Raw genomic sequence first — 288,358 nt, forward strand, 5'->3', positions numbered from 1 at the left:
TTTTTTAGTTTTTTTTTCTCCAAACTCAGCTCAGCCTTGCCCTTGCCAGACCTGATCATGGGCTTCATTGAGACACTCCCTGTGTCTGGCTCTTTAGTTTGCATCATCGTTCGCATGTCAACTATTCTTTATTTAATAAAATGATAAACAGAAAGCCAAACAAAAATATAACATAAAAAAACCACTCCTAATAGCCACTCCCTCCCCTACCCTCCAACATTCTCCCGTCCAGTTGGGTCACTCATACCCAGACCATCTCTCTCATCCACCATACATTCAATCCATACTTACTCCCAATCATACATTCATTCATGTATCAGCCTGCTCTGCACCTCTCGTTCCTTCCCCCTTCAATAGTAGATCCAACCAGAGAGCTTTTAACTTTTTTCTTTTGCCTTCTTCCTGCAAGGGCTCCGTCTCTTCCCCATCAATTTCCTCCCAAAAGTGGCACATCCCTGCAAACCAGGCTGGAAAATAATTGGGTCCTTTTGGTTCCACCTTTTAGCTAATATATAACGTGCAACCTTGCTGCCAATTTCTCTCAGTTCTTTCATTTGTTTATTCTGTTCTTTTTCTACGACCCCAAGCATAGCTTCAAGAGGTGAGATATATACATTCTTTTGCAAATATCTAGTCCAGAACCCAGCCATCTCTTGCCAAAAACTGTTCACTTGTGGGCAGCTCCACCACATATGGGTCTCGTCACCTCCCCCCTGATCACACCTCCAACACCTATCCTCTCCATCCCTAGGGAAATTAGCCATCCTCGCCGGGGTAAGGTACCATCTGATCATTGTATTATATTGAATAAGTTGTAGTTTGCGATTAGGGTATTTCCATACTAGTTGGAAAATCTTATGCCACTCCTCTTTTCCCCAGGTCACCCCCAGGTCCCTTTCACATTTTTTCTGCCACACATGTAATTTCTCTGTTGTTTCCCCATGAATGCACTTATATACTATAACAGCTTTGCAGGTTTTTCTTTAAAAAAAAAAACATTTCTCTATCATATTTATTTTAGATCTAATACCTTTTTTCTTCTTCTCTAGGGATATGAGGAAGCTATTAATTTGCACCTTACCTTGGATATCATTTCTTCCCTTAAGCAGGCCGCAGATACCTAGCTCAGGATCCCCTTTTAGGTCCAGTATCCGTATTTCACTGTCTACTTTATTAGCAGTAAACCAGTTTTTTGTCTACCCAGAGGAAATTGTATGTTATCTTTTAGTGTGATCAAGGGGGAGGTGCCGGCCCTCCTCCTCCACCTCAACACTAGATCAAATATTTTAAGTGTTGGCTTAATAAGGGGGTGTGTAACCTCCAGACTAATGGCCCGAATATTCTCTGGGATCCATGTAAACAGAAGGTTGAGATTGATCTCTTTCTTGTCTGCCATAACCCAGAGTTTGTCCTCAAGCCCCACTCTCCAATCCACCACTCTTCTTAGGTGAATGCTCTTATAGTAGGTTTCGATATCTGGCGCTCCCACGCCCCCCTGTTCTTTATCATTCATTAATTGCAAATACTTAATCTTATGTTTATTATTTGCCCATATACATTTTTGAAATATCTTGTTCCACTCAGTAAGCCATTGGTTGGGAAGGGTTATTGGGAGACACTGGAGTACATATCATATTTTTGGTAACACCAGCATTTTAATAATCTCCAACCTTCCAAGCATATTAAAGCAGGGTCGGTCAGCTTCCCTTAGAATTTCTTTGCATCCTTTAACTAGATTAGGTGAAATTATTAGAAAAAGGAGCCTTAGTATTGCTACTCAGCATAATACCTAAGTATTTCAATGAGTTTTCACAACATGTAAGCGGATTTGCTCTCTGTATTGCTGTTCGAGTCTCATTCAGGCATCCGATATTTAAGATCTTTGTCTTTTCTTTGTTAATGTAATGATCCGCTCAGCTGTCTACACAGACAGACAGCTGTTTGACCATTCCTTGAGTCTGAGGGCTGCAGGTCTCTGGAAAAGAGACCTGTCTTTTCTTAGCAAGTTTCAGACCTGCTCTGCTGCTGAGGAATTTGCATACATTTGTTATGCAAATTGCCTAGCTGCCTCCTTTGAAGGCTGGCAGTATAAAAGCCATGTTCTCTCAGAATCCTTTGCTGGTCATCCTTCATGGTTTGTTTCTGATGAACTCTCCTAGAGTATCAGCCCTGTTTGTTTGCTAAAGTTTATCTTAGAGTTATTCTTGGGACTGCACTAGGCAGCTCCTCTAGTGCAGTCAGGTTGCTTTATCTGTTTTGTCTGTGTTGCCTCTCTGCTGCGATTGTCCTGTCGCCAGCGGTGGTCGACAGGAAATCGTTCTGTTTGTCTGGGGGTGCTAACCAGAGCAGCGGTTGCTACTGGTGGCCCCTTCTGTTCATCTGTCTGGATCGCACTTGCCCTAGTGGTAGAGGCAGTGCCTCCTTCTGTATTCTGCCTCAGGGGTGCTAACCAGAGCAGCGGTTGCTACTGGTAGCCCCATCTGTTTGTCTGTCTGGATTGCATTCGCTCTGGCGGAAAGAGCAGTGGATCCTGCTAAGCCTATTCCTGTACTCGGATCACACGTGCTCTGGTGGAAAAGAGCAGTGGATCCTGCTAGCTCTGTTTCTCTACTTGGTTCACACTTGCTCTGGTGGAAAAGAGCAGTGGATCCTGCTAGCTCTGTTTCTCTACTTGGTTCACACTTGCTCTGGTATAAAAGAGCAGTGGATCCTGCTAGCTCTGTTACTGCACTTGGATCACACTTGCTCTGGTGGAAAAGAGCAGTGGATCCTGCTAGCTCTGTTTCTGTACTTGGTTCACACTCGCTCTGGCGGAAAGAGCAGTGGATCTTTCCTGTCTTGTCCCTGAACCCGGATCGCACTCGCTCTGGTGGAAGAGCGGTGGATCTTATCTGACCTATTCCTGTTTTCCGTTCATCTGTCTGTCTGGAGCAAACGCTTGCGGTTGCATGAGGTAAGGCAGCCGTGTAGCAAGCGTTCCTGTTATTTGTTCATTTGTGTTCTTTCGTTAGTCAGGGTGGCGTGCTTGTCTCTGTTGCGCTTATTGTGCGAAGACCGCGCCGTAAACGCGTTCGCTGTTGCGAATGAGTGCGGTGTTCGCGTTTAGCTATCGTTTGTTATTTTTTGTAATCTTCTCATTGTTGTTTGCTGTGCTTTTGCTACTCTCGTGCTCTGTCCTTCTCAGTCTGGTGTCTGTTGGCAATTGCCATTCTTTGTGATTGCGTTCTTGCTTTGTTTCTGCTGATGTGTGTTCACCATCGCTGGGTGGCGACTAGATTGGTGGACACACATTCATCCTGTCTCTGTGCTCTTTCTCTTAGAGGGCTATCGTGCCCTACTTTGCCTTTATCTGTACAATTCCCATCTGTCATCTGTGGCCATGCAGAGGCTGTGCTCGTCTGCACTCCACAGCTCCATCTGCCGGTGGGAATTGCCCTCTGCTGGTGCATTGCACCTAACCTGGGTTCTCCAAATTAAACGTTTGTGGAGGATTTCTGCTGTGTCAGCGCGCATCTTGTGCGCTGACCTCGGAGATAGAAACCCGCAAACGTTACAGTTAATTTTAAAGTTTGAGTATATGCTAAATTCTTCCAGTGTCTCAAGGGCTTTCTGCAATGAGCTTATTGGGTTTGTTAGAGTTAATAATAATTTGTCCGCATATGCTAATAGTTTAAGTTCTCCCCCCTTCACCGGCATCCCTTCTATCTGAGAGGAGCGGGGACAAAGGACACCCCTGCCGCACCCCATTCTGCAGTCCAAAACTTTTAGCCACGCAGCCATTCAGCTTCATACTTGATGACTGATTGTTATATCGTTTTTTTATTCTATTAATACATTTGTCAGTTAGTTCATACTTTTCTAGAGTTTTGAACAAAAATTCTCTCGAGATTCTATCAAACTTCTTTTCCGCATCCAATGTAACTACTATCCCTTCTTTACTTTTCTTCTTACAGTCATAGATGAAGCCAACGGCTGCGTAGATATTTTCCTGGATCAATTTTTTTCTCTAAATCCACTTTGTTGTTTACTTATAATATGATCTACAGTACTCTCCAATCTTAAGGCCAAAATGCTAGAGTCAATTTTAACATCTGTATTGATTAGGGATATTGGCCTGTATTGATTACAGTTCTCTATGTTTTTACCTTCTTTGGGTATTACGGAGATGAAAGCCCTGTTAGTTTCATTGGAAAAAGTTATACACGTTTCATCCTGATTAATAAGACTGCAGAATAGGGGGGCCACCTCTTCTGCAACACATTGATAAAATTCCCCTGGGAATCCATCCGGGGCCGGGCTCTTGCCTTTTTTTTAGTTTCTGAACTATCTCCTTAAATTCTAATTGAGATATTGGGGCATCCAACATTGCCCTCTTTTCATCCTCAATCTCTGACAATTCCACTTTCCTCAAGTATTCTCTGGGGTCCTGATTTGTAGCTTTATTTAAATTATATCCTCCAGCAAAATTTTGATCCACCCCCCCCCCAACAATCACATCCCTTGCATACCCCTGGTTACCTGTACAGCCCGTGGGACACATCTTGCAAGTGTCATAAAACCAGTGTGGACATCATAGCCATCATCGTAGCCACCAGGGCCGGATTTAAGACAAGGACACATAGGAAATGGCCTGGGCACTACAGGATCAAGGGCAGGTGGGCAGCAGGCTATACTGTAGGGGGAAGGGTCACCTGGTTAATTATACTGGAGCGAGGGGGTTCATCAGGCTATCTATAAGGAATGGGGGGTTTCATCTGGCTTCTTATACTAGAGGGAAGAGGGGTGGGGTCATCAGGCTACCTATACTGGAGGGAAGTGGGGGGGTCATCAGGGTATCTAAACTGGAGGGGGGAAGGGTTATCTGACTACCTATAGTGGAGGTGGGGGGAATCGTCATCTGGCTAACTACTTGGGTTGTAAAGAGTACAAATCCGGCCCTGGTAGACACAAGAGCACCTGATCTAAAGCTGATTGAAGGGATGGATCCCTTTATCAGAGGGAAAGAGGTAGTAGTTGGAGCCCCCTTATCGCTCTGGGGCCCCTGCAATCGCAGGAGCTGCTCCCCTGTAGTTACACCTCTGCTCCTACTGTACAGTTTCCAGTGTATCTCCTACATGTACCTTCCTGACTACTATTACTGCTAATCTTTTTCTCAGTCAGCTGTTGCCAATGTGGTGATCCCTTGAGCTGTAACCCAGGAGTTGTCATGCAAATGAACCCAGTATTTCAGATGGTAAACGAGGTTGATAATTGGCACTGTGTCGTCGGTAGGTTTAAACTTGATACTGAATATCCACCTTCTTCCTCACACCCTACATTGCATGGTGATTCATCTTACTTGTCTAAATCAATTTCATTAACTGAAACTGTGGTTGTAAATAGAAACTTAGATAGATGGTCTCTCTTCCCCTCTACAGCTTTCGACATTGTAGACAGTAGACAAGAGCACCACATGCTTTTCAGAAACTCTTCTTCCTGGGTAGAAGCTAAGGATGTTTGCCAGCTGAACAATAGTAGATCTTGGAAGGAGTCCACAGCTATGCTAAGGTGCCGCCCTTCTTACCAGTCTTTCAGGGCATTAGTAATGTGTAATGCTTATAAGTGGCACAACATCAGAATGTACTGCAGAAATCACCATGTTCAGAAGTAGATGACTCAACTTACAGCAAACGATGAATTACTGATTCAGGTTTGTTAGAGAGCTTCACCTAATATTTTCTAGACATGTCTGAGCCGTACTGTGGCTTTTTTAGGCATAAAAGGAAGCTCCAAGCTTCACTGAGAAATCCTCATTTTCTAATCTAAATAGGTTAGCTTTCCTTTGCAAGTCTTAAACTATCACATCAATGAGGTGTTTACTTTTGGGAATACTTGTTTAATGTAGACAATCCCAAACGCACCGACCTCTTCGGTAACAGAGTTTAATGCTAATGGATGAATGACCCTATAGGACCTCATGGAGTAAATCAGCCACAGAAGATAACAGATTTGCTCTGTAGATCATACAGTAAGTCGTTTTTCATATGTATTTTAAGCTTTTATATTCAGATAATAAGGAAAAGTATATCAGCTATAAAGTTATTTATTGATCTTAACTGCATATCATGTTGATTGTTTAATAAAAGTAGTACACTGATAATAACAGCAATTACAACAGGTTCATCATAGTAAGAGATATTTCATTGATTTGCCTCAGTTAGTTAACAACTATGAACTATATTGGTTTCACAATGTCATTGATGATCTATACACATGTTTAAAATGTGGTAATACAATATACTGTATTTATTCTGTTAAAGTTTTTTTTCTATATTATAACTAGGGTTGTCACATGGTTGATAGTGGATATGTGTTATTATTTTTATGGCTAAAAAGGGTGTTGAAAATAATCTTTACTGTTCATTTTTTTTCATGTAATTACCCACGTAGTGTGTTGGCCTATAATACTTTTCAAAAGGCATTAAGTATCTAACAAAATTCAAATCAATTCTGGACCCAAAGGCAAAAATATAATTAAACAAGAAATAAAATAAACCAAACATAACTAACTCCTAAATTATACTGAATCACATTTTAATGTACACATAAACACCATAGAAAAATCACACTCATGCAACATATATAATATATATATATATATATATATATATATATATATATATATATATATATATATATATATATAACTATATATATAACTATATATATATATATATATATATATATATATATATATATATATATATATATATATAAAACAAGTAAAACAAAAATAAAAATAAAATTGTGCGTGTGCGCGCATGCACGCATGTGTGTGCGTGCGTGCGTGCATGTGTGTGTGTGTGTGTGATTTAGGACAGACAAAACTGCAAAAGATTTTGCTAAAAAGCTTTCATCCTTGGTAAGCAAACATGGAAGGTTAAATAAGGTTAGATAATTATAGTAACAAAGGGTTCTGTATGGTGATTGAACTAATTACCCAGTCAGAGGGTGGGGTGAACTTTCATATTCTTTCTATCCTATCACAGTTTAACCCTTATTTAAATGCTTGGACCAGATTGGTGACTGGTAAGATTTTTTTCCCCAAGAATCTTTGTTAAGTCAGGTGAATTTGTTTTTGCTTCATGTGCAAATGTGTGCATATGAGGATCCCTTCAGTTCAGTTAGGACACTAGGACAAAGTCTTGATTGAGTGGAACGCCAGCTAAGATATTTTAATAGAATTAGAACAGAAGAGGAGGGTTAGAAACACTTTAGGGCTAGTTTCACAGTGAGAGTTGTGCTGCGTTCAGTAACAGTGGGAAAGCAAAAGAAAGGGAAAGGGGTGCCACCCGTTATCAGTGCATTGCATCGCATACAGTGAAGCATACAGTCAATGAAAAGTATGCTTCATTGTACTGTTAACCTCCTTGCCGGTTATCCCGAACTCAGTTCGGGATAACCTGCGCAGGAGGATTGCTCAGGCCCCGCTGGGCCGATTTGCATAATTTTTTTTGTTACAAGCAGCTAGCACTTTGCTAGTTGCTCGTAACTTCCGATCGCCGCCGCTCGCCGCCGATCCGCCGCAATCCGCCGCGCCAAGCCGCTCCCCCCCGCCCCAGACCCCTGCGCTGCCTGGCCAATCAGTGCCAGGCAGTGTTGAGGGGCGGATCGGGATTCCCCATGACGTCCCGACATCCATGACGTCGGTGACATCATCTCGCCCCGTCGCCATGGCGACCGGGGAAGCCCTGCAGGAAATCCCGTTCTCAACCACACCACAATGGCTGTGAACGTTGCATTGTTTTTGCATAGTGATCTAACATTATTCATTACAGTGCAGCTGTTAGGATGCACCGCAAGTCTCCACTGTTAACGTGGCCTCAGGATTAAATGATTTATTCCGCATTACAGAGTTTGGATACAGAAATTTACAAATTGTTCCTATGACAAATGCAAAAGTGAATACTCCCCAAGAGGGAAATAGTAGTAATAAAATCTGATAAGGGATCTAACATTTCCCTATGCATACAACACTAAATAGAAAGTTTGCACTGATGGAGATGAACTGATTTACTTGCCTCATCCTTTTAATACCCTCTTAATGTTTAGATTTTGTTCACAATGCTGTGAAAGCTTTACACTGGTGATGGCCTTTTTGGGCCTTTCGTTTTAGATTCTTCTGTTCTCACACTATGAATACTGAGATCCTCAAGCTCTGCGCTGGCCTAGGTCCTTGATTTTCTGGATAAGAAGGGTAGGGTATGGGTTAGGGTCCTTCCTCACCCCACCGTTGACATCCATGGCCCCTCTGAACATTTCTGACAAGAGCTTGTCAGATATGTTCTCGTATCCCCGCTCCCCACTGTGTGTGAGTGTGACGGTACTGCACTTACCTGAATACAGCTGCCTCTGACCAGTAAGCCAAAGCTTCTCTCTAACGTTCGGCTTCGTGCTATTGCGCCTGCACAGCCATACTCAAGCACTAAAATAGGGACCTGACCATCAGCGGTGGGGTCAAGGAGTGTTTATAGATTTTTCATCTACGTTTGCTGAGTGCTTTACTTCTTATTAGTGGCAACGATTTCTTTTTAAATGGTTTCCAAGAGTTGTGGTGTCATTATTCTAATCATGGCTTCTCTAACATCTAGGGAACCCAGACTTAATTAAAAAGCTTAACTTGGTAATAGGCCATTGCCAGAGAAAGTATACTGCCTGTATTTATGTTATTTTATTGCTTAATAGAGGTTTTTTTTTTATATTCATTGTTAAATACAGTATATGTGTTTTGTAATAATATTAATAGCTAAACCCTGTAACAGGCATACCACATATCTTGGGAAAGTTTCCAGGAACAGTATTATGATTCATGAATCATGCTTACTTGCACACATATAGAATTCCTAACTTGGGTGTTTGCTATTAATATTGAGCATGCGAGAGAAAGGGTTGACTCATGGATAGGTTGTGTTAATAAGTTTAAGTACTGTGTCAACCTATCTTGTTTGCTTGGACTTTCTATTGGGTCAGGTGACTTAGTATTTTGGGATAGTTCCATAGTTTTTGTCTTCTGACTATCTGCATTCTTAATGCACAATTGCACATATTAGTTAAACAGATTCCTACAAATCACAATGCTTTGTTTGGCTTGCAGAAAGCTGTAAACTTTCAGTCCTCCAGCATGACCACACTATTGGTCACATTTTTATTTCAAAAGCATTGAGGTCCATATTATAGGACAAGTAGTTTAAATCTAGTGCCATATTAAAACATGATCAGGCTAGTGTCGGAAGTAGAACATAAGTAACAAATAACTCATGTAGTAAACAGATGTCGAGGAACAGAGAATTTGGGTGGAGCTTTCCTAAAAATGCATAGCCCAATCACAGCAAAGAAAAACTCTACACAACAAACAGAATGACGTGTCTCTCACATCATCCAGACTTACAGCCTAATTTGTAAAACTTCAATAGCAACACTTCAGATAGTATTATTGTGTGCTATAATACATGCTCTGTTTTGCTGCACATACTGCTTCACTGTTCAGCCTGTGTACGGGTTTCCTTGACCTTCACTGCTGGCTAAACTAAAATCCTTTTTTTATTTATTTCTGGGCATACATCAGTAGTTTTTCCACATCAAATCCTAGCAGAGTTTTTTCCTGTAACCTTGTATGGAGAGAGTAAGCAATCCATTACTTAAACAATAATTTCAAAATATAAATATATGTGTTAAAGCATAACTGTCAGGCATAAAATCAAAAATCAATTCTTTATTTTGATCTGGTAAGCAAGTAATAAGGATGCTAACCAGACAATCCAAAAGTTAAAAATCACTCTTATTTTGCTTCTCCATAAAAGATCATTCCCCAGTTTCACTGTCTCTTATTTGGTACATCTGCCACACAAAGGAGGTTGCAGGGCATGCTGGGTTTTCTTTTTTTCTTTTTTACTTTCCCCTCAGACATAACCGATACAGCCTGATTGGCTGAAGCCTCTTTCCCTCCTTTTTCCCCTTCCACACCTCTATTCCTCTCTGATTGGCCAATATTTCTCATGCTAAAACAATGCACTTTCTACTGTAGAGCTGGGTGGGAGTGTCTGAAGACTGGGAAGAGGACGGGCAAAGCATACACAGACTGAGTAAAGGCGGAAATGATGACCGGATTGGCTTCAAGATAGAGTCAAAATGGGAAATCCTAAGAAGGATTTTCTCTTTTTTTACTATAGAAAAATCACTAAAATTAAAATGTGGACAGTGCAATACATATGTAGAGCAAGAATGTATCTACTTATATATGTGTTGTTGTTTTTTACTAAAATAGTATGGCTGACTGCTCCTCTTTAATTACAGTAATGAAAGGTACTTATGCAGTTTTTCACACTAATGCATAGCTATTATGTTCTTTTACTTTTATCCCCACATTTACTTAAATATGGAATATTCTGTTTTAGTTATTTATGTAAGGTAGGGTCCAATAATGCTTCTTGTAGACACTTTTCCACATATTTGTATATTCAACACACATCATTAGTGTCACCCCTATCTTGAATCCTGTTGTCACATCCTGTGACTCATGCTGGAAATCCTCTATTCTGTACTTTGTTCAACATCTATTTATTAAAATGTGTAATAAATATTACATTTTATGGTATACAATTTGCATACTGTTAGAACCTTTGAATTATTATTTGTATTTAGACATACACTCAGACAAAATGTTTAATCAGTCATAGTTTATTATTATTGATTTATAAAGTGCCAACATATTCCATGGGGCTGATAGATTTAAACATGAAACAATTTAAATTAAAGGGAACCTTAAGCCAGAAATACAAAAATCAGTTTTACTTTCCTGGGGCTTCCACCAGCCCCCTCCAGCCATCCAGTGCCCTCGCAGTAACTCACGGAGCCTCCGGTCACCCGCCGCCAGCTAGTTTCATTTTTGCTGACAGGCCCGACAGGCCTGGCCAAGCGTATTTTTCTTTGTATTCCCTTCAGCAATAGCATCCTGCGCCAGTGCAGGACCCTATTGAGGACGGGAAAATGAAGAAGGATACTCTTGGCCAGGCCCGTGCAGGCGCAGAAACCCTGCCGACTCCCTGTCAGCGAAAACAAAACTAGCTCGCGGCGGGGGACCAGAGGCTCCGTGAGTGACTGCGAGGGCACGGGATGGCTGGAGCGGGCTAGTAGAAGCCCCAGGCAAGTAAAACTGATTTTTGTATTCCTGGCTTAAGTGTCCTTTTAAGGGGTAAAATAGAACTAAAGGCTGAGCCGCAATGCAGGATTGTAGCTGTTCATAAATTTATTGATAATTACATCAACTGCGATATTAATCGAAAGCAAAATTGCATGGTAACTGAAAAGTCTATAACCAACTTTATTAGGATATGGGATTAAATGTGATAATGGCATACAGGTATATGCTTTATACATGCCTTTTAATGGTTTCAGATATAGAAATAACCACTGTGACAAATAGTTTATAAATAATAATTATTTAGAAACAATAAATGATACAAAAATATTTTTTACAATCAAAATATTTAAAATTCAAAAAAAGTTTAATTTTACCGTAAAAAGATTGTAATTGACTACATTCATAATTAATAATTTTAACAATTAATTACAGCTGTAAAATTGTTTCAGAAATGTGTGAGAAGATTTTTTTTTTTTTTTTTGTCAATTGTTAACATTGCTACTGCTTCTGCATGTGAAAACATGAAGAGTTGTTTTCTAAACATCTTTCCTGACATTTTAATCACAGAAAATCTTTTTAAAGCTAGATCAAATAATTCTTATACTTTTTATAGACACAGCTGGATTACGCAGCAGGGCGATGTAGTTGGCTTACGAAAGTGATGGCAGGAAAATAGTAAGCCCTGCAGTGCTTATTTGAATTTGCCATTGAACTGATGTGAGCCACCTGTATCACCCTGCCGCATTATCTGGCTGAGTCAATAAACAAGTGGGGTCAGTGGCAGTACAGTCGATCAGAAGAGCTCAAAGAGAGAAGATGATGGGTGGGGACCGTTGGTCTTTAATCAAAATGGGAGGCAATCCAACAAATTTCTTCAAGCAGGACTGCAGACAAAAAAATAATATTTCTAGTAGGAGGGGGTCTTACAGAGAATCCCTGTATATCTATCAGCATGCAAACATAAATACATAAATAAAATAAAATATACCCTTGCTCACAGTTTTTTTTTTTTTTTTTTTTACTTTTATAGGAAATAGGTTAGGGGTCTCCTGAAAGATACTTTTTACCTAAGCCACTTCGTGGCTACTTTATTGCCCACTTACCAGACAGAACCATAAGCACCCCCACACTAACTTCCACCTCTTCTTGGCCAAGTTGACAAATGAAGGTGGGAATCAGCTTTGTCATTTTTTTTTTAGTAAGGTACCCTTCAATGAAAAATGGTTGAAAATTCCACAGATCATTCATGCATGTGTCCATGTCAATGCACAGTGTTTCAAAAAAAATACTTCACCCAGAGTCCTAAAACAGAGTGCCAAACATTTCTTTGATAAATAATGTAAGCAGTCTGCACACTGGGATCTGCAGCACCTGTCATAATTTGAATATTATATACACATCCACTCTTTATCAGCTTCTTTCAATGTAGTTTGGTGCAGCTGCTGATAGACATAGCTTCTGATGTGCAGAAGACCACGGTAGATTTCAGTTCCTACACTTTATAGCCACTTCACCTGTGAGTAGGATGCACTTTGTCCTGTCTGGCTGTCAAATCTACACAATTGCTAGGAATCACAAATTGCAATCCTACAGCTTTGTGAAGTAACCCACCAAGTTGTTTGTTTCTTAACTATCAATAATTGATTACATGCATGTCATACGTAAGAAAAATACCTAATTTGCTAAGTTTCAAACCAGTGTTGCAATCAACTGGATCGATAAATATGCACAATACATAAAATAAGGTCCCTCATGGCAACTTATAACATATTTTAAAAAAAGTTTCAATAACTATTTTGATAACTATTTTTATGTTTTAATTTAGGGCACTATCAATCTTGCAGTTTTCATTGTTTATAGCTGCTCCTGTTACATTTTTGACCCATTTCAGTGGTGGTGAATATATTACACCGAAAGCTGCTTGGCAGAGATTTCCCCAGCTTGAAAATCTTTTTTGCGCAATGATTGGGATAAGTCATACCACCTGTAATGTACTCCTTTATTTTCTTGTACAATATATGCTATTGAATTTCACATTTACACAAATAGTTGACATATAATTGCATATTAACAGGCCCATGTTCAGCATTGCTCATCAGCCTAGCAGGTTAGTAACAAGGTGGGGATGGTCTTCAACTATGTTTAAGCAATATCTAGAACAAGTATGGACACAGTACCACAGAGAGTGGAAGAACAACTTTCCTCATCCTCAAGGTCTGTTCTATTCCAAAATAATCTGTTTAAAGAGACACTGAAGCCTCCTTAAAATCACGTTTTTATTTTAAAAACCTCTTAAGTATGTTTGCCCTAACTAAAACGCCGCAACCCTGCGGCTGAAATCTAACTAAATCCCCCCAAACCCCCCTTGCAAAATCCATGACTTTCTTGGTCGTAGATTTTGCTGTCCCGAACGCTTCCATGAGAGGCAGAGCTTTCAGCTGCAGCTCTGCCTCTCCACGCATCTATCAGCACGTATCTCCGGCTCTCCCCAGCCTCTCTCAGTGAAGGAAGACTGAGAGGGGCGGGCGGAGGCGGAGATACGCGCTGATAGACATGTGGAGAGGCAGAGCTGCAGCTAAAAGCTCGGCCTCTTACGGAAGCGCTCCCCGCAGAGTGCCCCGGGAGTTTGGGGGGATTTTGTTAGATTTCAGCTGCGGGGATGCAGCGTTTTAGTTAGGGCAAACATACTTAAGAGGTTTTTAAAATAAAAATGTGATTTTAAGGAGACTTCAGAATCTCTTTCAATGGGGATTTACACATGGGCAAAAATATATTCACCTTGGCCATTGTCAGAGTTAAAAAATAAGTGTATCAACCACCCCTTACGGCAAGAACAGTAGCACATTATCATTAAACTTTTTGCTTACTTCTGTTTACTTCATCATGCATTGCTACCTCTCTAGTGGCTTGATGAAATTACAGCTATTGCTAGCATTCAGTGCTAGCAATAGCTGCAGGAGCCGATAATCAGGTGAAATGACTTCTGTCTAATATTTACACATGGCTGAGAGATAGAAAGTTCCCTTGCAGATAATACCAGCAATTTTAAAGGGGCACTATGGCAAAAATTTGTAAAATTTAAAATATGTGCAAACAGAGACAAATAAGAATTACGTTTTTTTCCAAAGTAAAATGAACCATAAATTACTTTTCTCCTATGTTGCTGTCACTTACAGTAGGTGGTAGAAATCTGACAGAAGCGTCTGGTTTTGGACTAGTCCAACTCTTCATAGAGGATTCTCAGCAAGGCTTTTATTCTTTATAAAGATATTCCCTAAAAAGGATTTAAACAATGATGCTTGCCAGCTTCCCTGCTCGCTACACAGTTTTTTGGCAGTTGGACAGAGCAACTGCCATTCACTATGTGCTTTTGAAAATAAATAAATCCCTGAGAATCCCCTATGAATAGATGGACTTGTCGAAAACCTGTCACTTTTGTCAGATTTCTACTACCTACTGTAAGTGACAGCAACATAGGAGAAAAGTAATTTATTGCTCATTTTACTCTGGAAAAAAACCTACTTCTTATTTGTCTATGTTTGCACATATTTTAAATGTTATAATTTTTTGCCATAGTGCCCCTTTAAAGACCCAATGGTTTTATCCTCTGATTCAGTTAGTACAAGAAGTGAGAGGCATAGTTTAAAGTCCAAAATGGATGCAACATTTTTTACCTGCCTTACCCAGGTATTAATACATATCATGCAGCTCAAGGTGATACTTTTTTCCTTTTTTTTTTTTTTTTTTTACATCAAAGTAAATTTTACCTTAATTTTTATTATTTTTAGGTACACAGATGGTATAGACCTCTCCCTTACAAGCCTTATACCCCAGGCTGTATTGCCAGAATGGCAGACCTCGTTCATAAGTGTGTGGCTCTGCTACCTGAGTAACTACACATATGGTCCTTGACATTAAGGTTACTCTATTAAGAGTGGACAGAAATACTTTTGAAAAGCACCCTTATCCAATTGCATGTCTACTATAGTGTCCAGAATGATATGAGGGTAGGTTCTGGGGTTCACTTATGGATTCTTGCCGTGTATGGGTACAGGCAGTTTTCAAAGGATCTTCAATCAAGATTGACAAAAGACCCATGAGGAGTACAATGACTAGGACAGTTTAAAGGGTGTGTATTTATGTATTTTTTTTATTATTATTTTTTTAGTAGGGAATGCCATGTTTTTCTTAAAATGCTTTGCAGCATTTATACTGTGCAGCTAATTATTAAAGCAGGCAAATGGGAAATACAGGGTAGTCCATATTGGGCAGAAAGTATAGATTTCAACGTACGTTTACTGTCAGTTTTTGAAAATCAATAATGCCTACAGACTGAAATAGAAAGATAAGTTGTAATAACATGAAAGGACTAAAAAATAAAATCTGTAGCCCTGACATGTTTATAGTAAATGGAGTTTCAGTTTACAGAAAAAGAGAGAAAAGATAAACGTAACACACAGAAAAAAAGAACAAAGCCCATACAAAAGTTTTTAGACCTATTATATTGGTTAAAAGACCATGAGGGCCTTGTCCTCATTTTGTAGTTGAGCCTTGTTTATTCACGATGACTCTAAAAATATTTTTTTAGTAAGATACATAATATAAAAGCAAAAAAAAAAAAAAAAAAAGTCGAACCATAAACAATCTTATTTATTTTTTGTTTCCATCTTACAAAAATTACTTTTTTGAACCCGGGGTGGGAAGATGGGGGGCAGATGGGACTCAAAAGCATGTTCTCTGCTTCATAACATGCCTCGGTGTCCCCACACAACTGCACTCTGCCCTCCCCCCACCGCTGCACTATAGCCCCCCGAGATTGGCGTCATTATTGTCGCCATCTCGGTGGTAAACACAGAGAAAGGGATTCTCTGTTCAAAATGCCCGCCAGGGGTGTTCTTACAGGATTTCCAGAAATGGCAGCTCTCTCTCCCTTGCCCCTTGCCACATTTCCGCCTCCCTGCATGCTGGATGAGAGAATAGATGTCACATCCCAGCATTGTGACCTATAAGTCACAAAAGTGAAACTGGGCCAGTGTCCCACAGGAGCGGCGTGGAGCGACGGTTTTTGCGACTACCTGATCCGCTCAGCCCCACGGGATCAGGTAGCTTACCTTTTTTTTTAATTTTTTGAGACCAACTAAGGCTCGCTTTAAGGATCCCTGGTGCTCTATCCAAGTTGTAGTCTCCTTTACCTCTAGTTTTACTTTTTTTGTGCATTGCAATTAGAGATGGCACATTTATCTTTTGATAACCAATTGTTTCAATATGTAATTATCAAAACAATGGTTCTATAAAACAAGAAATCACAGCTTGCAAACCTTAAAAGGTAAAAAGACATTTGAAATGTTTACAGTCAAAGGATAATATACAATTTTTTTTCCCTGAGTTTTCTCCTAGGTGATATTTTCACACCTTGTCAATAAAATGCCTTTTAACCACCAGCAAGGCAGAAAATACTCAAAATAATTTTGATAGTGCTCTTTCACCTACATTTTGGTACTTTTTCAATACCGGAGTGCTGAAAGGTTATTTAAAATAGATGGTAAAAAAATTATCTCCTAGGAGAAACCGCAGGGAGAAAGTCAATTGCATATGGCCCAAGGTGTCAATTAATGGTGGAATTTTTAGCGGATTATCTTGTTTTCAGTAAGATCACTCAAATCTAATGAAAAGAGCCTTTTTATTGGATCCATGGCATTGAACAATCCAACTTGCGATCATATCTAAACTAGTTACGATCGTATGTATGAAAAATCTTTCACGCTGATTGACCATTTCTTTAAAGCAAAATTGAAGCAAAACTAAACTGATGAGAATGAATTGTATGTGCAGTACAGATAACAAATAGAGCATTGGCTTACAAAGAGTTTTAAGCTGTTTTCCAGCACAGGAAGCGTTAATACACTTGAGTTGTTATCTATGCAAAAGAGCTTCTCTAAGCTATTTGACCAACTTGGTCAAATTGTTTTCTAAATAGCTTAAACAACCAATGTAGGTAGAAAAAAGTCTTGTAAAAGTAATACCTTTTAATGGCTAACTGATAAAGTTAAATAATGCAAGCTTTCTGTGATCTAGACATATTTCCAGATGTTAGCTGTAGTAAAACACTGATGCAGGTAAATAGCAAACATGAAGATGGCAGTTGTGCTGGTTGCTGTTCTAGATCCCAGAAAGCTTGCATTATTTAACTTTATCAGTTAGCCATTAAAAGGTATTACTTTTACAAGACTTTGTTTTTTTCTACCTACACATATTGTTTGGCTAACACGGTACAGAAACATTTTTACTTAAACAACCAAGAAACAGTGAGAGGCAGCTTGAGATAAGGTTTAAGTGCAAGAAAGTTCAAAGGGTCATTAGCTTTGCTTTGGTTTAGCACAGGGGTCAGGAACCTTCTTGGCTGAGAGAGCCATAAACGTCACATATTTTAAAATGTATTTGCCTGAGAGCCATACAATATGGCTAGCTGACTTGGGGGTTGATTTACTTTGTAGGATGAGATCCCCACACTTTGACCTAATAGGCTGTCTGTCAAGTGACAGGCAGCCTATTGGGCCTATCTAAGTGTGGGGATCTCGTCCTGCAAAGTCATTGGACCTGTCAGGGTTCAGAGTGGGACTATTGGAGCAGCTATTAGTTTTGGGGGGAGTTTGATTAAGTTAGTAGTGCATGCTACAGCAGTAGCGTGCCTACTTTGAAAATATTACTTGCTCTGCCTCACTAAGCTGTGCTGCTTGAGCAAGGTTACAAAAAGCGGGCGGAGCCAAAAACAAATTTCACTGGGAAAATATAAACTGCAGCCATTCTTATACTGTTAATGGCAGGGTGCTTAAACTTGAAAAAGTTGGTCACTGGGTGACTGGGATTAATATTCAGAAAAGTGAGTGGAGCCTACAACAGCCAATCAAGATTCACCTACTGATTTTCAAGGGGAATATTGAAACTGCTGCCATTCTTACACTGTTAATGGCAGAGGTCTCAAACCTGCTATAGTCAGTCATTAAGTGACTGGGGTTCATATTCACTAAAGGGGCAGAGCCACAAACAGCCAATCAGATTTGTTTGCTGGATAAACTGGCGTCCTTGCTGACTCCCTCCATGGCCTATCCTCCACTCTCCCCACCCTAACGTGTCCTAATCTTGCTGCAGCTCAGTATCACCAAACTCTCTCATCAGCCCTAGAGAAAGCGGCTCCACCAATATTCCGCCGCAACCGACCCCCTAACCCCCAGCCCTGGCACACTACCCATACTCGCAACCTCCAGAGGGAAACACGTGCCACTGAACGAAAATGGAGGAAAACTTGACTAAACCAGGATTTCTTACAGTACAAGACTAACCTGCTGCAGTTCCACACTGCCCTTGCTCATGCGAAGCAGGAATACTTTACCAAGCTCATCGGAGCACAAGCTTCCAATCCCCGGCGTCTTTTTGGCACCTTCAACTCCCTGCTTAACCCCCCCACCCACTTCTGTTTCCTCCCTCTCTGCCACAGATTTAGCCACCCACTTCACGAACAAAATAGTCTCCATCCGTCAGGAAATATCCAATCCTCACTTCCCACCCGTTCACAACCAACTCCTCCTCCACCCTATCCTCCCCTCACCTCCTTCACTCCTACTACCACTACTCCTACTACCACTGAGGAAGTCAACCACCTACTGCAGACTTCCCATACCACTACCTCCCCCCTTGACCCTATTCCTTCTGATCTACTTCAGCCACACTTCACAGATCTGGCCCCAGTCCTCACTACTCTGTTTAACCTCTCCCTATCCACAGGCACCTTCCCATCAGACTTCAAGCAGGCCACAGTACTGCCCCTGCTCAAGAAACCCTCCCTCGACCCCTCGCTACCCTCCAACTACCGCCCGATCTTCCTCCTCCCCTTCGCCTCAAAACTCCTTGAGCTTCTGGTTCACAAACGCCTGACCCAGTACCTCAATGCCAACTCACTACTAGACCCACTGCAATCTGGATTTCGGCCTGCCCACTCAACCGAAATGGCTCTCACCAAAGTGGTCAATGACCTTGCCTTAGCTAAAGCTGAAGGTAAATACTCCATCCTCCTCCTCCTCCTTGACCTTTCAGCAGCTTTTGATACAGTAGATCATCCCCTACTCCTCCAGTCCCTCCAATCCATGGGCATTCACGATCTCGCCCTGACCTGGCTTTCATCGTACCTCTCCAACCACTCCTTCACGACCGCCTTCAATGAGTCCTCATCCACCCCCAACCACCTCTCAGTGGGAGTCCCCCAAGGCTCGGTCCTCGGCCCCCTACGGTTCTCCCTATACACATCCTCCATTAGCAAGGTTATCTCCTCCATGGGTTTTAACTATCACCTGTATGCAGATGACACCCAAATCTACCTCCACACCCCTGACATATGCACCACTACCATGGACAAGGTCTCCTCCTGCCTATCTGCCATCTCCTCCTGGATGTCCACTAGGTTCCTGAAACTAAATCTAGACAAAACAGAATTGATGATCTTCCCACCCCGGTCATCCCTGGACCTCCCAGATGTGCAGGTCACTGTTAACCACACTACCATTCGCCCTACCTCTCAAGCCCGCTGTCTGGGTGTCACCCTGGACTCCGCACCCTACTTCACTCCCCACATCCAAAACCTCACAAAGTCCTGCAACTTCCACCTTCGTAACATCTGTAAGATTCGCCCTTTCCTGACCTCTGCCACCACCAAACTCCTCATCCATGCCCTCATAATTTCCCACCTCGACTACTGCAATGCCCTTCTGTCTGGTCTCCCTATGACCCGAACAGCCCCACTGCAGTCCATCATGAATGCGGCAGCCAGAATTATCCACTCCTCCCATCGCTCCACCAGGGCGGCTCCCCTCCGTGAATCCCTCCACCGGCTTCCTATCCAGTCCAGAATCAGATTCAAGATATTGTGTCTGACCTACAAATCCATCCACAAAACCTGTCAAACCTACATTTCTGATCTTACTCAGAGATACACACCAAGCCGCTCACTCCGCTACTTCAATGAACTTCGCCTGACCATCCCCCGCATCACCCAGTCGCATGCACGCCTCCAAGACTTCTCAAGAGCCGCTCCAACACTACGGAACTCCCTACCTCCACCCATTAGGGCAGTCCCCTCCTTCAACACCTTCAAGAAGGCCCTCAAAACTCACCTTTTCACTCTGGCCTACCACCCCTCACAATTGCTCTAAACCCACAGCTGAACTCTGGTCCCCTACCTCTCATGTCCCTACCTCTCCCTCTAGATTGTAAGCCTTTGGGCAGGGTCCTCCTCCTTTTGTGTCCTACCTGATCATGCACCTCCATTACTGTGCACCCATGCTATGCATTTGAGTGAACCTAACTTGCCTAATCTCCACGCTCCCCTCCAGTGACTGACTAAGCATTACCTGGTACTCATACTGTGCTGTGTGATCTGGTTTTCTTGTATTCCTGTATTGTCATATTGCTGTTTGTCACCCCTAAATATTGTCTGTAACCTAAATTAATGTCCAGCGCTGCGTAATATGTTGGCGCTTTATAAATACAATAAATAATAATAAAAATAATAATAAACTGCTTCCATTCACACAATTTTGATACCAGGAACCCGAAAGCGTAAAATCTGGTCATTGAGTGACCATGTGTCAATGTTACAAAAAGTGGGTAGCGGCGCAAAGTGCTAGCTGCGTGTACCAAAAAAAAAATTATGCAAATCGGCCCAGCAGGGCCTGAGAAATCCTCCTGCGTGGCATTGCCCGACCTGAGGGGCTTACCGCCAGGGAGGTTAATGGGCACCTTTTCTCAGCACAAAGTCAGACTTCCATTGGACCTCTTCCCAGTACATGTTTTCTTTTTGAGGGGTTCTGTTCAGACACATTATTATATTCAGCTATAACGAATGCGCTCAATCCTTAGGGTGACACTCCCTGTTTTTCTGAAGAGGGAAGGAGAGATAACATCAAAGCACATGAGAGAGCAGCTTCTTGTAGGTGGGGTAAGGAGGGGAACAATATTCTTATTTGTTGGTGGCCTTGTAGCAGTGGCGCCTGAAGAGGATGGGGCGGCCCGCCCTGGGTCGCAGCATGCAGGGGGGGGGAAAACAGCTGCCCAGGACCCTCCCCTGCTGGAGAAGGTGCCCAATCACCTGCCCCACCACCACCACTGCTATACATTCTCTCCCTTCTGGTCCCCCCTCCAGAAAGACAGGATCCCCCTCCACTGCCCAGTGTCATACTTCACACCACAGATCAGCAGTGACCTGTGAGCAGACAGTGAGCATTGCCTAGTTGCATACAGGAAGTAAATAAATGTCACTTCCTATATACAGAACCGTTACTGGGCACTGCCCCGCTGCTTCCTCGGTCCAAGTCACCACTGATCTGCAGAGTGAAGTATGGTGCCGAACAGTGGAGGGGGATCCGGGCTTTCTGGAGGAGAGGACCAGGAGGCAGCAGAGGAAGTAAAGTGGGGGGAGGGGACACAGGGCTACCTATACTGGCTGCCCCTATTCCTGGCTACCTATACTGGCTACACCTAATCCTGGCTACCTATACTGCGGGCACCTATTCCAGTCTACCTTTACTGCAAGCAACTATTCCTGGCTACCTATACTGGCTGCACCTATTACAGGCTACCTATACTGACTGCACATATTCCAGGCTACCTTATCTGGCTGCACCTATTTCAGGCTACCTATACTGGCTGCACCTATTCCAGGTTACTTATACTGCAGGCAACTATTTCAGGCTACATATACTGCAGGCAACTATTTCAGGCTACATATACGGCAGGCAACTATTCCAGGCTACCTATACTGCAGGCAACTATTCCAGGCTAGCTATACTACAGGTAACTATTCCAGGCTATCGATACTGGAAGCAACTATTCCATTCTACCTATACTGCGGGCAACTATTGCAGGGTACCTATACTTTAGGCAACTATTCCAAGCTACCTATACTGCTTATCACGCCACTCCTTTCTTTTTTTGGGGCAGGGGTGTCATTTAATACCCAGCACCGAGTGTCAAATTCCCTAGGTACGCTACTGCTTTGTAGCACACTGTAAGCAAGCTGTATGTAGGGCCATCTCAGCAGAGTTAAGTCTATACCACATTTCACATTGTTATGCAAATTGTATTTTCCTCTGATTTTCCTAAATAGTCAATGCAAGTGGTATCCAGCATACATTTTAAGTCATCAATCATTAGAATATAATTTGAATGTTACTGAAAAAAACTACTAAAGATAACAGTATTTTTTTTACAAATAAAAAACTTAAAATGCTCTGTTCCTAATTAATATATGTATAGGTTGTAAAGAACTGAAGAGGGTCATTTGTTGAATTGTCAGCATTAGGAGGTCATATTTACTAAGATCAAAAGCTATTTCAATCAAAAGTGTCAAGTTACATATGAGCATAAAACCCCTTATTTGAGAGTAGCTTTACAATTCTTGCATCCATTGAACTTGTGAGTATTTGGAGAGTTTCTGTTTGAATTTCTTTGCAGGATGTCAGAATAGCCTCCCAGAGTGCTGTTTGGATGTAGACTGTCTCCTATTTTCATACATCTTTTGCTTGAGGTTACTTAAAAGGTTCTCAATAGGATTAAGGTCGGGGGGGGGGGGGGGGTGGAATGGGGGCCACACCATAAGCTTCTCTCCATTTATGTCAATAGCAGCCAATGACGCAAAGGTAATCCTTGAAGCATGAGGTGGTACATTGTTAGGCATGAAGATGATTTTATCACGGAAAATACGTTTTTTCTTTTTGTACCATGGAAGAAAGTGGTCAGTCAGAAACTCCACATACTTTTCAGAGATAATTTTCACACCTTCCGTGGCCCATTAAGAGGCCAAACAGCTCTCTTACTATGATTCCAGCCCAAAACATTACTTCGCCACTTCCTTGCTGACATTGCAGCCTTGTTCGGATGTGGTGGCTGTTTGTCCATCTGGACCATGCAGAGTTGCACAGTGACAGCACTTATTAGTAAACAAGACTGTTTGAAGTTTAGTCTTCTTGTAGTTCTGGACCAACTGCTGCTGTTTCTACTTGTGAGCTTAGGTTAGGGATGGTTGAATAGAAAGTTTATGCACTGAAATTCTCTGAAGAATTCTGCACTTGGATGTTCGCGGGACTCCAGAGGCACCAGTATCTTCAAATATGTGTTTGCTGCTTTGTAATGGCATTTTAGCAGCTGTTCTCTTAATCTGATGTATTTGTTTGGCAGAACCCTTCCTCATTTTGCGTTTATGTGCACAAACCTGTATGCGAGTCAGACACAAATCTTTTAATAGTATAATGGTCATGCTTACGTTTTCATGAAATATAAAGGTTTTCATACCTTGTCCAAGGCATCCAACTATGTCACACTTTTCGGAAGCAGAGAGATATTTTTTCTTTCTCATATTGCTTAAAAATTGTGATCTGCTGAATATTGTGTAACACCCTTTTTTAGTAGTTTTTCTTTTAATCAGGCTCACCTGGAAAACTAGTTATCAGAGGTGTCCAAGATTGATTTCAGTGATCAAAAGAGCCCTGATACTGTTACTCCTATTTATTTCTAATTGTGGAATAATCTACCAATGGCCAGATCATCATTCTCCAGACCTGTGTATGCATACATGAAATAAAGGTGCCTGGAAAAAAGGTGCAGGGATTACTGTTAGTAAATTACTAAGATTAGCGATATTGTAGTAGTGGATTTAGATAGTCAAATATGGGAAATATTTACTTTTATTTTACTACGGTTAAACCTAACCCTACTCTTACACAGAACTCTTCCCTGGTGATGCGTAACCCTAAGACCCTCCCCCCCCCCTCAGTGGTGCCTAACCCTAAGACCCCCCGGTGGTACCTAACTTTTAGGACCCCCTGATGGTGCCTAAACCTAACCCCCCCAAGCCCCCTCGGTGGTGCCTAACCCTAAGCCCCCCCCCGTGGTGCCTAAACCTAACCCATTTGGTGGTGCCTAACCCTAAATCCCCCTCCTAAAGCTATCCCCCCATTCCGCAAAGCTCAGCACCCATTATGCAATGCTGCAATGAAGTTATCCGCAAGCCATTTTTTTCTACAAAGCCTGTCTGCAACAAATGGCCCCTCTTGCCGCTAATCGGGCACCTTCAGTTACCAAATTTTACCTTCATGCGGTAAAAATTTAAAATTGGGCACCCTGAGGAGCCCGCTAGCGGCTGTCGACATGCACCCAAATTTCCATGCGATGTCTCTAAAAGTGGCTTTTATCATAGGAGTCTATGCATCTCTTTCAAATTGTGCTATGCCCAACGACTAAACATTTTCTAGTAGTCAACCATTTGATTTCTCAAAACTTTCAAAGAAACTGCCTAACCAGTGGTAATCACTGCTGTGCTATGAAGTATTAAGAAAATTGCTTTACAAATGTTTCATTGTTGTTGTTATACGAGCTCTTGTGACAAGGACAGTGTTATTTAAATGCTTTTTATGGTTAAATGCAATAAAACCAGAGTGAATTAGAAGTATTAACAGACGGTTATACAATGAGACAGACGTAAAATCACATAAGTGATATCACATTTGCTCTGGCGCTCTGTGTATATAAGGAGGACCTATAGTCTGTTCAACAGACTTTGGTTCGCTTTCAAAGGGTGGAATTAAATTGAATTAACCAGAATTCAACTTATGACTCAACTACACTTGCACCTGCACCCTTAATTAATCTGCAAATTCCCTGATCATCTTTATCCTTTTCTCCTCACAGGTATGTTTGATCTTTCATCTTGCATCTGACCTGCACTGAAATTGAAACCAATCCCTTACTGCATTCATCTGTCTGTCTATGCCGCATCTGTTTCATCTATAGCATGTGATCCATTCTTGCTGTCCTGTTCTGCTTCTCTCCCATATTAGTAGCACCAGAGTAACATACTTAAATTCTATTTTACGAATTACTATGGAAATTCTAGCTTTTGTTTCATTCTTGATGTCCTAGTGGCCTGTCTGTGATGTAAACAAAAGTTTGTAACACCTACAAGTTTGTTTGACTTGTAGGCGGGGCCGCCATCAGAAATTTTGGGGCCCCTCACACATCATCAGGCAGCCCCCCCCCTCCCGCAATGGGAGAGGCGCGCAAAGCGCGCCATGGTGAGAAATGTGTGGCCATTACATGTGGGCAGAACTACTTGCATGATGCTATCATGTTAGCATGGACCAAAAATCTCTTATTTCTTTTGTCTGCCTGTCCTGTGTTACCTCTTTTACCCTTGTGTTACCGCTCTCTTCTCTGCCTGTGTTAACTCTGTTTCCGTGTCTCTTTTGTCCCCCTCTATATCACCTCATGTCGCTATGTGTTTTTCTGTCTGTCTGTGTCACCTCTGTTCCCCTTTGCCTATATTGTTCCCCTCGTGCCACCTCATGTCCTCTGTGTTTATCTGTTTGTCTCCATCACCGTCGCCTCTAATCCCCTGTTCCTATTTTGTCCCCCTCTGTATCACCTCTTGTGCCGCTGTGCCTCTTTTGTCATTGTGTCAGCTCTTGTCCCCCTCTGTGTCACCTCTCATTCTCCCTTTGTCACCTTTTTCCCCATCTGTGTCACCTCTTGTTCCCCCTGTGTCACCTCTTGTGCCCCTTGGCTTCCCCATCACTTCCTGTGCCCCCGGCTTCCCCCCATGTCACCTCTTGTGCCCCCAGGCTTCCTCATGTCACCTCTTGTGCCTCCAGCTTCCCTGTGTCACCTCTTGTCCCCTCAGCTTCCTCCTGTGACATTAATGTCCCTCAGCTTCCCGTGTCATCTTGACCCCTACCCGTCTTCCCTTTGTCGCCTTGCCCCCCCTCCCCCCCAGCTTCCCTGTGTCACCTCTCTTGTCCCACAGATTCCCACCGTGTCATCAATGTCCCCCCAGCTCCCTGTGTCATCTCTTGCCCCCCCCCCCCCCAGCTTTCCCGCGTCACCTCTCTTGTCCCACAGCTTCCCCCATGTCATCAATGTCCCCTCAGCTCCCCATATCATCTCTTGTCCCCCAGCTTCCCTTCGTCACCTTGTCCTCCCAGCTTCCCCCCTTGTCATCTCATGTCTCCCCAGCCTCCCATGTGTCATCAATGTCGCAAACCACTCCGTGTCATCTCTTGTCCACCCCCAGCTTCCCCCCCCTTGTCATCTCACGTTCCCCCAGCTTCCCCCCTGTGTCATTAATGCACCCCCCAACTCCCTGTGTCATCTCTTGTCCCTGGGGCCCCAGCCATGTCACGTTTAGTGCTCCAGCTTCCCCCCCCCCCCCCCCCCTTGTGCGCCTTTTCCCTGACTCTCCCCTCCCTGTGCTCCGTGCCCCCCTTCTCCATTAACTCACATGGCCCCGATGCCTGCTGCTCTCCTGCTCACTGCATGGCGTCCAGACCGTCACTATGGTTACTTCCGGCGTGCGCATCTCATGACGTCAAATGCGCACCGCAAGTAACCATGGTGATGGCCAGGACGCTATGCAGGAGAGCAGCGAGTTCTGGCGCGTGGATTGGGGCTATCATGTGAGTTAACGGAGAAGGGAGCTTGGAGCACAGGGAGGGAAGGAGGGGGGATTCGGGCAGGGACAAGGCGCACAAGGGTGGTGGCAGCCAGGTCCAAGAGAGAGGCCCAAACAAAGGGCCCAGCTTGTTGTAGTTAGCGGAGGCACTGTGTGTGTGGGGGGGAGGGGGTTAGGGGGTTCTGGCAGGGGTCCCGGGCCCCCTGTGGGCCTCGGACCCGTCAGTGGAGTCATAGTTGTCCCCCCCTGATGGCGGCCCTGTTTGCAGGAGACTCTAGAGACCAACCCACTGCTTAATTTTCAAATTATCTGCCAGGCCATTTTGATTACACATTTGCTCTGGTACTGTGTGTATATAAGGAGGACCTATAGTCGGTTCAACTGACTTTGGTTCATTTTCTAAGGGAAGATTTCAAAGGGTGGAATTAATCGAATTAACCAGAGTTCACCAGCAATACACCAGAATTCAGCTTTACAACAAGGTGATTTCCTTTACCTTTTTTTCTCACCTGCATTGCTGAACACTATCCCAGCCCAGTGAAAATCTTCCTTCCTCTCTCCTACTCCATGTTTCCTCCACCATTCTTCACTCATCTACCCCAGTCCATACCACTGCCCACTTCATTTCTAAACAACCAATTGTACTCTTTTCCGCTCACTCTCTCCCTGGCTCACCTCCCTTTTCACAGCCATCTTCCTCCCAACCCCTCACCACCCCCCCCCCCCCCCCCCCACACACACACACACACACACACACACACCATTACCTCTTCCTCCACCTGATTCTCCAACTTGCCCCTCTCCTTTCTCCCACCACCCTCTACCCTCCCATCCCTAGACCCCTAATCTTTCCTAAACCCCAGCCCCACCACTCTCCCCCTGCATATGCAGACCACCACAGCCTAACCTCATTCCCATCCACCCCACCCCTAGGCTCTCTCTCCCTCTCTTTTTTGGTTTCTGTAATGCTAAATCTGTTCACAACCAGCTCACATGTATCCATGAGCTCTTTATCTCCAAATCCCTCACTTTCCTTGCAGTCACAGATACATGGCTCCCACCCTCTGACTGTATTGCGGATGCTGCCCTCTCCTATGGGGGACCACACCTCAGTCACACCCCCAAACCTGAAGGCAGGACAGAGGGAGCGGTGGGTCTGCACCTCTTACCATCTTGCACCTTCCGCATCCTCTCACCACCCCCCTCTCTGCACTTGTCATCCTTTGAGGCCCATACAATCTGCTTCCACTATCCCCTCCCAGCGGTCCTATATCACCCCCTAACTTCACTCTTCCTTAACAACCTGGTCTCCTGGCTTCCCCACATCCTGTCACCTGACCTCCCCACCATACTCGGGGAGCTTAACCCCCCCACTGCCATACAGCTACTCTCCCTCACCAACTGCCTCTGCCTCTTTCAACACACAAACTCCCCCACCCACCGTGCCAGTCATACTCTTGACCTCATATTCTCCAAGTCCGCCTCCCTCAGAAACCTGGACAATGCACCTTTCCCTATCTCTACCCAACCCCTCTTCAGCTTCAACATTTCCCCAGACACCCCTTTTCTCCTCTCCCCTAAACCTGGTCAATGGCAGAGAGACCTGCGTAATCTCAGCACGCCATTTTAGCAGGCCCCCTCCTCTCCCTCTCCTATCACCTGCCCACCCTCACATGCCCCAATGAAGCAGCTGCACAATATAATCTAGCCCTCTCATCTGCTTTAAATGAAGCTGCCTCCTCAATCGTCTGCCCTAACAAGCCCCCCAACCCTCGCACACAGCCTACAAATGTAACCTCAGAAAGTAAGCAGCCGAACGGAAATGGAGGAAATTCAAATCACATCTCGATTCTGATTTCCTAGAATACAAGACCAAGCTGCTACTCTTCCACACTGCCCTCTCTGAAGCCAAACAAAGTTACTTTGCAGCCCTGATCGGAAGCCAAGCTTCCAACCATTGATGGCTTTTTGCCACCTTTAATTCCCTACTCAACCCCACTCTTCCCCCTCCAAGCGCCTCCCTCTCAGCCAATTACTTTGCCGACCACTTCACCACTAAAATTGCAACAATTTACAATGAAATCTCCCTCCTCCATCCTTCCTATCCCATTTCCTCTCAGGGCGTCCCCTCACCTGCCCTCCAGCTGCACCCTTGTCTCATCCACCCCTCACCTCTTTTGCTCCTGCCACTATTGATGAAGTCAACCTGTTGTTGGCGGCTTTCCCTTTCACCTCCTCCCCCCTTGACTCTGTACCCTCAAACACCCTTCACCCCCCACTTCCCTGTCCTGGCCCAAGTCCTCACCTCCTTGTTCAACCTCTCCTTTTTCCACAGGCACCTTCCCCAAAGCCTTCAAACAGGCACTGTACTTCCACTGCTGAAAAAACCTTCATTTGACCCATCCCTACACTTAAACTATTAAAGTACCACCCAATCTCCCTCTTTCCATTTGCCTCGAAATTCCTTGAACATCTGGTCCACCAACACATTACCAAATACCTCAACACAAGACTTGACCCCCTACAGTCTGGATTCCGACCTATACACTTAACTGAAACAGTCCTTGCCAAAGTGGTCAATGACCTTACCCTTGCCAAAGCCAAAGGCAGTTACTCCATCCTGTTTCTACTTGACCTCTCCTCTGCATTTGATACTGTAGATCACCCCCCTCCTCCTTCAATCATTACAGTCCATGGGCATCCATGTGCTCGCCTTTGCTTGGATCTCCTCCTACCTATCTAATTGCTCCTTCATGACTTCCTTCAATGACTCCTCCTCAACCCTTGCCCCCCCCCCTCAGTCGGGGGTCCACCAGGGCTTTGTTCTGGACCCCCTTCTGTTCTCAAAATACACTTCTTTAATTGGCAAACTCATCTCCTCTCTGGGCTTCAAATACCACCTTTATGCCGACACTCAGATTTACCTCCATAGCCCTGATCTTTCCTCCACCATCATGTACAAGATCTCCTCATGTTTTTCAACTATTTCCTCCTGAATGTCAGCTAGGTTTCAGACGCTTAACCTAGACAAAACTGAGCTCCTGATGTTTCCACCAGTGGCGTTCCTACCATTGGGCGCAGGGAGGTGTGGCGCTCCGAAGACTGACAGCCAGGTGGGTGTCGCCACGACCCCCCATAGTTGCAGAGCAGGAAGTGAAGAGCAGCGCTAGAAGGAGGGGTGACAGGGACAGCGGCGGTGGGGGGGGGACATATCCCCCCCCCCCTCCCTCACCTAGGTCCCCTCCTTCTGCCTCTCTTCTCCTCCAAAATGACAGCGAGGGACAGCAAACGGGCATTACCCGCCATGGCGCACTTAGTATGCCACACTCACACTCGCTCCTTTACTTTTTTTGGGGGGGGGGGCGGGTGTCTTATAATATCCAGCACCGGGTGTCAAATGCCCTAGGTACGCCACTGGTTTTCACACTACCCTGCTGTACCCTTCCCAGATTTCCACCTCACAATCAACAACACTTGACACAATCGACAACCATTTGCCCTACCTCCCAGGCCCACTGCCTGGACGTCACCCTGGAATCTGCCCTTTCCTTCATCCATTACATCCAAAACATCACCAGAGCCTGCAATTTCCACCTCCGTTATATCTCCGAAATCTGCCCCTTCTTGACCCCGGACACTTCCAAACTGCTCATCCATGCCCTCATCATCTCACGCCTTGATTACTGCAACTCTCTTCTGTCTGGCCTCCCCTTAAAAAGGCATTGCTCCACTTCAATCAGTTGTGAACATGGCTGCAAGGCTCATCCATTCTTCTCACAGCTCCGCTTCCACAGTCTCCCCTCTGTAAATCCCTGCACTGGCTCCCTATCCGATTCAGGATAAGTTTAACAATTCTATGCCTGGCCTATAAATCTGTGCACAAAACCTGTCCTACCTACATATCGGAGCTTGTTCACAGGTATACATGAGGTCTTAATATTAATATAACCTCAGATAAACAACATTGCTTAACATATCAATCTGTGTCATTATTTATTTAACTGGGTCAAAATACAGACACTGTGTGAAAAATTCAGTACACACTTACCAGATACATGCCAATGCACTCCATTAAGATATTTGTGAAGTCATCATGTCACTTCTAAAAACAATTAACAAATAAGCTTCTTCTTTCTATGGTAGACGTATTTGCCATTGCCTCTTTAATGCTCAATGTACCTAGTAGATGCTCAGGGGATTGTGTGACTCTGTTTAGAGCTACAGCAGTCAACAAGTTTAATTTAAATTTGAAGGCTTCAGGCAAAACTGTAATTTTACCTTCAAATGTAGGGGATCTTTCTCTGTATCTGGTAATCCCTGACCACAAGGATTGCTAGGATTACTACACTATTTGGTTTAGAATGTAATGCTGGAACTGCTTGTCAGTTTAAGACCACTTTTTTTGCAAGGTGCTAAGATTCTGCAACTCTTGATCTATGCAACTACATTTCTGTAGAAAAATATTTCAAAAGTTACAAGTATTACCTCTTGTATATTTAAGAAGCAGTCATCACATGACCAGACCATGAGTCTCGTACTTCTGCTTATATAAAACCCTTTGCAAGTGCCCATTACAGGAAATTTGTATACTTTTAGTAAGCACAGAACATTTGAGACAGATCTGCATCCAGAATTGTCTTTTTAGGCATGCAGTCAAATGACTGCTTATTCTATGGAATGTAACAGGTATTTGCATTTTCTTTTGAAATATTTTATTAAGGAAAGGTGATGGAAGTTGTGCTGTGGATGTTGGATAAAACTTTTTCCAGAGATTTGTTTCCAAACCCAAAATCAGGAAATTTTAATATTCATTTAGTAACACACTGTTTTATATTAAACATGCATAAAAAGTTTTGTAAAACATATTACAATTTTTGCAATATAGAAAGTAAAATACCTGTTGCACGAATTAATAGTTCTTCATTTCCTTTTCCAGCTACCTCTGTCCCTTCACCAGTTAATCTGAAGCTATGAAAAGCTGTCACTCGGGGTGGGGGTGTGGCTTCAGCAGAGAGTGCGATCCCTCGTCCCCCTGCATGCTCATGTGACTTAAGGTAGGTAAAGTCAGTAGATTGGCAGAGTAGGAAAACAGAGGCGCCAGCAGGATAAAAGTGAATAAAAATTTAAAATTTGCTAGGAGGAAGTCGTGGACTTACCTCCATAAAGCAGACACGTAAAACTGTCTGAAGTTAAACACATACATTTATTGTAAAGTACCCCAGGGTTGCAACGCGTTTCGCAGGATTAAACCCGCTTCATCAGGCATTAAAGTGGGGACAACAACAGAAATTCGGACAAAGTAAGTAGAGCGCCTCTACTTGCTTTGTCCGAATTGCTGTTGTTGTCCCCACTTTAATGCCTGATGAAGCGGGTTTAATTCTGCGAAACGCATTGCAACCCTGGGATACTTTACAATAAATGTATGTGCTTAACTTCAGACAGTTTTTCTGGTCTGCTTTATGAAGGCAAGACCACCACTTTCTCCGAGCAAATTTTAAAGGTTTTATTCACTTTTATCCTGCTGGCTCCTCTGTTTTCCTATTGTTATACCGAGTCCATGCCTAGGTGGAGGGGTGCCCTACTCCTTTCTTTCCAATCTACAGAGAGTGACTTCTTAATCCTGAGTGAGGACAGGCTTAATCTCCTCACCTGCCTATACAGTGGTTGCCTATGGGGTAACCCTTGTTTGTGAGTATATTTGTCTCACTTTTCATCATTTACATTTTGTTCCTGACATACTACACCATATTGGGCTCTTGGTCTCTCCCTCTTAGATTGGCAGAGAGTCATTAGCTGTCAGTCAACAAGTGTCTGTGCAAGGCTACAGTTGGCAATTATTATTATTTTTTTTATTATTTTTTTTAAACTACAATGTTTTCAGTGTAATTAATGTAAAATAATGTTTGATTAAATGCATATTTAAAAACAGGTTAAACTGGGGCTTTAAAGAGAATCTGTACTCGAAAATTCTTACAATAAAAAGCATACCATTATTTTCATTATGTTCTCCTAGGCCCCTCTGTGCTGTTTCTGCCACTCCCTGCTGCAATCCTGGCTTGTAATTGCCAGGTTTAGGCAGTGTTTACAAACAAAAGACATAGCTGCTAACCAGAATGTGATAGGCTGAGAGGAGCTCAGTCTGTGACTCACACAGAGCCTGGAGGGGGCATGGAGAGGGTGTGTATATCTTCTGCCTATAACAGCAGGCAGCACATTCCTGCCTGAGCCTGACAAAGCCGTCAGAGGAAAGAAGATTAGATTATATAACAGAGATAATACAGCCACTGTGCAACTAGGAAAGGCTGCAGTAAGACAGACCACGTTAGAACAGGTATAGGAACTTATAGGATAAAGAAATAAGGCTGAAAATGTTGTTACAGAGTCTCTTTAAGCACCTTTAGCCCAACTTGAACATGTCCCATACAGGCCAGTGGATCTCAGTAAAATGTGATGATGTCCAAAAGGCAGACTTCCTGTGAGACAGGTCGTTTTAGTACTTGTTCTGCAATGCACAGCGTATGATTTAGGCCCTGCCATAGATCATAATGTAAATTACGTTATTAATTACATTATAGTGGCACAAGAGGAATTTCAGTGAAATCACTGTAATTCATGTGCCGGCAGTAATCGGACCCCGAATTACACCACCAAATGAGTAAATTAGGTAATCAGCAGGGAAATGTATTTGTTGTCTTCCCCTAGATCACCTAGCACAGAGAGAGATGTCTCTCAGCTTCTTGCACCCAAATTTACACTGCTGGAAAAATACATGAATGACTCCCTGGCCTGTTACAAAAATATTATTACTTTGAAGGTGGCATATAGCATCATGGGGTTCTCCATTTTAAAGTGTTTTTGAGTGAGTGTAAAATAGTGATTTTTAATAAATGTTTGTATGTTTGGACTTGGAATGAAAGAATCAACATCAGTTTTATAGTTGTTAAGGCTGAATGAACCATGGGCCCGGAAAAACAGACACACTGGGAATGGCGTTTGGTCCATGACATTTGCGATCACTGACTCTTTTCATTCAAAGTAAAACTTCTGGCTATAATATTTCTTTTAGAACATCAGTGGAGATGAATGCAATATTTATGCAGCATTTCTATCCTTGCCAAGAACGTAATCAAGTTAGCTTCAGTTTTATAGTATCAGATTAGGCGATGTATGCAGGCTAAATGTACCAGCGTGTAGTGCCAATGCCCAGTCTAAAATGCATGTACTTCTTTAAGGATACATCATATTTCAAGCCAAAAATGCCCTCAAATGTCGCTAAACACTTCTGCGTGACATTTCCTGGATGATTGTGAATAGGAAACAGCAAAACAACCCAGTTTCATTTCACATTAAGTCCTTGTGTATGTTAATAATTTCCATTCCAGAGATGCAAAACTAAAATTATTACTTTTGAGAGTGCACATTTTTATAGATTGGTGTCAAAAACAGATTTGCAAAAGCTTTTGTGAAGATACCACATATTCATGAAGCTTGCAAATCTGTAGGGGAATAAGGGACTAGCTTTTTTAAATACATCTGTATTACACAGAATAAGGTGGAAATGTGCACAGCACACTATCAACCTTTACGATACATAGAAGATTGCGGAACTGTGCATTATATGAACGTTTATAGTGACAGTAGTAATGCACTATTAGGTGCAAATATGCAAGATATAATTATTATTTGTATTATAATTATTGTTATTGATTTATCCAACTTTACAATAGCAGCAATGCACCATTATTTACAAAAACGCACAACATCAACCTTTACCGTATCAATATTAATGCACAATTATGTACAAATGTGCACAATATTAATATTTAAAGTAACAGTACTAATGCTCGTTTATGTACAAATATGTACAATATAACATTTTTGGTAACAGTAGTAATATAGAACAAATCTTTACAGTAACAGTAGTAAGACACAATTAGGTGCAAGCATGCATAATATTAACCTTCTATTTTAAATTGAAATAATCAAAAACACCCTTTTCACCGCAAAACTCAAATCTACGCAGTTATATATCAGCAATGGTAGGGACTGACTGCCTTTGCTGTGTAGTGTGCGCACAGCCAAAAAAACAATCCACTATTACTGTATCTATACACTAAGGCCTCTTTCACAGTGCGACGTTAAAGTCGTATGTTAAAACAACATTTAATGCAGAATAACTCACTGCAATGAAAAATCAATGCCCCATTCACAGTGCACACGTTGCGTTGGTGGCTAACGCTGCATGTTAAGTGGAAGTACTGCATGCAGTGCGTTATACACGTTATTAGCTGCGTTGGACTGTCTGCACATGCTCAGTTTTGACTTCGAAGCATAATTTTCATTGCCTGTATGCTCTACTGTATGCAATGATAACGGGGCATTAAGTTGCATTACGACTTTTTTGGGGTGTTGTGTTGTAATTTGCGTTGTGACTTTAATGTCGCATCAAACTGCAACGTCCTACTGTGAAAGAGGCCTTAAGGACAAAAGGAAAAGAGAGCGCTTCTTGGTGTATTACCCTTTATTTTCAAAATAATGTGCTTTAGGTATTGTATGTACAAAGATACAAAAATTATTGCACAATATGGGCTTGATTCACAAAGCCGTGCTAACTGTTTAGCACGGGTGTGGTAAACAGTTAGCACCTGAAGTGCCGTTCGCGGACTTTTGCATGCGCAAAGTGCCGCGATGCGCGCGATCGCGGACTTTTACGCGCACAATTTGCCGCGAATCGCGGCAAATTGCTCGTGCAAAAGTCCGCGATCGTGCGAATCGCAGCACTTTGCGTGCGCAAAAGTCCGCAAACGGCACTTCCCGTGCTAACTGTTTAGCACACCCATGCTAAACAGTTAGCACGGCTTTGTGAATCAAGCCCTATATATGTTGGCAGCATTGCCTGTATACATCCAAGTCTCTTCTGCGGTATTGGTATATTGATTATTATTATTTTGTATATATATCATTAGTTTATCTGTCCCTTCCATTATCGATGTTGCACATTTCATGTACAATTTATGCAGTTGCAATGTGTGTTTCTACTTTAAATAATTCAAGTGGAATCCATGAGTTGATGGGTGATTCTTTGAAAAGCTGGTAATGACATAACTTGCAATGTTTTTATATAATTTTCCTAATCTTCATACTTGACTTGCTATTTGTAAATAATGTATTCTGTTGAATTCAATTGTGACTTTGGATCCATTGCTTTGAGACTTTCTCCTATCCCAGTGATCTGCAAACTTCACTCTCTAGCTGTTAAGGAACTACATGTCCCACAATGCATTTGCCTTCATGAATCATTACTGTGGTTGTCAGACTCCCGCAATGCATTGTGGGACTTGTAGTTCCTTAACAGCTGGAGAGTCAAGTTTGCAGATCACTGTCCTATTGTAACAAATTTATCTGGTGTTGGCTCTGGAGGCTGCTCTGATAGTGTTGAGCAGCTGGAGGAAGCTTCCTCTTCCTCTTTGGTCAGTCGCATCCCCGGCTCCCCTGTAGACGTGAGTCAGCATGTTTGCATCCCCGGCTCCCCTGTAGGTGTGGGTCAGCGTGTTGTTTCTGGCAATCTCCCTAGGAGGACGCGCGCAGCTCAGAGCTGCCGTTATAGGTTAAGGAGGCGTGTCTGAGGTGTGTCAGCTGATTCCTGTGGTCAGCTGACACTTGCTGCAGGGATGTTGCTGACTGGTCTGATTTTCCTGTGGGCTTGGTCTGTGCTCTATTCCTGCTATATAAGCCCTGGGCATTCAGTTGCCCGCTGTCCGTTATAGCTATCAGTTCACTGAGCGTTAGACCTTGTCTTGATACTGTGCCTGGTCAGCTAGTTATGTAGACACTGACGACATATATGTACTCTAGTTAGAATATATATATGTATATGTTTATATATATATATATATATATATATATATATATAAATATATATATATATATATATATATATATATATAGTAAATTGTATATTATTCTGATTGTTATTCTGTGTATGACCCGGCTAAACCCTCACTCTGATTCTGTCTCCTCCTTGTCTGTACCTCAGCCATCTGATCTAAGTGTATGACCTCAGCCTGTTCAACATATTTGTCTTTGTCTCAACCTTCTGTACTATAGCCATCTGACCACCTGTGTATGATTTCAGCCTGTTATTGGCCTAGCCTTGCCTCAGTCCTATTGTACCGCTGTAATTCTGACTACACTTGTATGACTTTAGCTGACGATCTGACCACGATTTATCTATTCAGTGATTACGTCTTACACCCATCGTCACACCTATCCACTTTGTCGATCAGTGCAAGTCCCATTGCCCAGCAAAACCTCGTTCCAGTGTGATTAACAACACTCCCATTGAATATTCAGTAGCTGGCTCTGTTAATTAACTGCCGCATGCTCCATGACTCACCTAACGCGAGAAAGACGCTGTGCGTCAAAATGCGTCATCAGACTAAGGTTCACTGAGCTGGCTACACTAGAGGTAGACTTCACTCCAGGCAGTGATATGATCGCACTAACCCATTGCCTACAGTTGATTGTGGAGGTGGTAGGAATTCCCTCAGTTGAGCAGATAAGCCTGAATAAGTTTTATATCTTGTAGATGCAATACCTTAAGTGCATCATTTTGCAACTATAGGGTAATACACCAAGGAGCACGCTCTTTTCCTTTTGTCTTTCAGCATAACCTATCCCTTGTTTGAAGAGAGCAGCACCAGTTAATATTTGAGTCTTTTGAGATTCACCACATTAAAGCAGAGTGTCTCTCAAACATCATCACCAATCAGACAGGCACACTCCAGCGCACATATCTCCTCTTCTATTGCTTCGTATCTATACACTCCCAGACCCTGTTAATCCAGTCAAACGCTCCCTTTATATTTCTGTCCCTACAGCTAGAGTAAAAGCGAGAAACAGAATGAGAAAATCTTCCCTCTCTCCCCTTTATAAAGATATGAGTGAGGATGCCCTATTCCTATTGGTTGCTAGGGTCAAGCTTTATATGGCTTGGTCTTTTTGCAACAATACCTGGGAGTTCTCCACTGGTTTCCCAAAGAACAGTTTTCTACACATTTTCGGCAATCATGGCAAGAGACCACTACTTTTGCCGCAAGTGCTCCTTTTGGGTAAGGTGCACTCTTCAGGTCTAATGGAAAATGAATGTCCCATATGCAACTCTCCTGAGTTTTCTCCTAGGAGATAATTTTTCAAATTTCTTTTAAAAAATAACTTTTCAGCACTCTGCAATTGAAAAAGTACCAAAACATAGCCGAAAAAGTGCTATCAAAAATATTTTGAGCATTTTCTTGCTTGCTGGTGATTTAAAAAGCATTTTATTTACAAGGAGTGAAAATATCACCTAGGAAAAAAACACAGGTGGCCATATGCAATTAAAATTTTCACCTGAGTTTTCTCCTAGGAGATAATTTTTATTTCCAATTTAGAATAACTTTTCAGCACTTTGCAATGGAAAAAAATAGCAAAAGTAGGTGAAAAAGTACATTCAAATTTATTTTGAGTATTTTTTTTTTTTTTTTGCACTTTGGTGGTTTAAAAAGCATTGTATTGGCGTGTTTGAAAATATCACCTAGGAGAAAACTCAGGAGAAAAAGTTAATTGCATATGGGCTAAATTAAATGTGTCAAATGACTGCTTACTCTCCATGTGCAATCATACCCAATAATGGCCCATATGCAATTCACTTTTTCTCCTGATTTTTCTTCAAAGTAATTTTCAAACTTGTCAACAAATTGCCCTTCAAATCACCAGCAAGAAAATACTTAAAATAGTTTTGACAGTACTTTTTATCTACTGTCTGGTACTTTTTGTAATTGCAAAGTGCTGAAAAGTTATCCTAAATAAAAGATGACAGGTTATCTCAAGGAGAAAACCCAGGAGAAAAAGTTAATCGCATAGGGTCAATGTGTCCATCAGTGGTAGTATTTTAAAGTTTTTTTGTTTTTTTTTTACATTTTGGAGAACTTAATAAAGTCCAGGATGTGGAGAACAAAGGAGAGTGTAGTGCTTCCGTGTGAGGCAGGGCTATGGGCTGTAGCCCTGCCTCACACGCATCTGTCAGCGGCGGATATTCGCCTCTCCCTGCCCCTCTCAGTGAAGCAAGACTGAGAGGGGCGGGGGAGAGGCGGTGATCTGCTGCTGACAGACGCGTGTGAGGCAGGGCTGCAGCTCATATCCCTGCCTCACACGGAAAAGCTCCCTGTAGTGTGACCCGGGGAGTATGGGGGTATTTAGGTACTGCGGCGGGGATGCGACGGTTTAGTTAGGGATAAAGTATTAAACATATTTATGAAATAAAAAACATTTTTTTGAGACTTCAGAGTCTCTTTAAGTTCAGTCTCAGATATCTGTCAGCCATCTACAATGAGGCAGCTGATGAGGCAGTATGAGAGTATTGAGGACAAAGGGAGACAAGTAAGGAGTGAACATGTATGTGATGTGATCATGGGTGTGATCCGCATACAAGTAGTGTTTTAGACGTAGAATGATATGAGATTCCCAAAGGAGCAGGTGTATGTAATAAATATTTGATGGTTGCTATGGGCAACAGCACTACACCTTTGTTCGCCACCATATCCCAGAACGTGTGATAACTTGACACTCATCACAGCAACAGCACAGGAGATAGAACTGCTTAGACATCGTCAAAGGTTAAGGTGTTTATTCTGAAAACAGATATACAGATGTGTTCCACAGCAATCTTATTTTCATTACATATTTTGTTAACTCAGCAAAGCAATCGGTCTGTCTTAAGCGTTGCGGCTCTTGGTCTATCCCTTGTGAATAGACCAGGCTTTCTCTTATGGTACATCTATGCTAGTTGCACTTAGTGTATATACAGCATACAGATAATGGAAGTTACACGAAGGTAGGAAGTTAATAGAATTAAGGTTGAAGTCTGAAGCTAGAAGGTGTAAACTAAAAGTGGGCTCTGGAGCCCGTGTTGGCTATTTTATCCTAGCCACTAAACAGTTAAATGTGACATCACCCAGCAGGGATGAATCAATAACCCATCACCTGCTATTGGCTGATAAGAACACGTGATAGCATGACAAGCACAGTCTTTACTGCGCATGCGCTGGAAAATTCCATTTTCCAATGACCTATTCCCTTATTCTTAGGAGAACATTGTTTTCTGTTCCCTGGCTATTGTTTACCTTTAGGAAATATGAAAACACTTGAAGTTTACCCCACAAGGCCTGGAAGTCTGTACATCGAGCTTGATATCTATTCTATGGCCTTGTGGAGCCAGAGCACAAAGTTCTACTGAACATCAGAACTGTAATTCCTCCAAATGTTGGTATGTCATCTAAAGAGACACTCTGCTGAGCAAGTCTTTTCTTAAACCATTTATGTAAAGTGACTGAGGCCTCCGAATTCAAGTATATCATACTTAAATTCTAACAGTGTAAAGAGAGAAGAGCAGAGGTCCAAGGACTGAATCTTGCAGAACACCTCAGAGACACGTGAGAGGAAGAATCTTAACTGAAATAACATTTTAATCAATAGTTGGATAAATAGGAAATAGGAAAAATAGGAAGAGAACCCAAAGAGATTAGTGTCACCGTTCATGAAAGGGTGCAGGATTTGTAGTAGAGTGATCAGCATTTCCATTCAAGATGAATGGTCCAGAAGGAGGAGAGAAAATAAGTTAAAGTGAACCTCCAGACTAAAAATCTACTCAGCTGCACTGAAAAGGCTTGGTGTTTTTTTAACAGTTTCACAGCATCAGAACTTTGTTTTTCTTACCAAGGATCATTTTTAGCTGCACAGAACCTAAGCTCTGCCCCATCAAAGAACTCTTCCCGGGCATTTTCCCCTGACGCCATGCAAAGCATGATGGGATTTCTGATGTTGTTGTCCTCATTCTTTGATGGGGCGGTGTGTGCAGCAGGGAGGGGTGATCAGGACACAGGACAGTAGGAACTGTGTCTCATGCTCCCTGTCACCTCCTTTCAAACAAAAATCCATACCTACACTTTCAATCAAAAAGATGGCTGACCCCATGAAATTACAAACATTTGCCTGTTCTTTTAAAAAAGGGTGGGTAAGAGATTATGGCCCATATGCAATTACATTTTTCACCCAAGTTTTCTCTTAGGAGATAATTTTTCATCTTTGATTTAAAATAACTTTCTAGCACTTTTCAACCTAAAAAGTACCAAAAAGTAAATGAAAAAGTACTATCAAAATTATTTTGAGCATTTTCTTGCTTTCTAATGGCTTAAAATGCAAAATTAAAAATATCACCCAGGAGAAAACTCAGGTGAAAAAGTGAATTGCATATGGCCCTATATTACCTATCTATTTTAATTAACATAAATAATGTAACTTAATGACAGTATATTTGTTTAGGCTGAAGTTCATCTCTAATTTGCAACCTTTGTAACAGCTGATTTCAATAAAATGTGTGCTTCAAAAGCTAGTTTGATGAGTGGTGGGTTGGTCTCAAAATTCTAAAAGACAGCGTTCACATTTATCCCTGCAATTTCTGGCCATGTTTTTCTGTTGTTTTTTCACTTTTCACAAATCACACACAAATTCTGTTATGTGTGAAAAGGTCCATAGTGTTTTTTAATCAAGATGCTCAAGTTGTTTAGAAGCATATGGAAAAAATCGGACAGTTACTATAGAGAGAGAGGGGTAGAAGGATGTCTACAGCAATAAAAGTAGGGATGCCCATTCGGATTCTGCGGAATTGAAATTTCGGAATTTCCGATCAGAAATCCGAATTTCCTATCGGAATTCCGAAATCAGAAAACGGAAATCAGAAATGGAAATCAGAAATTGGAATTCCATGGAAATCCGATTTATCGCACCTCAATAATTATAGGCCAATCACAGGACTCGGAAGCATTGGACCAATCACAATGGAAAACTTTAAAATAATCAACTGATTTACATTTTTTCGATTTCTGTTTTTCTGATTTCCATTTTTGTTTTTTTTCTTTTGATCAATTTTTGCATTCTCTGATGAAATAAATAACTAAAATCAGAAATAAGGGAGTTCGGAAAAATAAAAATTCGGAAACCGGAAAATTGGAAAGCGGAAAATCAGAAATCGGAAAAACAAAAAAATGGAATTCCCACAGAATCGAAAATTGGCATTTCCGAACATCAGTAAATAAAAGGACAATTGTACATTAAAGGCTAAGGGAAAGATGCCAATGGAGAGGTAGAAGTTGAACAGTTTGGTCAACACAGGCAAAGTGGAGACATGGGCTTGAAGAAAGAGAGGTTAGGGCCAAGTGCGAAGGTAATGGAGGAAGATGATGAGAGAAGAGATGCTACCTCTTCCAGGTCATGAGAGCAGCAAAGATTAGAGATAGCAGTTGGTAAGCTAAGTGAGCCTGAGGAAAAAAGTGTTGTTTATGTTTGTATGTTATGGAGATCTTCCTGCCAAGATGTAGTGTGGTTAGAAACAATACGGTTGTGGTAAAAAAGGATAAATATTCAGTTTGTGAGAGTGCTAAGCTTTGTCAAAACAGATCAGGAATCAGGTATATGTTCCCCAAAGTGTTTTCAGTTTTTATATGTTCTTTTAGAATAAAGGAGCCAGTGATAGTGAGCAACTGGGCTTACAACGGGTTGTTAGAGTCCAATACAGAGGTCACCAAAATTGGAGTGGGTATTTCATGGAAGAGAATGGGCAGGAGCCAAGAGGCAAAGTAATTTGTGCATACGGAGACTAGACCAGAGGGGCAATAGACAGCAGCAACTATGAAGAGAAGGGGATGAAAAATGTGGCTAGCATGTGCCTCAAATAAAGAGTATGCCTGTACTGTTACCAGTTATCCTTCTGTTGTTATGCTTTTCTGATGCAAGAAAGCTATGCAAAGACAGCTATGTAAATACTGTAATAACTTACAAACTCAAAACAGGGAGTGTCCAGGCAAAAAAATGAACCTGGGATGCTAGTGTTGCAAGCTAATTAAGGTTATATTAAGGGTATGTTTCTTATTTTTGTTGTACTTTTTGGTTGTGCTTTGGTTGTACTTTTTATATTCTGTAGTTGCTATATAATACAAACCCAAGGGTCTTTGCTTATTACTCTTTATAAAGAAACAGCCGAAATTCTACACATAGATATTTTTGAATTCTATCACCAGTCCAGCAATAAGGGAAAGCCGGATGTTCATCAAGTGACTTGGATCGATGTAGCACAGTAACCCTAGACCGGGGTGCCCAATAGGTCAATCGCGATCTACCGGTAGATTGCGACCACCTATTTGGTAGATCGCGGCCGCGTCGTCAAATAAAGCTGCCGCGGCTGTCGCTAAATCCTGCCCAGCGTGCGGCTGAAGGCGAGAGGCGCGGCTTAAGCAGAGAGGCACGGCTGAAGGGGAGAGGAGCCAAGTGTGAGCATCTCCTCTCCCTCCTCTATGGTGCTGCAGACAGAGTGCAGACCATGTGGGTACGCCTCCCCCAGGTCCCGCATGTCTGCTAACCAATGCTCCTCTGTAATGTGAGAAGAGGAGAATGGAGGCCAAAGGCTTTGCTGCCTAGGTGGGCAATTTTAAATTAGGGTGCTAGTGGTGGGTTGGGGTGGGGGGATTGCTTTACCTAGCTAACCTATCCTAAAGGCACATACACCTAGCTAACCTATCCTAAAGGCACATACACCTAGCTAACCTATCCTGAAGGCACATACACCTAGCTAACCTATTGTGAACGCACATACACCTAGCTAACTTATCCTGAAGGCATATACACCTAGTTAACCTATCCTGAAGGAACATACACCTAGTTAACCTATCCTGAAGGAACATACACCTAGCCAACCTATCCTGAAAGCATACAGTGGGTTGCAAAAGTATTCGGCCCCCTTGAAGTTTTCCACATTTTGTCACATTACTGCCACAAACATGCATCAATTTTATTGGAATTCCACGTGAAAGACCAATACACAGTGGTGTACATGTGAGAAGTGGATCGAAAATCATACATCATTCCAACCATTTTTTTACAAATAAATAACTGCAAAGTGGGGTGTGCATAATTATTCGGCCCCCTGAGTCAATACTTTGTAGAACCACCTTTCCCTGCAATTACAACTGCCAGTCTTTTAGGGTATGTCTCTACCAGCTTTGCACATCTAGAGACTGAAATCCTTGCCCATTCTTCTTTGCAAAACAGCTCCAGCTCAGTCAGATTAGATGGACAGCATTTGTGAACAGCAGTTTTCAGATCTTGCCACAGATTCTCGATTGGATTTAGATCTGGACTTTGACTGGGCCATTCTAACACATAGATATGTTTTGTTTTAAACCATTCCATTGTTGCCCTGGCTTTATGTTTAGGGTCATTGTCCTGCTGGAAGGTGAACATCCGCCCCAGTCTCAAGTCTTTTGCAGTGTCCAAGAGGTTTTCTTCCAAGTTTGCCCTGTATTTGGCTCCATCCATCTTCCCATCAACTCTGACCAGCTTCCCTGTCCCTGCTGAAGAGAAGCACCCCCAGAGCATGATGCTGCCACCACCATATTTGACAGTGGGGATGGTGTGTTCAGAGTGATGTGCAGTGTTAGTTTTCCGCCACACATAGCGTTTTGCATTTTGGCCAAAAAGTTCCATTTTGGTCTCATCTGACCAGATCACCTTCTTCCACATGGTTGCTGTGTCCCCCACATGGCTTGTGGCACACTGCAAACGGGACTTTTTATGCTTTCTGTTAACAATGCCTTTCTTCTTGCCACTCTTCCATAAAGGACAACTTTGTACAGTGCATGACTAATAGTTGTCCTATGGACAGAGTCTCCCACCTGAGCTGTAGATCTCTGCAGCTCATCCAGAGTCACCATGGGACTCTTGACTGCATTTCTGATCAGCGCTCTCCTTGTTCGGCCTGTGAGTTTAGGTGGATGGCCTTGTCTTGGTAGGTTTACAGTTGTGCCATACTCCTTCCATTTCTGAATGATCGCTTGAACAGTGCTCCGTGGGATGTTCAAGGCTTTGGAAATCTTTTTGTAGCCTAAGCCTGCTTTAAATTTCTCATTAACTTGATCCCTGACCTGTCTTGTGTGTTCTTTGGACTTCACGGTATTGTTGCTCCCAATATTCTCTTACACAACCTCTGAGGCCCTCACAGAGCAGCTGTATTTGTACTGTCATTAGATTACACACAGGTGCACTCTATTTAGTCATTAGCACTCATCAGGCAATGTCTATAGGCAACTGACTGCACTCAGATCAAAGGGGGCCGAATAATTATGCACACACCACTTTGCAGTTATTTATTTGTAAAAAATGTTTGGAATCATGTATGATTTTCATTCAACTTCTCACGTGTACACCACTTTGTGTTGGTCTTTCATGTGAAATTCCAATAAAATTGATTCATGTTTGTGGCAGTAATGTGACAAAATGTGGAAAACTTCAAGGGGGCCGAATACTTTTGCAAGCCACTGTACATAAGACTTCATCATGATGAAATGGAGTTAATTTTGTTTTGTTTTTTTGTTGTTGCAAACTTTTTACATAAAATCAGATTTGAATTTTCCTAGGAGATGAGGGATGGGTGCTGGAGCATTATTTTATGTAAAGGTTTGAAAATATGTGTGCAAAGTAGTGCATGCATTCATAATTAGAAGATTTTTTTTTAGGCAATGTCTATAGGCAACTGACTGCACTCAGATCAAAGGGGGCCGAATAATTATGCACACACCACTTTGCAGTTATTTATTTGTAAAAAATGTTTGGAATCATGTATGATTTTTGCTCCACTTCTCATGTGTACACCACTTTGTGTTGGTCTTTCATGTGGAATTCCAATAAAATTGATTCATGTTTGTGGCAGTAATATGACAAAATGTGGAAAACTTCAAGGGGGACGAATACTTTTGCAACCCACTGTATACACCTAACTAACCTATACTGAAGGCACTTAAACCTAGCTAACCTATACTGAAGGGACCTATACCTAACTACCATACTAAAGCATAGATACCTAACTACCATACTAAAGCACACATACCTAGCTAACCTATGTTAAAGGGACCTATACTTAACTACCTTTCGGGAAGGGGGGGGGGTCGCATGCATTTAAAGCGTCGGTAGATCTCCTGGCCTTGGCGAATTTTAAAGTAGCTCGCGAGCCGAAAAAGTGTGGGCACCCCTGCCCTAGACTATATGCTTATATAGTAGCCTGGCTTTAAACACAAGTCTAGGAAGTTTAATTCCTCTGTGTATTTTACAAATCTAGCATCTGCAGCAGTTTTGTTCTTATAATAGGTGTGTACTTTGTAGGTCTTCCAATGACAGGTGCGCTATTAGCCCCTAAAATGGAGATATGTAAAGATAGGAAGATATTTTAAAAAAAATTTAATATCTTTTTTTGTACAATGGTTACAAAGGATTCACCTTTGCAAGTTTTCTCATATGTTTTATATTAGAGATGAGGTTGAACTTTCACAGTCACAACGTTTCAGGCTTTTCAAGAGTACTTAACAAAGGATGTAAGGCCCGAAACGTTGTGCCTGTTTGTTATGCTGTATCACCGCTATTACAAATAAAACGCAAATTGTTGGAGAATTTTTCCACTTCATGGATTTGTTTAATACTACATAAAAATACAGACATGATATATGCAAATTACAGATGTGGGCACATGATACAGAATCGGTAGACATCATAGCAATTACTATATTAAATGTAGCATGATTAACTTAATGTACAGCAACTACCAAGACACAAAAGGGAGAGAGAACTCTGCCTTTGTGAACATACAAATTTATGAAGTAGGGAAAAACAAGAGGTGGGGTAATATATAATACGTGTACCTGTTTAGTAACTTGGTCAGAGGTTGATGGGCAATGACCTAAGTTAGAATGTATGTTTCTCTGAAAAAGAGACTTTTTAGGGAGCACCTAAAGATTTCAAAAGTTGGAGAGTGACAGATGTGTTTTGGAAGGGAATTCCAGAGGAGGGGTACAGCTTGTAGGAAATCTTGTATACATGACAGAAGAAGGTTGTAAGCAGAGAGGAGAATGTGGTTGGTGTGGTATCTGAAAACTAGTGGAAATATATGTCAGGGAAAAAGGTTGTGGAGAGACTCCAAAACCTGTATGCTCGGTGCGGCTACAAAACAGTGAGGTTGGTTCAAGAAATCTGGGTCACTATTACAGTTGTACAACTAAAAGATATTCTCATCATTAGCTTGGGCGATGCTTTTTCCATGATTTCATAAAAGAATCTTAGATTTTGATTTGTCAGACAATATGACAATTTTCCACTTCACCATTATAAATGGTCCATTATAAGTGAGAAATGAACTTGGACACAGGGGAGTTTTTCAAGATCATGTTTAACTGCTTCTGGACTGAAGCAGTACAAATCTACATCCTGAAGGTGGCGCTGGGGCTCTGACAGGACATAGGTTTCACTGCTTCGGAAATGAGCATCCCGCTACCTAAGATTGCTGTCTCCCTGCGCAGTTCATCAATATGACGGCAGACGGCAGAGCTATGTGAGGCGGTCAGGAGCCGATTTCCCATTGGCTTACACTGATAGACAGGCTCAGCAGCCAATGAAAGCAGCTCCAGACCTGCACACAGAGCGGGTATGTGTGGTGACTCATCGGGAGGTGCCGTTTTGCAGTACCAGCAGTCTTTGGTCCTTAAGGAGCCAGAGACTACTAGTACACAAGGGGTTAAATATGGTTTCCTCTTTAGGTGGTAGAGTTTTAGCATGCATTTGTTGATGCAGTAATGTTCCTGACTCTAGACAGGATTTACACTAAGGCTCACACTAAGGCCACAATCTGCAGCTTTTCCCGTCAGTCAAGTCACACAGAGAAACGCTGCCTATGTGGCCAATGACTTGCAGTCCAGATCACATGGTGTTGTGAATCTGGATGCACACTGCAGATTTCTGCAGCATGCACCGAATCCCTAGCAGTGCATGGCACGGCTAATCGATCTGGATGTGTACTCGTATCACTTCAGGTGATGGCCTGCGTCTTACAAGATGCACGCCAGCTACTGGAAACCCACCCTAAAGCATTGTTTCTGTCGTTATTGCAGTGATGTCTGTGCACTGCCCAATATTGACTTTTTCCCCTTTTCCTTGCATACCAAAATGTTTCTGGATTCTCTGAATATTTAAATAATGTTATGTGTTGTACATTATGAATTACCCACACTCTTTGAAATGTTACATTAAGGGATATTTTTCTTAACTACTTAAGTACCAGCGGTCTCTGCCCCCTTAAGGACCAGAGAGCGCTGGTACAAGAAACGGCGGAAATACTCGCTGCAATCGCCATCCACACCGCACGTTGGGAACCTCAGCAACCCACTAAGCTATCTATGACAGCAGAGTTCTTGTGAGTCAGTCAGGAGCCACTTTCATAGGCTCCTGACCCTGAATATTAATGTAAGCCAATGGGAGCTGTTTACATTGATAGACAAGGTCAGGAGCCAATGAAAGCAGCTCCTGACCCGCTCACAGGGCTCTGCTGTTATAGAGACGGCAGAGCGAGTGAGCTGCAGTGGGGAGACAGCGGCAAGATCGTCGGGAGCGACGAAAGCAGCGAGAACGTGCTGCATCGGTGCACTGAAATCTACGCCCTGGCAGCCAGATAGCCATCAAAATAGGACGTAGATTTCAATTAGCGCAGTCCTTAATTAGTTAAATTGTTGTCCAGTTTGACCACACAGCGTTTCACAGAGTGCTAGAACACAACCTATTTTTCTTCAGAGAAAGTCAGCCTCTCTGTGATGTTCTTTTTACTGACCTATTCCCATTTGGCTTATGTAGTTGTGAGATTTTCTAACACTTGCTATTTTTCAACTTGAGACAACGTTGTGTTTTGTTGCCCTGTTCCAACTTTTTGAAATCTATTGCTGGCATCAAATTCAAAATGGATATATTTTCCTTGCAATATTAACATTTCTCATTTTTAACATTTTATAGGTTGCCTTTGTGTTTTTTTTCAATTAACTATAGGGCTTGCATATTTTGAAAAATAAATGCATTCTGTTTTTTAGTATATATTTATATAGCATCTCAACTTTTTTTGGAATACAGAGTTGTACGAGAGGGAAGTTCATTCTGTTATGAGCAAAAGACAAAAAAAGGCAAAGCATGCACACCTTAATGAACTGCTTAATTGACTTCAGAATATGTGAAAACACACACAAATAATTAGCTTCCTTTATAATGCTAAAGGATTATTCTGTTTTAGGCAGCAGCATAGTGATGCTCTAATTGCTAAATATTGGTTAATATGAGTTAAATGAAGCTGATGATATGTACTGCTCACAGAGTCACCAAGCTTCCATAGATAGTCAATGAGATATGCATAACTTCAACTTACATGCAAATTTAATTCAAAATGTATACCAACTGGAATGAGGCCAGTCAGATAAACGTCCTGCTACTTTTACTGGCCAATTTCCAAGCTGCATGCAATCAGCGAGGCAGACATAGGCTTCCAGGGACTGCACGAACCCCGGGTGAGTAAAACTTTTTTTTTCATTGCAGGATTTCTGATTTCTGATGTATCCTTTACATTCCTAGTAAAATGAAAGGAACACCAATACTGTGTTCTAAGAGTCTCCATTGTTTCCCTGATTGTTTTTTCACTAGCATTATTTTATTCACTGGCTAGGAACAAATTATCCATCCGTCTGACCATCACTGTCAATAAAGATGCTATTACTTGCTTTTACTGTATATAAAATCAATTAATCTATAAACATTTTTCATATACCTCATAGATAGGCCCAAAATGAAAGGGGTTGTTGAGATCTTACCTCACTCTTTATTGTCTTGTTAAGAGATCATTGAGGAAACATGGGCCTCGATTCATCATTGTCTTTGAGATAACTTTTTCCAGTTTGTTAAATTACCGAATTCGAAGTTTAGCGATTTCTAGTTGTATTCATCAAGGTTTTTCGGCATTCGGTGTGAATTCGATAACAATTCGGTAAACATTCGGTAACGTGTCGATATTTCCATTTTACAGCGGTAATTTAACACAAGGCCATAAGATTCCCATGGAATTGTGGGTAAAAGGCAGTCCTTTGAGCACTACATAGCAACATTCTGAATAGGGCTTAACACCTGGACCAGGATTCTGGAAGTGGTTGGGACAATCCCACAATTTGATAGGAGCCTTTTCTAAAAAATTATAGTGCAGCTAGCAAAATTAGTTAACCCTGGCACTGCCTGTGTTCTCTTACAAGATGATTCAAGAGAAATGCAGATGTCGTGTTATAGCAAATAAATCTATTCTCTTACACATTTATATGGTTGCAGACCTTATTCTTGCCCTTCTGCGCCTTTGAATCACTCTCAGCTGATACATAACCACTTCAAATGGCTGCATCTTCTCTGTCAGCAATGATCTGACAGGAATAACGACAAAGCAGTGAAGGAGATAACTAATCCTAAATGTAACGCTAAACCACGCCCACTTTCTTTTTCATGAATTGCACTTTCTTCCGTTTTAGCGAATCGTTACCGAATCGTTAACGAATGTTCGCTAACAGCTGTAGATAACTTTGATGAATCCTGAAATGAAGTTAACAAATTCGGTATTTTACCAAACTGTTGTTAACAAATTTGCTAAGTGTTGATGAATCGAGGCCATAATGGAGAGAAGAGCTAACCTAAGGTGGTCTGAGATGATTGTTTTCAGATATTATTACAGAATCTCAGTCTAGTGAAATTAAATGACGTATGTATGGAAATTTACGTAAATAAACAGCAAAACAAAAAGACTGCATGCTGGATAAGATAGGATTAGAACCATTTAATAAGCCACAAAGCACAAGTGATCAATCATAGTGGTTTTCAACAGTAGTAAGTTTATTATTGCAAGAATAAATATGTGGAAAACTTAACCCGAGCAGTGCAGAAACTATGGGAAGATGCAGAAACTATGGGAAGATGCATATCATTTTAAAGCTCTCTTTCTCCTCTTTCCAATGATATATAAACCGCCGCCCTACTCCTTTTAGTTTTCGCTATTTTCGCGATTGAAATTGCCGCGGCCACGATTTCAATTGCAAAAATAGAGAAAACTAAAAGGCGTAGGGCGACGATTTAGGTGTCACCAGAAAGAGGAGAAAGAGAGCTTTAAAATGATATGCATCTTTCCATAGTTACATTGTATTACACAGGGCGACTTTTTCTGCTGAATAGAGCTGCTGACACTGGGGAAAGTGTCGTCCTGTGTAATACAAGTAAATATGGAAAGATGGATATCATTTTAAAGCTCTCTTTCTCCTCTTTCTGGCGACACCTAAATCGTCGCCCTACGCCTTTTAGTTTTCTCTATTTTCGCGTTTGAAATCGCGGCCGCGGCAATTTTAATCTCGAAAATAGCAAAAACTAAAAGGCATAGGGCGGCGGTTAATATATCATTGGAAAGAGGAGAAAGAGAGCTTTAAAATGATATGCATCTTTCTATAGTTTCTGCACTGCTCGGAGTCCCTTTAAGAATAAGGGATTTTTATTGGATTTGTGATTTGAGGCAGACACGATAAAGAGGACTTTTTAAAGTTTTGGACAGAGAGGAAAAACAGTATCTGTAACTCTTCAGAGGGTGCAGAGAATGACTAATGAGGTAAATGGGATGTTCTAAGGTTAGGAACAACAAAAACAAATCCGGTCTAGATTCAATTAGCTTTTTAAAGTTTTGCACAGAGAGGAAAAACAGCATCCGCAACTCTTTACCACTTTTTAGCTAGAAGAACTTTAGGCATGTACATGATTGACATAATATGCCTATTAACAGTATAATTGTTAGTAAACAATCAGATTTTCAATCAGATTATTCAGATCAAATTGCATGAAAACAGAGAAGCATCTTCCCATAAAGAGAGTCTGAAGCGAAAAATTTTGCTACATTTACCTTTTAATTCGCTTCAGTACTCTCATCAGTGGTAAACTACCTCATCCCCGCCGAAAAACGAGGGCTGCAGACCCCCCAAATCCCCAGGTGGGAATCTGGCCGGTGCTTCTTGAAAGAGGCAGAGCTCTCTGCTGTAGCTCTGCCTCTTCTGATGTCAATCGTGGCGGATCGCCGCCTCTCCCCGCCCCCTCACTCTTCCTTCAGAGGGGCGGGCAGAGGCGGCGATCCGCATGGCGATTGATGGCAGGAGAGGCAGAGCTACAGCTCATAGCTCTGTGTCTCAGGACAGCACAATCCATGACCAAGTTGGATCGTGGATGTTTGCCCGGGGATTTGGGGGGTCTGCAGCCCACGTTTTTTGGCGGGGATGTGGTGGTTTACTGCTGATGAGACTTCTGAATTAAAAGGTAAATATAGCAAAAAAAAAATTCGCTGCAGAGTCTCTTTAAAGAAACAATAGTTCTGCTTGCCATATTTTTGTTATAGATATGCTCATAACTGGTGGAGATATCATTGCAAGTTGGATTCTTTAATGGTGTGGAAATATGATCTTTTCTTTCTATCTGAAGGATCGTATTGAATATGTGATCATTTGCTAAAAATTGTACCATTACTGGGCACATTTATAGGGTAAGCCAGTCAATGTCATCCTACCAGCAAACCAAAAGGTTTAGATCGAATTATAATGGTCTCTTGAGCTTTTTGGGCAGCCTCAGTGTGTGACAAAATGCAAAGAATAACACTTTTTTTGACTTCTGACAGAAACAATCGTGGCTGTATGTTTCGTTCTTTCTATTTCACTGATTTTATTCATTTAGAAACTGTTTCCAACAAGTTTAAAAAAGTCACAATAGCAGAAATGTTACATTATCTGCCACTTGAATAAATGATTTAAAGAAAAAAAAATTACGGCCTGCACAAGTAAACATGTATTATTTTATTCTTTAAGTAGAGGAGCTACCACAAGCGTTTTTGAGTTCCAGGCTTATTTCCAGTAAAAGCTAATTAAATAGTTCCATCTTGACAGCTCAGAGGGTGCAGAGAATGACTAATGAGGTAAATGGGATGTTCTAAGGTTAGGAACAACAAAAACAGATCCGGTCTAGATTCAATTAGCTGTATACGCATTTAAAGAATATTAAAAGGATGGTGTAGATCAACATGATTGATAAATGTCCAAAGAATGTCCAAAGTCTAAAGAATTGAAAGTTGGATTTGCCACACATCCATGCTTCATTCAGTTTATCATAATTCCCTATATAAAGAACCTTCCACACTGCTATTTGCCCTTCAATTAACTTCTTCCAAAAATGCCTATTTTTCATGTTAAATTTTGGTTTCAGTAGAACACACCTTATTTTAAAAATGAGAAATGCTGCATTACTCTTCAACTTTCTTCACGTTGACCTGGCATATCCACGTTATTTGCTATGGAGCCCTGCTCTGTTTATTTGTCTAAGTTATAATTTACCTAATGGCTTAGCGGAAGGAACTTTCCACTTTCATTAGGAAATCACTGTAAACATAGATGGGTGCTGCACAAGGCCTATTGCAATTAAAAGTTATTAACAATTATTATTCTATTTCCATCTGCAGCCAGCTAAGAATTTCCTGACAGTAGGCTCTTCTTTTTTCAGTCTTGGTAACAGTAGTCTGTATACACTGTGTATACACTGTTTGGGGTACTTTTGCCAGAAATTCCTATCTTGCAGTAGAGAGTAATAAGCGGCACAAAACAATACCCTTTGCTACTCATTTACAACACCTAGGCTGGTCCTTTGGCTGCAAACTTTGTTGCACCTATCTGCCAGCTTCTATCAGAGAAATAGTGGAACGATTGTGTTTTATCTCCACATTAAAGCAAAGTAACCATGCTGAGATAGTGTATGTCATCAATCCTTGACATTCATAAAGCCAAACTGAAAACATTGAGATTTTTTCAACAAAAGTGGAATTTCTCTCTGAGGCACACTTTTTGCCACCTGAAGCAATACATTGTACGGACGAATCCCACCCCACCCCCCTGTGCGTGTGTGCAAAACTGTGTGTGCAAAACTGGAACTACGCTTACCTCCCTTTGCTTCCTCCACCAAGGCAGCACCACCTCCCTACTGGCCTGCAGCATCCCATCTCTTATCCCCAGGATGCCAGGTATGTGCTGCACTCACCCACTCACAGCAGATTAGCGATGTGATCATCAGCCACATGTGAAGTCCTGCTTCCTCTGCTGTACTTAGTATAACAAGTGCCAATACATGGATTGATGTAAATACCCGAGGATAATGCTATGGGACATTTCTGAGGATACTGTATTTATGGGTTATTACGAATATTCAAATACTGTTTTCATCGTTACATTTTTATTTCACCTTTAAAGGGATACTGTAGGGGGGTCGGGGGAAAATGAGTTTCACTTATCCAGGGCTTCTAATGGTCCCCCGCAGACATCCTGGGCCCGCGCAGCCACTCACCGATGCTCCGGCCCCGCCTCCGGTTCACTTCTGGAATTTCAGACTTTAAAGTCTGAAAACCACTGCGCCTGCATTGCCATGTCCTCAATCCCGTTGATGTCACCAGGAGCGTACTGTGCAGCCACAGACCATACTGGGCCTGCACAGTACGCTCCTGGTGACATCAGCGGGATCAAGGACACGGCAACGCAGGCACAGTGGTTTTCAGACTTTAAAGTCTGACATTCCAGAAGTGAACCAGAGGCGGAGCCGGAGCATTGGGGAGTGGCTGCGCGGGCACAGGATGTCTGCGGGGGACCATTAGAAGCCCCAGGTAAGTTCAACTAATTTTCCCCCGACCCCCCTACAGTATCCCTTTAACTCATTGTGGAAATGGGTAAAAAGGTACTTCTACCCCTAAACCCATTTCACCAATGTAAGGGGTGGGCATCTGGGAGACCCTCTGCGGGTCCCCTTATTAAAGGGGATACCTCCTAAATGCCACCATGATCATCCCCCCGGGCCTACATTCATAGGCATGTGGGCAGCTCAGGCTGCGGAACCCCCTCCGGCCCTGGCTCCGCATTTTGGCTATACCAGTCTGAAAGTGAGACAAAGGGAATAAAAAGGCTTTGGAGGGGGGAACCCCTCGTCTCCATAGGTATAGGTCATCATAGGTATATTTGTCAGAGATCCTTATACAGCAATATTATGGTTGTTCAGTGATCCATGCCAAAGCTTTGCCAGTTCCATAGAGTTTCTAGAGGGCATTTATCCACTGTGTATTGATCACATGGAAAGCCCAGCATGAAATTCACTGCTCTCTCTCTCTCTTGATATGTGTAAATTTTCACTTCTGATCGGTAGATACATTATTTATCCATATCCACATTTAGTCATTTAAACATAATTAAAAACAAAAACAAAACAAAAAAAACATTTTTCCTATCATAACTTTAAAATCAATTTTCTTCAAAACTGCCTTTTTGAAAGATTTTTCCCCTTGCTCCCACTGTTCTTCTTAACCTCTTGAGGACCACAGTGATTAACCCCCCTAAAGACCAGGCCTTTTATTGTGAAACTAGCCACTGCAGCTTTAAGGCCAAGCTGCAGGGCCGCACAACACAGCACATGAGTGATCCCCTCCCTTTTCCCCCCACCAACAAAGGTCTCTGTTGGTGGGGTCTAATCAACCCCAGGTTTGTTTGTTTGTTTATAAATAAATGTTTATGTTGTCTTTTTTTATAATTTATTTAAATTATTATATGAAAATTACCGTCCTTCCCTCCCCCATCTGCCTATCAGTGATCACAGCGGATCGCTTCAGACTCCCCAAGGGGGACAGCCGTGTCACACGTCTGTCCCCAGTACAGCGCCGCTGCTGATCGCAGCTCTGTACTATAGGTAAAGAAGGCGGTTTTGCCGTCTAACAGTCTTCCGATCGGCAATCGCTGCTCGGAGACTGAAGGCAGGGTGGAGCTCCGCCCCTCAAGCAGGAGATGCGTGCACAGCCTGCGTGCAATCTCCTGCAGTAGCCAGCCCCAGGACCTGACACCAATAGGCGTTAGGCGGTCCTGGGGCTGCCGGCGCGACCATGCCCATTGGCGTGGGGAGGTCTTTAAGTAGTTAAAGTGGTCTGAAACTCCGACATAACATTCAATAAAAATGTGTTTTCCTACTTTTTATTACTCATACAGTTATCATATTTGTTTTTGTGCATAAGTAATATTGTCTGTTTACAAATTACAAGTTATCAAAGTGTAGTTTAAAGCTTATTGCTTAAGTGTAGTTTAAAGTCATTGCATTTTATTCAAACTGCTTTTCATTGTATATTAACATATTCTAATTAGCTGTTCTGAGCTTCAAAGAGAGCTCCTTTTCACTTGTTACACTGTGTTTACACACATTGTAACAACCTTGTACATCAGCAAAGCAACACATGGGCACCGATGCTGTAGCAAACAGTTTTAATCCACTTGTAATAAAAGATATACAGCAGCAACAAAACAGCTCACATAAGGAAAGATGCGATACTTCACCAATGTTGATGACCCACACACAGATAGCCCACAGATGATTCGACAATTGTTTCACACCTCACTGGCGCTTGGTCATGGATACTGTGGCTTACTTGGCAGCTATGTGAAAACATGCCCCGCTATGTTACGGCTGTGTATAAATACATGCCTTCTTTCAGCCTTCCCCTCTCATTGGTCCAGGTGTGGAAAGAGCCACCCCTCCTCCCCGCTGACGGGCTGTGCTGCTACAGCGCGCACAAACGTCACTACGGAGAGTGACTGGACCACAGAAGCCCTATAGCAGAGAAATCTCCGCTTGCAGTGTCACCAGGGTAACGGGCAGAAGCTGCCCGATTAGTGTGTGTACTCACATCCCACCACAATCTGCAGCCGGGTGAAGTCCCACACATCATCCATAAGGGCGAACTAATCCCCCACCCAGAGAAATGAATAGACCGGACGGACACACTATACTCAGGATAATTAAAGGGATAGCATCCAAATTGCATACAAAGACAGCTGATTACAACAGTAAGACTACAAAGGCAAGAGCAGTGAAATTGTTGATTCAAACCTATATATATATATACAGTGAACTCCATTATTCCCCAATCCCACCCCCCATAAGAAAACTATTACCATCACTACACATTGTAACATCATTGGAATGTAAAGAAAGATACTGTTATCTCCAGTTTGGATGCAGATTTGAAGCTGAATAGCAGGGCAAAGTGCTTTGTTTAACCATTTCAGTGATGTTCTGCAAAAAAAAAAAATTCTGGGATAGTAGTTTTCAGGATGTGAGGAATCTTTTAGAGCAAAGTAGAAATGCTGGCTTTCAGACCACTTTAACACACCCTACAGATTTGGTGATTCTAGCATGTAGAGTATCTTGGCTTTGCTATTAATCTCAAATTCATTGGTATTGACTTTAATGTACTGGTGATAATGTTTCCATGAAATTTTCAGAACTTATCTTTAACCAAATTTTCCACGATAACTTTAGAGGAGTTTTCACTCATCTCTCATGAGGAGATGTACAATTCAAAAAACTGTTAGGAAAAGGTTCAAATGCAGGGCCGGATTTGTACATTTCACTGCCCAAGACCCACTGTCACCAACCTGTGCTGTGTTCTCCCCCTGTCCTGTGCTTCCCTCATTTTGTGCGGTTCTCCCCCTTCCTGTAATGTTTTTCACTGCTGAATACCAAGTCTGTGAGCACTGCTATTTATGTTTGACAATAAAACTGCCTGCCTGCCCCTGGCTTCCTGGTGCCCTAGGCCATGGCCTTTGCGGCCTTGCCTTAAAGAGGAACTCCAGTGAAAATAATGTAGTAAAAAAGTGCTTCATTTTTTACCATAATTATGTATAAATGAGTTAGTCAGTGTTTGCTCATTGTAAAATCTTTCCTTTACCCGATTCACATTCTGACATGTATTACATGGTGACATTGTTACTGTGGGCAGGTTATGTAGCTGTTTCTAGCTGTTCTGGCTGTTACAGACAGCTGTAAAAAGCCATTTCCTGTCTGTGAACATTGTTACATTGTGGCAGTTTGCCCAGAGTACCGCGGTACTCAGAGCTACTTGTGGGAGGGGGTTCAACACAAAATCAGTCATACAGCGCCCCCTGATGGTCTGTTTGTGAAAATCATTATATTTCTCATGTAAAAGGGGGTATCAGCTACTGATTGGGATAAAGTTCAATTCTAGGTTGGAGTTTCTCTTTAAATCCAGCCATGTTCAAAGGCATCAGATTATGACTATATCTGTAATTGAAAGCTATGTAGGAAATAAATGATTTACAGAGCATGGGGCATTTTACATCTTATATGCATAAGCACATATGCACATTTAACAAGTACAAAACCTAATTATTGATGTTAAAAGAGGCTAATGTGAGCAGCATTTCTATTTCTTCCCTGGCTTCAGCATTGATACAAGTGTGAGAAAATGGTAATATTCTTGCACAATAAACTTGTAGTTATGGTGAATGTTATTTCAGAATTAAAAAAGTGTTTATTTGTATATCTTAACACAATAACACAATGGTCAGCCCCCCTCACTTCTCTGCAGATACACTTGTTCCCCAATTGTTGAACGTGCCCTCTCTGCGACCTGGGCTTCAATAGCAGAAAGATGCTGGTTGCTCTAGCAACCAATAAACAGTGTGTGCTTGAGATAACCTCTGTACAATTACTGCATTCAGCGCTTGCTCCAAATGTTTCTGCACATCTCTCAAAGCAGTGCTATTTACTGCTTGGAGTGTGAGTTATTGTGTGCTCCTGTGCTAGAATGACCCCCAAGCAGGTCCGCCCACAGACATGGATGCAGATTACTGTGATTTTATTACGTAGGAGGCATCATTTATCACATTCTTCATTATTTATGTACATTTATTCTTATTTCTGCACACTTGGTTTTCTCTTAGGAGATAATTTTCAACTTCTGTTTAAAATAACTTTTCAGTACTCTGCAATTGAAAAACTACCAAAAACTGTATCAAAAAGTATTGTCAAAATTATTCGGAGTATTTTCTTGCTTGCTGGTTGCTTAAAAGGCATTTAATTGATAAGAGATGGGATGGTCGGAAAATTTCAGTGGAATACCGATTGCAGAGGATCCAATCCAATCTTACTGCAGTAGTAATCGGAGATCAGTATTCCAAGGAAATACTGCATTACCGCAACTGAGAAATTTTAGCCCAATCACAGAGCTCTAAAGCATTGGACCAATCACAGGGTGCAGATTTTTTTCAGTGGAGATCGGAATACCATGGAAATTTTAAACCAATCACAAAACTCGGTAGTATCTGAGTCTTCTTATTGGTCTAAATTTCTGTGTTCTGATTCTGAAATACTTGGTAGTAATAGACCAATCAGAGAATGCAGAGATTTACCTCAGAATACAGAAAATGTCTGCAGCCTGTGATTGGTCCAAAGCTACCGAGTACCGACGAAGTATATGGCCACTCAAAGAATTTGGTAGTGTATCAACGATGTCTGTATGATAGCAGACATCCGCAAAATCTAACGGATTCTGCAAAACAACTTTTTTTAACTGCTTAACTTTATTAACAAAAATGACAAACAAAAAAAAACCTTTCCGCTGAAATCTTTTTTGCGTAATTGGAATTTCAGCCGAATCTAAATTGGCATTTCCGACAATCCCAAAAAATATCACCTAGGAGAAAAAAAGTCTCTTCATTCATGGCTTTACAAATAGCAGAAATATATGCGTGAGACCAAATCAAAGAGCAGTGCAGTAATGGATATACCAAAAATGCATCAAACAACTTGGCTCATTTATAGATGGCTGGAGTCAAGAACTGAGATTAAGTTCCTGTTCTCATTAGGCAGATGCAGAACTTTGCTATGTGCATTGTAGCACATTAACCACTATACGACTGCTCCACGCCGATTGGCGCTGGCAGCTCGGCAGCCCCAGGACCACTCAACTCTGATTGGCGTGAATGGCTGTGGGCGGAGATAGAAGGGGATCATGCGCACATCCCCGCTGGAATGACAAAGCTCCGCTCTGCCATAAGTCTGCCACATGGCTACCCCCTCTGTAGGCAGGGAAGTAATCCGCTGTCATAGGCTGAAGCCTATGAAAGCCGGTCATGAAAATTGACTGGCGGGGGGAGGGAGGGGGAAATAAAAAAAAAAATAGGAAAATGTATTTAAAAACAAATAAATAAATATTTATAAAAAAAAAATAAACAAGGCAGGAGGGATGAGACCCCACCAATAAAAAGCTCTGTTGATGGGCAGAAAAGGGGGGGAGGGGAATCACTTGTGTGCCAAGTTGTACGGCCCTGTAGCGAGCCATTAAAGCTGCAGTGGCCTATTTTGTTAAAATTGCCTGGTCACTAGGGGGGTTTAACACCGCGGTCCTTAACCTCCTTGGTGGTAACCCCGTGTGTGACACGGGGTAAGCCGCCGGAGGGTGCCACTCAGGACCTGCTGGGCCGATTTATATCATTTTTTTTTTTGCTACACGCAGCTAGCACTTTGCTAGCTGCGTGTGCATAACGATCGCCGCTGCTACCCGCTGATTCGCCACTATCCGCCACGCCGCCCCACCCCCAAGACCCCTTTCGCTGCCTGGCCAATCAGTGCCAGGCAGCGCTGAGTGGATCTTCGGAGCACCCGCTGATGTCACGACGTCGATGACGTAGATGACGTCGGTGACGTCATCGCGATCGTCGCCATGGCGTCAGGGAAGCCCATACAGGGAATCCCGTTCAGAACGGGATTTCCTGCAGGGTAAAAGCGCCCGCGGCGATCGGAGGGGTGGGAGGGATAGTGAAGGGAGGGGGGAAGCATGTAGCTAGCGCTAGGCTAGCTACATGCTTTAAAAAAGTTTTTTAAAAAAGTGCTGCGCTGCCCCCTGGCCGATTTATTGTACCGCCAGGGAGGTTAAAGAGGAACTCCAGTGAAAATAATGTAATAAAAAAAGTGCTTCATTTTTACAATAATTATTTATAAATGATTTAGTCAGTGTTTGCTCATTGTAAAATCTTTCCTCTCCCCGATTTACATTCTAACATGTATCACATGGTGACATTTTTACTGTGGGCAGGTTATGTAGCTACTGCTAGCTGTTTTGGCCGTTAGAGACAGCTGTAAGCAGCTATTTTCTGTCTCTGAACATTGTTACATTGTGGCAGTTTGCCAGGAGCACCGCGGTCCTCAGAGCTTCTTGTGGGAGGGGTTTCACCACAATATCAGTCATACAGCGCCCCCTGATGGTCTGTTTGTGAAAAGCAATATATTTCTCATGTAAAAGGGGATATCAGCTACTGATTGGAATAAAGTTAAATTCTTGGTTGGAGTTCCTCTTTAAGTGGTTAAATAGCTAGGTGTTTCTCTTGGCATACAATGTAATATTCCATTCTCTGCAGTGAATATCAGTGATCACCAAGTATTATATGTCACAGAAATAACATATAATGTAAATGAGGTCCACCGAACTCCAACGGATGCATCCAATATAATGTTGTCAACACTCAAATTGTAGTCTTTATCAGATTTTATACTACTGCACCAGTTACTGCCTTGCTGCTTCTGACAACCCCCTTCCTGCCCTATAAGTCAATTTACATAAAAATATAAATTAGCACTCATTCATAACTGCACTGTCGCCATTTAAAGGAGTATAATACAAATAATTTGGATTGTCTGGAAAATTGTAGCTAAAATCAAAGAACAATGGAAAGGCAAATTAAAATTAAACTTTAAATTAAACTTCATTAAACTTCAAAAGGGCCAGTGTATTAATGACTTGTGTTTCTAGGAGTTACTATTTATATTGCATTCACCATAAATAGCGCCATGCTAAATTCATTAAATGTCTTTTTCTATAAAAAAAAATAAAAAAAAGTGAAATGACAAGAATATAGAGAGTTCCGTTTTCCATTTCCTTTAAAAAAATATACTGTTTACCGGTAATTAAGCTTTTTTGTAAGTTGTACTGTTAAAAAGTAAAATTGGACAGACTTCCTCCTAACACTTACAACATAACATAAAGCTGCCTGTGGAGCAAAACATAGTTTTGTCAAGCAGCTGTCGCTGACGGTAACCTTTTCATAATTTACTCAGTTTACATTGCTCACATTTATTCCATGGTTACTTTGATATATAAAGGGCCTTACGCAATTCACTTTTTCTCTTAAGTTTTCTCCCAGGAGATAATTTTTCATCTTTTGTTTAAAATAACTTTTCAATACTTTGAAATTAAAAATGTATCAAAAAATAGTTGAAAAGGTACTACCAAAAGTATTTTCGTGCTTGCTGATGGTTTAAAAAGCTTTATATTGACAAGGACTCATATGCAGCTCATTCTTTCTTCTTAGTTCTCTAAGAGTTGATATTTTCACACCTTGCCAATAATAAAATGCCTTTTTAAACCCGAACAACCAAGAAAATATATATACAAAAATTACAGTGTTTTTTCAGGCTACTTTTTGGTACTTTTGTCCTGAAAAGTTTTTTTTAAGTATGTGAAAAGGTACTTTCAAAATTATTTTAAGTATTTTCTTGCTTGCTGGTGGTTTGAAAGGCATGTATTTGATAATTTTGAAAATATCTTCTAAGGAGAAGAAGTTATTGCATACAGGCCACAGTATACTATGTAAAGGTGTGGTTGTTGCTAGTAATAAACAATATTACCCTACATTGTCATTTCTTTTGAAATGGAATATAAGAAATCTATAACAAAAATTATTTAAGACATCTCCTGGAACCTAAAACCCATCTAAAGAGAAGGGAGCTAGGCATAGGCAACCATATTCATTGCCTCTCTGTTAGTAGTCTGGTTCCAAGACATGGATATAGAGCTCTTCTCTAATGGTATGGATACAATAAATGTGTACATTTAGAAAGGACGCCACAAAAATACAAAAATCCACCGCAATATTCACAGACACCGATGCTAACTCTAAATTACCAGAGGCGTAGCTAGGGTTTTCAGCGCCCGGGGACAAAGACTATTAATGCGCCCCCTAAGGTGAAGGGTCGTGACCAAATGTGGGCGTGGTTATGGGTACTCCACATTTGGTCACGCCCCTTCAAATGTACATGGAGGTTAGCAGGCTCACGCTCACCCACCCTCCCTCAGTATGTACCTTCCAGCATGTTCCAAGACAAATTCAGCAATCATGAGCCCCCCACCCCCATCAAGACAAATTCCGCAATCATGAGCAAACATGAGGCCCCCAACAAGACAAATTTAGCAATCCTGAGGCCCCCAACAAGACAAATTCAGCAATCATGAGGCCCCTAACAAGACAAATTCAGCAATCATGAGGCCCCTAACAAGACAAATTCAGCGATCTTGAGGCCCCCAACAAATCATGAGGCCCCCAACAAGACAAATTCAGTAACCATGAGGCCCCCAACAAGACAAATTCAGCAGTCATGAGGCACATAAATAGATAGCATTTCACATAAATAGGCAGAATGTCCCCTTAATATGGTAGACACCTCTCACCTGGCAGCAGTTCCCCAAAATACACTCAATCTGACAGCAATGCTTGCCCAAAAATAGGTAGCCCCAGGTCTATAGGTGTCCCCAGAATAGGTGGCCAGCAGTATAGATGTCCCCAGAACAGGTAGCCAGGGGTAGAGATGTCCACAGAACAGGTAGCCAGGGGTATATGTGCCCAGTATATGTAGGCAGGGGTATGTGTCCCCAGTATATGTAGCCAGAGGTATATGTGCCCAGTATATGTAGCCAGGGGTATAAATGCCCAGTATATGTAGCCAGGGGTATATGTACCCAGTATATGTAGTTAGGGGTATATGTGCCCAGTATATGTAGGCAGGGGTATATGTGCCCAGAGTAGGTAGCCAGGGGTATATGTGCCCAGAGTAGGTAGCCAGGGGTATATGTGCCCAGAGTAGGTAGCCAGGGGTATATGCCCAGTATATGTAGGCAGGGGTATATGTGCCCAGAGTAGGTAGCCAGGGGTATATGTGCCCAGAGTAGGTAGCCAGGGGTATATGTGCCCAGAGTAGGTAGCCAGGGGTATATGTGCCCAGAGTAGGTAGCCAGGGGTATATGCCCAGTATATGTAGGCAGGGGTATATGTGCCCAGAGTAGGTAGCCAGGGGTATATGTGCCCAGAGTAGGTAGCCAGGGGTATATGTGCCCAGAGTAGGTAGCCAGGGGTATATGTGCCCAGAGTAGGTAGCCAGGGGTATATGCCCAGTATATGTAGGCAGGGGTATATGTGCCCAGAGTAGGTAGCCAGGGGTATATGTGCCCAGAGTAGGTAGCCAGGGGTATATGCCCAGTATATGTAGGCAGGGGTATATATGCCCAGAGTAGGTAGCCAGGGGTATATGTGCCCAGAGTAGGTAGCCAGGGGTATATGTGCCCAGAGTAGGTAGCCAGGGGTATATGCCCAGTATATGTAGGCAGGGGTATATGTGCCCAGAGTAGGTAGCCAGGGGTATATGTGCCCAGAGTAGGTAGCCAGGGGTATATGCCCAGTATATGTAGGCAGGGGTATATATGCCCAGAGTAGGTAGCCAGGGGTATATGTGCCCAGAGTAGGTAGCCAGGGGTATATGTGCCCAGAGTAGGTAGCCAGGGGTATATGTGCCCAGAGTAGGTAGCCAGGGGTATATGCCCAAAGTAGGTAGCCAGGGGTATATGCCCAGTATATGTAGGCAGGGGCATATGTGCCCAGAGTAGGTAGCCAGGGGTATATGTGCCCAGAGTAGGTAGCCAGGGATATATGTCCAGTATATGTAGCCAGGGGTATATGTGCCCAGAGTAGGTAGCCAGGTCAGGTGTCCCCCTCCCCAGCAGGAGGGGAGCAGCGCAGAGAAGAGCTGCTCTCCCTTCCTCGCTGTCCCCTCCAATGTCCGGGTGGCTCAGGCTGGCAGCGGCGGGCGGAACTTACCTCCTTCTCGTCGCAGCGCCGGATGGATCTGCCACTACTTTGGTCTGGTCCAGACCAGAGCAGCGGCTGCGCACTCGAACTTCCGGCCGGCGCTGGAGCAAGACGGAGGTGAGTTCCGCCCGCCGCTGCCAGGCCAGCCACCCGGACATTAGAGGGGACAGCGAGGGAGAGAGAGAGCACCTAAGGTGAGGGAAGGAGGGGGGATATGGCCCCCCTTCCCCACCGTCCGCACAGCTCTCCCTCTTCTCTGCGCTGCTCCCCTCCCCTCCGCCGCAAAAAAAACAAAAACCCGCAGCTCAGCCAGGCTGAGGGCGCCCTCGGGGACCAGGCGCCCCGGGGCACTTGTCCTACCCCGACCCCCCCTAGCTCCGCGCCTGTAAATTACTGCCCTCCACCACAATCAATGCCAATATAACTGCTGCCTTTGCTGCTTAATGCTCCCTCTCTTAAGCTAATGAATGGGCACTAGCAGCCTAATTCCACTTATTAATGGGTACCAGAGCCTAATCCAGATATTTATTGGGCATCACCGACATTATGGCCCATGCGATGCCAATTTTAACATAGTTCCGCCAGTACCCAAATTAACTGCTTGGCAATAAAATGCCCAGAGCTTTACCAGTCTTTTTTTTTTATGCTCCGTAACAGAGGAATATGCAAAGATGACAGGCACAATGTTTTTGCTTGGTTTCCTTGAAGGAACTGTTTGCTTTGCCAAAGAATTGTGGTCAGGATTGTGACAGGACAGAGTCATAAAACATTAACTTTCTTCTGCTTCAACCATTCTCTAATAGACTTACGTGTTTGTTTAGGGTCGCTATTTTGCAACTTTACCCAGTTTCCCTTGAGCTTCAGTTCACAAATAGATATCCTGACATTTTTCTGAATTCATAGTTACGTCAAGGGTGTCATGGAAAGCTGTCCTGGCCCAGAGGCAGCAAAACAGGCATAAACTGTATCTGTACCACCAAAATATTTAATATACTGGTTAAAAGGCATAAGCTAGAATGCAGTGCAGTGTTTCCCTTTTGTCAAACATAGTATTCCAAAACAGAGTTATATTTTTCTCTTCTTACCAGTGGACATTTCTTTAATAGCCTGCTTATTAATTCATATGTTTTTTAGACAAATCTAAATGGACACCAATTTTATTTTTAAATAGCAGTGGCTTTCTTACAACCTTGCAATGAACACAATTGTTCCCCTTTTTTGTTGATTCATGAATGCTATCGCTGACATTCAGTAATGTAAGAGAGTCTTTCATCTTCTTTTACAATAGCCTGGGGTTCTTCATGTATTAAGGTTTCTGTACATTGAGTTGTGGCAACGATATAGGCCAGATTTGGTCTTCGTGATCGAATCAGCCATGGATCAACGCTACAACGTGGCCCCCCCGTTCATTGATTTCTGGCGATCATAGATTTCTGGCGGAATCAATCAAGATAATTTATCCGGCATGGAAAGATTTTGCTTGAAAGGGCTCAGTGGAGTATGCAACAGTAGCAACATTTAATCTCTTGATGACCGACGGACCTGATGGACCTCCGGCCAGTCACCCCCATGTGTAATATGTACCCCCAGGCCTGTGGTGAGTGTGGTGCTACTTAGCTCATCTGTGCACTGGCACACATCCTTCAGTGTCCTGTGTCTTCTCTACAACGCCACTGGGAGCCTGTACCACATGACCTGATGGCATGTATGGTACATGTGCCCCCGGTGGCAATAGAGAGAAGGCATGGAACACTGAAGGAGGCACAGTGGCTGAAAAATCTATTGGAAATAGATACACTTGTATCTATTCTAGTCTTTATACACTTGAAATCTTTGGAGGTCAAACACTCTTGATAAGATTATTAATGTGTTTAAATTCAGTAGAGAGAAATGGCAGGGCATCCTAAACCAGGCCACATCTCAATGACTACCAGCTTAGGTGTGCTTGCAGAGCCTCTAGGCAGACTACACCCCTTGCATTCAAAACAAATGCTACAACTGTACACTAAAACATTTTGTATGCAAAATATTCCATACTAGACCCTTCCACCACAGTGGGATCATCCTATTGGAAGGGACCATAAACCTCTAATTAAAATAACATGCAAGCATATGTATAACCTGCTAGCCATGAAGTATAACTTACACACCTAAGCTAGTAGTCATTCAGATGCGGCCTGATTTAAGAGGCGCTGCAATGTGTTTAAATTGCAACCATTAGTAAATGCTCAGCTTAATGGTGCACTGGTGGAGACTCAACTTTTCCAATAAAGCCTATATAACCTTTTTTCAGCTTGGTGAAAATCAATAACCGTTTTCCTGAGATCCTCCAAAATTTTCTTTGGTCTCCTTTGAACACTTCCACAAACGAATGATGTGAAGTTCAGAATAAAAGTGAAAAAAAAAAATCTAGGCATCGGTGCCCCAGTATAGGTTAACTAGGCATAGGTGGCCCCATATAGGTAGCTAGGCATAGGTTCCCCCTACATAGGTAGCTAAGCATTGGTGCCCCCAATATAGATAGTTAGGCATAGGTGCCCCCATATAGGTAGCTACCCCATATAGGTAGCTAGGCATAAGTGCCTCCAATATAGGTAGCTAGGCATAGGTGCATCCCATATAGATTGCTAGGCGTAGGTGCCCCCAGTATAGGTTAGCTAGGCATAGGTGCCTCCAGTATAGGTTAGCTAGGCATAGGTGCCCCTCATATAGGTAGCTAGGCATAGGTGTACCCCATATAGGTAGCTAGACCTAGCCTTTATATAGGTAGCTAGGCATAGGTGCCCCTCATATAGGTATCTACCCCATATAGGTAGCTAGGCATAAGTGCCCCCAATATAGGTAGCTAGGCATAGGTGCATCCCATATAGATTGCTAGGCATAGGTGCCCCCAGTATAGGTTAGCTAGGCATAGGTGCCTCCAGTATAGGTTAGCTAGGCATAGGTGCCCCTCATATAGGTAGCTAGACCTAGCCTTTATATAGGTAGCTAGGCATAGGTGCCCCTCATATAGGTAGCTAGGCATAGGTGCCCCCCTCCCTCCACTGGCTGCCTCTCTCCTCCTCCACATTCTCACCCCCCTCGCTGGCACTGCATGCCCATAGGGACATGCAGCACTGACGCCTCAGATAAGCGGCGACCCGCAGTGGAGAGGAGAGCGGTGAGTAACGGTGCATATACAGGAGAAGCAGTTCATGTATATGCGCCATTACCCACTACTCTCCTCTCCACTGCGAGTCCCCGCTAATCTGAGGTCTCAGTGCTGCATGCTTCTTCGGGCATGCAGCTCCAGTGAGGGGGGATCCCGTCAATGTGGTGGAGGAGAGTGGCAGCCAGGGAGGAAGGGGGGTGGGCCAGGGAGGAAGAGGGGTGGGCAGAACACTGCTCTCACTTGCCTTGACCTCTCCCTTCGCCTCTTCTGATTGGCTGTGTGCTGCTCTGCATAGGGCAGCAGAACAGCACAATTAGATAATACACCAGCGCAGCACAATCAGCCTCTGGCGTGCTATTTTAAAACGCCAACCATGAACTTTCAGCAGTCCTTTGTGATCTACTGGTAGATTGCAATCGACGCAATGGTCACCCCTGATTTATGATAATCAATTGGTCATCTGAAAGTTTTAATTGTTTTTAAATGGTTTACTATCTTGTTTAGATATTTGTGATACCAATAAAATGAATTATTACTGAGAAATTGAGTAGTGCTGTTTCTATGGGCAACATTCCTTTTCATGTTAGTAAAGACCCAGATTTCAGTTGTTAAAGAGGAACTCCGGTGAAAATAATGTAATAAAAAGTGCTTAATTTTTACAATAGTTATGTATAAATGATTTAGTCAGTGTTTGCTCTTTGTCAAATCTTACCTCTCCCTGATTTACATTCAGACATTTATCACATGGTGACAATGGAAGTTGGAAACAGCTGTTATTTTCCACAATGCAACAAGGCTCCCACAGTGTGATGTCAGGACCTCAGAGCTGTGAAGTGCGAACATCAGACTGTGGGAGGGATTTCACCACTAATTCAGCCATACAGAGCCCCCTGATGATCCGTTTGTGAAAAGGAATAGATTTCCCATGGCAAAGGAGGTATCAGCTACTGATTAGGATGAAGTTCAATTCTTAGTTAAGGTTTCTCTTTAAGCAAGGCAAAAACTTCTACATTTACACCTGATTATCATTTCATCGATTGAAACTCCTGACACCAATTTCCCCATCAAATGATTTCGTAATCCTAGATTCGTGTATACTTTTGCCACACAAAAATATGTAAATTTGAATTGTTTTACTCAATAATTCCATGACATTTGGACTTGTTTATTTCATTGGGTTCTCATTATCTTATTTGCATGAAGAACAGATCATGTTTCAGACCTTATTTATGCAAAAATGCATGTGAATCAGGCTGTGTTTTCCATTGAGTTGAATTTTGATAAATTCATGCTCTAATCCACTTCTTGACTTGTATCTCAGATATATTATTTATTTTCATACTCAGTGCCTGTATATGTGTGCAGGTACTCAGAGTAAAAAGAAATCATGTATCTGATGCAACTGGCCCTTCTGCATTGCATTGAGCATGTGTCATAATATTGAGGGACAACCGAAGTAAGAGGGATTTGGAGGCTGATATTTTTAAACAATACAAATTTCCATTGACCCTGAATGAGCATGTAGATTAGATGTTTGACTGAAATTCGACTGGATTAGCTGCATGTTTGTTTCTGGTAAGTGATTCAGACACTGCTGATGCCAGGCAACTGGTATTGTTTAAAAGGAAATAAATATGGCAACCCCCATATCCCTCTCACTTCAGGTGTCCTTTAACTTCTTGAGGACCAGAGGTTTATGCCCCACTAGTGACCAGGCCATTTTTTACAATTCGGCACTTCACAACTTTAATGGTTTATTGCTCGGTCATACAATTTAGCACCCAAATTAATTTTACCTCCTTTTCTTCTCACAAATAGAGCTTTCTTTTGGTACTATTTCATTGCTGCTGCTAGTTTTATTTTTTTATTATTTTAATAAAAATATATATATATATTTAAACATATACATATATGTTAATTGGCTTCCCTTTTAACTGGCCCTAGACTATGATACAAACACTACATGACACATATACTGTATATACATAGACATTTGCCTATGGTAGGGATCAGATTGTGAGCCCCTCTGAGGCTCAGTTATGTGACAAGACTATTATCTGTGCAGCGCTGAGTAAGATGTCAGTGCTATATAAATAAATATTTGTTAAATGCTAGGAAAAAAAACAGCCTACCAGCTCCGATCACAGGCTGGTCGCTGGGGCCTGCTTTGTTTACTGACGGGAGCTCGCGTTCATGTGAGCATGAGCTCATGTCAAATCTTGCTGCTCAGGAGATGACGCCATATGGCATTGCTGAGACTTGAGAAAGCCGCATCCTGCATTTAGCGGACGGTAAGCGGTGAATGCTTGTGAGTGTGCATTTCTTTTATCATTAAAATGTTTTTACAATTTTACACTTTGGTGGCTTCGATTATGTTTTTTTGAGGTGTGATGATCCTGCAATAAGGTGGAAGCAGTGGACAAGGTTTCCTTTGTATGGCAGGGGGCGGCCAGATGACCCCATAGGCGCTGAGGACCTATCTAACAATGGGTCATATTATAATGGTGAGTGCCCACTGCTAGGGGTGTGGTGGTGGTATCTCACTGAAGTGGAATCTTGCATATCTGCAGCTGAAGGAATATTGTTGAACTGATTAACCATTGAGGCAGTTACCTTGTGAGCAGGGAAGGCTGATTATTTGCAGGGACATTTGTGCGCAGCTGTTTTGTAAATAAAGGAGCGGTCTTAATCAAACCTTTCTTTTTACATTTCAATAGAACATGGTGGTGTTAGAACTTATATAGGTTATTATTGACTTTTGAGTGCCCCCTATGATGTCTGCCTTTACATCTTACCAAGCATCACCCTCAGGGCCGGATTTAGGACAAGGCCACCTAGGCCATGGCCTAGGACACCGCAGGAGCAGGGGCACCAAAGCAGCAGGCTAAACTGGTGCAGCATTTGCAATCTTGCAAATGCTGCTATGCAGGGAGATCAGGCAAGCACCTGACCGCGGTACTTTGCTGCTAGCCACCTGCGCAGCAGCCACCTTGCACTCTGTGCATGTTTGCATTGTGGACAGTGGCTATGGACTTGGTCAGCATTGGAGATGGAAAGGAAAAGGAAGCTTCTGCACTGGAGATGAGCGGAGAAATGAGTGACACTGGTGGCTGCTGTGATGTGAAGGTGAGCTGGCTACCTATAGTGAAAGGTACGGGGTGGGAAAAGGAGGGATTAAGGGAGTCATCTGGCTTCCTATACTGGAGGGAAAGGGGGAGGAGGGTCATCAGGCTATCTATACTAGAGGGAAGAGGGGAGGGCCATCTCGCTACCTATACTGAAGGGGGGCGGCTGGACACAGTGGCCTAGGGCGGTAAGGAGTACAAATCCGGCCCTGATCACCCTCATCACTCATCTGAAATCCAGAAACATTCTTGCCAGTAGTTACCCGGATTGTATTACAAATTCAACAGGAGTTCTCAATAATGTTCTCTAAAATGTATGTGCTCATTGTAGAGATTACCCTTAATTTCCTGTCAAAGTCACCACCACTGGATAAGAAGTAAAGGAAAACCTCAGTGAGGAACAGACAGCAGTAAAAAAAATGGTGCACTTACACCACAGTAGTCCAAAACATTTTTTTTGTATTTTTTTTTTAATAACTAGCATTCCACTTAAACATTATTCATTTCGACAATGTTTACCCACTGAGATATCTCTCATTCAGTTCAGCAGTGTGCAATGGCCCAGTATGAATATTATATCTATCATAACAACAAGTAGCTTGCAATAAGTGTATTGAATGCAATCCGCTGATGTCTTTGGAAAACTTCACAATTCTTTGGATATGGATCTTCAGAGCATAACACAACATCCTTTTATTTCTCTTGCTGTTTAACAACTGTACTCATGCAGAGTTTATTTGCACTTTTGATTAAATAATATTCCCTTTGGCATTCCTGTGGGCTTTGGCTTCAAAATAAGCTCACTGACCCTTTACTGTATAATTCTAGTCAAAGCTCCAGACCACAGAAAAGTATTTTATTTTAATTTTTGTTTATAACGCATCAAAGACAAATACATATAAAGTATAAAGTCAGATTATGTAATGTAAGGTTATTATGGTGACATCTATGGTATGGAGTAAAGATGGTCAATGAGATCCTAGTTTTCCAGCTTGCGTACAAATTTAAAGCAAACTGTATGCAACTTGGAACTGGGCCAATCAAAAGTACTTCCTGTGGATTTTTATTGGTCTAATTTCATTCTGCATACAATATGTGTTAAAATGAATTTAAAATGGAATTATTGGTGTCTTATTGACCATCTGAAATATTGACTAATACGCAATTTTCCTCCTATAAAAGTATCAACTTTTCATGATACATATTTTACAGTGCATAGTTAACATTTGTCCAGAAATCCAATCAATGTATTTCACTATTTGTCCATTAAAGAACAAGTGACATCCATGCTAATCTAGAAATAAAAAACACATATATGAGTAGATAAACACTAGTTCTACGTACATAACAGATGTATTGCACTGTCCACGTTATGATTCATGTGAATTTTATAAAGGAAAAGCAGAGAATCCTATTCTAGACAGTTTCCATCTTGGTTACCTTTGAATGAAGCTAATCCTGACATCATTTCCTCCCTCACTCTCTTTTCTCCTCTTGCTGTATTCGTTATCCGCCCTTCAGACACTCCCACTGAGGTCCATACTAGGAATTGCAGTGTCTTATGTCATTAGAAGGAGGGGAAAATAGAGGGAAGAGGAGGAATATATTATAGATAGAAAGATCCCCCAGCATGCAACTGTTTGGCAATTAAAGGAGCAGTGCTACTAAGGTATGTGATAACTCCAAACAGCAGAAAGAGTTTTGAAAGTTTTGAATGCAGGATTAGCATCTTTATCACTTAATGCACTCAGACCAGTTGCTGTTGAAATTTGATTTTTCGCCGCTCCCCGCTGATCTTGCCACTGAATCCCCACCGTGTCCCATCGCAGCTCACTTGTTCTGTCTGTCTCTATGGTGGTAAAGCCCTGTGATCCAGTCAGGAGCCGATTTCATTGGCTCCTGGCTGTGTCTATCAATGTAAGCAACTCCCATAGGCTTACATTGATAGTCAATCAATGTAAACGGTCAGGAGCCAATGAAAGCAGCAGAGTGGATGTCCTGAGGATCCCAGCGTGCGGCGGTGATGGCGGTTGCGGCGGGTATATGCGGCGATTCGTCTGGTTTCCGTCATTTGTGTACTAGCGGTCTTTGGACCCTTAAGGGGGCAGAGACCGCTGGTACTTAAGTGGTTCATAAAGCTTGAATACAATACTACACTGTAGGCCCACTCCAATTTACTTTTTTTCTGAAGTTTTCTCCTAAGAGATAATTTTTCATCTTCTGTTAAATATAATTTTTCATCAGCCTTCAATTCAAAAAGTACCAAAAAGTAGGTGAAAAGTACCTCTAGTGCTTGCATTTGTGTCTGCAGAAAAGGTTGATACACCTCTGGGGGGTTGCCACCCGTTGCCACTTCATCTTAATGTACATGTCAGTTACGTTTTCTTATAGATGGATTGCTCTAATAGCAGGCTTCAAACCACTATTACTTACAGTTTATAGTGCAAAAGCCTTTTGGATTTGTTATAAAAATATTTCAGCATAGTAGTAGAGTATTTTACCTTATTAGCCATCAGAAAATGAGAGATGGTATCATCCTGATTCAAAACTTCTTGTTAATGAAAAAAAACTAAAACCAGGACTGGGTCAATGATTGTATCACTATGCATCCAGGATCCAGACTGCCTTTACTCAATTGACATGTTAAGGTGGGTGATTAGGTATGTCACTCAACAATTACTTCCAAGCTCCGCCCTATGCTTTTCTTGGTATTCGAAACTAGTGATGCAAGTAGATGCAAATAACTGAGTTGATGCAAATTTATGCAAATGTATGCAGCTTGGATATTAACCAATCAAATACTGCTGAGGTAAAATTTGATTGGTTCATTTTCAAGCTGCATAAATGTTACATAAAAATGTGCATACATTTGCATCAACTCAAAGTTATTTGCATCTACATAATCGTCACTATTAGAAACTCGTCATCATCAATCCCCTGATGAGTTGCTAATGCACACCAACTATGACTGTAATTCACTTAAAGTGTTCTACAAAACTACACAAATTCAACTTTTTCTTTCAAACACAGCACTGTAGATGAATAGTAGAGGTATACCTGTTCTTGTTTTTCTCTTTTTGTATTGCAATAGTGTTTCCCTCTAGGTTCTTAGTTGTATTTATCCTGGTGTTGATGGTTTTTTGCCTGGCTGTAGCCTTTGTGCTGGGAAGATTGTGGAGTCTGAAGCACTTATTTCTGTCTCCTGGTTCAGAGCACATCCGGTGGTATCTAGTGGCCTGTGCATAACAGTCCTTTCCCACATTGTTTTACCATTATTTGCAATTAATACTAGGGGCACCTATACCAGGCTACCTATACTGGAGGCACCTACACCAGACTACCTATACTAGGGGCACCTATACCTGGCTTCATATACTGGGAGCACCTATACCAGGATACCTATACTGGGGGCACCTATACCAGGCTACTTATACTGGGGGCACCTATACCAGGCTACCTACATTGGGGCTCTTATGCCTGGCTACCTTATTTTAGGGCACCTATACCTGGCTACCTATACTGAGGACACCTACATCAAGCTACCTAATTATGTGTTTTTTATATTCAATTTCTGTTTTGAGAGGTGGGGAGAGGGGGGGGGGGTGAGGGGGCAACTAAAGCTTTGCAAGGGGGCCAGTGATTTCTAGTTATGCCCCTGGTTAGAATGTTAGTTTTGTCTAATGTAAAAAAGTGAAACCACAATAATTCATAAAAAAAAAAAAAAAACATCTTTGATGTGACCTGTAACCTGCACAATACAACTGAAAAACAAACAAATCTGTTAGGGGAAAAATATATAAAAAAAAAGGAAAAGTACAAATCGCGTATTGCATAAGTGTGCATACTTTTAAACTAACACTCTGTTGGAACATTTTGATTTAACTACAGCATTTATTATTCATAAGTGCACACATGACATCAATTTAAGAGACTTTGAATACCCTAAACAAGTTTCAGCTGTCTTAGTAGCATTTTCCTGACATTTAATCAATCACATGCTACAGCAAAAGCCATGGTTTGCAAAGAGCTTAAGACCAGTACTCACTGCCCGCAGGTCCTGCGATGTCATCAAGCAACACTTCATCCTGCCGGCGGGTATGCACGACGCCACGAGACATTACGCGTCGGAACCGAACAAGACTTCAAGCTATCGCGGTACTTTGCGTGGGAGTCATCGGTGATGTTAGCAATCTGAACCGCCGTGATGCTAAGCAACCTTTGCGTAGTCACGTGACTGTACCCACATAGTGATATCACTGAAACAACCGATCAAAAAATCATCGTTCATCGGGAAAATTGTCTGGAAAATCGCAATGTGGGTACATAGCTTTACAAAGCATATAAGGTATCTAATTTTTGAAAGCTGTCAGTCAGGGGAAGCACCCCCCCCCCCCCCCCCCCCAAAAAAAAAATTCCATTCCACAGCATTGGCTATGCCATGGAACACAGGGAAGACTGTAATTGAACACTGGAGAAAATGTGTGGAACAGCTGTGAGAGTGCCAAGAACTGGATGTTACATAAGACAAGATGAAAACTGGGCAGGGAGGCTGCCAAAAGAAGTTTAGCAACATTGAAAGAGCTGCAGCAATTTCTGGTTCTGTTTGTGCACTACACAGGGACAGATTTATACCTCAGGAGCTTGTAGGCACAAAGGCATTGACGCCTCAAACTCTGCCCCTCAACACAGACCACACCCTCAGTTCTAATCCATTTTTCCCCTTATATCACATTTCATTAAAGAAAACCTAAAGTGAGGGAAAAGGTTGAGCTTTGCACAATTAGGGGTCGATGCTTCCTCCATCCCAATGTGGTGTATGGGTTTCCTCACTGTCCTCTCTGGCTGATCCATTCTCTCCCTATCACTGCCAGTAATCTGGCCAGTCGTGCTCTTCTGCGTATGCACCCCTGTCAATCTCCAATGCCCTGGAGTGTTCTGCACCTGAGCAGTACTACTGTACAGACACAGAACACTTTTGGCTGCGGGAGGGTAATGGGGCACATGTATGGCTGAGCTGTGCATGCACAGAAGAGCGCAACTGGATAGAATAGTGGACAAGATATCAGGAGAACAAAGTGGCCTGGGAGGACTGCGAGGGAGCCCTTGCACCTCATTGGGCTATAGGAAGCCCCAGGTAAGTATAAATACACCACTATTAAGTATATCAGGTTTTCTTTAGGGGTCACTTTAAAGCACCACTATTAACTATAGCCTCCCTGGTGGTGTTAGTTGGTGTGTGTCCCCCCCCACATATAGCTTCCCTGATGGTTGTGGGATGACTATTCTTACTGGGGAGGGGGGAAGGGGCTGACTTCTGCTGCCATGGGACCACTGCTGTATGAGGCAATACACTGCTAAACAATAATAGCGCACAGAAGCAAAACACACTTGGGAAAGAGTTATGCAAACCCATGGCCACAATACACATCTCTGTTCTGTGTGAGCCCTGGCAATAAATGCTGAGGGGAGATAGAGTGGTGTGTTGTTTGTTTACACAGATCTAAACTCTGCATAATTTATTAACTTACACTATCAGTCTGTTATCTACTGAGAGGTAGAGAGTTAAGGTCCGTACACACACCGGACTGGAGGCAACGACGGGTCCGTCGTCACCTCCCGCTGGGTGGGCGTTCCAACGACAGTCCGGCGTGTGTACGCACTGTCGGCAGACTGATACGGCTGTTTCTGAGCGATCCGCCGGGCGCCGACAGTGCGTACACACGCCGAACTGTTGTTGGAACGCCCACCCAGCGGGAGGTGACGACGGACCCGTCGTTGCCTCCAGTCCGGCGTGTGTACGGACCTTTATGCTCCGTCTACACGCTCCGATGTGGCTTATCAATCGAGCCGCTGATGTGGCTTAATTGATAAGATCCAACAGGTCCCATCTCGCCGCCGCTCGATTCCCTGCGAGCGGACAATAGCAGGGAATTGAGCGGAAGATAAGCGGCGGGGAAGAGCGGGTATCGAATCCGACGCATGCGCGGACAAGCGGGGACGCGGCGGGTATGCGCGGGGATGTGGAAGAGGCGATTCGGCGGCTAATGGAGCCGCTGGATCGCTCCGTGTAGACTGAGCATTAAACAAAAAGGTAACAGTTCATGCACTTTTCAGAGCTTGATATCAATCAATCTGTGCAGGTGCCTGTGGAGAGAACTGGCCAGATTATATCGTGAGTAAAGAAATTATGCCTGTCAACCCATCATAAAAGCACAAACAGCTACTGTAGGACTCCTCCGTATCACGGCAGTCAGCTCCATCCAGTGCCTCAGTGTATACAATGCAGAGCATGGGTGCAGTGTCAGCAGTGCTGAGTACTCTCAATTACTCTGGCAGGGCTCCAAGGATGCATTCTCGTGTCACAGCTCACGCCCTCTACTGTCCGGCATCACGTCACATGTAATCACCATGGAAAACAGGAAGAGATGCTAGACAGTAGAGGGCGTGAGCAGTGACAGGAAAATACAACATGTCGCCCAGCCGGAGCAAGTGAAAGAACTCAGCACTTCAGACGCCCATGCTCTACATTGTATATGCAAAGTCTGGGAGAGTTTAGAGTGGAGCCAGCTGCTTGGGCACAGGGGAGGAGGGGGCTGTTGTGAGACTACCATTGCCCAGCAACCTCTATGCACATGGTTCCTGTAGGCTCCAGTCTACAGTGCCTAGAGCTAAATCCGGCCATGGCACCACATGTGACAACAATCACCTATATTCTCCATTTATCTGGAAAATGTGGTAGGGTTGCAAGATGAAAACTTTCTTACAAAGAAAGCTTACAAACAAGTCTGACTAAAATTTGCAAAAATATTAATCAAGTGTCCCAAAAGCATGTGGTCACAATTCACAAAGGTAAGTTAAAAGTAAAATAACACACACCCAAAGAACGCAATATCCATGTTCCAGCATGGTGGTGACAGTATAATGGTTTGGGGTTGCTTTTTGCAACTGGACCTAGCTTTTAATTAAGGTAGAGCGAATTATGAACAGTTCCATATACCAGTCACTTTTGGCCTAAAACCTTCATCTTAGGTTCACAGTGGTCAGTTCGGTTGCATGATGCACACATTATAATAAGTGTGAACTGCAATGGAGACTGGACATAATCTTTTAATAAAAAGCTTGTATGTAGCGAGTTAGAATAACATGATCAATTACAATGCAGTACTGTGAACAGGCCCATAGAATTGTATAGGCATTGAGTTGACATGCAGAATTATTCTACAACCCAACTGACCACTGTGAACTAGCCCTTAGGAGTCTGCTAGAAAGCTGACGCGATGAAGAAGCATTTCACTTTCCAATATGACAAAGACCACAAGTATACATCTAAAGCAACAAAACAATTACTTCACCAAAACAAAAGTTTTGGAATGGACCAGCCAAGACCCAGACAGAAATTAGAATGTATAGATTTAGAATGCTTTTGCAAGGAAGAGAAAGCAAATATTGTCAAGATAAAGTGTGTCTGTATTAGTTTTCCTAACAGATTTATTTTTCAATTGAATTGTGCACATTATGGGTAAAAGTTTGACATCACAAAAACCTGGCATTTTCACAGGAAGGTGTACACTTTTTATATGTACTTTATGTTGTTTAATGAAGGTATTGCACAGTGGACCTTTTGGGCATAGCTAATTACAGACAGTGATAATTTTTAGTACAAGCAGACCAATTGGATTGTGGGATATGTGGGAGGGGAAGAGCATGATGGATGTGTGGTTGTGAGGACTGTAGGAGAGGAGGCAGCAAAGGCATAGAATGTGGGTGGGTAGTAGCACACAAAATATAGTGAAAGAGAACACAGTGAGAGTAATATTGGAGATGGTGGAGAGGCAGGACAAGTGACTAAGTAGCTCTAAGTTGGGTGAAAAGGAGATGTTTAAAGCAGACAGATACCCCGCAGTGAATGGTAGAGAACCATCTGTCTTTGCTCTGACTGATTAACAGGGGCCGTGTATATTAAAGCATTTAATGTCCAAGTCATAAAAGTTTGAAAATAATTTTAATCTTTTGCACTTTACATTACTTTTCCTCTAAAAAGCTTTGAAAGATTACAAAATGGTGTTTTCTTTTCCTCTAATTCCCTAATATTTTCTACAATAGTAGGACAAAACTATCAATCTAGCCATCAACATTTTGGTCTTCAGTTTTTTTAAGCACCCTGTATGATGAATATTGGCAATCCTGGCATTAATAAGTAAAACCAATTTAGTTTTGGGAGTGGAAGGTCTGTTTGGCAAGGAGTTAGAGGGACTTGAGTTAGGGTTAAAGAGAATGACAGACTGGAAGATACGGTAATGTTAGAAATGTTAGGAACCATTATGGTTTGTGTAAGGCATAAGATATCTAGGTTTGAAGTTATGGTTACGCATAAGACATGGAGTAAAATTACTGTCATGCTAGTTGGGCCTTAAAGATAGGTCAGGGTACATCAGGTAACCTATCCTACTCTAGATATCCGGACAATCTCCCTATCCTGGTACTTAATGGAAAAATAAACAGGTACCCAGTTAAGCCCATACTGGCTTCATTTAGCTTTGAAAAAAGAACACAGAGAGGTGACTTAAATATTATGTATAAATACATCAGAGGGCAATACAAAAGCTTGATGAGGACTTGGACTTTTTACTTGAACTTAAGAGCATCCACGGCAATAATTACTTACTCTGGTTTCGGGAAGGAATGTTTTACCTTTTAGGGCTAATTGGCCCAAGCCTTGCAAGGGTTTTTGTTTTTTGGTATTCTACTGCATCAATTTGAATATGTGTCCAGTACAATGATGTACCGATTTTTATTTTTATTTTTTCTGGTTGAACTTGATGGATGGATGTCTCAGTACAGTAACTGTGTAAATAAACCTATATTGTAGTTCCTACAGATATTTAACAAATTGGAATGTGCTACAAGGAGGACCCACATTTTTTCAGATCATTCTCTTATCTTTGGAGCTGTCAATCACGCTTTTTGTCTCTAAGGGTTAATGCCAGTTTATATCATTTGCTTTGCAGAGCGGTGCTATATTGTTCAGCAACACAGCTGATGCAATTCATCATATTTATCACTCATGGTGCTCAATTGCATGATGTGCTGCAATATGGGCAACAAAACCCCCAAACCAACCTGTCTGCAGTATTTTAGCACACTGAAGATCTCTTCAGATGGAGGGAAATGCACCACAGAGCAGTCCACACGTAATACATTGCTAATTAAAGTGGATCAGTGGGTTTCTAGACTGAACAAGTCTTTGATTTTTAAGGGAGGGTTCTGAAAACTGATTAGAGACTGATTTACCAAAGCTAGCAGCTTAAAAGGTACAAAGGTGTTGTGGGGACTCTAAAGGACACAAGGCAGTACAAAAAGTATTGTCCATTTTTTGTGTTTAGTTTTAGTTTAAGAGCTAGTTTTTATGTAGCCTTGTGGATTGGACTGATCCCTAGGATCTCAGCTGGAAGTACTTTTGTGCTCCATTTCCTGGGTTGAACGGTCCGGACATTAGGACTTTGCTCTTCAATGTTTATATGTGTAGGATGTATATCCGCGTTTGTTGTTGTTTTCGCTCTGTATATGTTTTGCTATTTCCAGCTTGTTGTATTTGTCCTTTTATACAATAAAGCGTTTTCCAAATAAAAAAAAAGTATTGTCCATAAGTAGAAAATATTTGATGAGGCATTAAACCTTGCAATTCCTTTTTTCAAAATCTGCAGGTAAGGTCACACAGCCAAAGGCAGCTCACACCAAAAGTGCTAGGGAACAACAGCAACAAGCAATGAACAGTGCTTCTGATTGTGTAGTATTTCTTAAAAGACAAAGAGAACACTGTGTGTTATACGTACACAATGCGTTCAGTGTTGTCTGCCAGATGCTGCTGTGTAACACAAGGTGCATTGGCTAGGTCCTTATGAAGGCACACAAAAATCATGGTGACTTCATCCATCCCGTGGACAGTACAAAGGAGACAGTGGGAGCAATAGGCTGGGTAACCTGATGAAGTGGTGAGGAGGAAGGCAGAGGGCCTTCTGTCCACAGCACCTGGAGTTACATGGCAGCATCCCAGTGGGTCAACTCAATGCATGTGTACCCTTAAAGAGTAGCTATCAGCCATACTATCTCAGAAAAAACAAAACATATATACAGTAAATAGATACATACTTGCTCTGCTTACATAACATATGTATTGCACTGTCCATGTTTTCATTTTAGTGATTTTTCTACAGTAAAAAAGAGAAAAAAATTCTTAGCATTTCCCATTTTAACTGTGGCTATTTTGAAGCCAATCCTGATGTAATTTCCTCCCTTACTCTCCTCTGCCTGATTGTGTATGCATCGCCCGCCCTCCACTATAGAAAGTGCGTTGTCTCAGCATGGGAAATATTGGCCAATCAGAGAGGAACAGAGGTGTCGGAGCGTAAAACAGGAGGAAGAAAGAGGCTTCAGCCAATCAGGCTGCATTAGTTAAGTCTTAGGGGAAAGTAGAGTAGCAAAAAAGGACAACCCAGCATGCCTTGCAGCTTCCTTTGCATGGCAATGTACCAAATAAGAGTCAGGTAAACTGGGGAATGATAATTTATCAACAAGAAAAGTAATAGTGATTTTAATTTTTGGATTGCCTGGTTAGCATCCTTATTACTTGTTTACCAGGTAATGAGGTAAAAATAAAGAATTAATTTTTGATTTTATGCCCAACAGTTACACTTTAAAATTCTTAAAGTGTAATTTATAGGCACTCTTTGCATCTTAAAGAGAACCCGAGGTGGGTTTGAAGAATATTATCTGCATACAGAGGCTGTATCTGCCTATACAGCCCAGCCTCTGTTGCTATCCCAAACCCCCCTAAGGTCCCCCTGCACTCTGCAATCCCTCATAAATCACAGCCACGCTGCTGACAAACAGCTTGTCAGAGATGGCTGTGTTTATCTCTATAGTGTCAGTCTGCTGCTCTCCCAGCCTCCTGCAGAACTCCAGTCCCCGCCTGCATCCCTTCCCTCCCTGCTGATTGGAGGGAAGGGACAGGGGCAGGGACCGGAGCTATGCAGCAGGCGGGGGAGCAGCTGAGACTGACACTACAGATGTAAACACAGCCTCACAGCATGGCTGTGGTTTATGAGGGATTGCAGAGTGCAGGGGGACCTTAGTGGGGTTTGGGATAGCAACAGAGGCTGGGCTGTATAGGCAGATCCAGCCTCTGTATGCAGATAACATTCTTTAAACACACCTCGGGTTCTCTTTAAAATATCTACACAGTCAGAGAAGCTGATGTCAAAAAAACAAAAAACAAAACTGTACATTTTAAATTACATTTAGAAAAAAATTAAATAATGAATCCAATTAACATTGCATTGTCTTCTTCCAAGACAAAACAAACAAACAAGCAAACAAAAAACAAAACTACAAAATGTAATGTGTTGGTATGCATTACTGTATTTCATTTTTTGCTATGTCAATATGCATTGTATACATATATGCTGATATAAAAGACTGTGTGTGGATCTGATGGAACAGATGTTACGCTAATGCACAGGGTTTTTGCTGTAATGCAAACATTCTCACAGGAATGTGCTCAGTCATGATTTATTTTTTCATTCACTATGAATTTTCACAAGCTGCATCCAGGCGCTGCACATGTCAGCTGTGTTTACGCTTTTTCCCAGTGATGTATATAATGCACTCAGACAAAAAAAGAAACTGAGAATAACTTATATGCAGTTTCCATTCTGTGTTATGATAAGTTGCCCCCATATGTCTTGTGGGCATAGAGAGCATCACAAGCTGAGTGTATGATAACATTACTGTAGTGTAAGATTTGGTAACTATTGCTTCAGTGCTGTGTGGTGTTCGGGGGGAGAACATGCTGCAACAGCTGCTGCTACGTTAAAGGTTATCCATTAATGATGGAGAAATTCTCCAAACTTTCCATATCCAGAGACCATACTGAGACACAAATAATTTATATTTTATTATGAAATGATGAAAAAACAGCAATATATTAACTAGAAAGAAAGCTAAAAATAGAGAAACAGTTGCCTCTATACAAAATGACAGTTTTGTAGCACGATGTAGAAAATCTGTTTTTTTTTTCAAAAGCATTATTCTGTTGTTCTGCAGAAATCTGTACTCAAATAGCAATAGTTATGGTACATAAATATTAAATCCTACACAGCAGAAAGCAGTATTCCCAGCAGCATTACTTTGTGTATGTACACAGTTAAACTCTGCTTCTTACAGCAAGTGTAGTGTTACCTTCGAACAAACTTACTGGTTCACTGCAAACATTTCCTTTACGTAAGCAGTGAACGCAGCATATTATAAGGATTCTGTATCTTACTTGTTATCTCTTTTTAATATAGAAGTGTCTGAAGTGCTTACAGGTTACATTAATTGTAATAAAAAAAACAAAAAACTATTGTTACATAAGGGTGAGTTTAGTCTATGAAGCCAAAACAGCACACAGAATAATGGAACAGCAAAATATTTCTTATTTACCCCATTGATTCACACAGCATGCCAAATGCTTCTTACTATGTTTACTGAAAAAAAATCTTCCAATTATGAATGCATTCACTACTTTGCACACATATTTTCAAACCTTTACATAAAATAATGCTCCAGCACCCATCCCTCATCTCCTAGGAAAATTCAAATCTGATTTTATGTAAAAAGTTTGCAACAACAAAAAAAAAAAAAAATTAACTCCATTTCATCATGATGAAGTCTTATGTACAGTGGCTTGCAAAAGTATTCGGCCCCCTTGAAGTTTTCCACATTTTGTCACATTACTGCCACAAACATGAATCAATTTTATTGGAATTTCACATGAAAGACCAACACAAAGTGGTGTACACGTGAGAAGTTGAATGAAAATCATACATGATTCCAAACATTTTTTTTTACAAATAAATAACTGCAAAGTGGAGTGTGCATAATTATTCAGCCCCCTTTGGTCTGAGTGCAGTCAGTTGCCTATAGACATTGCCTGATGAGTGCTAATGGCTAAATAGAGTGCACCCGTGTGTAATCTAATGTCAGTACAAATACAGCTGCTCTCTGACGGCCTCAGAGGTTGTCTAAGAGAATATTGGGAGCAACAACACCATGAAGTCCAAAGAACACAACAGACAGGTCAGGGATAAAGTTATTGAGAATAAAGTTATTGAGAAAATCTATGAGGCTTAGGCTACAAAAAGATTTCCAAAGCCTTGAACATCCCACGGAGCACTGTTCAAGCGATCATTCAGAAATGGAAGGAGTATGGCACAACTGTAAACCTACCAAGACAAGGCCGTCCACCTAAACTCACAGGCCAAACAAGGAGAGCGCTTATCAGAAATGCAATCAAGAGACCCATGGTGAATCTGGACGAGCTGCAGAGATCTACAGCTCAGGTGGGAATCTGTCCATAGGGCAACTATTAGTCGTGTACTGCACAAAGTTGGCCTTTATGGAAGAGTTGCAAGAATAAAGCCATTGTTAACAGAAAAGCATAAGAAGTCCTGTTTGCAGTTTGCCACAAGCCATGTGGGGGGCACAGCAACCATGTGGAAGAATGTGCTCTGGTCAGATGAGACCAAAATGGAACTTTTTGGCCAAAATGCAAAACGCTATGTGTGGCAGAAAACTAACACTGCACATCACTCTGGTGGTGGTGTATCCCCACTGTCAAATATGGTGGTGGCAGCATCATGCTCTGGGGGTGCTTCTCTTCAGCAGGGACAGAGAAGCTGGTCAGAGTTGATGGGAAGATGTATGGAGCCAAATACAGGGCAAACTTGGAAGAAAACCTCTTGGAGTCTGCAAAAAACTTGAGACTGGGGTGGAGGTTCACCTTCCAGCAGGACAACGACCCTAAACATAAAGCCAGGGCAACAATGGAATAGTTTAAAACAAAAAATATCCATGTGTTAGAATGGCCCAGCCAAAATCCAGATCTAAATCCAATCGAGAATCTGTGGCAAGATCTGAAAACTGCTGTTCACAAACGCTGTCCATCTAATCTGACTGAGCTGGAGCTGTTTTGCCAAGAAGAATGGGCAAGGATTTCAGTCTCTAGATGTGCAAAGCTGGTAGAGACATACCCTAAAAGACTGGCAGCTGTAATTGCAGCAAAAGGTGGTTCTACAAAGTATTGACTCAGGGGGCTGAATAATTATGCACACCCCACTTTGCAGTTATTTATTTGTAAAAAAATGTTTGGAATCATGTATTAATTTTTTCCACTTCTCACATGTACACCACTTTGTATTGGTCTTTCACATGGAATTCCAATAAAATGTATTCATGTTTGTGGCAGTAATATGACAAAATGTGGAAAACATCAAGGGGGCCAAATACTTTGGCAAGCCACTGTAGGCACCTACTCTCTTTCCCCTATGCTTTTAAACTCCTTAGCGGTAATCACTAGTACAGCTCAGGGTGTAAAAAACATGCTAGGAACGGTATCCCCGAGCTGAACTTATGGTAGCCGCCGGAGGTCTATGCAGAGCAATGCCCGCATTTTTACTCATCTCCCAGGGGATCCTGACATTGGACTTCATTCTGCTTCCTCTCCTCCGAGGCTCTGCTTCCCCCTGGTGAGATTGCCGCCTGTCGTCATGACAGGGTTACAGCGCCATCCGGAGGACGGAGGGAAAACTGCATCACTGGATCCCAGGGAGGTGATGAGTGCTGAGCTGCTGCAGATTTCCCTAGCAGCATGATTTTTTCCTGATTTTAGGGTCTAAAAACATGGAAAAGAATTGTACCGCTTTTAGACCCTAAAATCCAGAAGGAATCATACCGCCAAGGGGGTTAAGGTATTTTGTGTTGACCTGAGGAGGCGGGCCGTGACCTGTGAAACGCGTTGCCAGATTATTTTTTTGGTTAACTTTTTTCCAGTTGGGCTGGTGTCCACTGTATATCATCTGGGAAGGTGGGCGATTACTTCTGTCTTTTTTATTTAAAAAATTTTAAAGAAATGCTAAAATAGAATACACAGAGGGTGCCTCTATCCTTCCCAATACCAGTCAGACCTCCTTTGGAGGAAATTGCTTTGTAGTTTCTCTGGAAATTCTTTTGTACTACTTGAAAGCGAACATCCAGTATCAGGCAGGACCTGGAGAACCGAGCCACAGGCCTATACAGTGGTCCAGTGGTACGGGAACTGCAACCCACCTTTGTGAGTATATATCTATATGCTTACATCCTTTTACCACTTGATATTACACCATTGGGCTCCCACTCACTCTCTACTTCTCATCTAGGTATTCTTGGTCCCTACAAGTGTCATCATCAAAAAAACTCAAAAAACCTAGACACAGCATAAATGCTTCTTACTATGTTTACTGAAAAAAAATCTTCTCATTATGAATTCATGCACTACTTTGGACATATGTTTTCAAACCTTTACATAAATGAATTTAGTAAAGCTCCAGCACCTATCTCTAATCTCCTACAAAACCTGTAACAAAAAAAAGTTCCCCTGGGGGGTACTCACCACGAGAGGGGGAAGCCTCAGGGTCCCAATGAGGCTTGCTGCAAGTAGTCCAGCCCTGGCTCCCCCAAAGTGTCCTGGAATCCCTCTTGACAAGCCTGATAAGCACTGATAAGCGCTGATTTATTTATCTTGCCTGGCTCCAGCGGGGGCGCTGTTGCGACTTGCGACTCTCCGCATGGAGATAGGTGAAAATAGCCGATCTCTGTCGGGTTCGACTTGCATCTGCGCAGTAGAGAGGCCCGACAGCGATCGGATATTTCTGCCTATCTCCTAGCGGAGAGCCAATACTGCGCCTGCGATGGAGCCAGTAAGGTAAATATTTACATCCCTGCTGTTTGGGGAGCTTTATCGCCACCGCCGTGGGACTGAGGAGGACGGGGAAGCCTCAACAGGATCCGGAGGCTTTCCCCACCCGAGGTGAGTACCCCCCCGGGGAGGTTTTTTTTCCGTTAAAGGTTTTCTTTAAGTTTGCAACAAAAAAACAAATTAACTATATTTCACCATGATGGAAGTCCTATGTATTTTTAATCAGGGGTTATAACTGCATCTGGAGATTTAGTTAAGACTAAAATATAGTGACAGATCAGATTTATTTTTGGGGTTCCACAGTTCTTTTTTTTAGTCCTCTAATTACTAAATTATCAAACATATTACAGTGATGGCAACCCTGGTCCTGATTAATGTAATTCAATAAGTTAATCAATTATTTGTGCTCCATAAGGTGGCACAGGAGTGAACTGCTGAAGGGATGAAAACATTTACATTAATCTCTGAAGTATTTGTGAACAAAACAAACGTACACATCTTTTCTTACTTACTGAACTGCTTGCAGGCCTTCAATGGCAGCCAGTTTTCGCTAAATTTGTGTAGAAATCAGAATGTTAGCAGAACAGACTCAAGTGTGTGCGTGGAAAGTTAATAAGCCGCTGCTTAATTGAAATCAATCCATAACAGACCTTGTACAGCTAATATAGATAACACTTTTATTTGCTATCATTTGCATTTGCAACAATTGCTATTATTATTATACAGTAGTAAAGCAATACAGCTAATGCTGACAGATGCAAAGAAAGAATGTATGATACTTTGTAAGGAGTCGCTATTTTCAAAAAAATCTTGCCTTGTATTTAATAAATGCTTTTAATATGTATGACTTGTTTCCAAAACTATTGGCACATCTTCGCAACCATGACCGCACCCCTTATGTAAGATAAATACTGCTTTAAAAAAAAATTAAAACCCAGCTTTCTTTCAGTAATGGACACTCAGATACACAGCAGAATGCTATCTCTTCTCTCTTACAGTCCTCTACAGTGTGGTATGGTAATTACTTTGAGAGCTACGGTGTCAATCGACTTTTGTGGGCATGTCTGAGCTAGACATGGGAAGTGAAGGCAAGCTCACTTCTTTTCACCAGAGGTTATGCACATAGTATGAGATGAGTTAAAGCTAAAGGGGATAATCCTTTAACCAGCTATGAAAATCTTAGGGAGGTTCAATGTCAACCTCCCTCCCACTCTGCATTACAATGTCACCCTCCCACCCTGCAGCACCTAGTGTCACCCTCCCTCCCTGCAGTATCTAGTTTCACCCCCCCTCTCTCCCTGCAGTACCTAGTGTCACCCTACCACCCACCCTGCAGTACAGTGTCACCCTCCCCAGCACCTTGCAGCACCTAGTGTTACCCTCCCAACCTGCAGTACCTATTGCCACCCTCCCTCCCAGCCTACAGTACAATGTCACCCTCCCCCCATACAGAGGTACTTATTTAGTCTCTCACCCTACCTCTCACCCTGTAGTATCTAGTGTCCCCCTTCCTGCCACCCTGCAGTATCGTGTCTCCCTCCCTCCCTGCAGTACCTAGTGTCACCCTCCTTCCCACCCTGCAGTACCTAGTTTTGGGTCTAGTCAAAAATGGTGCATATGAAAAAACTCCCTTTTAAATGAATTCTGAACTTATTCTGGAGGTATTAAAAACAGTTCCTACTGTGGGTACATGCATGGGATTGCATTAACACAAAGGCTAATTTACTGACCTTTCAGCAATCCTTGCCATAGTCTAATATGACTTATGTTGCCCAGGTATCTCCACCAGTGCAAAATCTTATCAACTATGTTAAATCAGGTCTTTATTTTTTAACTTATTTACAATCTTTAATTATTGATTGATGCAAAAATCCAGATGCTGGAAATAATGAATCTTATATAAAAGTGAGAACATTATTATTATAAAAACTTCTTTTAGTATGGAATCATACGTTTACTGAAATTTTGTGTCAAAACTGAGTTAATAATAAATCATCGATGGCATAATATAATATCCTTTTTTGTATCAGAGGCAGAGAGAGATGCTAGGATCCCAAGAGATCTGGGAAACTTTTAGGCACGCCAGACAGAAAATGGGTGTGGCCACACATCAGACTGTTGGAGTGGTCATGGGTGGAGCCAAATTGACATGAACTTAACAGCAGTCTTAAATAGACGTGCTCAGCAAAATGTTGCTGGCCTGATGCCAGGTTATCTGGCAGTTTCCACATATCATTCCCTGACCTTCCAGTGGACCCCCTCCCATGCTCCCACAGGGACCCATTGAGGCACCACAACTCCCAGCATGCCTCTATGCAAGAACCACAGCTCCCTGTATGCCCCCATAAAGGCATCACAGTGCCCACAAAGGCACCACTGCACCCAGTATGCCCACATAGAAGCACTACAGCACCCAGCATATCCCCGATTGGTGCACCACAGCTCCCAGCATGTCCGTCATTAAGGCACCACAGCTCACACTGCCTGGGAGACATTTGAGGCACCCTAGAATAGATCAAGGGCACGTGCCACTGATCTTAGGGGCTAGCAAGCAATTCCCTTGATCAGAGGAAAGAAATCCTATTAAAAAGAAGTAAAAGCAAGCATTTGCTGCTAAATCAATGCACATGACATATTTTAGTGCTTAAATAATTATTTCTACATCCCAAGCTCTCCAGAATAGGAGGCCAAGCTGACATTGTGCTTGTTAAGAATATCACATGACCAGAAAGTTATCAAACTTGGTTCACGGTAATAGAATATAAATGTAACATTAGACAACATGATATTTGTTTTGTTAGAGGACAGTGGCATTTCAACAGTAGCTATTGTCAGGGCCGGTGCTGCCATAGAAGCAAAGGGGGCAATTGCTGTGAGGTGAAGTTTGGAGTGTAGCGCATGGTGCTGTCTCCTGTGTTTTGTCTGGATTAGGTAAGACCCCAATGTGTGTACAACCTGGATTTGTAAGGGAAAGGAAGAGGGAGATAATGGGGTCCCCAACAATGCTTTTGGGGACATATGATGGACATCTAATGATTTTGTGCGGCTGAGATTGTGGTGGGATGAGTCCTGGGTGTCGGCTTGGAGGCTGCGGGGAAGGGGAGCATTGCCCCCAAGTTTCTTTTGCCCCACTGTCGCTAGAACTGGCCCTGGCTATTGTATTTGAAAATAAATGCTTGTCAACGTCAATATGCATCAGTTTGCATAATATTCATTAAAATGATCTGACTGCTATATGAATCAAAGGTATAGATATATTTCCAAACCTCAAAAATAGTTCATATATTTTAAAATAGTTTAAAATCAGACCCTCACGTGTGCTACTTTATTTATTTATTTGCAGATGTATGCTTCATTTGTAATATATCTTGTTCTTGCACATTTTATGTGGTTTATGCTATTATACTACTACTGATAACAGTAATATAATATGGATAATAAACTACAAATACAGAGAAGACCAGGTTCTTAGGGCTCTTTCACATCAGGGCTGTTTTTTGGGTGGTTTCACGCAATAGCCATTGTGTGCATTTTCCAATGTAAAATCAAAGTCCATACAGTAGACTTTCTTTTTACCTTTCACATCTAATGCTGCTTTTTTTCACATCTAATGTTGCGTATCGATGCTCCCTGGAGCTTTTAATTGTCCGATGCTTGTGCGATGCATTACAATGTAAATCAATGTAAAACGCAAGCTCTAAAAAGGGCATGTGTTTTTAAAATGTTTCAACGCACACAGTTACAGTTGGAAATCAAAAAACGATAACATCATCTGCATTTTTCTATGTGCTGTAATGGATGTAAAATGCATTAAAAACGCATACTCATTGTGGTAAAACGCAACGCATGAATGATGCACAAAAATGCATACATCAAAACGTATGCGTTGGCCCTTCACCAACGCTATCTCAGATGTGAAAGAGCCCTGTCACTAACCAGGCAGATAATGCCACAACATGATCTAAGTTAACTCTGAAGTTTCATATTTATTAAAATATTTTTAAAATGTATATCTTTTGTCTATAGCCTAGTCCGTAGCCATAACAACAGTTGCAAGGCAAGGAAACCTTTCAAAAATAGCAGAGACTGTAGAGCAGGGCCGGGGCAGAGGCGACAGAGGCTCCAGCCTCAGGGCGCAGTGTACGAGGGGGCCCACAACTCACTCAGCTATCATTCCCCTATTGTGTTTGAAGCAAAGAGAAATAAGAAAAGGGGATACATGGCAGTGACTGCAAGCCAGATAACTACAGATTAAGGTGTTGGGGACCCTGGGCCACCTCTTAGTCTAATAGCAATCAGTGTATGATGGCTGGGGTGGCAGGGATGGAGGGGCGCACTTTGGTGTCTCAGCCTTGGGTCCTTGAGGACCTTGTCCCGGCTCTTCTGTAGTGTATATCCACCTGGGTGATCGGACAGTATGCAGTGTATCGCCACCTACCCAATACCCTGTGGTGGGCTAGTTACAAGCACAGCAGGTGGATAAGCATTACAACAGCAAATTGCTGGGCAAACATTGTGCTGCTGCTATAGAATCATGTTATAGTCTCAAAAGAAGCGGTACGTCAGCCTGAAATATGTACACCAGGCTTTGGTATTTTGGAAGGGTTTGCTGGCAACTTCTTTTATTATTATGGACTATGTTATATTTAGGAGATGTACCTTTGAAGATGATTTAAATGAATATGACACTTTTACTTAGTGGTACACTCTACTAAAAAACTGATCTCTGTTTTTTGGTTTGTTGTATATATTTACATGGGTGCTTTGGACACTAAATATATTATCCTGTTCTATATTCTAATATAATATGGAATATAATATAACACAATCTTGAATTTGCTAATCATGTATGTAGATTAAATATAAAACAAACCTTTTCTTACATGCAGTTTCTCTCCTGGGACCTGCACAAGCTGCATGGTCTCATCTCAAGTAAAAGGGACAGATACAATTAAATTACAATCACTTCCATTTTTTCTGCCGACGTTGTTCCATCTGTTATCAATATACTACAAACAGCAAAACTTTTAAAATTGGGTGGAGTATGAAATACACATTAAACATTTGAAAACAAAAAAAAGGAGATGAATAAAGAAAGCAATTTACAGGACTAATGCTGGAAATATACGGTTCGTTTCTGGCGCTCAATTTTTCTCTCGATAGTTTTTGCCGCTCGATTCTGCAGTCGATTCACTTATCTTCCACTCGTTTTTCTTAGGATAGAGGAACAAGTCATTTTAATTCCTATAATCCAAACGCAAAATGTTTTTGCAAAGTATTGTTAGTTTCAAAAACAATTTTATTGGGTAGAACATAGTTCAATGTAATGTTAAATGCACAATTTGGTGCACTTACTAGTTAATGTATTAAACATGAAGGTAAGCTAGAGTTTTAGTCTGCATGCATATGGACAGCTGAATGTGTCTTTGCATTCAGTCAAGAGCTATAGAGTAGCCATAAATCTGTGCATACATATCTGTACATCTATATCCCTATGTACCTCTGTGGGTTGGGACTTAGCATATACAGGAATATGCTGTTGATCAATAAAATGATGAGCCCTAAAATGTACTACTTTGCTTACCAGTAATGTTTTTGTATGCTTGTCAAATAGTTATATAAATATATATGTTTTCCTTTACATATTTCGAGAGTACTGAGCTACTGAGCTGCAGCAGCTGTATATATCCATACCTTTATCTATTATCTATCTAATCTATCTAATAATAATAATAATAATAATAATAATAATAATAAAAATAATAATAATGATAAAATAAACAAGAAAAATATTAATACTAATTAGCTACCTGTAACATGCAGGGCCGGCCTTAGGTTTCACAGCGCCCTGAGCGAAACCTGATTTTTGTGCCCCCCCCCCCTTCATCCTCTTCCCACGTGCATATACACACACGCACACATGAATACACACACACAGGCCCATATGCAATTCACCTCTTCTCCTGAGATATCTCCTAGGACAGTGGTTCCCAACCTTTTTGACGTTGTGACACATTATGCCAAATGCTCAGATCTTTATAACACGTATGTCACGTATGTATAATAGAAAAAATACTATTAATAACTATGAATGGATGGAAAGAGTGCATTATCCTGAATATATTTAAAATTGAAGGCTAGAGCCTTTCAGGAATATTAATAAAAACAATCAGTGGGACAGTTAGCCGCCTCCCCCCTATTTAGAATGATAGCACAGCACTGACAATTTGCACCACGCGTTATAGCCGCAGTGCGCCCCCCCCCCCCCCCCCAAACGCCCTCAGACTCAGTATAGGTGGGTAGCCAGGTATAGGTGCCCACAGTAAAGGATCTCATGTGTAGGTGCCCTCAGTATAGGTTGCCAAGCATAGGTGCCCCTAATATAGGAAGTCTGTTGAAGGTCTCCATCCCCCCATAGATAGACAGGCATAGGTGCCTCCAGTATAGGTAGCCAGGTTTTGGAGCCCTCAGTAAAGGTAGCCAGCTATAGGTGCCTGCAGTAAAGGAAATCAGGTGTAGGTGCCCTCAGTATAGGTAACCAGCTATAGGTGCCCCCTTGGAAGTTGGCGCCCTGAGCGACCGCTCCGGTCGCTCATATCAAAGGCCGGCTATGGTAACATGTTACATTAACCAAGAGAACTGCAGTTTTTACATCTCATCAATTTTTTGAAGGGAACTATAAACAAAAAAGGAATATATTCCTCATAGCTTAAAGGAATACTATCGATACCCAAGTGTTCTAAAATGACAGTGTGCAAATAATGTCTAAGTAGCTTTGTAAACATTTTCCTACTTTTCATGTTAAATATCAGAGGCAAAAACTGTAATTTATTGAGGGTAGGATTTAGCTATATTGGGGCAAATCAATTGCAGAAGGGGTGTCTGCTTCAATGCACAGCCAGAGTTGCATATCAGACTACAAAAAGCAAATATCAAACATATCAAACTCTGAAAGCAAAAACAGTATGAAAAGCTGTGACAATTAGTTACATTTCCTCTGCTCTCTTCAGACACGTCCGTCAGAAACACAGGACACAGGAGCTGCAGCTGTTGGGAGCTCTCTTCTCTGTCACACAAAGAGCTACACACAGAGTTAACTGATCAAGTGTGAGGGGAATTTCCCCTCTCCTCATGGCTCAGTCAGCCGTCAGTTTTGGCGTCAGTAAAATTTGAAAGTATTTTGATAACAGTAAACAATGAAGTTGCTACTAAAATGTATACACCAGTACTTAGCAGCACTTCCCAAACAATTCCTGTGTCAATTGAAAAAAATATGTGAATCAATAGTATTCCTTTAATCATTTTTTAATCACACCTTTTTCCAGTTTGCACATTTTCCTTGTATTAATAAACTAATAAATATTCACATTGAGCCATTGGAGACATTGATGTTACATATTCCTGGATTTCTGCTGGAAGGACAGTTAGCATCTGCTGCCATCACCACTGTCTCTTCTCTTTCCTCTCTTTATGTAGGATTTCCATCAAGCTCTATTCTTGGACCCCTAATCAAGCCTTTCTACACCTATGGCCTCGACCAGCTTAACCGCTTGAGGACCACAGGCTTACAAGCCCCTAGTTACCAGGCTGATTTGTTTGGACAAGAGCATGATGTCAAATTCCTTTCCGATCCCAGTCCCAAGTTTTACTATCTCGTGTCTCTGCCTGCGTGATTGTGGTTTCATATTTCATGTCATATGGCTCCATTAAAAGTTATACGGATAAATAAAGTCACAGTTCTGCCTTCTGGGCTTGCTTTGATGCCTAATATAAATAGTATTCTAATATCTCAAGCTCCCCAAACGTCACTTATAGGCAATATTCAATCTGATGGTCTCATTCATATTAAAGCAAATCACAAAATATCTGACTACCACCTATTTACTCCATCCAACAAGATGATTACATACATAAGGAGAGTAGCAGTAGAATCCAACAACAATGAGGACAAGGCACTCCACGGGCTTCAAACTTGCGTTTGTTTATTCAGAGCAAAGACACATACATGTTACGGGTCACCTGACCCTTCCTCAAGTGTAACACCCACAACACCAACTTCCCCTTTTAAAGGACCACCCCACAGAAAGTCACACCCAAGTGAACCATTACATCATCACAAGTATTGAACTATATACAATTTCATAATTCCTATACAGGGCACTACTATACCGTATACCCTGCAAAGATTAGTGGAGGGTAGACGGTATAGTAGTGCCCTGTATAGGAATTGTGATGATGTAATGGTTCACTTTGGTGTGACTTCCTGTGGGGCAGTCCTTTAAAATGGGAAGTTGGTGTTGTGGGTGTTACACTTGAGGAAGGGTCAGGTGATCCGTAACATGTATGTGTCTTTGCTCTGAATAAACAAACGCAGACACTTTTTTTCCATTCAGACCACTGCAGCTTTAACGGTTTATTGCTCGGTCATACAACCTATCACCTAAAGAAATTTTACCTCCTTTTCTTGTCACTAATACAGCTTTCTTTTGGTGCTCCTTGATTGCTGCTGTGATTTTTAGTTTTTGTTATATTCATCAAAAAAGACATGAATTTTGTCAAAAAATGTTTTTTTTACTTTCTGTGCTGACATTTTTCAAATAAAGTAAAATTTCTAATATAAATTTTTGTCCAAAATTATTGTGCTACATGTCTTTGATTAAACAAAAATTCCAATCAGTGTATATTTATTGGTTTGGGTAAAAGTTATAGCGTTTACAAACTATGGTGCAAAAAGTAAATTTTCCCATTTTGAAGTATCTCTGACTTTTCTGAGCACCTGTTATGTTTCATGAGGTGCTAGAATTCCAGGATAGTATAAATAATCCCCAAATGACCCGATTTTGGAAAGAAGACATCCCAAAGTATTCACTAAGAGGCATGGTGAGTTCATAGAAGATTTTATTTTTTGTCACAATCACAAGCTAGCGGAAAATGACACTTTGCGAAAAAAAAAAAAAACGTTTCCATTTCTGCTAACTTGTGACAAAAAAAAATGAAATCTGCCACGGACTCACCATGCCCCTCTCTGAATACCTTGAATTGTCTACTTTCCAAAATGGGGTCATTTGTGGGGAGTGTTTACTGTCCTGGCATTTTGGGGGTGTTAAATTGTAAGCACCCCTGTAAAGCCTAAAGGTGCTCAAAGGACTTTGGGCCCCTTAGCGCACCTAGGCTGCAAAAAAGTGTCACACATGTGGTATTGCCGTACTCAGGAGAAGTAGTATAAAGTGTTTTTGGGTGTATTTTTACACATACCCATGCTGGGTGGGAGAAATATCTCTGTAAATGACAATGTTTTGATTTTTTGACACACAATTGGTCATTTACAGAGATATTTCTCCCACCCAGCATGGGTACATGTAAAAATACACCCCAAAACACATTATAATACTTCTCCTGAGTACAGAAATACCACATGTGTGACACTTTTTTGCAGCCTAAGTGCGCTAAGGGGCCCAAAGTCCTATGAGTACCTTTAGGATTTCACAGGTCATTTTGAGGCATTTGGTTTCCAGACTACTCCTCATGGTTTAGGGCCCCTAAAATACCAGGGCAGTTTAGGAACCCCACAAGTGACCCCATTTTAGAAAGAAGACACCCCAAGGTATTCCGTTAGGAGTATGGTGAGTTCGTAGAAGATTTTATTTTTTGTCACAAGTTAGCGGAAATTGGTTTTTATTTGTTTTTTTTTCACAAATTGGCATTTTCCACTAACTTGTGACAAAAAATAAAATCTTCTCTGAACTCATCATACACCTAACGGAATACTTTAGGGTGTCTTCTTTCTAAAATGGAGTCACTTGTGGGGTTCTTATACTGCCGTGGCATTTTAGGGGCCCAAAACCGCGAGGAGTAGTCTGGAAACCAAATGACTGTTATAGGTATAAGCATCTGCAAATTTTGATGACAGGTGGTCTATGAGGGGCTGAATTTTGTGGAACTGGTCATAAGCAGGGTGGCCTCTTAGATGACAGGTTGTATTGGCACTGAAGTGTTGGAAGCGCAGGATGTTCTCAAATCGTGACCTGGACATGGCAGCAGAGAACATGGGCATGTGATGTATGGGTGCATAGACCAATAAGACCGCAATACATTCTTTTTGACTAAACCCATGATAGGAGAAGGCCCCAAAAATGTTACGTTCGGAAACTTGGAGTGGTTTCCACCGAAAAGGCTGAGCATGGTAGCTTCTTGGATTGGCGGTTGCGTATTGTGTGGTATAATGGTTGGTCTCAGCCACAATGAGGTCGTAGAGACCAGCAGTGATCAGAAAAAAAAAAATTCTGTCACTGCACTGGGCCGGGTGAACGGTAGCCTGCAGGGGGCACATTAGGGCCTGATGTGATGGATAGGAGTGCTAGGGGGTGACAGGTGGTGACAGCAGGTGATTGTTGGGTGTCTCCGGGGGTGATTAGAAGTGGGAATAGATGCAAGCAATGCACTGGGGAGGTGATCAGGGGGTGGTCTGAGGGCGATCTAAGAGTGTGGGCAGGTAATTGGGTGCCCGCAAGGGGCAAATTAGGGTCTGATCTGATGGGTAGCAGTGACAGGTGGTGACAGGGGGTGATCGATGGGTGATTGATGGGTGATCGGTGGGTGATTAGAGGGGAGAACAGATGTAAAGAAAGCACTGGGGAGGTGATCAGGGGGGTCTGAGGGCGATCTCAGGGTGTGGGCGGGTGTTTGGGTGCCCGCTAGGGGCAAATTAGGGTCTGATCTGATGGGTAGCAGTGACAAGGGGTGATTGATGGGTAATTGATGGGTGACCGGTGGGTGATTAGAGGGGAGAACAGATGTAAATAATGCACTGGGTAGGTGATCAGCGGGGTCTGAGGGTGATATGAGGGTGTGGGCGGGTTTTTGGGTGCCCGCAAGGGGCAGATTAGGGTCTGATCTGATGGGTAGCAGTGACAGGTGGTGACAGGGGGCGATTGATGGGTGATTTATAGGTGATCAGAGTGTGATTAGAGGGGAGAATAGATGCAAGCAATGCACTGGCGAGGTGATCAGGGGGGTCTGAGGGTGATCTGAGGGTGTGGGCGGGTAACTGGGTGCCCGCAAGGGGCAGATTAGGGTCTGATCTGATGGGTAGCAGTGACAGGTGGTGACAGGGGGTGATTGATGGGTGATCAGTGGGTGATTACAGGGAAGAACAGATGTAAACAATGCACTTGGGAGGTGATCTGAGGGTGGGTCTGCGGGCAATCTGAGGGTGTGGGCGGGTGATCAGGTGCACGCAAGGGGCAGGTTAGGTTTTGATCTGATGAGTGGCAGGTCTGGGGAGGATCTGAGGGTGTGTGTGTGTGTGGGGGGGGTTGATCAGGAGGCCCCAGGAAGCAGTTTAAGACCTAATCTAAAATATGGCGTTGACATATAGTGACAGGGGGTGATTGATGGGTGATTAGGGGGGGTGATTGGGTGCAAACAGTGGTCTGAGGGGGTGATCGGGGGGGGGGGGGGTTGAGGGGTGCTGAGGGCGATCAGGGGGGCAGGGGGACAGGATTAGTGTGTGTGTGTGCTTACATACACAGCTGCCTCCTGCCCTGGTGGTTCCTAGATCACTAGGACCACCAGGGCAGGAGGCAGCCTGTATAATACACTTTGTATACATTACAAAGTGTATTATACACTTTGTATGCGGGGATCGCAGGGTTAACAACCCGCCGGCGCTGCTAATTGGCCGACGGGTTGACGTCGCGGGTGGGCGGAGCCTAATGTCGGCGGATGCCCTGCGCGCGATCCCCGGGATGATCAGTCCCCCAGGTGCCGCCGCCGTCGATCGGCGTTAGGCTGTCCTGGGGGTGCCTCTTTGCCGACTCCCATAGGTAGTGGGCGGTCAGCAAGTGGTTAAAAGGGTTTGGCTCTCTCCCCTTTTTATTTTCTGGCTGTAAAAAATCTTGGCGCACACAGTATTAAGCTGGCACCCTCTGTAATAGCAGCTACAATTTGTAGCCACTGTTTGTATCAGTCATTTGCTATGTTTAGCTGCTATAGCAGCTACAATTTGTAGCCGCTATTAGTAGCTGCTATTTTCTATGTGTAGCCACTATTTGTAGCTGCAATTTGTAGCCACAATTCGGGTGTCCTTTTAAACAAGATGTTGGAGTTAAAATTAGGTGGGGGTTAAGGCTAGCTGTGGGGGTTAAGGTTAGTTGCCCTTGGGGGCGGGGGGTTAAGGGTTAGGCACCACCAGTGGTGGGGTTAGGGGTTAGTCACTACCGGGGATAGAGTTAGGGGTTAGTCACCGCCGGAGGGGTTAAGGGTTAGGCACCACCAGGGTGGGTTAAGGGTTAGGCAGTAGGCACCACCACGGCGGGTAAAGGGTTAGGCACCACCAGGGGAGGGTTCTGTGATAGTAGGGAGAGGTTAAAGGGGCACTACAGCGTAAAACTGTTAAATGTAAAATATGTGCAAACATATACAAATAAGTACATTTTCTCCCGAGTAAAATGTGCCATAAATTACTTTTCTCCTATGTTGCTATCACTTACAATAGGTAGTAGAAATCTGACAGAAATTACAGGTTTTGGACTAGTCCATCTCTTTATAGGGGATTCTCAGGGATATATTAATTTTCCAAAGCACTTTAGTGAATGGCAGTTGCTCTGTCCAACTGCCAAAAACTGTGTAGGGAGCAGTGAAGCTGGCCAGCATTATTGTTTAAATCCTTTTTAGGGACTATCTTTATAAAGAATAAAAGCCTTGCTGAGAATTCCCTATGAAGAGATGGACTAGTCCAAAACCTGTCACTTCTGTCAGATTTCTACTGCCTACTGTGAGTGACAGCATTATAGGAGAAAAGTAATTTGTGGCTAATTTTACTCTAGAAAAAATGTACTTCTTATTTGTATATGTTTGCACATATTTTAAATTTTACAGCTTTTCGCTGTAGTGCTCCTTTAAGTCATAGTAAAATATTGGTAAATATTACTGATGTTTTACTATATGAATTTAGTAGAATATCAGTAAAACTACCGATATTCTACTACTGCTATCATGCGCCTTTTTAAACATGCTTTTAAAGATGCACGTGCAGTGATTCAGTTGTCCCCTGATCTAATAGTGAGGTGATGATTATTACATTTCTGGCTAATGTTATACCCCATGCAAGACAACCTGTGTCATCCCCACACTCTCTCTCTCTTTCTCTCTCCCACACACACACACGCACACAAACACATGCAAATGCACACACATGCACACACACGCGCACACACGCGCACAGACACGCACGTACGCACACACGTGCACGTACGCACAGACACGCATGGGTGGACGTAGCAAGATATCAATGTCTCCATCATTTTGTACTGCTGCAAATTGTACAAATCTAGCAGTGAAGGTTCTTCAATTGATATTCAGAGTTCTAATGAAAGGTTATCAATGTCTAAGGCGTCATTCACACCTAAAAATGTAAACGTAAATACAAGCATTTTGCCTTTTTGAGCGCTGTACCTTCCCGGCACTCCACTGCGCGCCCCTCTGCTGGAAGGACAGTTAGCGTCTGCTTTCATCACCACTGACTCTTCTCTTTCCTCTCTTTATGTAGGATTTCCATCAACCTCTATTCTTGGACCCCTAATCAAGCCTTTCTACACCTATGGCCTCGACCAGCTTAACCGCTTGAGGACCACAGGCTTACACCCCCCTAGTTACCAGGCTGATTTGTTTGGACAAGAGCATGATGTCAAATTCCTTTCCGATCCCAGTCCCAAGTTTTACTATCTCGTGTCTCTGCCTACGTGATTGTGGTTTCATATTTCATGTCAAATGGCTCCAATAAAAGTTATACGGATAAATAAAGTCACAGTTCTGCCTTCTGGGCTTGCTTTGATGCCTAATATAAATAGTATCCTAATATCTCAAGCTCCCCAAACGTCACTTATAGGCAATATTCAATCTGATGGTCTCATTCATATTAAAGCAAATCACAAAATATCTGACTACCACCTTTTTACTCCATCCAACAAGATGATTACATACATAAGGAGAGTAGCAGTAGACCTGTAGCACAAGATCTAAGAGGAATGCAATAGCAAGGGGGGCTCAGATAGAATCATTGGAAAACACTGCATGTTTAACCACTTACGGACTGCAGTCTTAAAACCCCTTAAGGACCAGACACTTTTTTTCCATTCAGACCACTGCAGCTTTAACGGTTTATTGCTCAGTCATACAACCTACCACCTAAAGGAATTTTATCTCCTTTTCTTGTCACTAATACAGCTTTCTTTTGGTGCTATTTGATTGCTGCTGTGATTTTTAGTTTTTATTATATTCATCAAAAAAGACATGAATTTTGTCAAAAAAACGTTTGTTTTTTTTACTTTCTGTGCTGACATTTTTCAAATAAAGTAAAATTTCTATATAAATTTTTGTCCAAATTTATTGTGCTACATGTTTTTGATAAATATTTTTTCCAATAAGTGTATATTTATTGGTTTGGGTAAAAGTTATAGCGTTTACAAACTATGGTGCCAAAAGTGAATTTTCCCATTTTGAAGCATCTCTGACTTTTCTGAGCACCTGTCATGTTTCATGAGGTGCTAAAATTCCAGGGTAGTATAAATACCCCCCAAATGACCCGATTTTGGAAAGAAGACATCCCAAAGTATTCACTAAGAGGCATGGTGAGTTCATAAAAGATTTTATTTTTTGTCACAATCACAAGCTAGCGGAAAATGACGCTTTGCGAAAAAAAAAAAAACGTTTCCATTTCTGCTAACTTGTGACAAAAAAAAATGAAATCTGCCACGGACTCACCATGCCCCTCTCTGAATACCTTGAAGTGTCTACTTTCCAAAATGGGGTCATTTGTGGGGAGTGTTTACTGTCCTGGCATTTTGGGGGTGTTAAATTGTAAGCACCCCTGTAAAGCCTAAAGGTGCTCAAAGGACTTTGGGCCCCTTAGCGCACCTAGGCTGCAAAAAAGTGTCACACATGTGGTATCACCGTACTCAGGAGAAGTAGTATAATGTGTTTTGTGGTGTATTTTTACACATACATATGCTGGGTGGGAGAAATATCTCGGTTTAGGGCCCCTAAAATGCCAGGGAAGTTTAGGAACCCCTACAAGTGACCCCATTTTAGAAAGAAGACACCCCAAGGTATGCCGTTAGGAGTATGGTGAGTTCATAGAAGATTTAATTTTTTGTCACAAGTTAGCGTAAATTGATTTTTATTGTTTTTTTTTCACAAAGTGTCATTTTCCACTAACTTGTGACAAAAAATAAAATCTTCTATGAACTCATCATACACCTAACGGAATACCTTGGGGTGTCTTCTTTCTAAAATGGAGCCACTTGTGGGGTTCCTATACTGCCCTGGCATTTTAGGGGCCCAAAACTGTGAGGAGTAGTCTGGAAACCAAATGCCTCAAAATGACTGTTCAGGGGTATAAGCATCTGCAAATTTTGATGACAGGTGGTCTATGAGGGGCCGAATTTTGTGGAACCGGTCATAAGCAGGGTGGCCTCTTAGATGACAGGTTGTATTGGCACTGAAGTGCAGGAAGCGCAGGATGTTCTCAAATCGTGACCTGGACATGGCAGCAGAGAACATGGGCATGTGATGTATGGGTGCATAGACCAATAAGACCGCAATTCATTCTTTTTGACTAGACCCCTGTTAAGGAGAAGGCCCCAAAAAATGTTACGTTCGGAAACTTGGAGTGGTTTCCACCGAAAAGGCTGAGCATGGTAGCTTCTTGGATTGGCGGTTGCGTATTGTGTGGTATAATGGTTGGTCTCAGCCACAATTAAGTCGTAGAGACCAGCAGTGATCAGAAAAAAAAATTCTGTCACTGCAGTGGGGCGGGTGAGGGTTTGGCCGGGTGAACCCAAGCCCACAGGGGGCAGATTAGGGCCTGATCTGATGGTTAGGTGTGCTAGGGGTGAAAGGTGGTGACAGGAGGTGATTGATGGGTGTCTCAGGATGTGATTAGAGGGGGGAATAGATGCAAGCAATGCACTGGGGAGGTGATCAGGGGGGTCTGAGGGCTGTCTCAGGGTGTGGGCAGGTAATTGGGTGCCCGCAAGGGGCAGATTAGGGTCTGATCTGATGGGTATCAGTGACAGGTAGTGACAGGGAGTGATTGATGGGTGATTGATGGGTGATCGGTGAGTTATTAGAGGGGAGAACAGATGTAAATAATGCACTGAGGAGGTGATCAGGTCTGAGGGCGATCTGAGGGTGTGGGCGGGTGTTTGGGTGCTGATCTGATGGGTAGCAGTGACAGGTGGTGACAGGGGGTGATTGATGGGTGATCAGTGGGTGATTAAAGGGGAGAACAGATGCAAACAATGCACTTGGGAGGTGATCTGAGGGTGGGTTTGCGGGAGATCTGAGGGTGTGGTGGATCAGGAGCACGCAAGGGGCAGGTTAGGGTCTGATCTGATGGGTGGCAGGTCTGGTGAGGATCTGAGGGTGTGGGGAGGGGGGGGGTGATCAGGAGCCCCTAGGCGGCAGTTTAGGACTTAATCTAAAATATAGCGTTGACAGATAGTGACAGGGGGTGATTGATGGGTGATTAGGGGGGTGATTGGGTGCAAACAGTGGTCTGAGGGGGTGATCAGGGAGGGGTCTGAGGGGTGCTGAGGGCGATCAGGGGGGCAGGGGGACAGGATCAGTGTGTGTGTGTGCTTACATACACAGCTGCCTCCTGCCCTGATGGTTCCTAAATCACTGGGACCACCAGGGCAGGAGGCAGCCTGTATAATACACTTTGTATACATTACAAAGTATATTATACACTTTGTATGCGGCGATCACAGGGCTAAAAACCCGGCGACGCTGCTGATTGGCCGGCATGTTGACACGGGTGGGCGGAGCATAATGCCGGCGGATGCGCGCACATTCCTGAGCGCGATCCCCGGCTGATCAGTCCCCCAGGTGCCGCCGCTGATCGGCATTGGAGGGTCCTGGGGGTGCCACTTTGCCGACGCCCATAGGTAGTGGGCGGTCGGCAAGTGTTTAAAAGGGTGTGGATCTCTCCCCTTTTGATTTTCTGGCTGTACAAAAATCTTGGCGCACACAGTATTAAGCTAGTGCCCTCTGTAATAGCAGCTACAATTTGTAGCCACTGTTTGCAGCAGTCATTTCCAATGTTTAGCTGCTATAGCAGCTACAATTTGTAGCCGCTATTAGTAGCTGCTATTTTCTATGTGTAGCCACTATTTGTAGACGCAATTTGTAGCCACAATTCGGGTGCCCTTTTAAACTAGATGTTGGAGTTAAAATTAGGTGGGGGTTAAGGTTAGCTGTGGGGGTTAAGGTTAGTTGTCCTTGGGGGCGGGGGCCTAAGGGTTAGACACCACCAGGGGTGGGGTTAGGGGTTAGTCACTACCGGGGATAGAGTTAGGGATTAGTCACCGCCGGAGGGGTTAAGGGTTAGGCACCACCAGGGTGGGTTAAGGGTTAGGCACCACCACGGCGGGTAAGGGGTTAGGCACCACCAGGGGAGGGTTCTGTGATAGTAGGGAGAGGTCAGCGAGTGCAGATCAGCGAGTGCAGTGATTGCATCTGAGATCAGCGAGTGCAGTGATTGGCTAATATGGCAGAACCTTGTCCCGCCCTCAAGACCATCGGCCAGCGGGAGACTGAATGGAACATACAAAAAGAACGGCGAGTGCTGGTGCGATGGACGGCGTGGGGTCAGTGTGTTTGGCCGGTGCAGCGGCCATGATTGACAGCGTCCCCGCATTATTAGACGGCAGGCCAGGGCATCTGATAGCAATATATGAAGATCGAGGCCAACGAAAACAGTAAAATGATGTGGTGGATGACGGGAGTTAGCGTGTCTGGCGACTGCAGCGGCTGTGATTGACAGCGTCCCCAGGTGGATTGACCAGCAGGCATCTGATAGGGATCATTTGATGTATAGAGGAAGAGCAAGTTGCGGTGGATGCAGGGGTCAGGTGCTGGGTATGTGTGGGCTCCTGGTGCTGGTCTCATTTGTTACATTCGGACCATAAGACACAGGTATTCCCCCCCCCCCCCCCCACTTTTGGGGGAGAAAAAGTGCGCCTTATGGTCCCAAAAATACGGTATATGCATATGTATAAAAGACACATCTGTCCCAGAGCAAAATGCATCATTAATGAGTTTTTATTTCCTATGTTGCACTTACAGTGGATTGTAAGAATGTGACAGATTTGACAGGGTTTCCTTTATTTTTAAAGGCACTTACATTTTTAGTCCTGTATGTGCCAACCCCAATTCTGGGCATGACCCAGTCATGCTTGGCGAATAAAACAATTCTGATTGTTTCTGAAATAGTAGTTGCTCAATCCATCTGCTGAAATAATGTGCAAAGGAGTAGAGAATCCGGCTGAAATATTTGTATGGACCTTTTTAAGGAAGAGCTTATGTAAAGAGCAAAGAAAATACTGAAAATCCCCCATGAGGAGATCAACTAGTTCAAAGCCCTGTCATATCCTTCAGATTTTTACTGTAAATAACAGTGACTAGGGATGCTCATTCGGATTTTACGGAATTGAAATTTCTGAATTTCCGATCGGAATCTGAAATTGGAAAACGGAACTTGGGAATTGGATTTCTGCAGAAATACCGCATTACTGCAATTTGGTCATTTTAGCCCAATCACAGAACTCGGAAGCATCGGACCAATCAGAGAATGCAGAAACAACGCGGAAGTATTTGGCCAATCAGAGAATGCAAAAAATGACCAAACAAACACTACCCGGAAATTGGAAATCCGAACTTGGAAATCGGAAACCGATTTGAAATCTGCAGAATTGGTAATGGGCATCGGCGGAAATCAAAATGTCTGCGGAATCTAAAATCGGCATTTCTGACCATCCATAACAGTGACATAGGGGAAAAAAATATATTGCATCCGGGAGAAATATATATATATATTTCTAGTGTTTCATTTTTAAATGACGACTATTCTGGTTTCGCTGCATGTGTCTTTGCACATCACACTGCCAAGATTAAACTCATGGTTCAAAAACACACAATGCAGTTGCCAGTTATGACACTTAACACAGCCAGACCAAATTCCTCAAGAAACTTTAGATTTTAGAGCTTCAGGAGGAATTTGAGTCTGGTTGTGCCATGGCTGTCAATGCAATGTGTGTTTTTAGAAGCTTTTGCTGTTCCAAACTCATAAATGTGAGCAAGCAGGTTATTTCCTAATGGTGCATACACATGAGGTACGGCTGTCGCCGCAACCACGTGGCACGCGCATGTTGCGGCGACAGGTCGCCCGTGTGTATGACGCGCACGCCCTGAACCGTCGCCCGTCGGAGCTGTCGGCAGGCGATTGACATGTTCAATCGCCGGCTACAGCTGTCGCCGCAACTTCGCCGCAACTGTCGCTAGTCCTGCGTGTGTATGCGGGCTAGCGACAGGAGACCTATGCGAATGAATGGAGCATCCGGCTGGGGGATGCTCCATACACAAACAGCTTCCGCCGCGTCTCTGCCTTTCTGGCGAGACGTGTGGACAGCTGTCGCAGGCAGGGAGCTGTCGCTCCCTGGTCGCATGTATGCATGCAACGGGGGACAATTGCGCCCCGTGTGTTTGTAGCTTAAGGAAAGGGACAAGGAGGAGCCGCAGACCTCATGTGGTGCAATATATGGGATTTAGTACAAGCTGTCAGGAAACAATGCATCCAATCAAATGTATAGATGTCTGAGGGAGGTCAGGCATTTTTGTCCCCTGATCTGACAAATAGGTGATGATCGCTAAATGCCTGTTGGCAGATATACAAACAACTTCCCCTCTTCTCCTATGCAAGATCCACATAACTCTGCATTGTCAGTTTTTCTCCTCATTCCTCCCTTTTCAGACAGGAAGAGGCAGGCTTCTCTACAATATTCCCTCCTTTCACCCTCCCATTCCAATCTCTTACCCACCTCATTTACTCCCCTTAAGAGGAGGGAAAAGAAGAGTGATAGGAGGGAACATCCCAGCAAGCCTGTCACTTCCTGTCTGAAGAAAAGTCACATGTTTTTAAGCAGGGATTATAGGGACTATGGTGAATGAGGAGCGGAAGAGACAAAGTACAAAGCTATGTGGATCCAACAAGAGGGTGTCTCCGTGAAATGCCTGCGAGCCTCCGATCACGGCTCCTGCGAGCCTCCGATCGCGGCTCTCAGGCTAAATGTAAACACGTGGGAAACGAAATCCCCTGTGTTTACATCCATACGGCAGCGCCGTAAAGGAGATCGGCGATCCCCAGCCTCTGATTGGCCGGGGATTGCCGACATCTGATAGGCGATAGGCTGAAGCCTATCAGAGGTGGCGCAGTACGGATCGTTGTCCTGCATCGCCCATAGCAGGAGGGAAGGAGAGGGAGGGAGGAATAGCGCTGCGGAGGGGGGCTTTGAGGAGCCCCCCCGCTCGGCCACACAGAGCGGCGGCGATCAGACCCCACCAGCAGGACATCCCCCTAGTGGGGAAAAAAGGGGGGAAGCCTGATCGCCCTGGCTCAATCACGATCTATGCTGCGGGCTGGAGAGCCCACGCAGCACAGATCTGCAAAACATAGCCTGGTCCTTAAGTGGTTATCTTTGCCACGGGTCCGTTGTCCTTCAAAAACACTGGCCACATCTACCACTTCATCATGCAAGGTACAATAATGTGCTAAGGCATGCTCTCATAATATCTCAGAATTTCTGTTGCAATCCCGTTTTCTATCACTGGACAAACCGCACTGCTCTACCCCAGCCTTATGACTCTCTCAGAGGAATGGCTGAACTGCACTTTAAATTTAAAGGCTACCCAAAGTGACATGTGACATGATGAGATAGATATGTGTATGTACAGTGCCTAGCACACAAATAACTATGCTGTATTCCTTTTTTTAAAGGATGTCTTGTAATTAAAGATAGATAAGTAAAGCTGCTATTCACCTGCTCCAAGAATGGAGAGATTAAATAGCAAAATTATAAAAAAAAAAATGATTTGTTTAAAAAATAAATAAATAACAATTGACAACCTGTTCCCTGGCCAGTGGGTATGATAATCTTTCATTAGATCCCTTATCCATTGGGCATAAGTGTAAACTGTACTAAAAATACCTAAAACAAATGTTGGGACAATTAAATTAAATAAAATATTCACACTGGCTTAATTAATCCCTTGCTGCTACCTGTGTTCATAGAAGTATTTGGTTTTCTTTTCTTGGACCCCCAGCATCTTTGCCAGCATCTTCTTTAAAGTACATGATTGAGACCTGCCTGAAGATTTGGTGCCACTTGACAAAAGACCCATGTGGTCCCACTCTTCTGTCTTCGAACCTTAGCACCAAAGTGATGGAACCCTGGAGACTGTGTATTTCTACACATGCTTGGGTCAGTTTGGCACTCGAGATTTTAATGACCCTTTAATCAAGTGCCAATAATTACTGAAGCCACTCACGGTTTTTCATTCAAAATAGCTGGGAGGGTAAAGAAGAGACCTGTAGTCCTGGATGAAGTCTTCTACTAAAACAACGCAACACAGTAAAAACTAATAATAATAGTAGAATCCAGAATGGGTTATAGATGTAAGGAAATATTCTGTCCTGGTATATAGTTATTCAACGCAAGCTGAGGAGAAAGGAAACTATACCATTTAATTATATCAGCTTTGTCACATTGATCTTGTTTGTTAATACATTTACAAAAAAAATGCAAGAGTGCATTAAAACAGCATCCTCCCTCGCAACTCCTTATTACTTATGTACTTTTCCTATCTGTCTTTGTCCCAAAATAATGTAATACCTGTGTTTCTCTGAAAAGAAGTGTCTTATATTAATTTTTGCTCCAAAAGATGTGCTAGTGCTTATTTTCAGGGGAAAGCAGCTCAGCCACTATCAGTAGACAAGGATGGTGAGCTCAAGCTTGCAGTCTGATCACTTAGGCTCTACGAGAACTAGAGAAGGAAGATCGTGCCTGGTAATGCTTCGTCTGGTGTGAGATATAAATAGGGGACAGACAAACACTAAAGCGTGGGATGGATGCATCACAGATCGCCTATTAGGTGACCAGGCTGACTTCTACAGTTTTATGTGAATGTTTTTGGAATCAGTTTGTTCTGAAAGATCTTCTATAAACTGCAAATGCAGAATTGTAAAAAGTTGCAAGGGTGAGTGCTAAAAGATATGGATCAACCTGGTAAATATATATAGAGACACAAGGGTGTAACAATAGCCCCTGTTAGGGATGCAGGTGCAGGGGGGCCCGTAGGGGCTGAAGCTTGGTTTAGCGGCAGGATGGAGCACAGCACAGGAGGGCGGGGCAGTGGGCACAGAGTGGCAAGGAGGGGGGCCTCATCCAAAGTTTTGCAGGGGGGCCCACTGATTTCTAGTTACGCCCCTGTATAGACACACACATTTTATAACAAGAGCTGCAAAGTGTTAGTGCCGGCGCTAGCTGGAGACAAATATGGCCCTTTAAGTGGATGTGCCTCGGTGCTGCTCCTTTAACTGGGTGGTGCCAGTGTGCTGGTAGAAAAGGTGAAAAGAAGAAAAACAGAGCGCTCCGATGGTGCGTTACCACTTTTAATAAAATCACACGCTAAAATTTATACACTTACAGTGTATACGCAAGAATTGCGCATATAGGAAGCCACCAGCGAGTCCCCTCAGCTTCCTGTGCCTGGCCAGGGCTAACAGGATCCGTGCAGATGGTAGGCAGGTAAGGAGAAGGACAACCGCCGGCTCAGAATCCTCTCGGCAAGCCGTCGGCAAAACATTTAGAATGCTGAGTAGTGTGTAAAAACAATGCAGGAGTGCAGGTCAGTCTCTCAATCCACACCCAGGTTAGACAAACCAAAGTGGTAACGCACCATCGGAGCGCTCTGTTTTTCTTCTTTTCACATTTTATAACAAGTTTTTGTATAACTCCAAAATCTATGGGAATTTAGTATCCATGCAATACTTCCGATACTGTAATTTTAACTAATTTTTTTAAAAGTGAAAAAAAAAATAGAATTTCTGTCTGTGGTTCTTTAGCATAAACATATCATAGAAAACAAAGTTCCAGTTTAGGATTTCCTGTTTGTAATATTAGAGATCAAAAGGTTTAAGTACTTTTGGACATGAATACTATACTTAGTCTTGCAGCACTGGATACCTGGACTCATCTCACTCCTTGTAGGATGATGCTGACTTCTCAATAATAGCACCCTAGGAAATAGCAAGCAGATGGCTTGTTGCGATTATTTTATCCATTTCAATTAAAAAATATTTATATGTCTGGATCAAGGACTGTTACTTTGTATGAAATGCCAAGGAGTAAATCAGAAACAATATAAACAAGCAAACTGCTCATATGATTCTTTTTTTCTGCCTAACCAAAGAATTGATATTTTAAAACTTCTAAATGCAAAGACTGGAAAATAGTATCAAAGTGGGGAAGCTACCCAGTGCAGCCAATCAGAATTTTTGTTTTTGGCAACACCTATAAATGTGAGCAGTACTCTGAGCTAGTACAAATTTAGGTGGATCAACAAAACCAGAGCAAACAAAACAAAACAAAAAACTAAAGCAAAATTTGGCTATTTAAGCACAGCAACCAGTCAAGTTCCATTTTCAACTGAACAAAAGATTCTGATTGCTTAATCTGGGCAAATGTTCCACTTTTGATACACTTCCTTGACCCTACCCCGCTGTGTAGTGAGTACCCTTTAGTACCCTTCTTGACCATTTTGTGTTAGTAAAAGTGTTTCCTTTAACCCTTTTTCCACCACCCCAACAACCAATACATTTTAAACAATATGTTTATCTCTTTGCATACAGCTAAATACACAATTGATTTTTATTATTATTTAGTATTTATATAGTGCCGACATCTTCCACAGCACTGTACAAAGTATATAGTCTTGCCATTGGTATACAATATTATATGCTATGGTGTATGTGTCTATGTTTTGCAATAACCATTTATTGAAACAGAAATGTAATACAATGCGATGTGCGTTAAAAAGATTTGGTATTGAAAGATTTTGATTTTGATTTTGATCTGACCAGTGAGCACTGGGATTCAGACGACACTGCCACATAGCAAAGCTAACATAAATAGCTCTGTGCACATACCTTTCTCTGCTCTCCAGTTAAAGGAGCACTATGGCAAAAAATTGTAGCATTTTAAATATGTGCAAACATAGACAAATAAGAAGTATGTTTTTTTCCAGAGTGAAATGAGCCATACATTACTTTTCTCCTATGTTGCTGTCATTTAAAGTAGGTAGTAGAAATCTGATAGAAGTGACTGGTTTTGGACTAGTTCATCTCTCCATAGGGGATTCTCAGCAAGGCTTTTAATCTTTATAAAGATATTCCCTAAAAAGGATTTAAACAATGATGCCGGCCAGCTTCCCTGCTCGTTACACAGTTTTTTGGCAGTTGGACAGAGCAACTGCCATTCAATAAGTGCTTTTGAAAATAAATAAATCCCTGAGAATCCCCTTTGAAGAGATGGACTAGTCCAAAACCTGTCGCTTCTGTCAGATTTCTACTACCTACTGTAAGTGATAGCAACATGGGAGAAAAGTAATTTATGGCTCATTTTACTCTGGAAAAAATGTACTTCTTATTTGTATATGTTTGCACATATATTAAATTTTAAAATTTTTCGCCATAGTGCCCCTTTAAGCAACACAGCCTAGAAAAATCCCTTCACAAAGCCTTCTGATTAGATAGTTTGGGGATAAGTCCCCATTCTTGTCCCTCACACTGTACCACACTGTACCACTACCCACCCGCCCACCATTTTAAAACCTCCTGTAGATGGACCACAGGGCATCTTAAAACGCCCTCCCTGCCAACTACTGTGCCCGGGCGCTTGCCCCCACTGTGCTTCGGAACCCGCAGAGCCACAATTGGTGAACAGGAAGAAGTGTTCCCAGAACCAATCAGAGTGCCCATAAGCAAAGATCATGGCTCCAACGAGAAGCCAATGAGCTTTGCAGCAATGAACACTGTTTCTGTGCACAGAGACAGTGATTATGAGGACATCTAGTGATATAAAAAAATTACATACAAAAGTAAAAAAAAATATACATGTGAAACATTTTACTGGCTTTACACACTTTAGATTAAATAAAAATAAATTAATAAATTATATATGTAGATTTCTCTTCCCAGAGAATTCTGGAAGACCAGGTATTATTTTCACTGGCTTCACAACGCTCAGTAAACAAACATTCCGCAGTACTGTACCTGCCAGCACTATAAATGTTGCCACCTGTGATACATTTCAGAATGTAAATCAGGGTGGGGGAAGATTTTATGGACAATGGGCAAACACTGACTAAATAATTTATTTCCAGAACAGTTCCTCTTTCATAAATCGTCCATAAATAAAATTGCTGTAAAAAGTTTTTTCTTCTTGGGCTACCTTTACGCAGGGGCATTGTGTTGCACTTCCTGAAAAGCAATGGGAAAATGTTGCATAGCATGTTGCGCCTGTACATACAGTGAACCATACAGTACATACAAAGTATGCTTCACTGTAGCTGTTAATGCATGTGTTATGTAGTACTGCACTGCAAGCATTGCATTATGCCAATGGATTCCTTCACACCGCACTGCTGTCGTGTCGATTTGAATGTGACATTACAATTATATTGTCTGACGCAACACACTGCCTCGAAAGTGACTTTATCACTTACCAACTTACAAAATGCTCTGCCGAAATAGCTGAGAGTAGAACCTATACTCTGCCATGGGCAGGCCCTATCTATCTTTTCACTGTATCTGCCCTTTCCTGAGCTGTCATGAGAACACACCATTCATATGATGTACCCATAATTTCAATTACTAAGAAAAGCGGAGAGAAGGACTCACTTTAAAAGACATACACTGTAAACATTTGGGGAAAACAAAATCTTTGCAGGACAACCACTGAACTGTGAAACAGTTAAATAGTTCAAAACACTGTTTAGCAGTTTGAGTGGATCTGTTTGTCTGGCAGCAGTTTGGGAACTGGCAGCGGAAATCTGTTGCTATGGATAGGCCTGATCAAACACAATCTTAGTTTTGCCAATCAGATCCACATAGGACTTCTATAGAAATGGTTCTGTTTACAGGGCAATCATTGTGGTATGATATGCCAGCTCTAATGAGCTCCTCATTTGTATCAGACAGTGATCAGACTGGTATATGCACTCCTCCTTAACTGCAATGTTTAAACTCCAAATATAACATTTGGACACTCTGACCTACTTCCTTGCAATGCAAATGAAGCTAATATGCAAGCAGTAAATAAAACGATTACGTTGTGGACTTTTTCTTGGCTTTAGAAGAACAGTACACCTCTCTAAGGGCCTATTCACACCTAAAATCGCTAACCACTAGCGATTTGCGGCAGCGTTTTCTATGGGTGATTTTTCTGCGATTTAACGCGGAAAAATCACTGTACAAATTTGCATTTTTGGAGCGATCGCAATTAGCGTTTCTATATATGCTAATGGCAATCGCTCCTAAAACAGGGCTTGCCCTGTTTAGATTATGTAGGGTGTTAAAGATTTCACTGTATGCCATACAATTTTTCTTGTAGGCTTATTGCCTTGAGACACCTTTAAGAAGCATTTTTCATGCTTCATATATGTGTTAATGTAGATATTGCCTGGAATGAATTGATAGCAATCTGGCTTCTTATTGTTTTTGCGTCCTACAAAAAGTTTTGATAAATAACCATATATAACCAGAAGATCTTTACTGCTTTAATTGTACTTGTCGCCTGGTGATTGTTTGCCACACACCATGAGGCAGACTCAGGAATGAGGACAAAATGTATTATTTTTGCCTGTATAGGCCTATTGAGCTATGCCATGCCCTTCCATGGATATTTCCTTTCAGTATGAGAAGAGCTGCTTCCGTTCCCTAGGCAGCCCAAAAAATATTGAGCAGCCATCTTCCTCCATATGTACTCTGTATGTATTTTGCAGCAGATGCATGTTTCATGCACAATGGACTCCTCCTGCATAAAAGTACCTTTCATTCTGCCTGCAGTCTCCCCATTCACATGTAAACACACCACATACCTCCTTCCCTTTCTCTTGGCAGTAATACCCCAACTGTGTACATCCCTGTCTGATTGTACAGCAGCTGCATAACTCACGGTCTATGCGGCTTCTATTGGTGTACACTGTGCTCTATGCAAAATTTTCCTTGGGTATTACAAAATATTACATACCGAATATTAATATTATCTACAAAATCTGGTATTTCATTGGCCTTCTTTTCTGTAGTGTTGAATATTTTATGAGGGTTGATGGACACTTTGTTTCTCAAGTACTTTTAGTAAAATAAACAAACATGGACATGGAAGCATAACTTATTGATCTGACAGCCATATACACTAATGGCTTCTGATCTTGTCTCCATGTCTACCACGCAGTACCGCTTTATAGAGCAGTGACCATGTTTATTTACTAGCTCCAGTGTTCAGGGGGTGACCCCAGGTCTCACAATGCTGCGATTGGGCACATACCTGGCAGAAGATGGTATTTTTATTTTTGCTGCACTCACAGGGCCAGTTGATGAGGGCACATTTGTAATTGCCTTCATCTTTTATACAACCCTGGCCATGTCTGCAGAATCACGTATGTTCTCCACTGACCTTAACCTGGGAAGACGTCACTAAATCAGGCCCTGTACATCCAGTTTTCTAGCTGTAAGCAGAGTTCAGTCCTTGACCATGTACACCTATTCAGCAAGATATTCTGGTTTAGTAACATAGTAGCAACCTAACTGTCACTTGATTTGTCCTTGTATATATGAAAGGAAAATTACACTGTAAGTAATACTGGAGCCAGGAATGTTGTTACATTCTACCGCATATACTGCCTGTGTAGTTCCCTGTCGCTTTTTTCAGATGCACAGTCCCTCTATTAAAATCAAATTCAACTGTCCCTGTCTTCCATGTTATCCCGTTTAGGGACTTATGTTCAGTTGTGTGTAAATAAATGCATTTCTCTACAAAAATGTTTTAAGTTCTTCATGCCATGGGCTGAAGGGAACAAATGTGCATGAGCATGCATGAGCGTGAGCATGCACATGCACTACAGCAAAATAGCCAGACTTAAAGGGATAATGTAGGGGGGGTCAGGGGAAAATGAGTTGAAGTTACCCGGGGCTTCTAACGGTCCCCCGCAGACATCCTGTGCCCACGCAGCCACTCCCCAATGCTCCGGCCCCGCCTCCGGTTCACTTCTGGAATTTCAGACTTTAAAGTCTGAAATCCACTGCGCCTGCGTTGCCGTGTCCTCGATCCCGCTGATGTCATCAAGAGCGCACAGCGCAGGCCCAGTATGGTCTGTGTCTGCGCAGTACACTCCTGGTGACATCAGCGTTAGCGAGGACACGGCAACGCAGGCGCAGTGGTTTTCTGACTTTAAAGTCAGAAATTCCAGAAGTGAACCGGAGGCGGGGCCGGAGCATTGGGGAGTGGCTGCGCGGGCACAGGATGCCTGCGGGGGACCATTAGAAGCCCCGGGTAAGTTCAGCTCATTTTCCCCCGACCCCACTACAGTATCCTTTTAAATAAATCCAGAGCTCCATCAAGTCTGCCAGCGGCGATCGCTGCTAGCAGACTGACAAAAAAGAAAGGCCATTTATTTTCTTTGTGCAGGGGACAGCTCCTGCCTGCAGCAGCAATCAGAGCAGAAAAGGGTGAGGGATTCATTTGTGTGCTACCTCGTATGGCTCTGCAGTGAGCTGTTAAAGCTGCAGAGCACTGAATTGTAAAAAAATAGCCTTGTCACTGGGGGGAGAGAAGCCTGTGGTCCTTAAAGTGTTACTGCCGGGCTTAAAATCAAAAATCAATTCTTTATTTTTATCTGATAAACAAGTAATAAGGATGCTAACCAGGCAATCCAAAAGTTAAAATCACTATTACTTTTCTTGTTGATAAATGATCATTCCCCAGCTTACCTGACTCTTATTGGCTGGATAGTGTAATGGTTAAGTGCTCTGCCTCTGACATGGGAGACCAGGGTTCAAAGCTCGGCTCTGCCTGTTCAGTAAGCCAGAACCTATTCAGCAGGAGACCTTAGGCAAGTCTCCCTAACACTGCTACTGCCTATAGAGCGCGTCCTAGTGGCTGCAGCTCTGGCGCTTTGAGTCTGCCAGGAGAAAAGCGCTATATAAGTGTTTGTCTTTGTCTTTTTTATTTGGTACACACAAAATTTGGTACACAGAAAGGAAGTTACAGGGCATGCTGGGTTTTCCTTTTTTGCTGCTCTACTTCCCATCAGACTTAACTAATGCAGCCTGATTGGCTGAAGCCTCTTTCCCTCCTGTTTTCCCCGGCTCCCACACCTCTGTTCCTCTCTGATTGGCCAATATTTCTCATGCTGTGACAATGCCCTCGCTATAGTGGAGGGAGGGCAAATTAGGCAGAGGAGAGTAAGGCCTTGTTCACATTGCATTAGGCTTGCGTGTCCGTCCATGGTTGGCTTTTTCCTCTGTGTTTTTAAAGCCTTTTTCAGCAATTTTCTGCTCGCTCGTTTTTGTAAGCGCTTTTGCAGAGCTATTCCGTCTTTTGGTCTGGAAAGAAATCCGGAAACAATAAATACAATGTATTTTTTTTAAAATGCTCATGCAATCGCTTGCCAAAGCGATTTTGTGAGCGTTTTGCTTTTTTCCTATACCTTCCATTGAGGCAAATCGCCTCAAAAATGGCCCAAGCACTGCTTTTCTAAGCGGATGGCAAACAAACTCTTTCAGATATGAACTCTCTCATAGAGAAATATTGCACAAGCGTTTTCAGTGCGATTTTGAAAATCGTCCACGCTTAAATTTTTACAAAAACGCCTATAATGAGAACAAGGCCTTAGGGAGGAAATTACATCAGAATTGGCTTCAAAATAGCCACAGTTAATCTGGGAAATGCTTAGAAGGATTTTCTCTTTTTTTACTGTAGAAAAATCACTAAAATCAAAACGTGGACAGTGCAATACATATGTTATGTAAGTAGAGCAAGAATTTATCTCTTTATTTATTAATTTTTCCTGAGATAGTATGGCTGACAGCTCCTCTTTAAGTGGTTAAATAATGAAAATATGTACAGTATTTTGCTTGTGAATTCTGTGTAGTGTATACAGTATGATTAGATGTACAACAGCAGGTCTCTGACTAGAGGTGTGGTGTGAGTGAGTCTTAATGGTGAACCACTTAGGAGGTATGTTGGGTACCATGCCCTGTTCATTTTAGTAATAGAATGTTATATATTTTATTGTAAATAGCTTGATAGTGTGAATGTGCTTGATTAAAGAGAGCCCGAGGTAGATCTTCATGGGGCAGATGGGACACAGAGGCATGTTCTCTGCCTAATGACATGGCTATGTGTCCCCCAACTGCCGCTGTCTGCCCCCCACCGTTGCGTTATAGTCCCCCCCCCCCCCCCCCCGGGTTTAGCGACAAGATTTGTCGCTAACTCAGAGGTAAATACAAGGGAGAGGAATTCCCTGTTCAAAATGCCCTGCCAGGGGCGTTCCTGCAGGGCTTTAGAATGAAATCTATTGGAAATCGATCTAAATCCATTATTTGACCATAAGATCCAATGAAACTCCATGGGTCATCGATCAGCAGATTGACCTAGATTTTCCATCCTGTCAGATCAAATTGATCAAAATCGGCCGCAACTCAATCGATCGATAGATTTGATAATATCGATTTCCGATCGATCAATTCGATAGAATCGATCGATGGCTGAAATCAACCAGTGTATGGGCCCCTTAAGGCCTCTTTTCCACAGACAGTTGATAGGCAGTGAAATGCCTCTCAAACTCAAACAATTGGCTGCTGCCTAGCAACTGCTTGCTGCTGCCTGATAGCTGGCGCTGCTGCCTGATAGCTGCTCACTGCTGCCTGATAACTGCTCACTACTGCCTGGTAACTGCTTGCTGAGCACACAGTTCAACTGGCTGTGGAAAAGAGGTCTAAGGTTGATCCTCTAAAATAAATCAGCTATAGGCACATTGCCCACCAGTGACTCAGTTAGGTCTCTTTTCCACGGACTGTTGATAGGCAGCGAAATACCTCTCAAACTCTCACTGAGGGCTGGAACCTACTAGAGCGATTTTATGAGCGTTTAGGAAGCACTTTAAATTGCTAGCACTTTCCCTAAATGCTCTGCCAACGTAAATAAATGTAAAAAAATCCCCAGAAGCGATTGCGATTTTGCAGCATTTTGGACTTGCAGCACTTTGGAAGCATTTGCGCTTCAATATAAATTACTCAAGCACTGGCAAATCGCTCATGAATCGTTACACATAGCGATATGAGTGCGATGGCAAACTGTAAATACAATTATGATACATTGTAAGATCCAATCAGAATTAAAATTGCTATTCGCAAATTGCTATACAATCGCTGGCAAAAAGCTTACACTTTTGAAAGTCGCTCCCAAGTCCCAAAAGCACCAGAAAACACTCATGAAATCGCTTACAAAATGCTAATTAAAAACTTTAGCGATTGTGCTAGCCATTTGCGATTTGTAGTGGATTCCAGGTCTCATGCATGCTGCTACTTAGTAACTGCTTGTTGCTGCCTGGTAACTGCTTGCTATGCGCACAGCTCAACGTGGAAAAGAGGCCTAAGGGCTGGAAACCATTAGAGCGTTTTTTTTTAGCTTTTAGGGAACGCTTTAAATTGCTAGCGCTTTCCCTAAATGCTCTGCCAATGTAAATAAATGTAACAAATTCCGCAGTAGCGATTGCGATTATCAAAATCACAGGACATGCAGCATTTTGGGAGCGTTGGAGCTTCAATGTAAAGTATATAAGTGCTGGCAAATCGCTCATGAATTGCTACACATAGCGATTTGAGTGCAATTTTAAATTACTGCAAACTATTAAAAAAAATGATACATTGAATTGACCAATCAGAATTAAAATCGCAAATCCCTACAGAATCGCAGGCAAAAATTTTAAACTTTTTGAAATTGCTCCCAAAACCACCGGAAAACGCTCATGAAATTGCTCACAAAATGCGAAACACTGACGATTGCACTAGCAATTTGTGATTTGTAGTGGGTTCCATGCCTCATGCATGCTGCGGCTTGGTAACTGCTTGTTGCTGCCTGGTAGCTGCTCACTGCTGCCTGGTAACTGCATGCTACGCACACAGTTCAACAGTCCGTAGAAAAGAGGACTAAGGGCTGGAACCCACTAGAGCGATTTTTTGAGTGTTTAGGGAGCGCTTTAAATTGCTAGCACTTTCCATAAATGCTCTGCCAATGTATATAAATGTAGCAAATTCCACAGTAGCAATTGCGAAATCGCAATCGCAGGACATGCAGCATTTTGGGAGCATTTGTGTTTCATTGTAAAGTATATAAGCGCTGGCAAATCGCTCATTAATTGCTACACATAGCGATTTGAGTGTGATTTTAAATTACTGCAAACTATAAAAAAAATATGATACATTGAAAGGACCATTCAGAATTCAAATCGCAAATCCCTACACAATCGCTGGCAAAAAAGTTCACACTTTCAAATCGCTCCCAAAAGCACCGGAAAACGCTCACAAAACTGCTTACAAAATGCTAATTAAAAAGCTAACGACTGTGCTAGAGATTTGCGATTTTTAGTGGGCTCCAGGCCTAAGTGGGTGTGGCTTCTCATGGACATAAAGAAGTGATTTGCATATTCACTGGAAGTGATGCATCTTGGTGGCTCCTTATTGATCACATAGCACTGAATAACTGCAAATACCTTCCGTTTTTAGAAGGGAAATTTATGATGAGCTATTCAATCTATCTTCTATATCTTTATATTTTAGGTGCAGAAATTGTATGGCTCCAACCATTTGACAAGTGGTGATTCATCCCCACATTTTAATTTAGAATCCATGTTATAAGGTGGTATGTCTCTGTGCCGACTAATAGGACAGTCAGTAAAACAGGACACCTCTATATCATTTCTTTGCACATTCAAAGCCATACATACAATAAGTTCACAGCAATAAAACAGTGGTGAGCATTGTTTAAAATAGGACATTATTGTTCTGACATTAGTGCCAGCTTGGCAGTGGGACAGGGCTGTGAGGAAGCCAGGAAAGAGAGAGTGAGGGAAGATAGGAGGGATAGACAGACACAGGCCAGAAGAGGTAAATATAACATTTGGCCAGTTCTTCCTGTGCACTCTGCATGAAGACTACTGGAGGTATGCTGGACGGGAAGAGTGATACTCCGCTTCTTCAACCTCTGGGCCTACCTGCTGCCTATAGCGAGACGGTGCAGATCTGTGGCAATGTTTGGACGCCGCCATACTCCGTTATAAGAATTACTGCTATAGCCGCGCTCAATAACTAGTTTTGGTGCCGGCGCTCAAATTAGAAAGAAACTAGGCAATTTGGCCACCGTCAATAGCTGGTGCCCGAATTACATTGCCCCCGAATGGCTACAACTCAGAGGGGGAATAGCATTAATGCCACCCTGGATTTACAGTAGGTGCAATGTAAGTCGTCTTTTGGCTTCACCCTGCAATGAGAATTGGCTGCAGCAAATATAAATGTATGTGCCTATAGGGCCTACTTCCCTGGTAGATAGATCACTGGTGTTTATGCAGAATGGTTCCAGCACAAACAAGGTCCAATTTGTATCAATGAAGTTCATAATAAAAAAAAAGTGGCTGCTATCTTGTTCATGAGAAAGGCCCTGCTGAGAAGCTGGCCTATGTGTGTGACATAGAATTCTCCACCCAATATTAAATTCTACCTTAAATCCTGTACTTCCTTTCCATAAATCCAGGGTGTCAAACTCCAATACACAGTGGGCCAAAATTAAAAACACTGGAACCAAGCCGTAAGCCAACCTCAATGTCTAGTGGCCACCTTCCTCCCTTACAAAATGCCCTGGTGTCTTATGGCTTCCCCTCCCTCCCCTGTACAATTCCCTGGTGTCTAATGCCTTCTTCCTCCCCTACACAATTCCCTGGTGTCTAGTGGTCTTCCCTCCTCTAGAATGTTCCCGGTAATCTAGTTTGGGTCCCCCTCCCTTCTCTATAAAGTTCCTGGTGTCTAGTGCCCCCCTTAAACAGTTTCCTTGTGTCTAGCAGTGCTGCTTGGATACCCCTTTTCAAAATCTGAATTGAATTCGGATCTGGATACCCAGATATCCGGATCCGAATTAGATATCCGAACTTTTTGGCATCTGAGTAGAATCGGATATCTGAACTCAATATCTGGGATATCCGGTCGGATTCGGATATCCGGATAGAAAACCGGAAGTGGCCTTTATATTGTTTCCTAACTCTCTCTCTCTCTCTCTCTCTCTCTCTCTCTCTCTCTCTCTCTCTCTCTCTCTCTCTCTCGCTCTCCCTCTCTCTGGGACTCTATGCCTTCAAACTGAATTCTGACCTAATCCGACTATTCGGATTTTAACAGATATCCGGAATCCGAATCCGGGTAGCTGAAAAAAGTTTGGATTATCTGGGTAGTTCGGATACCCGAATATTAGATGAGCACCACTAGTGTCTAGCAGGGACGGATCTAGACCAAGTTACGCCTGGGGCAAGGTCAGGTTTTGGCGCCTAAAGGTTAGGTTTTGGCGCCTAAACTGCCATTCCCCATCCAAATTTTGCCACCTTTTTAAGAATTCAACAAACTGCGCCTGGGGCAAAAGACCCGCTTGCCCCCCCCCCCCCCCCTAGATCCGTCCCTGGTGTCTAGTGCTTTCCCCCTCTGTCCACCATATGGGTTCATCTCCAATATAGCTTCCCTGGTGGTCTAGAGTGGGCCAAACATAATGCAATGTGGGGAAACCACTTGGGAGCCAAATGATTCAGCTCAGTGAGCCGAAGTTTGACATGTATGCCATAAAGCAACAAGTAAGTCAGTCAGTGCTTTGTTTTTCAATATGAAATGTCCCTGCAGCCTGTCCCTAATGAATGATAACAGTAATGTGTAAATGTGTATGCAATCAATGGTGTCCCCATGGAAACAGGCATGTCTCCTATAGTGGCGCCTACAAGCAAGAACATTCAGAGGTGGTTCAGGTAGACACAAAAGCCTATTGTGCTATCAGTAAAGTCCAGTCCTGTCCAAATATATGAAAAAGGTTCAACGCTAGTGCCAAACATTCTGGTCCACAGTTAATATGATTTAAAGTTAATATGATTTAAAGCTGAACTCTGCTGCACACCCATTGCCCACCTATTGTAATCGCATGGAGTCACACGGCTACTTGTATCGTTTCCTCCTCTGTCTTCTCCTGGCTTTCATGAAGCCCCTATTAGGCCTTGGCATTGCCCACAGACGTTGGTACTAGACTGAATGATGAAATACAAGTTTTGAAAACAAGAGGCCACTAGACTGCAACTTCAGTCTAAATTTAAAGGTATACAGTCATACACATAAATCAGAGCAGGTCTCTGTACGCTGTATCATCAGTATGATGATATTCCACCATGTGATATCCTCATATATTGTGAACACGTTCTCACCATCACCAATAAAGGAATTAAAGGCTTACCAGCCAAAATCAACCCATGTGATGAGGTTGTATATGAGCTCAAGCAACTCCCAAATGGTAGGCTCCAAGATTATAGACCACTTATCCAGTATGGTATCAACATACAGGGTCAGAAGTGGCAAGCATAAAAAAAGTAGTTCTGAGTGTAGACTGGTTTTATTCGATAAAACTACAATTTAACAATTTTTTTTAAAAAAGAGCGTAAAACAAACACATGTAGGACCCATGCAATGTGTACCCCAGTAGTGTATTGCACGTGTGTTTTGGCCAAACAACGGGGTGAAGTTAGAAGGTGCTGCCCATCTCCTTCCCAGCACCTTTTAACTTCATTCTCTTGTTTGGCCAACAAACACGCGTAATACACTACCGGAGTAGCCACTGCTTGGCCCCCAAGGTGGAATATCATCATACTGAATCACTCCATGATTAACCTGAGCTGATTTATGCGTATGATCTATTTGACGTTATGGTAACGCACTTCTGCAGTGCGTTATCTCTGTTCACTCTCAGCAGCGGTCGCTCATTAAAAACCTGCTGGCGCTGATTGCTTTTATATCGTTTATTCAGGGCCCGTTTCCACTTGTGCGGTGGGAATCACCGCAGAAAAAATTGCATGCAAATTTTGCATGCGGTTGTATGCGAATTTTCATGCGAATTTGCATGGATGACTATGTATACGAATTTAACCATGGCAGTGCCTGTGTGCTTTTCCATTGTTTCTATGCGAAATCGTATGCAAATTTGCATGAAAATTCGCATACCAAAACTGCATGCGAATTTCCTATTAAATACATTGTATGCGAATTGCATAGCGGTATGTGGTATTTGAATTCTGATGGCTCTGCCATACAGATTTATTCTGCAAAGAAAAACGCTCAGAAATTCTGACAAGTGGAAACATCCACAAGTCTCAACCACTTGTATTGTCTATGCGAATCTGCATGCAGGAAACGCATGCAGATTTGCTCTAGTGGAAACGGGCCCTGAAAGGTATGCCAGGGTGCAAAAACACTTTAGTGATAGGTATGGTTGGACTGTAAACTAGGTACAATGTGGCCAGGCACTAAGATTAGCATATGTACAGCTGGCTGAGGCTCATTTAGCCATTGCTAAATACTTTTCTGCTACCACGCAGAAAAGCGTTTGGCACCAGTTCTCATTATGTGGTTGCATTGCGTTTGGAGCTCCCTAGGTGACATGGAACTACCAAACGCAACCCTCGCTGGATGATAAAGGCAGTGTCTCAGGAATTTTTATCTAATGCAACGTACAAGCAATTGCCACCAATCGTCAGCAAAGGCACTGCGATGAATGCTGCCATTAATGTCAATACGGGCTGCTTCCGATAGACACATTAAATGGCAGCGATGGAAGTGGGTAGCCGTCTGTCTGAACCAAGCCTTATGCAGCTTATTAATATTGCTTTTCTCCTGTTCTTCAAACAATCTTTCTAAAAAATATTAGTTTTTGTTAGTCTGGTGGAGCAAGTGCCTCCTTGGGGGGATCTTTTCTGTTTTGAGGACTCCGACCCTTCCTTATGACTGTTCTTCATGATTAGTTCTTTAGAGAAATATGCATGTTTTACTGTTTATGTTGCGAAAACAGATGCTTTCACATGTTAGTATTACACAACTATTAGGAGAGTTCTCTGGAAATGTGACTACAAGCTCTGTGCCATATTTAAGTAGAGCTATGAAGTAAGCGCGTTACCTGACAATAAGTTACAGTTACAGGTAGTAGAATGTAAAGAATGGTTTACCTGCATTATCAGTGAAGTAATGGTTTCATGAATGACAAACTTAAGAAAGACATTCTAGGGACGTCCTTTCAAAATAACTCACTTAGCAATACAGGTGAACATTTCAGGAACAGCAAGCATTCTATAGAAGCTATGTAAACTGCACTTTGTACCTAAGTGGCATGGCAAAAAAATAGTTCAGAAAACCCAGTTAATAGCTCACTTAAATGACCCAGCACAGATGATGAGTTACTTAATGTTTATCTTATAGTCACTCAGTTCCCATTTACCACCCTGAAAATTCTTAGATAGTGTAAAAGCAAGATATTAAATGAGAAAAAGTTCAAATGATAATGTAGCCCAAGCTTGACTATATCAGCTAGCCTGTTAATGTATTTGTGTATACATTTAGGGCTCATTCACACTACAGAGCGCATATTCGAACGCGATTTCGTGTATGCGTTGCCATCGTGCGGCCAATGCACAGAATACACGTTGTGGTGCGCTAGGAGCGCAGACGTTGGCAGCCAGCTAATCAGGAGAATGTGTGCGTTGTGCAATTAGATGTTCCCAGAAGCGTTACATCGTATTACATCGTAACGCATGGGAACGTACACCTGTAATGTGAATGTTAACATGAAAGTCTATGGACTTTCATGTTGCCATGTAGATCATACACTATGTGCATTGCATCAAAACTGACAGTGCAGCACATAGTGTGAATGAGCCCTTACTGAGACTAGGTTCACAGTGGGACGTTATTGTCCTGCGTTATAAAGTCTTAATAACACAGTTTACCGCACTGCAATGTTAAGGTTATGCAACGTTCACAGTGCAACATTAAGGTTGCGTTGTAAATGCTGCATTATGGTAACGCACTTCCGCAATGCATTACCTCTAAACACACACATTAACAGCTACAGTGAAGCATACTTTTCATTGCCTGTATTCCTTACTGTACCTACTTTATGCGATGTTAACACAAAGTTAAGTAAAGTTAAGTGCGTTGTGACTTTCTTTTTGCGTTGCATTGTAATATAGCATTGCAACTTTAACGTCACCTCGCAACGCAACATCTTACTGTGAACGTAGCCTTACTCTCTTTAACAAATCATTTCTATAGCGGTGGATGAGGACTGTGCAAAGCAGAGTGCTAAAATTCTAAGTAAAAATAACTAAGTACAGGAGAGGCAATAGGCTCACAGCAACCAAGCTAATATTTCTGTGTTTTATCTGGAAATGTTAATCTTCACATGTGATTATACATAGTACAGATGCACTGTCAATGCTGTTAAAACTAAGACATTATTTTAGTTTTTTTTCCTTGTTGCCGTTTGAAGTTTGCTATTTTTATTACCCAAAATGTTCCCTTTCTTTAACTTGGCATTAGTTGATGTGCAATAAAATGTACAAAAACAAATATCTATTTGTAGTTGTGATATAACAGTTTATTTGGCACATACAGAGTACATTTTGTAGGTACTATTCACAGTCAATCGTACTTTTCAGGTGCAAGTATCAGTAGTAAACTAAAGATTTAACTCAGACTCGTTAGAATATTATGATTATTTGCATTGGATGTTTTGACAGTTCAGTCTGACTATAAAAAAACTGTTGGAATTATGCTGCAGAGGTTTAAGTTGTTCCAAAAATATTGAGCTTAATAAAATATCAACAAATAAAATACATGAACATATAAAAATACTGTCCAAACATGTTTAAGTTACAGTTAAAAGCAAGAAAACAAACAAACACCCTTTGCTTTTAGCTGAGCAAGTTACTATTCCTGTAATGTGGCGCTGATTTCCAGTGTCAGTATCTATCTACGTAGCTATTGCCACATTGCATAACATATGTGTCTACAGTTGTGTGTGCTACTCAATGATCTCCTAGCTGGTCGGAGGTAATAGATTTATGGGCACTGAAAAAATTATGCACACGTACTATATTACACACAGACACAATATATATATATATACAAACACATACATTATAAATTACAAATGCACACACACACACACTACACTACACTCACACATATGAAATATATGTGTGGATAGATAGATAGATAGATAGATAGATAGATAGATAGATAGATAGATAGATAGATAGATAGATAGATAGATAGATAGATAGATAGATAGATAGATAGATAGATAGATAGACAGATAGACAGACAGACAGACAGACAGACAGACAGACAGACAGACAGATAGATAGACAGATAGATAGATAGATAGATAGATAGATAGATAGATAGATAGATTACACGAATCACATATACACTGCAAGCACACACAGACATACAAACAGGCACACACACACACAATACATACATTTTGCACACACAAGTGTATACACACACAAACACACTCTACACTGCACACACTATACTGCACTGCACACACACACTTTTGCCCACAAGAGGTATGTTCTTGCTCAAAACAATATTTTGATTGGGTATCTACAGGAAGTTCTCAGCACTGAATAATTGTAAGCAGTGGTAATCACCGCATGAGCAAGTGAAAGTAGCTGTTTCACAGTTGAGAACCATCATTTGGCTGAAAGGTGATTATGACTTGTATAGTGAGAAGTAGTTAGTACAGGTGGGAAGACTGCACTGTGACATCATCACCCCACGTAAAAAATAAAATAAATCAGTGTATTATAGGATGCTGCAAAGCCCACTGCCTATCCGTTTTCAGTGGACGAATAGCAAAATCAATAATAACAGTATATAAAGTAATAACAGACACAGCTGCTAATACCTGGATGCACTGGCACATCAATACTTCAAAAATATGCAGTGTTCTGACTGAGATGATGCGATAGTTTGTCATGCCTGTGGCTGACCTATGTGCGGATGTACAGATATATTATGCACACTATACTCACTGACACTTCCTCTTTTATAATAATACAACATTTTGACTGAAGTGTCCATGCTGCTGATGTCAGAATTCGGCACAGCAGAGAGAGACATTTGGCAATAAAGCCTGGCACACACTTTCAATAAACATTGGCCAACCACTGACCAGTTTTACCACCGCCATGTAGTATTAGGGTTTACCTACACAATCTGCTCATATTATTCAGTATCTGTTGCCCCTCAAACTAAACAGAGGTGGTAAAATTGGTCAGTGATTGGCAAATCACTATTGAAAGTGTGTAGAAGGCCTGCATTCACAAGATCTGTCGTTCTTTATAGGCAGCAACTGCCGCTTATGCAATAAGCCAGACTTTGCACCTTGCATCATTGCATGGTGAGTTCAAATGTGACTGACTGTTATTTATTAACCAGGCTTAACAACTGGCCGTTCTGTAGTGAAATGGAGAGAACATAGTAAGTGGAAGGTCTGCTGGAGCTGGCAGAGGAGCCATGGGAATGCACCCATGCCTGGAATGTAATGTGAAAGGCTTCTGCGTACAGGGTACACACAAACCAAGCAACAGTTGCTATCAATGGAAAAGTACCAGCGCTTGTGCATTCTATTTTGCTTGGAAGAAGGATCACAAACAGCTTAAATCTGCTGCAATAGAATCATATGTATGAAGGACATTAAAAAAACAAACAAATAGGAGGCATTAATGTGAACAGAATGCCAGTAAACGTCAGTATTTCTTAGGCACAAACTTCCCTTTATTGATGCCACTTGCCTTATTAGGCACCATGTAATAACGAATGTAGAAAAAAATCTAACTGTCACTTTGTTATCTGTCACTAAAGGGTTAGAACCTGTCAGCTAACAGCAGTGTCACACTTTCCTCTTTCATCATGTACATCAAATCCAGGGTTTCACATTCCACAGGGCACAGATAATTTAGCTTTGTTAGATCAGTTAAGGTGGCCATACACGCATAGATTTCTGCCCAATATGGCAAACACATAGCAACCCCTCTCTGATCTGAATCTGATCAGAGAAGGGCCCAATCCTCCCATACACTGCAGACAGATTTTCTATAGATTCCACCATGATCTTGAAAATCTATCTAACTTCAGTGTTGCACTGTTCGATACAATGAAACACTGTTGGGCTAATCTACCGCCACGTCCGATCGACTAAAAATGTAACATCCGATTGTAACATCCATTGATTTTTGCTTCATGTTGGTCAAAATTACAACCGATGCTGGTTGTATCTCAGATAACCAGCAGATTCAGTAGTAGTGATTGAATCTGCTGGTAAAAACCAATGCAGGTATGGCCAGCATTAAGCTGCCAAATAGATGAACAATTCAATCTTACCAAATCTATGTAGCAGAAGGGTAAACTGTGTGAATATTCTTGGACTAGGTATTTCAGGTATTTCCTCATATTAACACAGATTGTCCAAAAACATTGTACCATTACTGGGTACTTTATGTCAGGTTAAAAAGGAAAAAACAAACTCATTATTTACTACTGTACATGATAGGGGAGATTCGTCACACGCTGGAAGCCTGGGCAAGGCCATGCATTGCAGGCCTGTAGCAGCTTGATTCTGCGCTGCCTAGTTCTTTAAAAAGTAGGTCATGAAAAAAGGCCATAACACTTGTGTAGTCACTGTGCAGTCTATCTCTGACATGCCAGATGAGACTATAGGCGGCAGAAGAGCCTAGTTCAAACATTAACATTTCCACCGTCGGAGCAAAGCTATATATAGGCCGAGGGTAGCTAAACTTTACACTTATAGAAGTTGCTTGGGTAAGCATTATGGGTCTTATGTGTAGCGTATGTCACTTCAAATGCCTAATCTGGCTCTGAGAAATCAAACCTACAGACGGCTCCTCTGAACTAGAGCTGGCATTTGAAGAGTACACAGCCTAGGTTGAATATTATTCCTGCAATTAATTAGATCCCATATGCACATTCTCAGCAGCCGTAATAGGCGATGCAGACTGTCACGCAAATAACAGGGAATGCCAGTTGTACTGGCACCTATTGCATTAATTAAAAGTGATCTCCAGGCTTGTTACCCTGTGGTAGAATGTGACTGGGAAAGTTCTAGGGAGCGGAGCACTGACAAGCCTGGGATGTACAGCAGATCTGACAACATTATTGTTTCCCATAAGGAATAGTTCTGTGTGAATGTGCATGGCTTCTTCACATCACAAACGCCTGTAAACGCCTCCTAAACAGACTGCAGAGTAGCTGTACCTGGTATCATGCTGTGGAAATGGTATAATTCCACTGGAGTTGGTTATAAACATAAAGGTGGAACTGGTTTAAGTCCACTGGAATTGGTTATAAACATAAAGGAAGAGATACTCTGCCTAAAAAAGGCCATCTGGCAGCGTTGTGTATCAGGGGCAGAAATCAGTTGTTTTCACACTGGATTGCTCAGTGTATCAGTGCACAGAGAACATTACATGGCTAAAATAACTGATTATCCAATAACATAAGGGACCTCAAGACTTGGGATCATCTACATTCGTTATAGGATCATCTACATTCGTTATAAGTGATCTCTAGCCTGAGTATCTCAAACACACCTTTTTCAAACTCCAGCCTATTGCTTCCAGCCATATCATTGTCATTTATTTTGTATTCCTCTTGCAAATGTCGCTTGTTTCAAGCTGCAGACTGAATCCATGTCAAGGCACTGTGTGAGCTAAGCCTATTGTGTCACTTTTAAAAGCTGTCATGTTATAGACACACACTGCAACATAAAACCATGGTCAATCTGATTAGGTAGGCTATAATCCTGTTTCCGGCTATTGATGTAAGAGTTACACTGTGACTTTCCAGTCTAGCACTCTCGGTGCTGCTGCTGGTGCTATACCGTTGCTAGAAGACATAGTAATAAGGGAATCGATACTTTGCACTGTCTATAAATCTGAAAGAGCAGTCAATGCCTACTTCCTGTAGTCAGTCAACCCAGCCCAGGCCCTCAACCATTCTGTACTGCTAAGGTTAACTTCTAGACAAACTCTCTAATCCAGTGTGTCCTCATACTTAGTGGTGATGATATCTGTGTCTCTTTTAAAAGTCAAAAGAAATCATAGAACATCGACATTCAATGCAGGCAGTCATTGGAAAATGACCACTTACTTCTATGGGCATTGGCCTGGCATATGCACTAATGAAAAACCAGTTACAATGCTGATTGGTCGACGTATAAGATTTAATAAAAATATAGCAAATACCATAATACCGTACCACTTTCAGTCCATGGGTTAAAAGACAGTCCATTAGGGCTGATGACTAGTGAAGTATTAAAGCCAGGATCTTGAAGAAAGGATTGTACAAACAAAATAAGGAAGAAAAAAAAAATCAGAATTCACCAAGTCCATTGTTCTTATTCCATGAAGACAGATAGTCCAAAAAACCGATCCATTTGGGTGGCTTTTAGTGCAGGTTCTAAATGAAGTCTGGGTCAGATTGGACCCCATGATGGGCACAGACTTGTCTCTGGCCTTTTGCCTGGCATCGTGGGCGAATATAGGACATCTGTAGATCGGGTGCATATTGTAAAAAAGCCTTTTATTTGTTTGCATTGTGCAGTGTCCCCCTGTGTGCTGGGTGCAGAAAGTGGATTATGTGCTACACACAGTACTGAACAGGATCCGGCAAACGAAATAAGGCATCCTCAGAATCCCTGCGGAGGAGCACGCTTCTTGCGCGCTCCCGATGCTTCTAGGAGCTACTGCGCACGCGTGTGTTTCCCTCTCCCTGTTGAACTGATGCTCATACAGTAACTTAACTTTTGTTTTTGTTTTGTTTTTTTGTCTGTTTGATAACATATTTAAGGCTGAAGCCGTTCCCTCTGCAAGAGCCGAGCTTCTGCTAATCACAACATTTCGGGAGAATAGAGAAAACGCTCTAGTAATCAAGTGAAAGTTTGACATGTTGAAGTGCCACATTCCACGTGGCTATTACTTAAAAATGCTTCTGGTTGCCTTAGTGACTGAGGACACTTGAATGTGAGTGCCCGTATTTACCTCACAGGAGGCGCCTATAGGCACAGATGTCCTGGCACCTTAGCTTTTGCCTCTATTAACCTACAAACCACCAAACTGTCCCAGCTATCACTTCTCCCTTACTTCCATAATTGCTCTTCATAGGTGCCCCTAAATATTGAGGGTACTTCTCGCTACCTAATATTAAGTAGAGGTGACCCCAAGTATTAGGGTGCTAGAAAAAAACTCAGTATTCACATATGCGTTTTCCTCTATCTGCTAGGGAAAACACATATGCGATTCTGCCTAGTGTGTTCCTATCCTCAAGTAGCTGGAGGATCACCTGACTCAAGGGAGATGTTGTTAGTGAAATGCTGAGAGCTGGGTGGGTGAGTAACCTTATTTATGGTCTGCTTGGGACTCTGCCTAGGAAAGGAGGGAAGGAAGTGCTCGGGGAGGGGAGTGAGCCGCCTTTCCACCACTGGGCGTCTGTAGGCAAGTGCCTACAGTGCCTTATGGTAAATCCGGCCCTGGAGTGCCATGTATCCTACGTGCACATTGCCTCCTGGTATCCCAGGGCAATCCCAGCACAACGGATAGGTGATTACAGATGGTCTATGAGATACAAATATTGCCTGCTTGCATGCTATTTTAATGCAAATTGTATTTAGCTTGGCATAGAACCAATACAAACTGACAAGTAGATTTGATTGGTCCAGTTCCAAGGTGCATAGTTTGCATAAAATTAACATCCAAGGTGAATTCATTATCTTCTCTAGTGATGATAGACATGAAGATAGTACAACACCAGGCAGTACGTGTTGGGCTGACAGATAAGGTATATACCGGTATAATAGTTCCCTGTAAGCAGGCATAGCAGATTGTGACTGATCATTTGGGAGCCGCTATTATGCTACGTACACACATGCGACTACGATCGTTCGTTGTTAACGACGAACGATCTTTTAATTGACGAAAGAACGACCGGAGTAAAGTTAGTTCTAAAAAGTGTGTAACGATCACATCGTTAGAACAAACGTTACACCACGTAAAAGCACTTAATGCGCCTGTGCATAAAATTGTAAAGTTCCCTGGAGAAAAAGTGAAATGCGCATGTCCAGCCTGGTACGAACGATCGTTTCCAACGATGTACCACTTTTGCAAACGATCGTCGTTGGTTAAAATCCGCCGAGACAGAACTTTCTTTTGTAGCGATTTGGCTCGTTCGTCGTTAGACTTAATAGTCGGTGGTTCGTTTTTTGTAACGATCGTCGTTGGTAAAGATCGGGGAACGATCGTTACAAACGACTATAGTCGCATGTGTGTACGCACCTTAAGCCGCTGTAGAAGTTGTGACTATGGCAATGGCATCATCGGGGCAGTCATTCAGGCGCTGGATAAATTGTGGCTAGTGAGGGTGCTGGAATTCTGCTATACTAAAGCGGAACTCTGGCTTTTTTTTTCTAGCTGTGCCAGAAAGGTTATTTGGGCACCAGTTTCATTGGAACTATGGCAGGTGCCATTAAATTGTGGCTATAGCGGGCGCTGGCCGGGGTTCCACTGTATTATAGCCAAACTCCGGCTTTCAATTTTAGGGGAGATGGCAGGGCTGAGAAGGCTTTCAAATTTAGCGGTAGGAGCAGCTATAGGGCTGAAGGTTATTAGTGTTAGGAGTAATTGGGGGAGAGGGGGATTAGTGTTATGTTTGTTAGGCATTTGTGTGTGTGTGTGGGGGTGGGTTAGTGTTAGGGGGTTAGTGTTAGGTGTAGTTGGGGGGTTAGTGTTAGGTGTAGGTGGGGGTTAGTGTTAGGTGTGTAAGGCGTAGGTGGGGGGTGGTGTTAGGCATTTGTGTGGGGGGGGTTAGTGTTAGGTGTGGTTGGGGGGGTTAGTGTTAGGTGTGTGAGGCGTAGGTGGGGGGGGTTAGGCGTTTGTGGAGGGGGGAGGTTAGTGTTAGGTGTAGTTTGTGGGGTTTCTGTTAGGTGTGTTAGGCGTAGGTGGGGGAGTTGTGTTAGGCATTTGTGGGGGGTGTTAGTGTCAGGTGTAGTTGGGGGTTAGTGTTAGGTGTAGGTGGGGGGGTGTTAGGCATTTGTGTGTGTGGGGGGGTAGTGTTAGGTGTAGTTGGGGGGGGGGGTTATTGTTAGGTGTGAGGCGTAGGTGGGGGGGTGTTAGGCGTTTGTAGAGGGGGAAGGTTAGGTGTAGTTTGTGGGGTTACGGTTAGGTCTGTTAGGCGTAGGTAGGGGAGTTGTGTTAGGCATTTGGGGGGGGGGGGGGTAGTGTTAGGTGTAGTTGGGGGGTTACTGTTAGGTGTAGCGGGGGGTTTGTGTTAGGGTTGCGTTAGACGTTTGTGGCGGGGGGGGGGGGGGGGGAGGGTGTTAGGTGTAGGTATGGGGATGTAAGTGTAAAGCATAGGTAGGGGAAGGGTTAGTGTAGTAGAATATTAATACATTTACAGATATTGTACTATCGCAGAATATAATGGAAATGCATTATTTTCTGTAGCATCGTGGTTCCCATCGTGCTCCCATTTGCTTTCTTAGCATGAAGTCCCTACTATAACAAACATCATCCCTAAACTTCAGTGTACTGAAATCTACTGTCAGTTCAAATGTCCTACAATATCATTATTGTCACTAATGATGACCAAGTACTATGGTAAGGCCATTATCCTGGCAGCAGGGCTCCTCCCACTCGTCCTCTTCCTACCTCTCTCTACAGAACAGAACATGCTGTGGCCAAGCAGCATGCCTGTGCTGAAGCAGGGCTCTGCTGTAGCACTAGTGCTATACTATGCGCCTAACGCAAGGGTCATTCGGGGTTCCCCAATTTACTTCCCCCTCTGAGTTGCGACGACTCGGAGGTGAAATAGTATTTAACGCTGCTGAGGATTTGAGCAGCAGCAGGGCGAGGCATCATTCAGCTCACCCTGTGCCCAGCTCACCAGCGGCGTATATGTACGTACAAGTCTATACAGTGATTGTTCCTAAAGCTGCCATCTGAAGTTATTATTATTGATCATTTAATATGAAACAGACAGACACAGATCATTTATATCGCGCTTTTCTCCTGGCAGACTCAAAGCGCTAGAGCTGCAGCCACTAGGACGCGCTCTATAGGAAGTAGCAGAATTAGGGAGTCTTGCCCAAGATCTCCTACTGAATAGGTGCTGGCTTACTGAACAGGTCGAGCCGATTCGAACCCAGGTCGCTTGTGTCAAAGGCAGAGCCCTTAACCATACACTATCCACCAGCCACTGCTATGACACTTATTGAGTAAGTATGTGTCTGGGGCTATGTTCACACTATGTGCTTGTGCAATGTCTGCACCGCAACACACTTAGTCCCTGCCTGAAGGTAATCTGCACAAGCCCAAGGAAAACTTACAAACTACAGATAGTGTCCTGGGCCAAATTTGAATTGGGGACCCAGGGCTGCAAGGTGAGAGTGCTTTCCACCATGACAGTCTTTTTTCCTTAAGAAAACAGATAGAAGTTAATATTGCTTTTCATGTGGTCAGCCTGATAACCAATTAGGAATTATCTTTTGTTTGTTTGGTGTGAGTTACTCTGATGACATACTGACTCATTTTAAAGACAAAACAAAAAAGGCAGAACATTTATATTACGCTTTTCCAGGAGGCAGACGCAAAGCAGATTTAAAGCAAGAAGGTTAGCCACCATGATGACAGGCAGTACACGCCAAAGGAATAGCAGGACTATTAGAGGCCCCAAAGCCTGATGTGTGACATACAGAATGATAACTGAACGGCTGGTCTTTAGGGTGTCGATAGTGTAAATTGAATGTGATACCTGGATTTCTCCATTATTCAATGTAGCCTAAACTAGTCTCACTTTATCCTCTTCTTAACCCTAACTACCCCTGCACCCATGCATAGCCCTAAGCACATCTTCATCTATACCTAACCAAAACCACCCTTTGTTCTTTACCTAACCCTAACTAAACCTTCACCTATGCCTATTGCCTAACCCTAAACACACTTTCTCCTGTGCATAACCCTACCTACCATTACACCCATGCCTAACCCTAACCACCCTTTCTTCTGTGCCTAACCCTAACTTCCCCTTTACCTAACCTACGCCTAACCCTAACCACCCTTTCTTCTGTGACTAACCCTAACTACTTCTTCACCTATGCCTAACCCTAACCACCCTTTCTCCTGTGCTTAATTATAACTTCCCCTTCAACTATGTTGAAGACTAACCACCCTTTCTCCTGTGCCAAACCCTAACTACCCCTTAACCTGTGCCTAATCAGCCTTTCTTCTATGCCTAACCCTAACTACCCCTCACCTGTACCTAACCACCCTTTCTTCTGTGCTTAACCTTATCTTCCCCTTCACCTGTGCCTATACCTAACATCCCATTCATCTGTGCCTAACTGTAATGTTACCTTCACCTCTGCCTATCCTTATCTTCCCCTTCATTAGTGCATATCTATAAACATCCTTTCTCTTGTGCTTAAATTTCCGCTTCATCTGTGTCTATCCTAGTAATGCACTGCATGTTCCTACATTGTAACAACAAATCTGTTACATTGCAGCACAGCTGATTAGGTGTGAGCTGTTCATAGATTATGAATGGTAAAGTGTTCTAGTGTGCAAAATAGTGTACATTACAACTCAGCGCGCACACTATACGATTCGCAATGCACATTCCTGGCAATGCGTATAGGGCGTAATCAGCAAGAACATGAGAAGTACATAGACATGTTCAGACGACATGCGCTGTGCAGCAGTGTGATGCGCTACCGCAGTGCTGCATGCATTTTTCAGCAAAGCGCAGTGCTGACCCTATTCACTATAGTGTTACTGGATACGGTTACTGGTTCAGACGTGAAATGCACGAAAACAGGGGGGCATGCGATCACGCGTGTTGCATTCCAAATGCACAGCCATCTCTGTTTGACAGTGTGAAGGAGGCCTTATTGTAAAACTATCCTAAGGTGTTGATTAATGAAACTTTTACCTCATGATGAATTATCTCTCCACATATAATTCTCACCTTATCTGGAAAATAACTCTTCAGTACAACCTTCAAGTAAATTATGTCATGAGAAAATTAGTAATATAAACAGAATAGACAGTTCTGCGTGGATTCGAAAATACTATAGGCTTCCTGAAGACATGTCAGGGTTAAATCAAATAACAATGTAAATGGCTGTGACCTACATTGGCTGTTCCCAGCATGTAGTTACATAGCAATCATTAGAACTATGATACAATGTATCATAACCAGTATCTTGCCCTGGAAGCAGCAGCTACCGTCTGCGCATGTACAAGAAATCCACCAACGCCGGCAGGGGCGCGCATGGAGCGCGCACACACGCAGGGATGCCGGGGTGCCATATATCCGCCTCTTCTCTTATGTCACAGAATAGCAAATTAGTTCTGAGAATTTCTGGGCTGTCCTTCCAAGTTGAAGTCCTACGTCAGACCCAAAGACACACCATGTGATCTAGCTAGCCGGGTGATACCAAGGCATTCAGGGGGTACTATAATCCCCAAATTCCGTGTACCTGAAGGAGACCCTCAGCCAACATGCACTCCTGTGAAAGGCATTTTTTCCCTACCGGGAAATGTGTCTGCAGAGAGTCGGGCAGGTTCCTGGCCAGTACAATGGACAGGAGAGAAGTGAAAGGGGTTGGCTGGAAGACGCGCCGTCCTCCCCTGCCTGCACGCAGTGGTAAGATCAGAAGCTCAAATTCCGAGAATTGAGCCCTGTTGATTCTTAGAACTGGGGGTTCTTAGAAGTGGTGATGCAAGGATTTTCTAGGAAAGCCCTACCAGGTGATTTGCTTTTCTCTTTAATTCATTTTTTTTATTAGTACTTGCCAGTTGCTTGGAGTTGAAGTTCCCTAGCTATTTTCTCCTGTTTTTTATTTTTACTATGTTATTATTATTTTTATCTCTTCTGTATGTGACTTTTGGAGATGTGTTTTTAAGAGCGTGCTATTTGCTTGTTGTACAAGACACTCTAGATAGTTTAGCCTGTGCCCTGGCACCAGGGATGGCATTGGTGAAGGGCTGCAGTGTGTTCTCTGCTAGCATTTCCCTTGGTCGAGGCATTCTCTTGCATTGTGTTTGCCTGCCTCTGGCTTGCTTGCTTGCTGCTGCTGATGGAACCATATTGTAGATGAGGAGGTTTCTTGTTAGCATGCTTGGGACTCCCCTGCCTGTCTGTGTCTGCCAGTCTCTGTCTGGCTTCTCTCCACTTGCACCAGGGACAGTGGGAGATTAGCTCCAAGGACAGAAAGGCTGGGTGATATGTCAGAGTGAGACATTCCCATCTCCGCACGGGTACAGTGACTGTTGTAGCTGGCTGGCATGGCGCTATGGAGCCGCTGCCCTGCACCTGTGCCCGGTTATGTTCTGCGCTGCCTAGGCACGACTCTCCCCGTACTGCCCAGGCGTGTTCTTGGTGTCTGGCTACTGAATGAGTCCGGATTTTTCTTCTGAATGCCAGGCTGCCCACTAAACTGCCTCGCGATCATAACTCAAGGGGGATTATAGGGATTAAAAGCGTTTTGTTCTAATGTTCTCAGATCCCCGTTTTGTTCGCTGTTAATGACCCTTTGGGGGATTAAATGATATGACAAGGAAGGGAGAGGAGCCGTGCTGCCAGCGGCGCTGTAGCCGCGCTGTGATCTAGGTGTGGGCTGGCAGCAGTGTCTAGACAGTGGCACGGGGGGATCAGGTGCAATGCCCTCCAGCCCCCCGCATACTTAGCGGGGGCAATTACAGAGGAGAGCTGCGCAGCTCGCCTTCCCTATGCACGCAGTGTTTACTATGGAGGAACTTGGCACAACCAGCGAGGCTCGTAAATCAGCATCCCAAAGTGAAGTTGTTTTGGCCCCGGTCCACACGCTATTCCTGGAGGTATCCGTGTATGTGCCGGGCAGCGACCACCATACATAAGCCGGGCTGCCCCCCACTCCCTCCCCAGACCCCCAGCTTCGCACAGGCGTTTTATAAATTAGGCTGATCATTTATTAGGGTGGGAAGTTGTGTTTTTTTTCTTGTTTAAGTGATCTGTATAAAGGTTGGCTAATTAGGAATTCTAAACATCATTTGGAAATGTTACTACATAGTATGCGAATAACAAGTGCAGTCCGGATTGAGGCAAGCTGTCATTGGCTGCTAATTTATCATGATCGCTGTTCTTGTGGTCAGTTTGATGTATTCGTTTAATTAACGTAACAGCGCAGGGACTATCTTTAATCGGGGATCTGAGTTTATGTTCAGAGGGGGGCGATGAGTGATGCTGTCTGGAAGTGTCAAACTTGAGTGAGGATCCCAGCCGCCCCTCCAGTCTCCAATAACAACATTTCTTGTATAATGGGCAACATGTGATTGGAGCCCAAGGTGGCACATTGCTGCGGGGGCTGATGGTGGTGATCACCAGCCTGCGAGCAATGAGGCAATATCCTTGTTCTATTTGTGCTGCTTCTGATTGACAGGCGGGTGTGAGCACTGGGTATGACCCACAATCCGATCTTGGCTTACATATGTCAGTAATGGGTCCTGTGTCAGACTCCAGCCCAAATAATGGTAAATAACATGTTTGGCTAAGGCTTAGGTTTGGGGCGACCTCTGGCGGTCATGGTTGTCTTAGCAGGTTTTAATAAAATTCCCTAGTGACTCGCTAAATTTAGAGTCCCGCTGCTTGTTTTTTTTTTTTTTTTTTTTTTTGCTTTTACAGCGTGGAGGGAAAGGAAAGCCACAAATGTGGAATTGCCCGCAATCTCACATCCTAAACCAGAGTTCCAGGGGAGTTCTGTTTCAAGGAAAGAGTTACAATACATGTATATAAAAATGCCTTCCCCTGTGGCTCGACAGAGGTTAACTGGAGGATTCACATTCCTCCGCACTGGCTGTAAGGCAGGAATGGATTTTTAACCTATGCTCATGTTTCATCTTTGTAGAGTCTAAAAACATCCCCCATCCATCAGACATATGACTACCTTGTCTGCGCTTATGTGCAGCACACATGGTGGTATTTTGCTCTTTAGCTTTTTGCTATAGAAGGTGATTATTGCTAGAAGTATGGCTTGTGTGCTACTATACAGTACATGCTTCTTTGCATGTACATCTGACTATTTTAGGCGGGGAAGCTTGATGATTGTGCACATTGGAAAGGGCTACCTGCTATTTACTGGAATCTTTACTAAAGTTAGGCTAATAGAAGCTTTGCTGGTGTGACACAGTTGGAGCTGGTTGGGTGGCACAAGCCACAGGAGAGGGAGAAGTACAGGTTTTACGTCCCCATAATAGAAATCCCCTATGCTGGTGTCATCCTTGGTAGGGTAGGAATGTAGTTGGCGCTGTCAGGGAGGCTGCTTAGGTTATTTTACAAAGGAGGTGTCTCATTGCACTGCTACCAGCTAATGCATTCCAAAGCAGATCCTTGCCAGCGCTACAAGCCATAGACTAGAACACTGTCATTTCATAGCCAATCTTCTGGAGCCAGGGTAATTGGGGGAGAAAAAACAAAATCACATGTTGTGTCAAGATTCAGAACGCCAAAAAAAGTTTAGCTTTTATTTTTAAGCAGGGGAAGCCAAAGCATAAGAACGACTGTGTGTTGTGCGACTGAGTGTGTGTGTGTCTGTTTATCCAAAATAACAAGTTTTTGAGCCATCATGGAAACTTCATGCCAGTATCTAGAAAGGGATCTGCCGCCACCCGGTGGCCACAGAAGTTACTTCACTTTCTGGAATTGGTGGGAACTAAATTTCTGTTGCTAAAACTATGTGAACATCTATTTCAAGAATGTCTGTGTCAATAAGAATTTTTTTTTAGCGTTTTTTTTTCTAATGTTACAAAATATGCTTCATTCAATTTGTACTGCATCAATTAAAAAAGTCCTATTTATGCAGATGGAGCCTGTTATTATTTTAAATCATGTTGATATTATTTTGTCAAATAACCTGAGATCCAAAGATATTTCTAGATGGAAAGGGTGAATATTAACCTTCTAGATGGCCCACGTACACTATTCTTTTCAACATTTTAGTTTATATTTCTGAATAACTTGGTTACACCTGCCCCCCCCCCCCTCCCCCCTTCCCGCAAATACAATACGCTATGTTTCTTTTCCAGGTGTTTAATAAAGATTTGATGTGGCTTTTTGTGACTTTTATTTTAAATACAATTCTCATTCTCTTTGGTTGTATTATTGTGGTATGTGGAACAGTGACCTAAATTTCTTTTTAGAAATGTTTTAACACTCCTATCTATCTATCTATCTATCTATCTATCTATCTATCTATCTATCTATCTATCTATCTATCTATCTATCTATCTATCTATCTATCTCTCAGAGTGTTGGTGTATGCATTTATTGTTACCTCCTTAGTGAGAGTGATGTTTCCTGTCTGAGGGATTCTAGCACTTATTCCTAGCATACAGGGCACACAGCCTACCTTCCGGTAATGAGGTCTCGTAAGCTTGTTTCATCAATTCCTCGGTATGGTTGAATCCATTTGGCTTCGCATAGCCTCTCAGCTTAGCAGGAGGGTTAACCAATTCTGTGCTGTCCTTGGGAAGTATCACTGAGTGTAACTCTTAGAAGTTGCAGTTCTCTGATACTGTTACAAGTTGTTAGTTAAATAAGGAATGAGTAACATTGCAGGGAGATCTCGCTGCCACTCACAGATCCCAGGTGGCCTGTGTATTTTTAAATAATTAATCCAATGAACTTGAAAGTGATTCTCAGCTGGAAAGCAAATGGGAGGACTGGCCCTTAGTTCTTCTCTCTATGAAGAACAAATTCAAATTAGAGCCTTTTTCTTGCCAGGACAGCATGATTTACTTTAAGCCAACTGTTCAATGTTCTTCAAGTCTTTAGGTGGTAGGAAGTTATGTCTACAATTTTGTCTACTTCAGCAGCACAACATGTTTCTCATTGTTATGGTTAGGATATATTTACCACCAGGTATCTTTACAAGTCACTTTTTATGAACTTGCCTTTAGAATATTAGTTGGGGCAGAATGACTATGCTGATAATACAGTCCCAGCAGGTCTGACTATTACATAAATGCATGCTTGCTTCATATTCATAATGAAAGAAACCTTACACAGAATGGTATCACACATCCCACTCTGCTTTCTAGTCTCCAGTGTTCCCATTAGAAAGACTAGCCTCCTACACTTTCTTAGAAGCTTGGGAGATGCATATCAAAGAAACATTACTAAACGTTAAGGGTATCTAGAGATGATGTACTGATTTATTGCTAGATATTTTGTGGCTGTAAGGCTCTGATAATCTCAGAAAATCAGGAACTAGTCCATGTGTGATGAAATACAAATAAAAAATACTTCCAGTGAATTAACAGTATTTCCCAATATTTGCTCAGTTGTATACTTCCTTTAAAGTGTTTGCTATGGCCACGTACCATCCACACTATTGAGCATTGACATGCATATCAAATGCCTTCACTGACAGACTCTGGTCACTAGTTGATGTTTTCCAAAATATCCACCTCTATAAATACCACACAGGCTGTGTTGTCATGCTGCCTGTAATGTCTCCAACTGGCACCTTGCTATAAAGAGCACATATCCTAACACCCCCTGCCCCCCCCCCCCCCAAAAAAAAATTGTAAAATTAATAAATAAGTCTGTAGTGTACTCATTTAAATGACTGTGAGCCCCCAGCGATCCCTTACACTTTGAGAGACACTGCTGCATATTGCTCAAAAGTCCTTAGGCCTATTTTCTTTACGCTTTACAGTTTTTCACTTTTTATGTTAGTTTTGGGGATGGCCAAGGTGTAAGGGGACAGTTTGCGCCACTGAAATAGTTGCCAAAACCTTAAAACTTTGCAATTCTTTTAGGAAAAGTCTTCCCTGGAAAAAGTTTAGTATCTATATCTCTATCTCAAATAACATTTATATTGTGTTTTTCTCCTGGCGCACTCAAAGCACTTGAGCGGCAGCCGTTAGGGTGCGCTCAGTAGGCAGTAGCAGTGTTAAAGAGTCTTGCCCAAGGTCTCCCACTGAATAGGTGCAGGCTTACTGAACAGGAAGAGGCAAGATGCAAACCCTGGTCTGGTCTTCTGTGACTACAGTGATTTCAAAATGATGAAGCAGTGAGATGTGAATTTCAAAAGATTTGTCTGCTAGCTCTTCATACAATCCAGTGGATCTCAACAAATAGTTTTGGATAGATGTGATTCCCCTTAACCATATTTTTTTTTCTTTTTTTCATTCCATTATAACCTCATTTTCAGTTTTGTGGATGGGCTGAATGGGTCATTCTCACCACCTTCTAGTTTTGTATTGCTTCACTCTTCAACCATTTAAGGGAAGTGTACCCCATCATAGACTGCAGGTTCCCTCTTCTGAAGCCTGGATCCCCCTTCTGTCGAAGTGTCTTATGTATAAGCGCCTGGAACAGTTTCCTTTCTTCACATGGCAACTGACTTCTCTTTTTCTGTGAGAGGGGCAGCTTAAAACAACTAAGGTAGCACTGAACAGTTGCTAAGAGAAGAGTAGGAAATGAGACTCTTCATATATGCAGTAGTTGATCTGTACTGTGGGAATTACGCTGTTTGACAATCATACATTGAAAGGCAGAGGATCAGGGCAGTCCTATATGATGATGCTACCATATAATTGAAGCTTATACGCCACACAGAGTGTCGATATTGCATGTAGTGTTTCAGTGGCAGAGATGTGAGCTGGTATGTGGTCCCTTTTTTTTTCTAGATTATTAGAGGTTCAGTCAAGCATTGAATGGTGGATCTGTAGCAAAATAATGGCTTGATTTGCTGTGAATCCTAGTATAGCATAACTAAACCTCTCATGTCTCTGTATTGCCACCTACTGGCAGACTGCTAAAATAATTTGGCTTTCATCCATTAGCAGGCTTTTCATTGACTGAAGTATGACAAGTTTGTACACAGTGGCTTTAGGTGTCTTCAGTGCTCCTTTTTGAAAGGGCTGTATATGACATCCTGATTTCTATCACACTAACAGGTGATGCACTCTGTGTCTGTTATAGAAACTCTGGTTATTTGAAAAACCAACTATAACTGTACTTGTGTATTTTGCTGGACATAAGCATATAACTTAAAGGCAATTGAATATACAGACCTACATTTGTTGCTTTTGAGTGTAGGGTTGCTGATTGGCTTTTATATTAAAGTAGTGCACTATATAGCTCATTCAAGTATAGCTGCAGGGGGAGTGTGGGCAGGTACCCACTTACAATTGAACTCCCTCCTTTACCTCCCCTTACTGCCTGCAGAACATTTATGTACTAAGTGTCTTCTGGTTCCACTGCCACAAGGTTATCATATTATTAGGCTGGGAAAGGATGGTTTTTCATTATCTTGTGGCATAGATAACCTTAGCTCATGTCTTCATTTTGGCTGTGTAGTTAAACATGGTGCAAAAAAACCCCAAAGCAAGTGGCTGGCGAGCCTCTTTCGTCAGCCTGACTAATGTAAAAGGCTGGAAGCAAATTTCTCATTGCCACTGTGGTTACAGCACATTCAGCCGCTATAGAAGTTCATTAGGCTCACACGAGAGAGAGAGAAATGGATATGTACTTTAGGAAGCTTGTCCTAGGCTGGCTTTCCAGGAAAGTCTACTGAAGTTGTGCTGATTTGATGAAGTAATCCCAGTCTGAGTGAAATATTTTCCAGAATGATATGGCTGGCACACCCACCCCTTTTTCCTCTGAATACAGTGTTAATGTATAGCATCTGTAGGGCAGGTAACGTGTAATGACAGCCTTGGATGAACAACAGTTTGTTTTGCTGCCAAGCCCTTGCATAGAGGAGACTGCCCTTAAACTCCCATGCATCAGGTAAAATACTTTGCCTTATTTCTAATGCTTATCTAATGCATACACATAGAAGTCTGTATGCTGGCAGAGGAGGAGTTAAGTTCATGATAGAGAAAGTTGGACACCGTGGTGTGCCTGTTTCACTGAACATGTTTATTTAAAAAGTGCAGTTGCAAAAAATAAGTGAAACCATGGGGGTGTATTTTTATTTCTATGGAAGAGAAGATATACGGCTGTGGTTTTGTTGTGTCATGCATACAGTTTCTGATCTATAACCTGCACATGCTGAGGCTTGGTGACATTTGCTTTATAAAGCTAGTCAGAGAACGGTTTCTGTTCTTTGATTTTGAGAAGCCTTAATTGCTGAAACGTTTCATTTTGTATTGGGCAGATTACCTTTTGCATGCAGAATAAGTTGATTTAGAAGTATTTTCAGAGTCTTAAGTGGTAATAGGAGTACTCCATACAACCAATCACAGCTCAACTGAGCTTTTCTTAAAGCACTTGAGAATGTAAAAGGCAAGCAAGGCATGTTGTAATACAGAAATTCCTCCTGCTTTTCATATGCTGAAAAAGAATAAACATATTTTACATATTTTAGTGTAATGGTTAAAAAAAACTTTTATTGTGAGATATTTGGTGGCTTCTAAAATCTTTGGTCTCTCTGCAAAGGATTTGCACCTTGTTAACTTGCAGGTCTAAACTAACTGATGCTAAGGCCTTCATTATCTTAAGAAGCCTGCCCTATCCTAACTGTAAAATACAGTAATGTGACTGGGCGGTTAAAGTAGTAAGTCCAGCCAAGCGCCTTACTGCCTGGCTCCTGGGAATTATCCAACTCTGACGTGATCTGATTTAAAACCAAAGACTAAAGGCTTGTACACCCGCCAAACAAAGTGCAAGGCACAACACCCGTGTAAACACAATGCTTTGCAGTGCACTGGGAGCAATGTGCGGTTTTCCGCAGCGGGGGAAAAAAAGCTGGTGCTGCTGCATTTATCACACAATGCACCCGTTTCCCTATTTGCCAGCAGTCAGCTGTTCTCAGCAGGCTCCTGGCCAAGAATGCGGATTCAGCCGCGGGGAAATGCTTCCGCGGTCTCAAGAATGACCCTTCCCTAAAGCTTTCAAGAGTGGTGTTTATTGCTAGACTCATTCCTGACAGACTCATTCCTGACAGACTCATTGTGTCATACTTATCAAGTAAATCCAATACAGAACTTTTTGCAGCTGTGGACATGACAGTTTGCCAACGTGCATGAATAAGCTCCTTAGTTTAATTGGAAGTGCCTTGCCTTGCAGGCTTCCTTCTTGGCCTCTTGTGTTTGTGAGGTATGTGAAGGTGTATGTTCAGGAAAAGCACAAACCACAGTATGAGGAAGTGCATAGTTTCAAAGTTCCAAAGAGGAAGATAAATGACTTCTACCTCCAATGTCGCTTTTTAAATTAACTCTTATTAGGTTCTGTAAAATGTTTCTGATAATAGAGATTAGCATTTAAACTTTTAAGACTGTACTGTGTGCAGGCAAACCTTCAATTTTACCACTTCCATGTAGTATAAGAGCTTACCTAAACAATCTGTTTATAGTATTCAAAATCTGTTGACCCTTATTCTTCATGGAGGTGGCAAGATGGGCCAGCAATTGACCAATCAAAATTGGATGTGTGTTGTGTATGTGAAGACAGTATAGATCAACTTCATAGCTCCCTACTGTCCCTCTTTTGGAGGGACAGTCCCTCTTTGGGAGCCCTGTCCTTCTGTTTCTCTTTCCTCCTCGTGTCCCTCTTTCAGGACTTTGTCCCTCTTTCTATGTAAATATATATATATTTCTCTACTAAAAAATGTTTGACTCTAAACTTTATTACAATCCTTTAAATTTATATATTACTAATTTTAAAATGTTAATATGAAGGATAATGAACCAGGATAGAAAGGACCAGTGTGGTTTGAATTATAAAACACCATACTTTTCTTATGAAATCTTTATGGTATGCATGACTAGGGGTGTGGCAGGGGCATGGCTTTAAGTGTCCCTCTTTCTCATCAAAAAATTGGGAGGTATGCAACCTTGGCTAAGTACAATATGCTTTATACTTCATTAACTAATATGGAAATACTGTTACTAAACTGATGTAATCGCCACAAAGCTTATGGCTGTGTTTTTACTAGCTAACTCAATATTGTTCTTGTGTTTTTGTTTTACAGCATTCAAAGAGGAGTTTGATTTGTGAATTGAGATTTGGGGTAAGTTTCTGTGTGTTTTTCTCTGGTAGTTTTCTGAGCATGGGCAGTTGCACCTGTGCGTTACTTCACTTTCACAACTGCTGAAGGTTCCCTCATCCCCAAATAACACTAACCGCTAAAAGTGGAAGTTGAAACTTACTTGAAAGATAACATTAAGGCTAAAGCTTTTTCTCTTAAATGATCAAATATGTAGGGTCTGCTGTATCATCTACTCTGCCCTTAACAGTAAACATAACAGGATTGTAATTTTTATCTCCCCCCCCCCCCCCCCCCCCCCATTTTTCTTTTATAGGATAGGGGCAAAAATGACATCAACTGACAGCTGTATCCAGTTCACTCGACACGCCAGTGATGTTCTCTTGAACCTGAACCGTCTTCGAAGTAGGGACATCCTGACAGATGTGATTATTGTTGTGAACAGGGAGCACTTTCGAGCTCACAAGACAGTCCTAATGGCTTGCAGGTAAGAATGGAGCTGTGGATGTGTCACTTTTTATCTCCACAGTTATTAGGCTTCAGGGAAAGTGAACAGAGGCTCTACCTACATGCACTAAAGTCAAATATCTACTTAGTCTGCCTAAGCATTTTTTTTTTCTCTCATGTCTCAAGCACGTCAGCCTAGATAGCTATGTGTATTATAGTCACCTTGTGCTGTTTATTTGACATCCTGATAGGACGAAATGTCTGACAACTGTTTCATTTCCACAGTGGACTGTTCTACACCATCTTCACTGACCAGATGAAGTGCAACATGAATATCATTAATCTAGATCCAGAAATCAGTGCAGAGGGATTCCGAGTCCTATTGGAGTTCATGTACACATCTCGGCTCAGTCTGAGAGAGAGCAGCATTATGGCGGTTATGAGTACTGCACTTTATCTACAGATGGAACATGTTGTGGACACCTGTCAAAGGTTTCTCAAGTCCAGGTATGTTTGTTTATAAAAAGAAAACAGATTTTTGGAAATTCATTTTCTTGTGCGTTTTTCTCTTTTTTTTTTTTTTTTTTTTTTTTTTTTTTTCTTTTACAGCGTAAAGTTTATTATATAGTGGAAATGTGCACTCTTTTTTGAAGTTTAATGCATTGCCATGCACCTTTTGTATGAATAGCAAAGTTTTGGGTTGGCAGCCAGCTCATGTGTGAACTAACAGAAATGGACCCATAGAAAAAACAAACCTTTCTGTGCTTTGCATTACTTAAGGGTTCCATTGAAGCTCATTGCAATGGGAACAGTAAATTCGGGCGCCTGAGGCTAGTGGACAAATCGGGCGCCGCCATTCACTCCTATAATAAATATCGTTTAATGGGCGCCCGATAGGAAAAAAGGGCGCCGGAGAAAAATAACGTTTTAAAAGCGGCGCCCGGAGACTTAATGTTTTATTACTGTTTCTCATGATTACACATTATTTAATGATTTATACATTTTTAAATTTTATTTTTAAACGAAAAACAGTACAATATTTTTTTTTAAACATTATTTTTTAAACGAAAAACAGTACATTTTTTTTAAACATTATTTTTAAACGAAAAAACTAACAGGGGGGTCTTAGGTTTAGGCACCAACAGGGGGGTCTTAGGTTTAGGCACCAACAGGGGGGTCTTAGGTTTAGGCACCAACAGGGGGTCTTAGGTTTAGGCACCAACAGGGGGGTCTTAGGTTTAGGCACTAACAGGGGGGTCTTAGGTTTAGGCACCAACAGGGGGGTCTTAGGTTTAGGCACTAACAGGGGGGTCTAGGGGTTAGGGGTAGGTACAGGGAGGGTTACTTAGGCACCAACAGGGGGGGTCTTAGGTTTAGGCACCAACAGGGGGGTCTAGGGGTTAGGGGTAGGTACAGGGAGGGTTACTTAGTAATTTTTTTTTAAACGTTATTATACGTTTCAGTATTTAAACGAAAGATTAACGTTTTTACAATTGCCGATTTAATGCACATTATTTAATGATTTATAACTTTAAAAAACATTAATTTTAAACGAAATACAGTACAATACATTTTTAAACGTTATCCATGCTTATCGTTAAAAACCCGGCGCCCTTTTTTCCCAGCGCCCCTTTTTAACGTACTGTGTCAGTGTAAAGTGTCTTTAAGGGCCTGTTCAGACTATCTGCGTATGAAGAATGCGTTTAAAATCAAAGAAACGCAAGTTGAAAAACGCATGCGTCTTTCTTGCGTTCTAATGCGTATTCTATTGCGTTTTGCACACACACGTGACCCAGGGGAAAAAAAATTATGGGAACCGCAGAGGAAACGGACGCTAAAAACGCAATAGTACGCGTTTTCGATACGCGTCCATAGACTTTCATTGCGTCCGTTTCTATGCGTGACGCACAGAACTGCGTGCAGCAATGCGGATGAGAAACGTATGCGTCTCATACGCATACATGTGAACTAGCCCATTCAAAAGCATTAGGAGCCGTTCCTATGCGTTTTTGGTACCCGTACGTGTTCCCTGAAAACGTCTAGGAACGCGCATAGTCTGAACAGGCCCTAAGTCCTCCAAATATGGATACTTTAGTTCTTTTGGAAGGAGAGTTAGACCCCTTAGTGGTTTGTTTGTTTTTTGTCTCCTAGTGGGATCTCTCAGCCTGAAATCAAAACCCACAAATGTTACAAGGGTGTCCTTTCTGCTAGAGATAACAGGATGGAAAAACAAAAATATTATTAGTGAATTATATAACACCATATCTGGGAGCCATGCCATGGAGATTTCTCTGCTGTCTCCAAGAAATAGCAGTCAGTAGCTCGCACATTCCCCAGGGGTCCACTGATTATTTAAATAGTTTTTGGGTTGATATACCCTTTAATGTCCGAGATATATAAAATATAACTCAGATTAAGAATGTTTAAGTTTATTTTTATTTATTTTTTTCAGTGAAGATATTGTGACATCTGTGAAACCATCTAGAGGAGAAGAATTTTTGCAAAGCAGGACAATGCTGCCTCCAGACGTCATGGCCTACAGAAACTGTGAGGTGCCAGAAAATACTGTACCACTTCGAAACACAGCTATCTGTGATGGAAGGTCCTATGTTCCCAACTTATATAGTGGATCTCCATCTTCATATCCTCTGTACAGTCACATTCCAGTGCATGGGTTCCTATTCCCTGAGGATGATGTAAGAGATGTCCAAATGGCTGAAATGCAGAGAGCCAGCAGATATCCCAAGGAAAGTGTGTTGCCTGGAGAAAATTCAAGGACTGTCTTAGGAGAATACAGGAAAAGTATCTCAGATATACCTGTAAATGCTTGCCACAACAATGTGTTCTCTCCAAAAGAAGCTGCACTGGAAGACCCTCGTAATGACTCTCACTATAATGTCCTGGCAGGATCTAGGTCTGCTGGTCCCTCTGTAAGAAGCAGCCCATACTACAATTGTGAGAAAGGGAAAGATGAGGAGCGGACATCTTCAGAGGATGAGATCACTCAGCACTTTAAACCAACTAACTCTCCTGTCAACCGTAAGGGACTGGTAAGCCCTCAGAGCCCCCAGAAGTCAGATTGTCAGCCCAATTCTCCAACAGAATCCAGCAGCAGTAAAAATGCTCGTATTTCACAAGGATCTGGTTCTCCAACCTCTAAGGCCTCTACTGACCCCAAAGCATGCAACTGGAAAAAGTATAAGTTACTCAATGCTCTCAACCAGAGTGGAAAGGAAGGGTGCGCCACTCAAAGTGAAATGGGCAACCTGTCTCCTCAATTCTACTCTTCTCAATCTTCATGTCAGCAAGTTAAATCTGAAAGCTTGGATATCCAGACATCAACTAAGCTTAATGGGAACACTGATGACTTGGCAGCGCCACAAGCTAGCAAACTCAATGGTATCGTGAACAGGTAATCATAGAGGCATATTAAACAAGTCAGTAGAAGCAAAAGCATAATGCAGTTAGAAGATTGACTTTTCTGAGTTACAATAATCCTATCACTTTTTCATACATGGTGAACTGAGATTTTTGAAGCAATACATGTTTAGCTAATTTTGGCTGCACCTTTCATGACAAAGCAGTGTGTCATTATTGAATCATGAGGGCTGTTAATAAAATGAGTTCTTCATGCTAACTTTGTAAACTCCTGATTTGCTTTCTCTGTCATATTGTGGCCCTGATTCATTCAACTTTTCTAATGAGATTTCTCATAGGAGATGTTTTCAGACCTTGTCAAGAATTACTTTTTAGCCAGCAGCAAGAAAAAAAAGCAATAATAATAATAACTTGTCCTTTTTATTAAATTTTTTTTTATGCAGTTTTTAACATTGTATGTGCTGAAACTGAAATTTTTGTTTATAAGGAGAAACCATCTGGGAAAAGTTAATTGAATCAGGACCTTGATCTGGTAATGCACCCTAAAAAGTCTCAAAATAGAGAAATGGGGATACAGCATTCTCTACAATAGCAACACTGCTTGTCTTTCAGTCTTTGTGTCTGAGAAAAGCCACAGTGTTTTGACATTCAGTATACAGGCAAATCAAAAAACATTTTTGTTTCACAAATCTTACATTATCTTTGTGTCAAGCCCCCTCTACACCATGCAATACCAGGCGCGATTGGTCGAATTCGATTAAATCTGACATGTTCGATCGAGATTCGATTGATCGTGTGATCGATTTGCATTGAAAACTAGCCAAAATCGATCACACGATCAATCCAATCCCGATCGGGCATGTCAAATTTAATTGATGTAATCGAATTTGATCCACTCGAATTTGATCGATCATGCCTGGAATTGAATGGTGTAGAGGGGGCTTTAGAAAAGTAGGGTAGTTAGTGTTTCTCTACATAAAAATCCAAGGCACTCCTGTTAACATGCAGTTCTGCTACAAGTTTGCGGAGAACTGACTAAAATAGAACAGAATAGGTGAAATTTGTGATGCCTGTCATATGGGGCAGTTCTTTATAATTTACCTGTCAGATCTTTGCATACGCAGTTGTCTGCATCAGCTGAATCATCTTGTCACTTTCTTTTTCCAGGGGGATGGAAGGGTCACCAATGAGCAGTGAAGGTCATTCACCTCTCTACATCCACACACCCAAGTTCGGCATTTTTTCATCACAGTCCCCTCCTGAAATGTGTCCTCATACTCCCGGCTCTAACTTTGGAGAAGAGATAACAGAGACCCGATCAGAATATTCAGACTCAAGCTGTGGTATGTAATCAATTTTTTTTTTTTCTTTTTTGGGATCTTTTTTTCTGTGTGATGTCAGATGTCTAAACTGTAGTGCAGTAACTAAGTGTATTGACCTGTAAGTCATTTGTCTGTCTATGGATTATGCAATATATTGTCCCCAGTTACAGACCAAATGTACATAGACTAGCCTCTGAACAAATATATCTTTTACTGTGCACAGTAGTAAATATAAAATGACAGAGCTAACCTATGTTGAGTTGTCTAACCCATTGTATATTTAAGTGTCTTATGCTGGGCATACATGGTAGGATTCTTCCTTATCAATCGAGCCGCTAATAGCTCGATAGATAATATCCAACAGGTCCAATGAGCCGCCGGATAGATTCCCCGCATGCAGGAAATCAAGCGGAAGATAAAGAGCGCCCGCGGAGACGAGCGGGGATTGATCTGGCCGCCCATGGGGACGCGGCGGGAGTCGAACCGGCGGCTAATCGGGCCGCGGGGTCGACTCGTCTATGCCCAGCATTAGGCTACTTTTCCACTATATCTAGGCGAATCAGCAAAAAAAAAAATTAAATAAATAAAAAACTTACAGATTACAGAATTTGCAGTCTTACGTATCGCGTACACGGAAAAGCATAATTGTTAGAGGTGGCTTTTTTTTTTTTTTTTTTTTTTTTTTCCCTCACGTGCGTGAGTAATGCAAACAGACCCATTGAAATACATTGCCATGCGAATTTGCATGCAGATAATGCATGCAAATTCGCCATAGTGGAAACGGACCCTTAATGTAATGATGTCAAATCCAGAACTGACAGCTTTCAAAAATAAATGGATGGTGTGCTCTGAATTTTCAATGGCACAAAGTCTATTATTACAGTTTGAAACCTACTGCAGTCGATATCTGATGCAGTTTTTTTTAATTTTGGCAGTATGGCTATCTAGTCTAGTACATAAAATCATCTCCACTGTACAGAATAAGGAACCATGACTTGGCAGAGCACAGAAGCTGTCGAATGTTCCATTTATCTGAATCTTAATTGTTTGCTAAGTTAATGAACCTTATACATTGTCCCTGCACTTTGCACTGCCTCATTGTATTTACAGTACTATATTTCTAACCCTGTTTTATTTTATTATTTCCTATCAAAGAAAATGGTACATTCTTCTGCAATGAATGTGACTCTCGTTTCTCTGAAGAGGGTTCCCTGAAAAGACATACTCTACAAATGCACAGTGACAAACCATACAAGTGTGACCGCTGCCAAGCATCATTTCGTTACAAGGGGAACCTGGCTAGCCACAAGACTGTACACACTGGTATGTTTCTAATTTCCCTAGAGTGTTGCTGAATGTTGTACAATTTTATAGTTGTAGAGTGAAATCACCCGGCTTAGCATTGTTTGGAAATTGACATGGCCACTAAGTGTCTACAGGTACCTTTGTTGCACACCTTTTCCTATGTAATCAGAGATTTTGAGAATACAAATTTCATTTACAGGGGCATTTCTAGCATTTGTCACTCCAGGCAAGAAGTCCTGCGGCACCCCCCAAATTCCACCACCCCACCCCCAAAAAAGACCAGTTTATGCTAGCCTCCTTCGAATCTTGTGAAAAAAGCATACGGGGGATGGACTGAAGTAGGCACAAGAGACAGAAGGAGGCACAAACACCCATGGGGACATGGCTTCATTCAGGAGGCTTGACTTAGTCTAGGAGGCTAGTCTTAGCTTGGGATGGGGCTTAATCAGGGGCATGGTGCCCCACAGGACCAATAGCACTCCAAGCAGTGGCCTGCAATGCCTATGCCTAAAACACCCTTGTTCAGGTGTATTGATTTATCAGCTCTTAACAGAGTATGTAATCTGTAGCATCCTGAAATCTTTTCAAGAGAATGCAACTCTTGCTCCCCCTAGCTGCTAAATGTTTTGTTGTAGGCAGAGGAGGAACGAGCTAGCCACAGGGTGCAAAACCTTAAAGGGAACTTGAAGCGAGAAGAATATGGAGGCTGCCATATTTATTTATTTTTAAACAATACCAGTTGCCTGGCAGCCCTGCTGATCTATTTGGCTGCAGTAGTGTCTGAATCACACTCCTGAAACAAGCATGCAGCTAATCTTGTCAGATTTCGGGGGCCTGTGGTTAAAAGTATTAGATGTAGAGGATCCGCAGGACTGCCAGGCAACTGGTATTACTTATAAGGAAATATGGCAGCCTCCATATACCTCTCACTTCAGGTGTCCTTTAAGTCCATCAGCAAGGCTTTTGGCTGCTACTGACCTCATGCAGGCAGACTGTTTGTTTTATACAAGGGTAATATGAAATATTATGTATAAATTTTATGTGGTGCTCCATGTATCACTTTGTCAGTTTTTGTAAGAAACATTCGTTGCTTAATTTTATATATTTTTTTCCCCTGTTCCTTAGGTGAGAAACCATATCGCTGCAGCATTTGTGGTGCACAGTTTAATCGGCCTGCAAACCTGAAGACTCACACCAGAATTCATTCTGGGGAAAAGCCATACAAGTGTGAGACCTGTGGAGCTCGCTTTGTGCAGGTATGTCTACTAGAGACCACCTTATTAGATCATTATGTAGACCTCTTCCAAAGAGGCCATAGTGCCTTAAGTACATGTGCATTTTCCTGACCTATAGTAGTAATGAGGCATACATTTGAAAAAGCCACAAGTTTAAAAGGGTGCAGGATAACGGTAGTAGAATATCCGTAGTGTTACCAATATTCTACAACATTCTTATAGTAACATATTGGTAATATTTGCCAATATTCTACTATGACCTAACCTCTCCCTACTCATAGAACCCTCCGTTAGTAGTGCCTCACACTTAACCCCCCCCCCCCCCTTGTGGTGTCTAACCCTTAACCCCACCCCATTTCTGTACAGCCGCTATAATCAATAGGGGAGATAGCCGCACCCTTTTAACCACTTGCCGCCCGCGCACTCATACCGCGCGTCGGCAAAGTGGCAGCTGCAGGACCAGCGACGCTGCAGGCTAATTAATCAGGAAGCAGCCGCTCGCGCGAGCGGCTGTTTCCTGTCATTTCACGGCGGGGGGCTCCGTGATTAGCCTGCGGGCCGCCGATCGCGGCTCGCAGGCTAAATGTAAACACAAGCGGAAATCCGCTTTGTTTACATTTTTACAACGCTGCTTCAGACAAGACAAGACAAGACAATTAACATTTATATTGCGCTTTTCTCCTTGCGGACTCAAAGCGCCAGAGCAGAGCAGCAGCCACTAGGGCGCGCTCTATTGGCAGTAGCAGTGTAAGGGAGACTTGCCAAAGGTCTCCTACTGAATTAGTGCTGGCTTACTGAACAGGCAGAGCCGAGATTCGAACCCTGGTCTCCCGTGTCAGAGGCAGAACCCTTAACCATTACACCATCATCAGCAGCGTTGTAGTAGATCAGCGATCCCCGGCCAATCAGCGGCCGGGGATCGCTGTCACATGACAGCGGGGAGCCTGTTAGAGGCTGCACAGGACAGATCCGTTCCTGTGCAGCCTCCGATCTCTCGGGGAAAGGAGGGAGGAGAGGGGGAATCCTGCGGTGAAGGGGGCTTTGAGGTGCCCCCCCCCCCGCCACCCACAGCATGCAGGAGCGATCAGACCCCCCCCAGCACATCATCTCCCTAGTGGGGAAAAAAGGGGGGCGGTCTGGTCGCTCTGCCTGTCATTTGATCTGTGCTGGGGGCTGTAGAGCCCACCCAGCACAGATCTGAAAAAGCAGCGCTCGTCCTTAAGGGGGGGGGGGGGGGGGGGGTAAAGGCTAGGTCCTCAAGTGGTTAAACTTGCAGCATTTTCAAATGATCCTGCAATGAGCTTCCGCACACTGGAAGCAGGACCACCATTTTTATTGTCCCAATAGACACAATCTCCCTCAACCATGTGTCTATTGGGACAATAACAATATTGTTCCCGCTTCCAGTGCACCGAACCTCATTACTACCATTGGACTGTTGCAAAGTGGTTTCAGCACCTGGTTAGTTTTTGTTGGTGTGTGTTCTTACTGGCCCTTAGTATTATTGACCGGACCCCAGCTTGTCAGACAGAGAGGAGAAATGTTCATACAAACCTTCACCATCACAGCTATAAGATAGTAAATAGTTTTGACAGACTACCATCTGGCTGTCTCACTACTCAGCAATATTACAGTCAACCAGGTGTATCTCCTACTCAGCTGTCTCTGTGCAAAGTCTGTCACTGGTTGCCAGTGCTCCATTTGTCTGACTGGCTCCCCAAACACAGCTGCACTTAGTGGTTTCTGTGCTACGTGGTTTTAGGTATTGGGAAACCTCATTAAATGAGTTTTTGGGGGATTTTTTTCTACTTTTTTGGGGTGAGGGTAGGTTATAGTTCGATGCTGGGGAAGCGGCATTGCTAGATATATATTAGAGGTGGTTAGGGTTGGGTTTTTTTGATGTGGGAATTCTAGAATAACATACAGGAATATTATTTAATATTGAGGTATGATTATTGGTGTTGGTGGTGGGGGAGACTGGCCAGACTTTGCAACCTGCTCCAGCTCTAAATGGATGGTATTGAGGTGTAAAATGATGCTGACATACATACTGAGATTCCAAGGCAGATAAGATTAAATGTTGCATAGAGCTTGGGAACAGGCATCACAATTGGGTAGTCATAGGCTGTAACAGCTGTGTACAGGCAATGCAAACTAGTGTTTTACTTAGATAAGTTTCATGGGCAGTGTGTATATAGGTAGAAAAAGAAAACAACGTTTTGTAAGAAATAATACCTTTTAATGGCTAACTAATAGAGTTAAATGATGCAAGCTTTCTGGGATCTAGTCCCCTTCTTCAGGCATATTTCCAGATGTAAGCTGAAGTAAAACACTGATGCAGATAAATGGTAAACACGAAGATGACAGTTGTGTTGGTTACTGTTTATCCGTTAGGTGTCAGGTGATCAGCAGGCTGGAGCCAGTGAGTTAGTGCAACCATACATGAAATATGGGCAGTGTGCAAATGTTTCTTGCACTCACCATTTACACCTCACCACAGTGTACAATGTTAGCCCCTTTATTGCACCTGTGGATCCTTTCCTAGAATTTTTTTTTTTAGAGTCCTTTATCAGCAGGTCTGAGTATTAGCACAACATACATAGAATGAGCATTTGTATCTCATGCCATCACTTCCATTGTAAAAGTATAGGTGTTCATGTAAATACTTTGTGTACCCTTAGGTCGCCCATCTCCGAGCGCATGTGTTGATTCATACTGGAGAGAAGCCCTACCCATGTGAGATCTGCGGAACTAGATTCAGGCACTTGCAAACATTAAAGAGTCACCTTCGTATTCACACTGGAGAGAAGCCCTACCATGTAAGTCATTGCTGTATCACTGGCAAAATAGTGCCTTTGGTTTATTCTGGCAAGTTCATTTTTGTTTTCCACTTCAGACACATATCCATCATAGCCTTCCTTGCTCTAATATCCTTGCTTCTGCGTTGACCATTTAGCATGTTCTGATATTTCATCTACAACCTCAGTACTGGGCATATGTAAAATTAAGTTGTGATCTGATGATATATCACCACTTCTTTATTTTCAACTTTGCAAAAAATTAATTTACCCCTTATGAGATTGCTAAGCTGTAGACTACACAAGTTTCCCTCTTTATAATGGATTAATAAAGTGACTCTGTAATAAGAGGGCTGTGAACTCTGCCATATTTATTACAGTTTCCTAGGTTGTCCTACTTATTTCCTGCCTCTAAATGTTTAAAGAGGAACTCCAGTGAAAATAATGTAATAAAAAAGTGCTTCATTTTTACAATAATTATGTATAAATGATTTAATCAGTGTTTGCCCATTGTAAAATCTTTCCTCTCCCAGATTCACATTCTGACATGTATTACATGGTGACATTTTTACTGTGGGTAGGTTATGTAGCTGCTCCTAGCTGTTTTGGCTGTTAGAGACAGCTGTAAACAGCTAATTCCTGTCTGTGAACATTGTTACATTGTGGCAGTTTGCCCAGAGTACCGCGGTACTCAGAGCTTCTTGTGGGAGGGATTTCAGCACAAAATCAGTCATACAGCGCCCCCTGATGGTCCGTTTGTGAAATGCAATAGATTTGTCATGTAAAAGGGGGTATCAGCTACTGATTGGGATAAAGTTAAATTATTGGTCGGAGTTTCTCTTTAAGCCACTGACCCAGTATGTAGCTCCAGTGCTCTGACTACAGTTTGACCACATACTTCAAGTGTGTGACTCAAAGGCTACTGAAACAAGAGAGATCAGCCTGACAGCCAGGACACTGACAGAGTAAATATGACAGCCTCCATACCCCCTCTAACTACAGGGTCACTGTCAATGTGCAGGTTTGCAGATTACCTTATGAATATACTTATTGTTTGACTGTAATGGTAGTGGCTAGCTCGAAAGTATTCAAGGAAACTGTATCATGTGACCAGTGACTGATGCACTGCTTCAGCAGCATTTTGTGATTCATTTTGTGTGACGTTCCTCTTACACTGAACAACTGATGCTGGGTAAGAGGACCATCTCATTGTGTTCCATCGCAATGGACAATATCATCGCATCCCAACACTATGCAATGATATTTTTATGGTACGTTCACATGGGGTGCAATGCGACGGGCATGTATCGGGCAACATGCTTGTTTAAAGTGGCAGTTAAAGGACTTACGAGCCCAAATAGCGAAAAAAAGATAAGTACCTTAATCAGTTTTAAATGCACGGAGGACGCCGTCCGCGCCCTCCGTGCAGTTCCGCCGGGTCCCCGCAGTCTGATCGCCCCCCGTGCCGCTCCCGACCCCACGGACGGGGCCGGGCTCCCCTTCCTCTCCCAAGATGGCCGCCAGAGCCGGCCGCGGCTGCGCAGTCCACATACGCGTTAGTGCGGCTGCGCAGCTCTAGGGCCTCCCCCCCGATCCACGCTACTGTGCGTGGATCGGGGGGGAGGGCCCTAGAGCTGCGCAGCCGTACTAACGCATATGCGGACTGCGCAGCCGCGGCCGGCTCCGGCGGCCATCTTGGGAGAGGAAGGGGAGCCCGGCCCCGTCCGTGGGGTCGGGAGCGGCACGGGGGGCGATCAGACTGCGGGGACCCGGCGGAACTGCACGGAGGGCGCGGACGGCGTCCTCCGTGCATTTAAAACTGATTAAGGTACTTATCTTTTTTTCTCTATTTGGGCTCGTAAGTCCTTTAAGTATTCTTTCATTGTACTGTATGCTTCACAATATGGTCAAAACCGTAGTCTAACACACGATGTGACTTTTTTACACCGTTGTGTTGCAATTAACGCAACTTGCACAGTGTTAAAGGACCCTAAAAATATCCAAAAATTGGTGGTTTAGTTCTTCCTGCGACGTAGCCAATCTGCATAAGTCTATACATGGGTAATTTGGAGAGTGCTAAACTTAGAGAATACCTTTTCAATAATAAGGGAACTGGCACTTGGAAGGCCAACAATGGCAGTCTCCTTGTTCCTCTAATAACTTAACCAGAATAGCAAACGCCATTAAAAAAAAAAAAAAAATTAGAATTAAAAAACTGAACATTTCTACTACACAAACCCAATCCTCATTTCAGTTTGCAGTCACTGGGAATGACACAAACCTATATTTTCTGATGAACAATTTTTCAGCTTTTCCTATAACATTATTGATATGCTTGGCCTTATTGTCACCCTTTTTTTTTTAGCAGTAATTCACATGTCATTTTTTTTTTTCTTTCTAGTGTGAAAAATGCAACCTTCATTTCCGCCACAAGAGCCAACTGAGACTTCATTTGCGTCAGAAGCATGGAGCAATCACCAACACAAAAGTGCAGTATCGTGTGTCCTCAACAGAGCTCCCACCAGATCTCCCCAAATCATGCTGAACCCTTCTCATATTGACTCTGGAGTGCCTCTCTTGACCTGTTAGTGCAGATGGGTGAAACAAAACGGGTTTAGCTATTTTTTTTTTCCTGGTCATGTGAAATGTGCACCCTTTAGTGTAAAGAAAATATATATAGATCTATATATATATAAATATAAAATATATATTTTTCCTAATATGCTTATGGTGTCGTAACCATGCACTCTATCATTTCACCATTTTCATTCTCGGCACAAGAGAATTTGAATAATATGAGAGACTGAATTAAAGGCATAGCTGGAGATGCAAACCGTGTTACAACCAGCTGTGCTGATCCAGTTTACAATGCACTAGCGTTCCCCTGTGGAGCAGGTGAAAATGTAAAACATCGGTCATATGGTTGGATCATTTGCAATTTACAGTACATGTATGTAGACTGGCTCTAAAGACGACTTTGCTTGGAGAGATTGATGAACGTTTGGAAACCAGATGTTGCTGAAATACAAGTTCTGGCTTAAATTTTAAGATTATTTTACTTTAGCCACAGCTGGGTAATATATTTTTGAAGCCTGCATTCAGGCCCTATTATAACTTATTTTGCTAATATTTGCCAAGAAATCCTGCGGAAAGCACCTTTCTCTTAGTGACTTACAGTGTGTCAGTTGGTAGAATGGTATTAGAACCAACCTCTAAATTTTGTGGATGAGAATGGAAGGTACAAAATGGGAAAACCAGTCTTTAGGCAAGAATACCTAGAACCATGTTACAGTATAGCACCCCTGAACTTGGGGGGAAAAGTGGCATTCTATGGATACAACAAAGTGGAAGCACTTGAATTAAGCACCTTTTCTACAAATAACTATTGAACCCTTAGGTCTGTTTAAATTATGTGCTTAGAATCTAAAAAGAAGCAAAGTTACATGTAAGAAAGCACTAATCTTAAGAGTGGCACTTTCAATGCTAGCACTTATTTTAAGCCCAAGATGACCTTTCAAGCGCCTACTTATAAATAAAGTGCTCCTACCACTTGGTGAGCATGTCTGTTGCTGGAAAGACTAGTGAGGAAAAATGAATATTTCTTTCTGTGGTCATATTAAGTTTGTGCTTAAACGCTAGCGTGGAAAATGTTCCTGTGGCACTACACTTAATAATCATCCCACAAAGCGTGTTGTCTAGAGTATAAGGTGCTGCACGTGTGTGTGTATATAGTGCACATTACCTAATGCACTTTTATGACATTTTATTCTATTTAGTGCCAGCTGCTGTACTCTGAGGTGAGGTAAAAGCAAGCCAGTGTGCAAATGTTCTTGGCTGCAACAAGCCATAGCTATGCACCAAGCTCTAGTCCAATAGATAAGCTTTGTGACCATGGACACGCCTACCATGGTCTGAGGCATCAAGTGGTGCTTAGTCAGTGAGCTAGGGCAAGATTCTCACCAACGTGGCTGTGGATTTCTGCCTCCACCCCTCATCACTTACTGACCCCACACTGCCTCATTGTCACTCACTATTGTTATTAATGATTAGTGGAAAGCATAACTGCACATTTCTTTCTTTAGTCCTTAATATGATCAGTGACAAGTGTGGGGCCATTCATTGGTAGGAAGACCTTTGCCACAGAAGAGTTATTTGACTGCTGTTGAATGGCGTTTATTAAATTGTGTTTCTCCCTGGGCAGAGTTTGGCACATGCTATAATCCTGCCTTTGTCCCTTTCCTGTAAAGTGTAAAAGGCACATTGGTGTCCAACGATGGCCTTGCCTTGTAGATTAGGCTGATGAGACTCAGAAGGTGCCTTTTTTTGCTATGATTGCAATATTCTACCAGCACTAGGAGGGCACCCAAATGGAATATTTTTTTAGTCTCAAACTTTCTTGCACCCTTAAACTATATGAAAGTATTTAATTTTATGGTATGCAACATGTGCACTCAATGTAACGAGTTAAAAAATAGAACAAAGAATTATTGTGTATGCTTTTTAAGAGAGGGCTTTAACTTTTGTTATAGATTTAACCAAAGGAAAAGGAATTTATGGCAGAGTTGTAAATATATATATATATATATAAAAAAGCTATATATATATAAAGATTTAAAAACAAAGTAAAAAAAGGTTTAAAAATAATAATAATAAAGCGCTATAAAAGATCTGGAATACAGCAAACGTTTAGATTGTATCTGCGGGCAGAATCCAATCTGAGATTTGTTATATTGTGATAGAGCACTTACAAAATATTTTAATGTATTGCACCAGTGTACGTGAGAAGATATTTTGTCTAAACGCAACAGTCTATTTGTATTTTTTGTTTATTTGTTTTCTGGAAGTGAAGGTTTACAGACACCCTGTCGAAGGATTATGTAATTTTTTTTTTTTTTTACTAGTTGTATGTTTTGTAAATATGTATATCTTTGTCTTTTGGTGCCTTTTAACCCCATCCCTGCCAGGGGTGGCACAGAAAGAGTTGCCAGTCCCTATGGCAGAGAAGGGGTTAATGAATGTTTGATCCCATTGCCTCCTCCCCCCCCCCCCCCCTCCCCTCACACTTTTTTTAGTACTATCAGCTAAACTTTAGAAAGGTCAATCATTTTTTTCTGCTGTTCCCTTTCTGTGTTGTTTTTTATTTTGTTGATTTCATGATGCTTTTTGTCCTGCTTCTGTTATAAAGAACTGCCGGAGACAGGTTCGGGCTGTTTCTAACTGCATTACTGCAGTGTAAACAATAGCTGTACAAGTAGAAAAATAAAATCTTTAACAGCATTTATTTTGTGATATGGGATGTGTTCATGGATTACCTATATACTAAAGGAAAAGTGTGTGTGTGTGTGTGCGTGTGTGTGTGTGCGTGTGCGCGCGCGCGTTAATATAGCCCCCCTTTCCCAACCATTTACATGGTCTTCCCTTTCTAACTGAACTGTAACTGTGCTCTAGTGGTCTGACAGATTCCCCATACATCTCTATGAGCTTCCCACTGATGCTCATGCATGTCCGTGATAGCACTAGGGATTTATTTGCCATCTACATGAAATCTGCCGAATATGTCTGCATATCACTTAATTAACTGATCTCTGCAGTCCATTTCTTTTCAATATCATTGATCAGAATTCACAAGCAGGTAAAAGCAGATCACAGCTAAGTGATTCAGATGATAGAAAGCTAGAAGTTATGTTTTTTGTACACCCAACACTTCATTGAGCAAGTTAAAGGGGCACTACAGCAACATTTTGGCTACTAGGATAAACCCTAGTAGCACCTAGTAGCATGTTTCTAATAGAGAAACACATTAGGTAGTGTATCTGGTTACAAATGCCGGCTGGATAGGATAATTTAGAGCACCTCTCACAGATTCAGGCCGAGATGAGCAACATCCTTCTCTGTTCAGCTCAGATGTAACAGCTTTTTTTCGATACTCTCCATGTGTGAGATAAAAGATAACAGCGTGCTCTGTAATGCTAGGTACACACAATACGTTTTTGCGTTAGATAGATAATTTCCGATATAACGTTTGATCGTTTTACCACTCGATTTCTCATAGAAGTGAATGGAAAATGAGAAGAAAGATCCGAGATTCGAGCGGGAAAACAAATTGAAAATCGATCGAAAGGAAAATCGACCGAAAAAAGCGTAAATCGATCGAAAGGAAAATCGACCGAAAAAAGCGTTGTGTGTACCTAGCATTAGGCTGGCTCCTCCAGTGGCAAGTACAGATAACTTAAATGAAATAAACAAACCGCTTCCTGTTTATTTACCCTCAATATCTAAACTACTCGCTGCTAAGGAGCCAGCCTACAATCCAGAAGTTTAACACTCAGTCACACACTCACAGTCACACACACACACACACACACACACACACACCTTACAGCTGAACAGAGGAGGAGGTCACTTTCTAGTAAGAGGTCTGTAAGAGGTGGTATAAATTATCCTATCCAGCCGACATTTGTAACCAGTTATTCTACCTAATATGTGTTTCTCTTACTATTAGAAACCTGCCCCTTTAAGTCGACATAGCACTTAATCACTACTTAATATTGAAGCACTACTTAATACTACTTAATAATATAATCACTACTTAATATTGATATTTACTCTTATATTATTTATTCAACATAAATAAAAGGACGACAGACTTCTATAATGAAACCGTGGGGCTAGACACAGCACTAAGTAGTGCCTAGTAATCTATTCCATCACAATTAGTGTTGCCAAGTTCAACTGAAATTTCACTTACAACATTCTGAAAGAAAACCAGGGTAGAGAGTAAGGGGCAGGCTTTTTATTTTATGCATTTTAATGCATGGTTAGGTTTTTAGATTCGCTAGTTGGCTTAAACTGGAAAGTTTGTCGTCTTGGATGTTTTCACAAATGGCTTAAAAATCTACTTGCTTTTGTTGAGAAACAGAGAAACCATTTAGTGCAAGGATTTTTTTTTTCAGGCATTTTCTCAGCTTCTTGACTTGCCTTTAAAGGATACCAGAGCCCAAATGAATATGAGAAATGTGTGTGTGTGTGTGTGTGTGTGTGTGTGGGGGGGGGGGGGGGGGGGGGGGGGGGGATAGCAGGCATGTATGGTGAGCTGTCCTGATGCTCACCGCTACCCCCCCCATTCTCCAATCTGTCCCTCAGATCCTCCTAAATGCCACTTGGCACTCTCTTCCTGGTAGGCTGAGACGGGCATCACTGCTCCTGCACTGGCCCAGCTGCACGGGCCCTACAGAGCATTGCGCAGGCGCATGGTGTCACAATGACCTCATGCACCTGCGCATTGCGCTCCTAGCCGCATGCTGTAGGATGCGTGCAGCTACGGTCGACCAGGAAGAGGTTGCTGGAGGGCATTAAGGAGGATCAGAGGGGCAGATTAGAGAAAGGGGGGAGTGGTGAGCATCAGGACAGCTCACCATACATGCCTGCTCCCCCCCCCCTTCCCTCATCCCCCTCCCTCCCATTTCTCATATTCATTTGCTCTCTGGTATCCTTTAAGTGCATATAATACATTCCAGCATGTCAATCTTCTGTAGTGGCTTAAAGTGGAAGTGAACTCCTAAAGAGAAATGTAACTTGTACTAAGTCTGCATCAGATAAGACTTGCTGTACTGCCTCTACCTCTCTGGCCACACTAACATATCTTAGGTTCTCTTCTTGCCCTAATCCATGTCAAGCATTTTCTGTGTTATGAGGTCATCACAAAAAAAAATTGCTTTGGTGTAAATAGAAAAAATAGCAATTGCATCACATTACATTTGTGATTATCGTGATTTGCAGTGCAAAACAAGCCTTGCTGCATGCTTGAGTCATTAAAATTTTGTGGTCAAAGTATTACTGTACTACCCAGCAACATTTGTTTTATGCTAAGGCTGACTGAGCCTTTTGGCTCAGCTAGCACAGTGGAACAGGCTTTCCAAGGTGCTGAACGTGTTTAGGTCTGTATAAAGCAAGAAGAAAAACTTGTGTGATGGCACTGCACCCAGCTAAATATGTTGGTAATGATCAGGAAGAATCCCAGTCGAGTGGTGGGATCCCTCTCAGCTCTATGTACAAGCTGCTATGGCTGTCAGCAGTAAGGGAAGGGTCCTTTGCAAGATGGAGCAGTGTAACTTGCTTCTCTACATCCCCCTCATCCACTGGGGTATATAAGAGACAAGGAGCAATAAGATAAGCACCTCGTACAAGTGACACAATAAAACAAAGGTAATTTCTTATCTGTAATTTACGAAGACTTACTTGCTTTGAGCCCTATGTCTTGATCCACCACTTGATAGAGCTCACCAGACATCTGGCAGCTTGTCCCACCTATATTTGTTGACTTGACAGAGCTTGTGGGAATCCCTGCTATGACTGATGTTATAGCCTGGGGATGGAACTTTTGGTTGCTGTTCTTACTAACTTTACAAAACAAAAAAACACAAAGCTGAGATGTGGGGTTATTTTAGATAAAAAGCATAGCTCTATAATTTTAGTAGGTTTATACTTTGATAACCTCTGGATACTCTGATCCATCCAGGAGCCCTACTGTTCCTGCGCAAGGACCCTCTGAACATATCTGACAAGAGATTACTGGATATGTTCTCGTAACCATGTTCCCCTTTGTGCAGGGGCAATTTCCTGGGAAATTACATGTTTGCCTTAAGTATGATTTGTGATGTTCATTAATTTATGAGCATAATTAAAGGAAACTTCAACTGAAAATAAACATATGTGATAATAAAGTGGTGTAATTTTAAAGCTAGTGTCAGGGACCGTATGTCTCCACGATATAGACAATTCTATTTACTCATCTGGTCTGCCCATGCTACGCCATAAAAGGCAAAGGCCATATCCGCATTATAGAATAACGCCATGGCATTTTTTTTTCTGGAGGCTGGGTTACCACCTCCACAGCCCTGCCTCCAGCTCTGTACTACTACCCCCCTCAGCTTTGAGGCCCCAGCGCAACTGTACAATATTCCTCTTTGAGGAGAGGACATCTTGTGTGATTAGGTCATGGCCACAGAGCTGGGGCTTGGCAACAGAGCTGGAGGTTGCGCTGTGGAAGAGGTAACCCAGCTTTCCCGAGAAAAAGCCATGGCGTTATTCTGTAATGGGGTGCGGTCTACACCTAACATGGCAAAGCGTGGGTGGAGAAAATAGAATTGCGACTATCATTATTTGTTGTTACATAGTTACTATCCCTGACACTAACTTAAAATTACATTGGAAGTCTGATTTAATTGTATGTGTACTACTAATAGAACTTTCCTGCAATCTCTATTATTATTTTCAGTATAAGTTCTAAGACTGAATTCTAAACAGCAGCCACATCATTGTGATGTAAAATCTGCTTTATTCAGTTGCAAAACAAAAGAAATGGCCTTTTGAACTTTCAGCACTAAGCCATTATTGACGGTTTACTCAGCCAAATAGAAGTGTTTTGGCTTCTGTTCACTTTTCAGAAGAGCAGCAGAATTCTACTGCTGTTTGATTGCCTTATTTGTGCAGATAAAAGCATTGGTTTATTAACTATTGCAATGGAAAAATAAATAAAAAGTGACCCAGGTAAGTTCTTAGCATGGCTAGTAGTATATGTACACACGTTTATCGCATGGTGTCAGTTCTGGTACACTTTAAAGTGCTACATTAAAACAACTTTTCTTATGGCTGATAAGCAATAGAAAGGTGTAATACACACATGCTTTTTGGATCAATTCACTGCAGTTACGTGCACTGTGATATAAAACACACCTTGGTCACAACAGAACAGAGTGGCATGCACATGCTGCATTTTGCTGATGTAAATGAACCCATCCCATGATCCCAAAACAACAAAAGTAGAGCATGTGGTAAAGACTCTTAGAAAATGTAATGCTTCAACCCCAATGGTAAGACTTTCATTTAGTAGTAGAATCTCTAGGCAGGAAGGGTCTTAAAAGGAACCCAAGGTACGAGAGATTTTGAAGGCTGATATATTTTATTTCCTTTTAAACCATACCAGTATCCTGGCCTCCTGCTGATCTTCCTGGCAGCATTAGTGTGTGAATCACAAACCTGAAACAAGCATGCTGCTAATATTACCAGATTGTTGTCAAAAACATCTGATCTGCATGCTTGTTCGGGGGTTATGGCTAATAGGATTAGAGGCAGAGGTTCAGCCAGACAGCCAGGCAATCTGAATTGTTTAAAAGGAAATAAATATGGCAGCCTTGATATCTCTCTTACCTTGCATTCCTTTAAGCCCTTGTGGGTAGGTGCACAGCAACAGGCAAGCAGAGTGTGAGGATCCGCTTGGCTGCCTGCGCAGGCAGGCAGTTTTTTGACCACTGTTCAGGTCTGCATTCTGCAGGTCTCTGGAAGAGAGACCTTTTGTCAGTATTGCAGCTTGCTGCTGAGGAATTTGCATACACTCGTTATGCAAATCCTCTACCTGCTTCCTTTGATGACTGGCAATATAAAGAGCTATGTTTCCTAGAGTCCTTGGCTGGTCATAAGGGTTAGTCCTGTGTAACACTCTTGGAGTGTCAGCCTTGCTCTTTGTTTGAAGATTAGCCTAGAGTAATTCCTGGGACTGCACTAGGCAGGTTCCCTAGTGCAGTTAGGATTGCATATCTGTTTTGTTTGTCTGTTGCGGTGGTCGACAGGAAGTTGTTCTGATCTTTGTTCTTGGAGTATAGCTGGAGCAGCGGTTGCTACTAGCTATCTCATCTGATCTGTCTTGCCAGGATCACACTCACCTTGCGCTAGTGCTATGGATCCTTCTGGTCTGCTACTCTCTTGCTGTACTTGGATCGCACTCACCTTGTGCTAGTGCTGTGGATCCTTCTGTTCTGTCTTCCTGGATCGCACTAGCCTCTTGCGCTAGTGCTGTGGATCCTATCTCTCACTTATTCCTGTTTTCGTGTATCTGTCTTGTCTGCTACGAACGCTTGCGGGAGGCTCGGTGAGCCTCTGTCGCTTTGATCTCTCTCTTTCAGGGCTATCTTGCCCTGCGTTTCTTCCCTTCGTGCAATTCCTGTCTGGCATGTGTGGCAGGGCAGAGGAGCTGTTCCTCTGCACTCCACAGCTCCATCTGCCGACAGGAATTTCCCTCGACAGGTGCAGTGCACCTTTTGCTGGGTTCCCTCATATTACACGCTTGTGGAGGATTTCTGCAGTGTCAGCGCACATCTTGTGCGCTGACCACGGAGAGAATTCCACAATCGTTACAGTATGACCAGCCAAACCGAAATTCCCAGTGTAGAGGGAATTTCCGATTTGTACGATTTGGTCGAGTATGGGTCCTGTGTCTTTAAGAGCTTTAAACGGCTAAACTCAGAGACTAAAGCGGAATTTCTCTCTGAATGTGTGAGGTTTTGCCTGAATCCCACCTTTCAGATTACTGATCCGTCTACGTCGGCTCTTCAGTTTGCCTATGTGCTCTTAAAAGACGATTTGTTAACATGGGCGTACAATGTGTTGAAAGACAATTCTTGGAATGATAATCTGTATCAATTTCTTACATTGATCTTCTCTCACTGGTTTAAGCTGCCTTGCTTACCACCTGCTCTGTTTGGGTCTATAGCTGTTAATGAGTCAGCTGATCTATCCCTTCCAGGCAAAACCATTCAGTGTGATAATCAGTTCAATGTTTCTCTTGCCACTTTAGGTTCTAAACAGCAGACTTGCAAAGTTGCTAAAAAGAGAAAAACTAAAAATCGCAAGCATCTGAATAAAACACTCCCTATTGATGTTTACAATGATGTTGCTCAGTCTCCGGGTTTTTTGCCCCAATCCAAAGCTTTTGTAGATCCTTTGATAGGCAGAATTATTTTTTATATTAAAGGAGTAAGAAAGTCTATGCATGTACCTGACCCCAACCCGTATGAAAGCTACTTAGATACAGGGTTATTTGAGCCCCCATTTGCTTCCTGGGATATTGGGGCCTTGCTGGAGGAATTTGATTTTGATTGGAAAGCCTTTTGCGATTTTTACATCGCAAAAAGCGAAGATGTCTTGAATGATTGTCTCGATTCTATGTACCTTTTGATTGATTCCAATGAATGTGACGAGGGTGATGTGGATCTGGTGATTTGTGTGTGGCAGACGATTTTGGATGAGTTGCACACACACCAGTCAATTAATTCCAATAAAGAGACATCGGTGTCGGATGATTGTTCTTGCCTTTCTGGGGTAAAGCATGTGAGTCTTGACTTTGTGCGATCTGAAATGAATGGGAGTACCACTGTGCTTGATTCCTGTGTGAATCCTGAAAGATTCTCTCCTGACTGTGTGCAGTTTGAATCTATGCGATCTGATGCCTGTTTCTCGGATGTTCCTGCCGATTGTGATCAGCATGAATGTGCCAGTTTTCTCAAGGATGTGTGGTATCCCTTGTCATTTAGAAACAGACCTTTAAGATCTTCCATCTGTGATCCTGCTATGGGGAAAATTCCTAAATTATGCAGCATCAAAAGTAAAATTAATATGTCTAATAAAGTTTTTCCTGATGTTGTCGCTATTTCTACTGCAAATGCGTCTTTGTCTCACCCTGTTCACACCTGTAAGAGCCCGTTGCCTGGTGACAGTTGCTCCAGTGTTTCTGTCCTGAACGCCTTACAGTCTGCCCGCAGTTTGCGGAGGTTTGCGCTATGGAAGCGTCAGTTTCACAACCTAAAGCGATTTTTGATTCGCAAGTTTTGTGCTCTGACTCCTCGGATTTGACATTGTTAGCCGAATCTAAGAGTGAGACAGCGCTTCGGTTTTGCGAATCTGATGCTGAAGCTTCTTTGCTTTGCCCAGAGAAGCTTTCTCTGAATCTGCCCTGTACCATGAATGAAAATATGATCTCCACTCACACTGACATTTGTGAGTCCCTTTTTTGTTCTGAGGAAAATGCTGATTCTGCACCCTGTACTCTGGATGAGTTAAGATGGCCTTGTTTAGAGTCTCCTGCAGTGTCCCTAGAGGCTCGTCTAGGTATTGCCACTATACTCACCTGTTTTTCTGCAGTTTTGGAGTTGCAAGCTAGTTTGACTGCTACGCAGAATTCTGGGTGCAGCGAGATTAAAGTTAGGGAGTCAGTGTGTGTCCCAGTAAATATTCCTGTACGTTCCGCTCATGATGATGAAATTCAGTCTCAGTTTATGGTGGAACCTTCCCTGGGACATCTGCCCTGTCCACAAAATAAAGTTCCAGTTTTGCCCTGTAACATGGATAGTTCAGAATCCTTCTTAGAAAACTTGGAAAATGATGTTCCTGAGGTCTTGTCTGATGTCCTGGAGACCTCCGAGTTCCTCCCAAAGGGTGCAGAACTTGTAGGAGATGTCTCCTGCCCCCCAAGCCCTTCTGAGGTGTTGCCCACTTTAGTAGGCATTGCTGCCTTGCTGACTACTTTTTCAGCTCTGGTGGAGCTTCAGTCGTGTGTAGTCAATGCTCCTGAGGATTTGTTTGATGTTCTGGAGGTCTCCGAGTTCCTCCCAAAGGGTGCAGAACTTGTAGGAAATGTCTCCTGCCCCTCAAGTCCTTCTGAGGTGTTGCCCACTTCAGTAGGCATTGCTGTTGTGCTGACTACCTTTGCAGCTCTGGTGGAGCTTCACTCATATGTAGTCAATGATGATATTACAGTCACAGAAAATTCTGAATTTAAGTCCGAGTCTTCTTTTGAAAGACCAGTACCTGTGACCTCCACTCATGATGATTTTCTGCCTGGTACTGGTTTTGGTCTTGTCGTGTCGGACTCTGAGGTTGGCAGTTCCCTGACATATTCTTAGGTTTCTCCTGTGCTGGTGTACCCCAATGTGCTCTGTGACCCAGAAAGCCCAAGTGTGCCTCGGTTACCAGCATGCTCAGATGCTTCCTCGGTGGAGACATGCTCTGATATGGCCTGCCTGCTTGCATGCCCAGAAGTGGTCCCTGAAAGTCCTGATCTTGATGGGTGTCCTCGTAATTCTGAATCCAGAATAGTCATTGGTACCATAGGAGGGCTTGATAGTTCTCCATGTGAGCCTGGTGATTGTTCTGCCCTCTTGGGATCTCAGTGGAGCTTCAAAAGGTTCTGGGAGATTCCGGGAGAAATTTTGCTTGGTACCCTGGATAAGATCAACAGTGGCTTTTGTGTTGTAAGGGACACTTCGAACAGGTATTGTGGCAGGTTTGGTATTTTCGGACGCTCCCTGGAAGGTGGTGGGTATTGTATGGAGGGTGTCGATGGCTTCTTCTCTGGCGTTCACAGTCCTGAAGGGTGTTATATTGAGACTGGTAGTACTGATGGGCATGTTTCGGTGGCGTTTGCTTCCGATGAGGTCGGTTTCGGCTGGACTGACTCTGGAATTGGTCCTTGTCGGGCTGTCCTGACCTTCATGAGTCTTCAGTTAGAGTCTTTTGCAAATATCAGGTTAGAGGCTCGTCTGGAATCCGACCCTAGAGGGGGGGGGGGGGGTACTGTGAGGATCCGCTTGGCTGCCTGCGCAGGCAGGCAGTTTTTTGACCACTGTTCAGGTCTGCATTCTGCAGGTCTCTGGAAGAGAGACCTTTTGTCAGTATTGCAGCTTGCTGCTGAGGAATTTGCATACACTCGTTATGCAAATACTCTACCTGCTTCCTTTGATGACTGGCAATATAAAGAGCTATGTTTCCCAGAGTCCTTGGCTGGTCATAAGGGTTAGTCCTGTGTAACACTCTTGGAGTGTCAGCCTTGCTCTTTGTTTGAAGATTAGCCTAGAGTAATTCCTGGGACTGCACTAGGCAGGTTCCCTAGTGCAGTTAGGATTGCATATCTGTTTTGTTTGTCTGTTGCGATTGTCCTGTCCCAGCGGTGGTCGACAGGACGTCGTTCTGATCTTTGTTCTTGGAGTATAGCTGGAGCAGCGGTTGCTACCAGCTATCTCATCTGATCTGTCTTGCCAGGATCGCACTCGCCTTGCGCTAGTGCTGTGGATCCGTCTGATCTCCATCTCTCTTTCTATACTTGGATCGCACTCGCCTTGCGCTAGTGCTGTGGATCCTTCTGTTCTGTCTTCCTGGATCGCACTAGCCTCTTGCGCTAGTGCTGTGGATCCTATCTCTCTTATTCCTGTTTTCGTGTATCTGTCTTGTCTGCTACGAATGCTTGCGGGAGGCTCGGTGAGGTAACCGTTAAGCAAGCGCTTGCGTCCTCTGTTTCATGTTTGTCTGTCGGTGGTTAGTTAGGCGTGCTTGTCTCTGTTGTGCTTAACACGCAGAGACCACGCATAAACGTGTGCACTGTTGCGAATGAGTGCGGTGTTCGCGTTTAGCTAGCGTTTGTTATTTTCCTTATCTCCTTATTGTATCATTTGCTGTGCCTTTGCTACTCTCGTGCTCTGCCTTGCTGTAGCCTTGTGTCACCTCTGGCAATCGCCTCTCTCGCGATTGCGTTCCTACTTCATATCTGCTGTTGTGTATGCACCGTCGCGGGTTGGCGACTAGTTTGGTGCACACACATACAATCTGTCCCTGTGCTCACTCTTCTCCGCAATCGCTTCTCTTGCGATTGCGTTCTCACTTGGTTTCTACTGTTGTGTGTCCACCGTCGCAGGACGTACATACATTCCTCATCTGTGCTTATTCGGTCTTGTGTCGCTGTTAGCAATCGCCATCTCTGGCGATTGCCTTCTCACTTTGTCTTCATGGTTGTGTGTTCATCGTCGCAGGGTGGCGACTAGTTTGGTGGACACACATACCCTCTGTCGCTTTGATCTCTCTCTTTCAGGGCTATCTTGTCCTGCGTTTCTTCCCTTCGTGCAATTCCTGTCTGGCGTGTGTGGCAGGGCAGAGGAGCTGTTCCTCTGCACTCCACAGCTCCATCTGCCGACAGGAATTTCCCTCTACAGGTGCAGTGCACCTTTTGCTGGGTTCCCTCAAATTACACGCTTGTGGAGGAATTCTGCAGTGTCAGCGCACGTCTTGGGCGCTGACTACAGAGAGAATTCCACAATCGTTACACAGAGCTTTCTCAATTTGATAAATCCAGTTCCAGAGGTAACACAATTTACACTAATCAACATGAGTGCTGTGAGAGTTTGCTTTGTTCTACTAAGTATAACACAATCTGCGAAGCTTCATAGTATATGAATCTATCCAATCTGCAATGCACAGTATTTGCAGAAGTGAACAGTTAAAGCTCTAGATCCACATCATGCATTTTTTTTATTGTTAGGGGAAGTAAATGAGAAACTGCTATTTCTTATACAATTTTTGTTTATGATGTAGTTTTTAAGAACATTCCCTATGGAAATGTGTCACTCACGTGACCCAGAGATCTCTGCACAAATTTTGGAACTGCCAGCAGAATGGCAGCTCTTCAGCACACAGCCATCACTTGACCTGATACAGTTCCTTCATTTCTTCTTTAGAGAGATTAAAGCGGAATATAACCCTGCATTTCAACTTTGCTCTAAAACATTATTTACAGTATATTATATGCAACCAGCATTTTTTTTTTTACTAGACCAGCATTGGAAGGGTTACACAGGGCTTTAAAGTTCCTGGAGATTTCTGCAGACGCATCCGAACCTCAGATAGTTACATTTTGTTTACATAAATGTATCTAAGTGTTGAATGTTACACACTTTGGCTGTCCTCCAGCTCAGTCAGAGAGATGAGTCACATTCAACACTTAGATACATTTATGTAAACAAAATGTAACTATCTGAGCTTTGGATGCGTCTGCGGAAATCTCCAGGAACTTTAAAGCCCTGTGTAACCCTTCCAATGCTGGTCTAGTAAAAAAAAAATGCTGGTTGCATATAATATACTGTAAATAATGTTTTAGAGCAAAGTTGAAATGCAGGATTATATTCCGCTTTATTAAGGCCTTGTTCACATTGAGATTTTCACATTGAGCTTTTTTTTAGTGATTTTTCCCTGCGCTTTGCACTTAGAAAAGCACTTTTGTAAGCGCTGTCATTTCTTTAGCAACGTACTTTTGGAAAGCTGAGCTCTGTTAATGGTAACCTTTCTGTAGCTCATTTAGTTAACTTTATGAATGTAGTTCATGTTTGGAGTACCACAAAAGCTGGGATCTGTTTGGTATGCAGCTGTGAGAAAAGGACCAATGAAGTGATTTGGACCTACAGCACTGACTGGGTGACAAGCTCATCTTATCCAAAACATTGGCACATATATACATCTATTCGGATGTTGTGGTAAGTATGAAAGGACTTGAAATTGTTTCCAGGTTTTCAGAGCATTTCATCTCAGAAGTGTGTTATTCAGCCATTGAAAACAGTTAGAACTAACAAAAAAGCAAAGAAATCCAACTGACGGTATTTGTTTGGCCAAAGTGAAGGGGGCCAATACTACTTTTCACACATGACGAGCTAAAAGCCATTTTTTAATAGGATGTTTTTTAACTGAATATGTCATTTTTGATTTATGGCCATTTTCTGATAAATTGAGCTGGCCATATTGCTTAGATATAGCTGTTTTGCATTATACAGTATACCCTCACTGGGCACTTTATTAGGTACAACTCTTCAATTGCTTATTATCACAAATAGCTAATCAGCAATCACAAGGCTGCAACTCAATGCATTTAGGCTTCTGGACATTTTGAAGGCAAGTATTTCAGAAGCTTCTGATCTACTTGGATTTCCACACACAGCCATCTCTAGGATTTACTCAGAACAGTCTGAAAAAAATAAAATTTGTACTCGCTCTGAATTTACTTGCTTAGACCATCCACTACAAAAGGGACTAGTTTCCTTACTCTATTCTATTCAGAACCAAACCCCATATGAGGTAACTAAAACTTATTTTATAATAAAGTGGAAAAAGGACCTGGGATTTAAAATGGCCCGGGAAGAATGGGAAGAATATTTTGAGACCTTCTACTTAGGGAAGCCTATATAGCACCAATATAGATGTTTCACTATGGCTCCTTCATAGAACCTACCTGACCCTCTTGAAATGTTATCTTATGGACCCTAGTAACGCTAAAACATGCTTCAGAGGTTGCCATGCAGATGGCTTATATTTTCTAGACCTGTCCAAAAGTGTCCAGTCTATGGTCAAATATAAATACCCTTCTAACACAGGTCTTTAAAAAAGCAATCAACAGGAATCTCAGAGTCCTACGCTTAGAGTTTAAACCTGGTTATGCCAAACACCCCAAACACAGACTGTCCCAACAGCAAATGTCACTAAATCCCACTTTGCGGCCAACTGGCAATCCCATATCCTATCATTCACCACTATCCTCAGAAAAATAGACTCTACAATGGTATTTGAACATATAAATGTAAGGATTGTGGATAGGAAAAATATTTTCTCCAAGACATAGCAGCAGAGGAGGTGAACACTGACAGCAAATGAGAGGGCATGGCATCGATGAGCAGGTTATTAAACTCAATTCAAAGTGCTCCTTGTGAAAACTCTGCATTGTAACAGGAGTCTGCACATGTTGTATGGGGGGTATGATGCCTGCCTGCACTTTTTATATGGGGAAGGGGGATGTCCGAGCTTGTAATATGGGGGACATGATGCTTGCATTTGTTACCTGGGGGAGATATGAGATGGCTGTCAATGTTGTTTGAAGGATAGGATGGCTGCACTTTTTACAGTATATGTTGGTTGTAATTGTCTTGTGGGACATGTTACATGGCTGTTTCAAAAGACTGTATTATCTTTTGATGGAAAATTAACTTGATCCACAATAGTGTCCCATAAAGAGAATACCCCTGCTTTAGGTTTTCTGGTCACTCATTTTTAAAGCATTGTGAAAGAAGGTCTGCAGCTGTGGAAGTAATTTAAAGGTTAAATACAGCAGCATATACAAATAACTCAGAGACACTGAAGCGGAAAAAAAAATTATGATATAAAAAATTGGTTGTGTAGTACAAATAATTACTAGGACATTAGAAGCAAAGAAAATATTGTCATATTTTTATTTTCAGTTATATAGTGTTTTTTATAACATTGCATCATAATATTTGCAGTTTACACACTACTCAGCATTCTAAATGATTTTACAGAGCAGGCTAGTGAACTTTTGACCTGTCCTCTGCAGAAGAAAAAACGATACAATGACTGACAGTTGAGATAAAAGCTTCAGAATACAGAGCTCTCTGCGACTTTGAAAGTCTTGGAGCTCAGTGGCTCTTTTGCATAGATAACTGGAGTTTCTTAACTTTTCCTGTACTGGAAATAATATTAGACTTATCTCTCTGCTCCCAATGTTTTATTTCTAAGCTGTACTACACATACAAATCATTATATTATACTTTGTTTTTCGCTTTAGTGTCTCTTTAAAGGCATATGCTTTGCTTTGGGGTAAAAGCAAGCCTATGCTACAAAGGGAAATTCCAGTTTTGGTGTGAACTGAAAACACTCAACACTTTCAGTTTGACTCTATGGGCCTGATTCACAAAGCGGTGATAACTCAGTTATCACGCCTAAAAGACTTTAGGCGTGATAACCTTTGCACCGCTGAGTTAGCACTGCTTTGTGCTATTTATCGCGCGCAAAGCAATCGTGCAATTGTGCGCGCAGCGCCCATAGGGTTTAATGGGCGCATCGCGCTGTGCGCTGCGCGACTGCGCGCGCAAAACTTTGCGCACGGGAATTTCACTCGAGTTTCTTCTTATCATGCCTAAACTGAGTTTAGGCGTGATAAAGCGCTTTTCACTGGCGTGCAAACAGTTTGCACCGCTTTGTGAATCAGGCCCTATGTATTATTTCAACTTGCTTTTGTATTTATGGGTATATATAACAAAGTCAGTGTACATATTATGTAGCACACTCTTTCCTCTCTCCCAGTGTTACCCCACCCTCCTAACATGGAGATCTACAGTATGCGTCAGGGGTCATATGCCATGATGCCCCCACCTATAACGAGTGTAGCCCAACAACACCTGCTCAGCAAGGGGGTTTTTATATTGGAGGCAGGGAGGGTAAGAAACTAGGGCCCCTATGGCACTGGGCTGCCATGCAGCTGTGGTAGTCTCTCCCCCCCCCCCCCCCCATCCTCCCTATAGTTGCATCTCTGCATTCTATAGTGTTTCAAACAGAAACAGGGAGACTGCATGCACAAGTCCAGGAATTGAATTAATAGTGGCTGCTGTTTTCTGCACCTAATTAGTCATGTAGTACTGTAGTGGGAGTCAATGGATGTTCTCGTGGCAACAGTATTTCAGAGGTACTACTGTTGCTAAGGTTTCAAATAAGTGTAATTTGAATTTCCACAAACTCTTAGCTGGCTGCAAATTCAAAAGAAAGATCATTTTTAGCATAGCATTGATCTATGTTTATGGTACTTTCATAACAAAAGTATACTTTTCCTTTTTATTTTACTGACAATAATTAAGACTGGTTTACATGAAAAATCAAAGAAATCAGCTTAGTCAAACTAGTAAGCTAAAAAGCCATAGAGCTCTCAGTGTATTTCCCTCTATCACTTTTTATATGACTAAGAGTTCCTTTGAGGTCGGTGAGGGTTCTGTAAACAAGTTCATGGTGCAGCCACACAGACGAGGCCTTCCAGCAGACTATAATAAACATGCATGTAGTTTAAACAAAAATGGTAAATGATTTGAAACTGAGCCAGGTGAGATAAAGTCCACATGGTGTGTCCTTATATGCCACTACATAGATTGTGAGCTATGTTCGTTATCGCGTCTCAAATATTCTGCTTGCATAAAGGATACCTGAAGGGAGAGGAATATGGAGGCTGCCATATTTATTTCATTTTAAACAATGCTAATTGCCTTGCTGTCCTGCTGATCCTACTTTTAGATGTCGACCCTGAACAAGCATTCACATCCAGTGGTGCTCAGCAGAGCTCGAATATTCGAGTAGCTCGAATATTCGAGCTCTTTTTCAGCTATTCGAGCTCGGTATTCGAGCTCCGAATAGCTGGAGCTATTCGAATGGGCTATCCGAGTACACTCGAATAGCCCATTCACTATTCGAGCTATTCGAGCAACTCGGCGCTATTCGAGCTCGGTACCGAGCTCGAATAGCGTCATAGCCCAGATTGATGTCCTTAGAGCCAATCAGAGGGCTCCCAGGCCCTCTGACGGCAGCCAATCACAGAGGGGGACCCTGGCCAGCCCCTACCCTATAAATAGCGGCCGCCATGTTCCGTTTCTCCATGCTTGCCTGAGACTTGTACAGAGAGAGAGTTGCTCCTTTGTGCTTTGGCTTAGCAAGTGCTCTATTGTGATCATTTACCTAGCGTTTTTGCTCACCTACACCTGCCATATACACCTATATTGTTGTTAGTTAGATAGACATTGTATTTTAGTTAGTAGCTTGTGTGTTACATTAGAGACAGGCAGCTGCTGCAAGCTTACAGGTTTAGGCCTCAGGGGGGCCTTGCCTCTGTGGGCAGCTGTCCTCTGTTTATTTCTCTCATCTATACCAGTATTTCTGCTGTCCTTTACTAATAGTATTGTAGTTATACTGTACTAGGAGTAGGACACTCACTGACTGTCACTGTTTATAGGCTACTAGCTAGCTCCTGCGTGTGTGCACTCACTCACTGTCTGTGTGTACACACACTCTATTTCCTTCTGATTACTGATAGATTATTGTTAGTTAGTTGTACTTACTGTTACTACTTACTCTTACTGTACTAGGAGTCTAGGACACTCAGTCAGACAGTCACTGTGTTCATAGGCTACTAGCTCCTGCGTGCGGTCACTCACTGTCTGAGTGTACACACACCACCCACACTCCATTTCCTTCTGATCGCTGATTGATTATTGTAATTAGTTAGTTCTACTTACTGTTACTACTTACTCTTACTGTACTAGGAGTCTAGGACACTCAGTCACTGTGTTCATAGGCTACTAGCTCCTGCGTGCGGTCACTCACTGTCTGAGTGTACACACACCACCCACACTCCATTTCCTTCTGATCGCTGATTGATTATTGTAATTAGTTAGTTCTACTTACTGTTACTACTTACTCTTACTGTACTAGGAGTCTAGGACACTCAGTCACTGTGTTCATAGGCTACTAGCTCCTGCGTGCGGTCACTCACTGTCTGAGTGTACACACACCACCCACACTCCATTTCCTTCTGATCGCTGATTGATTATTGTAATTAGTTAGTTCTACTTACTGTTACTACTTACTCTTACTGTACTAGGAGTCTAGGACACTCAGTCACTGTGTTCATAGGCTACTAGCTCCTGCGTGCGGTCACTCACTGTCTGAGTGTACACACACCACCCACACTCCATTTCCTTCTGATCGCTGATTGATTATTGTAATTAGTTAGTTCTACTTACTGTTACTACTTACTCTTACTGTACTAGGAGTCTAGGACACTCAGTCACTGTGTTCATAGGCTACTAGCTCCTGCGTGCGGTCACTCACTGTCTGAGTGTACACACACTAAATTTACTTGTGATTACTACTGATTATTGTAACTGCTAGTTGTACTTCCTGACTGTTACTACTTACTTACTGTACTAGGGGACACTCACTCAGTCACCTCACCAACCAACCCACTCCATTAAAGTACCCCACTTTTCACCCGCCCTTTTACAAAACTTTTGTCTATACGCCCAAAACATTTAAGATGTCTGGAAGTGGCAGCCAGCGCGGTTTGGGCAAGGGGAAGGGCAGCAAGGGAATCAGGAGGAGAGGGAGCAGCATTGTGGCAAGCCGCGGCCGCGGGCGCGCCACCATGCACAGTTCCGCAGCAGCAGCAGCAGCGTCAGTGGCTAACATTCCTCCCATAGCCACTGGCCGTGGACGCCTTGGGCGCCGCCCAGCAGGAGCATCTGCAACTCACGCTGCAGAGACACAGCAGCAGCAGCGTGTAGCACCTGCTCCGATTTTCCTCCAGCCGGGTCGGAAACGTCCCATTGAGGAAAAGGATGCAGACACTGTGGTGCAACTCATGACGGAGGATGAGCAGCCCGCCATCAGCTCTGCATCCGAGGCCTCCACCCTCACCACCACCACCACCACCACCCCTGTTCGCAGCAGCCGCCCAGCAGGGTCTGGGGAGGAGGCCAGTTCACCGTCAGTCGCCGACCTCTCATTCAGCACTCTTTTGACCCCAGGCATGATGAGTCAATTGTCTGCTGTTGTTGGCGATTTTGAGGAGGAGATGCTGATGGGCACTTTGGGGGATGAGGGATTGGACAGCAAGACTGTGGCGACAGTCAAGCAGCCCATCCATGCATCAGGAGAGGAGTTTGGGGGGTCATCATCCCAGCAGGACATGTTTGAGGAGGGGGAGGATGATGTTGATGACCCGGTGACAGACAGAGACTGGGTGCCACCACCTCCAGGGGATGTCGTCCTCAGCAGCTCGGAGGAGGAGGAGGATGCGCTTGTGGGCCTTGCAAGGAGGCGCATCATTGCAAGCATTGGCAGCGACCCACAGCCTGCTGGTGTCTCAGGCTCAGCAGCAGCAGCAGCAGCATCAGCCAGTACCACCACCAGCCGCACCCAAGCCCCCCCCCCAACCACCACAGGGAGACAGGCAGCAGCGCTTCCATGCCGTAGGGGGATGTTTCTGTCACCAATCTGGCGCTTTTTCACCATGCCCACTGTGTACAGCAAGTACGCCACTTGCAACCACTGTCAGCGGAAGTTGAGCAGAGGTGCAGACCCCTTAAAGTTCAGCACCAGCTCGCTGATCAACCACCTTGCGGCTAAACATTTCCACCAGCATGAGGAGTTCCAGAGGCTGAAGGCATCTGGTGCTGGCAGTGGCACCACACCCATCACTGCACAGCCTTCAGCAGCAGCAACAGCAGCCACCCGCCCTCCTGCTCCTCCAGCAGCACCAGCAGGAGTGCGGAAACGCACTGCTCCTCCCCCCTCTGCAACTCCTGCCGCCGACACTGAGGCCTGTTCTGGCAGCCAGTCCTCAGTGGCCTCCTCCGCTGTGTCTGGTGATTCCCGTGTCAGCAAAAGGCCACGCCAGAGCCTTTTGAGCGAGTCCTTCCAGGGGGTGGTTAGGGCTCTGCCTCCCAGCAGCCGTCGCGTGCGGCAGCTGAACGGCTTGCTGGCACGGGCCATGTGCTCCCAACTCCTGCCGTACACGCTCGTGCAGGAGGGGAGCGACATGCGGGCGCTGCTTGCTTGTGCAGCCCCAGACTGGCAGCTCCCCAGCAGACACTTTTTCTCCCGCAAGGCCATTCCAGCACTGCACCGCTTTGTGATGGCCAATGTGGAGCGAGGGCTGGAGCACGCGGTTGGTGAAAGGGTCCACGTCACCATGGACTCCTGGAGCAGCCGCTTCGGGACAGGCCGCTACCTGTCCTTCACTGTCCACTGGGTCAGCTTGGTGGAAGGGGGTGAGGATGGGAGAGCAGCAGCGGGCACAGCAGCAGCAGCAGCAGCAACACAGTGGGTGGTGCCACCCCGCAGGGTCAGGGGAACTGCAGCGGGTTCCTCCGATCCTCTGCCATCCTCCGCCACACCTGGCCAAACCCCCCGCCTCAGCAGCAGCGTGAAGGCCCGCCACTGCCAAGCGCTGCTGCACTTGGTCAGCCTTGGCAAGACCAAGCTGACGGCAGCCCACGTGTTGGCCAAACTCCAGGAGCAGGAGAGGATTTGGCTGACCCCCAGAGGCCTCAGAGTCGGAGAGGTGGTGTCCGACAATGGGGCCAATCTGGTTGCTGCCATAGACAGGGGAAACCTGACCCACATCCCCTGTCTTGCCCACGTGCTGAACCTGGTGGTGCAGAAGTTCCTGCGCACCTACCAGGGGATGGGCGAACTGCTGGAAACGGCAAGGAATGTTGTGCGTCACTTCCGGCGCTCGGCTGCAGCCTGTGCGAGCCTGGAAGACGTGCAAAAGGAGCTGGATCTGCCACGCCATCGGCTGATCATTGACGTTCCGACTCGCTGGAACTCCACCCTGGCGATGTTGGAGCGTATGGTTGAACAGAGGCACGCTGTCAACCAGTACCTTGCCCTGGCCACTGTTTCCGCAGCTCGGAGAAGGGACAAGACCAGCAACATCCCGTCCATCGTCCCCGATGATGACTGGAGGCACATGCAGCAGGTGTGCTTTGTGCTGGCTCCCTTCCTGCAGGCCACAAACATGGTGAGCAGGGACCATGCTATGGTCTGCGAGTGGGTGCCCCTGGTTTCTCTGCTGAACAGGGCCCTCGATGGTTTGCTGGAACAGGGAGCGGCAGCCTTGGACCAGCAGGAGCGGCAACCAGCTGCGCAGTCCACCTCTGAGGGGGAGGAGGAGGAGGACTTGGTGGAGGTCCCTGACCTGGCTGCTGATGAGGGGGATCAGCACAGCGCAGCTGAGTTGGTGCGGGGGTGGAGAGAGGATGAGGCGGCAGAGGAGGAGGATGAGGACAGCACTGACGTCGATGTGCCAGCAGACGTGGCCCGCCTCTTCCCAATGGCAGCGCACATGCTGGCGTGCCTGCGCAGGGACCCCAGGGTGATCCAGATGAAGCAGAGGGAGGACATCTGGATCAGCATGATGTTGGACCCACGCCTCAAGGGGAAGTTGAGCCAGTTCCTGCCGCCTGCAGGAGGAGACCCAGCGCAACAAATAAGGAGCTTGCAGCAGGCCCTTGTTGAGCGCTTGGAGGAAGCCTTCCCCCAGCCTTCCACCCCCACTGTCCAGCAGCCAGCACAGAGGCAGCAGCAGGTGCCTGCATCCAGCAGCAGCAAGCGCCCCACAGACCTGCTGTCTCTCAGCCACGAGCTCTACAGGACTGTAGAGGCTCCGGCAGCAGTGACTAGAGAGGAGATGCATGCAGCAGCATCCTCCTCCGGTCACAGCCAGCGCCTGACCCGCATGGTGGCTGACTACATGGGGTCGTACAGCGGGCTTGACAGCGATGCCCCTGTTGATCCCATGGAGTATTGGGTCAAGCGCATGGAGATCTGGAGCGAGCTGGCGCAGTACGCCCTGGAAGTGCTGTCCTGCCCCCCTTCCAGCGTGCTGTCCGAGCGCTGCTTCAGTGCAGCTGGTGGCGTGGTCACCGAGAAACGCTCACGTCTGTCTCACAAGTCTGTGGACAGACTGACGTTTCTCAAGATGAACCAGGCGTGGGTGGAAGGCGAGTTCCTGGCCCCTGTTGTCGGCGAGAGGGGGACATGAACTGGCTGCCGGAACCATCGTTAATGTGCCTTACCACCCTTTACCACCTCCTGGCTCCTGCTCACTAAGCCAGCCTGGTTCACTTTGACTATTACGTCGCCTGCAGCCACACATTTTACACCTACAGTGGGCTGCTGTGTACTGCCCTTCTGCTGTCTGTCTGTGTTTCCCACTGCCAGGGTACACAGAATGACCTTCTTCTGCTGCCACTCTGCCACCAGCTATTACGTCAAACAATAGCTATATTGGTTGCAAAACCGAAACCAAACAAACCATTAAAAAAAAAAAAGGTTTAATTTTTCTGAGGTGCCCGGGTTGAAAACTGTGTTGTTCCAGTTGTGTATTGGACACAATGTGGGCTGCACGACCGCTGTCTGGGACCTCCTGTTGTGTTTATTTACGGCCCTGGTATCACCGCTAGGTACCAGGGCTATTATGTCACGCTGCCTACCTGCTGCCACACTCACACTGCTCCTCCATACCTCCTCCTGCTGCTGCTGCTGCTGTCTGTCTGTGTTTCCCACTGCCAGGGTACACAGATGATTTACCTTCTGCTGCCACTCTGCCACCAGCTATTACGTCAAACAATAGCTGCTCGCCTACTCCTCCATTCCTCCTCCTGCTGCTGCTGTCTGTCTGTGTTTCCCACTGCCAGGGTACACAAAATTACCTTCTTCTGCTGCCACTCTGCCACCAGCTATTACGTCCAAAAATAGCTAAATTGGTTGTAAAACCAAAAACCAAAAAACCATTAAAAAAAAAAAAAGGTTTAATTTTTCTGAGGTGCCCGGGTTGAAAACTGTGTTGTCCCAGTTGTGTATTGGACACAATGTGGGCTGCACGACCGCTGTCTGGGACCTCCTGTTGTGTTTATTTACGGCCCTGGTATCACCGCTAGGTACCAGGGCTATTATGTCACGCTGCCTACCTGCTGCCACACTCACACTACTCCTCCATTCCTCCTGCTGCTGCTGTCTGTCTGTGTTTCCCACTGCCAGGGTACACAGAATTACCTTCTGCTGCCACACTGCCACCAGCTATTACGTCAAACAATAGCTGCTCACATAATTACTCTCCTCCATTCCTCCTCCTGCTGCTGCTGCTGTCTGTCTGTGTTTCCCACCGCCAGGGTACACAGATTTACCTTCTGCTGCCACTCTGCCACCAGCTATTACGTCAAAAAATAGCTATATATCTGTGTAATTGGTTGTAAAACCAAAACTACAAAACCATTACAAAAAAAGGTTTAATTTTTCTGAGGTGCCCGGGTTGAAAACTGTGTTGTCCCAGTTGTGTATTGGACACAATGTGGGCTGCACGACCGCTGTCTGGGACCTCCTGTTGTGTTTATTTACAGCCATGGTATCACCGCTAGGTACCAGGGCTATTATGTCACGCTGCCTGCCTCATTGACTGCATGCTGCCACACACTCATCCTCCTCCTCCTGCTGCTAAATTTACCTCCTGCTGTCTGTGTGTTTCCACTGCCAGGGAGCACATACAATGGCGCTTCCAACATGCGTGCGCCACCAGCTATTTGTTGTTACGCTCAAAAATAGCTGCATTTCTTTAAAAAAAAAAAAATGAAAAGAGAAATAAGTGACGAAGAAGACGATATAGAAGAAGATGAAGAAGAAGAAGAAGATGAAGAAGATGAAGAAGAAGATGAAGAAGATGAAGAAGAAGATGAAGAAGATGAAGAAGAAGATGAAGAAGAAGATGAAGAAGATGAAGAAGAAGATGAAGAAGAAGAAGAAGAAGAAGAAGAAGAAGAAGAAGAAGATGAAGATGAAGAAGATGAAGAAGAAGATGAAGAAGATGAAGATGAAGAAGATGAAGAAGATGAAGAAGAAGATGAAGAAGATGAAGATGAAGATGAAGAAGATGAAGAAGAAGATGAAGAAGATGAAGAAGAAGATGAAGAAGAAGAAGAAGAAGAAGAAGAAGAAGATGAAGAAGAAGATGAAGAAGATGAAGATGAAGATGAAGAAGATGAAGATGAAGAAGATGAAGAAGAAGATGAAGAAGATGAAGAAGAAGATGAAGAAGAAGAAGAAGAAGATGAAGAAGATGAAGATGAAGAAGATGAAGAAGAAGATGAAGAAGATGAATATGAAGAAGATGAAGAAGATGAAGAAGATGAAGATGAAGAAGATGAAGATGAAGAAGATGAAGAAGATGAAGATGAAGAAGATGAAGAAGAAGATGAAGAAGATGAAGAAGAAGATGAAGAAGAAGAAGAAGAAGAAGAAGAAGAAGAAGATGAAGAAGATGAAGATGAAGAAGATGAAGAAGAAGATGAAGAAGATGAAGATGAAGAAGATGAAGAAGATGAAGAAGAAGATGAAGAAGATGAAGATGAAGAAGATGAAGAAGAAGATGAAGAAGAAGATGAAGAAGATGAAGAAGAAGATGAAGAAGAAGAAGAAGAAGAAGATGAAGAAGATGAAGATGAAGAAGATGAAGAAGAAGATGAAGAAGATGAAGATGAAGAAGATGAAGAAGATGAAGAAGAAGATGAAGAAGATGAAGATGAAGAAGATGAAGAAGATGAAGATGAAGAAGATGAAGATGAAGAAGATGAAGAAGAAGAAGAAGAAGATGAAGAAGAAGAAGAAGATATAGAAGAAGAAGAAGAAGATATAGAAGATAAAGAAGAAGAAGAAGAAGAAGTATATACAGTACTGAACAAAATTCTGGACACAACTTCTCTTTTCACCTTTTTTTTTTTTTAAAGGAACATCCCCACATAATCACTTGCTGTTGTCACTTGGAAAAAAATATGTTTCTTGCATCATTAACCCTCAAAACAAGTGTTGGGAAGCTATTTAAGGCCAATTCGAATAGTCAGCTCGAATAGTTAGCTCGAATACCGACTCAAATAGTGAGCTCGAAGTCCGAGGTCGAATCGAATAGTAAAAATTATTCGACTCGAATATTCGACTGACCTCGAATAATTTACTATTCGAATTCGACCAAACTCGAATTTTAAAAAGGGGTATTTGAGCATCACTATTCACATCAGATGTTTGATTGAAGTTTGACTTGATTTGCCACATGCTTGTTTCAGGTGTGTGATTCAAACACTGCTTATGCATGAAAGATCAGCAAAATGTCAGGCAACTGGTGTTGTTTAAAAGGAAATAAATATGGCAGCCTCCACATCCCTCTCTCTTCAGGTGTCCTTTAAGACACTAATGTTTTAAAGTGTACTGAAATAAGTACACATTCAAAATCATCACACCAAAGTGCTCTACGATATGATTATAGTAATTTATCAAGCAGCCCACAATGAGTGCAGTTATGGCAACTACAATAAGGGCTCATTCACACTACACAATGCAAGCATGAACACGATTTCGTGCTTGCGTTGCCATCGCACGGTCAACGCATGGAATGCACGTCGGGGAGCGCTAGAGCGCAGACGTACCCGTCGGGAAACGTGTGCGTTGTGCGATTTTATGTCCCCAGAAGCGTTCTATCGTAATGCATGGGATCGCACACCTGTAGTGTGAATGGTAACATGAAAGTCTATGGACTTTCATGTTACCATGTGGATCGTACACTATGTGCGTTGCGTCAAAACTGACAGCGCTGCACATAGTGTGAATGAGCCCTAAGACACTTGTCAGACTTTTTGCAGTGAAGATTGCCCTTTTTTAAATACCTCGGCTAATGCTAATACAATGTAAGGCCTGGAACCCACTAAAAACCGCAAACGCAAAACGCAACCGCTAGCGTTTTGTCTGAGCGGTTTGCAAGCGGATTCATGCGCGTTTTGGGTTGTGTTTTGCAACATTGTATTTTTTTCCCCAGCGGGTGCCTAGCGTTTTGCGTTTTGCGTTTTTATCCTGATTGGTCCTGTGAATTATTTTTCATTTTGTTACAGTGTGCTGAACCGCAAAACGCTAGCAGAACCGCTCAGTTTAGGTTTTGCTGAGCGTTTCTGCTAGCGTTTCAATACTTTACATTGAAGCGCTAACGCTCCCAAAATGCTGCATGTCCTGCGTTTGCGTTTCTGGGAAACGCAAACGCTCCTGTGGAAGTTGCCCCATCCATTAACATCAGCTGAGCGTTTTGGCAAAACGCTAGCGTATCGCAGCGCTGCCAAAATGCTCAAAAAAACGCTCTTGTGGGTTCCAGCCCTTATTGTTGAGCAACATGGAAAAAGCCATCCATGGTGCCCAGAAAGAAGTATGCATTTCTCATTAATTCCCATTCAATACTATTTCCATGGCTTGTTTAACACCAGGGATAAGCAGGTGATATTCATAAAGTCAGCTTTAATGGAAAAGAAACAATTTTACCACTGCCAACATTTTCATAAAACGGCTGCACTTCACTTGTACCTACTTCCTTTTAATTTTAATGAGATGAACCTCCTCCCCCAGTGACTTTGAAAACCATATGACAACCAAAAGCCAGTCTCAGCAGGTACAGTTAAAAGCATTGCCTTTTAACATGGGTGCAAGATGTACGCGATAACGCGATAGTAGAATATTGGTAAATTTACCAATATTCTACTACCTCTTTTTACTATTAGTAGAATATCAGTAGTAAATAAATGTCCACAGCGCTAAAATTAAAAGTAATACCACTTTTATTGCTTGCAATCTACAGCAAAAATCACAGACCTTAAACCAATAATGATATTAGCACCAGTCCCCTTTAAAACCACAAATTACCTCCATGCATACAAACACATGCAACCACACATGCAATCTCACTGCAGTGAGTTGATAGGGCAAAAAATGGTTAAAATGTATGGGATCCCAGAAAAAGATCAAGTAAAATTCACTGTGAAAAATATTGCTGAGAAAAAAAATGAATCTCCTGATTATAAGGAATCATGTGTCCATGAGATATATGCAAATCTGTAACTTGCAAATGCAATGCACAATGGATGTATTCAAATGTCCAATTCCTTGAAAATAAATGTAATGCCAATAATTGGATGCACTGGAGAGTAGATATTGGTACACTGGTATAATCACAGAGGCATTTACATTACCCTCCGCAGTCCGGTGATAGTGTCTGCAGCCACCGCCGCCTCAATCCACCGCTAGTGTGCCCAGTGACAAAGCGGCTCTTCCGCTCCCACGGCTGTCAGACAGGAGTTCTGCGCCGCAAGCTGGTTCAGGATTTCCTGCAGTGACGTCACTGTTTGAGCGAAGACGCTTACGTTTCGAGGGATACGCCCCTCTTCTTCAGAGCTGTCAATCACCTCACTGAACTCAGCTTTTAAGTGCTTCCTCTCTGTTTAATTTCTCCCTGTTCTGTTGCTATAGCAATACTTGCCACTTTACTCTCCTTCATGGAGTAAGCTAATTAGATGCATGGATTGTTGTGCATTTCATACCTAAGTTACAATGAAGTTGTCTCCATAGAAAAGGGCAGATGCTGCCTCATGATTTTAAAACTCTATAAAGTACATTTTACTGATATTCCCTAACTCTCACATTACCCCGCCCCTACTTACTCCTACCACTAACCTCTTCCCCTACCTATGCCTAACACTAACCCCCCACCTACACCTAACACTAACCCCCCACCTACACCTAACACTAACCTTCCCCCATACCTATTGCTGCTATTCTCTCGCTCCCAACCACTAAATAACTGAGATGCCTCCTACTCCCACTAAAAGAAGTTTGGCTACACGTATGGCCTCAATTCACTAAGCTTTATCAAACACTTTATCAAACGTTTGATAAGTTACCTCACAAGTAAAATCTAATTTTGAATTCACTAAGGTGTTATTGATTTATCAAATGTTTTATCGATAAAACGTTCAATAAATCTATAACAGCTTAGTGAATTCAAAATTAGATTTTACTCATCAGGTAAATTATCAAACATTCGATAAAGTGTTTGATTAAGCGTACTGAATTGAGGCCATAGTAGCCGTACTCTCTAGCAAATTGCCTTCACTCCTACTGCTACATGGAGCTTAGATACATAGTAGCCGTACTCTTTAGCAAATTGACTTCACTCCTGCTGCTACATGGAGCTTGGTTGCATAATAGCCGTACACCATAACACATTACCGCCACTCCCACCACAAAATAATGCAGATACCACCACTAATTCTGGAAGCTGGAGTTCGGCTATTACAGTATGTAGCTGATTACAAGGCAGAGGTTTTAGTTTGCAAAAAAATGCATTGACTTTCATTGTTCCGTATGCTGCATAGAGGACAGTCTGGGTCAGTATATGTCCTAACTGTGGCCCTATAACATGCATAATACAGCGTGCAAGCATACAGTGCTTCCACCTATAAAAAGATTAGAAGCACATATCCTAACACTGTGGCACTCCTCTTCTGGGTTAAGAGTTTGCATTAGTACTACCTTTACAAGGGCAGTGCTGGTCGTAATGGAGAAAGCTACGCTTACGGATCATTACGCGTAATTTTACGCTATTACGCATTACGAAATTACGCTTACGGCATAGACATTCAATTTCGGTACATGTCTATAATTACGCATAGCACTTACGCAATTACGCGTAAGTATACCGTAATTCAGGTTATTACGTTATAGGCTTACGTGTAAAATCCTACTAGTAATTAATGCGTAAGGTCATGCTGCCAAGCGGAAAAGTTGACGCATGGATCAATGTTAGGTAGCCGCCGACTTTAAGGGTTAATAGCAAAGCCCCCAAATTTGGAGAATATATTAAGGAGATCAGAAGGAATAAGAGGAAAAAATTTTTTTTCAAAAAGACCTTATAGTTTTTGAGAAAATCGATGTTAAAGTTTCAAAGGAAAAACATATACATTTAAAAACCCGCCGACTTTAACGGTTAATAGCAAAGCCTGCTTAAAATTTAGGAACACCAAATTCACAGGGTATATTAAGGGGATCAGTGGGAATAAGAGGAAAACATTTTTTTTTCAAAAAGACCTTATAGTTTTTGAGAAAATCGATTTTTAAGTTTCAAGGGCGAAAATGTCTTTTAAATGCGGAAAATGTCAGGTTTTTTTGCACAGGTAACAATAGTGTTTTATTTTCATAGATTCCCCCAAGTGGGAAGAGTTTTACTTACTTCGTTCTGAGTGTGGGAAATATAAAAAAAAACGACGTGGGGTCCCCCCTCCCAGACCTCTTTAACCCCTTGTCCCCCATGCAGACTGGGATAGCCAGAATGCGGAGCACCGGCCGCGTGGGGCTCCGCACCCTGACTATACCAGCTCGCATGGTCCATGGATTGGGGGGTCTCGGAAGGGGAGGGGCAGCCAAGCTTTCCCCTCCCCCTCCGAGCCCTTGTCCAATCCAAGGACAAGGGGCTCTTCTCCACCTCCGATGGGCGGTGGAGGTGGAGGCCGCGATTTCCTGGGGAGGGGTTCATGGTGGCATCTGGGAGTCCCCTTTAAAAAGGGGTCCCCCAGATGCCCACCCCCCTCCCAGGAGAAATGAGTATAGAGGTACTTGTAGTACCCCTTACCCATTTCCTTTAAGAGTTAAAAGTAAATAAACACACAAACACATAGAAAAAGTATTTTAATTGAACAAAAAACATAACCACGAAAAAAGTCCTTTAATATTCTTAATTAACCATTAATACTTACCTGTCCCTTTAAAAGCCAGTTCCCACGCAATATCCTCGGAAATATACTAATCAGTTACAATGTAACAAAGTTATTACAATGTAACAACTTTGTTACTTTGTAACACCACTGCACCCGACGTCACTCGCCGCTCACCCGCCGGCCGCCGCATACACGCTAGTCCCCGCCGGCTCCCGCCGTCCACTCCGCCCACACCTGTCACTCATATACATGCTGGCACCCATGGGTGCCAGCATGTATATAGGTGACATGTGGGAGAGGCGGGGAGGGCAGCGGAGCCGGCGGGGACTTAGCGTCCCTTCACCTGACAGAGCTCTGAGCTATATTAGCTCAGAGCTCTCGAAAGCATCTTTGTATTTGGGCTCCAAGGAGCCCCATTGGTCCTTAGCAGACCAATGGGGTTCCTTCAAATCAGAAGGAACCCCATTGGTCTGCTAAGGACCAATGGGGCTCCTTGGAGCCCAAATACAAAGATGCTTAGAGAGCTCTGAGCTATAGCTCAGAGCTCTGTCGGGTCCTGCAGCACAGACGCGGCGGCGGCGGCGGCGGTGAGTGACGTCGGGTGCGGCGTAGTTACAATGTAACAAAGTTGTTACATTGTAATAACTTTGTTACATTGTAACTGATTAGTATATTTCCGAGGATATTGCGTGGGAACTGGCTTTTAAAGGGACAGGTAAGTATTAATGGTTAATTAAGAATATTAAAGGACTTTTTTCGTGGTTATGTTTTTTGTTCAATTAAAATACTTTTTCTATGTGTTTGTGTGTTTATTTACTTTTAACTCTTAAAGGAAATGGGTAAGGGGTACTACAAGTACCTCTATACTCATTTCTCCTGGGAGGGGGGTGGGCATCTGGGGGACCCCTTTTTAAAGGGGACTCCCAGATGCCACCATGAACCCCTCCCCAGGAAATCGCGGCCTCCACCTCCACAGCCCATCGGAGGTGGAGAAGAGCCCCTTGTCCTTGGATTGGACAAGGGCTCGGAGGGGGAGGGGAAAGCTTGGCTGCCCCTCCCCTTCCGAGACCCCCCAATCCATGGACCATGCGGGCTGGTATAGTCAGGGTGCGGAGCCCCACGCGGCCGGTGCTCCGCATTCTGGCTATCCCAGTCTGCATGGGGGACAAGGGGTTAAAGAGGTCTGGGAGGGGGGACCCCACGTCGTTTTTTTTTTATATTTCCAACACTCAGAACGAAGTAAGTAAAACTCTTCCCACTTGGGGGAATCTATGAAAATAAAACACTATTGTTACCTGTGCAAAAAAAAACTGACATTTTCCTCATTTAAAAGACATTTTCGCCCTTGAAACTTAAAAATCGATATTCTCAAAAACTATAAGGTCTTTTTGAAAAAAAAATTTTCCTCTTATTCCCACTGATCCGCTTAATATACCCTGTGAATTTGGTGTTCCTAAATTTTAAGCAGGCTTTGCTATTAACCGTTAAAGTCGGCGGGTTTTTAAATGTATATATTTTTCCTTTGAAACTTTAACATCGATTTTCTCAAAAACTATAAGGTCTTTTTGAAAAAACATTTTTTCCTCTTATTCCTTCTGATCTCCTTAATATATTCTCCAAATTTGAGGCTCTTAGCACTTAAGGGGGCTTTGCTATTAACCCTTAAAGTCGGCGGCTTTTTTATATTATACGGGAGCGTAATATTACGCGATTACGGCAGACTGTGTAATTTCAATGGGAGTTTACTGTCTTACGCGTAATTTGTTACGCGTAAAACGTAACCCTACGGTCTACGCGTAATTAATTACGCGTAATACCGTAACCTTACACGTAACGCTTACGGTGCATTTGTAGTGAATTACGATGCGTAATTACGCTAATGCGTAATTTCGGCCCAGCACTGTACAAGGGTGCTATAATATGCTTTCACTCAGTGGTGTAGCAATAGGGGGTGCAGAGGTTGCGACCGCATCGGGGCCCTTGGGCCAGAGGGGCCCTCCCTCAACCACAGTATTAGCTCTCTATTTATCCTGTGCTGGTAATAATCACTTGTATAGATGCTTTGAATAGTAGTAATCATTAATAAACTGTTCCCCATCCCCTTCTTGCACTTCTGACACTGTGGTTGTCCTTGGTTTTGGTGTGCTGTGTCAATTGTCATATAAAGAGTGTTGGGGGGCCCCATGTAAAACTTGCAGGGGGGGGGGGGGAATAGGTCCTTAGCTACGCCACTGCTTTCACACACCATATGCACAACAGCAAGAGCTGTGTAGATGCTGACAATGAGAGAGAGAGAGCACTGGATTTAGTATGGCCACAAGGATAATGAAATTCAGAAAGACACAAAATTCTCATTTGGGAGATGAGCCTGGATTCTGTGGCTTTTTTGAGCAGTGGGACATGTTTTTTTAGGCATACATACAAGATGGTCAAAACTGTATACTATTATTTTGCAAGAGTGGGCAAGCTGCAGACTATGTTAATTTTAGAGTAAAGCTGAGTTGGTGCCAGAAGGCCCTTGACAGGTCTTCCTTAAGCTAGAGTTCTAGCATGAACAGATGTTGGCAACAAGCACTTTGATGGGGCATGCAACAGGTGTGGGCATCCCGGCAATATGTGTTATAACTTACATGTGTTAGCACAGTTTTGTTGAGGGGGAAAACAGAAAACCAAAGTTTATAATTTGCAATGACTCCTAAGAACCTTCTGTTTGCAAGGGACCTGCAATTACACAGTGATTTTGTTGATTGGATGCTGCAATGGCACCTGGGATTACGAAGACAAAAAAGTATATTGACTAGAACTTTTCATTTGGTTTTTAAGGAAGTCTTCCATAGAAATCCTGTCATGGTAGAAACACACATTCAGTCGGGGAATCCCAATTCCCATCCCTATATAACACCCAGAGGTAAACACATATGGTCTTCAAAACCTTTTATATTACCTTGTTCTGTATATGTAACTGGTCATACATGTGGTCAGTTTTAAACATTATTACCACAAAAAGACATGTATGACACAGAGAGAGGCTCACCTCCTAGCCCTCCTATTCCCTGTAATCAACTTAAAGGTGGTCCCTTTAGTTCTAGCTCTATCCTCCCATATTTGCCAGGATTCCTGAAAGTTGCATTGGTGTTGTCATTCTGGGACTACGATCCATACAGATACATGAGAGGGTCATAGCTTAGTTACGGGGGAAAGAAAGAATAATAGAACTAAACTTTAAGACACTTTAACCCATATGTAGTGTTGCTCGGATACCTCATTATCCTATTCGAGTTTGGTCGAATTCGGATAGTAAACTATCCGAATTCACTCGAAGTTCAATATCCGATGTAATCGAATATCCGATTCGACCTCGGATATCCGACGTCACTATCCGAGTCAAATATTCGAGCTGGCCTTAAATAGCTTGTAAAACTTGTATTGGAGGTCAATGATGCATGAAACCACCTTTTTTATGAAGAAAAACATCAAGTGATTAGGTGGTGATGTAGTATTTATAAAAAAGGTATCAAAAATAGTAAATTAACTTCATGAAAAGTGTTTGCATGAGAAGGTGTGTCCAAAATGGTTGTAAGTTGGAAGTCTTCATTTACGTCGTCTTCATCTTCTTCTTCTATATCTTCTTCTTCTATATCTTCTTCTTCTTCTTCTATATCTTCTTCTTCTTCTATATCTTCTTCTTCCTCTTCTTCTTCTATATCTTCTTCTTCTTCTTCTATATCTTCTTCTTCTTCTTCTATATCTTCTTCTTCTATATCTTCTTCTTCATCTTCTTCTATATCTTCTTCTTCTATATCTTCTTCTTCTATATCTTCTTCATCTTCTTCTATATCTTCTTCTTCTATATCTTCTTCTTCATCTTCTTCTTCTTCATCTTCTTCTTCTATATCGTCTTCTTCTATATCTTCTTCATCTTCTTCATCTTCTATATCTTCTTCTATATCTTCTTCTTCTATATCTTCTTCTTCTATATCTTCTTCTTCTTCTTCTTCTTCTTCTTCTTCTTCTTCTTCTTCTTCTTCTTCTTCTTCTATATCTTCTTCATCTTCTTCTATATCTTCTTCTTCATCATCTTCTTATTCTTCTTCTATATCTTCTTCTTCTATATCTTCTTCATCTTCTATATCTTCTTCTTCTATATCTTCTTCTTCTATATCTTCTTCATCTTCTTCATCTTCTTCTATATCTTCTTCTTCTATATCTTCTTCTTCATCTTCATCTTCTTCTTCTTCTTCCTCTTCTTCTCTATCATTATATTATGTGTCTTTGTTTTCCTTTCTTTTGTAATATTTTTTTTACTTCATTTGTGGAAATATTTTATTTTAATAACACCATAGTTATATTTGTGTTGATGGCATAATAGGTAGGTAGTGGCACATTGCAAGCCACAGCACGTTTTTCGGTGTACCCTGGCGGTGGTAAAACACAGACATCAGCAGGAGGAGGAAGTAGTTGCAGGCTTGCAGCTATTTGTAGTGTGTGGTAATAGTCGGTCGTTACTCGGTAGGAGAGTGGGTGGGCAGGTGGCAGCAGAAAATAGTTCTTCTTCTGTTCTCCCTGGCAGTGGTAGCAGCACACAGACAGCAGAAGCTCAATGCAGCTACAGGAGGAGGAGTAATGTGTGTCAGGCAGTGTGATGTGACTGACATAATAGGCCCTAGTTCCTAGCGGTGGTACCAGGGCCGTAAATGAACATCATGAGGTTCCAGACAGCGGTCGTAAAGCCCACATTGTGTCCAATACACAATTGGGACAGCACAGTTTTCAACCCGGACACCTCTAAAATAATTACATTTTTTTTTAAAATTATTGCAGCTATTGTTGAGCGTAATAGCTGGTGGCGCATGGGCAGCAGCACCTTGTAATGTGTTCCCTGGCAGTGGAGAGGAGACACAGACAGCAGGAGGAAATATAACAGCAGGCAGCGTGAGGAGGATAAGTGTGTGGCAGACTGGCATTTGGCAGCAGGCAGGAGGGCAGGCAGCAAGACATAGTAGGCCCTGGTTCCTAGCGGTGGTTCCAGGGCCGTAAATGAACATCATGAGGTTCCAGACAGCGGTCGTGAAGCCCACATTGTGTCCAATACACAATTGGGACAGCACAGTTTTCAACCCGGACACCTCTAAAATAATTACAATTTTTTTTTGTGTGCAAATTAATGCAGCTATTGTTGAGCGTAATAGCTGGTGGCGCATGGGCAGCAGCACCTTGTAATGTGTTCCCTGGCAGTGGAGACACAGACAGCAGGATGAAATACAACAGCAGCAGCAGGTGTATGTGTGTGTGCCAGTCGTCACTTCATGTCCCCCTCTCGCCGACAACATGGGCCATGAATTCACCTTCCACCCAAGCCTGGTTCATTTTGAGAAATGTCAGTCTGTCCACAGACTTGTGAGAAAGACTAGATCGCTTCTCAGTGACGACTCCATCGGCTGCACTGAAGCAACGCTCTGACAGTATGCTGGAAGGGGGGCAGGAGAGCACTTCCAGGGCGTACTGCGCAAGCTTGCTCCAGATCGGCAGGTGCTTGACCCAATACTCCATGGGATCAACAGGGGCCACGCTGTCAAGCCCGCTGAAGGACCCCATGTAGTCAGCCACCATGCGGATCAAGCGCTGCCTGTGACTGGAGAAGGATGCTGCTGCAGGCACCTGCTCTCTAGTCCTTGGCAGCTCTACACTCATGTAGAGCTCTTGGGTCAGAGACAGCAGGTCTGTGGTGCGCGTGCGCTTGCTGCTGGTGGATGCAGGCACCTGCTGCTGCCTCTGTGCTGGCTGGACAGTGGGGGTGGATGTCTGAGGGAAGGCTTCTTTCAAGCGCTCAACAAGGGACAGCTGCAAATCCCTCATTTGTTGCGCACGGTCTCCTCCTGCAGGCAGGAACTGGCTGAGCTTCCCCTTCAGACGTGGGTCCAGCATCATGCAGATCCAGAGATGTCCTCCCTCTGCTTCATCTGGATCACCCTTGGGTCCTTGCGCAGGCACCTCAGCATGTGCGCTGCCGTTGGGAAGAGTCTGGCCACGTCTGTTGGCACATCATCGGCATCCCCAGAGCCGAGAGTGCTGTCCTCCTCTGCCCCCTCCACCTCATCCTGTCTCCACCCCCGCACCAGTCCAGCTGCGCTCTGCTGCTCCCCCTCATCAGCAGCAAGGTCAGGGACCTCCACCAACTCCGAGCCCTCCTCCTCAGAGGTGGCCTTTGAAGCTGCCTGCAGCTCCTGCTGGTCCAAGGCTGCCGCTCCCTCTTCCAGCAGTGCAAACAGGGCCCTGTCCAGCACACACACCATGGGCAACCACTCGCACACCATTGCATGGTCCCTGCTCACCATGTTGGTGGCCTGCAGGAAGGGTGCCAGGACTGAGCACACCTGCTGCATGTGCCCCCAGTCCTCCGTGGAGATGATGGACGGGAGGTTGGTGGCGGCACGCCCAGTTGCAGTGAGGGAGGCAACTGTTGCTTGTGCAACGTACTGGCTGACAGCCTGCCTCTGTTCAACCAGACGCTCCAACATCGCCAGGGTGGAGTTCCAGCGAGTTGGAACATCGAGCATGAGCCGGTGCTGTGGCAGGTGCAGCTCCTTCTGCACCTCTTCCAGGCTCGCCACGGCTGCAGGCGAGTGCCGAAAGTGACGCACAACCTTCCTTGCCGCCTCAAGGAGTCGGTCCATCCCCTGGTAGATCCGCAGGAACTTTTCGACTACCAGGTTTAGGACGTGCGCCAGGCAGGCGATGTGGGTCAGGTCTCCCCTGCTGATTGCAGCAACCAGGTTTGCCCCATTGTCGGACACCACCTCTCCGACTCTGAGGCCTCTGGGGGTCAGCCAATTCCTCTCCTGCTCTCGGAGTTTGGCCAGGACGTGGTTTGCCGTCAGTTTGGTCTTCCCCAGGCTGAGCAATTCCAGCAGCGCTTGGCAGTGGTGGGGCTTCACGCTGCTGCTGAGGCGGGGGGTTTGGGCTGGTGTGCCGGAGGATGGAAGCGGATCAGAGGAACCTGCTGCTGTTCCGCTGACCCTGCATGGTGGCACCACCCACTGCGTTGTTGGTGCTGCTGCTCTGACAGTACCCGATGCTGCTCCCCCCTCCTCACCCCCTTCCACCAAGCTGACCCAATGCGCGGTGAAGGACAGATAGCGGCCTGTCCCAAACCGGCTGCTCCACGAGTCCATGGTGACGTGGACCCGTTGACCCACCACGTGCTCCCGCCCTCTCCCGACATTGGCCATCACAGAGCGGTGAAGTGCAGGGATGGCCGTGCGTGCAAAATAATGTCGGCTGGGGATTGGCCAATCTGGGGCTGCACACATCAGGAGCGCACGCATGTCGCTCCCATCCTGCACAAGGGAATAAGGCAGGAGTTGGGAGCACATGGCCCGTGCCAGCAAGCCGTTCAGCTGACGCACGCCCTGGAAGGTGTCGCTGAGCAGGGTCTGGCGAGGCCTTTTGCTGGCACGGGAAGCAGTGGAGGGAGCAGAGGAGGCCACTGAGGACTGGCTGCCAGAACAGGCCTCAGTGTCGGCGGCAGGAGTTGCAGAGGGAGGAGGAGCAGTGCGTTGCTGACGCACTCCTGCTGCCGACGGCTTCGCAGTGGTGGCGGGTCTGCCACTGCCACTGCCAGCTTCCTTCAACTTCACAAACTCCTCATGCTCGTGAAAGTGTTTCCCTGCAAGATGGTTTACCAGCGAGGTGGTGCCAAACGCAGAGGGCTCCTTCCCTCTGCAGAGCTGCTTGCGGCACTGGTTGCAGGTGGCATACTTGCACTCCAAATATGGAAGGGTGAAAAAATTCCATATTGGGGAGGTGAAGTTGCCCCTTCGGCTGGAAGGTGCTGCCGCCGCTGGTCTCCCTGTGGTGGTTGGGGGGGGGGGGGGGTGTTCTTGGTGCAGCTGGTGGTGGTACTGGCAGAACTCATCTCCTGATCAGCACGCTGTGTGGCCTGCATACCACGCCCACTTGTGATCCTGCCCATGCCTGCGATGCTGATCCTTCTAGCAAGGCCCGCAGACGCATCCTCCTCCTCAGAGCTGATGACATCCCCAGGATCTGCCACCCAGTCTCTGTCCTTCACCCTGTCATCATCATCCTCCCCCTCCGCAAACATGTCCTGCTGGGATCCCACAAACTCCCCGTCTGCATGCATGGGCGGATGGACAGTCACCACTGTCTGACTGTCCAAAGCATCATCCCCCAAAGTGCCCATGAGCATTCCTTCCTCCTCCAATTCTGCCGCAACAGCACTCCATAACCCCGCTGTGCTTGGGGATAAGAAGGTGCTGAGTGACAGGGTGCTGGTGTCGCCCGCTGGGGCTGGAGAACTGCACTCCTCCTCCTCCTCCCCAGGCAGTGCTGGTCGGCTGCTGCTGCTCTTGCGAACAGGAGTGGTGGCGGGGGTGGAGGACTCGGTTCCGAGCTAATGGTGGCCTGCTCATCCACCATCAGTTCCACCACAGCATCTGTGTGCTTCTCCTCAATAGGACGGCTATGACCTGGCGGTGGGAGGAACATCTGCACCACACGCTGCTGCTGCTGTGTCTCTGCAGCATGACTCCCAGCTGTTGGGCGGCCAAGTCGTCCACGGCCAGTGGCTAATGGCTGAATAGCCACTGGTGCAGACGCAGAACTGCGCATGGTGGTGGTGGCGCGGCTGCCACGGCCACGACCTCCTCTCTTGGCGATGCCCTTGCTGACCTTGCTGCCCCTGCCCAAACCGCGGCTGCCAGTGCCAGACATTGTATATTTTTAATATTATACAAATAAAAAAAAACCTTATGTATGTAAAGGCGGGTGGGACAAGTGGGGTACTTTAATGGGGTGGGACTGGTGGTGGTGGGTGTGTGAGGTGACGGGCAGGTGTACTCTACAGCAGAGATTGGTGTAACGCTAACGAGAGAGTGCGCACTGCGCACACAAAGACCCTAGCTGACGCTGACTGATGGTGTCCCTATACACAGACTACAGTACAACTCAGCAAATACACAATAGAAGTAATAGAAAAAATAGGACGGGTGTAGCACTAACGAGAGGGTGCGGCGGACAGCGCAGATGTGCACTGCGCACACAAAGACCCTAGCTGACGCTGACTGACGGTGTCTTTATACACAGACTACAGTACAAGTCAGCAAATACACAATAGAAGTAATATACCAGTGGTGTGAAAAACTATTTGCCCCCTTCCTGATTTCTTATTCTTTTGCATGTTTGTCACACTTAAATGTTTCTGCTCATCAAAATCCGTTAACTATTAGTCAAAGATAACATAATTGAACACAAAATGTAGTTTTAAATAATGGTTTTTATTATTTAGTGAGAAAAAAAACTCCAAATCTACATGGCCCTGTGTGAAAAAGTGATTGCCCCCCTTGTTAAAAAATAACTTAACTGTGGTTTATCACACCTGAGTTCAATTTCTGTAGTCACCCCCAGGCCTGATTCAATCAAGAAAACACACCTGTTTCAATCAAGAAATCACTTAAATAGGAGCTATCTGACACAGAGAAGTAGACCAAAAGCACCTCAAAAGCTAGACATCATGCCAAGATCCAAAGAAATTCAGGAACAAATAAGAACAAAGTACTGTAATTGAGATCTATCAGTCTGGTAAAGGTTATAAAGCCATTTCTAAAGCTTTGGGACTCCAGCGAATCACAGTGAGAGCCATTATCCACAAATGGCAAAAACATGGAACAGTGATGAACCTTCCCAGGAGTGGCTGGCTGACTAAAATTACCCCAAGAGCGCAGAGAAAACTCATCCGAGAGGCCACAAAAGACCCCAGGACAACATCTAAAGAACTGCAGGCCTCACTTGCCTCAATTAAGGTCATTGTTCATGACTCCCCCATAAGAAAGACTGGGCAAAAACGGTCTGCATGGCAGATATCCAAGGCGCAAACCACTTTTAAGCAAAAAAAAAAGAACATTAAGGCTCGTCTCAATTTTGCTAAAAAAAAATCTCAATGATTGGCAAGACTTTTGGGAAAATACCTTGTGAACCGACGAGACAAAAGTTGATCTTTTTGGAAGGTGCGTGTCCCGTTACATCTGGCGTAGAAGTACCACAGCATTTCAGCAAAAAAAACATCATACCAACAGTAAAATATGGTGGTGGTAGTGTGATGGTCTGGGGTTGTTTTGCTGCTTCAGGACCTGGAAGGCTTGCTGTGATAGATGGAACCATGAATTCTACTGTCTACCAAAAAATCCTGAAGGAGAATGTCCGGCCATCTGTTCGTCAACTCAAGCTGAAGCGATCTTGGGTGCTTCAGCAGGACAGTGACCCAAAACACACCAGCAAATCCACCTCTGAATGGCTGAAGAAAAACAAAATGAAGACTTTGGAGTGGCCTAGTCAAAGCCCTGACCTGAATCCTATTGAGATGTTGTGGCATGACCTTAAAAAGGCGGTTTATGCTAGAAAACCCTCAAATAAAGCTGAATTACAACAATTCTGCAAAGATGAGTGGGCCAAAATTCCTCCAGAGCGCTGTAAAATACTCGTTGCAAGTTATCGCAAACGCTTGATTGCAGTTATTGCTGCTAAGGGTGGCCCAACCAGTTATTAGGTTCAGGGGCCAATTTCTTTTTCACACAGGGCCATGTAGGTTTTGAGTTATTTTTCTCACTAAATAATAAAAACCATCATTTAAAACTGCATTTTGTGTTCAATTATGTTATCTTTGACTAATAGTTAATGGTTTTTGATGAGCAGAAACATTTAAGTGTGACAAACATGCAAAAGAATAAGAAATCAGGAAGGGGGCAAATAGTTTTTCACACCACTGTATAAACAATAGGACGGGTGTAGCACTAACGAGAGGGTGCGGACAGCGCAGACGTGCACTGCGCACACAAAGACCCTAGGTAACGCGGTGACGGACGGTACCTATACACAGACTAAAGTACAGTACACTACAGTACTACTAACTAAACAATAGAAGAATCTAGCTAAATAATACAACAGGTGTGACTAGATTACAGAGAGCAGATACAGCAGGACAGGTATAGCAGTAAAGCTGGGCCTTGCTAACTACAAAATAGTACAAAACTACAGAAGTAGTAGTAGTACAGGAGTAGAGTAGGACAGGTGATAGCGCAGGTAAGGTAACTAGAGACTAGAGCACAGAGCAGGGCAGGCTGCCTTGCCTAGGCACAGGGCCTAGCTGCTGGCTGAAGGCCTGAAGCAGCACCAGTGACAGTCTCTCTCCCTCCCTAGTCCCCCTAGTAATCACCCAAACTAAACTGCCTAAAATACAATCTATCTACAATACAAAGCAATACAGTTGAAGATCAAGTGTTGGAGTGTAAAAACGCTAGGTTTAGAACAATAGCAATGCACTTGCACACAGACAAAAAGCACTGGAGCAGTTCTCGCAGTACTATCAGTCAGTAAGTCGCAAGCAGGACGAGTGAGGCAAGATGGCGTCCGCTATTTATAGAGGGGGGCTTGGCCAGGCTCCCCCTCTGTGATTGGCTGCAGTCAGAGGGCTGGGAGCCCTCTGATTCACTTGTGAGGACTCGAGGTGACGTCTGGGGTGACGCTATCCGAGCTCGTGACGCTATCCGAGCTCGGATAGCTAGGATATCTCCGGATAGCTGATTGCTATCCGAGTGCGCTCGGATAGCACAGCCCGGATAGCTAATACTATTCGAGCTCGGTATTCGAGCTCGAATAGTGAAAAAAGAGCTAGGATATCCGAGTAACTCGGATATCCTAGCTCAGATGAGCATCACTGCCCATATGCAATTCACTTTTTCTCCTGAGTTTTCTCCTAGGTGATAATTTAACAACTTGTCCATACAACGCCCTTTAAAGCAAACCTGAAGCCTATTTAAAATTAAAAAACAGATACTTACCTAAGGAGGGAGAAGGCTCTGGGTCTTATAGAGCCTTCCCTTCCCTCTCATGGTCACCTCCTTCCAGCGCTTTGTCCCCCATTCAAATCTCCTGAGACTTCGGAAGTCTTTGGGAGCCCAAAAGCTCCCAAAGATAGGGGGGCTTCTTACTGTGCATGTGCGCGAGAGAGCTGCTCATCTTCAGGAGCACTCAGGCTCTTCAAGACTTACAAAGCCTCCCCCAGTGGAATTGAGCAGTCTCTGACCCATTGGTCGGAGACTGCTAACGGTAGAGACTGCACTGGAATGAGGGGACCGTAGGAGGAATGGGAAGGCTCTATAGGACCCAGAGCCTGCCCCATCCATAGGTAAGTTTTATTTATTTTTTTCTTTAGGATTCAGGTTCATTTTAAACCACCAGCAGGCAGTAAAGTGCTCAAATTAATTTTGACAGTACTTTTTACCTACTCTTTGGTACTTTTTAATTGCAGAGTGCTAAAAAGTTATTTTAAACAGGTGATAAAAATGATCTCCATCAAGACAGGTCCATCATACTGTTAAAGTGGACCTAGAGCTGTGGAAAAAAAGAATTGATACTTACCCACTGCATCCTCCAGCAGTATAACCCCATCTAAGTCCCATGCCGTCTTCCCGTGGTCTGCCTTTCAGCCGTGATCAGCCCCGGTAACTGGCTCTGTCACATCAGTCCAGGTCTGCGCATGCGCAGAAGGCACAGACTGAACCCGACTGAGCCTGTTACCGGGGCTGATCACGGCTAAACGGCAGACCGTGGGAGGACGGTGTGGGACTCAGACGGGTTTATGGTGCTGGTGGAAGCCATGGGTGAGTATCAATTCTTCTTTTTTCCACAGCTCTGGTTTACTTTAAGTTTTACACAGGAAAGAGTTTAGCCTGTCCAATTCCTCCTCATCTGTGACTAATCACAACTGTAATTTGATCTCTCAGCTGCGTCATCGGTCTGCTTCTGCAGAGCAGCTAATTTGTAAACACAAGGTGTTAACTCTTTGTCTGCTTCCATGAAAGCAGGAAGTAGACATACTTCAGATTTATTGCAGGAGTTGTATCAGCTGTAACAAAGAAATGTTTTTCTTTAAAGGATATTATGCTGTTGCTTGTCTTTTAGAGCAGAGAGGAAGTTCTGAGTCCAGGTCTGCTTTAAAGTACTCCTGATGCTGCAATCAACAAATTTATAAAAAAAAGTCCCAGTTCATAACTCACCTACGTTCCAATCCCTGCCTTTTCCGTGCCGGCTGCTCCTCCGTTAAGCCGCAGTGTCACTCGTAAGCCTCGGCATTTCCCCAGTAATGCCGCTGTCCTGGAAGTACTGACACAGAAGTACTTCTGGGTCAGCACCATTGCTGTGAAGATACCGGTGCTTACGTGTGACACTGCGGCTGAACAGAGGAGCTCACAGGACGGGAAAGGCAGCGATTGGAACGCGGAGTAGGTGAGTTATGATCTGGTGTGCCACATAAATCGGTGGTTCCAGTATAAAGCGGCAGCCGCGGGGCATGATCGGGGGAGTTGCTAGGGGCAACAGGGGAGGAAACTGCCACTTCCTCCTGCCCTTTTTCAATGTTCGGTACCAGTCAAAGATTTTAGCATGCATGCAAACTACCCTCTCAGTTCAGGGGTACTTTAAGTGGCTTTTGCACTTATGCTGGCCAATTTCCAATCACCTCCAACCTTAAAATAAAAACCTGATCCCACATTCAACCATAAATGCAATTTAACTGTAAAAGCAGGAAAATGGAAAAATTACAGTATTTTTCCCAAAGCTAGCTAAATGGAAAGAGGCATTTCTGTTTACTTCTAGTTGAAAGACAGAGTGTATGGCGTCAGACAGTATACTGTAAGGCTTCTTGCACACCAAGACGTTGCATTAGGTGCCACGTTAAGGTCGCATAACGTGCACCTAACACAACGTATGGTGCTGCAAGAGCCGACGGTAGAGTGAGCCGCGTTAGGCGGCTCGAGTCCTATAATGTCTCCCAGAGTGGCGCTGATTGGCCAGCGGGACCACGTGATGCGGAGCGAGACACTCCACGTCACGTGGTCCCGCCGGCCAATCAGCGCCCGCCAGTGCAGTGAATATTAAGTAGCCATGTGCGCGGCTACTGTAGCTGGCTCTCCCCGCCTCCTTTCCGCCCCCCACTGCGCATGTGCAAACAGTCTAACGCGGCTATAGCCGCTCCAACGCCGTAGCATGCTGCACTTTGCACAGAACGTGCAGCGTTACATGTAACGCAACGTGGACTGTGTGAACAGCCCACTTGTGTTACATTGCTGTGCGTTGGGGGAGCGTTACAGGCGCACTAACGTGCGCCTGTAACGTCTTGGTGTGTAAGCAGCCTAAAGGTTGCCACTTGCCTCACTTTGACAAATTTGCAAGTGATTTTTGAAATAATTAATTTTTAGATACAGATTTCTGATGTAATGGGCAGAAAAAGATCATATTTCTGCAGGCTCTGATTGATGCCAATGAACAGTCCAATAATAAAAATTGATTGGGACAGAGAGTTTTCATCCAGCCACGGTTCTAGTTCCAAGTTCTTTTATGATTGCTAACTGTCAGACTTGACTTTAAGGAGAACTGTAGTGAGAGGGATATGGAGGCTGCCATATTTATTTCCTTTTAAGCAATACCAGTTGCCTGGCAGCCCTGATGGTCTATTTGCCTAAAGAAGTGTCTGAATCACACCAGAAACAAGCATGCAGCTAATCTTGTCATATCTGTCTAAATTTGTCAGAAACACCTGATCTGCTGCATGCTTGTTCAGGGCCTATGGCTGAAAGTATGAGGGCCTGTTTCCACTACACGCAGATTCTGCATGCAGAAAACTGACTCCAATCAGAAAAATCGCGTTCAGTGGAAACAGGCCCATAGGCTTTCATTGGAGTCAGTTTTCTGCATGCAGAATCTGCGTGTAGTGGAAACAGGCCCTTAAGGTTCGTATACACGTCCGATAAAGATCGTTCGTTACGAACGATTCGTGACGTTTACACGATATTCAAATTAGACTGAAAAGATCGTTCGTAATGAACGATTGTGTACACACGTGAACGATATAAGTATAAAGTACTGAACGACGAACGATAAAAAAATGCGTGCGCAAACGGAAGTGACGTTATGACAGGCAATAAGAACATGCGTTATCGGACGATCTTTGTACACACTGCAACGATTGAACGATTATCTTTCGAAAAAATCCGCCGGGTTGGATCGGTCCGATTGAACGATAACGATCGTTATCGTTCACAAAAACGATCGTTCACACTTTTTGAACGCACGATTATCGTTCCGATTGTCGTTATCGTTCGTTTTTGAACGATCGTTATCGTACGTGTGTACTCAGCTTTAGAGGCAGAGGATTAGCTGAATAGCCAGGCAACTGGTATTGCTTAAAAGGAAATAAATATGGCAGCCTCCATATACCTCTCACTACAGTTCTCCTTTAAACAAGAGAAATCAAATGGTAAAAGTAGTGTGTGTAAAGACTGCTCTTTTTGATACTTTCTGATTCTTTTTTTTCCCTACTTGTTTGGAACAGTGGGGGCAGTGGGGGCCGACCTAGTAATAATGCACCAGTGAGTGTTCCTCACTAGAGTTGGGCCGAACCTCCGATTTTAGGTTCGCGAACCGGGTTCGCGAACTTCCGCGGAAGGTTCGGTTCGCGTTAAAGTTCGCGAACCGCAATAGACTTCAATGGGGATGCGAACTTTGAAAAAAAAATTTATGCTGGCCACAAAAGTGATGGAAAAGATGTTTCAAGGGGTCTAACACCTGGAGGGGGCATGGCGGAGTGGGATACACGCCAAAAGTCCCCGGGAAAAATCTGGATTTGACGCAAAGCAGCGTTTTAAGGGCAGAAATCATATTGAATGCTAAATGACAGGCCTAAAGTGCTTTAAAACATCTTGCATGTGTATACATCAATCAGGTAGTGTAATTAAGGTACTGCTTCACACTGACACACCAAACTGTTCACTGAACAGAACAGGTATGCAGTGGCGGGTTCACTGAACAGAACAGGTATACAGTGGCGGGTTCACTGAACAGAACAGGTATGCAGTGGCGGGTTCACTGAACAGAACAGGTATACAGTGGCGGGTTCACTGAACAGTACAGGTATGCAGTGGCAGGTTCACTGAACAGGTATGCAGTGGTGGGTTCACAGTACAGGTATGCAGTGGTGGGTTCACAGAACAGGTATGCAGTGGTGGGTTCACAGTACAGGTATGCAGTGGTGGGTTCACAGAACAGGTATGCAGTGGCGGGTTCACAGTACAGGTATGCAGTGGTGGGTTCACAGTACAGGTATGCAGTGGTGGGTTCACAGAACAGGTATGCAGTGGTGGGTTCACAGAACAGGTATGCAGTGGTGGGTTCACAGAACAGGTATGCAGTGGCGGGTTCACTGAACAGGTATGCAGTGGTGGGTTCACAGAACAGGTATGCAGTGGTGGGTTCACAGAACAGGTATGCAGTGGTGGGTTCACTGAACAGGTATGCAGTGGTGGGTTCACAGTACAGGTATGCAGTGGTGGGTTCACAGAACAGGTATGCAGTGGTGGGTTCACAGAACAGCTATGCAGTGGTGGGTTCACAGAACAGGTATGCAGCCAGGGACAAGCTAAGCCTAACTAATCTTTCCCTATGAGAGAGAGTGTGCAGCAGCTCGCCCTACTCTCACTAATGCAGGCACACGAGTGACCGTAATGGTCGCCGCTGCCTGCCTTTTAGTAGGGAGGAGTGGCTCCAGGGGCTAGTGTAGCCTAATTGGCTACACTGTGCCTGCTGAATGTGATGTAGAGGGTCAAAGTTGACCCTCCATGGTGCATTATGGGGCGAACCGAACTTCCGCAAAGGTTCGCCTGCGGGACGCGAACGCGAACCACGGAAGTTCGCATGGAACCGTTCGCAGGCGAACCGTTCGGCCCAACTCTATTCCTCACCCACAGGCTGGGTTCACATATGACATAACATGAAAAAAGTGCGTTTTATGCAGGCGCGTGTGTGATTTTATAATACGTTTTTACTGCGTTTTTGGTATGTTTGTGTGTTGTTGTTTTTTTAACGCAGATGCGTTTTTCATGCATTTTGTGTGCGTTTCAATGAGTTTGTGGTTTCATATGTAAAACACATATGCGTTTTGTTTGCGCTTTTATATTTACATTTATGCAAATCACTAGGAAGACAACAGGAATGTAAACACATCAGAAATCTTTTTTTTTTTTTTTTTAAAGCATAAAAAACGCATGTAAAACTTATTAAAACGCTATGCATATGCATCTACATAGACTTTCATTATATGCGTTTTGGCACCCATCCTGCATAATATGCAACAAAACCAGCGTTTGTAAAACGCATACTGTAAATTGCAGTTCTCCGCATCTTTTTCTGCGTCCCATTGACTAACATTGCTGCATAAAATGCAGCATTTTACGCAATGCTAGCGTTTCTGCTATGTGTGCACCCGGCCTTATAGAGTTGTCCTGCATGTTGGAATGACATATAGTAGATAGGATTGATGAAAGATATGAAAATTCTTCTGAATTTATGAACATTTTTATGCAAATATATTTAGCTTGAAAATGAACCAATCAATTTAAACCTGTGTTTAAATTGATTGGTCCATCTACAAACTGCATACATTTGCATAAAAATATGCATAATTTCAGAGGAATTTTCATCTCATTGATCATCCATAATAGTAGAATGCAAAGTATAAGGAAAGATGACCGGCACCATCCAGTGTAATATGCTCTTTTATCGCATCAATTAATGCTATAAAAGAGCATATTACACTGGATGGTGCTGGTCATCTTTCCTTATACTTTGACAGATCTGCAGTGCTGGCAGATAGACCGTGGCACATCCAATAGGAAGCAGAGAAGAGTGCTACACATTTTCTACACATTAAGGCCTGGAACCCACTGAAATCTGCAAACGCAAAACGCAACCGCTAGCGTTTTGCATGAGCGGTTTGCAAGCGGATTCATGCGAGTTTTCGGTCGCGTTTTGCAACAGTGTATTTTTTTCCTCAGCGGTTGTGTAGCGTTTTGCGTTTCGCGTTTTTATCCTGATTGGTCCTGTGAATTATTTTTAATTTTGTTACAGTGTGTTGAACCGCAAAACGCTAGCAAAACCGCTCAGTTTAGGTTTTGCTGAGCGTTTCTGCTAGCGTTTCAATACTTTACATTGAAGCGCTAACGCTCCCAAAATGCTGCAGGTCCTGCGTTTGCGTTTCTGGGAAACGCAAACGCTCCTGTGGAAGTTGCCCCATCCATTAATATTAGCCCAGCGTTTTGGCAAAACGCTAGCGTATCGCAGCGCTGCCAAAATGCTCAAAAAACCGCTCTTGTGGGTTCCAGCCCTAATAGTAGAATGCAATAAATTATTCAGTTGTACTTGTACAGTAATTTTCCTGGTTTCAGCATCAGAAACACTTTATACAGCTATGTACTGCTGTATATTATTATGTAGCTCCACCCTCCCTGTCTAGCCTAAGCATTCTGGTAGACCAAGCATTATTTTCACTGGCTTAGGCATTCTCAGAAACAAACATTCAGTAGAGCAGCACTTGACAGGACTAATGATGTTTCCACCTGTGATAAATTTCAGAATGTAAATCAGGGAAAGGTTTTACAATGGGTAAACCCCCGACTAAACAATTTATAAAAGATTATTGTAAAAAAAATAAATCAAAACAATTTTATTACATTATTTTTATTACAGTTTCTCCTTAAAGTGAACCTAAAGTCACTTAAAAAAAACGAGATTAACTCACCTGGGGCTTCCCTGAGCCCCCTGCAGACGATCGGTGCCCTCGCAGCTCCGCTCCGATGTCCCAGGACCCGCCGACAAGCACTTCCGGTTTGGCCGTCACCGGCCGACAGGCATGGGAACGCACGTGATTCTTCGCGTTCCCAGCCTGTATATCGCCCCCTATGCTGCTATTGCGACCTCCTGGCTGCAATAGCAGCATAGGGGGCGATATACAGGCTGGGAACGCGAACAATCACTCGAGTTCCCATCCCTGTCGGCCGGTGACGGCCAAACCGGAAGTGCTCGCCGGCGGGTCCTGGGACATCGGAGCGGAGCTGCGAGGACACCGATCGTCTGCAGGGGGCTGAGGGAAGCCCCAGGTGAGTTAATCTCGTTTTTTTTAAGTGACTTTAGGTTCACTTTAAAGTGTAACTGTCAGGCATACAATCAAAAATCAATTCTTTATTTTTATCTGGTAAACAAGTAATAAGGATGCTATCCAGGTAATCCAAAAGTCAAAATCACTATTATTTTTCTTGTTGATAAATGATCATTCCCCAGTTTATCTGACTCTTATTTGGTACACACAAAATTTGGTACACAAAAAAGGAAGTTGCAGGGCATGCTGGGCTGTCCTTTTTTTGCTTCTCTATGTCCCCTCAGACTTAACTAATGCAGCCTGATTGGCTGAAGCCTCTTTCCCTCCTATGTTCCCCTCCCACACCTCTGTTCCTCTCTGATTGGCCAGTATTTCTCATGCTGAGGCAATTCTCTTTCTATAGTGAAGAGCGGGTAATACATACACAATCAGGTAGAGAGGAAATTACATCAGGAGTGGCTTCAAAAATGCCACACTTAAAATGGAAAATGCTAAGAAGGATTTTCTCTTTTTTTATTGTAGAAAAATCACTAAACTCAAAACATGGATAGTGCAATACATATGTTATGTAAGTAGAGCAAGTATTTACCTACTTATATATGTGTTTTTTTCTGAGATAATATGGCTGACAGCTCCTCTTTAAAGGATACCCGAAGTGACATGTGACATGATGAGATAGACATGTACATATGTACAGTGCCTAGCACACAAATAACTATGCTGTGTTCCTTTTTTCTTTCTCTGCCTGAAAGAGTTAAACATCAGCTATATAAGTGGCTGACTCAATCCTGACTCAGACAAGAAGTTACTACAGTGTGACCCTCACTGATAAGAAATTCCAACTGTAAAACACTCTCCTAGCAGAAAATGGCTTCTAATAGCAAAAAAAGAGGTAAAAATTGGAATTTCTTATCAGTGAGGGTCACACTGTAGTCACTCCCTGTCTGAGTCAGGACTGAGTCAGCCACTTACATACCTGATATTTAACTCTTTCAGGCAGAGAAAGAAAAAAAGGAACACAGCATAGTTATTTGTGTGCTAGGCACTGTACATACACATGTCTATCTCATCATGTCACATGTCACTTCGGGTTAACTAGAGAAGTTAAAGTCTAAAGATTTGATACTTACCTGAGGCTTCCTCCAGGCCCATAAGCTCGTCTGAGTCCCACGCCGACCTCCCGCGGTCTGCCGTTCAGCCGTGATCTGCGGACCTCCTGCGCATGGGCAATAGACCCACACTGATGTGACTGAGCCAGTTACCGGGAGGCCACAATAGCAGCATAGGGGGCGATAGGAGACCGCAATAGCAGCATAGGGGGCGATATTTTGACTGGGAAAGCGAAGAATCGCTTACGTTCCCATTCCTGTCGGGTCCTGACGCCGAAACCAGAAGTGGTCGCCAGCAGGGACGGGAGGATCAGAGAGACACGGCGAGGGCACCGATCAGCTGCAGGGGGCTGAGGGAAGCCCCAGGTGAGTAAAACTCTTTTTTTTTTAGGACTTACTGTAAGTGCCTCTTTAAGTCCTTGGCTCAAACTGGGTACTGACTGGCAGGGCCGGGCTGAGGCATAGGCTGGAGAGGCTCCAGCCTTAGGGCGCAGTGTAGGAGGGGGCGCCCAATTAATTCAGTTGTCATTCCTAATTGTGTATGAAGTAGAAAGAAATAAGAAAAGGGGATACATAGCAGTGACTGCAAGCCAGATAACTAGATATTAAGGTGTTGAGGAGGTTGTGGGCCCTGGGGCCCTCTTAGTCTAATAGCAATCAGTGTGTGACGGCTGGGGTGGGAGGGATGGAGGGGCGCACTTTGGTGTCTCAGCCTTGGGTGCTGGAGGACCTTGTCCCGCCTTTTCTGACTGGTAACCTATTAAATGTTCCTAAATGAAAATACATGAACTATTGACCTTTTCCCATCTCCCTCTGCTCTCAGAAGTTGTATTCTGCCAGGAAAGCATTTATGGCTGTAATTTGCTTACCAGTGATGTTTACTATATTCCTGACAAGGTACCGACAAGACAGAAGCCGTCACTTCCACGCCTATAAATTAACTCTTTTAAGTAGCAAAATAAAACAAGTAAAACAGCCTGATTATTAATATGTTGTGCACTGTACATACACATGTTTGTCTCATCATGTCACATTACCTCGTGTACACTTTAAAGGAGGTGCTAAAGGAACCCATACTATACAGAATTTTTCCTAACAGCAGCAATAAAAGCACATTTCAATTCATTTCTAAATGATAAATTAGCCACCGCTCTAAAATGCAAAAAGACAAACGCTGGACACAATCGTTTGGCACCTAATAACAACAATACCCCAGGAAGAAGTACTATTACAGTAAATGGTGTGAGTTTGAATACTGGTTGCTCTTTGAAAACTGGTTCAGGTGCGTGTTGTGAGTTCCCTTAACAAAGTGGAATATGCAAAATGCTGCCATTTTCTGTAAATGATCATTACTCATTTTCAGTAACTACTTTTAAAGACACACTGAAGTGAAAAAAATATATGATATAATGATTTGCATGTGTAGTACAACTAAGAAATAAAACATTAGGAGCAGACACATAAATCTAATATTGTTTCCAGTACAGGAAGTGTTAAGAAACTCCAGTTATTATCTATGCAAAAAGCCATTGAGCTCCACCACTTTCAAAGTCGCAGAGAGCTCTGTCTTCTGAAGCTTGTTATTTCAACTGTCAGTCACTGTATTTTCTTTTTCTCTCCAGAGGACAGGACAATAGTTCACTGGGCTGCTCTGTAAAAACATTTAGAATTCTGAGTAGTGTGTAAACTGCAAATATTAGAGATTGATGCAATAAAAAAACACTATATAACTGACATGATGAGATAGACATGTGTATGTACAGTGCCTTGCACACAAATAACTATGCTGTGTTCCTTTTTTTTTCTTTCTCTGCCTGAAAGAGCTAAATATCAGGTATGTAAGTGGCTGACTCAGTCCTGACTCAGACAAGAAGTGACTACAGTGTGACCCTCACTGATAAGAAATTCCAACTATAAAACACTTTCCTAGCAGAAAATGGCTTCTGACAGCAAGAAAGAGATTAAAAGGGGAATCTGTAAAGTGTCAAGTTCAGTGTTAAATTGAATTCACCAACCGTCATTTTTTTGCCTAGGTTCAATAAAGCTAACAGCCAATGTTAAAATTGTGAAATATCAAAGCTGCTTTTAGGAATACTGTACAGTAAAAAATAATAATTTCAAGCAGAGCTCTAAATATACCTTATAATAACTTAGTCAACAAACTATATGGATGCAGTTTTCTTGTCATAAAAATGTGATAAGGTGACCTGAAGCACCCAAGCTGAAAGTGAAAGTGTAAAGAGTGACTCATGGCCATTCACCAATTAGTGTACTACAACACTGCCACGGAGGGGGGACTCGTGTGTGCGCATCTGTGCGCACCACGCATAGGGTTTAGAAGACAAGTATCTATTTACCTCCCTGGAACGGGAACAGTCTTCCCATGGGGCGTAGATCTACTGCTGCAAACGCAGCTGATGGTTAAGGAGTTAAAATTACCATTCATCAATTTCTTAATCGAACTAGCAAATATGTATAAGAACTCAGTCTGCAAAGTCGCTGTCACACCAGGCCTCCGCCTGGTTTGCTTATGCCTAAAAACTGACCCAAAGTATCTAAAACGAGGAACAGACTGAGATTTCTGACTTGTATGTAGTGTTGGGCGAACAGTGTTCGCCACTGTTCGGGTTCTGCAGAACATCACCCTGTTCTGGTGATGTTCGGGTTCGGGCGAACACCTGATGGTGTTCGGCCAAACTGTTCGGCCATATGGCCGAACTAAGAGCGCATGGCAGAACGTTACCCGAACGTTCGGCTAGCACTGTGATTGGCCGAACGGGTCATGTGTAGTGTTGGGCGAACATCTAGATGTTCGGGTTCGGGCCGAACATGGCCGAACTCCGAACATAATGGAAGTCAATGGGGACCCGAACTTTCGTGCTTTGTAAAGCCTCCTTATATGCTACATACCCCAAATTTACAGGGTATGTGCACCTTGGGAGTGGGTACAAGAGGAAAAAAAATTTAGCAAAAAGAGCTTATAGTTTTTGAGAAAATCGATTTTAAAGTTTCAAAGGGAAAACTGTCTTTTAAATGCGGGAAATGTCTGTTTTCTTTGCACAGGTAACATGCTTTTTGTCGGCATGCAGTCATAAATGTAATACATATAAGAGGTTCCAGGAAAAGGGACCGGTAACGCTAACCCAGCAGCAGCACACGTGATGGAACAAGAGGAGGGTGGCGCAGGAGGAGAAGGCCACGCTTTGAGACACAACAACCCAGGCCTTGCATGAGGACAAGAAGCGTGCGGATAGCAATTTGCATTTTGTCGCCATGCAGTCATAAATGTAATACAGATGAGAGGTTCAATAAACAGGGACCGGAAACGCTAACCCATCACAGATGTTCATTGTTCATGTTACTTGGTTGGGGTCTGGGAGTGTTGCGTAGTCGTTTCCAATCCAGGATTGATTCATTTTAATTTGAGTCAGACGGTCTGCATTTTCTGTGGAGAGGCGGATACGCCGCCGATCTGTGACGATGCCTCCGGCAGCACTGAAACAGCGTTCCGACATAACGCTGGCTGCCGGGCAAGCCAGCACCTCTATTGCGTACATTGCCAGTTTGTGCCAGGTGTCTAGCTTCGATACCCAATAGTTGAAGGGTGCAGACGGATTGTTCAACACAGCTACGCCATCTGACATGTAGTCCTTGACCATCTTCTCCAGGCGATCGGTGTTGGAGGTGGATCTGCACGCTTGCTGTTCTGTGTGCTGCTGCATGGGTGTCAGAAAATTTTCCCACTCCAAGGACACTGCCGATACCATTCCCTTTTGGACACTAGCTGCGGCTTGTGTTGTTTGCTGCCCTCCTGGTCGTCCTGGGTTTGCGGAAGTCAGTCTGTCGGCGTACAACTGGCTAGAGGAGGGGGAAGATGTCAATCTCCTCTCTAAAGTCTCCACAAGGGCCTGCTGGTATTCTTCCATTTTGACCTGTCTGGCTCTTTCTTCAAGCAGTTTTGGAACATTGTGTTTGTACCGTGGATCCAGAAGGGTATAAACCCAGTAATTGGTGTTGTCCATAATGCGCACAATGCGTGGGTCGCGTTCAATGCAGTCCTAGGCCGAAGAGGTCATAGCCTAGGGTCACAAAACCTGTTTATTTGGGCAATTTCAATGGTGGCGAGTCTGACGTACATAAATCGCAGCAATGGCCGTTAGCAACGTCTGAATCTCACGAAATGTCTCATGCAGGTAGAAGACATATTGTTAGACTTGGGCTCCAAAGATGGGTTCCCTACATCTCTGCAAACCAGAGTTACAGGGCTCCAAATTTGGTAAAATCACCCATAGGCTTTCATTGGGCCTCCTATTTACAGTTCCAAAATCTCACATCTTTTCAAAGGGCAATTACTCAGCAGTGGCAAATTTTCTAGCATTGTAGGGACCCTTAGGGGGAACATGACTGGTGAGTTTCGGGCCCCTAGGCCAAAGAGGTCATAGCCTAGGGTCACAAAAACTTGTTTATTTGGGCTATTTCAATGGTAGTGATCGTGACGTACATAAATCGCAGCAATGGCCGTTAGCAAAGTCTGAATCTCACGAAATGTCTCATGCAGGTAGAAGACATATTGTTAGACTTGGATTCCAAAGATGGGGTCCCTACATCTCTGCAAACCAGAGTTACAGGGGTCCAAAATTGGTAAAATCCCCCTTAGGATTTCATTGCCTCCCTATTTCACTTTCCAAAATCTCACATCTTTTCAAAGGGCAATGGCTCAGCAGTACCAAATTTTCTAGCATTGTAGGGACCCTTAGGGGGAACATGACTGGTGAGTTTCGGGCCCCTAGGCCGAAGAGGTCATAGCCTAGGGTCACAAAAACCTGTTTATTTGGGCTATTTCAATGGTAGTGATGGTGGCGTACATAAATCGCAGCAATGGCCGTTAGCAACGTCTGAATCTCACGAAATGTCTCATGCAGGTAGAAGACATATTGTTAGACTTGGATTCCAAAGATGGGGTCCCTACATCTCTGCAAACCAGAGTTAAAGGGGTCCAAAATTGGTAAAATCCCCCATAGGATTTCATTGCCTCCCTATTTCACTTTCCAAAATCTCACATCTTTTCAAAGGGCAATGGCTCAGCAGTACCAAATTTTCTAGCATTGTAGGGACCCTTAGGGGGAACATGACTGGTGAGTTTCGGGCCCCTAGGCCGAAGAGGTCATAGCCTAGGGTCACAAAAACCTGTTTATTTGGGCTATTTCAATGGTAGTGATGGTGACGTACATAAATCGCAGCAATGGCCGTTAGCAACGTCTGAATCTCACGAAATGTCTCATGCAGGTAGAAGACATATTGTTAGACTTGGATTCCAAAGATGGGGTCCCTACATCTCTGCAAACCAGAGTTACAGGGGTCCAAAATCGGTAAAATCCCCCATAGGATTTCATTGCCTCCCTATTTCACTTTCCAAAATCTCACATCTTTTCAAAGGGCAATGGCTCAGCAGTACCAAATTTTCTAGCATTGTAGGGACCCTTAGGGGGAACATGACTGGTGAGTTTCGGGCCCCTAGGCCGAAGAGGTCATAGCCTAGGGTCACAAAAACCTGTTTATTTGGGCTATTTCAATGGTAGTGATGGTGACGTACATAAATTGCAGCAATGGCCGTTAGCAAAGTCTGAATCTCACGAAATGTCTCATGCAGGTAGAAGACATATTGTTAGACTTGGATTCCAAAGATGGGGTCCCTACATCTCTGCAAACCAGAGTTACAGGGGTCCAAAATTGGTAAAATCCCCCATAGGATTTCATTGCCTCCCTATTTCACTTTCCAAAATCTCACATCTTTTCAAAGGGCAATGGCTCAGCAGTACCAAATTTTCTAGCATTGTAGGGACCCTTAGGGGGAACATGACTGGTGAGTTTCGGGCCCCTAGGCCGAAGAGGTCATAGCCTAGGGTCACAAAAACCTGTTTATTTGGGCTATTTCAATGGTAGTGATGGTGGCGTACATAAATCGCAGCAATGGCCGTTAGCAACGTCTGAATCTCACGAAATGTCTCATGCAGGTAGAAGACATATTGTTAGACTTGGATTCCAAAGATGGGGTCCCTACATCTCTGCAAACCAGAGTTACAGAGGTCCAAAATTGGTAAAATCCCCCATAGGATTTCATTGCCTCCCTATTTCACTTTGCAAAATCTCACATCTTTTCAAAGGGCAATGGCTCAGCAGTACCAAATTTTCTAGCATTGTAGGGACCCTTAGGGAGAACATGACTGGTGAGTTTCGGGCCCCTAGGCCAAAGAGGTCATAGCCTAGGGTCACAAAAACCTGTTTATTTGGGCTATTTCAATGGTAGTGATGGTGACGTACATAAATCGCAGCAATGGCCGTTAGCAACGTCTGAATCTCACGAAATGTCTCATGTAGGTAGAAGACATATTGTTAGACTTGGATTCCAAAGATGGGGTCCCTACATCTCTGCAAACCAGAGTTACAGGGGTCCAAAATTGGTAAAATCCCCCATAGGATTTCATTGCCTCCCTATTTCACTTTCCAAAATCTCACATCTTTTCAAAGGGCAATGGCTCAGCAGTACCAAATTTTCTAGCATTGTAGGGACCCTTAGGGGGATCATGACTGGTGAGTTTTGCCACTGCTGAGCCATTGCCCTTTGAAATGGTGTGAGATTTTGGAACGGTAAATAGGAGGCCCAATTAAAGCCTATGGGGGATTTTACCAATTTTGGACCCCTGTAACTCTGGTTTGCAGAGATGTAGGGACCCCATCTTTGGAATCCAAGTCTAACAATATGTCTTCTACCTGCATGAGACATTTCGTGAGATTCAGACGTTGCTAACGGCCATGGCTGAGATTTATGTACGCCACCATCACTACCATTGAAATAGCCCAAATAAACAGGTTTTTGTGACCCTAGGCTATGACCTCTTCGGCCTAGGGGCCCGAAACTCACCAGTCATGTTCCCCCTAAGGGTCCCTACAATGCTAGAAAATTTGGTACTGCTGAGCCATTGCCCTTTGAAAAGATGTGAGATTTTGGAAAGTGAAATAGGGAGGCAATGAAATCCTATGGGGGATTTTACCGATTGTGGACCCCTGTAACTCTGGTTTGCAGAGATGTAGGGACCCCATCTTTGGAATCCAAGTCTAACAATATGTCTTCTACCTGCATGAGACATTTCGTGAGATTCAGACGTTGCTAACGGCCATGGCTGAGATTTATGTACGCCACCATCACTACCATTGAAATAGCCCAAATAAACAGGTTTTTGTGACCCTAGGCTATGACCTCTTCGGCCTAGGGGCCCGAAACTCACCAGTCATGTTCCCCCTAAGGGTCCCTACAATGCTAGAAAATTTGGTACTGCTGAGCCATTGCCCTTTGAAAAGATGTGAGATTTTGGAAAGTGAAATAGGGAGGCAATGAAATCCTAAGGGGGATTTTACCAATTTTGGACCCCTGTAACTCTGGTTTGCAAAGATGTAGGGACCCCATCTTTGGAATCCAAGTCTAACAATATGTCTTCTACCTGCATGAGACATTTCGTGAGATTCAGACTTTGCTAACGGCCATTGCTGAGATTTATGTACGCCACCATCACTACCATTGAAATAGCCCAAATAAACAGGTTTTTGTGACCCTAGGCTATGACCTCTTCGGCCTAGGGGCCCGAAACTCACCAGTCATGTTCCCCCTAAGGGCCTCTACAATGCTAGAAAATTTGGTACTGCTGAGCCATTGCCCTTTGAAAAGATGTGAGATTTTGGAAAGTGAAATAGGGAGGCAATGAAATCCTATGGGGGATTTTACCAAATTTGGACCCCTGTAACTCTGGTTTGCAGAGATGTAGGGACCCCATCTTTGGAATCCAAGTCTAACAATATGTCTTCTACCTGCATGAGACATTTCGTGAGATTCAGACTTTGCTAACGGCCATTGCTGCGATTTATGTACGTCACCATCACTACCATTGAAATAGCCCAAATAAACAGGTTTTTGTGACCCTAGGCTATGACCTCTTTGGCCTAGGGGCCCGAAACTCACCAGTCATGTTCCCCCTAAGGGTCCCTACAATGCTAGAAAATTTGCCACTGCTGAGTAATTGCCCTTTGAAAAGATGTGAGATTTTGGAACTGTAAATAGGAGGCCCAATGAAAGCCTATGGGTGATTTTACCAAATTTGGAGCCCTGTAACTCTGGTTTGCAGAGATGTAGGGAACCCATCTTTGGAGCCCAAGTCTAACAATATGTCTTCTACCTGCATGAGACATTTCGTGAGATTCAGACGTTGCTAACGGCCATTGCTGCGATTTATGTACGTCAGACTCGCCACCATTGAAATTGCCCAAATAAACAGGTTTTGTGACCCTAGGCTATGACCTCTTCGGCCTAGGACTGCATTGAACGCGACCCACGCATTGTGCGCATTCTGGACAACACCAATTACTGGGTTTATACCCTTCTGGATCCACGGTACAAACACAATGTTCCAAAACTGCTTGAAGAAAGAGCCAGACAGGTCAAAATGGAAGAATACCAGCAGGCCCTTGTGGAGACTTTAGAGAGGATATTGACATCCTCCCCCTCCTCTAGCCAGTTGTACGCCGACAGACTAACTTCCGCAAACCCAGGACGACCAGGAGGGCAGCAAACAACACAAGCCGCAGCTAGTGCCCAAAAGGGAATGGTATCGGCAGTGTCCTTGGAGTGGGAAAATTTTCTGACACCCATGCAGCAGCACACAGAACAGCAAGCGTGCAGATCCACCTCCAACACCGATCGCCTGGAGAAGATGGTCAAGGACTACATGTCAGATGGCGTAGCTGTGTTGAACAATCCATCTGCACCCTTCAACTATTGGGTATCGAAGCTAGACACCTGGCACAAACTGGCAATGTACGCAATAGAGGTGCTGGCTTGCCCGGCAGCCAGCGTTATGTCGGAACGCTGTTTCAGTGCTGCCGGAGGCATCGTCACAGATCGGCGACGTATCCGCCTCTCCACAGAAAATGCAGACCGTCTGACTCAAATGAAAATGAATCAATCCTGGATTGGAAACGACTACGCAACACTCCCGGACCCCAACCAAGTAACATGAACAATGAACATCTGTGATGGGTTAGCGTTTCCGGTCCCTGTTTATTGAACCTCTCATCTGTATTACATTTATGACTGCATGGCGACAAAATGCAAATTGCTATCCGCACGCTTCTTGTCCTCATGCAAGGCCTGGGTTGTTGTGTCTCAAAGTGTGGCCTTCTCCTCCTGCACCACCCTCCTCCTGTTTCATCACGTGTGCTGCTGCTGGGTTAGCGTTACCGGTCCCTTTTCCTGGAACCTCTTATATGTATTACATTTATGACTGCATGCCGACAAAAAGCATGTTACCTGTGCAAAGAAAACAGACATTTCCCGCATTTAAAAGACAGTTTTCCCTTTGAAACTTTAAAATCGATTTTCTCAAAAACTATAAGCTCTTTTTGCTAAATTTTTTTTCCTCTTGTACCCACTCCCAAGGTGCACATACCCTGTAAATTTGGGGTATGTAGCATGTAAGGAGGCTTTACAAAGCACAAAAGTTCGGGTCCCCATTGACTTCCATTATGTTCGGAGTTCGGGTCGAACACCCGAACATCGCGGCCATGTTCGGCCTGTTCGGCCCGAACCCGAACATCTAGATGTTCGCCCAACACTACTTGTATGCAGCTTATAACTCTGAATGTCTTGCTGCTTAAAGCAAAGAAGAAGGGGTTCCTGACCAAGTACTTTATCAGTGATTTATTTATTTACAATATCCAGGTTCCCATACACAGAGAAATACAAGTTCTGCCACTGTGTACCTATGTGGAACTAAGAAAAATACAATACTAGTAGACCGAAGCCTGTTTAAGAACGGGCTCTAGGTCTGTCACTCTCCGCCGCCACATGTCAGTGTGCACGTGTGCGCACCCGTCCGCCCACACACACGCTCGCCCGCCTCCCTGGCCCCGTCCTTCTGTGCCAACGGCTGTCTGGGTCCGTGCTGCGAACATGCATAGTAGCAAAAAGAACGGACTCAAGGACACAGGGACAGGTGTATGCAGGGACACAGGGGTTTTATTAGATAGGATAAGTGTGAAGTTGAGATCTTAGTAACAGCAGGGGAAGGCCTTCTGTTTGCAACACTGAGCCTAAGCAGTACAACAGACATCCTTATTGGGATTTTTAGCTAAACGTTTTAAAGGAAAATACAAATAATGAGACAGACTGCCTTCCAAGGAACATTAAACAGTCACCGTTATCTGAGAGTTGAGAACTGGATTTCTACAAATACATGATTATTTTTGTTGCGATATTGCCGTGACCTTTGTGTAAACTGTAAAGTCATTCAGGGTCACAGAGTTGCACTCAGAGGCAAATTCTTGAGAACATGCCCATTTTTAAAATTTCAGATAATTGTGTAGATGCGATATCACTTAAAACAGGATCAATTCATAAGGAGCATAAAAAGGTAATTCTATATTGACATAGAACTGGCACACTCTAAGACCATTGCAATGAAATCTATCTTTATCAGACCAAACTGCTAACTGTGCAGGAAACAATACTGAAAAGAGAAGAAAATCTTTTTAGTTCTGAGTGTAGGTTCACTTTTTTTTGGAATGCACACTTCCTTATTATATTGTTTGTGAGGTTTCTAAGCTACATTCCTGAAATAAACTACTCAGCTCTTCTTAACAGCCACTAAAACAATAAACAGCACACACTATACTTTTGTTGTAACATCTACCACTTTGATACATTAGAACTGAAAATAAAACTTGGCATGCTTCACAAATACCTAACCATACTGTGTTACACTGACAAAAATCAGCAGATTATTATGAAATTTAATACATATCAAAAAGCAGAGGAAAGGACAAGCGAAAGGTGAAGTCCTTTAGCAGGAACACCTAATTAAGTGGTGTAGTATCTGTTACATGTGATGACATCCTGGGCAGTTTTTAACATTGCATTTTTGTATGTATTCATATGTAACCCCTGTGTCTGAACTTTCTATATATTGTCACTACAGCCTAGTAAATAGGCCATGCAGAGGAAGCAGCTTAAAGGAGCCATCCGGGGATCTTTAAGAAAATGAGTGCTACTTCCTCCAGCTCCAAGGACGTCCCTCACCGCAGCTCTGCCTTCAGCCGTTCGCCGCAGGTCTGTCCCAGTCACCGGCGATGACGTCAGAGCTGTACTGTACTGTACTGCGCCTGCGCGAGCGGCGCTGTCAATCACCAACACGTGGGCCGGAGCGCTGTCAATCACCGCCACGTGGGCCTGCGCAGTCCGCTCCGGCCCACATGGCGGTGATTGACAGCGCTCCGGCCCACGTGTCGGTGATTGACAGCGCCGCTCGCGCAGGCACAGTACAGAGCGACCTGGAGGTCGCTCTGTCGTCATCGGGAGCTTGGAGCTGGAGGAAGCCCCCGGTAAGTAGCACTCATTTTCTTAAAGATCCCCTGATGACTCCTTTAAGCTGCTTCCTCTGCATGGCCTATTTACTAGGCTGTAGTGACAAAATATAGAAAGTTCAAACACAGGGGTTACATATGAATAGATACAAAAATGCAATGTTAAAAACTGCAACAAAAATGGGCACCGCTAAATAGCAGGTGCCGAGGCAGCCTGCTATGCAAACTGCAGCTACCAATAGAGGGCAGTTTAGCGTGCGTGTGGTTATTACTTGCCCACCAGGGGGGTTATTAGTTACCTGCCAGGGGTATTTATTGACCACCATTGGAGGTTATTAGTTGCCCATTGGGGGGGTTATTAGTTGTCCAGGGGGGTAATAGTTACCTGCCGGGGAGTTATTACTTGCCCACCTGGGTGGTTATTAGTTGTCCAAGGGGGTTATTAGTTGCCCACCTGGGGGGTTATTAGTTGTCCAGAGGGGGGTATTTGTTGACCACCGGGGAGGTTATTAGTTGCCCACAGGAGGGTTATTAGTTGTTAATGGGGGTATTAGTTACCCACCGGGGGTTTTTTAGTTGCCCACCTGGGGAGGGTTCTGTGTGAGAGTAGAAGGTGGTTAGGTCATAGTGAAATATCTGCAAATATTACGGATATCTCACTATGTCAATTAAGTAGTAGAATATCAGTAAATTTACCGATAATCTATTACCGGTATTTTCTGCGCCTTTAATCACATTTTTTCCAGTTTATGTTTTGCCCAAATTAGTGTGTAGTGTTTTGAAATGTACGCTGGCAGTTGGTTTGTAAGGAAAAGTAAAATAAAACTGCAGAGCAAAGCACAAGATCACATGCAAAACAGAAGGTATTATTTAGAGTATACAGTAGCTTGTGACGGCATACCTCAGTCCCTTTGGAACTTTTATCAGTATGGCCAAATTCCCCCATGTAATCCTACTGTAAGCAATTCCATTGTATACCGTGGTGGACCTCAGTTCTCTTTTGCAATCCCAATATTCAGAATGGCAGACCTCAGTCTACTTGGTGATCACATTCTTGGTAATCCTAATATATAGAATGGCAAACCCCAGTTTTCTTGGCGATCAAACTCTTGGCAAGCCTTCTGCATAGAATGGAAAAAACTCAATCCCATTGGCAACCACACTTGGCAATCCTAGAGTACAATGAAATTAACTGTTTCTACAGTTAGGAGGCTCACCCTTGCTCATGGATGCTTCTCTCATGTTTAGGCCCAAATCTGAAAATAATAGATTTGCCTTCTCATATCACTTGGCAGACTAAGGCTGACTTAAGCTGGCCACTAATGGTCCAATTTGTAGCAAAAAATTGTTCGAGCGATCAGAAATTCTGAAAGGATAGGTTGTAAATAATCTCCACTGGTGGACACAATCGATTATGAACGAGTGGAAAAAATGTCACCCGAATAAATTTTCGTCGAACGAAAATTTGGATTTTCTTGGTGGTCGTGATAGATAAGAAGCAATGATCAGTTAGTTGATGGTGTAGTGAACGATTTTTCGTCCGATCAGAATTTCTGATCGCTCGAACGATTTTTCACTGGAAATTGGACCGTTAGTGGCCAGCTTAAAGTGAACCTCCAGACTAAAAATCGACTCAGCAGCACTGAAAAGGCTTGGTGTTTCTTTAACCGTTTCACAGCATCAGAACTTGGTTTCTCTTATACAAGCCTCATTTTTAGCTGCACAGAAGAAAACTGCCTGGGCTTTTTTCCCCTGATGCTGTGCAAAGCATGATGGGATTTCTGATGTTGTGGTTCTCGTTCTGCTGTTTTGGTGCAATTTTTTTTTTTACATTTTGAATTTGACATTTGAAGCCTAGTGCATGCAGCCGGGAGGGGTTATCAGGACAAAGAACAGTTGGAACTGTGTCTTATGCTCCTTGTCACCTCCTTTCAACCAAAAAGATGGCTGCCCCCATGACAAAGATGGCAGCCTCCATGAATCACAAACATTTGCATGTTCTTTTAAAACTTGGTGGGTAAAAAAATTATATTACCTATCTATTGTAATAACATAACTAATGTAACTTAATGACAGTATGTTTGTTTAGGCTGAAGTTCCCCTTTAACCACTTCAGGACCACAGTCTTTTCGCCCCTTAAGGACCAGAGCCTTTTTCTCCATTCAGACCACTGCAGCTTTCACGGTTTATTGCTCGGTCATACAACCTACCACCTAAATGAATTTTACCTCCTTTTCTTGTCACTAATACAGCTTTCTTTTGATGCTATTTGATTGCTGCTGCGAGTTTTACTTTTTATTATATTCATCAAAAAAGACATGAATTTTGTCAAAAAAATGACTTTTTTAACTTTCTGTGCTGACATTTTTCAAATAAAGTAAAATTTCCTATACATTTGAGCGCGAAAGTTATTCTGCTACATGTCTTTGATAAAAAAAAACCCATTCAGTGTATATTTATTGGATTGGGTAAAAGTTATAGCGTTTACAAACTATGGTGCCAAAAGTGAATTTTCCCATTTTCAAGCATCTCTGACGTTTCTGCGCACCTGTCAGGTTTCATGAGGGGCTAAAATTCCAGGATAGTACAAATACCCCCCAAATGACCCCATTTTGGAAAGAAGACATCCCAAAGTATTCAGTGAGAGGCATGGTGAGTTCATAGAAGATTTTATTTTTTGTCACAAGTTAGCAGAAAATGACACTTTGTGACAACAACAACAAAAAAAAAAAGTTTCCATTTCTTCTAACTTGCGACAAAAAAAAAATGAAATCTGCCACGGACTCACTATGCTCCTCTCTGAATACCTTGAAGTGTCTACTTTCCAAAATGGGGTCATTTGTGGGGTGTGTTCACTGTCCTGGCATTTTGGGGGGTGCCTAATTGTAAGCACCCCTGTAAAGCCTAAAGATGCTCATTGGACTTTGGGCCCCTTAGCGCAGTTAGGCTGCAAAAAAGTGCCACACATGTGGTATTGCCGTACTCAGGAAAAGTAGTATAATGTGTTTTGGGGTGTATTTTTACACATACCCATGCTGGGTGGGAGAAATATCTCCGTAAATGACAATTTTTTTATTTTTTTTACACACAATTGTCTATTTATAGAGATATTTCTCCCACTCAGCATGGGTATGTGGAAAAATACACCCCAAAACACATTATACTACTTCTCCTGAGTACGGCGATACCACATGTGTGGCACTTTTTTGCACCCTAACTGCGCTAAGGGGCCCAAAGTCCAATGAGTACCTTTAGGATTTCACAGGTCATTTTGAGAAATTTCGTTTCAAGACTACTCCTCACGGTTTAGGGCCCCTAAAATGCCAGGACAGTATAGGAACCCCACAAATTACCCCATTTTAGAAAGAAGACACCCCAAGGTATTCCATTAGGAGTATGGTGAGTTCATAGAAGATTTTTTTTTTTTGTCACAAGTTAGCGGAAATTGATGTTAATTGTTTTTTTTCACAAAGTGTCATTTTCCGCTAACTTGTGACAAAAAATAAAATCTTCTATGAACTCACCATACTCCTAACGGAATACCTTGGGGTGTCTTCTTTCTAAAATGGGGTCATTTGTGGGGTTCCTATACTGCCCTGGCATTTTAGGGGCCCTAAACCGTGAGGAGTAGTCTTGAAACCAAATGTCGCAAAATGACCTGTGAAATCCTAAAGGTACTCATTGGACTTTGGGCCCCTTAGCGCACTTAGGGTGCAAAAAAGTGCCACACATGTGGTACCGCCGTACTCAGGAGAAGTAGTATAATGTGTTTTGGGGTGTATTTTTACACATACAGATGCTGGGTGGGAGAAATATCTCTGTAAATGACAATTATTTGATTTTTTTTACACACAATTGTCCATTTACAGAGAGATTTCTCCCACCCAGCATGGGTATGTATAAAAAATACACCGCAAAACACATTATACTACTTCTTCTGAGTACGGCGATACCACATGTGTGACACTTTTTTGCAACCTAGGTGCGCTAAGGGGCCTAACGTCCTATTCACAGGTCATTTTGAGGCATTTGGATTCTAGACTACTCCTCACGGTTTAGGGCCCCTAAAATGCCAGGGCAGTATAGGAACCCCACAAGTGACCCCATTTTAGAAAGAAGACACCCCAAGGTATTCCGTTAGGGGTATGGTGAGTTCATAGAAGATTTTATTTTTTGTCACAAGTTAGTGAAAAATGACACTTTGTGAAAAAAACAATAAAAATCCAATTTCCTCTAACTTTTGACAAAAAATAAAATATTCTATGAACTCATCATACACCTAACAGAATACCTTGGGGTGTCTTCTTTCTAAAATGGGGTCACTTGTGGGGTTCCTATACTGCCCTGGCATTTTACGGGCCCAAAACTGTGAGTAGTCTGGAAACCAAATTTCTCAAAATGACTGTTCAGGGGTATAAGCATCTGCAAATTTTGATGACAGGTGGTCTATGAGGGGGCAAATTTTGTGGAAGCGGTCATAAGCAGGGTGGCCTCTTAGATGACAGGATGTATTGGGCCTGATCTGATGGATAGGAGTGCTAGGGGGGTGACAGGAGGTGATTGATGGGTGTCTCAGGGGGCGGTTAGAGGGGAAAATAGATGCAATTAATGCACTGGGGACGTGATCGGAAGGGGGTCTGAGGGGGATCTGAGGGTTTGGCCGAGTGATCAGGAGCCCACACGGGGCAAATTAGGGCCTGATCTGATGGGTAGGTGTGCTAGGGGGTGACAGGAGGTGATTGATGGGTGTCTCAAGGTGTGATTAGAGGGGGGAAATAGATGCAAGCAATGCACTGGCGAGGTGATCAGGGCTGGGGTCTGAGGGCGTTCTGAGGTGTGGGCGGGTGATTGGGTGCCCGCAAGGGGCAGATTAGGGTCTAATCTGATGGGTAACAGTGACAGGTGGTGATAGGGGGTGATTGATGGGTAATTAGTGGGTGTTTAGAGGAGAGAAGATCTGCGGGCGATCTATTGGTGTGGGTGGGTGATCAGATTGCCCGCAAGGGGCAGGTTAGGGGCTGTTTGATGGGTGGCAGTGACAGGGGGTGATTGATGGGTGGCAGTGACAGGGGGTGATTGATGGGTGATTGACAGGTGATCAGTGGGTTATTACAGGGAATAACAGATGTAAATATTGCACGGGCGAATTGATAAGGGGGGGGTCTGAGGGCAATCTGAGCGTGTGGGCGGGTGATTGGGTGCCCGCAAGGGGCAGATTAGGGTCTAATCTGATGGGTAACAGTGACAGGTGGTGATAGGGGGTGATTGATGGGTAATTAGTGGGTGTTTAGAGGAGATAAGAGATGTAAACAATGGATTTGGGAGGTGATCTGATGTCGGATCTGCGGGCGATCTATTGGTGTGGGTGGGTGATCAGATTGCCCGCAAGGGGCAGGTTAGGGGCTGTTTGATGGGTGGCAGTGACAGGGGGTGATTGATGGGTGGCAGTGACAGGGGGTGATTGATGGGTGATTGACAGGTGATCAGTGGGTTATTACAGGGAATAACAGATGTAAATATTGCACGGGCGAATTGATAAGGGGGGGGTCTGAGGGCAATCTGAGCGTGTGGGCGGGTGATTGGGTGCCCGCAAGGGGCAGATTAGGGTCTAATCTGATGGGTAACAGTGACAGGTGGTGATAGGGGGTGATTGATGGGTAATTAGTGGGTGTTTAGAGGAGATAAGAGATGTAAACAATGGATTTGGGAGGTGATCTGATGTCGGATCTATTGGTGTGGGTGGGTGATCAGATTGCCCGCAAGGGGCAGGTTAGGGGCTGATTGATGGGTGGCAGTGACAGGGGGTGATTGACGGGTGATTGACGGGTGATTGACGGGTGATTGACGGGTGATTGACAGGTGATTGACAGGTGATTGACAGGTGATTGACAGGTGATCAGGGGGGATAGATGCATACAGTACACGGGGGGGGGGGGGGGGTCTGGGGAGAATCTGAGGGGTGGGGGGGTGATCAGGAGGGAGTAGGGGGCAGATTAGGGACTTAAAAATAAAATAGCGTTGACAGATAGTGACAGGGAGTGATTGATGGGTGATTAGGGGGGTGACTGGGTGCAAACAGTGGTCTGGGGGGTGGGCAGGGGGGGGTCTGAGGGGTGCTGTGGGCGATCAGGGGGCAGGGGAGGGGGAAATCAGTGTGCTTGGGTGCAGACTAGGGTGGCTGCAGCCTGCCCTGGTGGTCCCTCGGACACTGGGACCACCAGGGCAGGAGGCAGCCAGTATAATAGGCTTTGTATACATTACAAAGCCTATTATACTTGTTACATGCGGCGATCCGGGTGCTAGTAACCCGCCGGCGCTTCCGAACGGCCGGCGGGTTACAACGAACGGTGGGCGGAGCCAGTCCCCGGCGGCTGATCGCGTCACGAATGACGCGATCGCCGCACAGCCACTCCCGCAGCCGCCCCCGCCGATGGGCGTATTGCGGTCGTTTGGGCCCGGTCTTTGCCGCCGCCCATCGGCTGGGGGCGGTCGTTAAGTGGTTAAGCTGGCAGACAGGTTGATGTAGGATGTTTACTTCAAAGTGGCCTCAGAAACAGTGATCAGCGAGGCTGGAGAATAGACTGCTAGATGTAGGCCATGCCAGTTTCTGGGTCGGTCTCTGGGTCATCAGTCTCATGAAGGTTGCAAAGACTGGTGTCACTCCTGCAGTACACGGCTGTTTGAGGAGATTGGAGGCTTTTGCACTTAGTCTCTTCCTTGGTAACCCTTCCTGGACTTGGAGACAACAGCTGCCAGGTGGAGGGAGGAGTTGCATGACAGTTTCCTTCAGCTTTCAGAAATCCATCTTGCTTCCAGAACTAAAATTATCTTGGTCCAACCCCAAAATTGGCTCAAGATCATTACTACAAAGAAGGGGAAACCTGTAACCACTCCCTGGTTTCATAAACCTCATGTGCAAAAATTTCCACTTCAGCTTCGATGTTGGACATAAGCTTTAATTCATCAAATATTAGAGTAGTAACACAGAGGCACCAATGAGAATAAAAACCATTAAAAAACGTCTAAAAAGGGGGAAGTAGGTGGATTCACCTCCCTCATGAAAAGAAAGACCGGACAATATGATGTTACTCACAGTGTAAAGTAACTTTTAATAACCACTTAAGGACTGCAGTCTTAGGCCCCATTCACACTAGAGCGTTTTGCCGCGATTTCGGGAAAACGCTCAAATGCTAGCGCTAGTGTAATGAAACCCTATGGGCCCATTCTTACTTGGGCGATTTGCGCTAATTGCCGCAAATCGACCAAAAACGGGCTGAAAAGCCAAACGCAAATGCGTAGCCTGCACCATTTTCAGGCGATTTCCAGGCGATCGCGTTTCAGTGCTATAGAAGCACAAAATGCGATCGCGCCAAAATTGCCGCAGTGTTCAGTGATTTTTCCACGTGAAATAGCTGAAAAATCACTCCTGCAAAAATTGCTGGCGTTTTGAAAACGCAGGTGTGAATAGAGCCTTAAACCCCCTTAAGGACCAGACACTTTTTTTTCCATTCAGACCACTGCAGCTTTAACGGTTTATTGTCGGTCATACAATCTACCACCTAAATGAATTTTACCTCCTTTTCTTGTCACTAATACAGCTTTCTTTTGGTGCTATTTGATTGCTGCTGCAATGTTTAGTTTTAATTATATTCATCAAAAAAGACATGAATTTTGTCAAAAAAATGATTTTTTTAACTTTCTGTGGTGACATTTTTTAAATAAAGTAAAATTTCTATATACATTTTTGTCTAAATTTATTGTGCTACATGTCTTTGATTGGGTAAAAGTTATAGTGTTTACAAACTATGGTGCAAAAAGTGAATTTCCCCAGTTTAAAGCATCTCTGACTCTTCCAAGCACCTGTCATGTTTCATGAGGTGCTAGAATTCCAGGATAGTATAAATACCCCCAAAAGACCCCATTTTGGAAAGAAGACATCCCAAAGTATTCACTAAAAGGCATCGTGAGTTCATAGAAGACTTTATTTGTTTGTCACAAGTTAGAGGAAAATGACACTTTGTGACAAAAAAAAAAATTTTTTATTGCTGCTAACTTGTGACAAAAAAAAAAAAATGAAATCTGCCACGGACTCACCATGCCCCTCTCTGAATACTTTGGGGTGTCTTCTTTCCAAAATGGGGTCATTTGTCTGGGTGTGTTTACTGTCCTGGCATTTTGAGGGGTGCTAAATTGTAAGCACCACTGTAAAGCCTAAAGGTGCTCCTAGGATTTTGGGCCGCTTAGTGCACCTAGGCTGCAAAAAAGTGTCACACATGTGGTATCCCCATACTCAGTAGAATTAGTATAATGTGTTTTGGGGTGTATTTTTACACATACCCATGCTGGGTGGGAGAAATATCTCTGCAAATGATAATTTTTTTGATTTTTTTACACAAAATTGTCCATTTACAGAGATATTACTCCCACCCAGCATGGGTATGTGTAAAAATACACACCAAAACACATTATACTACTTCTCCTGAGTACGGCGATACCACATGTGTGACACTTTTTTTCAGCCTAGGTGCACTAAGGGGCCCAAAGTCCTATGAGTACTTTTAGGATTTCACAGGTAATTTTGAGGCATTTGGTTTCCAGGCTACTCCTGACGGTTTAGGGCCCCTAAAATGCCAGGGCAGTATAGGAACCCCACAACTGACCTCATTTTAGAAATACAACACACCAATGTATTCCGTTAGGAGTATGGTGAGTTTATAGAAGGTTTTATTTTTTTGTCACAAGTTAGTGGAAATTAATTTGTATTGTTTTTTTCACAAAGTGTCATTTTCCACTAACTTGTGACAAAAAATAAACTCTTCTATGAACTCACTATACACCTAACAGAATACCTTGGAGTGTCTTCTTTCTAAAATGGGGTCACTTGTGGAGTTCCTATACTGCCCTGGCATTTTAAGTGTCCAAAACCGTGAGGAGTAGTCTGGAAACCAAATGCCTCAAAATGACTGTTCAGGGGTATAAGCATCTGCAAATTTTGATGACAGGTGGTCTATGAGGGGCCGAATTTTGTGGAACCGGTCATAAGCAGGGTGGCCTCTTAGATGATAGGTTGTACTGGCACTGAAGTGCAGGAAGCGCAGGATGTTCTCAAATCGGGACCTGGACATGGCAGCAAAGAACATGGGCATGTGATGTATTGGGTGCGTAGACCAATAAGACCGCAATACATTCTTTTTAACTAGACCCATGTCAAGGAGAAGGCCCAAAAAAATGTTAAGTTTGGAAACTTGGAGTGGTTTCCACCGAAAAGGCTGGGCATGGTAGCTTCTCGGAAGTCTAGGGCCGATCCTAGATTATCTGTCTCCACCTGGACTACAGACTGGGCGGTGAAAGGGGGGGGGGAAAGACGGCGGAACCAGGGGCTTGCCAATTGGGATTTGCCAGCATTTCTAGGAGAATATGGGTAGTACAGGCCTGTTTTGTTGGTGGCTGCGACTCGGGTCTTAATGCACGTGCCACCAAACCAGTTTCTACTACCATGCTGGTGCTCACCACTTCACCAGGGTCTATGGTAGTACTGTTGCTAGGTCCAGGAGATGCTACACTGCTGGTGCATGCCTCATCAAGAAAACTCGGATCAGCGCTAGCACCACTCTGCTGCCCTTGAGTCTGATCCTGTGCCACCTGCGGTCCAGTGACATGGGGTGTGGTACGCCTGGCTCTAGCCTGGACCTCAACCTCGTCATTGCTATCGGTCAGAGAGCCACTGCTGTTCACCGGTTCGTATTCTGACCCGGATGATTCGTCGGATGAGGCTTCTCAATCGCACTCACCCCACTGGGCCAGAATCTTGGCGGCCTCTTCAGCGGAATACCCCTTTTTTGCCATGGTGAACTGCTAAATTTAGGGGGTATTCCTCTGAGACTACCCAGGAAAAAGAGCACCTACCTAGTAAAAGGGAGTACTTTTGAAGTAGAAAGCTGTGGTCACTGAGTTATGATTAAAAAAAAATCAAAACTGATCTTTACAGCGCCACAGCTATTGTACAGTGTTTTTTGCAGTGATTAGAAAAACAAATTCTGTCACTGACAAAGACAGGAAGTGACTACAATGTGACCCTCAAAAACAATTTTTATTGCGCATACGGCATTGCGCTTCACATGATAAGCGCGCTTTTCACGTGATAATAACGGTTACGCAGATAGAGTTTGGTACTGCAATCAGCAATGGTGCTGTGAAACATGTGAGTTAATTCAATATGGCGCAATTCATTGCACGCGATAATCTTTACGAGCATTGTGTAATTTAGTTTCCTGCTGTTTTCAATTGGACTATTTAGTGTGTGTATAAAAGTTTTTTTTTTTTGAGGGGGGGTTTTGTGGGTAGACATGGAGAAAGGCAGGAGCCAGCAATTGCGGAGAAGTGAGCGGAGGCATGCGTCTTCTCAGGCGCAGTCACCCATACCTCAAATGGCTCCATCTGTGAATGAAAATGGAAAGGGAATAACAATAACATTAATTAAAATTAAAAAAAAAGCATAAGGGACCCACACAAACCAACAACACTTACTTGCTTAGTTGCAAGCCATTCTGAAGCAGGTGGTGATAAGCAAAGCTTTTAAAGGCAAAAAAACGCTGATAAATGTTAAGGAGCAATCATTATTATAAACACATGCATCATTGCATTTAGCCTGCACAAAGTTCTACGCTGATCGCGCGCAAAGTTTCAAGCGGATTGCATGATGTGCTGTGTGCAGTTATAATGCGTGATCTGCATCCCGTTCACATGATCTGTAGTGATATCACGTAATACTGATGTTTATCACGTGATATCCCACCGTTACGCGCATTAAATCACGCTCAGAAACGCTTATCCCAGCCGTGATAAGCTTTATCACGCTTTAGTGACTTGAGCCCAAAATTTGGTACGCAAAAAATAGTTGCAGGGGATGCTGGGTTGTCCTTTTTTGCTGCTCTACTCCCCCTCAGACTTAACTAATGCAGCCTGATTGGCTGAAACCTCTTTTCCTCGGGCTTTCCCCTCCCACACCTCTGTTCCTCTCTGACTGGCCAGTATTTCTCATACTTAGACAATGCACTTTCTATAGTGGAGGGCGGGCAAATGCATACACAATCAGGCAGAGGTGAGTAAGGGAGGAAATTACATCAGGATTGGCTTCATATTAGCCACACTTAAAATTGGAAATGTTAAGAAGGATTTTCTCTTTTCTTTTGACTGTAGAAAAATCACTTAAATCAAAATGTGGACAGTGCAATATATATGTTATGTAAGTAGAGCAAGTATTTATCTACTTATATATGTGCTTTTTCTGAGATAGTATGACTGACAGTTCCTTTTTAAATACTACTCAATTCACAAAAACCTGTTCAGTAACAGCAGAGAAGTGTGGAGTGTCTTGTGTGGTTACAAGCTGTTCCGTACAGTGAAGGCATTACAATAGTAAGAGGCACCCCCACATCCCTTTAAAATGTACATGTTTGTTATACTGCCTCCACTCGCTCTGAATCTGTCCATTAGTCTTTCTTAACATTTTATTTAATTGCCACAGCATTACACATGCCATGCTTAGGTAATTTTCCCACTAGCTACTCTGCATCTTCAAACAGGAACCTGTAAACGTCTGAAGGGAGGTAGGGGAAACCAATTTTGTTCTTTTCTCTCTGCCTGCTGCCTAAGGGGTAGAAAAGCTGGACCCTCCCGAGAAGCCTTCGCAGCCTGTGTCTTTATATGCTGAATGCAACACACACAAGAAGCACATTTTTCACTCCCAGCCAGCAGTGTGGGTGAATCCCCTGGTGGTGGAAGCACCTAAGCTCACCTGCACTCCCCCTATTGGAGTTTCATGGGGATTTAGAGGTCCCGGGCAGTGGCAGAGCTCAGGGCCCTTGCAATGTGCACCAATATGTGTTTGTTTTTTGTTTTTTTATTTCTTTTTTGCAGCTTCCAGTATGCAGTATTGGTTAAGTGGTTAGTTATGGAGGGGTGCTATGTGAGAGGCATACCTGCACGTGGTGCACCCTGCTGGTGACATAATCTTTGATTATGTCTGACTGAAGCCTCTCACCTGAATGCTGCTGAATCTATGCAATTCCTGCTAGATTTGGTACATCAGACATGGGTGTATACCATTGCACTTGATTGGCTGATGGGCTGTTTGTGGACCAAATAAAGTGGCAGAAAGCAGGCTTGGAGTGAGCATTTGCTTCTTGTATGTGTTGCAAAATAAATATTATGTCAGCGCATTTGGGCTCCCTGCTCATGCAAAGCACTGAAACGCTCCTTGAAAATGCCCCTGGTGTGAACCAGCCCTATTGATCACAACCAAATCGTCCACATCAGCATATTATATTTACATATAACATAAATATTATAAAATCAAGAACACAATTTCCCTGGCTACTCAAGGGGGAAAGGAGAAATTGCACCCTGTTACTTCTCATACACCTATTTCATCATTCCCCTGTAGCCAATTCAGCAAATAGTCAAGTCTGCTTCCCTTCATTATTACTTATTATATTTTCCAAAAAGCGAAGCATACGAAACATCCAGATGTGAAAGAAAAGAAAAAGAAAAAAGTAGAGAAAAAAGAAAAATGAAGAGAACTAGAGAAAGAAAAACAAACAAACAAACCAAAAAAACAAAAAGCAAAAAAAGCAAATGTATTTCTAATAGACCTGCAATGTTTGACTCTTCAAAATTTTCTGGTGTTGGACGTTTCTAGATTTTGTTCAGAGAAAGCACAAGAAAAGCAATATCTAATAAAATAATATAAATTACTAGAAAGAAAGCATTGTTTCCGCAGCCCCTGTAGGTTAATATGAAAAATGTATATTTTTGATTAGGGGGCACAGTTGCATCTCCCCTTTATCCCACTCACTGTCTAAACCAGGCCTGGGCAAACTTTTTGCATGCTGCGGACCACAGGCCAAATTCCTCCCCTCCTTCCTCCATCCCTGCAGAGACGTGAGCGGGCAATAGTTAGGGGAAACTTAAAACTCACCTGATCGCCATCCAGCTTTGCATCTCCATGGCAACAGGGTGTTACATGCCATGACATTGGGGCATGCTAGTGTATTGCACGCTGGCAGCCATTGTGTCATGTGACTCCCTGCTGCCATAGAGATGCAATGCTGGATGGTGTTCAGGCGAGTTTTAAGTCTCCCCTAGCTACCGCCCACTCACGACTCTGTCAGGAGGGAGGAGTGGAGGAGAGGGATCCGGATGCCTGTCCACGGGCCAGAGTAACAGTGCAAGTGTACCTAATCCGGCCCACGGGCCATAGTTTGCCCAGCACTGGGCTAAACCCATGCCCAAGTCCACTTTTTTTTCTGAAGAATTTTGTTTTTGAGCCTCTAGATTAAAACAAACTAAGTAACTTGTTTGTGCAAAGAAACCATTCTGAGAAAGCTCATACTGAGCTATTATTTACCAGAAAACAGTGCTCTGAAACCTGAATGCAAAGTTCCATTTGTACTGAAAGTGCAGAACACATCTTATTCACTCAGGCAAAATATATTTTAGGGAAATAATACGTGTACACCTTTTGTGGTTACACAGAGAACTTCATGTTTCAGTTCTGTGTCACCTTCATAGGACCAGGGAATTGAAAGCAAAGGAAACAAGTGGGTCTGGCATCTTCCTCTTTCCAGGATTATTTTGTGCAAAACAAAATTGAGAGTGCAACTTCCCTTGTACTCAGTGGCCTGTGTGATCTTAAAGGTGCTTTCCACCTTTTGTCTAAAATCAACATATGGCAGGGGTGTAGCTAGAAATGACTTGGCCCCATAGCAAATTTTTTTACAGTCTCCTTCCAGATCTCTCACCCAAACACCCTTCCAAGACCTTCCACCCCACCATCCCTACACCCCTCCTAGACCTCCCACCCCCATCCCAAACCTCGCACCCCGATGATATTAGAAAATAATTGTACTGCAGGCAGCGATCGACCATAAAATCATTGTAATGCAGCAAGGTTTCACCAGAAAATAATCGTAATGCGACAATTTATCACCAGAAAATAATTGTAATGTGGGCAGCGTTTTACCAGAAAATAATCGTAATGCGACAATTTATCACCAGAAAATAATCGTAATGTGGGCAGCGTTTTACCAGAAAACAATCGTAATGGTCAATGTTTCACCAGAAAATAATCGTAATGCAGCAATGTTTCACCAGAAAATAATCGTAATGGGGCAGTGTTTCACCAGAAAATAATTGTAATCTGGCAATGCTTCACCAGAAAATAATCGTAATGCGGGCAATGTTTCACCAGAAAATACTCGTAATACAACAATCTATCACCAGAAAATAATCGTAATGTGGGCAGCGTTTCACCAGAAAATAATCTTAATGTGGCAATGTTTCACCAGAAAATGTACCTAGGCAAGGCTCGTCTCCCTCACCTTCCTATTAGTTTCCCCATTAGCCCTGTAGCCCTGGTGGCTGCTGCACCTGTAAAAAAAAAAAAAGTTTTCACTCACCTGCAGGAGACTCCTCTCCCAGCGCGCAGCTCCTCTCTCAGTCAAACTCCCATCTTGCTGCCGCTGTGTGCCCCACTGCCCGCTCTTCTGATTCTGTGACCGGGAAGACAGGCAGGAAAGGGGAGGAGCTACATGCACAGCTGAACAGGAGTGGCGGTGCTACGCGAGGAAATGGCGGGGCCACAGGCAACGCTGAGAGGAGGGGCGGAGCCACAACCAGCACTGCTCTTTGTGTTCTGGCTTCTGGGCCAGGCGGTACTATAAAGTAAGTGTCGGGGGGAATGTGCAGGGAGGCATCAGATGGAAATATAGTCCCATTCCTCATTCCAGCCTCTCTGCAGTGGAGTGGGCCCGGGGGGTAGTGGTAAGTCTGGCAATCCTAGATGGGCCCTGCCTAGGCTCATGATTTAAAAAGAAAGACACACAAAATGAAAATAGGCAGCAAGAAATGCGCCCCCCCCCCAGTTGTGGCTAGGGATCCGGGCCCCATAGCGATTGCTGTGGTGATCCCTACGCCCCTGACATATGGTAATCATGATCCCTCCCAAAATGAAAAAGGCAATAATAACCCCAAAGATTTAAGTATTATCACTATGACTATCAAATAAATGCAGAACATTTTACCTGATGTAATGTGAATGTATAGTGCATACATACTATACAGTGGTGTGAAAAACTATTTGCCCCCTTCCTGATTTCTTATTCTTTTGCATGTTTGTCACACTTAAATGTTTCTGCTCATCAAAAACTGTTAACTATTAGTCAAAGATAACATAATTGAACACAAAATGCAGTTTTAAATTATGTTTTTTTATTATTTAGTAAGAAAAAAACATCAAAACCTACATGGCCCTGTGTGAAAAAGAAATTGCCCCCTGAACCTAATAACTGGTTGGGCCACCCTTAGCAGCAATAACTGCAATCAAGCATTTGCGATAACTTGCAACAAGTCTTTTACAGCACTCTGGAGGAATTTTGGCTCACTCATCTTTGCAGAATTGTTGTAATTCAGCTTTATTTGAGGGTTTTCTAGCATGAACCGCCTTTTTAAGGTCATGCCACAACATCTCAATAGGATTCAGGTCAGGACTTTGACTAGGCCTCTCCAAAGTCTTCATTTTGTTTTTCTTCAGCCATTCAGAGGTGAATTTGCTGGTGTGTTTTGGGTCATTGTCCTGCTGCAGCACCCAAGATCGCTTCAGCTTGAGTTGACGAACAGATGGCCGGACATTCTCCTTCAGGATTTTTTGGCAGACAGTAGAATTCATGGTTCCATCTATCACAGCATGCCTTCCAGGTCCTGAAGCAGCAAAACAACCCCAGACCATCACACTACCACCACCATATTTTACTGTTGGTATGATGTTCTTCTGCTGAAATGCTGTGTTACTTCTATGCCAGATGTAACGGGACACGCACCTTCCAAAAAGTTCAACTTTTGTCTCGTCGGCCCACAAGGTATTTTCCCCAAAGTCTTGGCATTGATTGAGATGTTTTTTAGCAGAATTGAGACGAGCCTTAATGTTCTTTTTGCTTAAAAGTGATTTGCGCCTTGGATATCTTCCATGCAGGCCGTTTTTGCCCAGTCTTATTCTTATGGTGGAGTCGTGAACACTGACCTTAATTGAGGCAAGTGAGGCCTGCAGTTCTTTAGTTGTTGTCCTGGGGTCTTTTGTGGCCTCTCGGATGAGTTTTCTCTGCGCTCTTGGGGTAATTTTGGTAGGCCGGCCACTCCTGGGAATGTTCATCACTGTTCCATGTGTTTGCCATTTGTGGATAATGGCTCTCACTGTGGTTTGCTGGAGTCCCAAAGCTTTAGAAATGGCTTTATAACCTTTACCAGACTGATAGATTTCAATTACAGTACTTTTGTTCTCATTTGTTCCTGAATTTCTTTGGATCTTGGCATGATGTCTAGCTTTTGAGGTGCTTTTGGTCTACTTCTCTGTGTCAGATAGCTCCTATTTAAGTGATTTCTTGATTGAAACAGGTGTGGCAGTAATCAGGCCTGGGGGTGACTACAGAAATTGAACTCAGGTGTAATAAACCACCTTTAAGTTATTTTTTAACAAGGGGGGCAATCACTTTTTCACACAGGGCCATGTAGATTTGAATTTTTTTTTTCTCACTAAATAATAAAAACCATCATTTAAAACTGCATTTTGTGTTCAATTAGGTTATCTTTGGCTAATAGCTAACGGTTTTTGATGAGCAGAAACATTTAAGTGTGACAAACATGCAAAAGAATAAGAAATCAGGAAGGGGGCAAATCGTTTTTCACACCACTGTATAAGGAGAAGTGCACCCTCTAAGTATCTCTTTGGTGACCGCCAGAGAGATACGTAGAGAGTGCACTTCTCTTGCGCAGACTGGCTGCGACTGGAGGAAGTTATGGGACCCGGTACCGGAGCTACAGGAATCGGAGGACGGCGGCGTAGGAGAAATCCGTGCGCATGGGGCTGGAGGACACCACAGGTATGTATAAAACTTGTTTTTTTTTTCGCCTCTGGTACTGTTTAAAAATGTAACATAAATAAGGTGAAAACAGAGGAAAAAGCTTTGTGAATTATGACAGAAAACTTGATATATTTCACTGACCACTTTATTAGGTACATCTTGGTAGTACTGAGTTTGAGTCTTTTATTGCCTTCAGAACTGTCTTAATACTTTATCACATTCCTCAAAGATTTTGGTCCATATTGGCACAATAGCATTTTTTAGTTTCTTCATATTTATTGTCTGCACATCCATGATGTGAATCTCTTATTCCACCACATCATGGGGGAAATGCTACTTTCTTATCTCCTAATTTCTTTGGAGGGGGGGCGTGGTCTAATTACCTTTAGGGTCTTGAACCCACTGTCTTTGAGTTACACTGCTACATTGCTACATTACAATTAGCTCCAGGCTCATCCTGTTATGGTCACACCTATTTTTCACCATGGCAGGGCACCCACACTCACTACTTTTCTACAAAATAGAAGAGTGGGGTGGAGATGCCCAAAATATATGGGTGTTTAAACTTTAAACCCTTGCTACTACTATTAACCTAGACATTTGGTGCCACTAAAACTACCACACTCTTAGGTGCTGCTTCTGCTGCATTGCAATAATTGTATTGCTATTTAGTGTTCACACTTAAAGGGAGTCTGAAGCAACAATTAAAATAATACCTAAGTAGAGGGAAGGCTCTGGGTCCTATAGAGCCTTCCCATTTTCCTCCCGGCCTCTGCATTCCCCCGAAAGCCACCGTTAGCAGTCCACAACCGTTTGATCGTAGACTGCTTTCTTCTGAGTTGGGGAGACTTCGGAAGCACTCAGGCTTCTGAACATGGGCCGCTCTGAACTGCACACGTGCAGGCACCCTCTCTTGCGCACTCGCCACTCGCGCATGTGCAGTACAGAGCCACTGGCATTCGGGAGACCCAGTGCTTCCAAAGTCTTCTGAAGTCTCCAGGGGCGAGAGATTCAAACAGAGGAGCCTGCGTGGGAACAAGGATACTGTGAGGAGACGCTCTAGAGGACCCATAGCCTTCTCTCTACTTAGGTAAGTATCTATTTTTTGATTTTAATTATCACTTCAGACTTGCTTTAAATGCATTTTCTAAAAGCAAGCAAAAAAAAAACCTGACAGCAGTGCAGCACTGTGTGCATATTCCCTATCAATCGCATTAGCTTTTGTGAAATAAGCACACAGGTTTTTCTTTATGCAAAGATGCATGGTGTGCAGAAAATTCATACATAAAAACGTGCCCAGAAAATGGACAGGTAAGTGTGCTACCTGCCTATGTGTGCAGAAATGCTTTCCAATTATTACATAATACTTTTATTTGCTACAAATACTTATTTGGGTTTGTTTACATATGATCAATTGTTTTGTTTTCCCCCTCTTTTTAACCACTTCCACACCAGCAATCTCTGCCCCCTTAAGGACCAGAGACTGCTAGCACGGTAAAACGCTGCTTCCCAACAAATCACCACACATACCCGCCGCTCTCGCCGGTCACGACGCTGCCCCATCGCAGCAGGCTCCTCTATCTGCCATCTCTATGACGGCAGAGTGCTGACAGCCGGTCAGGAGTCGCTTTCATTGGCTCCTGGCGCTGTCTATCAATGGGAGCCAATGTGATTTGCTCTCAGTTATCACACGGTCAGGAGCCAATCAAAGCGGCTCCTGACCTGCTTACAGAGCTCTGCCGTCTTATAGACGGCAGAGCGAGCAAATTGTGGTGGGTTCAGAGCGGCGAGATCAGGGTGGCGGGAAAGCGTTGTTCTTTAGGATGTTGAATCTACATCCAGTCAGGGCCACAGCACCACCCGCTGGACGTAGATTGATACTGCATCGTTCCGGAACCAGTTAAAAAGGTGGTATAATGCATTGGCTGTTTCAAGGCCAAGTACCCCCTGGGCCTTCCTAAAGTATTGATGGCCCAAACCTCTGATTTTCGGTTTCCGAACCGGGTTCGCAAACTTCCGCAAAAGTTCGGTTCGCGCAAACTTTCGCAAACCGCAATAGACTTCAATGAGGAGGCGAACTTTGAAAACTAGAAACACTTATGCTGGCCACAAAAGTGATGGAAAAGATGTTTCAAGGGTTCTAACACCTGGAGGGGGGCATGGCGGAGTGGGATAGACGCCAAAAGTCCCGGGGAAAAATCTGGATTTGACGCAAAGCAGCGTTTTAAGGGCAGAAATCACATTGAATGCTAAGTTGCAGGCCTAAAGTGCTTTAAAACATCTTGCATGTGCATACATCAATCAGGGAGTGTAATTAGAGTACTGCTTCACACTGACATACCAAACTCACTGTGTAACGCACCGCAAACAGCTGTTTGTGTTGTGACGGCCATGCTGGACTGGTGCACACCATGGCGAGATTGCAGGCCGTGGCTGTTTTCAAGACCATATGGTCGTCGGGCTGTGGTAGCTCAATGATAGAACAACAGTGACTGTCCAGCTGATCAAATTTGGTCTGTCCACAATGAAGCAACGAGGCAACCTTATTATCGTGGGTGTGCCCCCCCCCCCCGAGACACTCATATAGCCGGCGGTCATTGCTTCATTGTGATGCGCAAGCCCCTTTACCGCGGCAAGGTAATGATCATGAAGGGGAATCAGAGGCGTAGCTAGGGTTTTCAGCGCCCGGGGACAAAGACTATTAATGCGCCCCCCAAAGTCAAGGTTTTGGGCGTGGTCACATAATAAATGTGGGCGTGGTTATGGGTGGAGCCAAATGTATATGGAGGTTAGCAGGCTCACGCTCACCCACCCTCCCTCAGTATGTACCTTCCAGCATGTTCCAAGACAAATTCAGCAATCATGAGCCCCCCCCCATCAAGACAAATTCAGCAATCATGAGACCCCCAACATAACCAACTCAGCAATCATGAGGCCCCCAACAAGACAAATTTAGCAATCATGAGGCCCCCAACAAGACAAATTCAGCAATCATGAGGCCCCCAACAAGACAAATTCAGCGATCTTGAGGCCCCCAACAAATCATGAGGCCCCCAACAAGACAAATTCAGTAACCATGAGGCCCCCAACAAGACAAATTCAGCAGTCATGAGTCACATAAATAGACAGCATTTCACATAAATAGGTAGAATGCCCCCTTAATATGGTAGACACCTCTCACCTGGCAGCAGTTCTCCAAAATACACTCAATCTGACGTGGTTCCCCAAAAATAGGTAGCCCCAGGTCTATAGTTGTCCCCAGAATAGGTGGCCAGCAGTATAGATGTCCCCAGAATAGGTGGCCAGCGGTATAGATGTCCCCAGAATAGGTGGCCAGCGATATAGATGTCCCCAGAACAGGTAGCCAGGGGTAGAGATGTCCACAGAACAGGTAGCCAGGAGTATATGTGCCCAGTATATGTAGGCAGGGATATGTGTGCCTAGTATATGTAGCCAGAGGTATATGTGCCCAGTATATGTAGCCAGGGGTATATATGCCCAGTATATGTAGCCAGGAGAATAATATGTGCCCAGTATATATAGTCAGGCGTATATGTGCCCAGTATATGTAGCCAGGGGTATATATGCCCAGTCCATGTAGCCAGGGGGTATATATGCCCAGTATATGTAGCCAGGGGGTATATATGCCCAGTATATGTAGCCAGGGGGTATATATGCCCAGTATATGTAGCCAGGGGGTATATATGCCCAGTATATGTAGCCAGGGGTATATATGCCCAGAGAAGGTAGCCAGGGGTATATATGCCCAGTATATGTAGCCAGGGGGTATATATGCCCAGTCCATGTAGCCAGGGGGTATATATGCCCAGTATATGTAGCCAGGGGTATATATGCCCAGTATATGTAGCCAGGGGGTATATATGCCCAGTATATGTAGCCAGGGGGTATATATGCCCAGTATATGTAGCCAGGGGTATATATGCCCAGTATATGTAGCCAGGGGGTATATATGCCCAGTCCATGTAGCCAGGGGGTATATATGCCCAGTATATGTAGCCAGGGGTATATATGCCCAGTATATGTAGCCAGGGGTATATATGCCCAGAGTAGGTAGCCAGGGGTATATATGCCCAGTATATGTAGCCAGGGGGTATATATGCCCAGTCCATGTAGCCAGGGGGTATATATGCCCAGTCCATGTAGCCAGGGGGTATATATATGCCCAGTATATGTAGCCAGGGGTATATATGCCCAGTATATGTAGCCAGGGGGTATATATGCCCAGTCCATGTAACCAGGGGGTATATATGCCCAGTATATGTAGCCAGGGGGTATATATGCCCAGTATATGTAGCCAGGGGGTATATATGCCCAGTATATGTAGCCAGGGGGTATATATGCCCAGTATATGTAGCCAGGGGGTATATATGCCCAGTAGATGTAGCCAGGGGTATATATGCCCAGTAGATGTAGCCAGGGGTATATATGCCCAGTAGATGTAGCCAGGGGGTATAAATGCCCAGTATATGTAGCCAGGGGGTATATATGCCCAGTATATGTAGCCAGGGGTATATATGCCCAGTATATGTAGCCAGGGGGTATATATGCCCAGTAGATGTAGCCAGGGGGTATATATGCCCAGTAGATGTAGCCAGGGGTATATATGCCCAGTAGATGTAGCCAGGGGTATATATGCCCAGTAGATGTAGCCAGGGGTATATATGCCCAGTAGATGTAGCCAGGGGGTATATATGCCCAGTAGATGTAGCCAGGGGTATATATGCCCAGTAGATGTAGCCAGGGGTATATATGCCCAGTAGATGTAGCCAGGGGTATATATGCCCAGTAGATGTAGCCAGGGGTATATATGCCCAGTAGATGTAGCCAGGGGTATATATGCCCAGTAGATGTAGCCAGGGGTATATATGCCCAGTAGATGTAGCCAGGGGGTATATATGCCCAGTAGATGTAGCCAGGGGTATATATGCCCAGTAGATGTAGCCAGGGGGTATATATGCCCAGTAGATGTAGCCAGGGGGTATATATGCCCAGTAGATGTAGCCAGGGGGTATATATGCCCAGTAGATGTAGCCAGGGGGTATATATGCCCAGTAGATGTAGCCAGGGGTATATATGCCCAGTAGATGTAGCCAGGGGGTATATATGCCCAGTAGATGTAGCCAGGGGGTATATATGCCCAGTAGATGTAGCCAGGGGTATATATGCCCAGTAGATGTAGCCAGGGGTATATATGCCCAGTAGATGTAGCCAGGGGTATATATGCCCAGTAGATGTAGCCAGGGGGTATATATGCCCAGTATATGTAGCCAGGGGGTATATATGCCCAGTATATGTAGCCAGGGGGTATATATGCCCAGTATATGTAGCCAGGGGTATATATGCCCAGAGTAGGTAGCCAGGGGTATATATGCCCAGTATATGTAGCCAGGGGGTATATATGCCCAGTCCATGTAGCCAGGGGGTATATATGCCCAGTATATGTAGCCAGGGGTATATATGCCCAGTATATGTAGCCAGGGGGTATATATGCCCAGTATATGTAGCCAGGGGGTATATATGCCCAGTATATGTAGCCAGGGGTATATATGCCCTGTATATGTAGCCAGGGGGTATATATGCCCAGTCCATGTAGCCAGGGGGTATATATGCCCAGTATATGTAGCCAGGGGTATATATGCCCAGTATATGTAGCCAGGGGTATATATGCCCAGAGTAGGTAGCCAGGGGTATATATGCCCAGTATATGTAGCCAGGGAGTATATATGCCCAGTCCATGTAGCCAGGGGGTATATATGCCCAGTCCATGTAGCCAGGGGGTATATATATGCCCAGTATATGTAGCCAGGGGTATATATGCCCAGTATATGTAGCCAGGGGGTATATATGCCCAGTCCATGTAACCAGGGGGTATATATGCCCAGTATATGTAGCCAGGGGGTATATATGCCCAGTATATGTAGCCAGGGGGTATATATGCCCAGTATATGTAGCCAGGGGGTATATATGCCCAGTATATGTAGCCAGGGGGTATATATGCCCAGTAGATGTAGCCAGGGGTATATATGCCCAGTAGATGTAGCCAGGGGTATATATGCCCAGTAGATGTAGCCAGGGGGTATATATGCCCAGTATATGTAGCCAGGGGGTATATATGCCCAGTATATGTAGCCAGGGGTATATATGCCCAGTATATGTAGCCAGGGGGTATATATGCCCAGTAGATGTAGCCAGGGGGTATATATGCCCAGTAGATGTAGCCAGGGGTATATATGCCCAGTAGATGTAGCCAGGGGTATATATGCCCAGTAGATGTAGCCAGGGGTATATATGCCCAGTAGATGTAGCCAGGGGGTATATATGCCCAGTAGATGTAGCCAGGGGTATATATGCCCAGTAGATGTAGCCAGGGGTATATATGCCCAGTAGATGTAGCCAGGGGTATATATGCCCAGTAGATGTAGCCAGGGGTATATATGCCCAGTAGATGTAGCCAGGGGTATATATGCCCAGTAGATGTAGCCAGGGGTATATATGCCCAGTAGATGTAGCCAGGGGGTATATATGCCCAGTAGATGTAGCCAGGGGTATATATGCCCAGTAGATGTAGCCAGGGGGTATATATGCCCAGTAGATGTAGCCAGGGGGTATATATGCCCAGTAGATGTAGCCAGGGGTATATATGCCCAGTAGATGTAGCCAGGGGTATATATGCCCAGTAGATGTAGCCAGGGGGTATATATGCCCAGTAGATGTAGCCAGGGGTATATATGCCCAGTAGATGTAGCCAGGGGTATATATGCCCAGTAGATGTAGCCAGGGGTATATATGCCCAGTAGATGTAGCCAGGGGTATATATGCCCAGTAGATGTAGCCAGGGGTATATATGCCCAGTAGATGTAGCCAGGGGTATATATGCCCAGTAGATGTAGCCAGGGGTATATATGCCCAGTAGATGTAGCCAGGGGGTATATATGCCCAGTATATGTAGCCAGGGGTATATATGCCCAGTATATGTAGCCAGGGGTATATATGCCCAGTAGATGTAGCCAGGGGTATATATGCCCAGTAGATGTAGCCAGGGGTATATATGCCCAGTAGATGTAGCCAGGGGTATATATGCCCAGTAGATGTAGCCAGGGGTATATATGCCCAGTAGATGTAGCCAGGGGTATATATGCCCAGTAGATGTAGCCAGGGGTATATATGCCCAGTAGATGTAGCCAGGGGTATATATGCCCAGTAGATGTAGCCAGGGGTATATATGCCCAGTAGATGTAGCCAGGGGTATATATGCCCAGTAGATGTAGCCAGGGGTATATATGCCCAGTAGATGTAGCCAGGGGGTATATATGCCCAGTATATGTAGCCAGGGGTATATATGCCCAGTATATGTAGCCAGGGGTATATATGCCCAGTATATGTAGCCAGGGGTATATATGCCCAGTAGATGTAGCCAGGGGTATATATGCCCAGTAGATGTAGCCAGGGGTATATATGCCCAGTAGATGTAGCCAGGGGGTATATATGCCCAGTAGATGTAGCCAGGGGTATATATGCCCAGTATATGTAGCCAGGGGTATATATGCCCAGTATATGTAGCCAGGGGTATATATGCCCAGTAGATGTAGCCAGGGGTATATATGCCCAGTAGATGTAGCCAGGGGTATATATGCCCAGTAGATGTAGCCAGGGGTATATGTGCCCAGTAGATGTAGCCAGGGGTATATATGCCCAGTAGATGTAGCCAGGGGTATATATGCCCAGTAGATGTAGCCAGGGGGTATATATGCCCAGTAGATGTAGCCAGGGATATATATGCCCAGAGTAGGTTAGCCAGGTGTCCCCCTCCCTGCCTCCCCAGCAGGAGGGGAGCAGCGCAGAGAAGAGGGAGAGCTGCTCTCTCTCCCTCGCTGTCCCCTCCATTAATGTCCGGGTGCTGGCAGCGGCGGGCGGAACTTACCTCCGTCTCGTCGCAGCGCGGATGGATCTGCCGCTACTCTGGTCTAGTCCAGACCAGAGCAGCGGCTGCGGGATCCGAACTTCCGGCCGGCGCTGGAGCGAGACGGAGGTGAGTCCCGCCCGCTGCGCCAGCACCCGGACAATAACGGAGGGGACAGCGATGGAGGGAGGGAGAGCCCTAAGGTGAGAGAAGGGGGGGAGATGGCCCCCTTCTCCACCGTCCGCATAGCTCTCCCTCTTCTCTTCTCTGCGCTGCTCCCCTCCGCAGAGGAAAAAAAAAAAATCAGCTCAGCTGGGCGCCCTTAGGGACCCGGCGCCCGGGGGCACTTGACCTACCCCGACCCCCCCTAGCTCCGCGCCTGAGGGGAATTGGCACATGTACATGCCTTTTGTTTTGTTGTTGCAGCCACAGTGCAGCCAGAAAAATTAGGCAGGCATATACACGCACCAGAAAAAAATCAGGAATCCACCTGGACTCCTGGACCCTGTTGGTGGTGGCGGAGAAGGCAGTCAAGCGACCTGCGGGCAGAGGTGCTGTGTGGGGAGCGACTTAGTCTTGGGGCAGGCAGCCAGTCACACGGCATGCAGGCAGAGATGCTGTGTGCAGGGACTGACTTAGTTTTGGGGCGGGCAGTAGCCCTCCAGTATCCATGCCTCATTCATTTTGATAAAGGTGAGGTACTGAACACTTTTGTGACTTAGGCGACTTCTCTTCTCAGTGACAATGCCTCCAGCTGCGCTGAAGGTCCTTTCTGACAGGACGCTTGAGGCAGGGCAAGACAGAAGTTGGATGGCAAATTGTGACAGCTCTGGCCACAGGTCAAGCCTGCGCACCCAGTAGTCCATCGCTGCTCATACTGTCGATGGTTCTTTCTCTACCATTGTTAAAGAAAGCGTATGGTTGGGGAGTCAGGGTTCGATTCTGGTCCGGAGTTGGAGCCTGAGAAATAGCTACCACCACACATCCAAGGAAGGCAGCAGGCATGGCATGCAAGTCCCGAGATAATGACAAAAAATAACAATACAGGAGTACTTTAGAGACCCTGCTGTATATGAGATGAATCAATTTTAAATCCTATAACGAGAATCTGTTATGGAGGGCAAGTCTGCCATCCATTCAAGTGAAAGGTAAGCACTGACTGCCAGGTATAATACAAAATGCAGTCACAGATGCAGTGTGAAATGTATGCAGTGACTGGTATTACAGTACAATGTGCAGCTGTCACAGGTGCAGTTAACAGGTATGCTCGGAGTGGTATATTACACAGTGTGCGGTCACACAGGTACTGTGAACAATTATGCAATGACTGGTATTACAAATGTGCACCTGTCACACACAGACAGGTACCGGACAGGCACAGTGACACTGCATGCGCTCACGTAGGTAGATGGGTGCACAGTGAACAACAGGTAGGTATATGCAGTGATGGGTATTACAATGTGCACCTGTCACACACAGACAGGTACCGGACAGGCACAGTGACACTGCGTGTGCTCACGTAGGTAGGTGGGTGCACTGACTGAAGTGAACAACAGATAGGTATATGTAGTGATGGGTATTACAATGTGCACCTGTCACACACAGACAGGTACCGGACAGGCAAAGTGACACTGCGTGTGCTCACGTAGGTAGGTGGGTGCACTGACTGAAGTGAACAACAGGTAGGTATATGCAGTGATGGGTATTACAATGTGCACCTGTCACACACAGACAGGTACCAGACAGGCACAGTGACACTGCGTGTGCTCACGTAGGTAGGTGGGTGCACTGAACACAACAGGTAGGTAGGTATATGCAGTGATCGGTATTACAATGTGCACCTGTCACACACAGACAGGTAGAGGACAGGCACAGTGACACTGCGTGTGCTTAGGTCACGTAGGTAGGTGGGTGGGTGCACTGTGAACAACAGGTAGGTAGGTATATGCAGTAATGGGTATTACAATGTGCACCTGTCACACACACAGGTAGTCACTGAATGTGCTGGGCCTGGCAGTGGCACACACAATAGGAATTACCAAGGCTGTCTATGCAACACAAGTGTCAGTGGGACACACACACGAAAAAAAATTGGATCACAAGAACAAGATTAGCTCTCAAAAGAGCGGTTGAGGGGTGCTTTTTTAGCAATAAGAATCAGCAAGGAGCAAGCTAAGAAGCCTACAAGAGCCTAACTAAGCTTTCCCTATAAGAGTCTGCAGCAGCTTTCCCTTCTCTAATTAATGCAGGCACACAAGTGAGTCCAATGCCTGATGCTACCTGCCTTTTATAAGGGGGGGGGGGGGGGGGGCTCCAGGAGGGAGTGTAGCCTGATTGGCTACAATGTGCCTGCTGACTGTGTTGTAGAGGGTCAAAGTTGACCCTAATGATGCACTATGGGGGCAAACCGAAGTTCCGGAAAAGTTCGCGGTTCACCACGAACGCGAACCACCGAAATTTTCCGGCGAACCGTTCGGACCATCTCTATTCTAAAGTACCCCCTGGGGTACTCATACAATGTGTTGAGAACCTAGGTTGTAGATGATACGGTTAACTACATTATTGAATATATTTTCAGAGCCAAAATTTCAAGGATGTAAACTGTACTTCTGTATATATAAGTTTGTTGATTCTCAATTATTTGTATAATACATGCCTGAGGAAGAGAACTGAGAGTTCTTGATAGCTAGCATATAAAAATATGTTTAGTTATCCTCTTAAAGCTATTTCCCACAACAACAATAATTTTTCTCTCTTTTACTATAACTTGCATGGTACTAGTACTTCTGTTTGCATTGTACAGCAAAGCTATATATACCATGCTGGCAAACTATGCTTTGAATAAAGTTGGATAGATCCACATTAATGTTTGGTTTCAAAATACTGATTCAGATTAGAACATGTTTACTCATGGAGCCTAAGGCAGCATCACATTGCAGTATTGTCCTAGCAGTAATATAAAGTTTGCATTTACTGGCAAGTGTGTTCCTATCCTAAACACCTGGATGTTCCTGGATCAGGTATCTTTTCTGTTTACCCAAAAGTTGGATCTTAAAATATTACACAAGCTTAGATAATGTGTTGCAATGGAGCTCCAGGTTCAACAATGATATAATACGCCAGATTCAAGCCCACGTTGAGGCAATTTTTATGTAAAATTCACCTTCATTGTGAGGATGAAGGATTTCTTATGTAGTGATACCATCACGCTGTTCAGCTCCATAAATATACAAAACACAAGTTCTCTGCTTCCATGACCCACTGTGTGGAACAAGAACACTTTGCTAGTTTGGAGGCACAGGAGACACAGGCATAACTTGGAGGAGTGAGTGCAGTGGCAGGACAGGTAAGTGACTTAGGTAACCATTCTTACTGGTGCATATGCTGCATATCAGGAGTAGGTTGGGGTGCTCTCAAGGCTACCTAATACAACTATTTGAGAGGGACACATGATTACCTAATATTAATATTTGAGGAACACACATGGGTACCTAATACTACTGTAGATCGGGTGCACATGGCTATCCAATACTACTTTCTGGGGGGCCCATGTACCTACTTAAAGGATACCCAAGGTGAAAATAGGCTGATGAGATAAACAATTGTATCTATCCTCATTCTCCTGAAAATGACTTTTTAAGATATCCCACAGGATTATTTTATATTTAAATCCACTTTTCAAGTTTTTACTGTTTCATTGTTTCTGCTCAATGACACATTCATTGAAGTATGCAGAGCTAAAATCTATGAACTATTGACTCTTTCTATCTCTTTCCTGCTCTCAGAAGCAATTTTCTTCTAGGAAAAAGTTTTATGTTTGTAATTCCTTATCAGTGAGGGTTATGCTGTCGTCCGACCCAGTACCAACCCAGACAGAAACTCTCACTTACATACCTGATGTTTAATTCTTTGAGGCAGAAAAATAAAGAAGGAACTCAGCATAGTTATTAGTGCACTTGGCACTGTACATACACGTCTATCTCATCATGTTATATTTCATCTCAGGTATCCTTTAAGATTGTTATCTGAGATTACTAATACTGGTACCTGGGGAGCACACAATGCTACCTAATATTCATATCTAGTGCACAGTGACTACCTTATATTAAGTACTTCATATTCCTGGGTTTTGCCCCTTATGATTCCTGAAAACGTTGGCATTTCAGCTGGCTATGATACAGCAATAATGTTTTATTTCTTATGTCAATAAAGTTATACACATATTATTTTAATCAGGACAATTTAGGCTTTCTTTGAGTAATATTTCCTAGAATTGTTTGATTTTATAGTAATTTTATAAAGAAGAAAATAGGCGTAAATTATTTTTTACCCTTCATAACTTTCACATGACAAGTGCCACAGTTATAAAACACCTCAACATATATTTTTGCCTTTTCTGGTTAAAATGATACCCTATATGCCATATTTTATCACTAGTTGGGAATGTAAGGTACCGTTATTCCAAGCCTGTGTGTCTGTAGTAATTTGATGTGATCTCTAAGGTGCACAGTTTGGGGTTCCCAGTGCTGAACAGATACAGTGCTAGGCAACAGCACAGCGATGCATATGTATAGTGTTGGGTCCCTGAACTGTCCCGTTAGCGATCACATCTGGTTGAGCGGCAGGTGTTACAGGTATCTACGAATCTTAAGGCCAAGTATAGGTGACACAAGGGGTTAATTAGGTAGATAAGAGTTAACATTTTACTATGGAGGAGGGGGAATACTTTAGTACTGTATCACTGTCACTATAAAACATTTTTCTGAAACTGTTGAACTTTTTTTTTCTCTAAGTTTTCATGAATAAAACAGGATAACTATAATAAGAACTTACGGAGCCACAATAATGACATATACAGGATCTTCTAAAAAAAATTAGCATATTGTGATAAAGTTCATTATTTTCGGTAATGTACTGATAACCATTAGACTTTCATATATTTTAGATTCAAATACACACAACTGAAGTAGTTCAAGCCTTTTATGGTTTTAATATTGATGATTTTGGCATACAGCTCATGAAAACCCAAATTTCCTATCTCAAAAAATTAGCATATTTCATCCGACCAATAAAAGAAAAGTGTTTTTAAAACAAAAAAAAGACAACCTTCAAATAATTATGTTCAGTTATGCACTCAATACTTGGTCGGGAATCCTTTCGCAGAAATGACTGCTTCAATGTGGCGTGGCATGGAGGCAATCAGCCTATGGCACTACTCAGGTGTTATGGAGGCCCAGGATGCTTCGATAGCGGCCTTAAGCTCATCCAGTGTGTTGGGTCTTGCATCTCTCAATTCTCTCTTCACAATATCCCACAGATTCTCTATGGGGTTCAGGTCAGGAGAGTTGGCAGGCCAATTGAGCACAGTAATACCATGGTCAGTAAACCATTTACCAGTGGTTTTGGCACTGTGAGCAGGTGCCAGGTCATGCTGAAAAATGAAATCTTTATCACCATAAAGCTTTTCAACTGGCCTGCCAACTCTCCTGACCTGAACCCCATAGAGAATCCGTGGGATATTGTGAAGAGAAAGTTGAGAGACGCAAGACCCAACACTCTGGATGAGCTTAAGGCCACTATCGAAGCATCCTGGGCCTCCATAACACCTGAGCAGTGCCACAGGCTGATTGCCTCCATGCCACGCCGCATTGAAGCAGTCATTTCTGCAAAAGGATTCCAGACCAAGTATTGAGTGCATAACTGAACATAATTATTTGAAGGTTGACTTTTCTTGTTTTAAAAACACTTTTCTTTTATTGGTCGGATGAAATATGCTAATTTTTTGAGATAAGAAATTTGGGTTTTCATGAGCAGTATGCCAAAATCATCAATATTAAAACAATAAAAGGCTTGAACTACTTCAGTTGTGTATATTTGAATCTAAAATATATGAAAGTCTAATGGTTATCAGTACATTACCGAAAATAATGAACTTTATCACAATATGCTAATTTTTTTTAGAAGATCCTGTAGAATAATGTAATGCCTTATTCAGGATACCAGTTTTAACCCCACCATTCCTTGGATGTTTAGCCTAGGCCAGAGATTCTCGGACTGGGTGATCTGTGCCTGTTCAATCTGTCAGGTGCTACACAGGGCCTTAAAGAGACACTGAAGGGGGAAAAAAATATGATATAATGAATTGGTTTTGTAGTACGAAAAATTAATAGAACATTAGTAGCAAAGAAAATATTCTCATATTTTTATTTTCAGTTATATAGTTTTTTTTTTCATAGCATTGCATCATTCTCTAATATTTGCAATTTACACACTACACTCACCATTCTATATGATTTCGCAGAGCAGGCTAGTGAACTTTTGAACTTTCCACTGCGGAAAAAACTAAATATAATGACTGACACTTGAGATAATAAGCTTCAGAAGACAGAACTCTCTGCGACTTCGAAAGTCGGAGAGATCAGTGGCTCTTTGCATAGATAACAACTGGAGTTTCTTAACTCTATCTGTACTGGAAACAATATTAGACTCATATCTCTGCTGCTAATGGTTTATTTCTTAGCTGTACTACACATATAAATCATTATATCATAAATGTATTTTCACTTCAGATTCACTTTAATGCAGAGCTGCAGTGTAGCGGAGTGATCTCGCTGCACGCAGCAGGCCGAGGTTGTCGACAATGACAGTCTCAGGTAATGAGGAAGGAATATGTACTTCAATCGCATAACCGGGTACTTCATTATGGTATGGATCGACGGCTGGCATGAGAGATTCACTGACTGCATCACAGACTGATGAGGAGGCAGGCTTCCAGGAGTGAGTAGCCTGCTTTTGTTTTATTTTCAAGTGCCCACCTCTGACACCAGAGATCTGGGGCCACGCCACACTACCTAACTATGGGGGCTTGGCCTAATTATTTTTGGGGATGGGGAGGAACTTCCCTCTGCCTAGGTGTTTTGGTATTGAAGGGGGGGGGGGGGCACTCTGCCCAGTTATATTTGATGACTGGGACTGCCTAATTATTTGGGTAAGGGGAGATTTTGACCAATTATATTTTATGATGGGGGTGTTCTCCCAAATTATTTTTGTGGAGGGGGATCTGCTCTGCCTAATTATTTTGGTACTGAGTGGGCTGCCCAATTATATTTAAGGATGTGGGGAGGGGGTCTCTGTCTAATTAAGTTTGGTAATTATTCGGAGGCTCTGTCTAAGTATCTTTGTGGGGCTATATCTAATTATGTTTTTATGTAATTTAAAGGGGAGCTTTGCATAATCATGTGCTGGTTTAGGGGATAGTCTTTCTTATTATGCTTGGGGCTTAAAAGGGGAATATTACCCTAAATCCCGCAACAAAACTAGTTAGAGTACCTACCATAGATCCAGGAGTCCAGAGGAACTGTACAGAAAATGACTTAAGTAATACAATTGCTAATTTTTACAATATGTATTAATTAGTTAGTCAGTGTTTACTTATTGCAAAATCTATTATCACCCCTTCCTCGTCTTGATTCACATTCTGAGATTCATCACAGGTGGTGACATCTTTACTGCTGTCAGGTACATCGCTGCAGAATGTTTGTATGCTCAGTGTTTTCCAAAGCCAGTAGAAAAAACACCTGGTCTCTGAGAGCAGGGCTACATACCAATACATATCAATACACAGCAATATATACCGGTAGATAGAGGAAGTGTTTCTGATGTTGAAACATGGATAATTAATGGAAAAGAGGGTATCCAGAATAATTTATTATATTAATTCTCATATATGTCACTACGGTACCTCATTACGTCCACAAACATAATTAGGCATAATCCCCTCTTAAATTTACAAACATAACTACAAAGACTGGAGATGGTGCTGCCTACCTAAAGGAAGGGAAGGCAAAATATACTGTTGATTAGTGGGTCACTACCTGCCTAAAGGGGGCTATTGCCCACCTAGAGGGGAACACTGTCCTCCTAGCAAGGATACTGTATATAACTAAGGGTGGGGGGGAGGGGAACAAAAGGTTTTATGGCCCATACTCACAGGCTACATAAGTGGCCTGTCGCCAGCACACGTGAGCGCGTACACACGCGGAAAAGGGATCAGCTGTGCGACGGAAGCTGTCGCCGACGTTCCTCCCGCTCTTCCTCCCCCTCGCCGGAAGCGCCGTCTATTTTCAATTATGTTGCTGTCGCTAGTCCGCATACTCACGCGGACTAGCGACAGTTGCGGCGGAGTTGCAGAGACAACTGTCGCCAGGCGATTGACCGTGCCAATCGCCTGGTGACATCAGCTACGAGCGATGGTTCGGGGTGCGCGCCCGTGAGTATGAGGCGTTGCACGGGCGCGCACCCCGAACCATCGCTCGTAGCTGATGTCACCAGGCGATTGGCACGGTTAATCGCCTGGCGACAGTTGTCTCTGCAACTCCGCCGCAACTGTCGCTAGTCCGCGTGAGTATGCGGACTAGCGACAGCAACATAATTGAAAATAGACGGCGCTTCCGGCGAGGGGGAGGAAGAGCGGGAGGAACGTCGGCGACAGCTTCCGTCGCACAGCTGATCCCTTTTCCGCGTGTGTACGCGGAGGGACCTGGTGACAAGCTGTCGCCGGCTGTCACCTAAAGGGTATCTCTTCTAAATTAACTGGACACTAGTGGTGCTCGGATACCCCCAATCACGGATTCGAGTAAATCCAATCACGGCAGTATTGAAATCCGGATACACCGTGACCGTGATCCAGACTTGATACCCAATTCCAAATTCGACTTGGATTTTAACCGTGATTAAAAGTGATATCGTGATCACGGACGTATTGTAATAATTCCATTGTATTCAGTAAAGTTTCAATTAGAAGGTTGAGTCATCTTGTCTTTAAAATGTATTGTGAATATGCTGTGTTCACATGCACTGACTCATGCACTGGTTATTCAATGACAACCAAAAGAAGTTATGGAGATAAAAATTAAGCATGTGTCCGCTTCGCTATACAAGATGGCTTCAGAGAAAGTAAACATGAACAGCAGGCTTAAAGTATAAATGTACTTCTGCACATAGCACTGAAATAAGTACAGTTATGCTTGTCAGTAATGACAAGCATAGTTCTTATGTTACTATTTTGTAGCTTAAAGAGGAACTCCAGTGAAAATAATGTAGTAAAAAAAGTGCTTCATTTTTTACCATAATTATGTATAAATGATTTAGTCAGTGTTTGCTCATTGTAAAATCTTTCCTCTCCCAGATTCACATTCTGACATTTATTACATGGTGACATTGTTACTGTGGGCAGGTTATTTAGCTATTTCTAGCTGCTCTGTCTGTTACACACAGCTAATAACAGCTATTTCCTGTCTCTGAACATTGTTACATTGTGGCAGTTTGCCAGCAGTACCGCGGTATTCAGAGCCTCTTGTGGGAGGGGTTTCAGCACAAAATCAGTCACACAGCGCCCCCTGATGGTCTGTTTGTGAAAATCATTGTCTTTCTCATGTAAAATGGGGTATCAGCTACTGATTGGGATAAAGTTCAATTCTTGGTTGGAGTTTCTCTTTAAGTAGGTGGTATTCCGCTCTAAACCTTGATCCTACCGACAGTGGAGGAACTGGGCTGCTCCTGACCACTGTAACAGAAAGTGAAGGTGTAGTCCACACAATACCGGATAAGGATAAAAAATGCTTTATTCAATCAGGCATTTAACAAGCTAAATCCAAAAACCCCACAGTTTACTACATATATCATATACAAGGAGCTAAGCGCTACACCTAAGAGTAGTGGGTACCTACACGGTCCACTCAAGTTGGAGCAGCCCCTTCTATTCACGTTCACAATTCAATACTAGAAGGTGGTGCGTCACACAACTATGCCCATTAAATACTATACCAATAAAATTGGATAAAAAGTCCAATATAACAATATCACACAACTGTGCCGCTATAATTATAAAAAAGTTCAATATAACAAGTCCATGCTGATCACAGCTTCTATTCTTCCTATCACCTTCACCAGCACCCAGGTGAACAGACACTCACCAAATGTTAAGACCTCCAATCAGGTCTATCAGCACCTTGGGACACTTCGGGCCGTCCTCCACCACACCGAACTGATGATAATCACCACTGGGTATCAGATGCTCCTTATCCTTGCATTGTGGTTTCCAACTTCCCAAGAGAATTACCTCAAAACAAACGCCTCACATAGCATAAAACCAGCGACATTTATTATAAAAAAGCATAAAAATACACTCACAATCTCCTCTCCTTTGATGTCAGCATAGAGTAATTTGAGTACAGGCTCTCCCCCGCTTTGTTGGGCCCTGTCTGGCACCTGTAGTCCCTCAGCTGCAGTTGGGATGGCATGCACCCCCACTCCCCCCTCAGTTCCAGACGCCGCTCGGGAGCTCCACGTGTGTCGACTGTTATAGCTGGCTTTTATTTTCCACATTGTGGTTGGGAAATTGGAAAATAAAAGCTAGTTTGGGTCTAGAGAGTGGTATTATATTGGTTAAAAAGAGAAAATATAGAATTTTAGGCCATAGTTGAATAACGTGTATATAATGTCAATTTTAGTACATGATTTGTAACTTACTGTAAACGGAGTCTCCCACGATGCCATTGGGCCCTGCTTTATATATATAGGGATTAGACCAGGTAAAAGTAATTATTATATAAAATTTATGAATTCTATTTCTATTGTATTTTATTGTACCTATGGGGTGCATTTCCACTCTTGCAATACAATTATGACATATGTCTGACTGTCACAGGATAGAGGACCATAGCAGTTAAGAGTTACCCTTTAAGGCATTGGTCTTCTGCCTATTTACGCGCAGCCGCAATCAAGACTGACGAATGCAGCCTGAAACGCAGGTGACACGCAAGCCGGAATAGTGTCCGGCTTGCAGTGGATCCAGCAGGTACCCGTAGATTTAGCGTGGTGCGAGGGACGATTGGAGCGCATTATTTGTACGCAAGCGCGGCATTGGAGAAAAGCGCGGTGTTGTGATAGGCTAGCGGTGAACATCTGGCGCCTGCGCGAAGAAGACTGGGGACCCCTGCACGCCATGGATGGTGCTGGCAGGGGGATGACGTACTGCTAGTGCGTCGCGTCCTTAGTGATTATCGGGTACTGAGGTGATGGGTAAGAAAGGGGGGAGGGATTTGGGAAACGTATAAAGCTCAGCACAATTCTGTGTCCCCCAGCTTCTGATGAGTCAGCTATGACGAAACATGTAAGGCGGGGTGAGACACGGAAGTAACAGTCGACACACGTGGTGCATGCCATCCCAACTGCATCTGAGGGACTACAGGTGCCAGCCGGGGGCCCAACAAAGCGGGGGAGAGCCCGTACTCAAATTACTCTATGCTGATATCAATGGAGAGGAGATTGTGAGTGTATTTTTATGCTTTTTTATAATAAATGTCGCTGGTTTTATGCTATGTGAGGCGTCTGTTTTGAGGTAATTCTCATGGGAAGTTGGAAACCACAATGCAAGGATAAGGAGCATCTGATACCCAGAATAGAAGCTGTGATCAGCGTGACTCCTTGGCAGATGTGGACTTGTTATATTGAACTTTTTTATAATTTTAGCGGCACAGTATCTAATAGCCACAGTTGTATGATATTGTTATATTGGACTTTTTAGCCAATTTTATTGGTATAGTATTTAATGGGCATAGTTGTGTGAAGCGCCACCTTCTAGGATTGAACACTTCACTACATGCTTTTACTGCTTCCCGTATGATGAATGGACATGGCCACTGATCGGGGTCATGTCCATTCATTCCAGGCATTGCAATTGGTTAAGGGAACCAACTTATTCCCCTTCCCCAATCGTGGATCTCCATGGACTGATGGGTGAGAGGGGCGGGGGAGGAGGGTGCACGCGGGTGCACAGCGGGGGGCAAGCAACGCATTAAAACGTCCTGGAGCCATTAAGAAGCTCCACAGGACATTTATGTGGTGGTGTTTCGGGTTAAACTCAGAAAAATTACAATTTAAAAAACATTTTTCCTTTGCATTTTCAATATCGATAATCTCAAAAACCATAATGTGTTTTTGAAAAATAATTTTTGTCTCTTGTTGCTACTATTCCCTACTATTCTACATATGTAGCAATGTTGGTGATGAGAGCATGTATAGAGCCTTTTCTATTAACCACAAAATTCAGCAAGAAATTATGCAAAATTACGATTCCTGATTACATTTACATATGAAATGAATTACGATTTTCCTAGAAATTTTACATTATGATTTTGCATTGTAATTGCACATTACAATTATGTGATACATTGTCATTGCAAAATTACGATTATGCGAAATTCGTGCTCATCACTACTCAGAATGATCATGTTATTCAGACTGTAAATAGGCAGGGCAAGTCTATAGCCAAAGTCTCCAGAAGTCTGCAGGAAATAGGACATAAAGGCCTCGGTGTTGGTACAACTGCCAGGCATAACATCACCAGTGGGCCACTGGAGGGCATGGCCAGCATAGAAAAGGTAATGAAAAGGGCAGGCAGGACCATGGCAAGAGATAGAAGGAGGCTTGAAAGGGGCAGGAGGAGTGTGGCCATACCTTCTCAACCAGGAACTCCAGTCAAGCACTGAAAATGCGCTGTGATTCGGTAGATTCAATAGAAGCTCATTAGTGAGACCAGTTAGTACAAGGCTGTATAGTATACAAGCTTCCCACCTGTTTCTTATCATGCAATCTTCCACAGTATTGCTTTTAATTACCTGGTGCCCGGTAGCAAACTTTACAGAAAACTGTACTTTGTACTCTGTCTTCCCATGCATCCAAAACAGCATGATGATGCAGAGCAAAATCAGCAGCAAACCTGCTTATACAGCCTACTGTTAACTCCTTCACAAAGGCTTCTTCAAGGTCCACAACTAGTTCTTTTAGCTGCAGTAGACACATTCAGCCCTAAAGGGGGACATCTAGGTGTTCTGCTTACTAAACTATAGGATGTTATGTTTGGAATTGTGCCTGGACTGTAGTTTATGGTGCAGACTGCTTTGCTTGTAGCAGCCTTGGCCTGCTTGTTTTGTTGTACGTCTCACTAAAATGTAATAATACAAACTTTGTAGTGATGTTTGTAGGGTAAGAATATTTCTCATAAAATATCCTTCATTCCTCACATGCTCACATAGTTCACATAGTTAAATGACAAATAGCCGGAAGCATGAAAGCAGACTTGATTTTTAACATGAGAGATATTTAGAAGCTTTGTTATTCCTAAAGGGTTACTACACTTTTATCACCAGAAACTATTTTGTATTGTCACTGTAAAAGTAATTTTATAACTAAACACCATTAAATAGTTTTTCAAGTTCAATCTTCAACTGCTGTAAAAAAAATTGTGGGGACAACTAGCTGGAAACCATGGCAACAATATACAACTTGTTTCAAAACACACCTAGAATTATTCTGTCTCTGCTCATTGGTTCAGCAGGGACTAATATTTATTGCTGAATTATTACCCTATAGCTTGGATTTACTGAAATAACCCATTTATTCCTATCAGGAATCATGCAATCTTGTTTCAACTGTCAGTAGTGGTGTGTGCCTGAACTGTTGTGAAATTTCTCTGCCCACAAGAAGGTGGGCCCTTGCAGACTTTCAAGTGACTTGCATTTTACTGGTTGATCAGCCAGCGGTTTTCTGGGATCATTTTAAGATTTCCACCTCCATGCCAGCAGATGTCCCTCAACAAAATGTGGAACTTATCTTCATGCAGCACACATATGAGCTTCGTGTATGAGAACTCCTTCCCTGTAGCTATCTGTACTGCTAACTTCTGAACAAGCCTGCTCCTGTTCAGGGCCGGATTTGTACTCTTTACCGCCCTAGGCCTTCAGTATAGGTAGCAAGATGACTCCTCCCCTTTCCCTCTAGTGTAGGTAGCCAGAGGACTCATTTAATCTCTCCTTTTCCCACCCCCCCTTTCAGTATAGGTAGCCATCTCACCTTCACACTGCAGCAGCCATCAGTGTCACTCATTTCTCCACTCATCTCCAACACAGAAGCTTCCTCTTCCTTTCCGTCTCCAATGCTGCCCAAGTCCATAGCCACTGGCCACAATGCAAATGTGCATAGAGAGCAAGGTGGCTGCTGCACAGACGGCTAGCAGAAGAGTACCTCAGTCAAGAGCTAGCCTGATCTCCCTTCATTGCAGCATTGGCAAGCTTGCAAATGCTGCACCAGTTTAGCCTGCTGCCTTGCTCCTGTGGTGCCCTAGGCCATGGCCCAGGGGGCCTTGGCCTAAATCCGGCCCTGCTCCTGTTATCTTTGCACTTCTTGTTTCAATGACCTGGTTCTGACCTTTAGTACTGCCTGTGACCATGTTGCTGCCCTAAGATTTTGCACTAATACAGTATGATGCACATCCCTGTGCTAAAACTATGACATGTCAGCCATGTGACTCAATTTTAGAGATGGGTCGAACCTCCGATTTTAGGTTCGCAAACCTAAAACGTGAACTTCCGCAAAAGTTCACGTTCGCGTGAACCAAGCAAACCACAATAGACTTCAATGGGCAGGCGAACTTTCAAAACTACAAACACTAATTCTGGCCACAAAAGTGATAGAAAAAATGTTTCAAGGGGTCTGACTAACACCTGGAGGGGGCATGGCGGAGTGGGATACACGCCAAAAGTCCCGGGGTAAAATCAGGGTTTGATGCAGAGCAGGGTTTTAAGGGCAGAAATCACATTGCAATGCTAAATTGGAAGCATAAAGTGCTTTAAAACATCTTGCGTGTGTATACATCAATCAGGTAGTGTAATTAGTGTACTGCTTCACAATGACAAACCAAACTCACTGTGTAATGCACCACAAACAGCTGTTTGCGTAGTGACGGCCGTGCTGGACTGGTGCGCACCATGGCGGCTTTCAAGCCCATATGGTCGCCGGGCTGAGGTAGCTCAATGATAGAACAACAGTGACTGTCCAACTGATGGAATTAGGTCTGTCCACAATGAAGCAACAACCTTATTATCTTGGGTCAGGTGTGCCCCCCAACACACTCATATAGCTGGTCATTGCTTCATTGTGATACGCAAGCCCCTTCACCGCGGCAAGGTAATGATCACGAAGGGGAATTGACACATGTCAAAAATAGGCAGGCATGTACACGTACCAGAAAAATTATTATTCTGTTTATTAGTGGCCGCTGCTAGCAGCAGCCTTAAAAATTCAGGAATCCACCTGGAGTCCTGGACCCAGTTGGTGATGGCGGAGAAGGCAGTCAAGCGGCCTGCAGGCAGAGATGCTGTGTGGGGACTGACTTAGTCTTGGGGCAGGCAATCACACGACGTGCAGGCAGAGATGCTGTGTGTAGGGACTGACTTAGTCTTCGGGCAGGCCTGACCGTGCTGTGCAGACCAGGCATCCATGGTCAGATGGACCCTTGACCTAACACTGTGCCTTTCAACATCACGGTACAGTTTGGGTATAGCCTTTTTTGAGGAATAATTGCGGCCATGTATCTTCCACTGCAGTATGTGGCTTTACTTTTGTGTGCTGCTTTTCCTCAGGTGGTCATCCCATTGCAGTTTGTGCTTTTTCATCAAGTGCCTTCATAAGGCGATTGTCCCTATGCGGGTCTTGGTCTTTCCACAGCTCAATTTTCGGTGGCAGAGAGTACCGATAGCATCGCTCTTATCTGAGGCAGACACATTAAAAAATTTCCACACCGCTGAGCCCTGGGATGATGGCACTTTGGTGGCTGCCGACTGAGTGTTAAGTGGGGTGCCAGAATCAGAGAAGGAGGGGGAAGATATGTCATGGTTCCATGTGGAAGCTGAGGAAGAGGAGATGTTCTGTGTTAAATAGTCAACTACGTCCTGACAATCTTGGGGGTTGATGGCACGTGCCTTCTGAACACTGTACTTTGGCTCAGGGCTGCACAAAATCATGACAGCACGACCTTGAACAGACCTGCCGGGTGGCCTGCCTCTGCCTGTTGTTTTGTCCATATTGGGGGGGATGAAGTGAAACGTATGCACTGACTTGACTAATAAAATGTGCAGTCACACAGGTGCAGTGAAAGGTATACACTGACTGCTGGTATAATACAATGTGCAGTCACAGATGCAGTGAAAGGTATGCACTGACTGGTATATAAAACAGGTTGCAGTCACACAGATGCAGTGAAAGGTATGCAATGACTGGTATAATACAATGTGCAGTCACACAGGTGCAGTGAAAATGGATGCACTGACTGCTGGTATATAAAACAGCATGCTGTCACACAGATGCAGTGAAAGGTATGCAGTGACTGCTGGTATAACAATGTGCAGTCACACAGGTGCAGTGAAAAGGTATGCAGTGACTGCTGCTATAACAATGTGCAGTCACACAGGTGCAGTGAAAAGGTATGCAGTGACTGCTGGTATAGCAATGTGCAGTGACACAGGTGCAGTGAAAAGGTATGCAGTGACTGGTATATAAAACAGCATGCGGTTACACAGATACAGTGAAAGGTAAGCAGTGACTAGTATTATAATACAATGCGCATCAGTCACACAGGTGCAGTGAAAAGTTAGGCATGGACTGGTATATAAAACAGCATGCTGTCACACAGATGCAGTGAAAGGTATGCCGTGACTCGTATTAGAATACAATGTGCATCAGTCACACAGGTGCAGTGAAAAGGTAGGCACTGAATGTGCTGGGCCTGGCACAGTATAGCAATTAGCAAGGGCCAACTGTGACAAACAGGGCTGTATATGCAGTGTCAGTGGGCCACACAAAAAAAAAAACACATCACAAGAACATTAGCTCTCAAAAGAGCTGTTTTGGGGTGCTTTTCAGCAATAAATATCAGCAATGAGCAAGCTAACAGACCTCCTAACTATCGCTTTCCCTATCTCACCAATGTCTCTCTCTTCTCTCACTAATATTAGCAGCAGACAGAGTGAGAAAATGGCTGACGCTGCTGCCTTTTATAAGGGTGGGGGGGGGGTCCAGGAGGGAGTGCAGCCTGATTGGCTGCCATGTGTCTGCTGACTGTGATGTAGAGGGTCAAAGTTTAGCCCAATGATGTAGTATTGGGGGTGGGTCGAACTCGCATAAAGTTCGTGATTCGCCGCGAATGCGAATCCGCGTTGTTCGCGCGAACAAGTTCACGTTCGAACCGTTCGGGCCACCTCTACTCATTTTATTCTTCTGTCACTAAGCTGAATGTATGATGAAGTAGAATTATAGATAGAAGTTGAACCCAGAATAAAAATCACCTATCTGTTCTGAAAGGGAAATTCTCCCAAGAATAATTTATAAAGCCAGAAACCCACTAGGAGCGATTTCTAATCGCTAGTGATTTGAAAAAGCTCTTGCTAATGCAATGCTATGGGGGATTTTTATATAATCACATCGCTCAAGTGGTATCACACCCATAGCATTACATTAGCAAGAGTTTTCAAATCGCAAAACGCTCAGAAAATCGTTCCTAGTGGGTTTCTGGCTTAAGATGACTGATTGTGAAAGACTGGCATAGTCATTTCCAAGCATGGTCGGAAGAGCCAATTTCCGATTCCGCGGTAATTCCGCATACCGCCACTACCGAAATTCCGCTTCCGCTACATTCCGGTGGAATTCCGCTACATTCCGCGGAATTCCGCGGTATTCCGTCACGTGCACTTTCCGTATTTTTAAACGGACTTCCGTAATTTTTAAACAGATTTCCGTAAATTTAGGAGGAAACACTCAATCGCTCATTTGAAATATCTATTGTTAATAAAGTTGATTTGTATTTTGTAAATTTGGATAAAAAAAATGTTGAAACCGTTATTTTAGCGCAGTAACTCTCCGCTGATTATGATTGGTCAACTCATTCCGCATCTCCTGATTGGTCAATTCATTCCGATTCCGATTTTGCCGGAATTCCGAATTCCGGATTGCAAATTCCGAATTCCGGATTGCAAATTCCGAATTCCGCGGAACCATGCGGAAACCCCAATTCCGGCGGAATTTCGGAATTTTAGCTTCCGCGGAATTCGGAAGCCCATGCCTGGTCATTTCAGATGTAGAAGAAAACTGGCTGAGTCCATTGTTGGTCGATTGTACTCAGCCATGCATGGTCCATGGTATGGGGGCTCTGGGGGAGAGGGTTGGCCAAGCCTCCCCCTGCCACCCAGAGCCCTTGTCCAATCCATGGACAAGGGATTCTTAGCCACATCTGGTAGCCCAGGAGGAGGTGGGGGCCGAAAACACCCTAGGGGGGGTTCATGGTGGCATCTGGGAGTCCCCTTTCAGAAGGGGATCCCCAGATGCCCGCCCCCCTCTCAGGAGAAATGAGTATAGGGGTACAAAGTACCCCTTACCCATTTATACAAAGGGTTAAATGATATAAAAACATAATGAAAAAGTTCTTTAATATTCTTAATTAACCAAAAATACTTACCTGTACCTTTAAAAAAAGTTCCCACACCAATATCCTCAGAAAAGTCCCAAACCAATATCCTCTAATCGTGCGATCTTCATTAAGTTGATTGAAGATCTCCGCGCAGCCGATGACACCCACGTCACCCCTGCCGCACAGCTCTAGCTATACTAAGTACCGTATATGCTAAGTATTCCAGGCTACTTATACAGGGGGCATCTATACTATAGCTACCTATACTGGGATCAACTACTCCAGACTACCTATACTGGGGGCCACTATTCCACGCTACCTATACTAAGGGGAAACAAAACCAGGCTACCTATACTGGGGGCAACTTTTCCAGGCTACCTATCCTGGGGGCAACTACTCCAGGCTAGCTATACTGGGGAAAACTATTCCAGGCTACCTATACTGGGGGTAACTATTCCAGGCTACCTGTACTGGAGGCAATTATTCCACGATTCCTATAATGGGGGCAACTACACCTGGATACCTATACTGCGGGCAACTACACCTGGATACTTATACTGGGGGCAACTATTCCAGGTTACCTATACTGGGGACAACTATTCCAGGCTGTTAGAGTCCAGGAACTGTTGACCTTACCACTGAGATAGAACCACCCCAGCGCAGAGTCTAAGTGACCACGGGTCTTCACCAACACTCTCCTAAAGGGAATGCCGGAACACCCCCCTAATGGGGATGCCGCGCTTCGCTGCCTAGTGCCCACCAGGTTGCGCTGAGAATAGCTCCACAGTGATTCAGAGAACAGGTGAATACTGATGGGTGTAGGGCTGATGATTGCAGGCGTAGTCCACAAGGCAGGTCCAGAGGTCGGGGCAGGCAGAAATCAAGGATGGTCGGGGTCACAAGCTGAGGTCAGGGCAGGCGGCAATCCAGGGTATCGGAATCACAAGCCAGAGGTCAGGGCGGGCAGATATCAAGCGGAGTCGAGGTCACAAGCCGGGTCACAACAGGGAATCAGATAATCAAGGTAGGTAATATACAGGAAACACTAGCCAAACTGCCAGAACTAGCAGCACTGCAGAGAAGGGCAGAGCTGCTTAAATACTGGTGGCCATTAGAACTCTGGCGCCAAAATCAACGCCTGCGCGTGCGCAGTGCACAATGCTCCGTGCACGCGCGCTCCCGCGCATGCGCCGTGCGCAGCGGCGTGTGCGCGCGCGCTACTTCGTGTATGCGCGCGCAGCGCCCCGCGCCGTGCGCCATCTTGGATCTGAGAGGAACTACTAGGCCCAGCGTTCCTCCGCGCGTGCGTCTGGAAACCCCTGCCTGGGCAAGCTGAGAGTCCTTGGCCTGGTGAGTATAACATTGCCCCCCCCCTACGGGCAACCTCCGGGTGCCCCCAGGTCTAGGTTTCTGTGGGAATCTTTGATGAAACTGTTTTATCAATCTGGGAGCATGAACATTCTGGCCCGGTTCCCAAGAGTTCTCCTCCATCCCAAACCCCTTCCACTTAACCAAATACTGGATGGAATTTCTAACCCTTCTGCTATCAAGGATCTGTTCGACCTCAAATTCCTCCACTCCCTCAACCAGGATGGGAGCTGGAGGACAAGCAGTGCGTCCCGGAAAGTCACTAACCTCAACCTTCTTCAAGCAGGAGATGTGGAACACTGGATGGACCCGTAAGGATCTTGGTAAGGATAGTCTGAAGGCCACTGGATTAATCTGTTCCAGAACAGGAAAAGGCCCAATAAACTTTGGCCCAAGCTTCTTTGAAGGGCAACGCAACTTCAGGTTAGTTGTGGAGAGCCAGACCTGGTCCCCTGGTAAAAGACTTGGCCCCTCCTTTCTGCGTCTATCAGCAAATCTTTTACTCTTTTCTCGGGATGCTTTCAGAGCTTCTTGTATTTTAATAAAGTTTTCAGTGATGAAAGATATTCTTTCCTGGACTCCAGGTAACTTGGACTCAGACTTGATATCCAGTAGAAATGAGGGATGGAATCCATAGTTCATAAAGAATGGGGATTGGTTAGTGGAGGTATGGACCGTGTTATTAAAAGCAAATTCTGCAGTAGCCAGTAGTGAGGACCAGTCATCCTGTGAAGCAGAGGTGAAACATCGGAGGTATTGTTCAAGAGTTTGGTTGGTTCGTTCTGTCTGACCATTCGTTTGCGGGTGATAACCTGAGGATAATGAAGAATGAATTTTAAGTTTCTTGCACAGCTCCTGCCAGAACTTAGAGGTGAACTGGACTCCCCGATCTGAGACAATGTTCTTGGGTAAGCCGTGCAACCTGACTATTTCTTTTAAGAAAATCTCAGCCGTCTCCGCCGCTGTAGGTAACCCTGGGAGAGGGAGAAAGTGCGCCATTTTGGAGAAGCGATCAACGACCACCAGGATAGTTGTGAACCCCTTAGAAGGGGGTAGTTCGACAACGAAGTCCATGGCAATGTCTTCCCAGGGCCGTTCTGGAACTGGTAGTGGGTGTAACAACCCCCATGGCTTGGTGCGGGAACTTTTGGATCGCTCACAAGTCTCACAGGTCTTCACGAAGTGTTTACAATCCTTAGAAATTTCAGGCCACCAAAAGGTTCTTAGAAGTAGGTCGAGAGTCTTGGAAACTCCAAAATGGCCTGCGAGTCTATCATCGTGGCAGGCCTGCAGGACCAGAAGTCGTGACCTGTAGGGAACAAAGATCTTGTCCTGGTGATAGTAAAGTCCATCTTTGAGAAGGAGGTCAGGAGGGTTTTCGAGGAGAGCGGATTCTTGCTGGAGGGAGGTACGTAGACTTGATTGGAGGAGTAGAAAATGTTGTGAGGAAAGTATCTTCTCTGGAACGGAGTTAGGGCTGGCCTCTGAATGGAACATGCGTGATAGAGCATCCGGTTTGGTGTTTTTAGAGCCTGGACGGTAGGTTAAGTGAAAGTTGAATCTTGAGAAGAACAGGGACCACCTGGCCTGTCGAGGTTTTAATCGTTTTGCAGAACGGAGATACTCGAGGTTCTTATGATCTGTGAAGATGAGGATAGGATGCTCTGCTCCTTCTAGCAAGTAGCGCCATTCTTCCAAGGCCGCCTTGATAGCAAGAAGTTCCCGATCTGCCACGTCATAGTTCTTCTCCGCACTGTTAAGCTTCCGGGAGAAGAAGGCAATGGGATGAAGAATATCTTTTGAATCAAACCGTTGCGACAGGATAGCTCCAACAGCTATTTCCGAGGCATCAACCTCCAAGATAAAGGGTCTAGAGGGTTCTGCGTGTCTCAAAACGGGTGCTGAGGTGAAGCAAATCTTCAGTTTTTCAAAGGCTTGCTGAGCTTCGGAAGTCCAGTGAAAGGCTTGTCGGGTACTGGTCAGCCGCGTGATGGGGGCCACAACTCGGGAGAAATTCCGGATGAATCTTCTATAGAAATTCGCAAATCCGATAAACCTTTGCACGGCTCTTCTATCAGAAGGAACTGGCCAGTCCAGAATGGATGAGACTTTCTGTGGGTCCATCTCTAACCCCTCTGGAGAAATCCTCAGACCCAGGAACTGGATAGACCCCTTCTCGAACTCACACTTCTCGGGTTTTGCATAAAGTCCATGAGTTCTGAGTCGCGACAGTATCTTCTTAACATGAATGCGGTGCTCCTCCAGAGATGAAGAAAATACCAGAATGTCATCTAGATACACAACCATGAAGTCATCGATGAAATCTCGGAAGATGTCATTCACGAAGTGTTGGAATGTGGCTGGGGCATTGCATAACCCGAAAGGCATAACTAAGTACTCGAAGTGTCCGAACCTGGAACGGAAAGCCGTCTTCCACTCGTCTCCCTCTCTTATGCGGATTAAATTGTAGGCTCCACGAAGGTCCAATTTGGAGAATATCCGGGCAGTACGGAGTCTTTGAAATAAGTCCGACATGAGTGGCAAAGGATACCGATTCTTGATCGTGATTCTATTCAGCTCTCTGTAATCAATGCATGGACGGAGGGAGCCGTCCTTCTTCTCCACAAAGAAGATTCCGGCCCCGGCTGGTGAAGTGGAGGGACGGATGAACCCCTTCTTCAGGTTCTCATCAATATAGTCCTTTAATACTTGGGATTCGGGCTCAGATAATTGATAAGTCCTTCCAAAAGGGATAGCAGCTCCAGGCTGGAGATCAACAGGACAGTCGTAGATGCGATGCGGGGGTAAAACATCTGCTCCAGACTTGTCAAACACATCCAAGAAGTCATGGTAGGCCGAGGGAACAGAGTCTTTCTTCTCAGAATTCAGGCAGAAGAGAATACCCGCCCGGGGGAAGCAACTGCGAAGGCAATAGTCTGAATGGAAGGACACTCTCCCCGTTCTCCAGTCGATAGAAGGATTGTGCATCTTCAGCCAGGGCATGCCCAGGATAATTGGGAAGAGAGGAGATGGCAGCAAATCAAAGCAGAGGTATTCCTGATGCTCCTCTTGGATAATGATCTTGAGGGGAAGAGTCTCTGTTGTGATGGGGCCAGAGTTAGTGGAAGAACCGTCGGCTAACTGAATGGTGAGTGGTACCCGTTTACACCGGGTTGGAATCTGAAGTTGAATAGCCAGGTTGATGTCTAGGAAGCAGGAGCAGGCTCCAGAGTCAATAATAGCGTTGACTTTAACGATCTCTCCTCTGGGGCCCTGAAACGAGAGAGTGAGAGGGACATGAGAGACCGCTAGGAGTTGGACAATCCTGTCTTTGCAAGGAGATGGATCAGGCTTACCGGTAGGCCTGACCGGGCAGTTCAGACGGAAGTGACCTGATGCTCCACAGTAGAGACACAAGTTGGCAGACCTTCGGCGTTGTCTCTCCTCTTGAGAGATGGCAGGACGAGCCAGTCCTAGTTGCATGGGCTCGGGGTCATCAACAGCAGTAGCAGGAGTCGGAACAGTTGGAGAATGGGCAGTCTCAGCCATGGAGGGAAACCACAAGGGACGGGTAGGTCCGGATCTCTCCACCCGTCTTTCTCTCAGTCGTCGATCAATTTGGACAGACAGTTGGATCAGGTCTTTCAGGGTCTCCGGTACTCCCACTCGGGCTAACTCATCCTTTAAGACCTCAGATAACCCTTGTCGGAACTGGAACTTGAGTGCCGGCTCATTCCAGGAAGTGTCACCTGACCAGCGGCGAAAGTCCGTCACATATTCTTCCACTGGCCTCTTTCCTTGGCGTAAAGCTTGAAGGGCGGTCTCTGCAGATGCCCCTCTTCCGGGGTCATCGTACAACTCGGCCATGGCCTCAAAGAAGGAGGCGACATTATCAACCACGGGATCCTCCCGTTCGATCAGCCGAAGGGCCCAGGCCTGAGGTTCACCCTGTAAGAGCGAGATGATAGCTCCGACCTTAGTCTCTTCACGGGAAAAGGTTCGTGGCAGCATTTTAAAGTGAAGCTGACAAGCACTCCGGAACAAGCGGAACTTAGATCGGTCCCCTGAAAACCGATCAGGTAAGGGTAATTTAGGCTCCGGTATCACACTCAGGGCGCCTTCCCCAGGAACAGGTGCCAGGTTAGCAGCTGGAGCTTGTGCCACTGCCGCAGGAGGGACAGCCGCAGGAGTCACTGGCTGGCTTCGGAGGAACTCCCGGATCTCGGAGTTCTCTTTCTGAACTTCTGCCACTGAAAGTCTTAATTGAGACACCATCTCGCACAAGAGATCCATCTGGGTTGACCCTACACCAGTATTCATAGTGGCTGCTAGTTACTGTTAGAGTCCAGGAACTGTTGACCTTACCACTGAGATAGAACCACCCCAGCGCAGAGTCTAAGTGACCACGGGTCTTCACCAACACTCCCCTAAAGGGAATGCCGGAACACCCCCCTAATGGGGATGCCGCGCTTCGCTGCCTAGTGCCCACCAGGTTGCGCTGAGAATAGCTCCACAGTGATTCAGAGAACAGGTGAATACTGATGGGTGTAGGGCTGATGATTGCAGGCGTAGTCCACAAGGCAGGTCCAGAGGTCGGGGCAGGCAGAAATCAAGGATGGTCGGGGTCACAAGCTGAGGTCAGGGCAGGCGGCAATCCAGGGTATCGGAATCACAAGCCAGAGGTCAGGGCGGGCAGATATCAAGCGGAGTCGAGGTCACAAGCCGGGTCACAACAGGGAATCAGATAATCAAGGTAGGTAATATACAGGAAACACTAGCCAAACTGCCAGAACTAGCAGCACTGCAGAGAAGGGCAGAGCTGCTTAAATACTGGTGGCCATTAGAACTCTGGCGCCAAAATCAACGCCTGCGCGTGCGCAGTGCACAATGCTCCGTGCACGCGCGCTCCCGCGCATGCGCCGTGCGCAGCGGCGTGTGTGCGCGCGCTACTTCGTGTATGCGCGCGCAGCGCCCCGCGCCGTGCGCCATCTTGGATCTGAGAGGAACTACTAGGCCCAGCGTTCCTCCGCGCGTGCGTCTGGAAACCCCTGCCTGGGCAAGCTGAGAGTCCTTGGCCTGGTGAGTATAACACAGGCTGCCTATATTTGGGGCACCTATAGCTGGCATTAACCGCTGTGGCGTGCTTAGCACGCTGCACTATCTCCTTTCATTTTTTTTTTGGGGGGGGGGGTTGGGGTATAATTTAATACTCAGCACCGGGTGTCAAATGCCCTAGGTGCACCACTGTATCTGCCCATTGCCAACTTCAGCTTGCTATGCAAGCAAGACAAGACACATAAGATTTATATTTTGCTTTTCTCCTGATGGACTCAAAGCACTTTAGGTTTAAAGCCACTTAGAGCGTGCTCCATGGGCAACTAGGATCTTTAGGGAGCATTGCCTGAAGACTACTTACTGCTTTACATACTGGCTTAAGCCAGGATTCAAACCCTGATCAAAGGCTCAAATCCCACATCACAGCTGCCCATCCTATACTTCAGCCTGCCACCCAGCCAGACTCTGGGAGCAGGGCCGGATTTACCATAAGGCACTGTAGGCACATGCCACTACAGGCGCCTTATATGACAGAGGCGGCTTTCTCTCCCCGATTTTCCCCGCTATGCAGTGTGTGATGTGACGTCACTCACTACCCTGCCTTGCGCCTGGCTCTTAGCGTGACGCTGATCGGGGAAGCCGCACAGTGAGAGGAAATGCATGGGAGAGGGGGAGACTTGCCGGACTGGAGCCCTCCCAAGATGCTCCGTTATAGCAGCTGCAAAGTCGGCACAGCACTTCATGTACGCTTCTAGGACTGAGTTGCAGAGCTCAGCGCTGTCTTCTTTCCTCCCAGATGCTCTGCGTGTGCGTCACACATGGGCGGCTGTGGCGGGACATTTGATCTGTGAGAAGGAGCACTGGAGCGTGTCGTGCAGGAGAACAGCCGGCCAGAAACACATGGAGAAGGGAAAGAGCAGAGACAAGACAAGAAATAGAGGAGAGGAGACACAGTAGTAGTCAGCTACTTCAAGAGCAGTGTTGCCAACTCATCCCTTTAATTACTGACACATATGAATTAAACAGGTTTTGTGGCTAGGTAGATGCAGTTAAGGCACTGGTGCAAATAGCCCCAGAACCTGTATAACTTAGATGTGTCAGTAATTAAAGCGATGAGTTGGCAACACTGTTCAATAGGAGTCGCAGGGACGCACACAATGATGCCTCAGCCAGCAGTGTATGACGGCCATCTAGCCCGGACCAATGACAGAGAGGAAGGAGGTAATGTACTCTGTCTGGTCTCTTCACTTTTCACTTCCCCATTCTCTCTCATTTTTTCTGTTTTTACTACTCTTTATACACACTCTATGTGCATTCCTCCCAGTGCCCACTCTCTGTGCCCCCCTCCTAGTGCCCACTCTCTGTGCCCCCTCCCTGTGCTAACTGCGTATCTCCCAGTGCCCGCTCTGTGTTTCCCTCCCCGTGCCCAATCTCTGTGCCCATCTCCCTGAGCCCACTGTGTCCCTCCCTGTGCCCACTCTCTGTGCCTCCCTTCTAGTGCCCACTTTCTGTGCCCCCTCCCTGTGCTAACTGCGTATCTCCCAGTGCCCGCTCTGTGTTTCCCTCCCCGTGCCCAATCTCTGTGCCCATCTCCCTGAGCCCACTGTGTCCCTCCCTGTGCCCACTCTCTGTGCCCCCATCCTAGTGCCCACTCTCTGTTCCCCCTCCCTGTGCTAACTGCGTATCTCCCAGTGCCCGCGCTGTGTGTCCCTCCCCGTGCCCAATCTCTGTGCCCATCTCCCTGAGCCCACTGTGTCCCTCCCTGTGCCCACTCTCTGTGCCCCCCTCCTAGTGCCCACTCTCTGTTCCCCCTCCCTGTGCTAACTGCGTATCTCCCAGTGCCCGCTCTGTGTGTCCCTCCCCGTGCCCAATCTCTGTGCCCATCTCCCTGAGCCCACTGTGTCCCTCCCTGTGCCCACTCTCTGTGCCCCCCTCCTAGTGCCCACTCTCTGTTCCCCCTCCCTGTGCTAACTGCGTATCTCCCAGTGCCCGCTCTGTGTGTCCCTCCCCGTGCCCAATCTCTTTGCCCATCTCCCTGAGCCCACTGTGTCCCTCCCTGTGCCCACTCTCTGTGCCCCCCTCCTAGTGCCCACTCTCTGTTCCCCCTCCCTGTGCTAACTGCGTATCTCCCAGTGCCCGCTCTGTGTGTCCCTCCCCGTGCCCAATCTCTTTGCCCATCTCCCTGAGCCCACTGTGTCCCTCCCTGTGCCCACTCTCTGTGCCCCCCTCCTAGTGCCCACTCTCTGTTCCCCCTCCCTGTGCTAACTGCGTATCTCCCAGTGCCCGCTCTGTGTGTCCCTCCCCGTGCCCAATCTCTTTGCCCATCTCCCTGAGCCCACTGTGTCCCTCCCTGTGCCCACTCTCTGTGCCCCCCTCCTAGTGCCCACTCTCTGTTCCCCCTCCCTGTGCTAACTGCGTATCTCCCAGTGCCCGCTCTGTGTGTCCCTCCCCGTGCCCAATCTCTGTGCCCCCCTCCCTGAGCCCACTTTGTCCCTCCCTGTGCCCACTCTATGAGCGTCCCTGCCAGTGCCTACTCTCTGCGTACCTCCCCGTGCCCACTCTCTGTGCCTCCCTCCCTGAGCCCACTGTGTCCCGCCAAGTGCCTGCTCTGTGCGTCCCTCCCCATGCCCACCCTCTGTGCCCATTCCCTGTGCCTACTGCATCCCCCCCGATGCCTGCTCTGTGGGTCTCTCCCTGTGCCCACTGCATCCCTTCCCTGTGCGCACCCTCCTTGCGTCCTTCCCTGTGTCCACCCTCCGTACGTCCCTCCCTGTGACAATCCTCTGTGTGTCTCATCGTATCCACCCTCTGTGCATCCCTTCATACCCACCCTCTGTACGCCCTTGTAAATCCTACCATAGATAGTCTAATGTCCTAGCTTTTTATTATTATTTAGTATTTATATAGCATAGACATCTTCTGCAGCACTTTGCAGAGCACATAGGCATGTCACTAACTGTCCTCAGAGGAGCTCACAATCTAATCCTACCATAGTCATATCTAATGTCCTTCCATATTCTAATTATGTATTTATATAGCATGGACATCTTCTGAAGCTCTTTACAGAGTATATAGTCATGTCACTGACTGCCCTCAGAGGAGTTCACAATCTAATATTAGCATACTACTATCTAATGTCTAATATCCTACCATATCATTATTATGCATTTACATAGCATGGACATCTTCTGCAGCACTTTACAGAGTACATAGTCATGTCAATGACAATCTAATCCCTACCCAAGTCAAAGTCTAAAGTCCTACCATATTATTATTATGCATTTATATAGCATTGACATCTTCTGCAGCACTTTACCCAGTACAAAGTCATGTCACTGACTGTCCTCAGAGGAGCTCACAATCTAATCCTACCATAGTCATATCTAATGTCCTTCCATATTCTAATTATGTATTTATATAGCATGGACATCTTCTGAAGCTCTTTACAGAGTATATAGTCATGTCACTGACTGCCCTCAGAGGAGTTCACAATCTAATATTAGCATACTACTATCTAATGTCTAATATCCTACCATATCATTATTATGCATTTACATAGCATGGACATCTTCTGCAGCACTTTACAGAGTACATAGTCATGTCAATGACAATCTAATTCCTACCCAAGTCAAAGTCTAAAGTCCTACCATATTATTATTATGCATTTATATAGCATTGACATCTTCTGCAGCACTTTACCCAGTACAAAGTCATGTCACTGACTGTCCTCAGAGGCGCTCACAGTCTAATCCCTGCCATAGTCATATTATTATTATGTATTTATATAGCACTGACATCTTCTGCAGCACTACAGAATACATAGTCATGTCACAGACTATCCTCTTTACCTTAGATGTGCTTGTTGATGGTAATATTGGTCTATATTTGGTAAATTCCTCATATTATTGATAATATCTGCATATTGTTTGTATTCGGTTCTTGTCTTTACTAATCTCTACCTTACCTTGCTCTATTTTACTTAATAAGAGTAAACGGTGTAGCTTGGGGGTGTGGCCTGTGCTGAGGGAGGAGTTTAGGGCGCCTGAACTTCTGTGCCTACAGGCTCCTGAGCTGTAAATCCGGCCCTGTCTGGGAGACATCTATTGTTCCTGTTGCCTCTGCCCAGCCTCACCATAGACATCTGCTGATTATGTACGCTTTAAACTGCTGACTTGCTCCTCTCACACCCAGGCATGCATGCAATTAACTTTTTCTCCTACATTTTCTCCTAGGCGAAATTTTCACACCTCATCAATAAAATGCATTTTTAATAACCAGCAAGCAATAAAATACTCAAAATCATTTTAAAAGTACTTTTTCACCTATTTTTTGGTATTTTTTTTAATTGCTAAGGGCTCGTGCACACTACAAGAGCTTTTTAAACACTAGAAATTTTAAAAGCTTTTGCTAATACAATGCTATGGGGGATTTTTTAAAAAATCACATTGCTTCAGTGTGAACACACATATAGGATAACTTTACCAAGAGCTTTTAAGATCACAAAGCACTTAGAAAAGCTCTCGTAGTGTGAAAGAGCACAAAGTGCTGAAAAGTTATTTTAAAAAGATGATGAAACATTATCTCCTGGGGAAAACCCAGGGGGAAAAAGAGAATTTAATATAGGCCCCAGTCTCTTTACTTGCTGTCTACCTCCTTGGGTTCATTCCTGTCATCAGCCCAGTCAATTAACTGTGTCGGATGCCCATTGAAACACCCCAGGGGATGCTGGTGGTTGAACACTCTTGGACCAAATATGGTTCTGGATTTCCTCTTTCATACTGGCAATTCTGCCTTGAATTGCAAAGAGCAATTCAACCTTCAAGTGGTGGAGTGTGTGCCTGGACTGCTGAACTTCTATTGTCCAGCAGGTGACAGGTGACACTTTGCAGGCTTTGAATTACTTTGTGACTATGTGTTTCACCCGGTAGTGGTACCATGGGCTCATATCATTATAAGACTTTTTTACATTAAGGACCATGAGTGTTTTTTAAAATTTATTTTACAGATTCTGAATAGCCAGGGCCCATGATGCGGGGTGACACAGCTTTCTCAAGCTGCAGAAGTGTGGGGGCAGCGCCAGGCAGAGACAGGAAGAGAAGAGTGTGCCTGGTCTGCAGCCACCCGCCTTACCACCGCTGGTCTGGAAGCACGGCCACCAGGACATGACACCCCACGGCAGCCCCGGGTATGTGGCCGCCAGCGTCAGGGTTGCCACCTCATCCCTTTAAATACCAGCACATATGAATTATACATGCCTTGTGGCTAGTTAGATGCAGTTTAGGCACTGTGAGTAGCCCCAGGGCCGGATTTGCGGAAAGGTCTCCAAGGCACAGGACTAGGGCGCCAGATTTAGCCAAAATAGATGGGGCGGGTGACGTTATACCAGTCACCCGCCGCCATAACTATCAGCTGTGAAAATTTGCAGCCGCCCACCCCACTTTGCTCTGCCTCTGTTACTGTGTGAAGAGCTAGCGAGGAGCGGCCGCGGCTTCTACAAGTACCGATGTTGTGCTGCAGAGAGGGAGAGAGAGCCTGCAGCAGCCAGAAGGCAGACTCTCTCTCTCCCGAGTCCCACGCAGCCAAGCAGCTTGCAGCGGGCGCATCACTCACCCGGCTGCTTGCTTTGTCAATTAAGTGACATCAGCCTGGCTGAGCCCAGCCAGAAATGTGTAGTAGATGGGAGGTCTCCCGCTGCCGCTGGGGCTGCTGGATGTATCAAAATCCCAGTGCGCAGATGCTGAGAAGATTGGGACCTTCCTCAAAAAAAGTTATTAAGTTGCTTGCAGTCCTCCAGGGTGTCTGCTCTGCTGTGGTGGATTCCGAAGGGAAAAATGTACTTCAGCAGGCTGCTGTAAGTCACGTATTGCCTGCGTTTTAAAATGACTGTAGAGGCAGCTAGCTATACTTTAGGGAGGGGGGGAGAAGACTACCTACACTGAAGGGATGAGATGTGGGAGACAGCAAGCTGTACTGAAGGGCAGGGGGATGGGAGACAGCGCTAAAGGGAGGGTTGAAAGGGAGGGAGATGGGAGAAAAAGCTATCTGTACTGAAGGGAGGGGGGATGGGGAGAGCTAGCTATACTGAAGGATGGGTGGCTACCTACCCTGAGGGAGGGGGGATGGCAGATGGCTACTTATACTGAAGTGAGGGGGATTGATGGCACTTATGCTCACCTATGCTGAAAGTGTACCTGAGACAGCAGCTTACCTGGGGCTTCCTTAAGCCCCCTTTATTTATTTAGTATTTATATAGCGCTGACATCTTACACAGCGCTGTACAGAGTATATATATATATATATATATATATATATATATATATATTGTCTTGTAACACTAACTGTCCCTCAGAGGAGCTCACAAACTAATCCCTGCCATAGTCCTATGTCTATGTATGGTGTAGTGTATTTATTGTAGTCTAGGGCCAATTTAGAGGGAAGCAAATTAACTTATTTGTATGTTTTCGGGGAGGTGGGAGGAAACCAGAGTGCCCGGAGGAAACCCACGCAGACACAGGGAGAACATACAAACTCCGTGCAGATGTTGACCTGGCTGGGATTTGAATCAGGGACCCAGCGCTGCAAGGCAAGAGCGCTAACCACTACGTGCTGACCTTGAGGCCGCTCATTCCTCGCCATCTCCTCAGGGGACGCCAGTCATCCGCAATAGTGCTCGAAAGCATAGCTGAGTTGCAATTTGTCACGCATGGCGTACAACACTTCGAGGGTGGGGAGTGCGACGGGGGAGCGCTCCTGGCTGGGCCGCGCCTGTGCGACAAAGCGCAACTTGGCCAGGCTTTTGGAAACTTGCAGGTGACTGGAGCTACCCGAGGAGACAGCGAGGGATGAGCAGCCTCAAGGGGGCTTAAAGGAAACATCCAAGCGGGGAAAAAAAGATCTACTTGCCTGGGGCTTCCTTCAACCCCTGGCAGCCGATCTGTCCCTTGCCGCAGCTCCGGGGTCCCCTTTGTTGCAGATGCTGACCTCGCCAGGTCGCCATATTCTGCACCTGCACAAGTTTGCGGTTGCAGAAGAGGTCGGCATCTGCAACAGAGGGGAACCCGGAGCTGCAGCAAGGGACAGATCGGCTGCTTAGCCTCAGGTAAGTATGGAACCTAAGACGCTTTCCGTATCAACGTCTCTTGAAGGGAAGGGGGATTGGTGAGAAAGCTAGCTAGACTGATTGGGGGGGTGGCTGCCTATACTGAAGGGAGGGGGGATGGGGAGATGGATTTGGGGGGGGGGGGGGGGGGGTGGTATGCGGTTTGTCAGGGCAGAGCAGATCAAACTGGCGCTGGACAATCACCATAAAAATGGCAGCGCCATATTAAATAGTAAAGGCCACGATTAGCCGGGAGGTTAAATTATGGCTGATTGCGGCTTTTACTATGGTGACAGGGAGTAGGTAAACTTAGGTGGGGGGTTAGGTAGACAGGGTGGAGTGGCTAAGGTTAGTCACCTGGGGGTCTTAGGGTTAGGAAGAGGTAGATGGAGGGTTCAGTGTGAGAGTAGGCAGGGGTGAAGGAATACATTACCTGGCCCTAAGCCATTGTGTCTCCTTCTCATCCTAGTTAGTTTGCAGCAGTCCTACAGCGAGTCAATCACCATGTGATGTCAGTCCCTGCATGGTGATTGGCCGGCTGAAGGACTACTGCACACTAACCAGGAAATGGAGGAGGGGATGTGATCACTAGGACCAGGTAATATATGCAGATGGCCGCAATGACATCTTGTTATTAAGGTTATTTAAATCTTTAAAGGACTACTGTAGGGGGTAGGTGGAAAAAGAGTTGAACTTACACGGGGCTTCTAATGGTCCCCCGCTGACATCCTGTACCTGCGCAGCCACTCCCCAATGCTCCAGCCCCGCCTCCAGTTCACTTCTGGAATTGTCTTTAAAGTTGGAAAACCACTGCGCCTGCGCAGCCGTATCCTCGCTGACGTCACCAGGAGTGTACTACGCAAACACAGACCATACTGGGCCTGCGCAATACACTCCTGGAACCATTAGAAGCCCCAGGTAAGTTCAGCTTTTTTTCTCCCTACCCCCCTACAGTAGTCCTTTAAATAACCTTAGTAGCAAGATGTCATTATCAGCATCACCCTGTACCATTTTATTGCATACATGGTCAGGGGGGGGGGGGGGGGGGGGCGGCTGGTGACAGTGGGCCTTGGGCGGTAAAATGTAGAAATCCGGCCCTGAGTAGCCCCAGAACCTGTATAACTTAGATGTGCCGGTATTTAAAGGGATGAGGTGGCAACCACAGCCAGCCTCCACATTTGTGGACATCGGTGGCCATTTTTTTGTAGCCCTGCTGTAATGGGCACTAGGCAGAGCAGAGGACGCGATCTGACAAGCGGGTAGGAAAACAGAGCGGGGGGGAGGTTTGGGGGGGGAAGCGTCGTTTGGAGGGCGCATCCTCACAAGTTTGCCTCAGGCGGCAAAAAAGTGTAGAGCTGGCCCTGTGAATAACATGTACTTTACAGTTATGGTATTCCAGCAGCTAGAAGAACTGCAGCTTTAGATGTACTTGGTAGCTTCAGCTGTTCATTGAAATCCATTTTTTAACAAAGTAAGAGCACATTTTTACAGAAAATGTATGGCATGCACATGGAGTTAACTTCTGTTACTACTTTTATATAATGAAAAACAAAAACAAATCTGTTTGATATGTTGGATTAAGAACATGTAATTCTGCCATCTAGTGGCAGCATATATAGATTACACTTTGTTTTTAGTGCAAGGAAAAACAAATCCAGGTCAGTCAACTCAGTGTAATTTAGAGCGTAACGTCTTAGAGCTGTCAATTAAAAAGTAACAATAATAAAATGAGTTCTGAGTGTTTATCAACATTATTGCTGTATTGTAGCCGATGGGATTTACTAACAGCCCTTTTCCACTGCAAACCACAATCGCATCTGTGATCTTGTTGCAATTTTGATCTCAATGTGCAACTTTTTTAAATGTGATTTCCTGTGCGCTGCATTATGATTTTTAGTCTAATCATCATTATGTGGGGAACTATTGTGATTGAGTTTTTATGGGAGATGGGGGGCAGAGCTTCACGCTGCATAGGGAAAATTCCTGAGAATCGTATAGTACAATCTTGCTATGTCATTTTGGTGCTTTTACATACACTACTACTTAAAGGACCACTATCGCAAAGAATTGTAAAATTTTAAATACATGTAAACATATACAAATGAGAAGTATGTTTCTTTCAAAGTAAAATGAGCCATAAATTACTTTTCTCCTATGTTGCTATCACTTACAGTAGGTAGTAGAAATCTGGCAGAACTGACAGGTTTTGGACTAGCACATCTCCTCATGGGGGATTCTCAGGGTTTTGTTTAGTTTCAAAAGCATTTAGTGAATGGCAGTTGCTCTGTCCAACTGCCAAAAAACTGTGCAGTGAGCAGGGAGCCTGGACAACATCATTGTATAAAATCTTTTATGTATTTGTTTACATGTATTTTAAATTTTATGATTTTCGCGATAGTGGTCCTTTAAAGAGAACCAGAGACGTAGAAGAAATAGATTTATACATACCTGGGGCTTCCTCCAGCTCCATAAGCCTGGATCGCTCCCACGCCACTGTCCTCCGATGCCTCTGTCCGCCGTCCCTTAATTTTCACCAGTCGAGCCAGTTGACGCAAGCGCAGTTCGCTCCCTCCGTATTGAGCAGGCGCATGCGTACAATGTCGGAGGGAGCCCCTGCGCATGTGTACAACTGGTCGTGTCCGGTGGAAGTGACAGAATTTGCGGCTGGAGGAAGCCCCAGGTATGTATAAAATCTTTTTCCATTGTTTAGCTATGCTTCGTCTCTGGTTCCCTTTAAAGGATACCCGAGGTGACTTGTGACATGATGTGATAGACATGGGTACGTACAGTGCCTAGCACACAAATAACTATGCTGTGTTCCTTTTTTTCTTTCTCTCCCTGAAAGAGTTAAATATCAGGTATGTAAGTGGCTGACTCAGTACTGACTCAGACAGGAAGGGCTTGATTCACTAAAGGGTGCTAACACAGTTAACACGCCTAAAAGCTTTGCACGTGCAAACTAGGGTGCTAAGTAGTTTGCACGGCAAAGCTATTACTGTTCACGTGCTATTTAAGTGCGCGTAAAAGTTTGCGTGCGTAACGTTTTATGCGCACTACTTTGCATGCAAGATCAGCTGCTTCACGTGCAAAGTATGCTTATCACACTACTTAGCACGCAAAGCAGCTGATTTTGCACGTGAAGTAGTGCGCATAAAACTTTACGCGCACAAACCTTTATGCGCGCTAAACTTTAGTGTGCGAAGAGGCAGTTTGCATGCCTTAACCCTCCTGGCAGTCTAATGTTTTCCGCCAGGAGGCAGCGCAGCAGTTTTTTTTTGTAAATCATGTAGCGAGCCGAAGGCTCGCTACATGATAGCCGCTGCTCAGCGGCATCCCCCCGCCCGCTTTGATCGCCCTCGGCGATCTCCGATCAGGAAATCCCATTCAAAGAACGGGATTTTCTGGAGGGCTTCCCCCGTCGCCATGGCGACGGGGCGGGATGACGTCAGCGACGTCAGCAACGTCGTGAAGTCTTTGGGAGTCACGATCCACCGCTCAGCGCTGCCTGGCACTGATTGGCCAGGCAGCGCACAGGGTCTGGGGGGGGGGGGCGGCGCGGCGGAGCGGATAGCGGCGATCGAGCGCAGGCCAGCGAATAGCGGCGATCGAGCGCAGGCCGGTGGCGATCGGTGTGCTGACGCAGCTAGCAAAGTGCTAGTTGCGTTCAGCAAAAAAAAATTAAGCAAATCGGCCCAGCAGGGCCTGAGAAAACCTCCTGCGCGGCTTACCCCGAACGTAGCCAGGAAGGTTAAGCGGCTTTTTACTGGCGTGCTAACACTTAGCACACTTTTGTGAATCAAGCCCGAAGTGACTACAGTGTGACCCTCACTGATAAGAAATTCCAACTATAAAACACTTTCCTAGCAGAAAATGGCTTCTGAGAGCAGGAAAAAGATAAAAAAAGATCAATAGTTCATACATTTTCGCTCTGGCATACTTCAATGAATGTGTCATTGAGCAAAAACAATAAAAAAGTTAAAACTTAGAAAGTAAATTTAAACATAAAATAAAACTGTTGAATATCTTAAAAAGTCATTTTTATGAGAAGGAATATAGATATAATCATTTATTTCATTAGTTTATTTTAAAGTTATTTACTGTACTCATTTGTGACTTACTAACATACTACACCATATTGGGCGCTCGCTTTCCTTTTCCTCTCCCCTGTGTGCAAGTATAAGGATCCCTGGCAACTTTACCTATTATTGAAAAAACTTTTTTTTTGTTCAGAGTGTGGGAATTAAAAAAAAAATGACGTGGGGTCCCCCCCCCAACCCTCTTTAACCCCTTGTCCCCCATGCAGGCTGGGATAGCCAGAATGCGGAGTCCCGGCCACGTGGGGCTTCGCACCCGGAGCTATACCAGCCCGCATGGTCTATGGTAGGGGGGTGCTCCAGGGGAGAGGGGCGGCTAAGCCTCCCTCTCTCCCCAAAGCCCTTGCTCAATCCGTGGACAAGGGACTCTTCCCCACCTCTGGTGCCCCAAGAGGAGGTGGGGTGACAATGCCCTGGGGGGTTAATGGTGGCATCTGGGAGTCCTCTTTAAAGGGAACCTTCAGCCTAAACAAAACATACTGTCATTAAGTTACATTAGTTATGTTAATTAAAATAGATAGGTAATATAATCTATTACCCACCCTGTTTTAAAAGAACATGCAAATGTTTGTGATTTCACGGGGCAGCCATCTAATTGGTTAAAGGGAGGTGACAGGAAGCATGAGACACAGTTCCAACTGTCCTGTGTCCTGATCACCTCTCCCAGCTGCACGCACTAGGCTTCAAATCTCAAATTCAAAATTAAAAAAAAAATTGTGCCTAAAGAAGGAGAACAACAGAATCCCATCATGCTTTGCACAGCATTAGGGGAAACATGCCCAGGCAGATTTCTTTGATGGGGCAGAGCTTAGCTTCTGCACAGCTAAAAATTAGGCTTGGGTAAGAAGTTCTGATGCTGTGAAACTGTTAAAGAAACACCAACCCTTTTCAGTGCTGTTGAGTAGATTTTTAGTCTGGAGGTTCACTTTAAGAAGGGGACCCCCAGATGCCCCCCTCCCCAGGAGAAATATTACCCATTTCCACAAAGGGTTAAATGTAATAAAAACACAACCTGTACCTTTAAAAAATGTTACCACGCCAATAGCCTCAGAAAAGTCCCATGCTAATATCCTCTAATGTTGCAATCTTCATTGAAGATCTTTGCGTACCCGCCGCAACACATACCGTGCAAATCAAGCTATACTTTTTATTCGGCTTTACTCAAGCTATACTTTCTATACAGCTTTTCGCTCTCCTCCCCACCCACCACACCTATCGCCCCCACCCACGCCGGCACCCTAGAGCACCCATAGCACCCTGATATCAGGGTGCTATGGGTGCTCCAGGGTGCCAGTGTGGGTGGGAGTGATAGTTGTGGTGGGTGGGGAGCAGAGCGAAAAGCCGTATAGAAAGTATAGCTTGAGTAAAGCCATATAAAAGCGGGAACCACGGAAGGAGGATGGAGCTCTAGCTATACTAGCTAGAGCCAAAGCATCTTTAAATTTGGCTCTAAGGCTCTCCATTGGTCTATTAACATACCAATGGGGATAAGAAGGCTCCCCATTGGTCTGTTAATAGATCAATGGGGAGCTTTGTTTTTTTTTAAAGGAAAATAACATAACATAAACAAAGTATTTTGTATTTGCATTGTCAACAGTAATTTTCAGCATTACTGGTATCCTGCCAGTTTGCTTGTCAAGGAACATGAAGCATCAATCAGTCATTGTTTAAGAGACTATTTAGAACATTTCAATGTTTTGAAAACTTAGTTTTGCTTCATACTAAGCCCATACGCATTTTAATGAGTAAGAGGAGGGGAGAAAAAATAAATATATTTAAAATGCATAGCTTAGAAAGCATGCAATATTTGGTAAGAATCAGTTTTATATATTAATTTTACTAAATAACATATACAGCTCTTTATACTCAATAACATTTGTAGACCAGGATAAAAATCCCCAAATAGTAATATTAATTGCAAAAACAATCCATATGATGAATACAGCTGCAGTGTTATGCTCATAACGTGCGGAAATTGTATTTCCTCCCATAACAAGTACATGTGACATGTGAAATAGGTGGCTCCTGGGCTCTTCCTACTCACTAGTCCTCAAATAAGTGTCCTCCGCCTCCTGCTTCTCTTCCTCCTTCTCCTCAGGTGACAGTAGCACTGATACTTCCCTTGCCTGCACAATGCCTGGGGAACGTCAGCATACTTTTGGGATCAACATGGCCTTTGTTGGATCTCTGTGCTGTATGGCTTTCCCACCAAATTTCTACCGGCATCCTCCTTCTGATGAGGACTATTGTCAGTTCCGAGTCCTGATGCATCTCTTCTGCAAATTCCATCTAGCCAGTGGCCACACAGTGTAGGATTGAGTATGACATAATTTCATCCTGACTGTTCCTGACTCACAACATTGTGGCCTTCTCAAAGAGGGCTAGGAGCTTGCACAGCATGGGCATTTGCAGTCACTGGTCGCTAGAAAAAGAAGTCAATTGTGTGGCTTTACCCTGGGCCCTAACACCTCCATGCATCATTGTTGCCAACTAATGCCTAATGGCTATCTTCATATTCACAGAAATGGTCTCGCATATGAAAGGTCAAGTTCCACCTAGTGACAGTGTCACAAATTAGTCTGTGTGGTGGCAACTGCTTTGCTGCTGAATTTTAGTTAGCATGACTGCGTCAGTAAGAAATCTGTGAAATTGTTTGCATTTGGTGCAAGCCTGTTTCAGAAACGTATCCAAACCAGGGTATTTGCAGAGGAGTTGCTGCATCACTAGGTTTATTATGTTGTATGTGCAAACAAGGCACGTGACACGAGTGATGTGACTTAAGCACAGCACAACAAGCAGGTTGACCCCATTACTGCAGACCACATTTCCTGCTGTAAGATTCCAAGCCTCAACCTCTTTTTGTAATGCAGTCAGGCCTTCTTGGGCAGTGTGACTTCCTTCCTCAAGGACACCAGTTTCAGCAATGCCTAGCAATGCGTACGTTTCAGGGACCTCTAATGGCAGGTGGAGGAGTGGAAGAAATGGAAGTGAATGCAGTGTGGAGGCAGAAAAGATGTGGTGTTTGGCTAATTATTAAACCTAACACAGCCAGGTGCAGCAAAACTGCTGGTCATACAGAGCTGTGAACACAACTATATTCTGTAAGCTGTAGGCTGTGCTTTCACCAGGTGGAAAATCCCCAAGGTACTACTTTACTTGAAAAGCTGACCCCGCTCTGCACCAGCTTGCGGTGGACAACGTTTCTCTGGTATTAGCCTTTTGCATTGTTAACTATGGACAGCTGGATAGCCAAATACAAAGTGGGTCGATACCTTTCCTTCACTGGTGCTAATTAGGTGATCTTACATCAATCTGAGAATACTTCTCTGCAGGACACGGAAAATATTTCCTACCTTCAGCAAAGTGGCTTGGAACGAAAGTGTGTAGCAACTAGGAGTCCAGATTCTGGATTGTTAATAGTGTGCCTGTGTCCGTTCATACGTTTGCGCAGAGTTTGTCCAGTTTCTTCCACAATACTGCCAACAAAAAAGGTGTGGGACCTGCAGACACATTTACTCCACTGACAGGGTAATGGTACCAGGTTCACAACAGGAGTACAGAGTACAGGGCACATTTTCCTGTGAATCCACCAATCTGGTATATCTGATCATGGGCTTGATTCACAAAAGGGTGCTAACACAGTTAGCACGCCTAAAAGCTTTGGACCTACAAACTAGGGTGCTAAGTAGTTTGCATGTCCAAAGCTGGTACTGATCGCGCATTAAGTTGGTGCGCCCGAAACGTCGCACCGTTCGCGTGTAAAAAAGCTTTTCAGGCTATTTTGCGCGTGAACGGTGCGACATTTTTTGGGCACCACGCAGCGCTAACCTTTGCGTGCGCAAACGATTGCGTGCATATTAGCGCATGAAGCTGCCGTTTTCGCGTCCTAAGTGCCATTTCACTGGCGTGCGAACACTTAGCATGCTTTAGTGAATCAAGGCCATGACATGTGTGCTTAACAATACAGAAGCTGGACTTCCAGTTGCTACACACTTTCGTTCCACAGCATTCACAGCATGAATGATCCTAGTGTCACTGCCCTGAATGTTGGCTTCAAAACATCAAAAGATAGATTAATAGCAGAAACAAAATGTGTAAATTGGTTCAAAGCTGTGGACAAAGGCTTGAATAAGGACAAAAACTATTTATACTGGTATGAGGCTGATGATATTTAATACCAAAACTCTTTCTCAGCCTATATGGCTTAACTTGTGAACTCAGAATTTACTATGCCTCTGTGATAGTCTGACTCCCAATTCTGTAAGTATTGTGTAAACAAGGAGTCTTATCTCAGCTAACAACCTCCCACCTCATTTAGATGTTCTGTTTAACTTAAAGGGGCAATATGGCAATATGGCAAAAAAAAATTAAATTTAAAATATGTGCCAACATAAACAAATAAGAAGTACGTTTTTTTCAGAGTATAATGAGCCATAAATTACTTTTCTCCTATGTTGCTGTCACTTACAGTAGGTAGTAGAAATCAGAAGGTTTTGGACAGGTTTTGGACAGGTTTTGGACTAGTCCATCTCTTCATAGGGGATTCTCAGCAAGGCTTTTACTTTTTATAAAGATATTCCCTGAAAGGATTTAAACAATGATGCTGGCCAGCTTCCCTGCTCGCTACACAGTTTTTTAGCAGTTGGACGGAGCAACTGCCATTCACTAAGTGCTTTTGAAAATAAATAAATCCCTGAGAATCCCCTATGAAGAGATGGACTAGTTGCTTCTGTCAGATTTCTACTACCTACTGTAAGTGACAGCAAAATAGGAGAAAAGTAATTTATGGCTAATTTTACTATGGAAAAAAAGTATCTCTTATTTGTATATGTTTGCACATATTTAAAAATGGTACAATTATTCGCCATAGTGCCCCTTTAAGGCATCTTAATGACATGTATTTATGCTTGAAAAAAAATCTATGGACCCCTTTTGATGTTGCATGTACAGGGAGTGCAGAATTATTAGGCAAGTGGTATTTTTGAGGAATAATTTTATTATTGAACAACAACCATGTTTTCAATGAACCCAAAAAACTCATTAATATCATGTCATATCTGTGTGTGCAGGTGTCTATTACTGTACATAATTATTAGGCAACTTAACAAAAAACAAATATATACTCATTTCAATTATTTATTTTTACCAGTGAAACCAATATAACATCTCAACATTCACAAATATACATTTCTGACATTCAAAAACAAAACAAAAACAAATCAGTGACCAATATAGCCACCTTTCTTTGCAAGGACACTCAAAAGCCTGCCATACATGGATTCTGTCAGTGTTTTGATCTGTTCACCATCAACATTGCATGCAGCAGCAATCACAGCCTCCCAGACACTGTTCAGAGAGGTGTACTGTTTTCCCTCCTTGTAAATCTCACATTTTATGATGGACCACAGGTTCTCAATGGGGTTCAGATCAGGTGAACAAGGAGGCCATGTCATTAGTTTTTGTTCTTTTATACTCTTTCTTGCCAGCCACGCTGTGGAGTACTTGGATGCGTGTGATGGAGCATTGTCCTGCATGAAAATCATGTTTTCCTTGAAGGATGCAGACTTCTTCCTGTACCACTGCTTGAAGAAGGTGTCTTCCAGAAACTGGCAGTAGGACTGGGAGTTGAGCTTGACTCCATCCTCAACCCGAAAAGGCCCCACAAGCTCATCTTTGATGATACCAGCCCAAACCAGTACTCCACCTCCACCTTGCTGGTGTCTGAGTCGGACTGGAGCTCTCTGCCCTTTACCAATCCAGCCACAGGCCCATCCATCTGGCCCATCAAGACTCACTCTCATTTCATCAGTCCATAAAACCTTAGAAAAATCAGTCTTGAGATATTTCTTGGCCCAGTCTTGACGTTTCAGCTTGTGTGTCTTGTTTAGTGGTGGTCGTCTTTCAACCTTTCTTACCTTGGCCATGTCTCTGAGTATTGCACACCTTGTGCTTTTGGGCACTCCAGTGATGTTGCAGCTCTGAAATATGGCCAAACTGGTGACAAGTAGCATCTTGGCAGCTGCACGCTTGACTTTTCTAAGTTCATGGGCAGTTATTTTGCGCCTTGGTTTTTCCACACGCTTCTTGCGACCCTGTTGACTATTTTGAATGAAACGCTTGATTGTTCAATGATCACGCTTCAGAAGCTTTGCAATTGCTGCAGAGTGCTGCATCCCTTTGCAAGATATCTCACTATTTTTGACTTTTCTGAGCCTGTCAAGTCCTTCTTTTGACCCATTTTGCCAAAGGAAAGGAAGTTGCCTAATAATTATGCACATCTGATATAGGGTGTTGATGTCATTAGACCACACCCCTTCTCATTACAGAGATGCACATCACCTAATATGCTTAATTGGTAGTAGGCTTTCAAGCCCATACAGCTTGGAGTAAGACAACATGCATAAAGAGGATGATGTGGTCAAAATACTCATTTGCCTAATAATTCTGCACTCCCTGTATATAGCTGTCTGTTCCATTAGCTTGTAAGCAAACAGGATTGAAGCCCTACGAAGGCTATAC

At 43.8% G+C, this 288,358-nt stretch overlaps 1 protein-coding gene and 1 long non-coding RNA gene across 6 annotated transcripts; one reads left to right on the forward strand and one right to left on the reverse strand.

Moving 5' to 3' along the window:
- Positions 1-5,607: 5,607 nt before the first annotated feature.
- BCL6 (BCL6 transcription repressor) lies at positions 5,608-160,959 on the forward strand. 5 transcript variants are annotated; one of them, XM_068281223.1, is made up of 11 exons: positions 5,608-5,689; positions 31,606-31,723; positions 145,511-145,549; positions 145,842-146,012; positions 146,258-146,479; positions 148,425-149,384; positions 150,518-150,693; positions 151,828-151,995; positions 153,103-153,233; positions 155,894-156,031; positions 158,412-160,959. In XM_068281223.1, exons 4-11 carry the CDS (start codon positions 145,855-145,857, stop codon positions 158,553-158,555), a joined length of 2,097 nt encoding a protein of 698 aa, XP_068137324.1. In that variant the 5' UTR covers positions 5,608-5,689; positions 31,606-31,723; positions 145,511-145,549; positions 145,842-145,854; the 3' UTR covers positions 158,556-160,959. The 5 variants fall into 5 exon arrangements, with proteins under 5 accessions (XP_068137324.1, XP_068137323.1, XP_068137325.1 ...); XM_068281222.1 differs by having other exon boundaries at positions 5,625-6,007; XM_068281224.1 differs by lacking the exons at positions 5,608-5,689; positions 31,606-31,723 and adding an exon at positions 136,066-136,194.
- Positions 148,395-155,601, reverse strand: LOC137571696 (uncharacterized). Its single transcript, XR_011031409.1, has 3 exons — positions 155,448-155,601; positions 150,452-150,640; positions 148,395-148,732 (listed from the first exon to the last, which is right to left on the reverse strand). It is a non-coding gene; the product is annotated as an uncharacterized lncRNA (long non-coding RNA).
- Positions 160,960-288,358: the final 127,399 nt, after the last annotated feature.

The sequence above is a fragment of the Hyperolius riggenbachi genome, chromosome 4 (genome assembly GCF_040937935.1).
Source record: "Hyperolius riggenbachi isolate aHypRig1 chromosome 4, aHypRig1.pri, whole genome shotgun sequence".
Lineage (NCBI taxonomy): Eukaryota > Metazoa > Chordata > Amphibia > Anura > Hyperoliidae > Hyperolius > Hyperolius riggenbachi.

Bases quoted from the DNA above. Each gene is read 5' to 3' on its own strand.
- BCL6 (XM_068281223.1), top strand. From the start codon at position 145,855: ATGACATCAACTGACAGCTGTATCCAGTTCACTCGACACGCCAGTGAT. The intron at 146,013-146,257 runs GTAAGAATGGAG...TCATTTCCACAG, and splicing joins ACAGTCCTAATGGCTTGCAG to TGGACTGTTCTACACCATCT. The intron at 149,385-150,517 runs GTAATCATAGAG...TTCTTTTTCCAG, and splicing joins CTCAATGGTATCGTGAACAG to GGGGATGGAAGGGTCACCAA.